We start from the raw sequence: 288,358 nt of genomic DNA on the forward strand, positions 1-288,358 counted from the left end.
AGAAATTGGAACCCTCATGCGTTGCAAAATGGGGCAGTCACTCTAGAAAACAGTTTACCAGTTCCTCAAAAGATTAGTCATAGTTACCATACCAGCAATTCCACTCCTAGTTATAAATTCCCAAGAGAAATCTACACAAAAACTTGCACATGAATGTTCATAGAGGCATTATTCATAAGGGCCAGAAAGTAGTAATAACTCAAATATCCAGTAACAGATGAGTGGATAAATAAAATGTGGGATAGCCATACAATGGAATATTATTTAACAATAAAAAGGAATGGATTAATAATACATGCTACAACATGAGTCAATCTTGAAAACATACTAAGTGAAAGAAGCCAATCACAACAAAACACATATTATATGATTTCATTTATATGAAATGCCCAGAATAGGCAAATCTATAGAGATCTCAAATAGATTAGTGGCTGCCTAGATCTGCAAATAGGGGAAGGATTGGAAAGTGACTGCTAATGGGTATGGGATCTCTTTTTCAAGGACAAAATGTTCTAACATTAGATTGTTATGATCATTGCATGATCTTGTGAATTTACTTTAAAATAATAAATTGTATGCTTTAAATGGGTGAATTGTATGATATGTGAATTAAATCTCAATAAAACAGTTTTTTAAAAAAATATCGGGGATGGCTTATAGAATCTCTGGAAGGCTGCAGAACTAGGCTTAGAGGTTGTGCAGACACAAGTAATGCTCCAAATTTTTTAGGCAGCTGAAATGGCAAAGACATCACAGAAAGTTCTGTAGGGCACAGACTGTGTTGCTTGCCTATTCTAGACATTTCCTATAGATGAAATCATACAATATGTGTTTCATTGTGATTGGCTTCTTTCACTTAGCACGTTTTCAAGGTTGATCCATGTTGGTGCATGTATTAGTAATCCATTCCTTTTTTATCCTATACTAGAAGCCGGATGCACGAAATTCATGCAAGAGTAGGCCTTCCTTCCCCCGGCTGCAGGCACTGGCTTCCCTACGGCACCTGGGACCCAGGCTTCCCTTGCAGCCCTGGCTTTATCCAGAAGGTCGTCCAGAAGGACGTCTGGTCTAATTAGCATATTACACTTTTATTTGGGAAGCCTGGGTCCCAGGTGCCTGCTGGTGGTTGGAGGGAAGCCTGGGTCCTGGGTGCCAAAGGGAAGCTAGTGCCAGCAGCTGGAGGAAGGAAGGCCTACCATTGCACAAATTTCATGCATAGGGCCTCTAGTAGATAATAAAAGGCTAATATGCAAATAGACCGAATGGTGGAACAATCGAACAACCAGTTGCTATGATGTGTGCTGACCACCAGGGGGCACGTGCAGAGCATGTCGGGTGTTGGCTGCAGCAGGAGAGTGGAGCAGGTGAGCAGCGGTGCCAGACCAAGGTGGGGCGCCAGTCACTGTCATCGGAGTGAGCCTCTGGTGTTTATGAAAATTTTTTGCTCCTGCACACCACAGTCCCACCCGGTGCTCACACCTAGCGCAGGCCCCAATCACCCCTCAAGGCTTCTACACCTTCCCCTGCTCTTGAGGGGCAATCAGGGCAGCAGCCGCCACTCACGCCCGCTGACAACACTGGCCCCACTCACACCCACTGCTGGCACCGGCCCCAATTCCATGCCATCAGCGGGGCAAGTGAGGCCGGTACCATCAGTGTGTGGGAGCTGTGGTGGCAGGAGTGGGGGTGTAGAAAATGAACCAAGACCCTCCCCTGTGCCCACCACAGCCTCACGGCCCACAGTTCCTTCAAGGTGCACAAATTCGTGCACTGGGCCCCTAGTTGTTAAATAATATCCTGCCTATGGTGCCCTATACATTAATATTTCAAATATTACTATGTGAATAACACAAATACATTTCACTAGATTTAATATAAACAACATTTAAAACACACTACAATTATTTACAGTTATGAGACTAACACAGAATTCGGCTGTAGGGACCACAGCCATTACTGCCTCTGGGAGCCAAATTATCTGCCTCAGCTAAAGACCCAACTAGCCACCAGAATGGATTCTGCACAGTCCCTGCTTCTTCTCACAGCTAGCTTGGGGTGAGAGTGTTTCAGGGGGAGAGCCTAAATCACATGCTCACACCCTAGCTACAATAAAGGCTGGGAAAGTGAGAATCCAGCATTGTCAGGTTATAGGGAAAAGTGGACTGTGCCTCATGAGGGCGATTCTCCAAACATGGAATGTAGGTGGCCACAAAGAATGACTGATGCTGCTACAGAAAGTCTTTCTTACTGGAAATAGCTTTAGCGCTCTTTTAGGATGGACCGGATTTGGACCCAGAAAAATGAGAAAAACATTGCAGCTTAGGAAATTGCATTAGGTAGGTGGTAATAAAGACCTAGTTTTTGTTTTTGATTTTTTGGTTTTTTGTTGTTGTTGTTTTCAGGAATTCCCAAGGTCCTCCAACTTGATGGAAAGATAAGACATGCAGGCATCTCACAGGTGATACTGGAGGCAGAGTGGCATCAAGCTCTGGGCTGTGCACTTGCAGGGATTTAAAAAGAAAGGTTCCCAAAGGTGGATTATTAGAGGAAATCCTCAAGGTCCAAATGGCTTGTTAGAATTTCTTTATAGTCTGGCTACCACTGGCTTCAGTGATAACTTGAAAGTTAGAACTACCCAGTCCCCCAAGTAGCAGGAAGGAGGTACCCAGGTAGTTTCCTCACTCCCTCAGTTTTGTACCCCTGCATGCATGGGCAGGGAACAGAGCAATGGAAACAGGGCTGCTTTTGAGGTGTATTCATATGGGGGCCATGGTGACAGCTTGGGAGTGAGAAATGCTATTTCTAGTTTAAGCTGTGTGACCTTTTTGCCAAAAGATTTCTTCTTCTCCCTGTGTCTCCTATGAACACAGGATAGATTGATCCCTTTCTCAGACCATCCCACATCATTTCTTCCTATTCTTGAGTTTGGAACTCTAAATCTTTGTTCCTTCTGTGTAGCTGGGATGATGTAGAGCATTCTGGAAGAAGGTCTGGCCCTCTCACCATAGTTCATTTCATTTTTATGCTCTCTTTCTATCTGGCTTTTCTTAATAGCTTTGAGATGAATTTCCTTTCAGCCTTGCACTGGCCTTGTGAAAGCAAAGAGTTGAGTTATTAGGCACAATAGGAGCATTTATTTATCTGGCTTTCATCAAGATAAATAACAAATTTATCTAAAGTCTTAGCACATCAAAAACATCCCAATATATAAAAAATAAGTGTGGTTTACTTAATGGTTTTGCAAAACTTTGTCATAAAATAACAACATGGTAAATTAATTTGTGAAGCAGTATCTTAACCCGAATCACTTATAGCACTATGGGGCAAATGGAAGAGGTGAATTTCAAGAAAGTCTCATGGCATAGAGCTTTAAAAAAAAAATCACCACATCAGCGACATCATACATAAAAAGCAGGAATGATGGATTCACCATCAATAAATTTAATAGCAGCCAGAGCACCATTTGCTAGAAATTCACTTTGAGTCTGAATTATTTTTAAATAAGACATCACACATAGGGTAAGAAAGAAAAAAAATTCCCAGCTCAGGTTCCATTAATTTCCCAGCCAGTAACTTTGAAATAGTGTAGAATTTACAGGTCAGCAGCAAAAACTCACTCAACCAGGGAGAAAAATGGGCCATTTCTCTTTAGTGTCCAACTGAAGACCCCACTTAGGAACTATTTCCTGATTCTTGAAAAGTCTTTTAACTTTATCATTTCTTGATTTTAACTGAGCTGAAGCAGCTCCCCATGATACAGGAAAATGTGAGTGGATTCAATTTTCCCTGCATTACAAGGGCATTATCCAGGCCCTGGAGTAGCAATCTGCCTAGATTAGTATTAAAGACTGTGTCACACCAACTGAGAGCAAGACACAAGACACAAATGCTGGCTTTTGTCCCTGGCAAGTTAGAAATGCTGAGCCAGTGGAAGAGAGAAATGTGCATGTCTAGGTTTTGCAGCCCATTATAGGAGGTTGCCTTTCTAGTCTGCCTTACTCCATAAAGCGGGGCCTATCATTGGGGCTGGGGATTGAGGACTGCCATTTGGCTGGCTCTCACATTCATGAAGAGCTTCAGTCGTTTGATGTCATCATCAAAGGAGGTCAACCATCCAGTCCCAGAGATGCACAGTGACTAAAAGAGGATGACATTTATTATAAAACTTTCATCTATCTCATATCCTGCCTGTGGTGCACTATACATTAATATTTCAAATATTATTATGTGAAAAACACAAATATATTTCACTAGATTTAATGTAAACAGCATTTAAAACACACTACAATTTTTTAAAGCCCTGTTTTGGAATTTTCCATTTATTTTCTATATGAATAGCCTCAAAAAATAAATAAGACAACAAAAGAGAGGAAAAAATGGTCAGAGCCTCTCTGAACTTCTGAGAGACGCTATCTAGATGGCCATATTTATCTTGATAATGACAAGATGCTATACATTTGATTCAATTTAATTTATTTCAATTATTAATCTTTAGGACCTTAAGCTATAGAGATGATAAAAGCAATCTATAAATATAAACAATAGTTACTATTCAGTGAGCACCAATTACATGCTAGCTACTGTGCTAGACTTTTTCTGTTATTTTCTTTAATCCATAACAACATTCAGATAAAGGTTATTTACCCCTACATAAACTGAGAATTGGTATTTGTTTAAAATCACCCAGATAATAAAAAGAGGAACTGGGATTTGAACCCTGATCTCTTTGCCTACAAAGGCTGTGTTCTTAGCTACTACTGAAAGATCATTTAAATGACAGCTACTAATTTTATAGGAAAAATAAAAGACACACTTCAGAAAACATCTCCATCAGTCAACCCTAGAGGAATCCTGTCAAATTCTACTCTTTGACCTCCTTTTCTAAACCTATACTCAGCAGCTCCCATCTATCAGCTGTCTTCCTTCAGACAAATAACTACAGTACAGCTAAGTAGGCCTCAACATTAGATTTTGTGTCCTAAAGTTAATCCCTGACTGGGATTTGGATAGTTCAGAAACTTCACTGATTTCCCTGTTAGAGTAATAATCTTATTCTCAGTAATGTGCCTTCAGAAGAAAAACTACCACTGCTTGAGTATTCACTAGCCTAGTTACAGAACATCTTTTTAAAAAATATATACATATATTTTTTATTTCAGAGAGGAAGGGAAAGGGGGAGACAGATAGAAACAGAGAAATAGAGAATCATTGATGGGCCGCCTCCTGCACGCACCCCCATTGGGGATTGGTCCAAAACTCGGGCATGTGCCCTGTCCAGGAATCAAACTGCGACTTCCTGGTTCATAGGTGGACACTCAACTACTGAGCCATGCCAGCTGGGCACATCTCTTATTTTTAATAAATGTGACATTTTATTTATTTTTGTTTTGTTTTGTTTTTTCCTTTTTTTTATTTGTTAAGTGTGACATTTTAATACGTAAGATAGGCACATGAAAAATATTCAAAAAGTGCAAAAGGATATGTTGTGAAAAGTAAATGTCTACCCACCGACCAGGAGGCAACCACTGTCTTTTAGAGATAGTCCATGAAAACATAAATACCAAATGTACCCATTTAAATGTCAGTGTCCCACCCTGAACGTTGCATTTTTAATTGTGTCTTTAAGATGGTTTCACATCTGCATAGAACTGCTTTCTTCTTTTTTATGACCTCATAGTATTCTAATGATGAATATACCATTATGTATTCAACCAATCCCTTTTTGAGTTATTTCCAACATTTGCTATTAGAAACAATGCTACAGTGAATGTCTTTCAATTTGTAACAATTTATAAACGTAGACATCTATAGAATTACTTTCCAGAAATGAAGCTGTGTCATATTTAATCTGCCCTTTCCAGAAGTTGTGCCAATTTACGCTTGCACCAAAAATTGACTGCTTCCTAATATCTTCACCTACACAAGGTGCTACAAACTTTTGGATCTTTGCCAATCTGATTATCAGTTTTAATTTGCATTTCTCTTATTATAAGGGTATTGAACAACTTTTCATGTGTTTACAAGTCATCTGTATTTCTTGTTTTATAAACCAGCTGTTAATATACTTTGCCTAATTTATATTGCTTATCCTTTTTCTTATTAATGTGTAGGAACTCTTTTTATATTAAGAAAATAAACCCTATAGGATAGGCATTACAAATAGTTTTTTTTTCTTCTCAATTTGTTGCTTGTCTTCTAACTTTATTTCTTGGCAAGCAGAATTTTTTCAGTGTTATTCATTAAAATGTATCAATCCTTTCTTTTATGACCTCTGGGATTTGTATCAAACTTAAAAAGCCTTTCTCACATTGATATTGTGGGAATTTTCCTATGTATTTTATGACTTCATTTTTTTCCTGTTTAAATTTTTTGTCCATCTGGAATATATTAGACACAAGAAGCAGGTAGTGATCCAATTTGATATTAGTGTTCCAAATGGCTGCCAAATGGCCCAAATAATATTTTGCATTTTATCTTTTTTAGATAATGCTTGGGAGCACGCTAAGAAACCTAGAAATTGGTCTCACCTTCAGCTTCAGATCCCTTGGAAATCCTGTCCCATATAGCAGAAGGAAAGCACCATCATTACCCCTCAAAAAATAAGCTGGTATGGTAATATGAATTCTGTATATATTTTGGATATTAACCCTTTGTCAGAACTGTTGTTTGCAAATATCTTCTCCCACCAGTTGTCTTTTTGTTTTGTTGGCAATTTCTTTTGCATGCAGAAACTTTTTAGTTTGATATATTCCCATTAATTTATTTTTGCCTTTACTTCCCTTGCCTTTAGGGTCAAATTCATAAAATCTTCCATAGGACCATAAGTTTAGTAGCTTATGTTCCTCTGTAATTTATTATTTCAGATTTTATATTTAAGTCTTTGATCCATTTTGAATTAATTTTGATATATGGGGACAAACTGTAGTCTAGTTTCATTCTTTTGCATGTGGCTTTCCAATTTTCATAGCACCACTTATTGAAAACACTTTCTTCACTGTACATTTTTGGCTTCTTTGTAAAAAATTATTTGTCCATATAAATGTGAGTTTATTTCTGCCATTTGCAACAACATGAATGGACCTTGAGAATATCATGCTAAGCAAAATAAGACAGACAGAAAATGTTAAGAACCATATGATTTCACAAATATTTGGGGTATAAAACTGAAAGTAGCAAATAAACAAACAAGAAAAACAAACAAAAAATCATAGACATAGATTACAGTATGGTGATTATCAGAAGGAAAGGGGGGAAGGCTGAGGTAGTAAAAGGTAAAGGAAGTCAACTATATGGTAATGGAAGAAGATATGACTTTGGGTGGTAGGTACACAATGCAATATACAGATGATGTATCATAGAAATGTACACCTGAAATCTGGATGATATTAACCAATGTCATTCCAATAAATTTAATTTTTTTAAAAAAACAAACAAACAGAAGCTGGTATAGGAATGTATCTGAATGAGAAGCAAGACAACTGAAATTAGTCCAAGTCTAGGCAGACAATTTTTATGAGGCCAAAAGCATATAAATTTGTGTGTGTGTATGAGTGGGTGTTATTTAACAAAAGTAATAAAATTACAAATACAAAATTAGAAATAAACATGAATATTTATTTGATGAATCTCAGTGGGAAGGGCGGTGGTGGTAAGAGATTAATCAAAGAACTTATATGCATACTAGTAGCCCATCATGCGATATCGTGCGCAGTAGGCTGCCTGCTGCTTCCATGGGAGCCAGCAAGAACCGTAGCGTGCCACCGGGAGCTGCACTGCGCTGCTTCCACAGGAGGCGGGACCGCCATCTCCTCTCCGGGCCTGTGCTCGGCTGCGGATGCGGAGGCTGCGGGTCGGCCCCCTGTCCCTGTCCGTGTCCACTTTGGGCCTCACCTGTGCGTGCAATCTCCTCCTGTCTGGTCATGACCCGTTACAGTGTCCTGGCCTAATTTGCATATTCCTCTTTATATATATATACTGGTGGCCCGGTGCATGAAATTTGTGTGTGGAGGGAGGGGTGTATCCCTCAGCCCAGCCTGCATCCTTTCCAATCTAGGACCCCTCAAGGGATGTCCGACTGCCAGTTTAGGCCCAATCTCACAGGCAGTTGGACATCCCTCTCAAAATCCAGGACTGCTGACTCCTAACCACTCACCTGCCTGCCAGCCTGATTACCCCTAACCATTCTGCCTGCCAGCTTGCTGGCCCCCAACTTCTCCCCCTCGCCAGCCTGATCACACCCCCTGCCCCCCCTGCTGGCCTGCTTGCCCCCAACTGTCCCCCGTGCTGGCCTGCTCGCTCCCACCTGCCCTCCCTGCTGGCCTGCTCACCCCCAACTGCCCCCCTGCCGGCCTGTTCATCCCCAACTGCCCCCCCCCACCGGCCTGATCGCCCCCAACTGACCCCCACTGACGGTCTCCTCATCCCAACTGCCCCCCCCCTTCCAACCTGATCACACCCAACCACCATCTTTGTCCCACTAATTTGCATACTCACTCCTGATTGGCTGGTGGGCATTGCGCTGTGATGGTCAGTTTACATATTTCTCTTTTATTAGTGTATATATATATATATATAGATATGCATAACCTATGGACACAGACAAAAGTGTAGTGAAGGCCTGATGTAGCATGGAGAGGATCAACGGGGGAAAGAGGGATAGGGGATATCTGTAATACTTTCAACAATAACAATAAACTTTAAAATATATAAATAAAATAAGAGGAAAATCATAATATGTTTTTAAGAATTTTTAAGTGAAAAAAATTCTGCAAACATTAGAAAGCACAGTAAAATAATACATTTATTAACTGCCTGATACCTCAATATTATTTTGGCTACATATTCTTTGACTGCCTTTTTGTACTACTGATTTTATAATGATTTTTTATAGAGAAAATAGAAAGATAATTCCATTTTCCTCTAGCATGGTTGATCAATTTTTTTATTAATGATAGTTTTAAAATTTCCTTCAACAATAAATGTGATATTGATATTGCCATGTAACTTTGTAGGATTATTGTCAAATTTGGGGAAATCTCCATATAGTTTTGTTTTCATAAATAAACTATAAGATTTCAGGTCACTCTAGCTTTTCTTGTTCAATGGACTAACCTTAAATTCTCTTTGAATTGATACTCATTAACCAGTTTGTCAGAAATTTCCTTTTTATAAAACTTACATGAATTTTATGTAATTACTAGAGCCCCGGTGCACAAATTCATGCACCAGTGGGGTCCCTCGGCCTGGCCTGCGGGATCGGGCTGAAACCAGCTCTCTGACATTCCCTGAGGGGTCCCAGATTGCGAGAGGGCACAGGCCAGGCTGAGGACCTCACCGGTGCACGATCGGAGCCAGGGAGGGAGGTGGGAGGTTGGCCAGCTAGGGAGGGACAGTGGGAAGGCTCCAGGGCATGTCTGGCCCATCTCGCCTAGTCTTAATCAGCTGGAAGCCAGCAGCAAACTAACCTACCAGTCGGAGCGTCTGCCCCCTCGTGGTCGGTGCACGTTATAGCAACTGGTCGACCAGTCGACTGTCTGCCCCCTGGTGGTCAGTGTACATCATAGTGAGAGGTTGAGCAGCCTTACCATATCATTAGCATATTACGCTTTGATTGGTTGAACGGCCGACTGGATGAACGGACAATTAGCATATTAGGCTTTTATTATATAGGATTTTTTTGTTCAGTATTTTATGCCAAATCACAACATAGCATAAATCTTTTCTCATATGTTCATATGATTTTCTCATCTTCATTAATTGGATTGTCAACCAATCTAAAAGTTTATTTATTACTTCTATTCCAAATGTATCTCTTTCTGTTAGTGAATTATGACTTTAGATATGATCTGAAATTTGAGAGGTTAAATTCAATTTGTCTTTGCTCATCTACATTGCTTTTATTTCATATTCTGTTAATTTTTGTATAAAAGTTAATCCTTGCCTGGCTGGTGTGGCTCAGTATCAATCTATGAACCAGGAGGTCATGGTTCCAATCCTGGTCAGGGCACATGAATGGGTTGCAGGTTGCAGGCCCAAGCCCCAGTAGGGGGCATGTAGGAGGCAGCTAATCAATAATTCTCCCTCATCACTGATGTTTCTATTTCTCTCTCCTCCCTTCCTCTCTGAAATAATCAATAAAAATATATTTTTTAATTTTTTAACTTGAATTCTCACCTGAGGATATTGTTTTCCATATTTTTTAGAGAGTGGAAGGGAGGAAGGGAGAGATAGGTAGAGAGAAAGAAAAAGAGAGAGAGAAACATCCATGTGAGAGAGATACATATCGATTAGTTACCTCCCACATGCACCCCAACCAGTGCCAGAGATCAAACCTGCTACCCAGGTATGTGCCCTTGACCAGGAATCAAACATGCAACCCCTCGGTACACCAGCCAATATTCTAAGCACTTATCCACACCGGCCAGGGCTACCAATTCAAAAAACACCAATTCTATCATCTTCAGAGAATTATAGGAAATTAATTCATTATCTTGAAAACTAGTAAATCAAAGAAAAAGAATCTATAATTTATCTTTTTTTCCTATATTAATTTTAACATTGAGTAACTATGAATTAGGTTAGGGAAGGGAGGGAGGGAGGAAGGGAGAGAGAGAACAATATTATCAAAGGTATTCCTCTATACTTTCAAGTGTAGGCAAAAATTTCATTCACAACAATGGCAAAACTTTTAAATACTTGGGATAAAATTTTACAAGACAGGACCTATTTTTTAAAAAACAATAAAACCTTGAAGAATACATGAAATGAAAACTGAACATACAGAAAGTTTATCATGTTTCTAAATGGGAATACTTAATTTATAAAAACACATGCCTCCCAGAATTAATATATAAAGTTAATGCAATTCTAATTAGAATCTCAATAAAGAGGTTTGTTTTTGTTTGGGAACGGAATAAAATTATTTTAAAGAAGACTATAGAAGAATAAGCTAAGAAAATCATTTTTACGAAGAGTAGTAAAGGGTTTTAGGCTACACAGAGAAGGCCTAATGCTTACAAACAGGGCTCATACCCAGGCTGTGCTCTTGGTGGTAGGGTGCAGAACATGTTCTTCAACCTCTCTTCCCCTTAATTTCATCATCAGTAAAATGAGGATATCAATAGTACCTACCTCATAGGGTTTTTGTGAGGATTAAATCTAAATTGCTTAGAACAGCATATTATAGTAAATATTACAACTGTGTTCTGTTATTATATTACAATTACTATAAAATCAGTATATCAAAAGAGTATCATAAAGATCCAGAAATAGGCAAATAGATAATGGAACAAATTAGAAATAGAGTCCAGCATGCATGGGAACTTAATGTATCATAAAGGTAGAATTTCAGTTAAGCAGAAAAAAATAATAATTTATTTACAGAAGTGGCACAACAAGCTAGGCATCTGGAAGAAATACATGTCATATACAAAAATAAATCCCAGATGGATTCCAGATTTAAATGTAACCAAAAAAATAAAACTTTTAGAAAAAAATTAGGAGGATAATCAACCTTGAGATGAGAGACACATTCTTAAATAGGACAGAAAACTCAGACACAATAAATGAAAAAGCAGACATATTTGACAACATAACATACAACTTAACATTTTTCTATAGCAAAAAACATAAATAAAATAAAAAGATAAGTTATAGTCTGAGGAAATATTTGCAACACATTCATTCATTTAACAAATATTTATTTGAACACCTTTTATACAATAGGTGTTACCGGATGCCATGCTGAATAAAACATTCAGCAAATGCTACAAGTCAGGGATTGACTTATTATTTTGTTATCTGTCTAAATGATATTCCTGTATTCATGAAGTGTACTTTCTAGTGATAGATGATACATATGACTAACAACATACAAAGAGTTCTTGCAAGTGAGAGAAAGAAAAAATATGGTAAGAAAACATAAATAGACAATTTGATGAATTCCAAAAAACCATCACATATGAAATTATATCTATCGTATTCAGATGGTGGAAACACTGAATATTTCTTCCCAACTTTGTGTTCAGTAGCCTCATGCTGGTAGTTTGAATGCAGTCATTATGAGAATATTTACACCATGGAAATCAGTAAATGTTAAAGTCAGAGCTGTTTTATTATTTTTTATTTGTCTAAACTTAAGAAAGTGATGGGAAGAAATGTTAAAAATACATATTAAAATTAACAGTGTGGCATATCTGTGCCCATCACATTATGAATAGCACAAAACATTAAGGAAATACTCTTCCCGTATTTGAAAACTATTACCCAATTCAGCACAGAAGTCACTCACCTCATTGGCAAATGAGTGAGGTTCTAACATATGTAGTGCTAAAGCTGAAAGAGATTTTAGTTTAATGAATATAATTTATATGAGGATAAAAAATAGTTTAATAGTAGATCACATTTCCAATTAAATGACAATAAATTTATTGGGAAATGATAGTGGACCCCATTTGTCAAATCATGGTTGAAGTGCGATCATAAACCTATACAGATCTAAGAGTTCAGCAATAACCAGCCAAAGCATTCTGTAAGATTCACTTAGCTATTATTGGACTTATGACAGATTACTGTATATTCTATTATTATTTATAAATTTTGTATATTTAATATCAGTAAAATTTATAATAAATGTATGTGCTTACATATATATACACACACACACATACACACACACACTGTGTGTGTGTGTGTATGTGTGTGTGTGTTTATGAGTCAGTTAAACATTTACCAACACATATCCCTTTAACCAGAATTTATTCATATGGCCAAGGAAGGCTTATTTTATCCAAGCAACTTTGTGACCAGCTAAAATTCTATTACTATGATAAAGAATGGGCTATATTTGGGGAAAGAATTAGTGGTTTGTGACACAGCACTGACTTTCATTTTATGTAAGAGGTAACAGACTCAGAGAGCTTAAGTTAGCTTGCCCAATATCACTTACCTAGTAAGAAGAGGAACAGAGATTTGGACTCATGTTTGTCTAGCTTCAAAGTTGGTTGTTTTTTTTTCTTCACTATACCAGTCTTCACCTCCAGAAATATAACATGTTGAGTTTGAGGTAATGGTAGAATTTGCAAGTAAAAATTTTTCCAACTTCCCCATAGGTATGTACTTATGAGATGACTAATGGAGTAAAAGGTTTCTATCACACAAAAAAGTCAATGAATAGCTGGGGTTAGGAAGTCAGTGGAAACAATGTGTATTCTCTAGAAAGCTTATTTGCCTACAGGGAAATTAAATGTGATTTTGTCTAGAGAAGTAGGGAGTCATGTATATATCTTCATTTTTTTCAGATGAAGTCCACATTATTTTTATTATTTTTATTACCTCAGAAATAAACATTGCTATGGATACATCATGAGAGATGGATGATGCCGAAACCGGTTTGGCTCAGTGGATAGAGCGTCGGCCTGCGGACTGAAGGGTCCCAGGTTCGATTCCGGTCAAGGGCATGTACCTAGGTTGCGGGCACATCCCCAGTGGGAGATGTGCAGGAGGCAGCTGATCGATGTTTCTCTCTCATCGATGTTTCTAACTTTCTATCTCTCTCCCTTCCTCTCTGTGAAAAAATCAATAAAATATATTTTAAAAAAATAATTAAAAAAAATGAGAGATGGATGGTGATCAGAGAGGGGAGAGAGGACTTGGACATGAGAATAAGACAGCTTGGACAATTGCCTTTCCCCCAATTGATCAGTAACACTTTTACTGTAATGTATTTAGCTCTATGTAGGAATCTTATATACTTTAAACCCCTTGAAGGCAGGAACTGTATCTTGTTAAATGTCTTAACATAATTTCTCCATACAGTTAATGAGTGACAAATATTGGTTGAATGAATTGTCATATGAGTGCACTGTGATTAAATGTACTCAGTACTTGTTTATACAATACGTATTTTACTTCTCTTTGAATATTCCCTGAGAGGAGAAGCCATGTCTTCCTCAAGACCAAAGATTATTCAATAATTTATCCAACAGATATCCATTAAACTCTTGCCATATATAAGGCACCATAGAGTGAAAATATTAGCCATTCCTTAGACTAGGAACTCTTCAAGGCTTGGGACCACATTCCTTCTTTTCTCTGGAATTTCCCCTAGAGAACTGTATATATTCAGAATGCAAGTTTCATTATAAAAATAGCTACAATGGGGGAAAAAGGAAACATATGTACTACTATTTGTAATACTTTAAACAATAAAATAAAATTTAAAAAATAGCTAATACTTATTGATGCTTACTATGTGTTAGCACCAAGTGCTTTACATGTATTACCACAATTAATCGCTATAACAACCATAAGAGGTGGTCATGATTATTACCCCCACCTTGTGGATGAGAAAACTGAAGCTTAAGAAATGAAGTAGTAAACAATCAAACAGTATGAAGTGTCAGAATCCTTGCATCCCAAATTGTTACCCACTGTGTTTTCCTGGCTTCCCCAATTCTCTAGGGCAGCACTGAAAAGAATGAGCCATTTATAAAGCCTAACCCTGTAGCTCTGCCATGGACCCTGGAGTCTTCCTTAAGTCCCTTCCCTTCTTAGCTAGGACTGGAAGATAAGGATGAAAAGGTTAATTTTTTAGGCTTAAGTGCCTTGTAACAGAATCAGTGAATACCTTTTATGGCAGGTGTTAGAGTTTGGTTTTATGGTTTGGGTTACAGACTAATCTCACCTGTCTCTGGTTAATTTAAAAAATCAAGAGTTTCCCTTTTTGCTGAAACTGGCACCAATATATTGAAAAAGGCTTCAAAGAAACAGTGGAATTTTTAAAAATTCTTGGCTTTGTCTTGTTCAAGAAGATGACTGAATTCAAGTATTTACATTCCCTTCCACCAAACTCTCATTGAAACAAGGGTGAAGATGTGCAAAAGAGACTGGAGGGAGGAGTGATTCATAGAATTTGATGACTTTCTGAAAAAGAGAAAGTGAAAAAGACCTAATTTACAGGTAAAATAGAACTGCAAATGTACAGGACGAAGGCAGAATTGGATAAGAAATAAGGGGGGTAGGGTGCAGGAAGGAAGAAATAAAGAAAGATTAGAAACGTCAGAGGTGGAAAACTTTGTTAGAAAGTTAAGCTCCATCTATGAAGCAAACTAAAGTGCAACGTGACTTCCAACATAACATAAAGTGTAAGCAAATGCAATCCATGTGGCCTTAATGTTTAAACAGGTTTCTTTGAACAGTACTACTTCTCTAAGGATTCAACAACAGTATTTGGTGTATCAAGAATGTTACTTAAAGAGTCAAATAGTAAAACATTGCCAAAAGGTTTCTAATTTTTAGAACCAGCACACAGAGAAACCATGGAAGATTGTATAGTTCCAGAATAGGATGTAAAAATTATAAACCTGCACAAAGTAAAAGTAGTACTGTAAGAGGACAAACTAGAGGTGCTGGTTTCTGCATTGTTTATGATAGAGAATCAAAAGATATTGTCTACAGTTGATTATATAAGAACTAGACATTTAAGTATATTATATAAAGTTATAAAAGTAATCAATAGAAGGGCCAATTATAAAAATACTAGAGGCCCGGTGCATGAAATTTGTGCATGGGTGGGGTCCCTAGGCCTGGCCAGTGATCAGGGCTGATCAGGTTCCCTGCCTCCCCACCTCCCCGCCTCCTCCTTCCCTTGCTGCTCACCTCCACTACCACCCACCCCAGTTCCCTGTACCAGCCTGGGGCCCAGCTCTGACCAGGCGATCGGGACATGCGGGGGCGGGGGGAGGGAGCCAACTACCACCATGGCGGGCCGGCAGCAGGCCAATTGGGGCCTGCCAGCCAGAGGTAGGAATGTGGGGAGGGACCCAGGAGGTTGGCCACAAGCCCCGAGGAAGGATCTGGCCCTCAGTCCCCCCATCCCAGCCCGAGGTCCTGGCCCCAATCAGGCAATCGGGGAGTGCTGGCCAGGGGGAGGGACCAGGAGGTTGGCCAGCAGGCCCCATCAATGATCAGGGTCTGTGGGCTGGGGGAAGCTCCTGTGTTGAGCATCTGCCCCCTGGTGGTCAGTGTGCATCATAGCGACCAGTCATTCTGGTTGTTCCATCGTAAGGGTTGCTTAGGCTCTTATATATACAGTCGGGCCTTGACTTATGAGTGTCCCGACTAACGAGTTTTTCGAGATATGAGCCATCCCTCGGCCAATTTTTTGCTTTGAGTTGCGAGCTAAAATTCGGGTTAAGAGCCAGCTTCAGATACCCCACCGCTAGTTGGCGCAGCGAACATCACAGTGAATGCCACAACATCAGCCCAGCATCACGTGTCTCACTTGTTCACTTTATGATTTGACATACGAGTAATGTGAGTTACGAGCTCCGTCACGGAACGAATTAAACTCGTAAGTCAAGGCCCCACTGTATAGATAATTAACAAAACTTGGGAATGGAAGGGAGGGGAAAGTTCATATATGTGCCATTCCAGCACAACCAAGGGTTCGGTGAGCCTGAGGAGGGGTGGTGAAGGATTAAAGAAAAGACAGACAAAGAGAATATAGCTGGGGTTCAGTGGATCTCCTGTGTCTGGATCCAGCCAGCAAACTGAGGCTTTATTTTATAGTCAAAGAAAAGCAAGGTAGTGGTCAGCATAGTTACAATGTTCTTGTGAGCTTCACTTGTTTCGGCAGCACTTGCTGCATCTCCCATTAGCTACCTAGGAAGGATCTAGGGAGTGCTACAAGGTCAAGCTTAATTATGCTAAAAGGGCTCTGCCCTCTAAACTGGGACTTGTTTGTGGCTCTGCCACAGGTCAATCCAAGGCTTACCTCTAGAGCCACTCCCTACACATATAAGTGAGCTAAATTCCCCATCTTTCATAGTAAGGAGTCAATGGATAAGATCTAAATTTGGTAAATCAAGAAATAAATGATTAATATATTATTTTGGTTTTTGTTTTGTTAATCCTCACCTGAGGATATTTTTTCATTGATTTTTAGAAAGAGTGGAAGGGAGGGGAAAGACATAGAAATATCAATGTGAGAGAGACACATCGATTAGTTGCCTCCTACATGAGCCTCAACCAGGGCCGGGGATCTAGCCTGCAATTGAGGTATGTGCCCTTGCCCAGAATCGAACCTGGGACCCTTCAGTCCACAGGCTGACGCTCTATCCACTGAGCCAAACTGGCTAGGGAAGCATATTATTTTGAACAGTCATGATGAATAACAGAAGAACTAAAAATAGAAACGGCTAAAAATGTGTACTTCCTACCTATTCCAAAGAAACACTTCCACATGTGTACCAGAAAGTAGGGACAATGATGTTCAGCTCTGTGTGACATAGCAAAAAATTGGAAGTATCTAAATGTTTATTGCACATACATAAATTATGACACTGTCATATTATACAACAGTTTAAAGAAGTAAAATCAATATATATGTACTCTTCACATGGAAAGATATCCAAGACATCATTGTCAAAAAAAGCAAGTCGCTGGATAATAAATGTGGTATGCCATTTGTGTAACATAAAAAACAAACAAACAAATAAACTTATAAAGATTATAAAGATCTGGAAACAAATCCACCTCTGTTAGCAATGGGGGAATGTAACTGGGGTGATGGTCAAGAGGGACTCTAACTTTATTTGTATGGTTTGAAATCTTTATAAGACAGTGTTTATGCATGATTTTTGTAGCCTAAAACAAACAGATAATTTACTGTTGTTGCCAGACATAGAGTTTTCATTTATACCACCGTATGACATTTAAGTTCTTTTTTTACTATATATTATTTAAAAATTTTAACTTTAAGCAACAAGACTCAATGTTTTTGCTCCTTTAGTTACAGAAAACTTCATAGAACAGTATTGCAGCAAGCAGTTCTCTAAGCACAAAGGTTGCCCTCCCACCAGCCCCATAAATGATCGTTATTTATGACCACTTCATGACATAGATGTGTACAGCTATTTACCATTTCTGCTGGGAGGATGGATGTTCACATTCATATGAGACAAAAACAAATCAAGATTCAACTAGACAGGCTGCTGTGGGCTTGGGGATTAGAAGAGCAAAAATAAAAATAAAAAACAAACCTAGCAGCATACTTCAGTAAATCACTTCTCTTCTCTGTCTTGTTCTTACGAAAGAATTTAACAACCTCATCTGGGTTGCAGACATTTTTATGAACTCACCACTGAGTTTTAAAAAGCATGAACAAAATATTTGGCTAAACTGGACTCTGGACTGGAAACTAGATTATAATCACTGTAGATGTTTTTGTCCAGGGTTCAATATTACAGTGTATGTATGTTACTTCATCTGTCCAACAATGGCTCTTCCCTTTTTTCTTGTCTTTGTGACCAACCTTTCAGAAAGCTTCAAATTTTTAACCAGACCCTATAGGTTTCACTTCTTTAAACTAAGTGAGATCATTGAACATTAGGAGAATGAAAGAATATTTTTTCCAATTCTTATTCGAACTCTGATCTTCCGATAGCCTCTTTCCTTCAATACCCCACCATTTTGTTCTTTCTGAACCCCAAGGAGAGGGTTGAGTTTAACCTTCCTCTCCTATTGCTTGTGATTAGGTCTGATTCACTTGGGAGGTTCCTGGAATCCCAAAGTATCACAGATTTTAGTTCAGATGGTAATTGTGAGCATTTTGTTTTACCTATAAAGATTAACATTAATGAGTTTGTTCATAAACAATATTACTTAATCCTCTCAATGTCCCTATAAGGCTGGGTTTTAAAAAGAAAACTGGGGTGAAGGGTTAGGAACTTTGCCCTAGGAAACATATCACAACACACTGCTCGCCATTCCAGGCCTTCAACACAATTCTCCTGGTCCAGTTATCTACAGGAGGTCTTTATGAAAAGGCCTACTGGGTCTGCTTTTATAAAAGTGCCTTTATACAGTTTAGTAAACTTGAAGGGGCTGTAATGAGAAGATCTCTTAATGAATACCTTTGAAGTTGCCAACACCTTTCAGATATATTTGTAGTGATACCATGAGTTGCTTTTTAATCTGTTGAAACAAAGCACCCTATGTTTGACGTTGGGCTCTGAATCCTGACCTGCGTTTCTCTACCTGGGGCATTTAGGGCAGTGAACTGCCACATGGAAAAAGGATCCACCTGTGTGGTGTCCCAGTTATCACTCCATCTCTATTTGAGCCCCTCCCCTTTTTTTGGTCGAGCTGATGTAACTTCACTCCTGGATTTTGGGATATGCAGGAGAGAACCATAAGGTCTTCCCACTATTACCAAGCAGGTAAAGAAAGAAGACAGAGGTAAAATAAATAAATAAATAAATAAATAAATAAAAATACAAAGACAGAAACATCATGTTTCCCACCTCATGTCAGCTTGGCCTGGGCATTGACATTATTCCACTCATCCTCATAATGGAGGTACTTGAACCAAACTCAAAGGTTGGAGTTTGGAACATCAAATCAAGCCTTCGTTTACTTCATTCATTTTCCCATCTGCCACCTCCCCCATTTTTCTAATACTAAGGCTTCTCCAGTGTGATCTAGGCTTTTTCTGCCTTTCTTGTTCCCAAGTTGAAATTTTCTCACTCTCCCCCATTGATTCAAAATGTCTGTGCCTTCCACAGGCAGATATACTAAAAGGCTTAGAATAGGACCTCCTTCCTCCTCCCAAATAAAGCACACATAGTTTCTTCAAGACTTAAATACATAAAATTTCCCCCACCTTATTTTTCAACTAGTTTATCATGAACATCTTCCTTCATCAACCAACTTCATGAAGCATCCTTTTTAATGTTTCAAAATTGAAGTATATTTCCCTGTCTTTCCACTGTTGAACATTTAGGTTCTTGCCAGTTGTTCACTGCAATGAACATCTTGTATCTAAATCTGTGCATACAAAGTATGATTTCTATATCATAAGGAATGCTGTCTGATGAACAGGGAGGAGGTCCCCTGGAAGGCCTGTTATGCACCTTCATTTTCTATGTATGCTTGGTAGCAGCCCTCCTTCCAATCACTCTGATACCTATTAGTTGGGGGACAAACTTGGGGAAATGGCGTGGGTGCTGATATACCTTGATATGTCTAAAAAATCATTTTTATTATATATACCTCTTTTTACCAGTTTGGATAAAAGCTAGTAAAATTTAACTGAAATCTTTATGGACAATTCATGAGGATTCTGTCTGGACAATTAGAAAGGTGATTGAGTTTCTATAGTAGATTTGGGTTTTGTGAGGTCAGCAGCTGATCTGAACCTGTAACTAGCTGTTTTATCGTCCTTTGCTTCTACAGCCCTTTTTTCTCAGCTTCAAAAGGTCAAGAGAGGCAGTAATTGTCCCTCTCTTCCAACATTATGTTGGAATATAGGCATCATGATGGTAGTGGTGCTGGTGGTAATGATAACACAGACTGGCAAAATCTTCTCTCCCAGCTCTCCCAGAAACAATACTGCAGAGAAGAAGAACAGCATAATCAGAACGAGAGCCTTCTCATTTCAGAGGAGATATGGAGGCTCAGTGCTCTTCCCATCTGCCTGCAATGGGATCCAGCTGTGTGTCCATCCTGCTGTTCCTAGTTCCAGGAAGGGCAGACTTTATAACGCTTTGATGATTAAAAAGCAGACACTTGAGGATTAAACTAGAATTGAGGCAAAAGTTCATAAATTTCCTTTTAACCACAAGAAGACTGAAGACTTTGTCTCCAAAATTCTGGGGACAAGGAATTAACCATCATCTTGATGTGTTCAACATTCAGTTATAGAGAGAAGCTCAATTTTAATGGAATACCAGGAAAAGAGTCCGCTGGACGATCAGATATTGATTTAAGGTATCACAGAGAGTGTGTATATTCTGTGTCAGAAAGTTGGAGGATATTTTCTTGTGATCAGAATTAGAGGTCTTTCCAGCAAAAGACACTTGAAGGGCATCTGTTTACTACACCAGAGGCACTTGCCAGGTTCTCAGCTATTCCCACTTCACACACTTCCCATTTTGGAGTGTGGTCATTTTATAAAGCTTTAGGCTCAACGTTAAAGTGTGAGTTGCACCCAGGCCATGTAGCCCAGTGGTTGAGCATCGACTTATGAACCAGGAGGTCATGGTTTGATTGCTGGTCAGGGCACATGCCTGGATTGCGGGCTCGATCCCCAGTAGGGGGCACGCAGGAGGCAGCCGATCAATGATTCTCTCTCATCATTGATGTGTCTATCTCTCTCCCTCTCCCTTCCTCTCTGAAATCAATAAAATTAAAACATAATAATAAAAATAAAGTGCAAATTGCTATTATTCAAAGTCCAGTTTCATGTAATGGGTCAAGGACATATGATTTGAAGGGGAAGCAGCCATCAGTTGGGGAGATTACAGCAGTTCCTATGTTGTTTGATTTGCAGAGCATCAGGAAGACTCCACTCTGTCTCCCACCGGTGTTGTCCACTGCATGCATTAAAAAAATTTTTTCCCATTGAGTCTAAGACTTTTCTGACTTCCAGCGTCCCCAGTTATAATAGACAGTCATCCCTCATGATCTGCGTGGGGATTGGTTCCAGGCCCCCCGGTGGATAACAAAATCCACAAACGCTCAAGTCCCTTATATGTATGTAATCTATGCACATCCTTCCATATATTTTAAATCATCTCTAGATAACTGATAATACCTGATTCAATGCAAGTATTTAAATAACTATTATTTAAATAGTTATTGTACTGTATTGTTTAGGAATAATGAAAGAAAATAAAAGTCTGTACATGTTCGGTATAGACAATCATCACAGGCCTAAGTACATAGTATGTGTCTACAACTTAACTTTTTTTTTTTTTTCAAATATTTTTGAGCCATGGTTGGTGGAATCCATGGATGCAAAATCCATGGATCCAGAGGGCCAAGTGTAAATACCTCTGGAAAGGGTAACATAATCAATCTCCTAATATTTTAGAAGGGGTTCATTATATTATCATTTTTATTTTATATATTTTTAAAATTAGTATAATACTTTTTCTAATGAAATCTTATCTAGGACTTTGGTAAGTAAAAGGCAGAGTGATTCTGGCTGAAGCAGGGTGGAGAAGGACTAGAGCTCACCTACATAGCTTCCTCCTAAATCTGAAGAAATCCAGAAAAGCAATAGTCAATTGTATATTTTTTAATGAAATTTGAATTAACCATTTGAAGGGTCCTATAGGTAACCCTGCAGAACTTTAGAGTTCCTCAACATATAGTTTTGTAATTAAAAACTGGACAACTAGACATCATGTGCTTCTTAATGAAATGTGGTAGGAAGGACAGAGGGCCACCTATGACGTTTCTCTACTCCAAAAAATAAATTTAGTAAGAGGGAAGGGAGTTGGGAGGAGGGTATGGATAAAAGAAGGTGAAGATATTAGCTAGAGAACATATATGCATAGCCCGTGGACACAGACAACCGTGTGGTGAAGGCTAGGGGAGTACGGGGTGGACTGGGTGGAGGTGGGCAAAGAAGGGGAAAATGAGGGACATCTGTAATAGTGTCAACAATAAAAAAAATTACCAGGATAAAAAATAAATTTAAGCAAGCCTCTAGTTCTAAAGTATCTGTTTACAGGATATAAAGAGATAGAGAAACAAGTTAAATAATACCATATGGAAATGGTTAGCGAAAAACAGAATGAGGGAAATTCTACAGGACAAATGACCCAGTTTGTTCAACAAATAAATAAGCATAAAAAAGGAAAGGGTGGTGGAGAAACTATTAAATTTTAAAATACAACAATACTAAAAAGACAAAGAACCCAATTTTAAAATGAGCAAAGGGCTTAAACAGACATTTCTCCAAATAAAGTGTACAAATGGCCAAGAAGCACATGAAATAATGCTCAACATCATTCATCATTAGGGTAATGCAAATCAAAACAGCAATGAGATGCCACTTCACACCCATGAGGATGGCTATAATAAAAAATGTAGAAAATACAAGTGCTGTCAAGATGTGGCAAAATTGGAACCCTCATACATTAGTGGGAATGGAAAATGGTGCAGCCCCTGTGGAAACCAGTTTGACAGTTCCTCAAAATGTTAGGCATACTAGTAAGTTTACGATATGACCCAGCAATTCTACCTCCGGATATATACCCAAAATAATTGAAAATTGGTACTCAAACAAATATATACACCCACATGTCCATAGCAGCACTATTCACAATAGCCAAAAGGTGAAAAGAAAAAAGAAATTACTTACAGTAAGTAAATCTAAAAAAAAAAAAGTGAAAACAGCCTAAATCTCCATCAACAAATGAATGGATAAATGAATTGTGGTATATCCATACAATTCAATATTATTTAGCAAGAAAAAGAAATAAAGTACTGATATCTGCTACAATCTGAATGGACTTCAAAAACATTATCCTAAAGGGAAAATTCACAAAAGGTCATATATTGAATGATTCCATTTTATGAAATAGCCAAAACAGATAAATCCATAGAGATAGAATGCAGATCGGTGGCTGCCAGGTGTTGGTGGGAGGTGGGAATGAGGAACAACTGAAGAAGGGGATTCTAGGTTTCCTTTTGGGATTAGGAAATGTTTTAGAACTAGATAGAGGTGGTGCCTGCACAAAATTGTGACTCCACTATATGCCACTGAATTGTTCACTTTAAAATGATTAATTTTATGCTATGGGAATTTTACCACAATAAAAAAAATAGATGGGTAGATGGATAGGTGGATAAGTGGATAGACAGACAAAAATGTTTTTAAAAAACAGACTTGGAAAATATAGTGACCAAATAATATGTACAGTCCTTGTTTTGACTCTGAGTCAATTAAAGTAATTTTAAAAATACATTTTTGAGGCAATTGAGAAAGCTTGAACATGAATTGTTAGATAATATTAAGGAATTATTGTTATTTTCTTGTGAAAATAACATAGGATTGTTGGGTTTTTTAATTCTTTCTCAGAAATTCATTCTACAGTATTTATGAATGAAATAATATGATGTCTGGGAAGTACTTTTAAATACTCAAAAAAAAGTTGAGAGGGAGAATAGTTGAAAGAAGATTAGCAAAATTTTGGCATTGATGAGGCTAAGTAATGGGGACATAGGCATCATGCTACTTTTGTGTATATTTGAAACTTTCCACAATGAAACACTATTTAATTTGATTTAGAACCCATACGTTTATTTAATGCCATTTATGGTCTTTCAGTGTGAACATAGGATAGGTGACTGGGAGGTTTATGCAAACCTGGGAAGAGGAAATGGAGAAGAAAAGCAGCAGGTGGATAAGAAGAATACTGGAAAAGAAGACAAAAGGAGTCTAAAAACACATATTCTACAGCTTTGCTGCAGGCAGGTTCTTCAGAAGGAAAGAGAAAATTGTGCTTCCTCAGCTGCAAACCACTGCCCCACCCTGACTGTACCTATAGTCACAGGGGGCTGGACATAGAGTAGGTGACACTGAGTGTCCCTTCGAGAGCAAAAGGAACCGCATCCTCGTCCTGATTGCCAGTGGTCAAGCATTTATTGGGCACAACCCATGTATAAAATACTATAATTATCAGCAGCTCCAAGTAAAACCACAGCCTTAAACAGTATTCTGCCAATAGTTAGTGATTACATCCAAGTAGCCCTTACAGAACTTGGGGACCATCTCTCCTTGGAGATGGAAGGGAATCACAGATCTCTTGATTTTGTGACGTCACAATGGACCTTAGCAGTGTTGGGTGCACTAGTTAGGAGCTCTGGACTATAATCTTAGATCTACCAACTACCAGCGGTGTGCACCTGTCTCTAGCTGTGAGTCTGTAGTTGCTGACTCTGAGCACCCCATTTGCAGAGTGAGAGTTTGGACAGTTTCTCTTGCCCCTTCTACCTCTAAAAGCATTCATTTCATTTATTCATTTGTTTATTGCATGACCATTTATTCTATGTATAACTTTAATACAGCCACAGCTAGCAAAATAACTCTAAGCCTAGGTTAAACACAGATTCTCTAGAAAGTTTTCCCTCAGAAAAACTCTCTAATGGCCTCTTGACTTCATTGGTTGAAATATAATTACTCAAAGCTTCTCCTCTAAATGGGAAAAATGCAACAACTACCTTTCTTTAGGTGCCTCAAAGGTGGAGCCCTAATACCGAAAAAGAAAACTAGCTTTACTTTGCCCTTATTAGAGGGCAAGGAGTTCTTCCTGAATTTGTTTCTGTTCCCTATATTTAGAAATCATCCTGAAATTTTGTAATCCAGAGGAAATCTAACATTTTCTGTGTATCTTTTCCAGGTTTCCTTTATAATAGTTACATAGTATTCCTTTGTATCAATGCACTATAATTTACTTAAATATTCTCTACTTAGGTAGTTTCCTACTATAAAAGCATTGGCAGGAACATCCTGGTACATACATCTTTGTTAAGTTGTTAAAGAAAATTTTAGAAATAGAATTTCTAGGTCAAAAGAAATGCACATCTAAAGTTTTGGGGAAAAACTGCTTAAGCGCCTAGAAAGATTATAGCAATTTATACTCCCACTAGCACTATATGAAAATGCCTATGTCACTACATCTTCCCCAATGTGAGCGTTAGCATTCATTTCAGTCTTTGCCAATCAATCCTTCCTGACATTTTACAGGGTCTCCTGTAATGCTGCGCTTGGTTTCTATACCTGCGAGGTGCTCTAATACTGTTGTAAGTTTATCCAGAGGTGGCAGCTCCCTTCCTCTGTTTCTGAAGGAACAGGATTGGTCACAAGTTACCTGAACCTCCTAACTCTCAGAGCAACAGTCAGGAGTATGCAGGCCGCCATGGCTTCTCCTTTTAATAGTTAACTAGCTTTCCACTTCCTTACCTTGCTCCCTTGTTCAAATTCCCTATCTATTCACAAGCAATTAAAAGTTAACTCAGAAATTCTGATCAAGATGGTGCATAGGTATACGTGGTACCCGCTGCCTCCCACAACCACATCAAAATTTGCAACTAAAATACAGAACAACCGTCATTCAGAACCACCTGAAATCTAGCTGAACAGAAGTCCTTCAACTAGGAAGTTAAAGAAGCGGCACAGAGAAACTAGTAGGAGGGACAGAGACACAGGGCGGAATTATGAACTGGCTGATCCCACACTCATGTGTGGCGATTTAAAATCTGGAGGAATATCTTTGCTGTGAAGGTTTCCCTGAGGAGCAAGGGGGCCCTACCCCACACTATGTCCCCCATCCCAGGGTTCCAGCGCTGGGAAGAGAAGTCCCCATAACTTATGGCTGTAAAAACAAGCAGGGATTGTGGCTGAGTGACACAGAAGCTGCAGGAATCCCAGGCAGTTCCTCTTAAAGGGCCCGTGCACAAACTCACTTGGACTCACTCCCTTTGAGCTCCAGCACTGGGGCAGCAGCTTAAAAGGAACCTGGGTCATTTGGAGAGAAACTAACTTGTCTAGAATCAGGGTGAGAGCTGGAGGGGCAGCTTTCTCCCAGACAGAAGTGCTGACAGAGGCCAGTGTTCCTTTTCTGAACCCTCCCCACCACAGAGCCAAGAGGCAGGCACCATATCTGAATCTTCATCAACCCAGCTCATACTGTTCACTCCGCCCTGGTGATTCTCTGAGACCCTGCCCCTCCCTACTTGCAGGCTTATCCAAACCATTTCCAGTGACTTTTTCATACAACTGGCCTCTCTTGCCTCATGCTTCAGACTGTCCTAAAATTTCTCAAACAAGCAGCAGCTGGCATGAGCATGCCCTGTACCTCTCAATAAGTGGCCCAAGACCCAGCACTAGCAGCAGCTTGACCTGGTTCACAGCTTGGTTTCTCCTGGGCACTTCCGAGCTCAACACAAGTAGCAGCCATCTACAGATCACTCTGTAGCTCGTGCTGGGTGTCCCTGGGTAGGACACAGATACTAGTAGCTGACTTTGCACTTCCTGAAGGCTACAGAGCCAGTGCAACTAGTGGGCAGCTTCGACCACGCTGGATTACAGTCCTACCACGTCCATGAGCCACACACTCAAGGGTTGGACTCGGTGAGCACCAAAACCCCACTGAAGCAAGTCCTGCAACATAGGGGCATTTCCTGCACAACAGCTCTTCAGCTGTAGTTGCAGCCAATTCTAACAACCAATTGGCCTGGGGGTCAATCCTTCCCAGTGATGCCAACATCAATCAAGGCTCAACTACAATAGGACAGTGCACACAGCTCACACAGAGGTGTACCTGGAATGCCCAGCTCAGGTGACTGGGGAGGGTAAGCTACCTGGCCCTATAGGACACCTACTACACAAGGCAACTCTACCAAGTCCAGGAGACATATCAGCTCTATCTAATACATAGAAACAAACACAGGGAAGCAGCTAAAATCTGGAGACAAAGAAACATGTCACAAATGAAAAAAACAGGAGAAATCTCCATAAAAAGAACTAAATGAAATGGAACCAAGAAAACAACCAATACAGAGTTTAAAACAATGGTTATAAGGATGCTCAAGGAACTTACTGAAAACTTCAAGAAGTTTAGTGAGAACTTCAAGGAACTTAGTGAGAACATCAACATAAAAAAGTACCAGTCAGAAATTAAGGATATACTAACTGAAATAAAGAATAATTTACAGGGATTCAATAGTAGAGTAGAGGATTCCAAGAATCAAATCAAGAATCTAGAATATAAGAAAGCAAAAAACACCCAATCAGAACAGCAAAAAGAAAAAGGGATCCAAGAATATGAAGAGAGTGTAAGGAGCCTCTGGGATAACTTAAAGTGTATCAACATCCACATCATGGAGGTGCCAGAAGGAGCAAGAAATTGGAAACCTATTTGAAAAAAATAATGACCGAAAATTTCCCTTGCCTGGAAACAAGATGAACCCAAAGAGGCCTAAACCAAGACACATCATAATTAAAATGCCAAAGGTTAAAGACAAAAAGAGAATCTTAAAAGCAGCAAGAGAAAAGCAGTTAGTTACCTACAAGGGAGCACCCATACAATTGTCAGCTGATTTTTCAACAGAAACTTTGCAGGCCAAAAGGGAGTGGCAAAAAAATATTCAAAGTGATGAATAGTAAGAACCTACAACCAAGATTACAGTACCCAGCAAAGCTATCATTTAGAATTGAAGGTCAAATAAAGAACTTCCCAGACAAGGAAAAGCTGAAGGAGTTCGTCGCCACCAAACCAATATTACATGAAATGTTAAAGGGTCTAGAAGGAGGAGGAGGAGGAGGAGAAGAACAAGAAGAAGGAGGAGGAGGAGAAGGAGGAGGAGGAGGAGGAGGAGGAGGAGGAGGAGGAGGAGAGAAAAAATATGAATAATAAAATGGCAATGAATACATAGCTATCAGCAATTGAATCTAAAAATCAAAATAAATGAACAAGCAAAACAGAAACAGATTCATAGATGCAGAGAATACTTTGACAATTGCCAGATGGGAGTGGGGATGGGTGAAAAGGTGAAGGAATTTAGAAGTACAATTAATAGTTATAGAGTAGTCATGAGAGTATAAAGTACAGCATAGGGAATATAGTCATAATATTCTAATAACTATGTAAGGTGTCAAATAGGTAAGAGAATTTTGGGAATGATCACTTAATACGTTTTATAGTGCCTAATCACTGGGGTGTACACCTGAAATTAATATATTGTATGTCAACTGTAATTGAAAAAGTAAAAAATAATGATTAAAAAAACAAAAAAATAAATAAAATCAAAGAGTTACAGAAGGTCAAAAAATAAAACATTAATATGCAAAAATAATAAAGTTAATTCACCATGGCTCCTGTTTTGACTATATAAAATAAAGCCTTCTTATACCCCCGTTCTGCAATTAACACTGATTTTGGGGTGTATAATGTGAACTTTACCAAGCAACCATGAGAGATAGAAGAGATTCTGTTTTATTTGGATTACTTTCAATTCTGATTCCCTGCTATCTGCCTGATTTACAGTTAGCCAGATTCAGAAGAAACACCGCATCATAGGTAACTCTTTTTCTGTCTTAAAGATTCAGTTTAATAGATGTTGGATGACCTATCAGATGGCTAGGAATTTTTTCTCAGCAAATTAATTACCTGATTTATCCTTCTGGCCAATCTTCCCTCCCCTGCCTCCACCCTTATGGCATAATAGTCATGAGGTTATGAAAACATATGGAGAGAGGTTATGAGAACCAGTAAGGTTCAGAACATACTGAACCTTAGTTGCCTAAGGTTGCCTTTACAAATGTGTACAAATTCCTATTCCCATTTTCCCGGCAGAGAACAGGCCGTTATATATTGCTCTCGGCATTGTGAAATCAGCTCTCTATCTGCAGGGCTTCTCTCCCTGAACACAAGTCTCTCTCACATAAACCACTGGTCCAGGTAGTGTTTCTAACCAATGCACTGATCGAAAAAATGAGGGTGTTTTATTCCCTTTGAAGAGGACACACTATGAAAGGTGGGTTTTTTAAGAAGGGTCACAGAGGGCTATGGATTTTTGCTGATCATAAATCAAGCAGTTGATAAAAAGCAATGTGCCTTCCATGAAGGTGTGATTTGAAGTAGCCCTGACCCAGGACCTGGTGAAAAACAGCACATTAAATAAGAGGCGATGGTCACCTGGGGTACAGCCAGGTGGCTCCAGTAATTTGTAAAAATTCTATGCTGAAGACTCTAAGGAGTACCTTAAAATTATAATCTTGTGGAAGAGGCACTTCATTTGCTGGGCACAAGGGCAGCTGTCGGAGTACATGGCCATCAGAGGGCTCCCCTACTGCTTTGTTTTGAATCTACACCCTGTCTTCCCCTAAAAGGAAGAATCAGTGGTTTTAGGGCGGCCTTACCCAACCTTTTTGAACAATGCATGCATATAAGCATAACCAATGGACATAAGACACTGTGGGGTAGGGGAGGCTGGGGGAATGTCAAGGCGGGGAGGGAGGGGGCGGGGGAGGAGACATATGTAATACTCTTTGTAATATTCTAAGCAATAAAACAAAATAAAAAAAAACCAATGCCATATTTAAATAAATATAAAACTCTCATACACATCTCCCACAAAGTTTCTGACAGCCTCTATACATATTCAACTTAGAAATCATCACCTTCTGCACACCCTCATTGCCTGGGAGATTTTATCTAGCATTACTTGCAGTTGTTTTTATTATGAAAATAGTAAGAGATTGTTTCATCTGCCAAATGTCTTCAAACATTGAAAATGACTTTTCTATACAGTTCTCCCAAAGGTGGATAATGGCCATCCTAGAGGACTGAGAAACACCATAGTCCTGACAGTTACTAGCCTAAGTCCCTTTTCTGCTCTCCTTCTGTTCACCATTTCTGTGATTAAAATCCTAGCCTGAGGCTCTATTGGTCATTTACACTTCAGTACGAGTCTATATCACTCTGTTGCTTCTCTGGAGATATGTTAGGATTAAGCTTATGTCTGATTGAAAGTGAAAGGCTTCTGATTAAGGGGCATACATTAAACCTGGCAGAATCTAGAACCCAAATAGGCCTACTGAATCATCTTCTCCAGGGGTGTGGTCTGAGAATCTTTATTATTGCAAAATTCCCCCATGTGGCTCTGATGCATGTCCAGATTTATAACCAAACAATTGACCTTGTAATGGACATTTACCTTTCTCCAAAAAAATTTTTTTTAACATGCTAACCACATTTTAATAGTTCTCCACATAGTGAATCTCACCTTCTCAATGAAAAATCCAAATAAACGATTTTCCCAGATTTCTTTACTGCTAAGATGTGAGAGTGTGACAGGTTCTACCGTTCAGATACACCTATGTGAGACTCAGAAACTGCCTGGGCACTGGGAGTTCATTTTTGCTAGTACAGGTGACAGCAGCGGCAGCATGTTTCTGGGGTGTCAGTGATGCTGCAGCTGGCAAATTAAGGCAGAGGCTGTGTTGTTCTGAGGTCTGTTCTGTTTTTCTGGGCAGCAGCTCTCTCACCAGGAAAGTTCAGCAGTGTGGTTCTAGATGTTATTCCTAGAAGCTCAAGAGCATGATTCTCAATGATGGCATTTTGGGTTCGCCTGAGAAGATATTTTTTAAAAAACAAACACTAGTCCTAGCTGGTTTGGCTCAGTGGATAGAGTGTCAACCTGCAGACTGAAGGGTCCTGGGTTCGATTCCAATCAAGGGCACATGCGGGTTGCGGGCTTGATCCCCAGCAGGGGGTGTGCAGGAGATCAGTTAGTCTCTCTCATCATTGATGTTTCTCTCTCTCTCTCTCTCTCTCTCTCTCTCTCTCTCTCTCTCTCTCTCCTTCCGCTTTCCTCTCTGAAATCCATAAAAATATATATTTTTTAAAAACACTAATGCCTAGATTCTACCCCAACAGTGTGGTTTATGGCATGGGGTATAATATGAGCATTAGCTTGGTTCTAATGTGCAACCAAGTTTGAGAACCTCTAACCTCAAGCTTCTGCCTCTTTCCTTCCAACAATGATTTAATAAATTATTTTCTATTAAAATAGCTAAAATTCACTTTGCAGTCTGCAACTAAAAATTCTGACCAGTACAGATTCCTAAAGTCCCTTCCAACTCTAAAAATATAAAATTTTATGGTGTTCTGTCTTTTTTAATTGTTGGAGGGGTACCAAGACAATTTAGTGAGGAAAAACAATCTCTTCAACAAATGGTGCTGAGACAATTGAATAGCCACATGCAAGAGAATGTGGCTCATACCATATTCAAAAATTAACTCAGAATGAATCAAAGACCCACATGTATGAGCTAAAAGTATAAAACTCTTAGGATAAAAAACAGGTGTATATCTTCTTGACTTTGGATTTGCCAATGGTTCCTTGCATATGACACCAATGGTTCCTTGCATATGGCAACAAAAAAATTAAATAGGACAATATCAAAATTAAAACCTGTGTGCTTTGAAGGATACCATCAAGGAAGTAAAACGACAATTGACAGGATGAAAGACAATTTTGCAAATCATATGTCTAATAAATGACTTGTATCTAGAATATAAAAAGAACTTCAATAACTCAATAAGAAAAACACAAATAACTCAATTAAAAATGAGCAAAAGAACCCGGCCAGCAATTCCACTCCTCTGAGAAATGAAAACATATGTCTAAACAAAAATTTGTACATGTATGTTTATAGCATTATTTATAACTAGAGGCCCAGTGCACAAAATTCGTGCACGGGTAGGGTCCTGCTGCCGACCAGGGCCTTCCTTCATTCCATGCTGCACCTAGTGGTCAGCACATGTCATAGCAAGCGATAGAACTCCCAGTGGGTCAAACTCCCGAAGGGACACTTTGCATATTAGGCTTTTATATAGAGGATAGGTAAAAGTGAAAACAATCCAAATGTCCATCAACTGACAAGTGGATAAATAAAATGTGATTTATTTATATGATGGAATATGCTCCAGCAATAAAAAAAGAATGAAATACTGGTACACGCTTACAGCATGGATGAACCTTAAAAACATTACAGTAACTGAAAGACATCACACACACACACACACACACACACACACACACACACACACATCCAACACAAAGACATATTGTATGATTTCACATTTACGTGAAATATCCAAAATGGGCAAACCCACAAAGAGAGAAAATTGATCAGTTGTTGCCTAAGACTGAGAGCATGGGAGGTAATGGGGAGTGGCTGCTAATGGGTATGGGGTTTCTTTTGGGGGTGACAAAAGTATTCTAAAATTTACCATAATCATGGTCACACAAGTTTGTGGATGTACTAAAACTGTACACTTTAAAGGTATGGTGTGTGAATTATATATCAATAATGCTGTTGCACAAATAATTTTGGAGGGATTCCAAACCTTGGCCTCTGGCAGAGGAAATATATGGAAGGAGAAGTGACAGAAAAGAAATCTTTCGAGGACTCAAGAAATCATCTCACAGCCACCTTCTCTGGGTGTAAGTAAAATGCACTGCAGAAAACTGTATGCTGTATCCTAAAAGCAACATGGACCCCCAAAATAAGTGATAGCAGAAAAAAGAGCTTTAATGGCAACTAAAATACTTTTTGAAAGGAGGTCCAGAAAATAATAGTGCATGACTAGTTAATCTGCTTCTTATAGTCAGAAAGAAGGTAGTGTCAGAGAAGCAATTGTCCTGGGCATCCTCAAGTGGGTTTGCAAGACATGGGTGCTGAACCAGTGGGTAAAAAACCTGATCTGAGCCAACACAGAGAGAGATGTGGTTGGGGGTTGGGGGTAGGGCCAATCCAAAGAGCAGGTGCAAAACCCCTATGGAAAGTGAAAATGTGCCTGTCCAGCATGGCTCAGTGGTTGAGCATCAACCTGTGAACTAGGAGGTCACGGTTCAATTCCCAGGTTGCAGGCTTGATCCCCAGTGTGGGGCATGCAGGAGGCAGCCAATCAATGGTTCTCTCTCATCATTGATGTTTCTCTCTCTCTCCCTCTCCCTTCCTCTCTGAAAGTGATAAAAATAAAAAAGATAATAATAATAAAATAAAGTGAAAATGTAAGAAATGTTTATGTGCATTGTGTCACTGAAACATTAATAGGGGTCACCTCCAAGGAGCAGTCTTAGAGTGGAAGAGGAGGGGCAGTTTCACTTTTATTGTATTTTTCTCTCGTAATTAATTTTTTAAAACAAACATGTATTACCTTGTGATTACAACATAAAAATGAACTAGTTTGCATTAGCAAGTGTGAGTATGACAATTTAAACAAGAAAAAAAAAATAAGAAAACCATGAAGCAGAAGGAAAGGGAAACAGGAGAGGAAAGAAACAAAGAATGGGGGACAAAACTCATCACCAAAAATGTATTTGGAGAAGGAAGTAAATACATTATTTCTTCAAATTTTTTTACAGAAGAGTTTTTGTAGCACAGGCTAGCTACTAAAGACTGTGTCCTTGATTTTGTACTTACCAATTTAAGTGATTTTTCTCAAGGTTACATAATTAAAAGCAGGCTAGAATTTTTGTAAAAGAAAATTAGGATAGATCAGAATAGTGTATGCCAGGCTAATATTTTAGTTTATTCTGTAGACAATGAGAATTTCTTGAAAACTTTTGAACAATTGTAATTGTATTTGTTAGTGACATAGCAATGGTTCCCAAACCTGGCTGTGTATCAGAATCATAGAGTTAGCCTTAAAAAATATAGCCCAGCCAACATGGCTCAGTGGTTGATCATCAACCTATGAACCAGGAGGTTACGGTTTGATTCCCAGTCAGGGTATATGGCCAGGTTGGGGGCTCGATCCCCAGTAGGGAGCATGTAAGAGGCAGCTGATAGATAATTCTCTCTCATCATTGATGTTTATATCTCTCTCTCCCTCTTCCTTCCTCTCTGAAACAGATAGATAGATAGATAGATAGATAGATAGATAGATAGATGATATATAGATTAGATATAGATATAGATATATATAGTGTATACATAGTATATTTACATTATATATATATATATATATATATATATATACACACACACACATACATGCACACACACACACACACATACACACACACTAGAGGCCTGGTGCACAAATTGGTGCACCAGTGGGGCCCCTCAGCCTGGCCTGCGGGATAGAGCTGAAACTGGCTCTCTGACATCCCCCAAGGGATCCCAGATTGCAAGAGCGTGTAGGCCAGGCTGAGGGACCCCACTGGTGCATGATCAAGGCCAGGGAGGGATGCAGGAGGTTGGCCAGCTGAGGAGGGACTGTGGGAGGGCTCCATAGGGCGTGTCCGGCCCACATGTCCAGCCTGTCTCCCTCAGTCCCAATCAGCCAGATCCCAGCAGCAAGCTAACCTACCAGTTGGAACATCTGCCCCCTGGTGGTCAGTGCACATCATAGAGAGTGGTTGAGCAGCCTTAGCATATCATTAGCATATTACGCTTTGATTGGTTGAATGGGCAACTGGACGACCGGACACTTAGCATATTAGGCTTTTATTATATAGGAGATTATATATGTATATATTCTTGGGGCCTACCATCTTTCTTATTCAGTAGGTTTGGAGTCCAGTAATCTATATTTGTAAGTCTCATGTGTTTCTGACACTCTATCATATTTAGGAATGAATGAATATAGAATAGATTAGAGTGCAGGAAATAATGCAAACAGGAAGGCAGGAGGCTACTGAAAAAGTTCTGGTACAGGGTGCTGGAAAACTAAACAGAATGGTGGTAGGAAAAAGCAGATATAAATATGACTGTCATTATGAAAGTAGATGTAATAAGATTTGGTGAGTTCTTGACTATATGTCTCATGAGGCAAATTATTGGCTACTGGGTATCCTGGAACCTTGCACAGTATCCATGATGTAGTAAGGATTCAATAATATTTTCTCAATGAATTAACTGATTAATGAAATTCAAAGCTGACTCCAGGATTCTGAGTAGGGTGACTTAACACTGGTGGTACAGATATTTAGAGAATTTGGTTTCGGGAAAAATAATGAGAAATTTTCCATGGTGGAGTCAGAAAGAATGAGATGTACACTGCCTTAGGGATTATGGGGGAACTTGTGCCTACACCTCTCTAGGGCATTGTGGGAAGAAGTCTGGAGAATCGTTTTCACTGGCTGTAAAGCCTTTATGTAACTGTCTGCAAAACTGATCTCTGTGAGACATTCCATTGGGTCATCAGGTCTTACTGCATTTTCTGACTACAGGTGGGAGGTTACAACTAGGTGGTTTTCCACATGTGGTTTTCCCTCTGTAGTTTTTAATGAGGTCAACTCATCCCACACTTTCAGCATCCATAAATGAGTTTGTACTCCAGCCTGATTTATCCATTCACCAAGTAGCTCCTCTCACCTCAATTCCCCTTTGCCATTTGTCAAATCCCTTCTCTCCGCAACCCACAGCCCCAATAGCCACGTCTGTTCCTATATTTACCTGGCCTTTGACTTTAGGTTCTGCCTCCATTTCATAAAGAGATGGGGCTCTGCTGGCTGTACCTGTAGCATTTTCTCAGAAATGTGTTTTTACTTTCACTCTCCCGCCTAGTCACCCTAGGTATCAACTTCCAGGTTAGGTATCAACACTAGGCCTGCTTTCTTCTTCCCAGAAGGAGGACGAAACAAGCAGGTAGCAGAGAACTTTGAAAAAAGAAATGTGACATTTCCTTCCTCCATATAGTAGTAACAAAGACGTGGGCTAGACCTGTGGTCCATTTTCATTTAGGCTGAATCACACCTGACTGTACTTATAGATCAAATAGAATGTTATCTTCCTATGGAACCTTAAGAATTGGTAATAATAATAACAACAATAATAAAAAGGTTCATCTGTGTATCTAGGTGTCATATTACCCTAGAATTTGCTGTATGACCGGGAACAAGTCATTTCACCTTAAATGAAGTTTCTTTAGCTAAATGATGAAAATCGTCCTTTCTAACTCTAACATTCTTTGGTCTAGTAATTGTATCCCTTAGTTTCTGACCCCTCCATCCTGGGTAGAAAAGATGGAGTGAAGAATGCGGGCCTACCGAGACTGGGGAGAAAAATGGCTGTGGCACATTCTAGTTTCCCTGGTTAATGCTGGGGAGGAAATGCCAGGAGGCCAGGCGGTCCAGCCAGGCTGGAGTGGCTTGCCTGAACAGGGTCTCCATAGCCACCTGATGTCAGACACACAAGCCAAAGTTTGAAGCTAAATGAAAGTCAGAGGGTTGGGAATATGACACCTATGAGCAATAGAGGCAGAACAGGTTTTCCGAAGAACCGACAAGACGGCGGAAGTGGAGCACAGAAGAAGCAGACCTTCCACAAGTTCACCTACCGCGGCGTGCATCTCGATCAATTGCTTGACGTCTTATGAGCAGCTGGTGCAGCTGTAGAGTGCCCGGCAGCGGCAGCTAAACCCGGGCCTTTGAATGAAGAAGCACTCGCTTCTGAAGCGCCTGCGCAAGGCCAAAAAGGAGGCCCTGCCCATGGAGAAGCCGGAGGTGGTGAAGGCACCCCTGGACTTGCTCATCCTGCCGGAGACGGTGGGCAACATGGTTGGCGTATACAATGGCATGACCTTCAATCCGGTGGAAATCAAGTTTGAGATGATTGGCCACTACCTGGGTGAGTTCTCCATCATGTACAAGCCAGTGAAGCGTCGCAGGCCTGGCATCGGAGCCACCCACTCCTCCCACTTCATCCCTCCTCAAGTAGTTAATAAAAAGCACAGACTTACCTAAAATAAGTACATAAATAAATAATAGAGGCAAAACAAAATTGGAAGTTATAATGGGAGATTTACAGGTATATAGGCTGAGTTCCTAGGCCCTGCTTTTGTAGGTAGTCAGTTTCATTTAACCCCTTAACCAGGATGGAACTGCGAATGCTGAGGTCATATCCTAGATTTCTTGGCTGCCTCCAAGGACTTATCGAGTATCTCTTATTATTATCGAGTATCTGATTTCCCTTTCCCAACTCCCATGCCCAGAGAAGTAAATTCTGCTGTAATCAATTTTCTCAAGGTCAGACTGATGAAGATGGAGACCGTCTTCCATTGTCCAACTAGATGTTTTCTAAGGAAGGAGCTATATTTCCAGTCATCAAAGGAAATGATGGGCAATTTAAAGAAGGAGAAAGGGTGATGGGTGTTTGTGGAACCAAGGAACTAAGCCCCATCTTGTCAGGACTGCAAACTTCTGGGTCTTCAGAAAGGTAAGGGTATCATATGTACAGGATGTCACATTACATTCTGCTCCTCCCATTCTTTATTTGTGAAAGACACTGCCACTTAAGGAGACAATTATTTATTATAAAAACTTGTTTGCCTATTTCAAACTAGTTTTTTCTCTCATTTCTCATCTCTCATAAATCAACTTAAAAATAAATGTGGACATTTAAGTCAATTTTTCACTATTGCAAAAATACTACCATATTAATAATCTTTATACACACATCTTTGTATATTTGTCCAATTATTTTCTAGGGATAAATTTCCAGAAGTAAAGTTGCTGAATCAAAAGAAATTGATGTTTTGAAGAAATTTAATAAAATTTGCTAAATTACCCTCCAGAAATGTAACATTATTCATACCATCAGCTGGTTCTGACCCTTTCCTCATATGCAACAAACCATTTTTTTAATCTTTACTGATCTGAAATGTTAAAAATTTTATCTCCTTCTTGAATTAATTTCATTTTGAATTACCGAAGATTTTTTATTCTGTATGTTTATTGACCATCTTAATTTCTTTTGTGAGTTTCCTTTTCATGTTTTTTGCCCACTTTTTTTTTACAACATTTAGCTTAGCTTATTTATTAAGAGCTCCTTACCTATTAAGACTATTAACACTTTGTCTACTATTGCAAGTATTTTTCCATTTTGTCTTTATCATTGTTAGTGGCATTCATTTTGCTTTGTCTTTCTTAATCATATAAAAAATTATTTTGTTGTTGTTTAGACAAATCTATCTGATACTTGCTTTTAGAAGAGAAAAATTCTCACAGAAACTGGAGGGGGAGAGACTACCTTAATTATAGAGCACCAAAGATAAGAATTACATCAGACTTCTCCTTAGAAACCATGCAAGCAAGAGGAGATATAAAGTATTAAAAGAAAATACCAAACTAGAATTTGTTATACAATGAAATTATCCTACAAAGGTGAAGAAGAAATAAAGACTTTTTCAGACAAACAAAAGCAAGGGAATTTGTCACAGTAAGCCCTTGTAAGAAATATTAAAAGAAGTTTTTCAGGGAAAAGGAAAATCATATAGATCAGAAACTTGGATCTACATTTAAAAAAGAAGAAGAATGTTAGAGAAGAAACAAATGTAGGTAAAATAAAATATTATATTTTTGTTTTTTTAGTTGACCTAATAGATAGCTTGCTAAAAATAACAGCAATAATCTATTGAATAACAGTAATATTACAAGCTACAAGAGGGCTTGGGAATTGGGAATACTTTGTTATAAGTCATCTCCTACCTATGAAGCAGTAACAAGGTTATTTTAACATAGACTTAGTTATAAATACATATTGCAAACTCTAGAGAAAATATTTAAAATTTTTAGAGAGGTCTAATTAATGTGCTTAGAGAAAACAGAATCATATTTGTATAAAATTGCAAATCAAAACAGAGAAGTCAGAAAAGGAAGGGAAAACAAGAAACAAAGATCAAGTACAATGAATAGAAAACAGTTGCAAATATGGTACATATTAATTCAATTATATCAATAGTCATTTTAAATTTGAATGGTCTAAACACACCAATTAAAAGAGAGATGGAGAGTGGATAAAAATTATATTTGGTCTATAAGAAACCAACTTTGTTTTTTTTTTAAGAAACCCACTTTAAATATAAAGATATATATAGATGAAAAGTAAAGATATAGAGAAAGATATACCATGGCAACACTAATCAAAAGAAAGCTGAAAAAACTGTTAATTTCAGACAAAGCCAACTTCACAACGAGGAAAATTATCATGGCAATATAAATAATATTATTAGTAGTAATATTAATATCAATAATATCAAGGAAAATGATTAATGATAAAAGAGCCAATTCTCCAAGAAAACATAACAATTTTGAATGTGTATGTATTGAACAACAGAGTGCCAAAATAGGTGAGGCAAAAACTGATAGAATTGCAAGGAGAAATAAATGCATCCGTATTATAGTTGGAAATTTTAAACCCCTCTATTAGTAATTGCAGATTTAATAGGCAGAAAATCAGTAAGGATATAGTTTAACTGAACAGCACCAACAATCAATGGGATGTCATTGAAATTTATGTAATACTTCACCTAATAACAGCCAAGTAAACATTCTTTCCAAGCTTACATGGAACATTAACCAAGATAGACCACACTCTGGGCTATAAAACACGTTAACAAATCTAAAAGGACAGAAATCATAACACGTAGGCCCTCAACTCACAATGAAATTAAACTAGAAATCAGTAACCGAAAGATAGATGGAAATCTCAAAATATTTAGATTAAACAATACATTTCTAAATAACACATTGCCCAAAGAATGTCTCAAAATGTGTTAAATATTTTGAACTAAGTGAAAATACAACTTATCAAAATTTGTGGGATGCAGTGAAAGCAATGCTAAGAAGAAATTTCACAGCATTGGAGTCAAATGTTAGAAAAGGAAAGAGATCTACCAAAGTTGATCCTCTACCTTAAGACACTTGAGAAGGAAAAGCAATATAAACCTAAAGCAAGCAGTTAAAAAATATATAAATTAGAGCAGAAATCAATGAGATTGAAGACAGGAAAACAGTAGGAAAAAATCAGTGAAACCAAAAGCTGGTTCTTTGAAAATATCTATATTTGCCTTTGAAATAATTCTTTTTAAATTGCCCTGTCTTTTTACCAAAGGATAATTTACATACCATAAACTTACCCATTGTAAGTGTACAGTTATACCAGCACTGTCCAATAGAATTTTGTGCATGGTGGCAATATTCTATAATATGCTAATTCCAATCAGCAGCACTAGCCACGTGTGGCTGTTGAGCACCCAAAATGTGGCTAGTGAAACCTAGGAAGTATATTTTTTATTTTATATACTAATTTTAATTGAGGTAAAATTCATATAATGCAAAACTTACTAATTTAACCATTTTTAAGTATACAATTCAGTGGCCTTTATTACATTCACAATATTATATAGCCATCTCTATATAGTTCCAAAATATTTTCATGACCCCAAAGGAAACTCCAACCCATCAAGCAGTAACCCTCATTCTCCCTGTTCCTTGGCTATTGGCAACCTCTAATCAGCTTTCTGTCTCTTTGGATTTGCCTCTTCTGGATATTTCACAGAAACAGAATCATGCAATATGTGAGCTTTTGTATCTGACTTCTTTCACTTTGCATAATGTTTTCAAGGTTCAACTATGTTGTAACATGTGTCAGTACTCCATTCTTTTTTATGAATATACTAGAGGCCCGGTGCACAAAATTCGTGCACTGGAAGGAGGGTCCCTCAGTCCAGGGGATCGGGCCTAAGCCAGCAGTCAGACATCCCTCTTGCAGTCTGGGGCTCTCGCAGTCCAGGACCCCTCGCTCCTTACCACCCGCCTGCAGTGGAGGCGGGAGAGGCTCCTGCCACCGCCACTGTGCTTACCAGCTGTGAGCCCAACTTCTGGCTGAGCAGCACTCCCCCTGTATTGAGCATCTACGCCCTGGTGGTCAGTGCGCGTCATAGCAACCGGTTGTTCTGCCATTCGGTCAATTTCCATATTAGGGTTTTATTATATAGGATCATATTTTGTTTATCCATTCATCAGCTGATGAACATATAGGTGTTTCCACCTATTGGTTATTGTAAATAATGTTGCTATGAACATTCATACCAACTTTTGTTTGAATATCTGTTTTTAATTTTGGGGGCGTAGATACCTAGGAGTGAAATTGCTTGGTCATATGGTAATTTTATGTTTAACTTTTGAAATACAAAACTGTTTTTCATAGAACTGTACCAGTTTACTTTCCCATGAACAGTGTACAAGGGTTCCAGTTGATCAACATCCTTGCCAACACTTGTTATTTTCTTTTACTTTTTTTTAGCCATCCCGGTGTATGTCAAGTAGTATCTCATTATGGTTCTGATTTGCATTTCTCTTATGACTAATAATATTAAGTGCATTTCATGTGCTTATTGATCACTTGTGTATCTTCTTTGGAGAAATGTCTATTTGGCCCTTTGCCCATTTTGGAATTGGGTTGCAAGTGATCTTAATCTATTCTGGATACTAGACCATTATAAGATATATGATTTTCAAATATGTTCTTCCATTCTGTTGATTGCCTTTGCGCTGTCTTAATGGTGTCCTTTGATGCACAAAAGTTTTTAATTTGCATGATGCCCAGTTTATCTGTTTTCTCTTTTGAACTTGTATTTTCAGTGTCATATATAAAACTTCATTGCCAAATCCAAGGTCATGAATATTTACCCCTGTTTTCTTCCAAGAGTTTTATAATTTTAACTCTTACATTTAGGTCTTTGATCTATTTTGAGTTAATATTTGTATATGGTGTGAATAAGGGTCCAACCTTACTTTTTGCATGTGGCTATGCTGTTGTCTCAGCACCATTTGTTGAAAAGATTATTATTTCCTCCTCAAATGGTTTTGGCACCATTCAACTGAACATAGATTTATGAGTTGAATCTGGACCGATTCTATTTCACTGATATATATATATAGGTAGATATATAGATATATAGATATATAGATATATAGATATATAGATATAGATATATAAATATACTAGTGGCCCGGTGCACAAAATTCGTGCACTTGGGGCAGGTCGGGAGTCCCCCAGCCTGGCCTGTGCCCTGTCACAGTGCAGGAGCCCTGCAATCCATTGCCCCAAAGGGGTAGGCCATGACCACCCACCTGGGGCTCCTCAATGGATTTCCCCAAAGAGGTAGGCTGGAGCCAGGGGAGGCCTGTGGACCCCCAGTGCTGCGGCGGAGGCCTTCAGACCTCGCTGCGCCTGAGGACTCCTGGCCAGGCCCGCGGCAGAGGGGCCTCTCTGCATGCCTGTGGCCCCCTGGCTGGGCCTGTGGTGGAGAGGTCTCTCCACCACGGCCCCGCCCCCAGGCCAGGCCCATGGCAGAGGGGGCCTCTCCACGTGCCTGCAGACCTCCAGCCAGGCCCCCAGCAGAGGGGCCTCTCTGCACATCTGCGGACCCCGGAGCAAGCACATGGAGAAGCCTCTCTGCCACAGCCCCGCCCCCATCCCCAACACTGCAAGTCCTTGCCCACCTGCACCTGCTGTGCACGCAGCCTGCTGATCGGTCATTACTGTGACAGCATCCCAACCAATTTTCATATTACCCTATTATTAGTATAGGCCAGTGATGGCAAACCTATGACACGCGTGTCAGAGGTGACACGCAAACTCATATTTTTGGTTGATTTTTCTTTGTTAAATGGCATTTAAATATATAAAATAAATATCAAAATATAAATCTTTGTTTTACTATGGTTGCAAATATCAAAAAATTTCTATATGTGACACAGCACCAGAGTTAAGTTAGGGTTTTTCAAAATGCTGACACGCCGAGCTCAAAAGGTTCGCCATCACTGGTATAGGTAGATATATAGATATATAGATATATAGATATATAGATATATAGATATATAGACATATAGATATTCATCTTCTTGTGCCAATACCACATTACTTTGATAACTGTAGCTTTGCAGTAATATCATTTTAATAATTTTAAATTTAGTAGCTACATGTGGTTTTAATTGCTACCAAACTGGAAAGCACAGAACTAGATGATTTTTAGTTAATTCATACAGTTGTATAACCACCATCACAATCAAAATTTAGGACACTTTTATCATGAGGTCATTTCAAATTTTAAATTCTTATCAAAATTCATAACATTTTAGATTAATTTGTTGTCTGTTTTCTGTTAATTAATTAATTCCTTTATAAATTAATAAATTTTTCTTAAAATATTTATATTGATTTCAGAGAGGATGGGAATGGGAGAGAGAAATAGAAACATCGATGATGAAAGAGAATCATTGATTGGTTGCCTCCTGCACGCCCACTACTGGGCATCAAATCTGCAACCAGGGCTTGTGCCCTGACCAGTAATCAAACTGTGACCCTCTGGTTCAACCACTCAGCCACACTAGCCAGGCTGTAAATTCATAAATTTTAATTTATTTGAAGGGAGAACCAAGGTAGTAGCATGGGTAAACACCAGTAACGACCACCTCCCACAACCACATCAAATTTACAACTAAAATACAGAACAACCATCATTCAGAATCATCTGAAATCTGGCTTCATGGAGGTCCTACAACTAGAAAAGTAAAAAAGAAAGTACATGAAACTGGTAGGAGGTCCAGAGGCATGGAACAGACTGGTTTAACACCCACACCTGGTATGTTTGTTGTTGTTTTTTTGATTGGGAAGGATATCTCCACTACAGAGGCTTCCCATGAGAAAAAAGGGGTCCCAGCCCACACCACACCCCAAGGTTCCAGAGCTGAGAAGAGAAGTCCCCATAACTTCAGGCTATAAAAACTAGAAGGGATTGTGGCTGAGAGACAAGGAGGCTGCTGGAGCCCCAGGCAATTCCTCTTAAAGGGCTGGCGCATGAACTTGCATGGTCCACTCCCTCTGAGCTCCAGTGCTACATGGAACCAGGGACATATGGGGAGGAACTGGATTGTCTGGCATTGGGGCAGGAACTTGAGGGCAGCTTTCTCCCAGATGGGGTGCTTGCAGGGGTCATTATTCCTATGCTAGGATGCAGACAGCCACCTAGAAATAATGTTAACTAGGTATTTCTGCATCCCACAGCCCAGTCAAGTTGATACATAAAATTAACCATCACAAAGTACATCTGAGGGAAGTATATGAAGTGCTGTGAACTGTACAGTATAAAATTCTCTTCTGTCTTTCCTGCAAAATCTTCAGTAAAAAAAAAAAAATCATCATTTGGTCCTAATAGACTCCTCCAAGGAGAACAAAAGGTATTGAGTCTTATTTAGTAATAAGTTCAAGGAACAAAAGGTATTGAGTCATATTTAGTAATAAATTCAAGACTATGACAGAGACTAACATGGAAAAATTTAAAAAGAGGAAAATATGAATGCTCTGTAATTCCATGTCACAGAAATGATCAGAAAGTATGTTTTCTTCTGAAATAGAGATAGAGATATTGTCCCAAAAAAGTATATATATGATTATAACTGGGAGTGTGCTCATATAAATAATTTTCTATTCTACACTTTTCACCTAACATTGATTCATGTAAAACAATTTTCCAAAGTGGTCATACCAATTTACATCCCATCAACAATGTATGAGAGTAATGGTTGCCTCACATCCTTGTCAACAGTTAGTATTGTCGGTCTTTTTAATTTTAGTCATTCTGGTGGGTGTGTAACAGTATTTCATTGTAGTTTTAATTTGAAATTTTCTAATGACTATTGTTTCTTTTTGTTTATTGGCCATTTAGTTTTTTCTTTGTGAAGTGCCTGTTGAAATCTCTGGTCTTTTTTCTATCCAGTGAGTTAATTATATGTGTGCAAATATCTTTTCCCACCTTGTTTGTTCCCTTTTCACTATCTAAATGGTATCTTTGGATGAGCAGAAGTTTTTATTTTATTTTAATATGGTAAATTTATCAAAAATTTTTTTATGGTTAATGCTTTTTGTGACTGTTTAAGTAATCTTTGCCCACTCCAAGGCCATGAAAATAGTCTTGTATGTTTTCCTCCAAAGTTTTATTGTTTTCTCTTTCATATTTAGATCTGTAATCCATTTGGAATTGATTTTTTAAAATACATTTTTATTTATTTCAGAGAGGAAGGGAGAGAGTCATTGATAAGCTGCCTTCTGCACGCCCCACACTGGGAATCCAGGTATGTACCCTGACCGGGAATCGAACTGTGACCTCCTGGTTCATAGGTCAATACTCAACCACTAAGCCACGTCGCTGGGCTGGAATTGAGTTTTGTGCATGGTATGAAGTGGAGATCCAGACACATTTTATCCCATGCAGATAGTCAATTCACCCAACACCATTTAATAGAAAAACCATCTTTTGCCCTTTGCTTTACAATATGTATTGTCACTGTCATTAATCAGGTGACTATATGTGGTTCTCTTTCTCCATTCTGTTCCATTGGTTGGTTGATTGGTTTGGGTGTCATCCTTGTACAGAGGCCATGCTAATCTTCTTCGTATCATTTCAATTTTAGTACATGTGCTGCTGACGTGAGCACTGTTTGTGTATTCTTGCACCAATATCACATTGTCTTAGTTACTATAGCTTGTTCCTCGAGATTATTTTATTTGACCATTTTTGTAATAGGATATTTGGATTTTTTTCTTATGGCTATGTAAGAATTCCTTATTAGGAAAGCATTTAATCCTTAAAACTTACGTTTTAAATATCTTTCCCTTTGTCCTTTGACTTTTGATAGTATTTGTAGTTTCTCTTGCCATAGAGGAGTATTCTTAAAAAGTGCAGTTTAGGTTTGGCCATCAGAAGGAACTGGCCTGATGTTCCTGGCTTTGATGGTGCAGGAAGGAGCCAACAATGCAGGCAGCCACTAGAAACTAGAATAGGCAAGGACACTGATTTTCCCCGAGGGCCTCCAGAGAGGAATGCTGCCCTGCCAACACCTGAATTTAGCTCAGTGGGATCTTTTGAACTGTGGAACTGTAAGATAAAATATTTGTGATATTTCAAGACTCAAGATTTTGGTAATTTGTAACAGCACCATAAAAACTAATACAGGCAGGTTTTTTTCTTTCTTTTTAACCCTTTTACCTTATTTTTTTCCTTTCTAATTGCATTGGCTAAGACTTAATACAATACAGGGTGGGGCAAAAATAGGTTAACAGTTGCTTGTGTGGAAAATAATACAGTAATTAATAAATAATAATGTAAGAATAAACTCTGTTTTGTGTACTGACAACTGTAAACCTACTTTTGTCCAATCCTGTATTTAATAGGAGCAGTGATATTGAATATTCTTTTCTTATTCTTTTTTATTTCAAGCAGATTAGGACATTTTACTTCTAAGTTTAAACTATATGGCTATGTAAGTATTTATAGATTTTGGCAACAGAAACCACATAGCACTGAAAACATTTGCAAATATCCATTTTTAAAATGTTTACTTCAAAAGGCTTACTCATGGATTATTTATTTATTTTAAATTTATCTTTATTGTTGAAACTATTACAGATGTCCCTCTTTTTTCCCATTTCTTTTCTTGTTCTTGACTTTAAAGAGACCTTGTCTAACATTTTGTTGCTAAAAAGAGATGTTTGTAGACTGTGGTGATGGTTTCACGGGTGCATACTTCTCTCCAAATTCAAGTTGCATACATTAAATACATACAGCTTTTGGTAAGTCAATCATACCCAAATAAGTGGGTTAAAAAAAAAGTGGTCTATTGATAGTTTGTGATCCCCCTCACTATTTTTAATCTTACAAAGTTTTTCCCAATCTCCATTAAGTTTAAATGTAGTGTTTGCATTCACCATTTGGAGGCTGTGTAACTACATACAAATATCTTTTTCTATGAAATAATAACCCTCCTCACTTGCTATAATAGTAAGTTGAAGTTTGGGGAGGACAAGGGGAAATCAGTCTTGCTTAAAATTAGGAAAATGAAAATTCTGAGAAGGTGTTTGTTGATGTCCCTGAATCCCATCTTCATGGGTCAGTTACCCTTGGTAGAAAAGTGGGGGGGAAGCTCCCCTTGTTTCATCTGATTTCTCTGAGCAGGTGATCGTCCAATTAGCAGAGGGAATTGCAGAAGGATTTAGTGAGCCCAGGTTTCAAGGAACGGAACTGAGGCTGACAGCCATGCAGGAGCCCACAAGTGGTCAGCACTCAGGTAATGAAGAGTTGCTGGGACAAGGCAATATCCTGGTCTTCAAAAGAACTGTCTCTGCCCTGTGGTTCACAGGAAGTTGCCTAGGAGCTATGGACCAAATCAGTGAGGTTTATAAATATGCCTGACCAACATAGCAGTGACGTTTCAACTCCCACACTTCCCTGTGTTTAATGTCTCTTCTGGAAGTAAAGGGAGGAAGAAGGTAGATTATTATTTGATTTCTTTTTGACAAAACCAAACCCTTGTAGCGATAATTTAGTCAAAGTAGAAGCCCAACCGAGGCAGAAATGTGGTTTTCATTCTAGCTTTATTTTGATCCTGTGCTCCTTTTTTTTCTTTGCAGGGGAAACAAGGGGAAGCCATAAAACCCCTCTTGGCACTATGTATGTTGTACTTAGTCCATGGCCAAAGAGAGTTTTATGGGAAAGTTTGCTCTGTGCCAGTTGAAGCATTTTCTTTTTCATCGTTTTAAAAACAAAAACAAAAACATTAACTAAAACAAAATTTCTCATCTCCTCCCACAAAAAAAAAAAATAGGAGGAGGAGAAGCAGAAAAGAAAAACCCACAGAGCCACAATGCTGCTTGCCTTAATGTGAAAGTTTTTATCATTTAAGTCCTTCCCCAAAATTAATGCATAGGACTGATTGCTGTTATGAAACATTGGAAATTTTGGCTTTTCAGCCACTTGATGTCCTGTTCAGATATCCTTGGAAGAAAGCCAAAAGGGATTGAAATCTTCTTCTGAAAAAATAAAAGATGATTATCTTTTTTGGCTCTACTGTTTTACTCTAAATTTCTAGCTTTTGAAAAATCCAGTTAAGATGGCAACAGCTTTTTTCCTTCTTAAAATTATGTTCATATATTCACATACAGTCTCATATTTGAGAGCAACTACAATAAACTGCAGCCTTTCTAGGCTTATTTTAATGGGGCAGAGGAATAATTTCCCCATCTACCACCAAAAAACTGGAGTTTCACCTTTTCATGAGGTTTTCCTGAGATAAAATGCAAATTCTCTTAAAGGTTCCTACTAATCATTGTTACCTTAGTATGAATGACTTTGCCAGGCCTCCTCTCCAGGGCTTCTTTTAACAGGAAGAAGATACATGCTCTGCTGGGATCTAGTCTCAACTGAGGGGGCTCAGAAGGAAGATGGAAGGAGCAGGGAGAAGGGACAGAACCTGTGACACAACTAGAAAATAGGCATAATACTGTCTAGTATACACCCTTCAAAAATATACATTTGCTTGATGCCTTCTTCCTTCTTCCAACAAGATAATTGAATTTTTACACAGTAGGATAAAGTTGGGGTAAGGATTAAAAACTATATTTTGGAAAGGGAAATACTAGGGAAAAAACAGTTGACAAGGAGGTATAGCCTGGCAGGAACACACACTCAGGGTCCTTCAAGACTGAGAAGTCATCTTGTACTGCCTCTGCAGAGAGAGCCAAAGGCTTCCAAAGATGGTGTTAAGACCTCATCCTGGCCCAGCTGCTCAGCTGCTCAGCTTTTCCTGGGCCCTGTCAACTCTTTGTCTTCCAATCTAGTCAAAGGCACACCCATACTACTTCCACCACTGTGAGATGAGTTTTCATACACCTCTGACTGTCTCTCAATTTCTATGAAACAACTGATCTGCTTTCCTAGGAAAACAATATTACAAGTTTATAAACAAGGATAAAGGTTAATCATATCCTAAATAAGAGGAAAATACATTTGGTTTTCTCCTGAGATCAAATAAATATTAACTAAATATTAATTAAATAAGAAACATTTCAAGATTCTCTTTTCAAAAGACTGAAGTCATAATTTTTTAAAGCTGAATTATGGACACAGAGTCAGTACAGCTTTGCATATAGGTTTAAAAACTCTTTGAGCCCATATAAAATACCTAGACGAACACAATGTTTTGTGCATAGTAGGTATGTAGTCAGCATTGATCAATTAATCACATTTATTGACTCCATTCCCTCTTACTCTGCTGCATGTTTCTGAAGAAAAATGAGACTATTACCAAGAGCTCCAATACCCTCTCAGCTTTCTCAGAGACACAAATTCCAACAAGAGACAAATCAAACTAAAGAAGAATAAAAAGGAGTACATGAACTTCTTGTGTTTTGGTTTTTGACTTTTATTATTTTGTGACCATTACCTGATTTCCTCTGGGCTCCGCCAGATTTATTTGAGGGCTTGGAATTATGTCCACTCTTTAAAGAAACAGAAATGAAATTAATTAACTCTTTTTTAAAATACTAAAATGCTTAAAGCACCTATTAGTTCTAAAGAAGCAAAATCAAAACCAAGGCCCAAATCATTGTTTGAAAGACCCAAGTGTTGTGAAGAGTAAATCTGACTCAGATCCCAACTCAAGTTGGCAAAGAAAACATCTTCTCCCTGTACTTTCCCTGGAAACACTTCTCTGTCCCCTGCCTTGATCCAACATTGCAAAGTAAGGGCCGACACCAGGATAGGATACTAGAGAGCAAGGGGAAAACAGAAAGTGGACACACTTTGTGCAATGCATCTACAATGCGTGCCATTGTATTCCTGAATGTCACAGGATCACATGTGGCTTTTTATTCCTGGAAATTTGATTTCAGAATTCACTGGGGACCCTTTTCCTCAACAGCCAAATCTTGAAATTGGGAGGGAGTTCCTTCACTTCCAAGGGGATTCCTAGCAACTTGTCCTGAGCACAATTCCTTTCTTAACTATAAGGAAATACTTGAAAATGTGAATATCTTGGTACAAATCAGAGCTGTTTAGACCGTGTTTCAATGAATCAGAAGTAGGATTCTATCTCCATTTAGGCCAGGAGTTACCAAACTCCTTCAAGAAAAGTCCAGTCCATCTCCACAAAATGAACTCTGCCTTTGTAATGTAGAAACAGCCATAGGAGACAATATATAAATGAGTGGGCCTGGCTGTGTTCTAAGTAAAAATTTATTTACAAAAATTATGAAGATGGTGGGTCCTAAGGTTGGTCTGCAGGCCATAATTAGCTGACCCTTAGTTTAGACAAAAATAATACTTATAAATATACTAACAATATAATAATTAACAACTGATATGGCCAACCAATTAGAACAGACAAAGCATACTATAGATGTGTACTGGTTAAAAACAACTAGTGATTATCCCTACATTACAGATTTTGGAACTGCATCTTACGATAGGGTAGTAAATTGTTCTAGATCATATCAACAGTCCACATAGTAGGGCTGGGGTTTTCATACATGTGATCTAACTCCAGAGTCCACTGCTTCTATAGGCCAGAAGGACTTTGTTTCCACTGTAAGACTGAACTATCAGTTGCTTAGTCACAAGCATGTCTGGGCAAGAGTAAGCCATCCATACCACTTTCAAAAATATTCAAAACACAGATGAGCCGTAGTTACTTAGTTAGATGGAAAATAAATTTTAAAATGTGAATTCCTTTGGTTTCCCTCTATCACTTGAATTCTTTCCCCTTTTCTATCTCTATGGCTTATTCCCACACTTCCTTCTCTGCTCAGGTCTGTGTTCAAATGCTGTTTTACTGTGGGGCCTCCTGAGCATCAATAGATTAATAAAATAGCAGCTCCTGCCCTGAATTTTATATCTCACTTGCCTTGCTTTATTTTTCTCGATAACACTGAACATCATCTGATATACTGTGTTTTAAATGTATTTAATTTATCTCTCCCAGCTAGAATGTGAGCTCCACTCAATTATGGACTTTTTCTTATTTGGCTGTATCCTCAGCACCTAGAACAGCACTTCTTGAATGATTGAATGAATACTGTGTACAGTAGAGAGGCCACATGGTACAATAAGTAAAAGCATTGGATTTAGAACAAGAAGTGGGTTGGAATCCCAGCTTTGCCACTTACTTATTGTGTTACCTTGGACAAACTACCACTCAAAGCCTGGGAGGCTGCAGGAAGAGCAAAAGCCCTGAGATGGGAGCATGCTAGTCAGGGCAGGGTGGCCTGAGTTCCTGCAGCACAGATGGCAGGCAGAACGTGGGAAGAGATGAGAGAGGTAATGATTGAGGGGCAGAACTTAAGGACTTTGGGTTTGCTCCGAGTGAGAAGAGAAGCCAACTGAAGGATGTGACACAGAAGCATAATGTTATATGTTTTAAATTTTACGAAGACTAAGGGTGAGAACAGAGGCAGAGAGACCAATTAAGAAGCTACTGCAGTAATCCAGGTGGCAGTTCATGATGACTTGGGCCAGGTGAGTAGTAGTGGAGGTGGTGAAAGATTGTCAGATTCTGGATATATTTTGAAGACATAGCCAACAAGATTTGTTGATGGTTTGGGTGTGGAATGTGAGAAGAGAGGAGTCAATAATGGTTTCAAGGATTTGGGGGAGGACTGTGGAAGGAGCAGGTGTGGGATGAGGGAATCAGAAATTTGTTTTATGTCCATCTAAATTTGAGAAACTTGTTAGACATCCAAGTAGAGATATCAAGCTGTCAGTTAGATAGATGATTCTGACATTCATGGGAGAAGTATAAGGATATAAATTTGAATAATGTTAACAGGTAAATCAGAAGTTTCTATCCTGACTGCTAATAAAAATCACTTAAGGAACTTTAAAAATTATTTTTAATTGTGTTAAGATGCACATAACAAATTTTATCATCTTAAACATCTTTTAAAAATATATATCTGAAAAAAATAAAAATAAATATCTGGGCTCCAACCAAATGGAATGAGGATTTCTTGGGGTAGGAACTAGGCACCAGTATTTTTAACAAATATATCAAGTGTCTAGACTTGTGAAGGTAAGGATAAACCATAAAGGAAGTAGAAAATGAACAGTGTATAGCATAGGAGGAAATCAGGCAAGTGGAATATCCCCAAAGTTGAGTACCAAAAGTACTTCAAGAAGAAAGTACTTTAATAATAAACTGTGTTGGGTCAAGTCAGGTGAAGGCTGCAGAAAAATCATCAAACTTAGCAAAATGTAGATCACTATTTTCCTTGACAATTTTTCTTGCAGTGGATTAAAGAGAGATTTTACATCAATAGGCACTACATATTTGTTCATATTATAAAATAATGTCTAGTAGTTTCAACATCAGAGCCTGTTCCAAGTTTTCAATCCTGCTGAGTCTTACTCATGCATTACCCATGACTCAGTAGTCAGGACAAGGTCAGTTGGTGATTTGAACCCAGCCTTACTCTCCAGCAGATGATATGCACCTGCATATTCTTTCTGAGCTAAAATGGAAAAGGAATCTTTCAACTGATTACCAAGGAGATGGGATAATAAACACATTCAGCCACTCCTAGGAGCCATGCCAAAGTAAGGCAGAAGAGGACTACATATAAATAGGACAAACCAATGCAGTCACTAAGAAAACAGAGCTCTTTCTCTTTTTTTATTGAGAAAATGCCTTCATCTCTTCACTGTAACTACACCAAACAAATGCTTAACTTATGCTTTAAAGGTTTAAAAATTTGAGCTTGGCCAGACCCCAAAACACAGGGAATTCAAAGACTTGAGCTGTCCATTGAGAAAGATCTGCTGCTCAGGTTCAAGTCCATGCTTTCCAGATGTTTCCTCTTGTCCTCCAGAGTCACTTCCTACTTGCTGACCCTGAATCTGTGCTCAATTTATTCATGAATCTTGTTGGAGGTATCCACTGTTTAGTGAGAGCCTTTCTCCAACCCACACTAAGGAACTAATGCTTTTCCCCATATCGCTCCACTCCCAAGGGACATAAACTATGATGAGGAGCAAGGATGAAATCAAGGATACATGTAGAACACAAGGGGGTGATGTCAAAATTCTCGTCTTATTCACTCTTCTTTACATCATCTGGGTGGAATATCTCAAACAGGCACCTAGGGGTGCCTCTTACTCCTAGAGTAGGATTCAGAAGACATATGGGCCTTTCTAGAAGGCCAAGAAGTCTTTAAAAGCTATATTGTCCCACCAAGTTCATCAGAATGAGAAACTAGATTGGAAACTGAGGCTGAAACCGTAGTTGGTAAAACAAAGAAGGGAATTTTCCGAGTAGACGCTCAATGTTGGGGCTATCTCTATGGTGTGGACTAAATGCTTGTGTCCCTCCAAAATTCATATGTTGTGGTCTTAATCCTTAGTGTGATGGAATTTGGAGGTAGACCCTTTGGTAGGTATTTAGAATTAGATTAGGTCATGAGAATGGAGCCTTCATGATGGGATTAGTGCCCTTATAAGAAGAAACAGCCCTCACCAGTGTGACTCCATAGTTAGAGCATCGGGCCCTGCATCAAAGGGTCATGGGTTTGATTCCCAGTCAAAGGCATGCACCTGGGTTGTAGGTTTGATTCCTGGCCGCAGTTGGGGCACATGCAGGATGTCTTTCTCACATCAATGTTTCTCTCTCTCTCCCTTTCTCTCCCTCCTCCCACTCTCTCTAAAAATCAATGGAAAAAATATCCTCATGTAAGGATTAACAAGAAGAAAAAAAAGGAGACACAAGAGAGCTCTCTTTCCCCAATGTAAGGACACAAATATGGCAGCCATCTTCAAAACAGGAAGAAGGCCCTCACCATGTACCAAATTTGCTGGCTTATTGATCTTGGACTTTCCAGCCTTCATCCAGAACTGTGAAAAATAAATATGTTTGTTGTTTAAGCCACCCAGGATATGGCATTTTGTAATAGCAGCACAAGTTGACTAAGACATTGTGGATACCTTGGATTTTTCAAGGGACTTAGATACTCTTGGAAATTATAACTAACGTTTTTCAGAAAAGGGTCCATAGTTCTCATCAGAGATTCAAAGGACTAAATATGTGACTCCCCCAAACAAGTAAAGACTACTGACTTGGAGAGACCCTTGTGTTCTTATGTTGTAGAAATATAAGAAATTTCAGGATGGGGGATTCCAGTCTTCCCTTTATTCCTACTTAAAGGCGTGACCAATATCTAGGAATACTAACAAATATGATGAAATAAAAGATTCAAAATTATACACGCATTTTCTTTTTTTAATTTTTTTATTGATTAAGTTATCACATATGTGTCCTTATCCCCACATTACCCCTCATGCCCCCTACTCCTGCCCTCACCCCCCTTTTGTTTGTGTCCATTGGTTAGGCCTATATGCTTGCATATAAGTCCTTTGGTTGATCTCATTTTCTTTATCCAATATTGTTCATGTCCACCTGAAAATATTTATTATCCACAATAAAATATAGACTCAAATCTGTTTACAATCATTAGCATGTACTGGGGCTACTTTTCCCATAAGTTTTTACTAATATCAACATTAAATTCCAAGGAAACTAAGTCACTGAGTCTACTGCTGCTCTTTACCTCACTCTACTCCCATATTATAATGTATTCCAAAGCCAAATATAATTTTTAGTGCATAATTATGATTTATTCTCCATTCTACTGAGCCTATAGAGCAGGTAATGCAACTTTGGGGCAGGAGGTAGTCTGACTTTTTCACATTGTATGGACTATACAGGAAAGGTTAAAGGACCAGTATAAGTTATATTACAGCAGTGAGGGAAAAGCTTTTCAGAGAATCCTATCTAATAAAAGGCAAAAAGGGTAATTAACCGTACCTCCGCTACGCTTCCCATTGTCTAATCAGCAAGATATGCAAATTAACTGCCAACAAAGATGGCAGCCGGCAGCCACGCAGCTGAAGCGAGCAGGAGGTTTGCTTGTTCCAGTGATGGAGGAAGCCAAGGTTTCCCGCCTGCCGCGGCCCGGCTCTAAGCTCTGAAAGCAACAGCTCCAAAAGCAACAAAGTTTCAATTATAGAAGCTAAACAAATCCCAGATACCTGCTTTCAGCCAGCCACAGCCTCAGAGCTGGGAGCGCCAGTGAAGGCAACAGAGTTTCAATTATAGAAGATAAATAAATCCCAGAATAAAAGTAAAAAGTAAAAAAGGAGAGGCTGGGAGCTTCAGTCGCAGTCCAACCTGAAAACGGCCCTCAGCCCCTCACCCAGTCTGGCCAGGCACCCCAGTGGGGACCCCACCCTGAAGGGGGTGTGGCCAGCCTGAAAACAGCCATCAGCCCCTCATCCAGGCGGGCCAGGCACCCAAGCGGGACCCCCACCCTGATCCAGGACACCCTTCCAGGCAAACCAGCCGGCCCCCACCCGTGCACCAAGCCTCTATCCTATATAGTAAAAGGGTAATATGCAAACTGACCCTAACAGCAGAAAGACTGGGAATGACTGGTCACTATGACACACACTGACCACCAGGGGGCAGACACTCAATGCAGAAGCTGCCCTCTGGTGGTCAGTGCGCTCTCACATGGGGAGCTCTGCTCAGCCACAAGCCAGGCTGATGACTGCCAGTACAGCGGTGGTGGTGGAGGCCTCTCCTGCCTCCTCAGCAGCGCTAAGGATGTCCAACTGCAGCTTAGGTCTGCTCCCCGCTGGCAAGTGGACATCCCCTGAGGGTTGCTGGGCTGCCAGAGGGATGTCTGATTGCCAGCTTAGGCCCAATCCCCCGGGGAGCAGGCCTAAGCCAGCAGGTGGTCATCCCCGAGGGGTCCCAGACTGCGAGAGGGCACAGGCTGGGCTGAGGGACCACCCCCCCCCCCCCCGAGTGCACAAATTTTTGTGCACAGGGCCTCTAGTTAGATAGATAAAAATATGATTCATTATGAATGAACCTTGAAAACATGATAAGTGGATGAAACAAACACAAAAGGCCACATTTTTCATGATTCTATTTGCATGCATGTCAAGAATAGGCAAGTCCATAGAAACAGAAGATAGGTTCATGGTTGCCAGTGGCTAAGGAAAGGGGACTGGGGAGTGCCTGCAAATGGTTATGGGGATTCTTTTTGGGGTGATGAAAATGTTTTGGAATTAGATAGTGGTGATAATTGTGAATGTACTAAAACCTACTGAGTTGTATGCTTTAAAGGAGTGGGTTTATAATATATGAATTAAATCTCAATTAACAAAAGAAGAAAAAGAAAACATGTGACTCAGAAAGGATTCATCACAATTATGCCTAAACAACTTATTTAGCACTTAATTTGGGGACATAGTCTTGAGATTTTTTTTGTATGTATAGTTCTATTCTAGTAACCTGTGCCCAACACCAACAGAAATCTTTTTATTGGCTTTTCCACTTACAAAAACAATACACATGTGTGGGGTTTTTTAATTCTGAAAATACAAGAGGACATAAAGAATAGACACCACCTGCCTTAGCCAGTTTGGCTCAGTGGATAGAGTGCTGGCCTGCGGACTAAAGGGTCACAAGTTCGATTCTGATCAAGGGCATGTGCCAGGGTTGCAGGCTCAATCCCCAGTAAGGGGCATGCAGAAGGCAGCTAATCAATGATTCTCTCTCATCATTAATATTTCAATCCCTCTCTCTTTTTCTCTCTGAAATCAATAAAAATATCAAAAAAAGAATAAACACCACCCAAAGTGGATCACTATTAACATTTTGGTCTGTATTTTTCCAGATTATTTTCCTGTGCATATCCAACAGGGAAAATATTTTAAAAGTATATTAATGTGTTTTCCTCTTTTACACTTCCTTGTATGTCACTACCCCTCATTCTGTATGAAGCATACTTTTTTCTTAAACCTTTAGCATTCTTACAGCAGAAATACAAACAGTGGAAAGAGCCAATATTCAGTTTTTACTTATAAAATAAGATTTTTTATCTCTTTAAATATGTTTTTTATTGATTTCAGAGAGAGGATGGGAGAGGGAAAGAGAGATAGAAACATCAATGATGAGGATCATTGATCGGCTGCCTCCCGCACTCCCCCTACAGGGGATCTAGCCCCCAACCCATGCATGTACACTGAGCAGGAATCCAACTGTGATTTCCTGTTTCATAGGTCAATGATGAACCACACCAGTTGGGCCTAAAATAAGATTTTTGAATAGTCATTAGGAGTTTTGAAAGCCCAGCTTTGAAAACAGAGAAAAAGATATTTCAATGACTTTATTTCTTATTAACACAAGAAGAGATAGAGCCAGACAACTAAATCACAGAGTTTTACTAAAAGCCAGGAGTAGAAAAATCACAGGATGAGGGAAGTGTACTTGAGGAGGGCATGAGGCTGGGGGAAAGATGGGAAACTTTCACTCAGAGAGTTAGGGGGGGCGGGGGGGGGGGGGCGGGGACAGGAAATAGGGGGAAGGGAAGCAGAGGATCAGATGTATTCTGAACCACTACTCTCTGGACTGAGTTCCCAGAGGACAAAGCATACTGAATAGTTGGAGGGGTAAGCTGAAGGCAAGAGAGCGTTTGCCCTGCCCCCCAAAAGAGACCTAGAAGGAGACTGCTGCCCAAGGAGATCCCGCCCTAGGATGTGTTGGGTGTTGAGCAATAGCAGAACAATAGTGGCATGTGACTAGATAGACTAGGCCAGTGGTCGGCAAACTGCGGCCCCTTAAGTGTGGCTCTTCCACAAAATACCACGTGCGGGCGCGCACGTAAAGTGCAAATGAAACTTCGTGGCCACACTCAAGGGGCCAAAGAGCCACATGTGGCTTGCGAGCCGCAGTTTGCCGACCACTGGACTAGGTAGAACAGCAATCCCAAACTGGTCTTGGCTCCCCTGGGACATAGAAGAAACCCCTCCAGGGGAAATCTAAAAATTAGACAAGCATTAGTTAGGGAGCAGCTAGTGTACATTGACCAGACCAGCTGCCCTGCAGTGGAAACCCGCCCCCACCCTATGCCATGAGGACGGTGACTATCCCCGTGCATAGGACACTACCTTGGGAAGGAGGAGGGCGGGGAAGAAACCAGCCTTGGTAGGGAACTGAACTTTGAATTGATTAATATTTACCTGTAAGAGAGCATTTGAAATCAAAATAGATGTTAAATCACTAGAGACTATTTAACCTGGAGGACACTGAGATAACTTAAGTTGGAAAGAAGGGAGTGTGCAGAAAGTAAAAGAAGAAAGCAAGAGGCCACATGCTCTTGCTTTTCAGGAGCGCAGTACACTCATTAGATCTTATGATTCCAGCAAAATGAAAAAATATATAATATTTTTAGCATACACACGTTTGTAACCTTATATTTTTCACTTTACCATACTGGGGGGAGGGGTAGGCTTAAATTTTCTTTCCCCCAACTAGGCTATAAATTTCTCAAGGACAAAGACAGTATTTTCTATTTCTTTGTATCTACTTCACTGCTGAACACAAAGCAGACACTCCATGTCACTGCCACATAAAACATTTCTAGTTCTCTCCCTAGGCACTTGCAACTTAAAAAAAAAAAAAATCGTGGAGCAAGCAGATAATTTGAAGAAAGGGCCAGTAGAAAGAGCATTGACTGGGTATCTGAGTTAGTGTCCTGATCAGTTACTGCCTTTAGGCAAGTCACTTCACCTCTTACTCTCACTATATCCACCTGTAAATTGTAAATCAGAGGTAATGCCTTCACTACCTCGCATGCATATGTGAGACTCAAAAAAAAATTTACGAGAAAAAAATTCTGAGATGTTCTAAATTAAATTAACATGGCAGGAGAGTAACAGATAGAGACAGAACAGTTAGCCTGTTAACAACTACGGACCAGCTCTTACAAAAGGCTACTCACATTGTTGTGTAACTGCTGGAATTTAGGGTTCATTTCCAGGTGGCTATTTCCTAAAGAGAGACTAGCTAGGTGCCCTTGAAGCCCAGACGCCACCATTATCCTGACCCCAGGAGCCTCCACTTCTTATTTACACATGAATTTTCCAATCTGCTGCCCACAGTTAAGCCACAGGAGTGGACAGTTCTTTCTTGCAGACTCTGCACCTATCCCAGAGCTGGCCCCACTTCAGCTTCTCCCACTCCCTTTTGTCAATGGCTCATGTTATTTCAGAACTAATTATATCCTTCTCCTGCCCCCTGACCTAACTTGATGCATAAAAATGCTCAACAAACCCAGGATGTAAATACAGCGGGGCCTTGACTTACGAGTTTAATTGGTTCTGAGACCGAGCTCGTTAAGGAGCTCGTTAACTCAAATTACTCTGTCAACTCAATGCAAAAAATCAGCCGAGAGACAGCTGGTATCTCAAAAAAACTCATTAGTGGGGACACTCGTAAGTCAAGGCCCCACTGTATGTTGTCTTTCTACCTAGCCATGCTGCTGGTGGTTCAGAATTCATGCCCCAGGACTTTTTATACTACCAATGGCTTAATAAACCCTTTCTTTTAAAAAGAGACTTTCCACCATGGTTGGTGTGGCTCAGTTGGTTGGGTGTCATCCCGTGCACCAAAGGGTTGCCAGTTGGATTCCAACCCTGGCACAAGCCTGGGTTGTGGCTCAATCACTGGTGGGGGGCATGCCGGAGGTGGCCACTGGATGTTTAACTCTTTCTCTCCCTCTCCCTTACTCTACCTCTCTGAAGAACCAATAAAAAATGTTTAAAAAATAAAAAGAGAGTCTTAACCGCTTTGGCTCAGTGGATAGAGCATCGGCTTGTGGACTCAAGGGTCCCGGATTCGATTCCGGTCAAGGGTATGTACCTTGGTTGTGGGCACATCTCCAGTAGGGAGTGTGCAGGAGGCAGCTGATCAATCTTTCTCTCTCATCGATGTTTCTAACTCTCTATCCCTCTCCCTTTCTCTCTGTAAAAAATCAATAAAATATATTTTAAAAAATAAAAAGAGGGACTTTCAGCACTGAAAGTTAAATTTTTTTTTAACAAAATGTACATGAAATTACTAGGAAGAGAATGCAAAATGATCAATGTTTAATTACAATCTAATTGAACAGGTGATTCAGTGTAGATATCTCAGGATGAGGTCAGGCTTTCTTCACATGTTTCCCTCCATACACAGCCTTCCTGCAAAAATCCATTGCTACAACATCACCCGCAGCCTCACCCAACCCTCACCACCAGCTCCTTGTGGAGCAGCCAGACTGAAGTCAATGTTTTTAAAGAACAACTGAAAGATTTTTACTTAGCTGATTTGTGACTGTTCCCTAGACACAGGTGGGAAAAGGTTATTTAGAGACAGGAAAACAATAAGGGCATTTTTTCATTCTAACGGTGATTAAAGATCATTAATTCTTTCTACTTCAGCAATTAGCAGGTCTTACAGGTCTTGACTGAAAACAAACAAATAAAAGTAAGGATTTTCTCCACACACCAATAGTCTTAACTTAGCATAAACAAGCTGTGTAGCCAGGACAATGAAAATGAAATTGCAGAAGTAGTCAGAGTTTATATCATGGATTAGAAATATTATGAAAATGAAATTGCAGAAGTAGTCAGAGTTTATATCATGGATTAGAAATATTAGGTATAAAATGGCTGGTACATGGTATGCACTCAATAAATGGTAGAAATCATTATTTATTTGACGGTTCCTATAAAGGGAACTAGCAGACAACTTTAAGGAAGTGGGATATATAATCAAAACTAAGACCTACAATCACAGGATTTAGCAATAGCTAAACCAAGATAAGAAAGAGGATAAATGAGGCCTTAACAGCCTTGATGATAGGTACTACAGAAATGCACACATAGATAACAAGATGTAATGATACTTAAATTTTACAAAATATATGAAAAATCATTGTTGGCATGAGTTATTTGCAGTCCATGAATTATGGCTTTGCTTCTGAGTAAATGAACCATATTTCTCTGATATTGGAGCTTCTTTAATTATATGCAAGTTTATCAAACAGATAAACCAATGTCTGAGCTTGAAGTGCTCCCATCCCACTCAAAATTACCAGGCAGAATGTAAGCTGTGTAGTAAAGTGAACTACCAATCTTCTCCACCAAACCACCTTCCTACTAGCAGGACAGAAGGTCGGGTTTTCTTGTTCTCCTGCTGCTTGCTAGCTGAGTGAACTTAGCCCAAGCCTCACTCTTCTCTTCTATACAATGGAACTAATAATATATTTACCCATTTGAAAGCTGGTGAACAAACTGTTTACCTTTTGGTTCCTTTCCGGTATCTATACTAACAATAGAGGAATATGCAAATTTTCCAGGATGCCGTCACAGTAACTACCGAACAGCAGGCTGCGTGGGTCGACCAGGCCGGCAGGGGGGTTAGTGCGGGACGACCAAACGACTGAACAGCAGGCTGAGTGGGGTGACTAGGCCGGCAGGAGGGTTAGTGAGGGATGACCAAATGACTGAACAGCAGGCTGCGTGGGGCGACCAGGCCAGCAAGGGATTTAGGGAGGGACAACCAAACAACTAAACAGCAGACTGCATGGGGCAACCAGGCCAGCGGGTGGGGAGAGCAGTTGGGGGTGACCAGGCCAGCGGAGGGGGGGGCAGTTGGGGGTGACCAGGCTGGCAGGGGGGACAGTTGGGGACGACCAGGCTGGCAGGCAGAGGCAGTTAGGGGTGATCAGGCTGGCAAGGAAGGCAGTTAGGGGCGATCAGGCAGGCAGGCAGGTGAGCAGTTAGGAGCCAGCAGTCCCGATTGTGAGAGGGTGCAGGCTGGGCTGAGGGGACCCCTGCCCTGTGCACAAATTTTGTGCACCAGGTCTCTAGTCATTTTAATAAAATAAAAAACTGCCCCAATGACCTGGCCTGCATGATTCTCTAATTACCATTATTTAAAAATAAATTTTATTCTATTGCATTGTAGATGTAAGATATGCTCATTGTAGAAAATATGTAAAATACTGAAAAAGAGAAAAATAGTCATGTGAGGTGGACAAACCCCCAAGAATATAACTATTAAAATTTGAATATAACTATTAAAATTTGAAGTAACACCCTGGCAGGATGGCTCAGTTGGTTAGAGTGTCACCTAGGACACCAAAAAAATTGTGGGTTTGATTCCTGGTCAGGGAACATACCTAGGTTGCAGGTTTGATCCCCAGTCAGGGCACATACCAGAAGCAACTAATCGATGTCTCTCTCTCTCTCTCTCTCTCTCTCTCTCTCTCTCTCTCTCTCTCTTTCTCTCTCTCTCTCTCAAATTAAAATATTTTTTTAAATGACATCAAATAAACTAAAAAACAACATCATTCAGAACTACCTGAAGTAGCTGAATGGAAGCCCTATAGCTAAGGATATAAGGATATAAAGCCACATCAAGACAAAGCTAGCAGGCAGGAGCCATATCTGAGTCTCTATCAACCAAGCTCACATTGTCCCCTGCCCTGGTGATTCCCTGAGACCTGGCCCCACCAACTTGCAGGCTCACCCAAGCTGTTTCCATTGGCTTTTCCATACAAATGGCCTGTCTTGGATTATAGTTCAGACTTGCCTAAAATCTCCCAAAAAAGTATCATCTGGCCTAAGCATGTCCTATGCCACTTGCTAAGTGGCCCCAGGCCTGTCACTAATAGCAGCCAGTGTTGGGTCCCAGCTTGGTCTCTCCTGGGCACCTCCAAGCCCAGCACAAGTAACAGCCATCTGTGGAATGCTTTATAGCTCATGCTAGGAGTCTCCAGGCAGACACAAGCAGAGGCTGACCTTGTCCTGCACCTCCCAGGAGGCCCCAAAGCCAGTGCACCCAGTGGACAGCTTCAGACCACGTCAAAGAACCACCCAACCATCTCCACAAGTGACATACTCCAGAGGTGGACTCAGTGGGCACCAGAGCCCTGGTGAAGTGAGTCCTGCTCCATGGGGTGGGCTCCTGCACAACTGATCCTCCACAGTTGCAGCCAGTCATTTCAGAAAATCAGTCTAGGGATAAATCCCTCCCATTTATGTGCCAACAGCAATCAAGGCTCAACCACAACAGGAGGGTATATACAGCCCACATAGGGGGGCACACCTGGAATGCCCAGCTAAGGTGAACAGGGAGGCTGTGCCACTGGACCCTACAGGACACCAACTACATTAGGCCACTCTACCAAGCCCAAGAGATGTAGCAGCTCTACCTAGTACATAGGAACAAACAAAGGGATGTTGCCAAAATGAGACAAAGAAACACGCCACAAATGAAAAAAATGGGAGCAAGCAAATTACTGAACACAGAGTTCAAAACAATGATTATAAGGTTACTCAAGGATCTTAATGAGAGCTTCAAGGGACTTAGTGAGACTTTCAAGGATCTTAGTAAGGATGTCAAACATGTGAAAAAGGACCTGTCAGAAATTAATGTAATATTGTACGTCAACTATAATGGAAAATTTTTTAAATGATTTAAAAAAATAAAATTTTGAAGTATTTTTGTCTTTGTATAATTATTATTATATTGTAAATTTTCAAACTTTTTAGCACCACAACATTTCAACTCTCAGCCTGCCATGAAAATAACCTTAAAACACTAGAATACATTAATATTATGTGACAGAAATTTCTCTTCAGTACACAAAACAAAACTTCATAGTCCACCAACAATATATGATTAAGACTCTTGAGGATGTGCTTCAGGGCTGTTTGTTGAATACTTAAAAATAAAAACCAGCGTTCCATTTTTAAAGAACAGCTGGCTGTGACTCCTCTGCAGCTTTGGATTTATGGCCCCTTCTGATTCTTAGCTGTAATTAATTCACTGGAAAGATTTTATGAGACTGAATTAACAATGCAAACACGCAGTTGTATGACAAAAGTCTGTTTTGTTATTCTTCATGTCTCTATATTTTTTTTAATCATAACTATTTTTCAAAGAGGCTCTTAGATACAGATCAAACTGTATTACATGGCAACTATTAGCTCATTTTAAGCCATAATAAAAACATTCTCAAGAATCATCTTACAGCCTACAAATGAACTTTAAGGAATATTTGACATGATAAAAAGTCCAATCTAACAAGGAGTCCCTTAAAAATTATTTAGAAAGGAACTAGAGTGGTGATAATAAATTAACACATGGCTATTGAGCATTTCCTGGCTGTTGCTTCAGTTCTCATATTTCTGTCTTGCCCTTCACAATATTATTGTTGTGATGGGGAAAGTTACACATTGTTAATGCTTTCTGCGCCTGTTGTTTTGCCCACATTCTCCAGAAAGCCCTTTCCAGACCGTTCTTTGAAATCAAGCTTTATATGTGCACTTCAAGTGAAAGCTGGGCATTTGCCAGTGACTTCAATGTCAGTGTCAATTGTCAAGGTCCAGAACCATTCGGTGAAAGGCAGTTTGGTACAGAAGAAAGAGCACTGTACTAAGGTTCTGGGTCCTAATTCTGACCTTACCACTTAGTTTTGTGTGCGTTGGCTATTTACTTAAACCATATGAGCATTCATTTCCTTAACTATAAAATGAGAATAATAATAACTGCCCTGCCTATCGCTCAGGGTTGTCATGAAGAACAAATAAAATACTGCGAGTGAAAGTGCTTTTTTAAAAAGTGCTAAATAGCCCTGACTGGTTTGGCTCAGTGGATAGAGCGTCGGCCTGTGGACCAAAGGGTCTCAGGTTCAATTCCGGTCAAGGGCATGTACCTTGGTTGCAGGCACATCCCCAGTAGGAGGTGTGCAGGAGGCAGCTGATGGATGTTTCTCGCTCATCGATGTTTCTAACTCTCTATCCCTCTCCCTTCCTCTCTGTAAAATCAATAAAATATATTTTTTTAAAAAAAGTGCTAAATAAATGTCGATTTTTAAAAATTGTGCTAAAATATACATATAAAATTTACCATTTTAAGTGTGCAGTTCAGTGGTATTAGGTACATTTACAGTGTTGTGCAATCATCACCACCATTTATCTCCAAATCTTATTCATCTTTCCAAACTGAAACTCTAACCATTAAACAGTAACTCCCCATTCTTCCCTCTCCCCAGCCTCAGGCAACCACCATTCTATTTTGTGTCCTTATGAATTTGACTACTCTAAGTACCTCATATAAGTGAATCATACAATATTTATCCTTTTGTGTCTGGCTCATTTCATCTAGCATAACATTTTCAAGGTTCATCCATGTTGTAGCATGTATCAGAAACTCCTTTCTTTTTAAGACTGAATAATATTCCATTGTATATATATTTTGTTTATCTAGTGATCTGTTAGGGGACATTTGGATTGTTTCCCCCTTTTGGCTATTGTGAATAATACTGCTATGAACATTGGTGTACAAATATCTGTTTGAGGTCCTGCTTTCAATTCTTTTTTTTAATATATTTTTATTGATTTCAGAGAGAAAGGGAGGGGGAGAGATAGAAACATCAATGATGAGAAAGAATCATTGATCGGCTGCCTCCTGCATGCTCCCAACTGGGGACCAAGCCTGCAACCCAAGCATGTGCCCTTGACCAGAATCTAACCCAGACCCTTCAGTCCGCAGACCGACGCTCTATCTACTGAGCCAAAGCAGCGAGAGCCAATTCTTTTGGATAGACACCCAGTAGTGAAATTCCTGGGTCATATGGTAGTTGTATGTTTAATTTTTTTAGGAACTTCCAAACTATTTTCTACAAAGGCTGCATCATTTTATATTCCTATCAACACAGGGTTCTAAATTCTCCCACATCCTCACCAATACTTGTTATTTTATATTTTTTTCATACATATACATATATATGTATATATGTGCTATCCTATGGATGTGAAATGGTATCTCATTGTGGTTTTGATTTGCATTTTCTTAACAATTAGTGATGTTGAGCATCTTTCATGTGCCTATTGGATTTCTGTTTTCTTCTTTGCAGAAATGTCTATTCAAGTCCTTTGCCCACTTTTTAATTGGGTTGTTTGAGTTTTTTGTTGTTTTTCAGTTGTAGGTGTTCTTTATATATTCTAGTTCTTAATCCCTTGTCAGATATGCAAATATTTTCTCCCATTCCATGTGTTGCCAAAATATTTTTATTTTTATTCATGTACCAGATCTTATAAAAAAAAAATATGCTCAATTTCTCACCATGGAGCTTTAGGAAGTGAGAACACTCTCCCAAAGAGAATTCCTCTATATTAACATAATATCATAGTTTAAAGACCAGATTTTAATTGACAGTTTTTTCCTTCCAATTTAATTACTAAAAAAAAAAAGTATTTTAAACTCCCCCCTACTCACAGCCTGACTCAGTAATATATTTAATTTAGCAGCAAGTTGGGAAGTGATTTTCTTTACCTACTTACACAGTATTTAGGTAGATCAACAGATTTGACAACAGAAAGCCTAAAGCTCTATATGCCTGAGGGAAGAATATAGAGACACTTTTGAAAAATAACACTTCCTGCCTGGCCTGTCTACCCACAAACCAGGAGATCACAGTTTAATTCCTGGTCAGGGCACATGTCTGGGTTGTGGGCTCCTAGGAGGCAGACTATCAATGATGATTCTCTCTCATCATTAATGTTTCTGTCTCTCTCTCCCTCTCCTTTTCTCTCTCTGAAATCAATAAAAACATGTAAAAAATATTTTTTTAAGAAGTGGAAAGAGAGGATTTTAGTAAGCACTTGACGTCTTTGGTCTATATAAGCAGAGGGCAGAAGCACCAAGGTAGTCCTGAGTGAACTGTATAGGAGAATCGGCAAAAAAATCTGACTTGCATGATTAAAAGAGGACTATACTCATTTTCATACTAATGTTTGTACTTCTCCATGCTTATATTGCACTAAGATGTAAGCATTTCAAAAATCCCTGGTTCTCAGAAGATGCTCCCAAAGTTTATGTTCCCAGAGTTATACTTAGTACCTTATGCATAGGTTAGGAATATGATCCTCACCCATTGGAAGATTTATTCTGTATTACTCAAGTGAACCTTTGCCTGGAAAAAGATGAATCTCCAGTTTCTGAAACATTGGTCAATAAATATATATTGGTCCCATATGGATTTAACAGATATGAAAGAACATATGGCTTTCTAAAAAATTCATTGTCCCATATTTATTCCTTCTTCTAAAATCCACAGCGTTTTAGTCCTGGTCTGTGTGGCTCAATTGGTTGGGCCTCGTCCTGTGCGCAGAAAGGTTGCTGGTTCAATTCCCAGTCAGGGCACATGCCTAGGTTGTGGGCTCAGTCCCCAATAGGGGGCATGCAGGAGGCAGCCAATCAATGTTTCTCTTCCTCTCCCTTCCTCTCTCGCTCTCTAAAAAATCAATTTAAAATCTTTAAAAATTAAAATCCAAAGTATTTTAAGGTATAAAAAGGGTTGGGATGCAACCTGTCCAACTGTCAGGTCTCTTTGTTTTAGAAACATTAAGGAGACAGCATGGTAGAACAGAGTTCAATAAGAAGACCTGTGTATGGAGGCCTAGGTGCTACTCTTAGATCTACCACTAATTAGATGTGTAATTTTAGATAAATCACTGAACCTCTCTAGACCTCTCTCATCTCTAATTGCTCTATGTAGTCCATGGGTTATTGTGAAGATCAAAAGAAATCATAAATGTAGAAGCACTTCAAAAAATGTAGTAGCAGCCGAAACCAGTTTGGCTCAGTGGATAGAGTGTCGGCCTGCGGACTGAAAGGTCCCAGGTTCGATTCCGGTCAAGGGCATATACCTGGGTTGCGGGCATATCCCCAGTAGGAGATGTGCAGGAGGCAGCTGATCGATGTTTCTCTCTCAGCGATGTTTCTAACTCTCTATCTCTCTCCCTTCCCTCTCTGTAAAAAATCAATAAAATATATTTTTAAAAAAATGTAGTAGCACATGCATGTTATAAGGTATTATTAATACACTAGAGGCCTAGCGCATGGATTCATGCACCAGTGGGGTCCCTCAGCCTGGTCTGCACCCTCTCACAATCTGGGACCCCTGGGTGATGTCGGAGAGCTGGTTTTGGCCTGATCCCCGCAGGCCAGGCTGAGGGACCCCACCGGTGCATGAATCCATGCTCTGGGCCTCTAGTATGCATATACGATCTTTGGTAATCTCTTCCCGTCTTTCCCCCTCCCCCCTTCCCTCTGAGATTCATCAGTCTGTTCCATGTTTCCATGCCTGTGGTTTTCACTCTTGCATTGAGTGTCTGCCCCCCGGTGGTCAGTGTGCATCATAGCTACTGGCTGGTCGGCTGGTCAGCAGTCGGCCAGTTGGTTGGTCAGCCAGTCACTTAGGCTTTTATATATATAGATATATTTATTATTGGTCTGCAATGCCATTCTTAGATTCAGGCAAGAGGAGCCCTCCCCCTGAGCCCTGTACTTCAAAGGGCCCTGAATATCACAAACACAAATGCACACAAATTTATTAAATATCTACCAACATGTTCCTAAGAGACATCACCTCAATTCTGACAACAGTAACAACATTCTTTGGAGTGATTCAAAGAGTATATACAATACTAGAGGCCTGGTGGACAAATTCATGCATAGGTGAGGTCTGGCTGGCCCGCCTCAATGGGGGCCAATCAGGGACAGGGCCGGCCAGGGGAAGGGGCGGCGGGCAGTTGGGGGTGCTGATCGGGGCCCCGATCAGGCCAGTTGGCCACCGCAGTACAAGTCATAGCAACCAGTCATTCCAGTCGTTCCAATTGTTCTATTGTTCCTGTCGCTTGGCTTTTATATATATATAGATTTTCTGGATCTCACTCAGATTAAACACATCAAATTTGACCTCCTAGACACTCTGGGTTAACAATGGAATTGCCATTTAAAATAATGTTAGAGCAGTTTAATTTAGACATGAGAGTGAGATGCACTAGGATAGTTAAATGAAACAACAGAAGATCCTCAAATAAGGAATTGTGGTCTATGGTAGGAAATAATTTTTTTATTTGGTGCTACAAACATTTTAGAAAAGCATTGTATAATTTTTTAAAATTAATCCTCACTCAAGGAGTGAGGGTATTTTTTCCATTGATTTTTTTTTTCAGAGAGTGTGGAAGGGGAGAGAGAGAGAAACATCAATGTGAAAGAGACACATGGATTGGTTGCCTCCCACACATACCCTGACCTGGGACATGGATCAAACCTGCAGCTCAGGTACACACTCTAGACTGGGACTCAAATCCCAGACCCTTCGGTTTGCAGGCCAATGCTCTAACTGCTGAGCCACGCTGGCCAGGGAAGCATTGTATAATTTTGCTAAATATCACATATGGGGCTCAGACATATCTGAATATTTAACACAAGACAGGAACCACATGTGTTCATGGTTGTGTTGACTCTCTGCCCCTGCCACAAACCAGTGACCAAAAAAGCCATCATCTCTTTAGCAAGAATAAATGAGATCAAGTAACAACCCTTTCAGAAAAGACCTTAGGAGTATTTTGAGATAACTGGTCATCCATATCAAGGATGTTCTGTAGAGAATTCTGTTTGCAACCCCAACCTCTCTTATTCAATATAAATATTACGCTTTAAGACAATTTGTGAAGAGAGGAAGTTTAAGATCCCCTATCTGATGGGGACATATAGCTTCATATTTCCTTTGCATCCAATCCCCAAACAAGAAAATGTAAAAGAGTGAAGGGATTGAGATAATTATTTAGACAACCAACCAGATAACCAACTAAATATTTTTATTTAAATTTTTTAGTTGACATCATTGCAGAGGTCCCCCATTTTCTCCCCCTTTGCCCACCTCTACCCAGTCCCCACTCCCTCAACAATTATTTTGTTTTGTCTAAACTATTCACATATTCCTACCCAAAGTCCTTTGTCTGTTTGAATTAATTATGTGATAGCTCAAATCTCCACATGAAGCAACATTTTCTGACTCTTGAAAAAATTTAACTCCAGTAAAGTATATTCATAGCACATTCTTCAATTCTGACACTTTTGACTGTAGGATTGACTAAAAATATAGTAACCACTTTTTTAGGAAAACAAAAAAAAGACTCTCAAATTAATTCCCATCTCAGAAACGTTGGGGGGGACGGGGAGGGGTGTGGTGAGGGAGTATGCCTTAGAATTGAGAAAACCCTAAAATTAGCATTTTAAAAGTGTACTTCAGAATTAAGAAAGTTATTATCATTCTTATGGGATGCTGAGGGGATGACGAAGTCAGAAAAAATTGTACATGTGAGTAATTATGTGGGAATAGTATGGTGGCCCTCAGTTCTGGTCATAAAGACACAGTATGAGAAATTAGGACCTAGCAGGCAGGACACCAAGAGTGGGGAGAAGGGGCCTTGGCAGCCATCAGAGGTCATGCTGCAGTGGAGCATAGAGACACATTACATCAGGAAACTTGCCTATAGCTGACTGCCTCCAAATAATTCTAAATAACCAGGAACCCATAAGAAGTTATTAAGGTGAGCCCACACTTCTATAACTTCTTCCCTTAGTTTATTGTCAAAACCTAACAACCAGCCCAGACGGCATGGCTCAGTGGTTGAGCGTCGACCTATGAACCAGGAGGTCACAGTTCAATTCCCATGACCAGGTTGCGGGCTCAATCCCCAATGTAGGGTGTGCAGGAAGCAGCCAATCAATGATTCTCGCTCATCATTGATGTTTCTAGCTCTCTCTCCCTCTCCCTCCCTCTCTGAAGTCAATAAAAATATATTTTAAAAACAAACAAAAAAATACCTTAACAACCAGGGAAAGCACAAGACCTTTCAGTTAGCCTTCTTGAGAAACAAGGCTGGGTGTTGTGCCTCCTGGAACATTTAAATTATATTTAATAGCATTTTCAGTGTAATGTTAAAATATTTTTAATTTAATTGTGAAGAAATGCAAAATATTTTGAGACTAAAAAACCAGAGGGTAGAGTCATTAGGTGTTACTGTGTTTGCCCAATAATTGGCTCCTTTCCTATAAAGGATGAATGTCTGTTTCAGAAAGGAAAAATAAATTAAACAGAAAACAAATTCCCTACATAAAGGTCATATGAGCTCTTTGTAACGAGGAATGAGGTATTACAGTAACTTTACTGAGCAACTGGTATTTAATTCAGGTGATTTGCTTCACTCTGTAAATGCCAATAACTAGCATTTGTAAGTCTGAACTATTATAATGGTCACTTACAAGCCATAATCGCATCCCGATTCTCTGACTGGAAAAAAAACAACACAAAAATTGTGAAAACTATGTGACTCAATAGGGAAAATAAATATAAATATCCTCTAACAGTTTGGGACTAGGAACAGTGTTTGAAGACAGGGACTAGAAAAGAAAAAGAGGCAGTCAGGGCCTTCTTGGCAGTTCTGATTCTGTCTTCAAGCACTTCTAGCACTTCTGACGTCTACGTGAGTACAAACTGCTTCAGGACATATTTGATGTGTTTCTATTCCTCATTCCTAACTCTTTCTTTCTAGGTGAGGGGAACACTTTGGTTTTTACTTGTTCTATTTCCTAAGCCCTGGCTAAAAGTATAGCAGATGGTAGCCAAAAGAATTGCCTCCTTCATTCATTGAGCTCCTATTATGTGCCAGGCAGTGTGCTGGGCATCACAGAACCAAAGATGATTAAGGTTAAGTCCCTGTTCTTCAGAAGGGGACCAGGATCAGGATCAGACAAGTAAAGAAATCATTAGGCTACTGGGTATTGGTCACAGATAAGGAATACCAAACAGAATTACTGAAATCAGCCTGTGGTATGTGCCCTGGGGTGGGAGGCGGTGCAACAATGGTGTTCTGGAAGGCCTTCCTGGAAAGGAAACACAGAATTCAAAGTCTTAACCAATGAGTAGGAATTAGCCAGTTGAAGTGCAGCAAAAGAATGCGGAAGAGCCTTTTTGGCAGAAGGGACAGAAATAAAACTGGCAGAAATTGGTGAGTCATTAGATAGGGGCTGAGTCAAAAAGAGAAACAGGAATATCATAGATGATCAGGTAAAAACTTCAAAGAAGCAGGCAGAGCAGTCAAGATGTCGGGGGGGGGGGGGGTGTCTTTTGTTTTTGTTAAACCTCACCCAAAAATATTTTTCCATTGATTTTTAGAGAGAGTGGAAGGGAAGGGGAGAGACAGAGAGAGAGAAACATTCATGTGAGAGAGACACATCAATTGGTTGCCTCCCACTGGGCATTGAGCCTGCAACAGAGGTACCTGCCCTTGACCTGGAATCCGCAGGTCTGAGCAAAACAGGCCAGGGCTCAAGATCAAGTTTTTTGTTTGTTTTTTGTATGTATATGTATATATGTATATATGTATATATGCCTATGATTGATTTCAGAAAGGAAGGGAGAGGGAGAGGGAGAAAGAGATCAAACATAAATAATGAGAGAGAATCATTGATCGGTTGCTTCCTGCATGCCTTCTATTGGAGATCAAGCCCGCAACCCAGGCATGTGCCCTTGACTGGATTCGAACCCAGGACCTTTCAGTCCTCAGGCCGATGCTCTATCCATTGACCAAATTGGCTAGGGCTCAAAATCAGGTTTTGATCAGATCTTTCTTCTGTCAACTCTGCTTTGGGGAATTCCCCCTCTCCTTGTTAATTGGTCCCTTTGTCCAGACTTCTAACTTGGCTTCAGTAAAGGACAAGCCAATAACTAACTTCATCCTTCTGGGTTTGACTCTTTATCAAGTTACCATATTTCTAGCTTCCTTCCCGCTCTCCATCCCTGACATTCATTCCTGTGAAACCTCTTTATTCAGTGCATTTTGCTGCTTGTTTGGCTGTTGTTCCAGATGCCTAACATCAGTTAAATTAAACTTGGCTTTATACTTATTGATCTTTCTTTGCTAGAAAGAATACACTTACTCAAAATAAGTACTTAGTTGTTGTTGTTTTTAATGATTTCCAAAGAAATAGCTAAGAGCCAAGAGCTGAGGGCCAAGAAAGCCAATGATAATGATAATAGCTATGAAAATAGACTTTGGTTGGTTGTCTCCTCATGGTCCTAGTCCTGTCTTCTCTCCTCCATAGTACCTTCATTTTCATTTAAGGAATCCACCACACCCCATGCAACCATGTGCTCCCAGAGAAGCTGACCTCCTGCCTGGTTAGTGTAAGCCAAGCATCACATTCCATCTTCTCATGCACAGCTTTTGGTTCCAGGACAGACATGTCATTTAAGCAAATAAATATAAGGATGCTTGCTGGACTGTAGGACCAAGTCTTTCTCTCTAGGTGTGGATGAGAGAACAGGTACTTTTTTGGAGTTGTTGGCAGCCATCTTATGATCATGAGAGTTGCCAGTGTTTTTGGATAAAGCTGGTGTTGCAGAAGGCAGAGTGGAAAGATGGAAAGAAACTGAACCCTTAGTGATTGAGAAGAACAATCCTTAGTGATGTAAAACTAACCAAAAACCTGCCCTACCTCAGGCTTGAACTTTTAAATGTCATGAGCCAGTACATTCTCTTAAACCAGTGTTTAAACCAGTTTGAGTTGTGCTGTATTTGTTACTTGCAACTTAAAATATTTTATGGTATATAGCTACTATTTATTGAGAGCCTACTATGTGCCAGGCATTGCAATGAGTGTTCTACAAAGACTAATTCTCACAATCATATTTTTTCTTTTTTAATTTTGGTAAAATATAAAATTTCCTATTTTAACATTTTAAGGCTACAATTCAGTGGCACAATATTATGCAACCATTATCACTACCTATTTCCAATCACAACCATATTTTGAGATGGGTAGGAATATCCTCATTTTATCAGAAAGGAAACTGATCTTCAGAAGGGTACATTACACAAATCAGACCACCATTCCTCCTTCCTCCCTAATAAGTGAGATTTAAACCCAAGTCTACCTGATTGTAAAGCCCAGGTTTTTTCTACTTCATTATAGTGCCAAGTTAATTATCAAGCAAGGAAACAGGAAATATTGGTCAAATTACCAGACCAGATTAAGATTTTGGGGGTACAGATCCAGCAAACAGGAAACCAGGCAAGGAACAAAAAGTGATCAGAATCCAAGTCATCAAAGGTCAGACCCTAAAGGTTGGAATCCAAAAAAATCAGGGAAACCACTTAGGTTCAAGAAGTAGAATTTGAAAGGGGCTCATCAGTGGAGACTGCAAGAATATCTGGCTGTATTTGTACACCCTACCCTGGATTGTAGGCAAATAGTTCTTGCCCTGGCAACTTACTTATCCAAAGGATTCTGGCCTGAAGACTAATAGCAAACCATATTTTAAAACAAAAATACCCTCAATTTTGTGTTAAGCATTTGTTAAAATAAGTCACATAATAAAGTTGATCCATATCAAGAGGGAAACACAACCTGTAGTGGGGCCTGGTTCTTTAAATGAGGTCTTTAATGACTGGAAAACTCTATTGCCTTCTTGTTAGAACAAGATGGATTCCAAGGAGTGTTCCCTAAAAAAAAATTACAAGCTTCTATGCTAAAAGCTATCCACCTTTGATGAGTATCTCTTATTTACTTTTTAACTAAGGGTTTTTAACTAGGGCTATTAGAACTCTACAGGGTGTTTAATCTGTTGATCTGTTTGTTTTAAAAAGTCTGACTCCTTTCATTTGTGATCCTAGGTAAGTAGTGGCTTGGAGGGTTTTACTTACACAAAAAGATCAGTTTCCTAATTTTCAATTTCCGTAAGTGAATTTCTACAGTGTCAGAGGCTGTCTTGAAGTAGAGGATGAGAAGTTATGAGAATGGATTGTATATCATATGTGTGGACAGTCTGCTTGGCTATATAGTTTTTTGGAACATAAAATATAGAAAACTGAAATTTTTTCTTCTTAAAAATGTTTGGTGTGTGTGTGTGTGTGTGTGTGTGTGTGTGTGTGTGTGTGTTTTAATAGACTTTATTTCTTTCAGAGCAGTTTTAGGTTCACAGCAAAATTGAGCACAAAATACAGATATTTCCCATATATGTGCCTCTACATGCCTAGCCTCCCCCATTATCAACATCCCCTACCAGAGTGGTACATTTGTTACAATTGATGAACTTACATTGACATCATTATCACCCAAAGTCCACAGTTTACATTAGAGTTCACTCTTGATAGTGTACATTCTATGGGTTTGGACAAATGTATCATGACATGAATCCACCATTATGCTATCCTACAGAATAGTTTTTGACTCCCCTAAAAATCCTACTTATCCCTCCTTCCTCCCTAATACCTGGCAACCACTGATCCTTGTCATAGTTTTGCTTTTTCCAGAATGTCAGATAGTTGAACTCATATAGTATTCAGCCTTTTCAGATTGGCTTTTACTTAGTAATATGCATTTAAAGTTCCTCTGTGTCTTTTTGTGGCTTGATAGTTCAATCCTTTTTAGTGCTGAATAATATTCCATTATTATTTATTTATTGTATCACACTTTATTTACTCATTCACCTACTGAAGATTGCTTCGAGATTTTGGCAATTATGAATAAAGCTGATGTAAACATATGTGTGCAGGTTTTTGCATGAACATAAGTTTTCAACTTCTTTGGGTAAATACCAAGGCATGTGATTGCTGGATTATACAATATGTTTAGTTTTGTAAGAAATCTCCAAACTGTCTTTCAAAATGGCTGTACAATTTTACATGCCCACCAGCAATGAATGAGAGTTCCCCCTCACTAGTGTTTGGTGGTGTCAATGTTCTGAATTTTGGCCATTCTAATAGATGTGTTAGTAGGTCTTCTTATCTGTTCAGATTTTACCCTTGCCTCCTTCTCTACACCCACCACCCCTTGCAATAGCTTATCTTTTCAGAAGTAGCCACGGAGTTTGAGAGCTGTGTGGTGGATGGCACAAATTAAGCAACATTAGATAAATAATAGAGTGAAAATTTGAGAAACGATTGGCTGAAGTCATGTAGGAGCCCTGGGAAAAGCAATAATCTGGCATCCCTTCAAACCAATATTCTTTAAGTAGCTGGGGACAAAGAGAAATTCATTTTCTATTAATATGAAATGTATAGCTCTTTATGGTTAAAATAAAGAATTTATTACATGCATTGAATATAACAATATTTCCACTTATTTGGAACTGTCTTTCATTTCACATTTTTCACATCACTTATAATTTGAACAGCAATAGTTAGTCACCAAACATAGAAGTAAATTACAGCTACAAAATCTTACTCCACATATATTTATAAGGTATTTTTCTAGTTTATATGTGACAAAAACAGTACTTTTTTTTTTTAAGTTCTTTCTTCATTTTCTTTTGGGAATATCTGAGCTAGACAACTTCTGTAAAGACACTCATGGCTTTAAAATGTAGAAAATAAGCATAGGTCCCTTAAAAATGGTGTTAGAAATTTGAAGTAAAATTCCAAACTCAAATCTTACTCTCAGCCCTTCTCCCAACTGGAGAACCCCAGTGCCATTTTACGAGTAAGCAAGCAAATGTCCAAACTTAAAGTGAAGCTTGGGTCAAGACTAGGTGGAGGTCAGGAGGTCTAAGTGAGGCCTCTGACTTTCTAACCCAAAATCTAAATCCTGTGACCCTCTCAAGTGTGCCAAAAGAGAGGAGAGGAAGAGTGGAGATAAGAACAAGACTCATGTACAGAGGTATTAATAGCTGAGCATAAGTCCACCTATCTGACCAGGTCCCAGGATAAGGTTGGCCTGCCAGATCCATGGAATTGGAAACAAAGAGAGGAGGAGGAAGATTAAGTCTCCTTACCAGAAGTAGCCCACCCCCATTCCCCTACCCTCACATACCTCTCCATTTGCTTACAACATGGAGAGAAGATGTGCAAAACAGCCTGCTGCTCCTAAGGGTAGGAAATTAAAAGCAGGCATTAGAGCAGTGATGGCGAACCTTTTGAGCTTGGCGTGTCAGCATTTTGAAAAACCCTAACTTAACTCTGGTGCTGTGTCACATATAGAAATTTTTTTTATATTTGCAACCATAGTAAAACAAAGATTTATATTTTTGATATTTATTTTATATATTTAAATGCCATTTAACAAAGAAAAATCAACTTAAAAAAATGAGTTCACGTGTCACCTCTGACACGTGTCATAGGTTCGCCATCACTGCATTAGAGCCTTAAGAAATGAAAATTGAGTGTCTTTCAATGTGATGATCTCTCTCTAGTGAAGTGTCCCCAGAGTCTCTGACCAGACTAGTCACTTCTATGAGGAAGATCTAATAAGAGGGTAAATATAAACAGAAGCTTGGGTGGATGTTTCCTCCTTCATGAATTCTGGCAGAAATGCAGGGAGAGAAGCTGAACAATCCCCCACATTCCCCATCACTTATTTTCTCTGTTAACAACTGGGCTTATTAATCAAATCATTGTTCAGCCAAGTTTGTCCAACTAGGACCGGTTAGCAAATCCCTCAGTTATTATCCCTGCTCCTCACTCTAACTTCCTGGGACCACTAGATGCACAGTTTAGGTGGTCCTCTAAGACTTTCTGTAATGGGTCATAGCAGGTCATTAATCAACTTCAAGGCCACACTGCAACTTAGGCCAAAGTGAAGTAAACTCCCTAGTTTATTTCCCATCTGAAATCATGCGTAGTCATCTTGTCCAAAATTGGCCAACTGAGAATATTACTTTTTTAAAAGTCCAAATAAAACAACACAGAGTGGCTAAAAATGGAACAAGGTGAAACCCTTCCCGTTGTTAAAGCCCTTCCCACATCCAAAATAAATTTATTTTCCTTCTATAAATTTAACTCCAAAGACCTTAAAGTCCAATTACTATTCTCCCTAATTTACTGACCTTGTCAGCCCCTGTAGGAGGATTCTCCCTCAAATGTCTTGTGATTTGGGTTCCTTCAGCAACCACTACACCTTGAGCCTTCTTCCATTACATTGGGTGCAGCAGCACTTCAGAACCTTCAAAATTGAAGTAATCCACCTAAATCTCTCATATCATAAATGTAGAAGCAAATATGACCCCTGCAGTAACAGCATTTTGCAAACAAAATGATGTTCATAGAGCCTAGTATATAGACCCTGGTTGCTGCTGCCTATCAGCATGCAGCAGACTTGGTGTTATCTGGGGTAAGGGGAAAAATACACAGGGAACAAAAGGTGAAGAGAGAACATCTTTTTTGTTTGTTTCAGCCTTGCCAGGATGCCTATTATAAGATGTTTTCCAACTATGGGAATTTAAATTCAGTTGGGATAAATTTCCCATCAAGAGGCTAACCATGGGCATAACTTTCAATAAGGACATAATGACTTCCTACAAAACATCTTCCTCCTTGTCCCCCACCCAAAACTCATTTTTTCTAGCGACCCTTATTTTCTCTGTCCAGCTGACCACATCTGAAGCTACAGAGGCAATTCTCATTGGTCTAGGAGGAATCCCCTCACTTTTGCCAGAGAGTAATTTAAGAATGGGCATAAGGCCAATTAGGTACAAACAGACATGCGGGGGTTTTCAGTGGTAGTATCTCGTCTAGATTACACCCAAATCTTCCTTCTTTCTCTTGGTATCTTTCCCATGTTTTGAACACTTCTATTTCCATTTCCCTTTTGAGTCTGGTGTTTCTGGCCTGGAAGCCAGCCCAGTGTTAAAATGAGCCTGGTCTCTGTCAAGTCATATAGCTTCCTTTTCCATGTGTGAACACAGCACCCCACATTTATAATAGGCAACTCTTCAGCCCATGCTTATATCCTTGCAGCTGATCTTCTCTGGGTATTTTTCCACCTCCAGCAGGGTCTGAAAACTTTTTTTACATCACAATAGTTTAATTTAAAAATGATGTGATGACAATCAGAGACTTTGGACAAACTAAGGCAAATATATGATCAATCTGTACGATGATAGAGAAAATAAAAAGAGCTAGAAAGAAATTTTATTTTTTTAATGTTCACTGAAAGTGCTTTTTAAAAACTTTATTTTTATTGTTGACACTATTACAGATGTCCCCATTCCCCATCCCCTTTTGCCCACCTCCACCCAGCCTCAGCCCCACCTTCCCTTTGTCATCACCACACTGTTGTCTGTGTCTATGGGTTATGCATATATGTTCTTTGGTTAATCTCCTCTCCTTCTTTCATCCAGTCTCCCCTTCTCCTCCCCTCCGACTGCTGTCAGTATGTTCCATGTATCCATTCCTGTGTTTGTATTTTGTTCGTCAGTTTATTTTGTTCATTAAATTCACAAGCTGCTGTCCCTCTTTCCTCCTCTGAAACTCCTTAGGTCTATTAACCTTGCTTCCAAGATCCTCTTTCCTGAAATGTATCTTAGCTGAATTATCACTCTCAACAGATTCCTGAATCTGAAGCTTCTAGTGCTGCTTCCAAAAGCCATAATCTCAGGATCATAGAGGGGTCTAATATGTCCTCCATGTGCTCCCCCCCTAAACCTCACTGCCTTTAGATTTCAGATTCTTCAGTGCTTGAGTAACGTGTGCTACTTTCTGTATTACTTTCTGCCATTTCTTTATCCCCTCCTGTTCTACTTCTGTCATTCCTATTTCTTTCAAGGAGGCCCACGTGAGTTTTTAAATTTTAACCTGCTACTTAAATGCACTTAATTCTTCCACTATCCTTTTTTCTCTTTCTTCTCATTCTTTCTTTCTTCTTTCTTCCTCAGCCTATGTATTTGTTTCCTGACCTACTCCTTAGACTCTCTCTTGAGAGATTCCCATAGTGAAAAAACACCAGTGTATTCTGCATCTGCCACAAGATTTTCAGTTCGAATACAGGGGTAAACAAAAGTAAGTTTTAAGTATTCACTTTCATTGGTCGTTGGTTAAATGACCAGCCATCATTACCAAAAAGATAAATCATAAGAAAGGATATGAAATAATAATAAGACAAATAATACAATAATTAATAACATAAGAATAAACTATGTTTCGTGTACTCACAACTGTAAGTCTACTTTTACCCACCCTGTATTGCTTGAATACAGGAGGTCTTCTCCCATCAGTTTCAGCCCATGCCTGATCTCTACCTATTGTTCTGCCTGATTCGTTCCTTTGGGGTTGTCTTCCCTGTACCCTTTCAAAATTTTTCAAATGCCTTTCATTTCCTAGGCATATTTCCTTATAACAAAAGCCATACCTGCTTCCCTACATGTAATGTCTGTGTGATCTTATTAATCATCAAGTAAGGCCTGAAATAATACCAACAGCAATAACAATAATGGCTAACAGTTTGCTGAGTGCCTACTGTGCACCAAGCACTGTTTTAAGCATTTTGTAAGTATTAATTTACTTAATCATCACAAAAATCCGATTAAATTAGGACTATTATTACCCTCATTTTATATATACAAAAACTGAAGCACAGAGAGATTATGTAATTTCCTCAAAGTCAGACAGCCAATAAGTGGCAGAATTCCTTTGGTCCTCCACTCTGACATCTGCCCATACTTCTGTTCACCTACCAGTTTTCCACAATATAACACTTTTTTTTTGGTTTGGCCTAGTATCCTCAGAATGCTTGGAAATTGGGTTCTGTTCAAAAAGTAAATAAAATAGCCCTAGCTGGTTTGACCCAGGGGATAGACCATTGACCTGTGATCTGGGTTCAATCCTGGTCAAGGGCTTATACTTCAGCATGTACCTTGGTTGCAGGTTGGACCCCAGCTCTGTTGGGTGTGTGCAGGAGGCAGCCAACGTCTCTCTCACATCAATGTTTCTCTCTGTGTGTCTCTCCCCTTCCCTTCCACTCTCTCTAAAAATCAATGGAAAAATATCTTCAGGTGAGGATTAACAAAAAAATAAATAAATAAGCAAAAATAAAGATTTACAGCTATCATAGCCATCTTATATCTTGAATATAATTAATTTATTTTATTAGTGCTATCTGTTATTCCACAGGGACGGATATTAAAGTTTGATTCTATAATTCTTTAAAGATAACCTCTATTATGAGTATCATTGGACTGTATGCTTACCAGGTTTTCCCACATATACATTAAATTTAAATCCTTAGTTCCAAGTTAATTTTCACTGCCTAACTGATAAATATTATCCGAGCATGTACTAAAGAATGAATTTTTGCAGCTTAGTGAGATAAGCCATTCATACTCTAACAAGGATATTTTAAACCGAACTGGTTATTCCTTCAGGAAAACCATATTCAGATCAAACTAATTTTCTAAGTGACATAAAAGGAGTGAGCAGCTTTGAGGTGTCTTATGTAATGACTGAGTGCTGACAGCTTGGGACTAAATGATGGAATGACAGAGAAAGGGGAAGTTGAATCTTTGAAATAGTAAAAATTATCATTTAAAAATCACAGTAAATATCACCTGCCAGGTATTAAAATGATTAAAGGGCTTATTTTTTTTCCACACTCTTATTGTGATAGGTTTTATAAACAAATAATTTTAAGTACACTAACCTGTTAAGCACCAGTAATTAGTTGAGAAAAACAAACACAAATGTTCTTAAAGAGAGAGCAGACCCTAAGGGAATTTAGTCCTCTGAAATTATGCAAAGTGTACACTGAAATCATTCTGGGAGACTCCTACCCCAAAGAAAAATCCCCTTTGTTTTCTCTCACACATAAATTCTATGACAGCTCATTGACAGGAATATTTGCTAACACAGGTGGACTTGAGATGGATAAAACCATCTGGAATATTTTGGGTTTTCACTAGAAAAAATAAGAGTCTATAATACTTGTGAACAGAGAAGATACTAGATTGGCAGGAAGTTAACTTTGCTACTAAGTACTTATGGGATTTGGTTTTGTCACCTCAGCTCTTTGAATTTTAGTTTCCTAGTCTGGCCAATACAGAAATGAGAATTAAATGATCTCCCAGGCCTGTTCTAACAACTCCTAAGTTCCACAATTTTAAGTTAAGATGGCTTTGAACACTTTTGCACAAAGAAGATTCTATCTTTTAATCTCATTAGATACAGTAAGAATATGTAGAAACCAGTTATATGAAGTTAGGATTATATATATATATATATATGTCTAATATGCAAATTGTCCCCTTGGGAGTTAGACCAGGAGACTGGGAGTTTGATCACTCACTATGATGTGCACTGACCACCAGGGGGCAGTGTGGAACGAAGGAAGGCCCCAGCCAGCAGCTGGCAGCCAGATAGCCCCAATCGGCCCTGATTGCCGGCCAGGTCTAGGGACCCTAGCTGGGCACAAATTTTGTGCACTGGGCCTCTAGTATTTAATATTTCCCAATAAATGTTCCATTATTGTTAAACTAGTCTCTCGAGCACCCCATCAAATCAGTGTGGCTCCAAGAAAGGGAGCAGAGTAGATGCCATCACAAGAATGAAGAGGATAAGATATATAAGGAATGCTCCTAATATAGTACAAGACAAAAATCCATTTCTTGTAGCCCTGAGGAATGATGTAAAGAAGAAAATGGGACAGGGAAGAGGTGTCAGAGCCAGTGTTTACTTTCTATCCTTTCTCAGGGTGAAAACTAGAATTGGAGGTATACAGTTTAAGTATTCACATAGAAATGGGGAATTCTGAGAACACTGGGGATAGTGATTTGCTTCCCTGGGTATGCCTGTGAGAGGTTGAGTCCTCTATGAACTCTTTCAGCTTGACAGCATGCTCTGCATGATGTAGGGAGAATGATGCAACATTGGTGGAGGAAGGTGGCTCAATAGGAGTCCAGGGCAAGGCTCCTGGTTCATCAATCCAGAAGTTCCCACATGACTCACTGGAAGAGAGAGTGGCACAGTGAGAATCAATGGACCTGCCAAGATCTGTGGTCAGTACAGAAGTTGCAGTGTATAGGGCAAGAGAACCAGTATGACATCTGTAAAGGACAGAAATGACTAGTTTTACCTCGGGGGCAAGCAGTCTTGCTTTCAGACCATACCAAACACTCCATACCATTGGACAACACAAGGACTGGCCCTTCTCTGATGACATATAAGCTTTCCCATCCCTCAAGTCTGCTACCAACCCACTAGTCATTGTGTAAATTAGAAAAAGAACACCCTTTATCAAGACACTTTACTTCCATCAGAAAATTGTCTTAATATATTGGTTTTGTTGGAACAAGGTATCTTACTGCCGCATGCCAAAGAAGTGTCATAATAACTTAGAAATCTAAGGTGCCAGAGATGTGAAAGACACTCCATCTATACCTCATATAGCAACCTTTGATCCCATACATATCTTGGAATGACAGGGAGGTAGGAAAATAGAATCTAAAAGATTCAGCATTTATGTTTTAAAAAAAAGATATAATGTGAGGACTTGAGGTTAAAAATTACAGAAAATACGCTGTTTTCTATGTACCTAAATAAAGTAAATCTGTCATACCAAAATATGAAGTCTTAATGACAAAGATTTTGCCTTTTATTTTTTGGTATTTCACATAGCACCTTACATAGTAATACACAGAAGTAACCAATAAGTGCATATTGAATAAAAAAAATAAATTTTATAAATTCACTTATATGTATATAATCTTCCTTTCCCCCCTATATTTATTTGAACCAAATCTAAAATTGTACCCATTTGTACCTGGCTAACAACCATAAAAGTCCAGAGTTCTTCAGTTGTTTCCTAACAGCCTTCCTCCTCAAATATTTTTTTAAGAAGGAAACTTAGATTTAAGTGGTCTCCATCTTCAGGACCGAAGAGAAATCATCTGAAAAATTACAGAATTTTAAAAATTAGAAACAGGATTATATAGTCCAAAAATAAGTCCTTATTAAAGGTGGAGGCCCCCTAATATCCCTAGGTAAAGTAATCTGCCTAGTCACATATCAAATCAGGGATTCAAACACCCTACACCATACTAATTCACATTTCCTTGCCCTTCTCCTTCCTCCCAAAATACACATTCTCCTTCTCTGCCTTACTTTATCTTACTTTGTAACCGCTTAATTATCTCAAACATAGAGAGCAATTGATCAAATTCAAATGAGAGAGAAACCACCCAAAGATCTGAAAACCAGAGTCAGGTAAACTGCCCGTGTTACCACATCCATAAAACGATAAACAAAAGAGAGAACAGATAACTGAGAAAGGGTACTTTTTCAGTCAGCACAACAACAACTATGGAATAAAAAGGCGTTTTTCTTGGGGAAAAACATCATACTGAGGGGACCATAATTCCTCGGGGTGTTTTTTTTTTCTTTTCCTTTGAGTTTGTGAGCTCAAAACATTTTTTAAATCACATCCAACACATAACCTAAACACCTTTTCTCACATATTCCCCCGACCATTATGTAGACCACGTCTCCAAAAAGTAAATCGACCAAAGGTCTACTACTGCCTGTTAACCAAAACCTTTTCAAGACACACAGGACTCCTCTTAAGACGATGATTAGGAACCATCTGCAAAACTTCGGTTACCATGCGCAAACTGGATCTCCAAGGTTTGTAACTCTCCTCGGCTCGGCTAAAGGGCACAGAGTCTCTAGCGCTCCCTACAGCTCAGACTCTGAACCTACCTACCACAGAAAACCCAAGTTACCAAAGATCGGCTCCTTCGCTCCACTTTTTTTTTCCGCTTAAAAAATCGGGTGAAGGTGGGGAGCTGGGGGAAAAGCTGAAACGCCGAACCCAAGGATTAATCACTTCTCCCCATTACATCAGCAGCCCCCGCCCTTTCCTCCGAGAACCTCCCCTCCTCGAATCGTCGCTACGCACTAGCGCTCCCTTCGCCCACCCCCTGCTCTATTATATGCCCCATACCTCCCCATTATCACTCGCCCGCCACACTCCCTCTTTCCTCCTTCCCCCTCCTGGGCAGGGGAGGGAGGAAACCCGAGAGAGGAAGCCGGGCGTTGAAGGAAGGGACTTCGCGATAAGGGCGGCGGCCCCATTGGCCCAGAGGCTGTGTGGGCGCGTCCCATTGGCTCCTTGGCCGGAATCCCCGCCCCTCTCCTCCCCGCCCATCCGCCCCTCCCCCCGCCGGCCCGTGGCCCTCCCCCGCGGTCCTGGCCAGCCCCGCGACGGGGAGGGACCGACTGGGCGAGTGGAGGCTCCGGCGGTGTCAATGGCTCCTCCTGCCACGGAGCAGCAGCAGAAGCCGCGGCGACGGGGCTGAGGAGGAGGAGGAGGAAGGTTCCTTTAAGGAGGAGGAACGACGACGCCTCTTTTTCCCCCTATCTCCTCCTTTCATACTCATTTCCCCTTCGCTGAGGAGAGAAGGGGGAGGAGAGAGAAGAGGCCGAAGAAAGAGAGAGAAAAATTCCTCTCCGAAATCTCTTTCAGGGGGTGTGGGGGGAGGAAGAGAGAAAAAAAGCCGGGCGCCCCCTGCTCCCTCCCTCCCTCCTCTCCCTCTCCTTCTCCCTTCCTCGCCCGCCCGCCCGCCCACTGCCCCCGCCGCCCGAGACGCCGCTCTGGAGTCGGCGGGCCCGGGGTCTGTCTCCGCCGCCGCCGACGCCGCGCTTCGCCTCGGAGCCCCAGGCGGGCGGACGCCCTTTCTTTCTTTCTCTCGCTCTGCCCGTCTCTCGGTCTCCGTCCCTCGCGGCCGCCCCGCCCGGCGGCCTCGGCCTTCCCCGTGCGTCAGGCCCGCCCGCCCGGCCTCGCTCGGTCTTCGTCTCCGCGGGCCTTTCTCTGCCTTCGGGGGCTCGCTCGGCCCCTCCGCCCTCACCGCCTCCCCTGCCCCTCGCTCCCTTTCCTTCCTCCCCTCCTCCCCACCCCTTTCTCCGGCCCGGGAGCTCGCTGTGCGTGTGCGTGTGTGTGTCCCTCCGCCAACGCCGCCACCTCAGCCCGGCAAATGAACTCCGTCCGAGCCGCCAACCGGAGACCCAGGCGAGTGTCGCGGCCGCGCCCGGTGCAGCAACAGCAGCAGCAGCCCCCGCAGCAGCCGCCGCCGCAGCCGCCCCAGCAGCAGCCGCCGCCGCAGCAGCAGCAGCCTCCGCCGCCGCCGCAGCAACAGCAGCCTCCGCCGCCGCCGCCGCCGCCTCCGCCGCTGCCCCAGGAGCGGAACAACGCCGGCGAGAGGGGTAAGGCCGCGCTCCTCCCCGCCGCCCGCGGCTCGGGCGCCCGGCCGTTGGGGACCCGCGGGGAAGGGAGGCCGGGCGAGCGGGGTGGGCCGGGACGCCCGGGGGTGGGAGACGGAGGCCAACCGGAGGGGGGTCCCCGGTGCCGCAGTGTCAGCCGCCCCGGGCCCGGCCGGCAGGAAAAGCCGCGGCTTCCCCGCTCGCCCGGGCTCTCCCTCAGGCCGCGCTTTGTTTGGTTTCGGGGCTCGGCACCCTCTACCCCCACCCTCCCCTGTGGCTTCCAGGCTGCCTCTCGGACCCCCGGAGCCTGTGGAGGGCGGGGGTGGCGAAGGTGGCGACTCGCCCCCTTCCTGCCGCCGTGCCCGCTTCAGTCTCCCCCTTCCCGAGGGGCGGTGGGGGAAGGCGCCGGGAGTGCTCGGGCGGCGGGGCTGGCTGGGGAACTTGTTTTCCCCCTTTTCTCCGCCAGCCCCCCCTTCCTGTGGAGGAGGGGAGAGGGGGAACCGGAGTGGTCCGTGGTGTGGGCCGGGGAACTTGTTTCCCCCGCCCCCCCGCCCTCGTCACGGGGTAGGGGGAGCAGCGACTCCTCTCCCAGCCCCATAATGTTTGCTGCGCAGTTTGGCTTTAGTTACAGAACCCCTGGCAGCACCCGTTAAATGAAGACCTTTCAGTAAATAAATGCAGAATCCATCGGCCATTTCCAGCCCCCTCCCTCGCGTGCAGTGCAGTTACCCTTAACGTTCTGTCGACACCCCTCCAGCCGGCTCTCCCCCAGTGAACCCCACGCCGCCGCCGTACTACCCTCCACCTCCTAGTGGGGTTTGGACGCCCCTTCCATGGAGCTGGCCGTGTGTGTGTGTGTGTGTGTGTGTGTGTCGTGTGTGTTGTGTCCAAGGCCTAGTGAAATGTGTCATTTGGACCCAACTGTGCAGCTCTGTCTGGTAACCACCATTGTCTAAGGGCTGAGGCTCCCGGGGGTTGGATTCTTGCTTTAGCAAAAATAATGTTCAGTTCTACTTGGACGATGTGGTTATTTTGGGAGGTTTATGAGGCTGGGTGTTACACCTTGGTCTCTAAACGTAACTATTCTCTTTATTAATTAGCTGCGCTCAGTGGGGTGGAGGTCAATACCATATTTATGTGCCCGGTTGTTGTTTTTAGGAGGAGGGGAATTGTTAGGAGACATTTTGCCTGTTTTCATTGGCCGATTAAGGTTAATTTCACATGCGTTGGTTGTCACACCTCCTTGGATGAAGGGAATTGAGATTAAATGCTTTTTAAAAATTATACCTTTTTTCCTTAAAAACTGTTTCATTGTTGTACTTGATCAGAATAATTAAAATGAAAGGGAGATGATAATCTGAAAAATAGTTTAAAGGGTTTTCACTAGTCACTGTTACAGATAGTCCTTGAGAAAGCAGTTTGCTGTATATTGCTTGAAAGAATGTGATGTTTCAAGCCAGGTAGAGGTTTTGTGCAACATTATTGATAAATATGTTTTAATCATTCTTTAACACATTTACCAATTTTTTTGTAAGTTAAAAATATTTGTAGTTTCATCATTTCCTTTCTCATTTGCATATTAGGGTTCGCCTGTGTTCCATTCAAATAATATTCAAGTCTCCTTCTAGAATTGGCACTATCCATAATAGAATTGACAAATTTTTTTTGAGAAAACAGTGACACTGGATTGAAATCCTAGCATAGTACTCTGTTGCTAGATGAAAAGCTTTTTCAGGATGTACCGATTTGTTAATATTAGCACCGAGTCACATTCTTTCTGCCATACTTAATTTAGTTCCATTATATGTTTTTAAATGTTCTGAATCTCCTTTTCATAATTTGTAATGTCAAACTTAGCTGAGGTACTTTTCTCTTGGACACTTCATTTGTGTGCAATTATTAGCTACTAAAGTCTGTTTCCTTTTGAAGTTGACTGGGTTGTTGGTAGTCACATGCCAGAGTGTCAGTTTTCTTTTCATTAATGTCCATAAGCTAAGATATTCATGAATCAAAATTTTAGTATGTATCTAACCAAATGGTAAATCAAATTCACTGTAGAATTGTTGCCTTGCTGCAGCTAGTAGAAATTGTTCTGGAGATTCTATGTTGGCACAGAAGGGAAAAGAACTTGCTGATTAGTCTTCAGGGAAAATACTGTGGATCTTTTAGAGGGCAAATAAATGCCCTCAAAATGAAGAAAACAAAGATGAATTAAAAGACTAAAAATAATATTTTGCTACCTTTGCGTAAAAATGTAACTCTTTGAAAAATAGTGTTTTGTTTACATTTTTAAAAAATGTACATTTCACATAATGATCAGAAGTTAACCAAGAAGAATACTTTTTATTTTAAAAGTTTTATGGAGCATGCAAAGTATCACCATTCCTGGTTTGGATAGGAGGTTTTGTTGTTTAAGAATGTGCTAGGTTTCATAATTTTGACAAGGCAATTAAGGAACTACAGCTAACATGGTGTGTGCGTGTGTGTGCGTGTGTGTGTTTACTAGCTCTTAATGGATATGTAACTTGCATTAAGAGCCTTGGATGGAGTTATTATTGGATCAGACAACTTTTCAGGAAGGGAATTGAAGAAGTGAGACTGTTTTAAGACAAGTTAATTCAATCTATATAAAAATCACATTTATTTTACATAAAGGATGAGCTTTTGACTCTTTAACGGTAATAAAGTAGTTACAAGGTATAGTACGCTTTTCAAGCAAAAATTCTGTCAGAACTGGTTTTTAGTTGCTTCTTTGCCCACAGGTTAATTGGCCCGAAAACTTTCTTGACATATCCTTACACACACACACACACACACACACACACACACACACACACACACACACACACACACCATGGCATGCACGCCAAGCCAATGTTTGAAGAAGAAACAACCTCATAGAGTGAAAGCTTATGAGGACTTTTCAAAGTGTTCCATGGGAGAGAATTTCTTACAGTAATAGTCAACCAAATCATTAGTTCTTTTAATTTTTTAATTTAAATTCCTGAATTTAGGATTTCACATACCACTTTAAGATAATAGAAAATACTTTGTGTTCCACACAGGGACTTTGATAATATATTCCAGAGTCAATGAAACTGAAAGTAGTGTGGGGTTGAATATTTTATATTTTTCTTTTAAAATGCTAGAAGGATTTTAGTGTTTACAACTTATTCTGAATTTATCTATTTGGTTGGTAGTGATTTTCTAGAGGTATAAGGAAAGCTTACAAGTCTGCAGAAGTGCTATGTAGTTTTTAGTTGTTAAAATTTATTACTTTGAATAAGTAATAAATGCATATACCTGCCCTCCGCTACCATATTCTCCTACCTGGGATCAATACTATTAGTTTCTCATTTGTCATGTTTTAATAAAAAATGAAATTTGGCATCTGAAAATAATCTTGATATGGAAGTTTTTGAAAATGGGTGTGATTTTTGTTCCAGTTATTGGAAAATTCATAAGATTGTTTTGAAGTGCTGATATTTTAACTGATCATTTATAGTTCAAGAAACTTAATAACATTATATAAATGGATTTTGTTATTGTCTAGTCTGAAATGAATGTAGAAAGTAAAAACTTAATCAGTCTCTCAATCCCTTATGTATTTGTAGAATAAAAATATCACCTATGACTCTGAAATTAAAGAGGTTGTTTTTTTTTAACGGAATTTTTGGAAATAATTCAGTAGTATAGTATTACATGAAATATTCCGGATGGAGCTACATATTTATAATATGCAGCAGCCAGGAAACTCCTTCGTGTTCTAGTTATGCATGCTAATTATACTGTCTAAGGGATTGTTCTGGCCCATGATCATTTACCTTCAGATTTTCTTACTACTTGTAGAATAAGGAACTTCTGCAACCTTTCTAGATAGATTTCTGGGTAAGGAACATGATTTTTCCTGTTTAGGAATTAAGTACTGTATGTTACTATTCTCCCATCTGGTAGCTAAACCTTCAAAATATTTACTTCCCATTTGAGGAAAGATGCTGCCCAACGATGTGATACGCTGTGTGTGTGTGTGTGTGTGTGTGTGTGTGTGTGTAGCCTGTTTTCTCAAAACTTATAAATTATTTGAGGAATACAAATGGGATAATGACAGTGCTGATGTCAAAGTTCTGCTGATTAGTCCTAAGGGTTGTGCATGTACTGCTTTTCTCTTTACTGGAAATTCTGGCCAGCAATCTTGGAGACACCAGGTAAGGTAAGAACCATCAATAGATCCTGACTTGTTAGTGAGGACCCTTGGACTTAGATTGGCAGAATTCAAGGCTAATGAGTATTTTCTTAGGTGTTGTTGTTTTTTCTATTTGTTTTAACTTTGAAAATTTATAAATGATCTATAATGAGTTATTTGAACTTGAGTTATCTTATTGTTTCTATTTATTACTAAAAGGTTACTCTTATTTTGTGTCTGTCTTGTCCCACGGGTCTCTGAAGGGTTATTCTGATTTAGACTTCTCATTTCACTAGTTTATCAGCTCTTGGAATTGCATTCTTGCCTTCCAGAGAACTCTGGTTAATCTGAGATTGCTAGCTCAAGATACCCCCGAATTGTGGTTGTTACCTTCTAAAAATAAAGTTATAAAGAAGTAAAATATAAGGGACGAGACATTTGGGTAGTATTATGGAAAAAGCTCAGAATTAGACCTATCTAGACCTGGATTCTAAGTCTGGCTACACTACTAACGAGCTGCTTGACATGGAGCAAGCAATATATTGGAGTCTTTGTTATCTTTTAAATGGGGCTGATAACACTTGCTTTATGGGAAAATTGTGAGAATAAGAGATAGTAAAGTACCCAGCACATGGTAGATGCTCAATAAATAGCAGTTCTTTTAAATATTAATAGTAAAGGAATGGAGTGGACTGTATGTAAAACTAAATCCAGGAGATAAAAATGTGCATGAGTCATTAAGAGTTTCTGACATCCCCCAATATGCAATCTAGGTGACTTGTAAATCACTAATCTTACATTTAATGAATTGAAATATTCTTTGAAGAAAGAATGAAAAAACAGAATAGTGATAAACATTGACTGTTTTGCTTATGTCCTAGAGTCTTTGCCGGACACTTTCTTAGGTACTATCTCATTTAACCCTTAACAATTCCATAAGGTGGACATTACACAACAGTGAATATGCACAGTATGTAGCAGAGAAGAATTTTTAAACTGATTTATGTCACCTGGTTTTTCCATAAACAAGGGGAGACAACAAAATGCATTTGGCATAATGTCTCCATCACTTTTCGGGAGGAAATAACCTAGCCTTTGGAAAGCACATCTGTCCCCTATCCTATCCCATCTATCCTATTGGAGACTGATCTCATGCCCTTATTGTTAAATCATCTGGTTTCACATTTTCTGAGTTAACCTTCTGATTATAATTTCACCTCTCATGTAAATTTATCTCCTGAAGAGATTGCACTGATTGGCCAGCATGTTTTCTAGCTTGTTGATGAGATCACTAAGTACTCACTGTACAAAGAGGGGTAGATTTCCTTTGAATTGCTCATAAGTTATGAATAAAGGATGTTAGGTCATTTTAGCTCATAGTTATAAACTGGATTGTTTCAGAAAGGAAAAAATGTGAGTTAAATTAGACTTCAGCAGTAATTTTGACAGGTTTGTGGACTAATTCTTTCCTCACTATAGTTTGGTGTTTTTACATGCATAGGTTGGGATTTTGTATATGTTTGGTTAATACAAGATATGTATTTAAACTTAATCCTTAGAAAATAGGGAAATGAAACCAACTAACTTCCTTTACATAATTTATTTTAGTTGAAGGCAAATATTGAAAATATTTAGTTTACTTTGAAAATGAATGTACTGTGTGTGTGTGTGTGTGTTTTTTTTTCATTTTAAAACACCCAAAATAAGATAGCTTGTATAAAGCAAATGTAAGTTCTGTATGTTAGTTGCTTACTCTCCCAATTTCTAAAAATACAATTGTCAAATGTTCTGCCCTTCAAACAAATGGAAAATTGTGTGACTGTTTTTAAAAAAGGAGAAAAAAATAATGCTATTCTATCAAATGGTGGCTAAGCCTTAAAAAACATAAAAGAATATTTCCACATCTCATGAGAGATGAGGTGTCATTCATCTATTTTTTGAAGAGAGCCTACTTTTCTATTTCCTCAAATCTCAAAAATTATTTAGTGATAGAAATGGAGTAGCAGTCCATATTTTAAAATTATTTTTCTAGTAACAGTGATAATCTTCATTTCACTATTTTCCCTTAGTGTACCACAACACTCATTTTCCAGATGGTCGAGTTGGGTTGTGTCAAAATCTTTGACTTGAAACTTTTTCATTAGTATGAAATTAATTGGCTATTAAGTGGGTTCAACCTATGGTATTGGTTTCTTTAGTACTAGGTATTGATAACTGACTTGAATCAGTTTAGCCTTTGCTAGCTTGCCAACTCTGGGTTTAGATCTGAGAATTCCTTTTTACAATTAAGTATGATTTTGCACACATGGTCTATAACATAGTATATAACATATAAGATGTGACTTTATGAGAATCTAACACTTCAGAGGAAGGGAGTGGGGGAGAGGAAGAACATAACTATTTTTTATTCACCTGTTATATTTTGAGATGGGCAGGGTTGGTATACAGTACATAATAATGTCACTGGTAATTGTTTCTTCACAGACTATTGATCATATCTTGTTTAAAAAATAAAAACAGGCTTTAAGGAAAATCAGAAGTTAGTACAATTGAACAAATGAAAAGTAGGAGTCTTCCAGGATTGGCAGAGAGGAAAAATGACTGGTTTGAAAGAAATGACGGTGGGTGGAGAAAGTAGCCACAGGAGTAATTCACTATTGTGTACAAATGACTGATATCTTCATAGTCATTTGAATTGCATTTGCATTTTTCAGAAACTGATTACTTAGTCAAGTTTTGGTATTTTAGGACCAGTAAAAGGTAAGAGAAACTAGTGATTTGGATAAAGACTTTTTGGGGGCCGAAACCGGTTTGGCTCAGTGGATAGAGCGTCAGCCTGCGGACTGAGAGGTCCCGGGTTCAATTCCGGTCAAGGGCATGTGCCTGGGTTGTGGGCACATCCCCAGTGGGGGATGTGCAGGAGGCAGCTGATCGATGTTTCTCTCTCATCGATGTTTCTGGCTCTCTCTATCTCTCTCCCTTCCTCTCTGTGAAAAATCAATAAAATATATTAAAAAAAAAAGACTTTTTGGGGGAGTACTTCCTCAGAGGCAAAATAAGCATGTTAGGGAGGGAGAAAGTAGAAAATTCTTGCAAGAATTACTTACCTTACACATTTATTGTTTTTCCTTATCTACTTCTGAACCTAAAATTTTTCTTAAAGTTTCGCTATTTTTTTCCCCCCAAAAGACTAATTTTGGGTAAGGATTGGGATAGAGAGAAGAGAAAGAATTAGATCAGGTAGGAGTGCCAGTATTATGGGTCATTTAAATTAGTAGTGGTCATTTGAATTAGAAATAGTCTACATATAATTATTTCTATATGTGTATATATATTATATATAAGTATATAGTTATTTAAATAATGGAAATAAATTTGGTCTTTTTTAAACTAAGGTTGTAATGAAAGTATACAAGTGCACAAATTGGTGTAGTCAGCTTTAGGACTTTTTCACAATAAAACCAATGTAACCAATAAAACCTAGATCAAGAAATAATGCCCTAGTCAGTTGCTCAGTGGTTAGAGCATTAGACTTCCAAGCAAAGGGTTCTATTCCAATCAAGGGCACGTACCTCAGTTGCAGGTCCTGGTGGGGGCAGGGGAGAGGGGATGTGGGAGGCAACCAATCAATGTGTCTCTATCACATCCATGTTTCTCTCTGTCTCTCCCCCTCCCTTCCATACTCGAAAAAATCAATGGGAAAAAATCCTCAGGTGAGGATTAACAAAAAAAAAGGGGGAAAGAAATAAAACACTATAAGCATATGCCCCCCCCCTTCCCAGTCACTACCCCCAACTCTGTCTTTCTAACAGCTTTGATTAGTTTTACCTGGTTTTGAACCTTATGTAAATGTAATCACCCAATATGTATTCCTACGTGTCTGACTTCTTTCACTAGTATTTGTGAGTTCCATCCATGTTGTTGCTTGTAGCAATAGTTTGTTCATTCTTGTTGCTGTATAATGATACATTGTATGAAGATATTATAATTTATCCATCCTACAGATAGAGTTGTTTTCCTATTTGGTTGTCAGAAATAGTGCTACTATGACCATTTTATATATATCTTTAGGTGCACATACGCACACATTCCCTACCATTGCTTATCTTTTCCCAAAGCAAAACTTTCATTTACTTTACAAGAAATGGAAGATGAAATAGCTCTAAGACAGATATAAATATGGCTTCTCATGATTATATTGATGAAACAGTTGGTGATTTTATTTCAGATAGTAATGAGTATGTGTGTTTTTAAAGTCTTTTGGTATGTCCATTTGCATCCTTTAACAGTTCAATGTTAGTCAGGAAGCTTAATATACTTTAGTTTTTCCCAAAGATCACGGTTTGGGTTATTTGGAGGAGAGAGGAAATCTCTTATTATACTACGGAATTTTTAAAAACACTGTGGCCTTTAATATGTGATTCTGAGCCTTCATTTAAAAAAAACCCAAAAAGAAACTTGGTAGTGATTTAATTTATTGAAGACCTTTCAATAAATAAATACAGAACTTGTTTCTTTTTGCTGCTGCCATAAATATTCTTGTTCCTTCATTTCAATTTGGAACCTTCTTTCTTACTACATTTAAGCTTATCCTTTTAACTCCTATGAAAATACTTTGCTATTGTGTGGTTGGTGGTTTCATTTTATTTCTCTTTTTCTGCATACCTTGGTTATTTTCATTATCTTACATTCAGTTTATTTTAAAATTATAAAACTTTCACAGAAAAAAATTGGAGTACATTTTGCTCTCAAAGTTGTTTTTCTAGTCCTTGAGCAGATCTGTCAGTTACCTGTGTGTCGGAAGAACGTGTATGAGTGCCACTGGCAGCATCATAAGTTCTTCCTCAAGTGAAAGCTTGTGCTTAAGTGCTAGTGGCTTATAAGCTTGTATCCCCTGAGAATGACAGCTGGAACTCTGTTCTCAAGGAACTACTTGCTTGAAACTGATGATATGGTAGCCTTAGATACCAAAAGAGTAAGATTTCAGTATTTCACGTGTGCTCTTCCAGCACTAAGTCCAGTGTTAGTGCAAGCAGTTCTTTCTTGTCTATGACAAGCCGTGTGGAAGAGACTGCCACCGTTTTTTCTTCTTTTTTTAAAACATAGCCACGTTCAGCAAATGTTGCTGTAAAGTTTGAGCATAAGGAGCCAAAGCTTTTTCATAGTTGCTTTTTTTTTCTTCTCGAGTGGTATATTAATCTCATTTCTAAATTAGGGGATTTTGAATAAGGTGGAAACTGAGTTGCTCTAAATCTCTGTATCATTTGAGTTATTAGTATAAATCAGTGAGATCTTGTTCTTGCCTTTTGGAACTTATATTTGAGATAGAGACTGAATTTAAATAACTTTTAAGATCAAGATGAATTGCAAAAAAGTGTGTTGATATTGTTTTCATTGTCTTCTGATGAGAGAGAGAGAGAGAGAGAGAGAGAGAGAGAGAGAGAGATTCCTTTGTTTGTAACCTTTTCCTTAGACTGTAAGACCAGAGTCTGTTAGAGAGTTTTCTGTGAAACACTATTAAGATGGTTTGTTTAAACCCCCTGCTATCTGGTATGTTCTACCCTTTAATTGTTCATTGAATTACCTTTATGTCACGCTTAGAAACTTGTTTCAGCCCAAAGATTAAGCTAAGTTATAGCATTCTTATATAAGTGATTAAGAAAGAAACATGTGCCTAGTAAAGGAATCTACCTGCAGAGTTGGGGTCATTCATCTTGTTTTCGTAATATCATCCTTCTTCATTATAGTCATTGTTTTGCCCTTATATCCAGAAACAAAGTAGGAGGACAGATTAACGTTAGATTACATGTTGCTAGAATCTAAACTCAATTGCAGAGATAAAACAACACTTTTAAGGTTCTTCATAGCATCTGTAAACCCACATACCAAGTAATTATAACTCTCAGGGTACCTTTATGAATTTTTCTAATTCTGTTTTAGTATCTTTATTGCTACATCTAACAGGGAACCTGTTCTGTATTTCTGAGTCATTTGATTTGAGAATCTCTTAGCTAAAATCTTTAAAGCTGAAAAACTAAGCTGGAAGATCTGGGTGTAATGAGTTTATACAAGGTCTGCAAAGTTGTGTGATTTTAGAGGTCTAGGAAAGTGTCAAATACCAATCATTGACATACATTGATCACACACACACACACACACACACACACACACACAGAAATGGAATATGCACTCTTGATTTTGTAAAGTGTCTAAAAATTTTTGGTGAAATGTTAGCAGTAGTGCCTTGTGATGCTGGAGGTAAGGTGATTTTTTGTAACTATTTCTACATTTTTTTTTTCAAATACTATATGGAATCTGGAAGAAGGGAGGTTTGTATTTTTTAAACATTTTTTTATATATATATATATTTTATTGATTTTTTACAGAGAGGAAGGGAGAGAGATAGTCAGAAACATCGATGAGAGAGAAACATCGACCAGCCGCCTCCTGCACATCCCCCAGTGGGGATGTGCCCGCAACCCAGGTACATGCCCTTGACCGGAATCGAACCTGGGACCTTTCAGTCCGCAGGCCGACGCTCTATCCACTGAGCCAAACCGGTTTCGGCAAGGAGGTTTGTATTTTTTAAAAGAATTTAATAGTTCTGATTGTGATGTGAACTTACGTTATTGCTTGGTTTGATGACATAGTCTCCACATAGGTCATTTTAAGTTTGAATAAAAGCTTAAAACTTTCCATTTTTCAATGCTATTGTGTTTTAAGTGGGTATTTATGAAAATTCTTAGTTTTGTATTCACAGTAACTTTAGGATAATAATATCCTATCATTTATAGGATAATTGGTGATCAAAAAATCAGAACTCAGAATTAAAACAAAATTTTATATTTGAACTTTGAGCCAATGATTCTGTCTTTCTAGGATAAGTTTGTGACTATAGATTATGGTAGTAAGTACAAATAGTATTTTAATTACATGCCTGACTGAATGATGAAAGATGGAAATTTATTGTGCAAACAGTTGGATAATTAGAAAAGAGAAATTCACTTGATCACAACAGGTGGCTATTTCTTTTGTATCTTGGTATGGTATGGACTCAGATCTATGTGTTTGGGAATAAATAAGAACGTAGCAATGATTATTAAAAAATAGGCTTTTGAAGCTTAAATTTAGTTATTAGATTTGCAGTTAATTTATCTCACACTCAACTAGTCTTCTGATCATCTTACTTAAAGACTATAAACCTAAACCAAGTGAAAACAAACACTTTTCTATTAAAAAATACATTAAAAACCTTTATTAAAAGAGGTGAACTGTGGTTTTTTTATTTTGTTTTTAAAATAGGGACTACTGGTATGGTTTCGGGCAAATCAGTCTTTGATTTGATAATAATTCCAGATAGAAGTAATCTAGATAATTCTAGATAGTAATAACAGTTTTATGAAGAGCTGATTACAAGTATTTACAGTATTTTTCTGAAACAGTGACTTTTTGGTAGCTGAACAGGGGATAGGAGCAACATATGCCAGATGTAAATAAAGTTTCTATTCTTTTTGGAAGCAGTCATCTTGTTGTGACAGTTGGCAGAAAATTTTTTAAAGTTGTGTTAGGTGGAAGCTACAACTTATAAAAACAGTGCTACCCATTTGCAGATAGACATTTAGTAAATAGTTGTTTTTGTTTCCCTTCAACTTGTCTGTATCCAGATTTGTTCATGTAATTATTAATTTGTTACTAATCATATTAACTTTCATAGATTTTAAAAATAGTATGGAGTTAAGTACCTGTAAAACTAAGATCATGGGCAATAATTTTTAAAAATAGAATCAAAATCAAATTACTTTGAATAGCCTGTTTTTTAAAATAAAATTAAAAAGCAAATGTGGTTTAATCTTTGTAGAAATAACAGGGGAAAAAAAAGAGTAGTCACTTAGAGATGTTTAGCCAGAACTAAATATAGCAGCAAGAGCTATGGACTATAGTTAAATGGATCATCCTAAAGTGTGTGTGCCCATGTAAATACATGGTACTATATCATAGCAATAAGATTTGTAAAATGTTAAAATGGATGGGAAAATATGCCTATTAGAAAAATGTGTTATCCTAAAGAGGGACAAGCTAGCTGTAGCTGGTGGTTCAGTTTGTTGGAGTGTCATTCTGTACACCAAAAGGGTTGTGGGTTCGATTCTGGTCTGGGTGAGTGCTGGAGGCAACCAATGGATGTGTCTCTGTGAAAGTTATGGCTTTCTCTCCCCCTCTCTCCCTCCCTCCCTCCCTCCCTCCCACTCTCTCTAAAAATCAATGGAAAAAAATATCCTTGAGTGAGGATTAACAACAACAACAAAAAAAGATAATTGCAAATTGATTATTCATTTGCAAAAACATTCAGTTACCTACTTTGTTCAGTACCAAGAAATATATTGCAAATGATTAAAGAGCTCAACATTTTTTAAATTTTTTATTGTAGTAAGAACATTTAACAGGTTCTCTTTTAACAAATTTTTGAGTATAATATACTAGTAGTATTGATAACTATAGGTGAAGTATCATAAATCAGGTCTCAAGAACTTATTCATTTTGTATAACTGAATCTTTATGCCCATTGAATATCAAACCCCCATTTCTACTTCCCCCAGCCCCTGGCAACCACCATTCTACTCTGTCTCTATAAATTTAACTATTTTAGATACTGATATAAGTAGAATCATGTGGTATTTGTAATTGGCTTACTTTACTTAGCATAATGTTCTCCAAGTAACAACAGTTTTTAAAAATAAAAGAATTAGATGAACATACTTTTTCCTAAGTAAGGTAAAAAGTAAGTTAAAAATCATTAAATAATGATCAAGAAATTGACTTATTAGGTGCTAATAACGTTAAGGCAAGTGACAGACTGGAAGAAAAAAAATTGCACCTCATCAAACATATGAATGATTCACATAATGCATGAGTTTTCATGAAGAACAATTTAGAGACAAAATATTTAATTATTGAGCTAAAATTTACTCTTTTTAAAGAAGTACCTTTCTCCCTAGCTGGTTTGGCTCGGTGGATAGAGTGTCAGCCTATGGGCTGAAGGGTCCCAGGTTCAGTTCCAGTCAAGGGCACATGCCCAGGATGCGGGCTCCATCCCCAGTTGGGGCATGCAAGAGACAGCCGATCAATGATTGTCTCTCATCATTGATGTTTCTGTCTATCCCTCTCCCTTCCTGTCTGAAATCAGTAAAATAAAATTAAAAAAGAAAAAAGTAGAGGGGAAACTAATCTAAGGGCTGAGATGGTTTCGAAAGACTTCCCAGAGAAAATGGATAACTTAAACTAGATCTTGAAGAATGAGTATGTCACAGATGGCAAAGGGGATTGGGGGTGTGTATTCTTAGTAGGAGGAAATGAGACAGACAAAGGGCATTGGAAGAGTTACCAGAACAGAATTTTTACTCTGTCATCATGCTCTGTTCATTTCTCAGTTCACTTTATGTTGGTGTTTCTTTTCCAAAAAGGAAATTAAAATTGAATTTAGGCACTCTTCTGTCTTCAGGGCTTTACTCTACCAATTGTGGAACAATCTAAATTCTTTAGCCCCAATTCAAAGTCTTCTATACTTTGGCTTCCTGTTTTTCTTTTACATGATTTTTCTTTTGACAGACTAATCTACATATTGTTCTTGAATGAACCATACATATTGCTATCACATATATGTGTGTGCATTTTTTTTTTACTCTGATGTAAAATTTTGCATGTAATTGTTGCTTGACCTCAGTATTTGGTCACTTCCTTTTATGCCCCCATGCCTTCTTGATACCTACATCCCAACCTCAGGTGCTTGCTATTATTTGCAGTTGTTGCTTAATGTGTGAAGGATTATCAGCAAATATTTGATAGTTTATATAGTAAGTGCTATATTCCAAATGTTTTGTTTATAATACTGTTTGGCAATTAAGTTTCTGAAAACTCACCAGAATATGTTTTTTCTTATTAATAGCTATCTACTATAGGTGTATGGACTTGTAATATACAATAGAAATGATGTATAATTTATATATTAAGCATAATAAGAAGAAAATATTTTTGTAAGCAATCAAGTACCAATTAAGCTATCTAGATATCCATGGGAAAGCAACACAAGGAATTTCTGTAATAATTATAATTACTCCTTAGTAGTTGTAATATTTACAGCCAAATTTATTGATTACTCTGTTCTAGGTAGACACTAAATGCTCATTTTATTCTTACAGAAGCTCCTATATGTAGATAATATACCCATTTCACATATGAGGAAACAATTTTAGAGAATTTAAGTAACAAGAGCTAGTAAATGGCAACTGTAGGGTTAGAATCCATGTATTCAGTATCATCTCCCATGTACAAGTTTTTTTAAATACATAGTTTTTAGGATATATTTGTTGCATGAAAATGAGTGCCAATTGCACTACAATTACCTGCTTTTGGAAGGCAGGAGTAGTAAATTATATGTTTCCCAAGAAAATTTTGAAAATTCAGAAAAGCATAAAAAGAAATTGAAAATTAGCAATAAACCCAAATAGAAAATAGGCATTTCTTTTGCTATAAAAATAATATATAGAAACATGCAAAATTACATATAATATTTTCATTGAAATCATGCTATATGTCATTTTATATTTTCCCTTTGTTAACATATATTGTTTTCCCACTAGAAATACATATGCATAAATGTATATATTCTTTGAAAATGATTCTCATTGGCTACTTAATATACTTTATGTATGTACTTGAGTTCATTTTATCGTTTTCCCATTGACTGACAAGGAGGTTACCTCTAAATTTTCTCTATTATATATTGCACTGTAAGGAGAACTAATCAGGATGAGTGCTGTGAGTTCCAGCATTGAGATTCCCCATCTCTCCCAAACAACAATGATTAAACAAGCACACACAATTGATAATCAGACTTTTGGCATGAATATAGCTGCATAAGTTTCTCCCCTCTTAGAACTCATTTTAAAAAATAAGAAGAAAAATGTTTCAACTCCCCATTTTCAGTGAACTGAAAGACATTATATGTAGACTCTAAATTTTATTTTAAGGGCTGTCAAAAGCATCTGAGAAGGGGCAGAAACTGTGAGCTTAAATATACTTACTGAAGTGTTCAACTTGAAGTTCAAAAGCTAAATCTCTTATTTATAATGGCAGGATTGGTGACAGAAATACCTGGTTTGAAAAGGTAGAGCTACGTGCATACAGAGCCAGCCATATGTATAAGAACCAACTTTTCTTTGTATTCTCTATATAGCATCAAAGGAGGAGTCCATGAACTGTGAAGCCTGTCCTTCCTTCACTCCACATCAGTAAATAGCTGGTTCAGGAAAATCCAACTTACTTTATTATTAAAAATACAAAAGAAAATGACACGACAGCAAAACTCAAAAATGAGTGTCTAAAGGACACTCATTAGAAAAATGTCACTACAGAGCAGATGAAAATTGTGACCCAACATTTTACCATACACTTGTTTAGAGTTGAGAAAAACTTTTAAAAGTTCTCTACAAAAGGAGAACATGAAGTAGAAATGCAGGAACTCTGGGAAGAGATGACAAGGTAACAGGAAAAAATAAAATGTGAGAGAATTTTTTTAAAAAATTGAAGAGCAAACACTAGCAAATGCAGATGAAATTGGAAGGAGCCCAAGGAGCAGACTAGACCCGAGGAAAGCACAATAAAGGACATAAGGCTAAAATAAGAAAGATGGACAAAATGAAATGGAAATGAGGATTTTTTAAGTGTTACAAAATGATACAAAAGGATATAGATCCAACACACTTAAAAGTGAAACCTGTGTAATAGAAATTCAGTGCAAAAACAAATTGTTATAAGTACAATGAAAATGTCGCCGAAACCGGTTTGGCTCAGTGGATAGAGCGTCGGCCTGCGGACTGAAAGGTCCCAGGTTCGATTCCGGTCAAGGTCATGTACCTTGGTTGCGGGCACATCCCCAGTAGGAGATGTGCAGGAGGCAGCTGATAGATGTTTCTCTCTCATCGATGTTTCTAACTCTCTCTCTCCCTTCCTCTCTGTAAAAAATCAATAAAATATATATTTTTTAAAAAAGAAGAAAAAAAAAATGTCACAGAACTGAAATTTATATATTGAAAGGGCACCTGTGCCAGAGAAAACTAATCAGAATGGTCATAAAGATAAACAAAGATTCCTTTGGGCAACCAAACATCTTCCTCATCCCCTGCACAAAATCCTTTATAAGGGGTTGATACCAGACTGGCCTCAGATTTTGCCACAACATTCAATACCAGAAATCAGTAGAGTGATGTTTGTAAGATAAAGAATTAAAGTGGGAACCAGATATTTCATATCCAGTCATGCCATTCTTCAAGTATAAAAGATAACAAACAGAACTCAGGGAATATTGTTTACATGAACACTTCTGGAGGAAACTACTAAAGGATAAACTTCAGCCAACCAAGAGACATCTGAGGAAAGGATTGGTAGTAAGCATTGAATACACACACACACACACACACACACACACACACACACACAAAATAGTCCTGAAGTCTAAAACAAATGTAGAGATCATGATGACAGGACATATTATAGACCCTGGTGTTATAGAACTGATAAAACCCAATAAAATTTGAGAGAAGGAAATTTGTGGATTATACATTATAATTACTGGTAGTCAAAAAGATACGTATTAGTAAAGATCACAAATCAAGTAATAGAAGTATAAACATATTTACCACTTTAAAGGAAGCCCTACAGATAACACTATTGATTAAATCAAGTGGAGGAAGGAAAAGGAAACATGTTATTTTGACATTGTTCATAATAAGGAACTAATAGTCATCTAAAGAGGTGGAAATCTAGGGGAATTCTGCTAAGTTAAAATTATAAGAGTAACCACTTGAACAAAAGTATAAATCTTACTAAATTATGGAAAGAACTATAAACTAGTCAAAAAGAAAACATCATATAGTAAAAGAATACTGACAGGCATACACATAACAAAATATACAATACTAAGACCAAACATATCTTAGATATAAAAAGATATAAATAGGCCTATGTCACCTTTAAAAGAAAAAGATCTTTAGATTAGATTCCAGGCTTATGTAGGATGTATACCCACTACAAAATGATTGTGAAAAGTTAACATTTTAAATGATGGGCAAAGTGCCTGGCTAGTGTGGTTCAGTGGTTCAGTGTCGACCTATGAACCAGAGGTCATGGTTTGATTCCTGGTCAGGGCACATGCCCAGGTTGCAGGTGGCAGTCGTTCAGTGATTCTCTCTCATCATTGATGTTTCTATCTCTCTCTCCTTCTCCCTTCCTCCCTGAAATCAATAAAAATACATTTTTTAAAAAATGTAATGATACCCTAAATTCTGTTCACTTTGCCCATCTTTTAAATATATTTTTATTGATTTCAGAGGGGAAGGAAGAGGAAGAGAGAAATAGAAACATCAGTGATGAGAGAGAATCATTGAACAACTGCCTCCTGCATACCCCACACTGGGAATGGAGCCCCCATCCCAGGCATGTGTCCTTGACTGGAATTGAACCTGTGACCCTTCAGCCCATAGGCTCACTCTCTATCCACTGAGCCAAACTGGCTAAGGTTAGGGTTAGGATATCATGATCTTAATGTACAAGATGGATTTCACACTAAAAAGAAGATACTTATTTCTTAAAGAGTTTAATGTAAGTTCAACAGCTGTGTCTTTATATCAATAGCAACAACCTAGGCTAAGCCGAAATTTACAGAAAGTAAGAGAAAAAATGGGAACGTCATTAGTAAGAAGTATTTAATTGCAACAAGCCTTGAACAAATGAAAAGACGCACCATGTTTTCTGGATATGAAGAATAACATTGTAACAGTTCTTATTGAGGTAATTTACAAACTAGTTTTAAAACTAGACAAAAGAAAGAATAATAGCCATAAAAGAAACCAAAATTGCCCTGACCGGTGAGACTCAGTTAGTTGGAGCATCATCCGGACACAGAAAGGTCTCAGATTCGATTCCCAGTCAGGACACATGCCCGGGTTGTAGGCTCCATTCCCAGTGTGAAGTGTGCAGGAGGCAGACATTCAATGATTCTCTCTCATCATTGATATTTTTCTCTCTCCCTCTCCCTTCCTCTCAAAAATCAATAAAAATAATTGATTTTTTAAAACAGCAACAATAAAAATTCATTTTGTCTCGTATAGCAACCGTACAGCTCCAAATGGTACTCTCTGAAGGATACCAAACTCTCACTCCCACAGAGCAGACTCCTTAGTTTTTTTTAAAAAAAAGAGAGAGAAAAATAAGATAAAAATCAATGGAAAAATAGCCTTGGGTGAGGATTAACGAAGGAAGGAAGGAAGCAAGGAAGGAAGGAAGGCTGACCAAAATTAAGTAGATGTTAATTAACAAATGGATATTCAAAGAGAACACTGAACTCATTTATTGAACCCAGATGAGACATACTAGACTGAACACAGACAATAAAAATTTAGTGATTTGGAACAATACTGAGTTCACACAGAATGTAGCAAAAGAGAAGTGAAAGATAAGAAAATAGAGAAATGCAGAGTTATCCAAAAGAAATTTTAGGAGCAGATTACAATAGTACAGAAACAGTATTTAATGAGACAATGAGTAAGTTTTTCAGAACTGAAGTAAAACTTACGTTTCCATATTGAAAGTGTACGTTACTGGACAATTGCTTAGCAGGATAAATAAATAAAAAATCTTCTAAATGCTTAATAATGAAATTGTAGAACATAAAAAATAGAGTTCATTAAAATGATAAAAAGGCAGAATGCCTACACCAAAATATCAGTTATACTAACAATATAGTTTTACCAGAACAGTAATTTCCAGAAGATAATGGGATACTTTTTCCTCAATATGTAGAAGAAATATAACTTTTCCCTCAATTCTGTATCTATTTGAACTCTCAGCTATCAGCAAGAATGAAACCTAAAGTAAAGATAGACACATCTACACTAATAAAAGACAAACATGCAAATTGACCGTACCTTTGCTATGCCTTAAGCCACGCCCACCAGCCAATCAGAGTAACTATATGCAAATTAACCCAACCAAGATGACGGCCGGCAGCCATGGAGCTGGAGCAAGCAGGAGGCTTGGTTGCCCCAATGATAGAGGAAGCCAAGCTTCCCAGCTGCCGCGGCCGGCTCTGAGCTCCACTCAAAGCAACAAAGTTTCAATTATAGAAGTAAATAAACCCCAGACACCTGCTTTCAGCCAGCCATGGTCACGGAGCTGGCGCGAGCAGGAGGCCCGTCCTGGCCAGCTCTGAGCTCCACTCCAGGCTACAAAGTTTCAATTATAGAAGGTAAATAAATCCCAGAAGAAAAAAGAAAAAAAGGAGAGGCTGGGAGCTTCCATCACCGGGGAGGCTTGGCTAGCCTGAAAACAGCCCTCAGCCCCTCACCCAGGCTGGCCAGGCACCCCAGTGGGGACCCCCACCCTGAAGGGGTGTGACCAGCTGCAAACAGCCATCAGCCCCTCACCCAGGCTGGCCAGGCAGGCACCCCAGCGGGACCCCTACCCTGATCCGGGACACCCTTCAGGGCAAACCAGCCGGCCCCCACCCATGCACCAGGCCTCTATCCTATATAATAAAAGGGTAATATGCAAATTGACCCTAACAGCAGAATGACTGGGAATGACTGGTCACTATGACACACACTGACCACCAGGTGCCAGACACTCAGTGCAGGAGCTGCCCCCGGTAGTCAGTGCGCTCCCACAGGGGGAGCTCTGCTCAGCCACAAGCCAGGCTATTGGCTGCCAGTGCAGTGGTGGTGGTGGGAGCCTCTCCCTCCTCCTCAGCAGCGCTAAGGATGTCTGACTGCAGCTTAGGCCTGCTCCCTGCTGGCAAGTGGACATCCCCTGAGGGCTCCCGGGCTGCCAGAGAGATGTCTGACTGCCAGCTTAGGCCCAATCCCCCGGGGAGCAGGCCTAAGCCAGCAGGTGGTCATCCCCGAGGGGTCCCAGACTGCAAGAGGGCACAGGCCAGGCCGAGGGACCATCCCCCCTCACTCCCCGAGTGCATTTGTGCACCAGGCCTCTAGTCATTTATATGCAAGAATCAAAGGGTATACTTGAGTAGGAAGAATAGTAAACTAGGGAAATAATCGGGTTTAAAGGAATACATCATGAGCAAATAATTGGTTTTTAAATGTTACTAAATCAGGTTTATTATTGATTGTAAATAAGTATATTTTTTAAAGTAGAACTAAAATATTAGAGAATAACAAAGTTGGAAGGAGGGAATGATTACATTGAGTTAATTCTATTATTCGTGAGAAGTGAGTACAGAAAGAAATACTAACTTTAGGGCATCTTACAAAAATAAATACTGTTTTTGGCTCTGCAGTCAGACTACCTCGATGGGATCCTAGTTTAGCCCTTACTAGCTGTGTAACATTACAGTAATCTCACCTTCTTGTATGTAAATTTCCTTATCAATAAATGGGGCTGACAATAATATCTCATAGTGTTGTGAGGATTAAGTGAAATACATGTAAAGCCATTAGAACAATCTATATAGGCATTTGATATATGTTTGCTGGTGCTGCTTTTTTTTTCTTTTTTAACTTAAGGATAACCACAAAAAGAATGGAAATAAAATCAATGGCTTCCAGGCCAACAGAACTAAAATTAAAAATTGAAAAAAAGCTTAACAATCAGTATACCATCAGGATTAGACTAATTTTAGTTTTTTATTTTCCTTTCGAGCAGTTCTAACTACTTATCAAGGTTGGTATTTTTAAGACTTATTCTTTCATAGAAATCTTCAGAGAACAGGAAAATTTTACTTTTTTAAAAAATTATTCTATCTTGAAATTACCATATGAGTCCATCAGACCCTTTCTATAAATCTAAGGTGTTTTAATAGGTTCTTAGTGATCTTACTTTTTCTGTATCTTCAAATATTTTGCTATTTAATTTTAGGAATTGTATCATTACCACCAATTCCTACTATGCTAAAAAAAAAAAAAAAAAAAAAAAAGACTAAAATAATAAGGTAAGAATGGTGGGCCCTAGCCGGTTTGGCTCAGTGGATAGACCGTCTGTCTGTAGACCTAAGGGTCCTTGGTTCGATTCCGGTCAAGGGCACATACCTTGGTTGCAGTCTCCTCACAATCAATCAATGTGTTTCTTTCACATCGATATTTCTCTCTGTCTTTTCCTTTTTCTTCCACTCTCTCTAAAAAAATCAATGGAAAAATATCCTCGGGTGAGGATTAAAAATTAAATAAATATTTAATTTTAAAAAAAAAGAATGGTGGGATATCCTAGAAGGAAGATGCAATAGTGAAATAGTCATTTTTCAATTTTTAAATTGTATTTGTCAAGTATTGCATCATCCTTTGAAATGGTATAAAAGAGGATAAGAGACATATAGATCAGAAAATAAATGCAAAGAAAAAATTAGCATTGTAGACGTGAGTTGTCCAATATGGTAGGCCACTTGCCACATTATGGATTACTCAAAGTTTACTGTTTTAATCTTGTCCAAAATACCCTCCAACTTGACACACAAAACCATCACAAGTTTACCTGTTGTCAAACTGATACCATAAACATCTTCTTAAATCATACTTAGTCTCCAAATAAAGACAATAACAAGGTCATAGTTCTGCCTAACATAATACAACTATCCTTTGTACAACCCAAAAGCACACAAACCCTTTCCCCAGAGGAAAATGCAAAGTCCTTATATGATGTTTAACTCTTCTTGATATCCCCGTAACTTAAATATTGTGACACTTATATATAGCTTATATACTATGGTATAAAGTCAGTACATCCTATGTTAAGTGGTAAGAGTCTAAGAAAGGGAAGAAAAACAAAGATACTTATGCAACGTAGACATATTCATAACAAAATAAATAACTCATGACAGTTATAGTCCTGATTTCTGTAACTTGGTATTCATAACTACTTTCATACACTATTCTTTTTTTCTAATCCTCATTCAAGAACATTTGCATTGATTTTTTTTTTAGAGAGAGGAGGGGGGCATCGATGTGAAAGAACAACATTGATTGGTTGCCTTTTGTGCACATTCTGACTGGGAATTGAACCTGCGATCTTTCAGTGTTCAGGATGATGCTCCAACTGAGCCACACCAGCCAAGGCCATCCATTACCCATTCTACATTATCTTGACCTTCAGCAAGCAACTCAGCTAATCATGGTTCTTTACTTGGTACAGTGACCGAAACTTTCATTCTTGAAGGGTTTGGGCCATTAAATAGTCCTGCCTGAATTGTTGTAGTTTTTCAATAATTTTAATACCAGGGCATGGTAATACAAGAGGTGCCCTTGAGGATCTTATGTTTTTTAGATATATTCTTCTTTACCTTCATTGTAGAGTAATAGTCCAACTTCCCATTGGTTCACTCATGCCAGCAGCACAGTAACTCCCTCTTTTATCTGTTAATTCAGAGGCATGAAGAGTCTAAAATGTCCGGGTGGCAGTTTTAACTTCCAGTTTAGTGAAATCATTGTTATGTCTCCTGATAGAAGCATAGTCCTTTGGAACTAAAACCTCTAAGCCAGTCTATAATAATAAAAGTGTAATATGCTAATTAGATTGGATGAAGTAGGGGCTTCGAGGGAAGCCTGGGTTCTGGGAGCCAGAGGAAAGCCGGTGCTGGCAGCCAGGGGAAGGAAGGCCTATTCTTGCACGAATTTCGTGCATCAGGCCTCTAGTAGAGCATAAAGTCATGGGGACAAGAAGCAAAAATTTTGCTAGTGGATTACTAGGGGTGATAGTGAGGGCTGCCACTTTCACTTCCACCCCTTGATTCCTGTATTTGTGAATCCAGGCTATGGAAGAAATAGCAACATATGTTGGATGCTGATTCAGAGCATCTACAGCCTCTTGGAGAACCTTGTCCCAGCCCTATAAGGTATTGCCAACTAGCTGGTGCTATAACTAAGTCTTCAAAAGGCCATTCCACCATTCTGTCAAGCAAGCTGCTTCGGGACAGTAGGGCACATGGTACAAGTGAATTCCATGAGAACGGGTCCATTGCTGCATTTCATTTGTGTGAAATGAACTCCCTTGATCAAAAGTAACACTGTGTGAGTACCATGAGGGTGGATAATGCAAGTCCACAGATGGCAGAAGCATTGCATGCAGGGAAGGCAAATCCCTACCCAGAGTAAGTGTATTTCAGTAAGAACAAATGCTGCCCCTTCTATGATGAAAGCAGGTCCAATGAAATCAACCTGCTACCTACCAGGTTGATCACCCTGGAGAATGGTACCATATAGGGGACTCGGTGTTGGTCTCTGCTACTAGCAGATTGGGCAGTTAACAATGGCTGTAGCCAAGCTGGCCTTGGTGAATGTAAGTCCATGTTCCTAAACCCATGTATAACCTCATCCTTGCCATCATGACCACGTTGTTTATGAACCCATTGGGCTGATAGAGGTGGCTGGAAAAAGAGGCTGACTGATACCCTCAGAATGGTCATCCTGTCCACTTGATTACTCAGATCTTTCTCTGCTGAGATCACCTTTTGGTGGGCATTGAGATGGGACACAAGTATCTTAATGTTTTACCCATTCAGAGATGTCTGTCCACATACTTGTCCCTCAGGCTTCCTGGTCACCAATTTTCCAATATCCCTGACCATCTAGCCCAGCGATATTCAACCTTTTTCATCCCTGGCACACATAAACTAATTATTAAAATTCTAAAGCACACAAAAAATGTATTATTTTTTGCCAAAAAAAATAGGTATAATTTTTATTTATTCACACTGGATGGCTGTGGTTCTGTTGGTTGTTGTCATTTTTTAAAATATTTTTATTGATTTCAGAGAGGAAGAGAGAGATAGAAACATCAGTGATGAGAGAGAATCATTGATTGGCTGCGTCCTGCATGCCCCGCACTGGGGATCGAGCCCGCAACCCGAGCATGTGTCCTGACCAGGAATCAAACCATGACCTCCTGGTTCATAAGTCAGTGCTCACCCACTGAGCCATGCTAGCTGGTCTGTCATTTTTTTTATTTGATAGTCTAAGGCAGTGGTCAGCAAACTGCGGCTCGTGAGCCACATGCAGCTCTTTGGCCCCTTGAGTGTGGCTCTTCTACAAAATACCACGTGAGGGCGCACACGTACAGTGCGATTGAAACTTCATGGCCCATGCGCAGAAGTCGGTATTTTGTGGAAGAGCCACACTCAAGGGGCCAAAGAGCCGCATGTGACTCGTGAGCCGCAGTTTGCCAACCACTGGTCTAAGGGAAAAGAGGTCAGTGCCCCTAATTAAATAGTCAGGTATTGCATGTTATAAAAATTCTTGCAACACATGGGTTGAAAACCTCTGATCAATCTAGTCACACTGTTGACCACAGCCAGTGAATTGGTAGATGATTGCATGTCTGGCAGTTTCTCCTTCCAAGCAGAATTAACCTGGTGCACTGCTTAAAGTTCTACCCATAGAGAAAATTTTTCTTCACCACTATCCTTTAGAGATGTCCCAGAAAGAGGCTGTAGTGCCACAGCTGTCCGTACCAGGTCTGAGTTTTCTGTTCCTCTGTCAACTGTTAGTGGGGAACCCCTTCTCCCCTCCCCCCCAATGAGGCTATAAGTGCAGGCTTGCAGAGAAAATAGTGTGGCAGGGGTAGGCACCATGGACATTTGGGCCACATCTTCATGTAACTTGTGTCTTCAGGACCTGCTCAGGACCAATCTCATAAATACCACTTCATTTGATGATGGAATGCTGCTACATACACCCAATGTTACGGCTTGGTGGGTCATATGACACCCAGTTTGTGATGAGCAGCTCACATTGCATGGTAACTTGATGACCCATGGTTAAGTGTTCAGTCTCTAAGGCCCACTAGCTGGCCAAGAGCTGTTTCTTTAAAAGGAGAGTAGTTATCTGCAAAGGAAGTCAGAGTTTCACTCCAAATGTCTAAGGGCCTGTGCTGCAGTTCTCTTGTAGGGGTCTGCCAAAGGTTCCAAACAGCATCCCTGTCTGCCACTTCAAGCACCATTGAATCTGCTGGATCATATGGCCCATGTCAGAGCAGCTTACACAGTAGATTGGACCTACTTCGGAGCCTTCTCCTGTTTGGGGTTTCACTCAAAACCAGCAGCTTTTGGATTTATTTAGTAAGTTTGCCAGAGTAACACACCCAAATGAGTAATATGTTGCCTCCAAAATCCAAAGAGGCCAACTAGGAGGGACCAGATGAAAAATTTATCTTTTACCTTAGAAGGGATATCTCAACATCCTTGCACCACTGAACCGGTAGAAATTTCAATGAAGTTAAACAGCCCCTGAATTGTTGTCGGATTTATTTCCTACCTCCTGGCACATACATATTTAACCAATAAGTCTAGGGTAGTTGGTATTACTTGCTCTCTAGGTCCAGTCAGTATAATGGACCAGTGTGATAACTTGTGAAAGGGTAAGGCAATCAAGATCTTTCATCAAACCACAAGTACAAACAAATGTTCATTTTATGATGAATATGATTTTTTTCATTTTTAAAAAATCTTTATTGTTGAAAGTATTACATATGTCTGCTTTTTTTCCCTATCGAGCTCATCCCTGCCCTCTGCCCCACACCCTCATCGCCTCACTGTCTGCGTCCATGGGTTATGCATATATGCATACAAGGTCTTTGCTTGATTACCTCCCTCTCCCCCACCCTCCCACAGCTACCCTCCGAGATTCTGCACTTTGTTCCATGCTTCCATGTCTCTGAATCCACTCCATTCATCAGTTTATTTTGTTAATTAGATTCCACATGTGAGTGAGATCATGAGATACTGTCTTCCTCTGACTGACTTATTTCAGTTAGCATGATACTCTCCAGGTCCCTCCATGCTGTCTTAAAGGGTAAGAGATTCTTCCTTTTTTACTGCTGCATAGTATTCCATGGTATAAATGTGCCACAGCTTTTTTATCCACTCATCCACTGATGGGCCCTTGGGCTGTTTCCAGGTCTTAGCTATTATAAATTGTGCTGCTATGAACATATATGAACAGTTTGAACTGATTGGTGTTTAGGGTTTCTTAGGGTATATTTCTAGAAATGGGATCAATGGCAGTTCCATATTTAATTTTTTGAGTAAACTTCATACTGTTTTCCATAATGGCTATACCAGTCTGCATTCCCACCAGCTGTACTAGGGTTCCCTTTTCTCCATATCCTTGCCAGCACTTGTCATTTGTTGATGGTAGCCATTTTGACAGGTGTGATACCTCATTGTTGTTTTAATTTGCATCTCTTGATGATCAGTGACTTTAAGCATGCTATATAATAAAAGGCTAATATGCAAATTATCCCCTTGACCAGGAGTTTGACCAGGGGGCGAAGTCGGCTGGCCAACCACCTGCGGCCCCTCCCCCCGGCCATGAATGAATTTGTGCACCGGGCCTCTAGTTTTTTCATATGCCTCTTGGCCATCAGTATTTCCACTTTGGAGAAATGTCTATTTGCCCATTTTTAATTGGATTATGTGTCTTCCTTTTGTTACGTTGTATGAGTTTTTTATATATTTTGGATATTAACCCTTTATCAGATGTATCATTGCCAAATATGTTCTCCCATACCATGGGCTCCCTTTTCAGTTTGTTGATGGTTTCTTTTGTTGTGCAGAAACTTTTTATTTTGATGTAGTCCCGTTTGTTTATTTTCTCCTTATTTCCTTTGCCTTACGAGATGTATAAACATATTGCTATAAGGGATATCTGAGATTTTGCTGCCTATGGTTTCTTCTACAATTTTTAGGGTTTCCCAAGTTACATTTGAGTCTTACCCATTTTGAGTTTATTTTTGTGTATAGTGTAAGTTGGTGGCCTAGTTTCATTTTTTTCTTTTTTCATATATCTGTCCAATTATCCCAACACCATTTATTGAAGAGACTCTCTTGACTCTATTGCATGCTCTTGCCTCTTTTATCAAATATTAGTTGGACATAATGGCTTGAGTCGATTTCTGGGTTCTCTGTTCTGTTCCATTGATCTATATGTCTGTTCTTGTGCCAGTACCAGGTTGTTTTGATTACAGTGGCTTTGTAGTATAACTTGATATCTGGCATTATGATTTCTCCAACTTTGTCTTTCTTTCTCAAGTTCGCTGCAGCTATTCAGGGTCTTTATGGGTTCCATATAAATTTTTGGAATATTTGTTCTAGGTCTGTGAAATATGCTGTTGGTATTTTAATAGGGTTTGCATTGAATCTGTGGACTACCTTGGGAAATATGGACATTTTAATGATGTTGATTCTACCAGTCCCTGAACAAAGTCCTGTAGTTTTCCAAGTACAAGTCTTTTACGTTCTTGGTTAAGTTTATTCCTGTATATCTTAATTTTTTTGTTGCAGTGGTAAATGGGATTGTTTGTTTAGTTTCTCTTAGAATTCATTATTGGTCTATAAAAAAGCCATTGTTTTTTGGGTGTTGATTTTGTATCCTGCTATATTGCCAAATTCATTTGTTAAATCTAGTAGTTTTTTGGTGGAGTCTTTAGGGTTTTCTATGTATAATATCATGTCATCTGCAAATGATGAGAGTTTTTCTTCCTCCTTTCCAATTTGGATGCCTTTTATTTCTTCTTGTCTGATCTCTGTGGCTAGGACTTCCAGTACTATGTTGAATAAGAGTGATGAAAGTGGACATCCCTATCCAAAGATTCATAATTTTTATAATAGTTGTCTTTGTATAAGGAGAAAAATGGACAATAAATACAAGAATTTATACAATTAAAATCATTAAAGTTGAGGACATTTCCAAGAAACTAGAATCAAAATACTAACAATATGGAATTTGGGTGGGAAAAGTAAAGAATTGTCAGTCTGAGAGGACTTGTTCTCAAATACAAGGAGTTCCAGAAAAGTAAAATGGAGAGGAAGTAATTTAAACAAATATTTCAAGAAAAAATTTTAAAACTAAAGGATATGAATTTGCAAATTGGAAAAGTCCACTGAGCGTTGGTGACAATGAATAATAAAGATTTACATTGTGGATACAATGAAATTTCAGGACATCCAGGGATAAAAGGGAAAACCTAAATGGTTCTAAGAGAGGGGAGAAAAGTCATACCAATGATCTGGAGTCAAAATATCATTGAACTTCTCAAAAATAAACCTGAGAGACACTTGAGCAATGCACATTTATGAGTAAAAATTATTTCTACTTTACAATGCATTACTTAGGCATACTGTCAACAATGTATGAAGTAGAATAAAGTGTAATACCCTTGAAATATAGTAGGTCCCTCGGTTTACGTCGGTGATCCGTTCCTACAGCGTGACATAACACGATTTTCACCGTAAGTCGGAACCCACCTACATAAGCACCTACGTCACTCACATGGAGCACATACACAGCAGTAATGAAGTGAAACAGTAAAAAAAAAATTTAAAAGATAACAATTCCTGACCTTTACTTGTGGTGAATAAATAATAAAAAACATAAAGCACATATGTACATACATCAAAATGACGGAACTTTTTTTTTAATAAATAAATGGGAAATGGCGACGTAACCACGAAACAACATAAGTTGAGTCCAACATAACCTGAGGACTGCCTGTATATGAAGAAAAGTATCAAGCCAAAAAGTACCAAAAAGTGGACAAGTCCACAGTCGTAGTCATATCTCACAAACTTACAGTATAGAAGATTAAACAGTACAATTGACAGACTTGGTTTAAAAGATATGTACTCATACATATACATACAAGTAGAGCACATACAAGCAGTCCTCGGGTTACGTCGGATGTACAGCGTTTTGTGGTTACGTCGCCATCTCCCATTTACAGTATTTATTAAAAAAAAAGTTCCGTCATTTCGACGTATGTACATATGTGCTTTATGTTTTTTATATATTTACCACAGTAAAGGTCAGGAATTGTTATCTTTCTTTTAAATTTGTTTTACCGTTTCACTTCATTACTGCTGTGTATGTGCTCCATGTGAGTGACGTAAGTGCTTATGTAGGTGGGTTCCGGCTTACTGCGAAAATCGTGTTATGTTGCGCTGTAGGAACGGATCTCCGGCGTAACTCAAGGACCTATACTGTACATTATTTCCAAGCATACAAAATTCAAGTTAGAAAAGTTAAATTTGTATTGTTAGAGTGGAAATATCATCGGATTTCATGGAATCCATATCATTTAGAGCAGTGGTCGCCAACGGGTGGTACACGGACCACTGGTGGTCCATGAGGTCCAAAAGGTTGGTGATCGCTGATTTAGAGCATATTCTTGGACCTCAGTTCAACTAAATGAGAAATAAGCAGCAGTCAGTTGGGGTTTTTGTTTGTTTTTTAATCCTCACTCAAGGATATGTTTTTCATTGATTCTAGAAAGAGAAGACAGGAGAGTGAGAGAGAGAGAGAAACATTGATGTGAGAGAAAAACCACCAGTTGCCTCATGCATGTGCCCAGACCAGGGATCGAACCTACAGCCTGGGTATGTGTTTGGTCATGCTCTAACTGGGAATCAAACCTGTAATGCTTCAGTGCACAGGATGATGTTCTAACAATGAGCAACATCACCCAGGGCTGTAACAATGGGTTTTAAAATTACATTTTAAAACTATACAGATAACTTATAAGAGAAAATCACTTTAGAAATTACAAATATTTTGACATACAAACATTACACATCAGAACTTATGAATTGTAACTAATGTGGTAGACAACTGATGCCTTAAAAATACTGATTTGTAATAGATTGAATATAAAGTGAGTAAGTCTTAAACTCTTAGAACTAGAAAACAAAAGAAAATAAAGACAAAAGAAACAATAAAAATAAAGTAGAAATTAATGAAATAATTAGATCAGTATATAGACTAATAGACAAACCTCTAACAAGAGTGATGAAGGAAAAACATAAATAAGCAGTCCTATATAATAAAAGGTTAATATGCAAATAGACCAAATGGCGAAATGACCGGTCACTATGACGTGCACTGACCACTAGGGGGCAGACGCTCAATGCAGGAGCTGCCCCCTGATCATCAGTGAGCTCCCACAGAGGGAGCACCACTCAGCTAGAAGCTGGGCTCATGGTTGGTGAGCGCAGCAGTGGTGGCAGGAGCCTCTCCCGCCTCCGCAGCAGCCTAAGGATGTCTAACAAGTTAGGCCCGCCTCCCTGCAGGGAGCAGGCCTAGCCATCAGTCAGACATCCCTCGAGGGCTACTGGACTTCGAGAGGGCACAGGCTGGGCTGAGGGACAACCCCCCACCCCTCTAGTATTAAAATAAAAAAAAATGACCACAGATAAAGAATTTTAAGAATCCTAAAATAATTCTATGCATACTTTATGCCAATAAGTTAGATAATATAAACAAATCTTTAGAAAAATGTAATTTGTCAAAATTGACTTTAGCAGTAGGTAATACTAATAATCACCAGTAAATGCTAATCTGAAGACCAAAACAAATTACCCTGTACTACCTTCCCCACCAAAAGTACACCAAACCCCAAAATTTTATACAGAAAAAGAGAAAATACATATTTTTAAATATATTTTTATTGATTTCAGAGAGGAAGGGAGTGGGAGAGAGAAACATCAATGATGAGAGAGAATCATCAATCAGCTGCCTCCTGCACATCCCCTACTGGAGATCGAGCCTGCAACCCAGGCATGTGCCCTGATCAGGAATCGAACCGTGACCTCCTGGTTCATAGGTTGATACTCAACCACTTAGCCACACCTGCAGGGCAAGAATTGTCTATTTTAAAAGACTAATCATTCAACAAGTATTTGTAGAACATTTATACTATATTCGTTAGTGAAATAATACAATATTTGATACCCAAAACAACCAATGGCACTATAGGAAAAGTTCTTATAAATAGGGATGCCAAAATTTTTAATTAGCAAGTTAAACCCAGCTTATGTTAATGAAAGAATATGTCACAATCAATTGGTATTAATTTCAGAAATACAAAGTTTGGTATAATAACAGAAAACCTCTTAATGTAACCTGTCACTTGCAACGAATTAAAGGGGAAGAAAGCATTTAACATATTCATTGAGTAAATACTGAGTATCCACCATCTACCAGGAAGTAGACATTAATAATATAGCAGTGGATAGCCCTAGCCGGTTTGGCTCGGTGGACACAGCGTCAGCCTGTCGTCCATTCGGGTACCTTGGTTGCAGGCTCCTCCTTGGCTCAGGCCCTTGGCAGGGTGCGTGCAGGAGGCAACCAATTGATAATGTTTTTCTCACACTGATATTTCTTTCCTTCTCTTCCACTCTCCCTAAAAATCATTGGAAAAATATCCTTGGGTGAGGGTTAGCAAAAAGAAAACAAAAAATACACATACACACACGCACACGCATGCGCACACGCATATCCATATCCTATCTAATAAAGAGGTGATATGCTAATTGACTGTCTGCTCTCAAATATGGCAGTGCCCACAGCCAATAAGTACAGAATATGCTAATTGACTGCCACACCCTCAAAGATGGCGGCGCTCAGCTCCCCAGCCTCCCAGGGCAGGCCTGAGGCCCAGGCAAGCCTTGGATGGAGGCTGCCCGGCTGCCCAGGCCACCCGAGGCTCAGGTAACCAGGGCCAGCTGAGGCTTGCGCTGCTGGCAGTGGCAGCTGCAGAGGTGTGATGGGATGTCGCCTTCCCCTGATCGCCGGGTCTCTTCCCGCACCTGAGGACTCCTGGACTGTGAGGGGGTCAGGCTGGGCTGAGGGACACCACCCCCCCCCCAAGTGCATGAATTTTCATGCACCATGCCTCTAGTGTATGTATATGTATGTGTATATGTGTGTGTAAAAATATATATATATGGCAGTGTATAAACCAGAGTCCTGTTGTTTTCGTGGAGTTTACAGTGTAGTGTAAGATAAATGCTAAATGCTATGAAGAAAAAAAAATCAGGTAAAGAGGACAGAGTAATAATTACTAATAATGATTATTCATATTTAATAATTATTAAATATAGACCCTCAGTCTCCTCTTCCTTTCCATCTGTGTTCTACTTAAGTCTCTTTGGCATTTACATTTCCCTAAGCACAATTAGAAGAACTCTACTATAAAATAATCTGATAAATAAATACTCCTGTACAGAAAATACGATGATAATTGCTAAAATTGACTTACTGGCCAGAAAAATCTTGTAACAACTCAGTCTTTATTGGTTGAAGTTTAAGTTTGCAAAGTTGTCTCTAAGGGTGGTAATATAAATGTATGGAATATACGTATAATGCATGACATTTATAATCTAATATAACCACTTGTTTACATAAATGTATAGAATAATTATAAATGTATGGAAGTTTTGTTTCTTAATAAAGCATGAAATTAAAGACTGCCCATATATAATTTATTTGTTTTTAAAGAGCAATTTTACTTTTATCTCTCATAGAAGGATTAAAGGAAAAAAGCTGTTTTCCTAGTTTATTAATTAAATTTTGTAGCACAGTATCTTTAGTATAGTTCTAAAGTTATGATGGGTGTATGTCTGGAAGTTTTTAATTTGAAAACAGTGCTAAATGAAGCAAAAATCATGTAAATTAATTTCATATAGGAAAACCTTATTCTTAATTCTGGGTAAGCAAGCTTGCAAATACATCCCTAGCATCATTATTAAGGTGAACTGTAGAATATCTACAGCTTTACCCCAAGCCCCCCAAAAAAGAGCCCTAAGCCATGCCTATTAGGGTTCCATAGTGTAGGACTGTATTTGAAGGACAGTACTTATTTCAGAAAAATCTGAACTCTTTAATTGGATTTGGGGATATCTCTTTGAATATAAATTACCTTTATTCCTGCAAAAGAACTAGACTCTCATACTTATACTTCATTAAAATAGTACTTTGTAACTAGGAGCTTCTGCTAAATTTTTTTCTTATAGTAATTTTTAAATTAATGTATTTTAAGTAAGTTTAAAAGCAGATTGTATAAAATCGGTCTGTTCTATCAGACTCCTAGTTTACCTCAATATCATCCCTCACCCCTTGCCTTGAAGTAAGGGTTTATTTTTCTAAGATGCCTCTGAGTCAACTCAAAATTGGACACCTTCCCAAAAGATGTGTGCACAAAAGGTCTTTGACTTTTGCCCAGCCCAAGATTTCAGATTTGTATCCAACAGACTGATCTGGTCAGTATACTGTTTTATTTGTTCTACATAGTGTTTGTAAAATTCACTTGATTCCCAACATTTTAAATGTGAAATTTTACTAGTACATAATCTTGATTCCCAGGTTCCTTTAACATTTCAGATCATCTGATATCACTAGCTTGAATTCCAACATGGCAACAGTTGGCCAGGGTTTAACATTGTGTAAGGGTTGTATGAGCCATAAACTCTCCAGTTCTCTGCATCCTCCACCATTTCTTACTGTTACTCTTATTTCACTTTCTCCCCCCCCCCCCCCCCCGCGACTGGAGTTTATTTTTCCATTGATTTTTTTAGAGAGAGTGGGAGGAAGGGGGAGAGACAAGAGAGAAACATGGATTTGAGAGACACACATTGACTGGTTGCCTCCCCCAAGTACCCCTACCAGGGTCTGGGATCTAGTTTGCAAGCAAGGCACATGCTCTTGACCAGAATCAAAACCCTGGACCCTTCAGCCCAAGGGTCGACATTTTGTCCACTGAACCAAACCTGCCAGGGCTCAAAGCATTTAATATGGATTCTCCTGGAATCTAGTAGTTTCTGTAGGAAGAATGTTGATAAATTCAGTGTTTTTTAAGGTCCTAATTTTGTTAAGTGATTATATGACTAAAGGAATTAATGATTTCTCAAGTCTATATCACTGAAAAAATGTTTACTTAGCATCTTTCGGTGTCATTATGACGGGCACTTGGGGCATTCCTTTATACCTACTAAATATGTTTGGCTCTCTTCTGTTTCTTCCTGACCCCTTTGTCACTGGGCCATGTGAATAGTTCTGCCTAAATAGTTGTAGATAAAAATGAATGTGTCACTTCCAGGCCAATCATTTAATTGCCAGCATGAGACCTCCCAGACCCCTCTTTTCTTCTGCTGCCACTAACAGTATTTCAAAGAGTAGTTGCTTCCTAGTCTGAATTCCAGAGAACAATTTTACAGAGCAAAGCTCTTCACCAACCAGTGACAGTGAGTGGGCAAGAAATAAATCTTTAATGTTTTAAAGTAGAGATTTTTGAGTTGTTTCTTACTGCAACTTAATCTAGCCTATCTGACTGATACTACAAAGTACCAATAAAGTGAAGAATGATGTGATTAACCAATTAATTGAAGCAATTAATTAAAGGCAGTTATGTTAAACAATGTGTAATCTGTAAGCTACTAGGAAATTGTTTTAAGTCTTTAGGATAACTCTTATTTATAAGTTGTGTCATCAATTCTGAGAAATTGCTACTCTGAGAAATACATAAGATACATCAGATCATGGAACACTTTGCAGAGTACATTAAAATAATCAGAAGAGCCATGGTCGGGTGGCTCAATTGGTTGGAGCATTATTCCATACAGCAAAAGATTGTGGGTCCAATTCCTGGGTTGTAGGTTCATTCTGTCATTGGGGCACATATGGGAGGCAACCGATCAATCTTTCTCTCCCTCCCTCCCTCTCTCAAGGCTTATGAAGAATTCTGCTTGTTATCAAAGGGGTGAGTGTGTGTGTTTTCTCAAGTGGCTTAGAGCTGAATGTTTTTAGGCAGCCTTGCTGGATAGATAATAGATATTTGTGACATAACACAGTTTTATGAGGTAATGTTGAATGTGGAGATTACTTAGATATCATGTAATACAGTAACCTTATTTTATAGATGTTATGTTATAAAAGTGTAGGGGCCCAGTGCATAAAATTCATGCATGGGTAGGGTCCCTAAGCCTGGCCAACAATGAGGGCCAATCAGGGCCTTCCTTCCCCTGGCTGCCGGCCTTCCTTTGTTCCACACCGCCCCTTGGCGGTCAGCGCACATCATAGCAAGAGGTCAAACTCCCGAGGGGACAATTTTCATATTAGCCTTTTATTATATAGGACTAGAGGCCCGGTGCACAAAAATTTGTGCACTTGCGGGGGGGGGGGGGTCCCTCAGCCCGGCCTGTGCCCTCTCGCAGTCTGGGACCCCTCGGGAGATAACGCCCTGCTGGCTTAGGCCTGCTTCCGAGTGGCAGAGGGCAGGCCCAATCCCTAGGTGCAGCCCCTGGTCGGGCTCAGAGCAGGGCCGATTGGGGAGTTGGGGCGCCGCTCCCTGTCATGCACAGAGCAGGGCAGATTGGGAGGTTGTGGTGCCACCCTCAGTCACACTCAGGGTAGGGCTGATTCAGTGGTTGGGGCACCGCCCCCTGTCACACTCAAGGCAGGGTCAATGGGGAGGTTGCGGCACCACCCGCTGTCACCCACAGAGCAGGGCCAATCAGGGTTGGGGCGCTGCCCCCTGTCACTCACAGAGCAGGGTCAATCAGGGGGTTGGGGAGCTCCCCCCTGTCACTCACAGAGCAGGGCGGATCAGGGGGTTGGGGCGCCACACCCTGTCACACTCAGGGCAGGGCCGATGGGGAGGTTATGGCTCTACCCCGTCACACACACAGCAGGGCCCATGCGGGGGGTGAGGGGGTTGGGGCGCTGCCCTCTATCACCCACAGAGCAGGGCCGATCAGGGGATTGAGGCACCACCACTGTCACACTCAGGGCAGGGCCGATGGGGAGGTTATGGCTCTACCCCGTCACACACAGAGCAGGGCCCGGGGGGGGGGGGGGGGCGGGGTTGGGGCGCCGCCCTCTATCACCCACAGAGCAGGGCCGATCAGGGGGTTGAGGCGCTGCCACTGTCACACTCAGGGCAGGCCCGATGGGGAGGTTATGGCTCTACCCCGTCACACAGAGCAGTGCCCGTGGGGGGGGGGGGGTTGGGGTGCCGCACCCTGTCACACACAGAGCCGCAGAGCGATCAGGGGGTTGGGGAGCTCCCCCTATCAGGCACAGAGCAGGGCTGATCAGGGGCTTGGGGCGCCTTCCCCTGTCCCGAACAGAGCAGGGCAGATAGGGAGGTTGTGGCTCTGCCCCCTGTCACACACAGAGCCGCAGGACGATCAGGGGGTTTGGGTGCTGCCCTCTGTCAGGCTGATCCCGGTGCCAGGAGGCCTCGCGGCTCCACTGATCCCGGTGCTGGGAGGCATATCCTTTTACTATATAGAATAGAGGCCTGGTGCATGGGTGGGGCTGGCTGGTTTGCCCTGAAGGGTTTCCTGGATCAGAGTGGGGGTCCCCACTGGGGTGCCTGGCCAGTCTGGGTGAGGGGCTGAGGGCTGTTTTCAGGCTGGTGGGTGACTGAAGCTCCCAACTGCCCCTTTTTTTCTTTTTTTCTTTTTATTCTGGGCCAGCTTTAGCTCTGGCTCCAGCTCTGAGGCCTCTGCTGCTGAAAGCAGGTATCTTTATTTGTTTGGGTTCTATAATTGAAACACTGTATCAACTCCAGCTCTAAGATCCCGTCTGGCTGAAAGGAGGTTTCTGGGGGTTTTTTTTGTTTAGCTTCTATATTTGTAACAATGTTTCAAACTGCAAGCTCAGAGGCCGGCAGCGGCAGGCGGGGAACTTTGGAGTTCTCCGTCACTGAAGCAAGCAAGCCTCATGTTAACTTCAAGCTGCCTGGCTGCCGGCCGCCATCTTGGCTGGCAGTTAATTTGCATATCGCCCTGATTAGCCAATGGGAAGGGTAGCGGACGTATGGCTAATTACCATGTTTCTCTTTTATTAGATAGGATGAAATAAAGAACGTGCTGGAATTACCTAATATGTACATTACTTACAGGTTTTAAAATACCCTTTTTTAGGATAATTTTCTATTTCTTTTTCAGAGAGAATGAAAGGGAGGGAGGAAGGGTGAGAGAGAGAAACATCTATGTGAGAAAGAGACATCAACTGGTTGCCTCCTGCACATGCCCTAACCTGGGGGTAGGGGAGAGCGTAGGAGCAAGCCTGCAACCCAGGTACTTGTCCCTTGACCAGGAATCTAATTCAATACCCTTTGGTGCTCAGGCCGACACTCTAACCACTGAACAACGCCAGCCACAGCTAAAATACCATTTTGCTTTCCCTTTCCCACCTAATACTTTTCTTCGCTCTTTTTGTTGACATTTGTTTTTCTTTTGTTTCTTCATTTGCCCTCTTATTCGTTATATTTAATCCTCATAATAATTCTAAGAAGCAGATATTTTTCTGCCTTTTTACAGCTGTGGCGTGTGAGGCAAAGTAATCTGCCCAAGGTCATATAGCTAAGTAAGCAGAGCCGGGGTATGAACAAGTTCCATTGACTCTAATATCCCATGTTGTTTCCACTAATGTCTTAAATGCATTTAAGATTCTCACACAAATGCAGAGAATTTTTGCTTTGTGTGATTATTAGTTCAAGTTAGATTTTTGTCATAGTCACAGGAAACCCAAAGCAAAAGTTATTTAAAATTTTATTCATCTCACCCTAGCTGGTTTGGCTCAGTGGATGGAGTGTCAGCCTGCGGACTGAACGGTCCTGGGTTCAGTTCCAGTCAAGGGCACATGCCTGGGTTGCAGGCTCCATCCCCAGTGGGGTCGTGCAGGAGGCAGCAGATGAATGATTCTCTCTAATCATTGATGTTTCTTTCTCTCTCTCTCTCTCTCTCTCTCTCTCTCTCTCTCTCTCTCTCTCTCATTTCCTCTCTAAAATCAATAAAAATATTTTTTTAAAAATTTTAATCATCTCTGTTGTGATAGTCTAGAGGTAAGCAAATAAGGTTGGTTCAAAGGCTCTACCATGCAGGCTATAAGGGACCTAAGCTCCTTTTTTATTACTCCATTATCCTTAAACATATGCTTTTGATTTTATGGTTCAAAATATGTGCTCCTTTTCCAACATTCTACCTAGCAGGAAGCAGAAGGTTCTCTTCCTTCCCTTTAAACCTATCCCAGAAGTGACACCAGGAATCTACTTATATCCCTTTGGCCAAAACCTAGTCAGGTGGCCGGCGCAACAATAAGGGAAGCTGGGAAATGTGGACTGTGTGGTCATCTGCTCAACTGAAAGTCTAGGGTCTGTCAACAGAAGAGGTGAATAGATTTGGTGTGATAACAATTTCTGTCACAGCGATGTAATTTTTGTTTCTAATTATTTATTCAGCCCTAGCTGTTTGGGCTCAGTGGATAGATAGAGCATCAGCCTGCAAACTGAAGGATTCTGGGTTTGATTACAGTCAAGGGCACGTGCCGGGATTGCGGGCTTGATCCCCAATGTGGGGGCGTGCAGGAGGCAGCCAATCAATGATTCTCTTACATCATTAATATTTCTGTCTCTCTCTCCCCCTCTCCCTTCCTCTCTGAAATAAATAAAATATTGTTGGCAAAAAAATGAGAAAAGAGTATTCCTGTCTCACATAGCAAATAGAGTATGATTAATAATAATACATGTGAATTCATTTGGGAGTCTAAAAAGTAGAATTAAATGTCAAGGCTTTCCCTTCTTTTTTTTTTATTTCCACCATTTGTTGGATAGAATACCTAATTGATAGGCATATCATTTCCCTAGTACGTGAGTTAGTGATATACCTAACCTCTATAACAGTGGTTCTCAACCTTCCTAATGCCGCGACCCTTTAATACAGTTTCTCATGTGTGGTGACCCCCAACCATAAAATTATTTTCATTGCTACTTCATAACTGTAATTTTGCTACTGTTATGAATCGTAATGTAAGTATCTAATATGCAGGATGTATTTTCATTGTTACAAATTGAACATAATTAAAGCATAGTGATTAATCACAAAAACAATATGTAATTATATATGTGTTTTCCGATGGTCTTAGGCAACCCCTGTGAAAGGGTCATTCGACCCCCCCAAAGGGGTCACGACCCACAGGTTGGCAACCCACGGGTTGAGAACCCCTGCTCTATAATGACTTTTATTCATCTTGACAAAAGACACTGTTGCTTATACATTACGTAAATAATTTATTAAATCTAGATACTTAATATTTATACTGTTATCTTTATGAATTAGTTATTTAAAGGTATTTTCTATCTCTGTTTCACTATCTTTATATGGCTTCTCATGAAGTAATATCAGTACTTAATAAAGTTTTTTATATTTAATAAATAGGCTCATTTGTTTAGGGTGGATTCTGTTTATCTTAGTTAGGATTGTAGTCTTAAAAACTGAAAATCAGCACAGTCACATGCCTTTGTAAACATGACCAGATTACCAACTTTTAATTTAAAAGGATTAAAATTATGGCAAATTTGCCAGTTAGCAAAAATAGTAGAATAAAATCATAAATTCAGCATTAGGTTTACAATATCTTTATGCTATAATAGAAGATGCTCTATTTTTTCCAAGTCAGCCAGTATCTTTGAAAATTTTTGTGCCACAACCCCAAAATACTAAGTGTAATGAAATAATGTTTGAAACTTTTGAAATAAAGTTATAACTTAAGGCAATTCATGATTTAGGGGCTGTTTATAGACCCTTTGTTTTTGAACAATTTATTAAATTAATGCCTTATTTTGTTATAGGTTTGACAAGTTTTCTGTAACTAAAAAATAATAAATAAGCTATTTAAGAACACTTATAGAAATTAAAATGTTTTTATTTAATTCTGTTCTTCATTGGTTTTTAAAGCAGAACACCTATAAAATTAACTAGTGAGGTTTTTTTTTCATATGTTTTTATTGATTTCAGAGAGGAAGAGGGAGAGAGAGATAGAATCATCAATGATGAGAGAGAATCATTGATTGGCAGCCTTTTGCACAACCCACACCTGGGATTGAGCCCGCAACCCGGGAATATTGCCTTTACCGGGAATTGAACTGTGACCTCCTGATTCATAGGTCGACGCTCCACCACTGAGCCACACGAGCTGGACAAGAGGCTGCAGTTTTGGTTAACCTTGGTTGAGGCTCCAGGGTAAAATAAATGTTAATTAAGGATATGGATTAAAAACTTATATCCATAAATGTCATTAAAATTTATTAACCAGTCGTGAAATATAGCCAATTTCTAATGCAGTGGCTGCTGTCAGGGATCCTTTAGTTTTGTGCTGTCTGGCAAATGTGTTAACCACTCAGGGCACAACATTAAAAAGAAGTGTTTAAACTATTTGGAATAAAGTTGTCTAGCAATCTCATTTATCTTAACGCTAAGAAGCAGACTTCTTAAGCAGCATAAAGACTTCTGAGCAGCATTACATAGTTCTATCTACTTCATTCTTGGAAAAGTCTCCTAAGCTCCTACTTGGTGCCTGTTTACCCTTATGTTTAAAACAGATATACCTGGCATGCTATTTCTTTGGTTTGTCAGAGAAAAGAGGAGTCTGTAGTTTAGTCTCAAGATGACAGCAAGAGGGGAGGGAAAAATTGTATAAGCTGCAGAAGTAATACAAGAAAACCAGCAGTTTAGGACAACTTATTCCAGAAAATCGCTTTGTACTAATAAATGAGTCCTCAGGGTTTCATCGTATTACAAAACAATAGATTAATTTCATGATCCTACTTATCATCTTATAATCAAGAAAGGGTTATATTATTTTAATTATATTCTTTTATTTATTTATTTATTTATTCATTCATTTATTTATTTATTTTTAGGGATTTTCTTTTAAAGGCTAAATTTACTTTAGAAATAATTTCAAGCCCGGCTGGCGTTGCTCAGTGGTTGAGGTTCCACCTATGAACCAGGAGGTCAGGGTTCAATTCCTGACCAGGGCACATGCCCAGGTTGCAGGCTCAATCCCCAGTGTGGGTTATGTAGGAGGCAGCCAATTAATGATTCTCTCTCATCATTGATGTTTCTAGTCTCCCTTCCTTTTTGAAATCAATAAAAACATTTCAAAAAATATTTTCAATTAGAATAATTAAAATTCTATTTTGGGTGCTTAAAAAAGGATGTAAAGTCTTCAGCTATCCTGAAAAAGTAGCTGTGAAAACACTTTGAGGTTTACAGATATGAAAGACACTGTAAAAGCTTTAGCTATTTGTACACAAGGAATTGGACGAGAATCTTTCTTATGGTCTCATTTGTTGATTAATTTATGGAAATGTACTGTTTTTTTTCACTCTGTGTAAATCATCTAGTACCTATCACTTTTAAATATTGCCAAGTTGGCTCCCTCTCCCCCACTTCAATCAGTGCAAATTACTTTGATCTTAACCTAATCTGGACTGATTCAAAAGAATATATGCACCCCCTTGTTCATTGTAGTGTTGTTTACAATAACCAAGATTTGGAAGCAGCCCAAGTGTCCATCAGTAGATGAGTGGATTAAAAAGTTGTGGTACATTTACACAATAGAATACTACTCAGCCACACACAAAAAAGGAAATCTTACCCTTTGCCAACAGCAAAGATGGACCTGGAGAGCATTATGCTAACTGAAGTGAAATAAGCCAGTTAGAAAAAGACAAGTACCATATGATTTCACTCATATATGGAATCTAATGAACAAAATAAACTTAACAAAATAGAAACAGACTTATAGAGAACAGACTGACAGCTTCAAAAGGGAGGGGGGTTTGTGGGGCTGGGTGAAAAAGGTGAAGGGATTAAGTAAAATAAAACTCATAGACACAGACAACAAACAATATGGTGATTACCAGAAAGAAAGGGGAGTAGGGGGATATAGAAGAGGTTATAGGGAGGATAAATGGTGATGGAAGGAGACTTGACTTGGGGTGGTGAATACACAATACAATATACAGATGATGTATTACAGAATTGTACACCTGAAACCTGAATAATTTTATTAATGCCACCCCAATAAATTAAGAAAAAAAGAGTAAACCATACAGAATTATTTTTTTAAAAAGTAAACCATTGATGTTGACAGAATGTTCCCCAAATCCCCCTTTTTAAAAAATTTTACATTGTAATATTTTGAACCCTAGATGAACTTGAGATCAGCAGGTATATTTTATTGAGGTATTGTTCCCCCTTACACATCTTAGAATCAAGAAGGGAAACACATTTCTGTGAAGGGTAGTTTTAATTACCCAAATTACAGATCAATTTTATTAGTGTCATTAATTAGGAGTTTATTATATAAATGTTGATGTCAGTACCTTTAATTTTGCAGATAATTAGTACTTTTTCTAAGTAGCTCTTTTGTAAGAAGTAAAGTTACATTTTTAGGAAAACCAAAAGTACTTTTCAGTAGTTGTTTTTTTTGTATTTGATGTATCCTTGTATTTTTCAGTAAGTATTGGCGCTCTAGATCATTGTTATTGACATCAGCAAATGTTTTTATACTCTTCGGTTCTAATACGAAGAGTTTTTCCTTTTGATTTCAGTTAATCATTTATGTGACCAAAGGCAATGTGGAAAAACATATTTTGGCGCCATCTGCTGTTCTTTAACGTGATATTTTATTTACTTCAGTACAGCTTGTAGATCAAGCATGTCAAATTCTCAGCTGCATGTGGCCCACAACGAATATTTTTGCAGCCCAGCCAATATAACGGTATGTAAGAAATGTTTTAATAAAAATTTCGTAACTTCATTTTTACAATATCCTGTTATACATAATTATTAATAACGAACTACCACGTTTGCTAATGACTGATTACTATAATCGTGTTGCATTCATTTCTCTTACGCACCTTGCACACAGGTGCACCATTTCTCTCCACTAATACTAGCAGCCAATATTTTAGCAGCCAATTGCCACATCACTTGTTTGGTGTGCGCAACAGGAAATATTTCGCTTTCGGAGAACAAGAAAAATAGGTTTATTTGTGCTACGCTTATTAATTTGTGCAGTTATTCGGTGTCTGGTAAATTAATGTTCAAGAAAAAATACTAATTTTTATTAAAATGTTCTATTCTATGTTAACAATTACTTGTTTATTTCAGCCCTTTGTATTCAGCATGTCTTTATCGAAATAAACCTATGTTTCTATGAAAATTGAAGCTTTTGGTTTTTTGCGGCCCACATAAACTTAAACCTTGTTTATTTGACCCGTGTTAGCCTTTGAGTTTGACATGCTTGTTGTAGGTAGATTCAGATATATATATATATTTTTTTTTCTCTTCACTCATATAAAGTACAATAATGGGACTTCTTAAATAGTCTGCTAGAGAAGCCTTCTATTTCTTGTATTTGTAACTGCCAAGGCTATCTTGTAATTTTGATGCTAAAATATATTTTCATTCAATGCCTCTGAGTTCCTGAACACTTCCTTCTCTAGCTTCTTTTGTCTTCCCATAAAAACTCCTGAATAAGACAGATTCACTGGACTGCTTACTTAGTTTTTCTTGTTATTTTTTATGTCCTTTCTTTCTGAACACCTAATATTTCATCTTTCATACTCTGCTCGTATGTTATCCTCAAGCCCCATTTCTGTTCTTTCTGTGAAATCTTCCCCTATGATTCTGAACTACATTTACTTTTATTGCTTTTCTATAGTTTCATTTATATAAATTATTTGCACAGAGGCAACATCTTATTTTAGTAAAATGTGTGAGTATAAAATATATATGAATATACACTATTAATAGTCTCTAATTGTCTCACATGATCTGGTACTTTAGCATAATGATATAGATAGGTAGGTAAGTAGGTGGGTAGGTAGATAAATAGCATGTTTTGCTCCTTAATTATCATGTATGTCTTTTCTCTCAAAACAAATGGCATGTTCATTGTTGAGTGGTACAATTTACTGATTTTGTAATGTTTAGATAATAAATCTCCATGCACAATTACGTATGAAGACCTGGAAATCTGATGCCCTAATTAGAAGAATTGTGTCCAGAGTAATGATAACTGAATTGTGAGTGGTGAACTTTGAGTAAAGTGGAAGAATTGCTATGCATAAATAGCGTGATGTCTATTTGGCTGCCCAAAACTTAGCTCCTGTTTCACTATCAAATTTAAACATTGTTGATTTCTTCGTTTCTGCTGTGATGGTTTACTTATAACATTTCCCTCCACCCACCTCATCCCAATATGATTTTAAACCACATACTTACAGCTTAATTTTATATTTCCTCAACTATGAATAATATCCTATCTAATAAAAGACAAAAAGGTCAGAAACATCAATGAGGAGAACCAAGATGGCAGCATAGGTTAACGCCGGAGTTTGCTGCTTTGAACAACTACTTCAAAAGTGAAACCAAAAAATGGAAGGGACATCACCCAGAACCACAGGAACGCTGGCTGAGTGGAAGTCCTACAACTAGGAGGAAAGAGAAACGCATGTGGACACTCAGAGGAGGCGCAGTGCTGAAGTCAAATTCTGAGGTGCGGAGTGCGCGGAGCGGGCTGGCGGCGGAGGGCTCGGTTGGCGTTTTCAATCGGGAGGGAGTCGCAGACTCTGAGCTCCAGATCCGGGCGAGTCTTTAGGGATCCAGACTCAAACGGGAGAAGCGGGACTGTCTGGCTTCGGTCAGAGCGAGTGCAGCTTTCTCTCCGAGGTTTGCAGCCGTTGCTGGGCCTCAGAGAGGCAGAGCCCCTGGGGACAGGACTGAGAGCCGCCATAACTGCTCTCTCGGGCCCACCCTGTTGATCCTGTGCGACCCGCCCGCCCAAGCCCTGCTCACAGGCATTTGCCAGATAGCCTCAGGCAAAGGCTAGATTAGCACCTTCCTAGAGGACAGAAGTTCTCTCACTGCAGACACAGCTGATTCTCATAGCCACTTGGCCTGGAGGTCAAACCCTCCCTGGAATTAGCTACAACAATCAAGATTTAACTATAAGACTGCGAACAAAGACCACTAGGGGGTGTACCAAGAAAGCATAACAAAATGCGGAGACAAAGAAACAGGACAAAATTGTCAATGGAAGATATAGAGTTCAGAACCACACTTTTAAGGTCTCTCAAGAACTGTTTAGAAGCCGCCGATAAACTTAATGAGATCTACAAGAAAACTAATGAGACCCTCAATCTTATATTGGGGAACCAACTAGAAATTAAGCATACACTGACTGAAATAAAGGATAATATACAGACTCCCGACAGCAGACCAGAGGAGCGCAAGAATCAAGTCAATGATTTGAAATGCGAGGAAGCAAAAAACACCCAACCGGAAAAGCAAAATGAAAAAAGAATCCAAAAATGCGAGGATAGTGTAAGGAGCCTCTGGGACAGCTTCAAGCGTACCAACATCAGAATTATAGGGGTGCCAGAAGATGAGAGAGAGCAAGATATTGAAAACCTATTTGAAGAAATAATGACAGAAAACTTCCCCCACCTGGTGAAAGAAATGGACTTACAGGTCCAAGAAGCGCGGAGAACCCCAAACAAAAGGAATCCAAAGAGGACCACACCAAGACACATCATAATTAAAATGCCAAGAGCAAAAGATAAAGAGAGAATCTTAAAAACAGCAAGAGAAAGAAACTCAGTTACCTACTAGGGAATACCCATACGACTGTCAGCTGATTTCTCAACAGAAACTTTGCAGGCCAGAAGGGAGTGGCAAGAAATATTCAAAGTGATGAATACCAAGAACCTACAACCAAGATTGCTTTATCCAGCAAAGCTATCGTTCAGAATTGAAGGTCAGATAAAGAGCTTCACAGATAAGGAAAAGCTAAAGGAGTTCATCACCACCAAACCAGGATTATATGAAATGCTGAAAGGTATCTTTTAAGAAGAGGAAGAGGAAGAAAAAGGTAAAGATACAAATTATGAACAACAAATATGCATCTATCAACAAGTGAATCTAAGAATCAAGTGAATAAATATGATGAACAGAATGAACTGTTGATTATAATAGAATCAGGGACATAGAAAGGGAATGGACTGACTATTCTTGGGGAGGAAAGGGGTGTGGGAGATGCAGGAAGAGACTGGACAAAAATCGTGCACCTATGGATGAGGACAGTGGGTGGGGAGTGAGGGCGGAGGGAGGGGCGGAAACTGGGAGGAGGGGAGTTATGGGGGGGGAAAAAAGAGGAACAAATGCAATAATCTGAACAATAAAGATTTAATTTAAAAAAAACAAAAAAAACAAAAAGGTAATTAACTGTACTTCCGCTACGCTTCCCATTGGCTAATCAGGGCAATATGCAAATTAACTGCCAACAAAGATGGCGGCCGGCAGCCACGCAGCTGAAGCGAACATGAGGCTTGCTTGCTCCAGTGATGGAGGAAGCCAAGGTTCCCCACTTGCTGCAGCCCGGCTCTGAGCCCGAAAGCAACAATGTTTTAATTATAGAAGCTAAACAAACCCCAGATAACTGCTTTCAGCCGGCCACGGCCTCAGAGCTGGGAGCGCCAGCGATGGCAACAATGTTTCAATTATAGAAGGTAAATAAATCCCAGAATTAAAAAAAAAAAAAGAAAAAAAGGAGAGGCTGGGAGCTTCAGTCGCAGGCCAGCCTGAAAACGGCCCTCAGCCCCTCACCCAGGCTGGCCAGGCACTCAAGCGGGACCCCCACCCTGATCTGGGACACCCTTCAAGGCAAACCAGCCAGCGCTCACCCATGCACCAGGCCTCTATCCTATATAGTAAAAGGGTAATATGCAAACTGACCCTAACAGCAGAAAGACTGGGAATGACTGGTCACTATGACACACACTGACCACCAGGTGCCAGACGCTCAGTGCAGGAGCTGCCCTCTGGTGGTTAGTGCGCTCTCACATGGGGGAGCTCTGCTCAGCCACAACCAGGCTGATGGCTGCCAGTACAGCGGTGGTGGTGGGAGCCTCTCCTGCCTCCTCAGCAGCTCTAAGGATGTCTGACTGCAGCTTAGTTCTGCTTCCCGCTGGCAAGTGGACATCCCCCAAGGGCTGCAGGGCTGCCAGAGGGGTGTCTGATTGCCATCTTAGGTCCAATCCCAGGGGAGCAGGCCTAAGCCAGCAGGTGGTCATCCCCCGAGGGGTCCCAGCCTGTGAGAGGGCACAGGCCGGGCTGGGGGAACCCCCTCCACCCCCAAGTGCACAAATTTTTGTGCACCGGGCCTCTAGTGTATATGTATAAGATGATGATACCATGGTTCTTGCCTTTCCACCACTAAGCTTTTTCAATACTACATTTTCATTATCAAGGTTAATAACATTTATATTGTTAAGTATTTTCTTGAATGATTTGCATTAGGTTGATTCTAAACGTTGAAAATAATAACTGTGTTTGTGTTATTATGAATATGGAGATATTTTTTTCAGTAGAGCCAAGTATGTACTAGATTCTACTTCTTTCTACTACCTAATATTTCTAGGTCACTCAAAAGAGACTATTCCTAATAGTTCTGATGTTATTTTATACATTTAATGTATTGCCTTTATCATAGTCACATGTTTTTATAAGCTCCCTGCTGTTTAACCTATTGATTTCTCTTTTGTCCAGGAAATTTTATTTCTACTGCTCTCTTGAGCCTGGTTCCAATCTATGGGCCTGCTTCACACCCTTTGTCTTGGAATTTCTTGCCTTTATTGTTTTTCTGTGATGATTTTATTAATTACTACATTCTAAGTCTTCCTCTTTCTGTATTTATTCCCGAGTTTTGTTGAAATAATGTCCTCAAGTAATTTTCTAAGAAAGGTTATATAGGGAGATAACTTTGTAAGTCTGCATATCTAGAAATTTCTTTATTTTACTTTCACTCTTGTTTCATGGTTTCATACAAAGATTTCTGTTTATTGATCTACAATAAACATTATTGTTTTCAGATCCACATATTACTGTTATTTTTTATTGTAGTTTCAAAGTTCAAAGCTTCTTTGAGGTTTTAAGGGAACTTGATGGCTTCCTTTTCTTTTGTAGCCTCTAACATGCTTTGTTAGGCAGTAGTTTCCTCAGCTTTGCTTCTTTTTGTATCCTGTCTCCAAATATTATTGATATTCACAATACAAAAATATCTAAGGAGATACCCATTATGAAAATACAAAGGGTCTAATGTTTACATTTTGGTGGTTTTGTATAAAATGTTAACTCATTAACACTTTGAATAAAATAAGACATGAGAAAGTATGACTTAATATTTTTTAAATTTTTTAAGCATTTCCAAAAGTCGTATATTTTCCATTCCATGGTTATTCATTTTTATACTAATACTAGAGGCCCAGTGCACAAAATTCGTGCAAGAGTAGGCCTTCCTTCCCCCAGCTACCAACACCAGCTTCCCTCTGGCACCTGGGACCCGGGCTTCCCTCAAAGCCCCAACTTCATCCGGAAGGACGTCTGGTCTAATTAGTGTATTATGCTTTTATTATTATAGATACTTCTAGTAGTAAGTATATCCAGTAGTATTTAGCAAGACTAATTTGTATTTAGATAGCACAGTGGTTAAGAGTGTGGTGCTCTGGAGTTAGACTGCCTCTGCTACTTAATACTGTGTGACCTTGGGCAAGATGCTTAACCTCTTTGCTTAGTTTCCTCATCTATAAAATAGGAATAATAGTATGCTCTCATAGAGTTGGTACAAGGATTCAATGAGTTAATACATATATAAAACACTTAAAACACTAGTGCTGGCACTTTTTAAGTTTTCAGTCTTTAGGTACTACTACTAGTACTACTACTCTTATTCCAGTTACTATAATTATTATCATCATTGTTTATATTTCTTATAAACTTTTTTGAGGCATCTAGATTACTTTTTGTTAAAAATAAATGAAATGTTGTATTTGGAGTCACGACCTAAAAATTATTTTGCTACCACTTACTAGCTTTCTAACCTTCAGCATTTCACTGAACTTTAATGGGCCTGAATAAAACAGATTAATAATATTTTTCTTACCAGTTGATCTCTTGATCTGTAAAATATTACTAGGAATCATGCAGTCCCAGAAATGATGGTCTATGGAACAAGAAAGAAAGAGAACTGATAATGCTCAGCCTCCCCCTCCCTCTCTCCTTCCTCCCTATCTCTGCCCATTTTCCTTCCTTCAAAACATAGTTTACGGGCCTGGCCGTTGTGGTGGTTGAGCATCAACCCAGGAACCAAGAGGTCCACTGATTTGATTCCTGGTTGGGGCACATGCCCAGGTTGTGGGCTTGATCTGCATTAGGGGGCGTGCAGTGGATCCATGATGTTTTCATCGATGTTTCTATCTCTCTCTCTCTCTCTCTCTCTTTCTCTCTTTAAAAATCAATAAAAACATTTTTTAAAAAGTTTCTGAGATAAATTCACATCAAAGATTAAGCATTTAATGTTTGTAAGAGTATAATAGCTTCATTCTCATTTTTATCTTCATGTTCTACCTTCCTAGTCTTGCCTATTCCTTCCCCATAAAGCTGAACTAATATAATAAAAAAGGCATTTCTAACAAATTTCTGAATTTCATGTGAAAATAAAATTAGGGGCAGGCTAAATTGTGTTCTCTTAAGCCCTGTGCATATGTTCATTTGTGTGTCCTGTTTTATACTTTACTGACACCTTGTGGGTGTCTTTAGCACATATTGTATTGCTTCACTTATTTGTTACATATCTAGCTTCCCTTCTAGATCAAGTCCCTCAGTGGCAGATGTTTATATTGACTAGCAAATGACTTATATGAATCTTAGGTTAGACTAGAATTAGGTTTGTTATAATTGTTGATTTGTGGCCATGGTTATTCTTACTTGAATTAATGATGCACTTGATACTCTGGTCATATTAGCTTCTACTTTGGATGTAATGCTACTTTTGAGTTACAGCGTTGTTCAATTGAACTTAAAAATATTTATAATTTATGCCAAAACCGGTTTGGCTCAGTGGATAGAGCGTCGGCCTGCGGACTGAAGGGTCCCAGGTTCGATTCCGGTCAAGGGCATGTACCTTGGTTGCGGGCACATTCCCAGTGGGAGATGTGCAGGAGGCAGCTGATCGATGTTTCTCTCTCATCGATGTTTCTGGCTCTCTATCTCTCTCCCTTCCTCTCTGTAAAAAATCAATAAAATATATTTAAAAAAAATATTTATAATTTATAAAAGCTACTGACTTTAAAAATAATTTTTTCTTGTGAAAAATAATTGTATTATTTTTTGAATTTTCTCACTTTAGGGAATACTGAAAATGAAAACTGGAGGTAAAAATATGAGACTAGAAGAGAGAATTTTAAAATGTTCCATTTGGGGGTGAAGTTATTTTATACTCTTTCCTGAAAGCAATGAGCAGGGGGATGTCTTAAGAGAATGGAATGTGATATGTAGCAGGAAAGAATGAAAATGAAGCTAAGCTATTCCCAAAGGATGTTAATCCTTGAATTAGTAGTTGGTTGGTTTTCTATTTCTCATCAAGCTAGAGTTATGAATTCTTGTCGATTCTGGCACCTACAGACATTTTTATGTACAGTACTAGAGGCCCAGTGCATGAATTCATGCACAGATGGGGGGGGGGTCCCTTGGGGTGGCCTGCAGAGATTGGGCCAAAACCTATAGTCCAACACTGCCTACCACTCCTGCTCATCCTGGTCCTCCTGCGCCTGCCGCAGGCTCACACCGTCACAGCTGCACCGCCACAGCTGCACTCTCCAGCCGTGAACCCTGCGTCTGGCTCCCATCCTGAAGGGGTGGGGGGGCAAGACGCGATTGGCTCCGGGTGGGCGGGCTGTAGGACACCCTTGCCAGCAAGGGATCCGGATCCATCCCGCTGACGTTCATGCCGTTTTTATATCATTTCTTCCTTACGAAGCGTCTAGGGCAGCGGTTCCCAACCTGTGGGTCGCAACCCCTTTGGGGGTTGAACGACCCTTTCACAGGGGTCGCCTAAGACCATCGGAAAACACATATATAATTACATATTGCTTTTGTGATTAATCACTATGCTTTAATTATGTTCAATTTGTAACAATGAAATTGGGGGCCACCACAACATGAGGAACTGTATTAAAGGGTTGCGGCATTAGGAAGGTTGAGAACCACTGGTCTAGGGATTGGAAGCGGCCACAGTGCCCAAGGCTGACTTCCAGGCCGGCAGCGCTGTCAGGATTGTGCCGGTGGCACCGGTCATCAGTGCCTGGCCCATTTTCCAGAGATTGGACCTGCAGGACTACTGGGGGAGTGAGTGGCTGCTGCTGGGCTGGTGGGCCACCAGGACCAGTCAGTCAGCTGAGCGGCACTCCTGCTGTGGGAGTGCACTGACCACCAGGGGGCAGCTCCTGCATTGAGCATCTGCCATCTGGTGGTCAGTTCACATCATAGCAACCGGTCGACTGGCCTTTCAGTTCGGTTGCTTAGGCTTTTACATATATAGATTAGACTTGTTCATAGCAAGTCAAACTTTTATAAAGCAGATTTTTACAATGACTTTACTATTGGACTCCCTACCTTAAAATCTTTAAGTAAATTTTTAAAGTAAAATATTTAAGCCTTAAGTGAAATATTTTAACCCTTTGCGGTCGTTTGTCTACTCTCAGCCACCAAAGCTTTTTTACTGTTCCGGTCGTATGTCTGCTCTCAGCCACCACAGCAGGGAACCGTACAAATCTTAACTCTATCCATTCATGTATCAGTTCATAATTTCTCTGAAAGTTCTTAAGTGTCTAAGCGACCTTGTCACGAACCAAAACATTGCCCCGACAAATCGGAGATATCGAAACTCAATATAAATAAACGCGGTCATTCCACACTTGCCATGCAAAACACTGTGGCGAGTCAGTCGCCTTTTGAGAGAGAAGAAATCGACAAGCTTCGGAGATACTTAGCAGAATTTCAAATAAAGCTTTACAAATTACGTTTAACTGTAATTAGGCATTCTCGCTTGTTAAGATAAAAATAAAACTCCAAAATGGCAAAAAGAAAGTTACCGAAAGAAGTGTACTGCGAATCTGAAAGTAACGATGAAGAGTTTTATTTTGGCACCTTGAATACTGACTCTGACGTAGAAAGTGATAACGTTTGTAGTGATTCTAGTAGTGATGTAGTTCCAAAAAAGAATTAATAAATCTTGTTTATCCTTCATAATCTTGCATGTTATGTATCACTGCTCTTTCAATGGAAATTAATTCCGACCAGTACGACACCCATATCCAAATTTAATACGACTGCAAAGGGTTAAAAGCATTTAAAATAAACTTGATTTCAGTTTATTTTTGGATTTTTTTTTTTTTTTTTTTTTGGTAGTTAAAAAGTTGTGGTAGTTCCCAACTGTGTTAGAAACAGTTGCCAAGTGTGGTGTTTTACACCTTGAGACTGGGAGCTGTTTCTAAGCACAGTTACTAGCACAGATTTGCCTAAGTTTCCAATTTGATCTGTGGCTATGCATAAGTAATGTGGAATTTGTATAATATTTTGGGGGGGGGGGGCGAGGGGGGGCGGGTACCTTTGGAAATTAAATTCCATAAACCATCCTCTAACTACATTACTCTATACCCTAAAAATGTATAGACTTCAAACTCCAGCCAATAGTACAGTCTTTTATAAATCTTTGAGATAGTTATAAAGGTATGTAAAAATTAAGGTATTCTATTAGTACTAACTTCAGAATGTATAGAATTAGCCTGGCTGGGTAGCTCGGTTGGAGCCATCATCCTATACACCAAAAATAAGAATGTATAGAATTAAGTCGCTTATTTTGTTGAAAGGATTTATTTCAACAAATGATGTTATTTAATATCAGATTTCAGATATTTTTAGTAAAGAAAGAATGCTTACTCTCCAGAAGCCTTTGCTTTTCCGCTGTGGTTCCTAGTAATAGTGAAGACTCTAGTATATTTTTACATGATTTATATTTAAACAAAAAAATTCGAAAATAAATTTTGATATATATAGTATAATAACCATTTAAATTGCATGATAATTTTTATTATTTAAGAGGACCAATAAGAATTTAGTAAAGGTGTGTGTGTGTGTGTGTCCGTCCATTTAAGTTAACCACTAGCCACATGTGGTTATTGAGCACTTAAAATACGGCTTGTCTGAATTTGAGGCATGCTGTGTTAAAAGTACATAGTTATTTTAAAGATTTAATAGGAAGATAAAAGAATGTAAAATATCTCAATTTTATATTACATGTTGAAATGATAAATTGTATATATAGTGGGTTAAATCACATTAAAATTTACTTAGCTACTAAAAAATTAAAAATTACAAAATATGGATCACGTTCTGTTTCTATTGAGATACTGGGTTCAAGAACATTTTTAACTGAAAATTGAATTTTCTATAAGTTATGGTTGAAATTGAATGTTGAGATTTATTTTTATTAGTCTTATATTACAGCTTAACATCTAAATATTAGCACTCTAATATTACATGTAAAAGTGAAAGCTATAAAAGTAAAAAAATTTTGATAAAATATTATGTTGATGATTTGTTTTTAGACTTTGTTGTTGGGACAAACCATAACCAATCCTTCATGATTTCTTGGTTCTTGGTTAGGAGCCAAATAAGCTACCATGGATTATTTAACAAACATTTTGTTTGCTTCAGATGTGCCAAATCAGTTCTGGGGAATACTCCTCCATAATTTTAGAAGGAAACAAAAAATAGTGGGTGTACATGTAAATGAATTCAGAGGTAGGAAGAAGTGAAACAGTACCTGTCGGGTTTTTATTTTCTATAAAGTAGTATATAAGTCATCATAGCCCACCAGTAGTGATGGTTTCTTGGAAAAATTCCTTGAACTGAGTAAAATTAAAGGGTCTCCATAGATGAGAACCAACATTTATTAAATATTTATTGGGCATCGAGCTAAACACTGAGGAAGAATATAAAAGAGGGAGGGGGCCTTAACCCTATGAGCTTATAATTTTGTTAGGGAAGTAAGGCGTATACCAAAAAAGTAAACAACAACATAAGGCAGCTATGATATGATATGGAAAGAATATATGGCATATATACAGTGCTACAGGAGTTCCAAAGATGAAGACACTAATGACTACAGATTGTTTTTTAACTTTTTCCTTTGCTTACAGTAGTGGCCAGGTGATCTTCTCAGAATGACTCCTGCCCTCACCAGTAGCTCAGTTGATGAGAGCATCGTCCAGATACGTTGAGGTTGAAGGTTCGAACCCCGGTCAGTGTACATACAGGAATCAACTAATGAATGCATAAGTGGAACAACAAATCAGTGTTCCTCTCTCCCTTCCTCTCTTTCTCTAAAATCAATCTTTTTATTTTAATTAGAAAAAAAATAGCAGAATGACCCCTTTGTAAATACCTTCTGGCACTGTACCTTATAGTCAGTGTTAATGTATTTTTTTATTTTTTATATGTTTTTATTTTAGAGAGGAATGGTGAGGGAGGGAGAGAGAAAGAAACATCAATGCAAGAGAGAAACATCTATCGATTGCCTCCCATACGCACCCAAGGCCAGGGATCAAACCTGCAACCTGGGTATGTGCCCTGACCGGGAATCAAACCAGCAACCTTTCAGTGAATGGGGCAACACTCAACTGAGCCACACTGGCCAGGGCTCAGAAGTAATTAATTATAAGAATTGTATAGAAATTTAGTATAGATTCTTTATCTCAGCACAAATAAGAGTTTAATATAATGCTTTATAAAACTGAACTTTGAATGCTTTAGAACAGAACTGGTTATCAATGGGAAATTGAGGTTACTGTAGCTTCATATATTTATGGGAACTAATAATTACCAATTTTAAACAGAAGTTGGAGTGGAATGAGAGAGGGTTGTATGGGATGAAAAATTTGAGAATGAAACTGATTGACTCACTGACTGATAACTCACAGCACGATAAAACAAAGCTGATAGATATCATCCTCACATGCATACACACTACAAACATAGAAATGTTAACACAAAACAAGAGCAAAAGTGTGAATGCATAGCTAAACCCTGAGGAAGGAAAGAAGTGAATGAAGTTCCTAGGTGTAGAAATGAAAGATATCAAATCAAAGTAGTAAGAGGGAGGTGGTACTGCTATATAAAATAGCACAGGACCTTTTGGTCTTGGATATATGTCCTAATGCAGCGGTCGCCAACCTTTTGGACCTCACGGACCACCAGTGGTCCACGGACCACCGGTTGGCAACCACTGTCCTAATGGGTCTCTGGTGGAATTTTAGTACACATATAGGGATAGGAAATGTGGTCTTGGACCTGTTCTGAATACAGGTAGCACTAAGACCAAGGTGTGCAGCCTACAACATGAAACAACTTCTCCGATTGTGTTTGGATTTTAAAGTGTCCAATGATAAAACAATTTAAAAGAGAATTTAAATGAGTTTGTAAAATGATCAAGAGAATAAAAAGAAAATTAAAATAAAATTTAAAAATTTTTAAATTTTAAAAGGAAGTATGGTGAAGTAACAGACCAGTATGAAAAAGAAACAATAAACCTAAAAAAGGAAAACCAAAGCAACTTTTTAAAAAATATATTTTTATTGATTTCAGAAAGGAAGGAAGAGGGAGAGAGATAGAAACATCAGTCATGAGAGAATCATTGATCTGCAGCCTCCTGCATGCCTCCCACTGGGATCGAGCCAGCAACCAGGGCATGTTCCCTTGACGGGAATGGAACCCAGGACCCTTCAGTCTGCAGGCCACTCTATCCACTGAACCAAACCAGCTAAGGCCAAAGCAACTTTTGAAATTAAAAATGTAATCATAGAAATTGGCATCAGGTGGATTAAATACCAGATTAGACAGTTATTCTTGCTTTGGCTGAAAAGGAAAAGAAAATCTAGCAATAAATGATTAAGAAGAACTGAATTTAAAATGTAATGACCTAGCTGTAGCTGGTTTGCTTCAGTGATTAGAGCGCCAGTCTACGGACTGAAGGGTCCCAGGTTCAATTCCGGTCAAGGGCACATGCCCGGCTTTTGGGCTCAATCCTCAGTAGGGGGCATGCAGGAGGCAGCCTATCAGTGATTCTCTCTCATCATTGATGTTTCTATATCTCCCTCTCTAAAGTCAATAAAATAAATTATAAACAAATAAATAAATTGTAAGGACCCAAAGGTAAACATTAAAGATACAAAGTTAAAAAAGTGCTGATATAAAACAAAGCTAAAAGCTGTTAGGAAAATATTATCAGCCAAAAATAGATTTCTAAGGCAAAAGGCATTATTAAGCATAATGATGAAAGGAGTAATTCACCTGGAGGAAATAATAATTTTGCCCCTGTATTTCCAAATAACAGCAAAATTTACATACTTAACACTAGAAAGACTAAAATTTAGTATATACCTATATTGCCCAAAAGCAGTCAAAATGACTGCATTGTGAAAGAATAATATCGGAGCACTCTTCACTTATGTTCCTTAGCTTTTCCAATAACTCACTTCTATTCGACATTTCTTTCATGAATTTAGGGCGCAAAAGAAATAAAATAAACAACTTATTAGAACAAGTATCACTGCATAAAGATTCGAATAGCAAGTACTAGTTTAGCTTATTGAGCAACTGCAACTTATCAAGTGTCGACAATTTATCATGTACTTGTATGTTATCATGTGACGGTAATCGAAAAAAAATGAAAACTGTTATTTCAATACAGAGCCGAAATGGTAATATAAGAAATTTACTCAATTCAATAATAAGAGTCTAAAATTCCTCCCCCCCCCCCCCCAAGCAGTCAAAATGACTGCTTTTGGGCAATATAGGTATAACACATATATATACCGGAAATGAAGGAGGGGGAGGTAACTACAATTATTAACAAACGCATTTATATGTTGTACAAAAAGTCACAAAATTCTAAGACATTGTGTCCTTATATACATAATTGTTTTTCTAATTGAAATTAAAAAGCAGTCAAAATGACTTCCTTGGGCAATCTAGTGTTAAATTAAATGGATTATCTACAGATAGAGCAGGAAGTTTTATAGGAAATTTCCTTCAAAAGACAATAGACGAATGAAACCACCACTGCCCCAGCAACAACAAAACTAAAGGTATAGAATATTTGAACAAGCAATTAATAGACTGGATATTTTAGATATATTTAAACTTTAAAAATAGAATGTAGATGTTCTTTTCAAGCAGACATGAAACATTTATAGAAACTAACCATGTATTAAACTACAAAGGGATGACTCCACAAATATCCAGTCATATCATACTGGCTATATTTTCTGACTATGTTGCATGCAGTGTATAGAAAACTTATTTAATTTTCCAAGTTTTGTTTAAAAGTGATGTTAATAGAATAATATTTAAGTGAAATAAGAGCTAAAACATTGATTGAACACTTTATATGAACCAGACATACTGCTTAGTGTTTTGTATATGTTATTCTATTTATATCCTTTCAGTAGCCAGTAGTCCTGGGAATTACAAAATACTGTTCTCATCTTTAATAGTTGAAAAAATGTAGGCTTAAAAATGTTATTTTGCCCAAGGTCTGCTGTTGGAAAAACCTCTGTTTTTTAATATTACGTTGTTACAACACCTCATCTTTTAAAAACACCTCTATTATTGTAAAATATAGCTAGGTAGAGAAATTTCACATAAAAGAATTACTCTTAAAGTTTAGAATTATTACTAAGATTGGTATTGTAATACCAACAGGTCAAGAAATAGAACTTTGCCAGCCACTGCAGAAGCCTTTTATGTGCCCCATTCCAATCATAACTCCATCCTTCCCCCCACACACACACACACACTCACACACATATACCCAAAAAAGCATTCATATGATAATCATTTTCTGGCTTTTTAAAAAAAGTAATTTTAGTGCCAAAGTGTACATTCATACTAGGTGTACCAGTTACTAATGCGGATTTTGTAATCAAAGAAAACACAATAATTTCAAGAGAAACATCAAAGATGCTTTATTCAAAGTAATGTCCATCGCTAGCTACACATTTCCCCATCTTTAGGTAATTTGTGGATACCGCCCCAATAGAACTTTTCTTGTTTTGAGGCAAAGCATTCAGAGACCCAATTTTCCACTTCTTACATTTTGAAGTGCTGCTCAGAAAGTGTGTGTGCCATCAATCTGAACAAGTGGTCATCTGAAGGAGCAAGGTTTGGTGAATATAGTGGGTGGGTTAATACTTCCCAAGCAAGATCTTTTAACATGTCTTTAATTGGTTTTGGAGTGTGTGATGGTGCGTTATCATGAAGCAAAATTACTTTGCCATGTCTTCTGGAACATTCTGATAGTTGCATGATCAAAGCGTGGTTCACATTGATTATTTGTTGTCGGTAGCGATCAGTATTAATGGTTTCACCTGGCTTTAGAAGCTCATAATACTCCACACCTTCTCTCATCCCTCCAAACACAGAGCATTGTCTTCTTTCCGAAGCAATTTGGCCTTGCAGTCAATGTTGATGGTTGGCCTGGATCAATCCATGATTTTGTGCATTTGGGATTCTCAAAATAAATCCACTTTTCATCTCCAGTCGCAATTTGATGCAAAAAAAGACTTTCTTTCATGCCGTTGAAGCAACATTTTACTGATGACTTTTCGGTTTTCCATTTGTCTTTTGTTCAGTTGATGTGGCACCCATTTTCCTTCCTTTAAAATCTGTCCCATTGCTTGTAAAGGATCGGAAATTGTTTGCTGAGCAACATTTAATCTTTCTGCAAGTTGTTTTTGAGTTTGACACGCATCTTCATCCAATAATGCTTGTAATTGTTGGTCTTCAAACTTTTTCGGTTGACCTGGACGTTCTTTGTCTTTCACATCGAAATCATCACATTTAAAGCTTTTAAACCAGCGCTCACAAGTATCTTGAGATGGAGCATGTTCACCATAAGCTTCCCGAAGTATACGATAACTTTTTCTTCAAAATAATGAATTAAAACTTTCCGCAAATGCTCTTTTTTTGCACGAAATTTTTAAGTGTAAAAATATCTATGATGTTAACACCTTCAGCAGATTTGACATACGAAGTTTGGAAGCATATTGTCAATACAACAAAATAGCATACATATCAAATCGAATATATATCAGTATATGTGTAACTCCATCTATTGAAAAAAAGTCTGCATTATTAACTGGTACACCTAATAAACAGAATGCTTTAGTTTTGCTTATTTTTTCCCCACTGATTTCCCATGCAATTTATTAGTTGATGAAACTGGTACTGTATAGTTTGACCTTAAAGTTTCTTACAGGTTTAATCAGATTCAGATTTGATGTTTTGTCAAAGAGGTGGTGATGTGTTCTTTCATCAGGAGATATACAGTGCCTGATTGTTACTCTCTTTATGATATTATGGACCTATTAATACTCATTGGTTAAATCCATGAACTCTTTTAGAGTTTGCAGATTATTTCTAATTTTCTTATTTCTTCTTTATTGCTAGAATGTTTCTGTAGAGAAGCTTCCCCTCATTTCTTACTTGGTTACTTGATGGTTCGGTTTATATAAGAAAAGAAGTAAAATATTTGATTATTTCCTGTTATTTTCCAATTTTCAGAAGATGAGTTGGTTTTTAGTAGCATCTTTGAAAGTAACCTTTTTTTAAAAATATCCTTATAAACTCATGGATTTAAATATATCTCTTTTAGTTCATTCCATTTATTCTTAATGATGCTCAAATTGTCCCATCTTTGGCCAGTGGGTGGCTCCTTACATCATGGAGTTTATATTTTAGTAAATATATACACATGTAAGAATATGTATGTATAACCTTAAACCACACATACTAAAAACTGTATATTTCGGTTTTTAAACTTACTATATATTAAAGATAGTTCCTTATCAGACTATATAAAACTGCTTTATATCTTGTAATTACCACATAATAGTTTATTGTATAGCTAGCTAGACCATCGTTTATTTAACAAACCCTTATTGATGAACATTTGATTGTTACCTTTTAGTATTGGTAACAGTATGCAATAAAAATCTTGGTCCATACTTCTTTGTCCACATGTGTGAATATAGCTGCAGAATCAATTCCTAGAAATGGAATTGCTAAGTAATAATAGCTATTTCCAAATTGCTCTTCTTAGAGCAATTAAGAACTCTTTTTCCTTCATATTATCCTTTCATAATACTAATATGTGACCAAACTTTTTATCTTTGATAATTTGCTATATGAAAAATATCTCATTTTCATTTCTGTTAGCATTTCATTTCTAGTTTCTTAATTCTGAATTATCTGCTCATATCCTTGCCTTGGCCCAAATTTCTATTGAATTATTTATCTTTTCCCTATTTATTTGTAAACGCTCATATATAATTAAGGAAATTATTACCCATTTGTGTGACATTTGTTGCAATTTTTTTTCCTAATTGTGTTGCTGCTTTTAACTGTTCATGGTGTTAATTTTCCAAGCAGAATTTTTAGTGTTTTATATATTACTCAAATGTATTATTTAAAAACAATCTAAACTCAGAGAAGAGTTCGTTTTTTTCCCCCTGATTCTTTCCAGAATAAGTGCCAACCTGTTGTCCTGTCACCTCCTATTGTTAGTCTGTATTTCCTACAAACAAGGATATTATTCGAAATAAACATACTATAGCTATAAAAGTCAGAAAGTTATTGACAAATTATTGTCTTCTAATCTTTAGACCCCGCATTTAAGTTTCACTATTGGTCCTAATAGCCGCATTTCAGCAAAAGGATCTAGTTCAGAACCACACATTGTATTTAGTTGCCATATCTCTTTACTATCCTTCAGTCTGGAACAGTTCTTCAGACTTTCCTTGACTTTCATAACTTCGACAATTTTGAAGATGATTCAAAATAAATTAGAACAAATTTGGTTTGTCTGATGTTTCCTCACAATTAGATTTGGGTTATGCTGCGGAATATAGCTGCTATCAGGTGGCACACCATTTCAGTTTGTCCTACTAATGATGATATTCATTTTGATCACTTGATTAAGGTACTATCTGGTTGACATCTCTACTATAGAGTTACTGTTTTCCCCTTTCTAAAGTTTTTTCTAAACATCCCATTCTTTATTCAATTTATTCATTTATTTATAGCAGTATGAATTTATGGGTTGCTGTTCATTCAGTGGGTTATAATTCCTTTACTATCATGAATTTTGATGCTGTAACATAATTTTGTTAGAGGGTGAGCATTCAGGCTAACTTCTGAGTCCTTTTGACATGTCCTCATCATTCTTATAGCACTTTCTTATTTCTACCACAAGGTATTTCAGGCTCATCTTATATTTCCCCCAATCTGGAATCTGCCATTTCTCCAAGGAACTTTTATTTCTTTTATAGAAAATGTTATTCAGCCCTATCTGGTTTGACTCAGTGGATAGAGTGTCAGCCTGTGGACCGCAGGGTCCCAGGTTCGATTTCGGTCAAGGGCACATACCTGGGTTTCAGGCTCCCCCTCACCCCCCTGGCCTAGTCCCTGGTCAGGGCTCATACAGGAGGCAACCAATCAATGTGTTTCTCTCATATCGATATTTCTCTCTGTCTTTCCCTCTCTCTTCCACTCTCGCTAAAAAATAAATCAATGGAAAAATACCCTCAGATTAGAATTTTTAAAAAAAGAAGCCCTAGCCAGTTTGGCTTAGTGGATAGACCATTGGCCTGCGGACTAAAGGGTCCTGGGTTTGATTCCGGTCAAGGGCACATGCCCAGGTTGTGGGCTCAATCCCCAATAGGAAGCGTGCAGGAGGCAGCTAATCAATGATTCTCTCTCATCATCGATGTTTATGTCTCTCTCTTACTCTCCCTTCCTTTCTGAAATCAATAAAAATACATTTTTTTTAAAAAAAAAGAAGAAGAAAATGCTATTCAGAAGCCAAGCTCCAAATGCTACTCACGCTCATTGGTATTGGAGTGTCACTGCTTCTAGGTTTGCTCTCTCTCAGTGAACAGAGCTAGGGAACATATATATGTACACACACCCAAACACTTAGATCTATAATCATTTCTATATCTATTAAAAACCATGAGTTCTATGTTGATACCTTCAATTCTAGTCTAACAACATAGAGTTTATTCTAGTTTTTCTCTCTTTAATTTTAACTCTCTTCTCTGACAGAAGATATCTGGCTTCCGTTATCTTATTTATTTGCTTAGTTCCTGTATTGTATGTAACCAGTCTTCCAGGTCTACCATCCCTGCTGCTGTGTGACAGACACCCTTTTCTCCCTGTTCTGACTCTTCATTCCAGGGCCACCCTGCTGTCCGTGCAGACTTCTTTTTTCTCCTCTTGAACTCCAACACCCTGCGCCAGACCACACTCTTTGTGGATGCTCTTTTCATCCTTCTTGGTATCTGATATTTTATATCAAGCTGTCCATCTGTCAACATCTTCCTCACTCACCCGCTTTGTCTCTGACACCCCTTGCCTGGTTGCCCTTCCCATCCCTCGTAGGCTCTAACCATGACTCACTCCCCTTCTCAAGCCTCCGATCAAGTGAACATCCTCCTCACCTGTTTTTTTTTAATGCCTTCCAAGTTTTGTGTCATAACCTTGAAAGAACTTCTCTACTTTAGTGTTATAAAAAAATAATTTTTTTCTATATTCTTCTTGTGATTTTGTTTCCTTTTTGTATTTAAATATATGGTGTATTTTGGAATTTATTTTGAAATAAGAAATAAAATAAAAAGCCAACATTTCATTCAGATGGTTATCTAGTTAGCTGGAATTTTATATAAAAGTTGTATTTACCACCACCACCACCACCACAAAAAAAAAAAAATTTTTTTAAGTTTTTAAAAAGTCTACTGCAGCCCTAGCCAGTTTGGTTCAGTGGATAGAGCGTCGGCCTGTGGACTGAAAGGTCCCAGGTTCGATTCCGCTCAAGGGTACATGCCTGGGTTGCATGCTCCATCCCCAGTAGGAGGTATGCAGGAAGCATCTGATCAGTGATTCTCTCTCATTTATGTTTCTGTCTCTCTCCTCTCTGAAATCAAAAATATATTTAAAAATAAAATAAAAAGTTTACTGCATCCATAGAGCTCTTTTTTTTAATAGACTAGAGGCCTGGTGCATGAATTTGTGCATGGGTGGGGTCCGACTGAACTGCCCCAATTGGGGTGGGAGGGGCGATCAGGGATGGGCCCGGCCAGGGGAGGGGCCGCCGGTAGTTGGCTGGCTGGCCCCGCCCCCGATTGGGGGGGGGGCTATTGGGGGCAGGGCTGGCCAGGGGAGGGTCCGTGGGCGGTTGGCCAGCTGGCCCCGCCCCCTGGTCAAACTTCCCGTCAAACTCCCGGTTGAGGGGACAATTTGCATATTAGCCTTTTATTATATAGAATGTCATTTTTCATAATTGCTTTTGTTTATAACAGATGATGATGTACCTGCAGATATGGTTGCAGAAGAATCAGGTCCTGGTGCACAAAACAGTCCTTACCAGCTTCGTAGAAAAACTCTTTTGCCAAAAAGAACAGCGTGTCCTACAAAGAGCAGTATGGAGGTAAATTGTCACTGCTTTTCTTTTTGTAATGAAAAAATTGTTAGGAAACAAACAAAAAAGGAAAGGGAATGTCATTTTTTAGAAGTAATAAAAATATTTGCTTAATTAGTTTTCATTTTGTCTTTGAAGGGTGCCTCAACTTCAACGACAGAAAACTTTGGTCATCGTGCAAAACGTGCAAGGGTATCTGGAAAAACACAAGATCTTGCAGGTATTTCCTATGGGAAAACTAAGGGACATGGTCAAGTAACTTTTTTTATTTTGTTTGATACCAAAATATTAAAATTAAATGTACTTTAATATTACATTTGGGATTGAGAAAATGATTATTACAGAACTAGAGGCCCGATGCACAGATTCATACATTGGTGGGGTCCCTTGGCGTGGCCTGCAGGGATTGGGCCAAAACCTGCAGTCCAACGCCACCTGCCACTCCTGCCTGCTGCTCCTGCTCATCCCAGCCCCGCTGCACCTGCCGCCACAGGCTTGTGCCCAGTCAGCCCCGATTGGGAGAGGCTCACGCTGCCACAGCAGCTTTCGCCAGCCATGAACCCTGCTTCTGGCACCCGTCAGTCAGCTGAGCGGCACTCGCGCTGTGGGAGTACACTGACCACCCGGGGGCAGCTCCAGTCGTTTGGTCACTTAGGCTTTTATATCTATAGATAAACATGACAACTCTGACTTCTCCCTCTTTGTCTTTGTTATATAAAAATACCTTGTGTTGCCCTAGCTGATTTGGTTCAGTGGACAGAGCATCAGCCTGCAGACTGAAGGGTCCCAGGTTCGATTCCAGTCAAGGGCACATGCTCGGGTTACAGGGCGTGCAGAAGGCAGCTGATCAGTGGTTCCCTCTCATCATTGATGTTTCTGTCTCTCCCTCTCCCTTTCTATCTGAAATCAATAAAAATATATTTAAAAATAAAAACACCTGTGGCCCAGACGGTTTGGCTCAGTGGATAGAGCGTCTGCCTATGGACTAAAGGGTCCCAGGTTCAATTTTGGTCAAGGGACTTTTCCCCAGGTTGCAGGCTTGATCCCCAGTAGGAGGCATGCAGAAGGCAGCCAATCAATGATTCTCTCTCATCATTGATATTTCTATCTCCCTCTCCCTTCCTCTCCGAAATAAAAAAAAAAAGTGTTTTAATAAAATATGCCTTGTGCCCTGGCCAGTGTGGTGAAGTTGTTAGAGCGTCGGCCAGCCCACAGAAGGATTGGATTCCCAGTCAAGGGCGCAAATACTTTGGTTGCAGGTTCAATCCCATCGGGGTTGTATGGGAGGCAACCAATCGATGTGTCTCTTTCACATTGATGTCTCTCTCCCTCCTTCCCTTCCTTCTATTCTCTCTAAGAAAAAAAAAATCAATGGAAAAAAAATATCCTTGAGTAAGAATACACCCAAAAATGAAAAACCTTTTGTATATTTTCACCAGTTTCTGAAATGGTACGTAATAGCTAAAAGAGAATACTTATGTCAAGATAAACAAAAATAAATGTGCTATCTATGAAAAAAAATGTTTATAAAATGATTGCCGCCCTAGCCAGTTTGGCTCAGTAGGAGGAGCATCTGCATGTGGACTGAAGGGTCTCAGGTTCGATTCCGGTCAAGGGCACATGCCTGGTTTGCGGGCACAATCCCCAGTGTGGGGGTAGCAGGAGGCAGCCAATCAATGATTCTCTCTCATCATTGATGTTTCTATCTCTCCTTCATTCCTCTCTGAAATCAATAGTGGTATATTTTAAAAAAAAAAAAAAAAGATTGTCATCACAAAATAAAAGCTACTTGTTAGATAAAATGAAAATTATGCTTTTTATTTTCTTTTTAATCCTCACCCGAGGATATGTTTTTATTGATTTTAGAGAGTGGGGGGAAGGAAAGAGAGAGAGAAAAACATTGATTGGCTGCTTCCTGTATGTGACCTGACCTAGAATCAAGCCCACCACCCTTCAGTACACAGAACAATGCAACCAACTGAGCTACACTAGCCAGAGTGAAAATTATGCTTTTTAAAAAATGGGGAAGTCGTTACTAACACAATAAATAAGTTGTTTATATTTTATTTGTTAATCTCTTTATAGCAGCACCTGCTGAACAGTATCTTCAGGAGAAACTGCCAGATGAAGTGGTTCTAAAAATCTTCTCTTACTTGCTGGAACAGGATCTTTGTAGAGCAGCTTGTGTGTGTAAACGCTTCAGTGAGCTTGCTAATGATCCAATTTTGTGGTAAGTGAAAAATTATTTCTTATTATCTTGAGATATATTATTTGGTGCCCAAAATGCTTGAAATGCTAGGGAGGTTGAAGTGTTGATTATAATTAAATAAGAATAAAATTAGATTGCTTGTAAATTCTAAGTTACCTATTTATCACAAATGTGAGTTGTCACTTTAGGTAATATTTATAAAACAATAAATGAAGTACTTTCTCTGCTATTTATCAGTTAACAGCAACTGAGTCTATAAAATGTTTTTCATTTAATTGCTTTTAAGAAACAGAACTAAGTCCAGTTGGTGTGGCTCAGTGGTTGAGCATCAACCTATAAACCAGGAGGTCACGATTCAATTCCCCTGTCTGGGCTTATGCCCGGGATTTAAGCTCAGTCCCCAATATAAGGCATGCAGGAGGCAGCTGATCAATGATTCTCTCTCATCATTGATATTTTCTGTCTCTTCCTCTCCCTTCTTCTCTGAAATCAATATAAATATATTTTTTTTAAAAAATACAGAACTAAGGCCCTGGCCGGTTTGGCTCAGTGGATAGAGCATCAGCCTGTGGACTGAAGGGCCCCAGGTTTCTTTCTGGTCACAGGCATGTGTCCAGGTTGCCGGCTTGATTCCCAGTAAGGGGCGTGCAGGAGGCAGCCAATCGGTGATTCTCTCTCATCATTGATGTTTCTCTCCCTCTTCCTTCCTCTCTGAAATCAATAAAAATATTTTTAAAAACAAAACACTGAACTAAGTCTAATTTAAAACAGCTAATTAAATTTGATAGTTTAGTGAATTTTATATATCACTTTTGGAAAATACTTCGATAGTTATATTCATGACCTTGAACTATGCATGCCCTTTGACCCAGTAATTCCACTTCTGAAAATGTTTTTGCCTTATGTACAAATTTTTCATAATGTTATAGTTAATAGTGGGGGGAATTAGAAATTAGATCTAGCAATAAGGAAATGGGCTAAGTCAGGGGTGGGCAAACTTTTTGACTCGAGGGCCACAATGGGTTCTTAAACTGGACCGGAGGGCCGGAACAAAAGCATGGATGGAGTGTTTGTGTGAACTAATATAAATTCAAAGTAAACATCATTACATAAAAGGGTACGGTCTTTTTTTTTTTTTTTAGTTTTATTCATTTCAAACGGGCCAGATCCGGCCCGCGGGCCGTAGTTTGCCCACGGCTGGGCTAAGTGAACACAATATAATGTCTGCTTGGAGGGTTGGGGTATAGTCATGAACAGTGATTTTTTACAGTTTTTAATAGCATGAGAAAATGCTATGTTGTAAAAAATGAAAAGTTCCCTGGCTGGGTAGTTCAGTTGATTAGAGTGTTGTTCTGATATTTCAAGATTGCAGGTTCGATCCCCAGTCAGGTCACATACATGAAACAAGCAATGAATGCATTAATGGGTGGACCAGCAAATCAGTGTTTCTTTTTCTCTCTCCCTCCCTCCCCCTCATTCTCCTCTTTCTCTCTCCTCTCTTTCTCTAAAACCAATAAATAAAAAGTGAAAAGAGCAGGATACAAATTTTTGTTTTTGTATGCTATATAAATCACAACTGTAACAAATGAAACTAACTATAGATAAAAATAACTGAAAGGGGGAAAAAATGACTGAAAGGAAATATAGTAAGCTGTTAATAATAATGTATTGGAAGTGTAGGTTATCTCCTTCTTTGGACTTTTCTATATTTTACAATAGCTTGTATGGTGCTAAAGGTAAACTATTTTAGTCCTCAAATAATTTTTTGTAGTTATTTAAAAGGCTACTTATGAATAACTCTTTTAATTCCTTTCCCATCTTTAGGAAACGATTATATATGGAAGTATTTGAATATACCCGTCCTATGATGCATCCTGAACCTGGCAAATTCTACCAGATTAATCCAGAAGAATATGAACATCCAAATCCTTGGAAAGAGAGTTTCCAGCAGTTGGTATGAAGTATAAATAGAAAATATTGCCTTATGTATTTAATATCTATAGAGATAAAATTTCCTTTCTAAAAAATTTAAACTCATGCAGGGAGATATTTATATTGTCATACAAACTTATCTTTTTATGATAAGTTTGAACCTTATGAAAAAGGGGAATGTTCCAGGTATTCCATGACTTACTGAGAGACATTTTGCTGCAGTCATGATGACAGGTGTAATGACTCTGATGAAGTAATAGATACTACAAAGGAATATTTATCACTGAACAAACACAGACATTTAACCTGACATCAAATAAAATAAGAGTTTTTTGTTTTTCTTACTGGTTTCAGAGAGGAAGAAGAGTGAGTGAGAGAGAGAGAGAGAGAGAGAGAGAGAGAGAGAGAGAGAGAGAGAAATATCAATGATAAGAGAGAACCATTGAATGGCTGCCTCCTGCACACCCCGCACTGGGAATAAAGCCCGCAACCCAGGCATGTGTCCTGATTGGGAATCAAACCATGACCTCCTGGTTCATAGGTAGACGCTCAACCACTGAGCCACGCCAGTCAAGCTAATTAAATTTGTTGGTGTGTTTTTTTAATTAATTTCAAGAATAGGTTTCAAGCCAGTGCACATTTATCAACCAACAAAATACTCAACAATTTCACTGCTGACATAATAGTCTAAACATTGACAGTAAACATCAGTAGCCTAGAAGCAGTTAATACTTTCTATGGGTCTGTTTGAACTCTTGTTTAAATTATTGGTGTTCAATAGTTGTTTTAAAGTTTCACTTTTAGCGTAATTTTTATGTAGTCCTTTACAGATGGCTCTCAACTAGGATGATTTTGCTCCACAGGGGACATTTGACAACTTCTGGAGACATTTTTAGTTATCACAACTGGAGAAGAGGATGCTACTGGTAGCTAGTGGGTAGAGACCAAGAATGCTACTAAGCATTCTATAATGCACAGGACAACCCCCACAACAAAGGAACTGTCTGTTCCAAAGTATTAGTAGTGCTGAAATTGAGAATCCTTGTCCTTTCTTACTGGATAGTACTGAATAATGTAAAATCTGGAACACCTTTTACATCGCACTGTGCAACAGAAAATTAGTTGAAATAATTGATTTTTTTATATATTTAATTTAAAATATTCATATAGTACTAAATTAGTTTAAAATGTAATGTCCTTTTTTTTTTTTTTTTTGACATTAAGTATAAAGGTGCACATGTAAAGCCAGGATTTGCTGAACATTTCTACAGTAACCCTGCAAGATATAAAGGAAGAGAAAATATGTTGGTATGTTTGATCTGTATTTTTATGGGATTTAAAATAGTAATTTTTCAGTTCTATATTGACACCTTTATTTTTTTCTAGTATTATGATACAATTGAAGATGCCCTTGGTGGGGTACAAGAAGCTCATTTTGATGGACTTATCTTTGTTCATTCTGGAATATATACTGATGAATGGATATATATTGAATCTCCAATCACCATGATTGGTGCAGGTATTTTAAAGTGCATTTTTATTAGAATTTTACCAATTTTACTTACATAATGGGTTTATAAAATGCTAGTGACTTAAAATTTAGGTAACTTTGACAATAGCTTAATGATAGGAAAGAATAAGAATTAAATATGCATATTTTATGTGATAGAAATGAAAACATGAGAATTCAGAAATTGTGGATGTGTCTTATTTCTTTTTAAGATGTATGTATTTCTCACCCAGCTGGCATGGCTCAGTGGTTGAGCATGGACCTATGAACCCCAGGAGGTCACGATTTGATTCCCAGTCAGGGCATATGCCTAGGTTGCGGACTTGATCCCCAATGTGGGGCGTGTAGGAGGCAGCCAATCAGTAATTCTCTCTCATCATTGATGTTTCAAATCTCTCTCCCTCTCCCTCCCTCTCTGAAATCAATAAAAATATATTTTTTTTAAATGTGTATGTTTCTTGGTCACTACTTTGTCCGACTGCCTTAGTTAATCATTAAGGAAAGAAAAAATGTTTGTTAGCTTTATCTTAAATATTTTTGGGCTATATAAAAACTGCTTTTATGCTCAAGTTTCTAAGAATAAATGTAATAAAATATTTATTGAGCACTGATCAGTCATTTGAAGATTTATGCTATTTTCTTTTAAGGGAGGAAGGAATAGGATGGGAGAGGGGAGGGGGAGGAAGGAGGGAGGGAGGGGGAGAGAGAGAGAGAGAGAGAGAGAAAGGAGAGAGGAGAGAGAGAGTGAGAGAGAGAGAGAGAGAGAGAGAGAGAGAGAGAGAGAAACATCAGTGATGAGAGAGAACCATTGATTGGCTGCCTCCTGCACACCCCACACTGGGGATCAAGCCCGCAACCTGGGCATGTGACCTGACCAGGAATCAAACCATGACTTCCTGGTTCATAGGTCAGTGTTTAACCACTGAGCCATACCAGCTGGGCGCTCTCTGATTTCTTAAGGATATAGTACATAGACCATTTTAAGATAGCTAATAATGATTACTTGTTAATAAAGTTTGCATTTACTACCCTTTCTGCTTTCCTCCCCCATTTCTACCATGAAGAAAAGTGAGGAGGGAGGGTGTAGAAAATTTCTGCCTATAGATTTTTATTACTTTCCAAATTAAGGCCAGTTTGGGAAATAAATGTCAATGAAGTGGTCTCTTTTGGATATTAAATACTATTTGCAGTTGAACCTTCTTAGAAGTATTATGTGTGGATTTCAATATGATACTCAAATAATACCTACATTAAATATGACTGCCTGTGGTAAAGGCCAGTGAAATATAGTTATCAATTAAATGAGTATTAGTCCTTTCTTCTCAGTATTTAAAAGTAATAACTTTTAAAAGTTCTTCCTCCAAAAAATACCCAACTTAAAACAATAAAAATGTTCTGTATTACTAGTTTTGTAGCAAAGTATTACTGTACTTTTAAAGTGTATTTTTTTAAAGTTATTTTTAAATTTCTATTCATCTGTCTGATAAAGGTAATATGCTTTAAATATCTTCTCCACAGCACCTGGAAAAGTAGCAGACAAAGTTATAATTGAAAACACTAGAGATTCAACCTTTGTTTTTATGGAAGGTTCTGAGGATGCTTATGTTGGATATATGACAATAAGGGTAAGAAATTTTAAGATTTAAAATAATATGTTGAAATCATTAAAGCAGTGGTTGTTTATTTAACAAAATTTCTACTTTGCAGTTTAACCCTGATGACAAATCTGCTCAACACCACAATGCACACCACTGCTTAGAGATTACAGTAAATTGTAGTCCTATTATTGATCACTGTATTATCAGAAGTACATGTACAGGTTAGTGTTTCTTTATATTTTGTTATAAAATGAGTCTCTGGCCCAATAGGTTTTTAAATAAAGTATTTTTCTTACAGTTGGCTCTGCAGTATGTGTTAGTGGTCAAGGAGCATGTCCTACTATCAAGCACTGTAATATCAGCGACTGTGAAAATGTTGGACTTTATATAACAGATCATGCACAGGTATTATTTTAACTTTGTGGTTTTATTCTTTTAAAATATTTTTTCAAGTTTTACTAATGCTCATTTCTGATTATTTGTTGTAGGGAATATATGAAGATAATGAAATTTCCAATAATGCTTTGGCTGGGATTTGGGTTAAAAATCATGGAAACCCAATTATTAGACGGAATCATATTCATCATGGACGTGATGTTGGTGTGTTCACATTTGATCATGGCATGGTAAGAACGTTTTTAATAGAAATGCTGACCTTATATTAGTTAGATTTCAAATGGGTTTCAAGATTTTATAACCACCAAATTATTTGTTTCTATCATATGGTATAGGTTTTAAAGCAATTTCAAAATTATATTTTAAAATCAATATACAATATTCCATAAATTTATGGTTCTCACACTATAATCATATAGAAAAGATGGATTCCTTAGGGAATTGATGTTACATTTGAGAGGATTCATGTCTGATCCAGTAGTTCTGAAATGTAAGTGTGCAGAAAAATCATCCATATATTATAAATCAGAATTTTCAAGGATCAGACCCAGTATATGCATTTTTTTTTTAAATATATTTTATTGATTCTTTACAGAGAGGAAGGGAGAGAGATAGAGAGCCAGAAACATCGATGGGAGAGAAACATCGATCAGCTGCCTCCTGCACATCTCCCACTGGGGATGTGCCCGCAACCCAGGTACATGCCCTTGACCGGAACCGAACCCGGGACCCCTCAGTCCGCAGGCTGACGCTCTATCCACTGAGCCAAACCGGTTTCGGCCCCAGTATATGCATTTTTAATAAGCATCATAAGTGAGTTTAATACAGGTTGTTTATCAACTATACTTTGAAAAGTAATGGTTACATTACTAATTTGACTTCCATTTTACTCCTCTTAAAAAAATTTTAACTAGCAGAATGTTAGTAAGAGATACAATGATAATAAAATATTAGCTATAATATTGTTATTCAGCAGTTAATTAGGCAGCTCTATGGATAATATGTTTTAAATACTACTATGTCATTTTACTCAATTTTCTAGGGACAGCCTTTTTGAGCTCTCTTAGGCTACAATTTCAAAATAATGTTCTTGGATGTCTGTTGGATATTGTTTTCATTTAATGTCTAATTTTCATTGAGGTAATTTTCAAGTCCTACTTACAGCATTGGCAACATTTTTTATGAAATGGGAGAGGAGTGGGTGGTGACATGATGATACGTAGGATTATGGTGAAGTTTTGTTTCTGTTATATAGTACTAGAGGCCTGGTGCACAATATTTGTGCACGGGGAGAGGGAGGAGGGGGTTCCTTAGCCCAGCCTGCACCCTCTTGCAGTCTGGGACCACTGGCTCCTAACTGCTCATCTGCCTGCCTGCCTGCCTGGTCACCCCAACTGCCCTCCCCTGCTGGCCTGGTCGCCCCTAACCGCCTCTGCCTTGGCCTCCGTCACCGTGGCTTTGTCTGGAAGGACGTCCAGATGGATGTCCAGAAGACATCTGGTCTAATTAGCATATTACCCTTTTATTAGTATAGATGAGTCAAGCAACTTGGGAACATTGGATGCACTTACACAAATTATCAGTTAATGAAGGAAATTTTTTATTTTCATCATTTGTACCTAAAACTCTAATGCAGAACTCTTTTTAAAACTGAACTAGACTATAAGAAGTTACCCTTTTATCAAGTTCTGATTTGAACTACTGGTAAATGGTTTCAGACCATTCAGTTCGTCATCATTTGTGGGGTAACTGTAACCTGAGAGAAACAGTTCACTTACAACTTGGGTTGTAGCATGGACCTGTTGATAAAAAAGCAGAGTGGAGATTACCGTTTGCCCTTTCCAGCTAGAATAAAGAAACTGACATTTTGTTGCAAATTGTACTGTTTTCTCCAAGGATGTGGGAATTGGGGGATTTGAGCAAAGGTTTAGAGGATGTCAAAACATAAGAATCTTGAGACTCTTCCCTCCCTTAGAGGCCTGCATTGTTTTTATAGTTCCTAAATGGTCTCTTATTTTGTAATGGAACTATACTATGCTAGTATTTATTTGCCTTTGTTGCCTTTAGACTGCCCCAGAGTTACATACTATTCAAGTACCATATTTATGCATGCCCCTGGTCTCATTCACAAATAATTTGAGGTACCAAGATAATTTTAACCTGGATAAATTTCCTCATTTTTAAAAGACCTATGATTATGTTTACTTAAGTTCATCGTCATCATTTATTCATCATCACACACCACCATACAGTTTATTTTTTATAAATTTGGGTTTGAAATTTTTATAACTGTTTTTAAACAATTCTAGGCAGTGCTACAGATAGATATTCCCATTAAGGATTAATGAAGAGATTTGTTAAGATAATACAGAATTGTAAGGGAATGGTCAAAATAAAGTATATGTTGGATCTGTTGTGTGTTTTAGTATTGTGATACAATCCTTTAAAATCCTTTGATATCGGAAGTGCCCGGCTAGCTCAGTCGGTAGAGCATGAGACTCTTAAAATCCTTTGATAGAATGTTCTTCTATTCCAAGGATATGGCAGGTCCTCACATAATGTTGTTTTGTTGTAATGTTGATAAGGGGGCAAGGGAGATTCCAGGCTGGGGCCACTGTCTGTGTGGAGTTTGCATGTTCTCCCCATATTTGCATGCGTTTTCTCCTAGTGCTCTGGTTTTCCTCCCATGTCCCAAAGATGTGCATATTAGGTTAATCAGTGTCTAAATCGTGAGTGTGCCCTGAGGTGGAAGGACATCCTGTCCAGGTTTGGTTCTTCCTTGCTCCATGAGCTGCAGATAGGCTCTGGCCACCTGTGACCCTAAACTGGAACAAGCAGGTTGGAAAATAATTATCTTATTTTTATTAATCTTTCTTAAATGTATGTATAGCTCACATTTACTTCAGTGTCTAAAGTAAGTGTTTTGTATCTTAATTTAGAAATTTGATGATGTTTTTGTAACCAGAAATAGGCTGTTGGAACTTAACTCTTGCTTATGTCAGCCAGTAGTTAAGTTGGTTTCTTTATATGTCATCTTGCTTAAAATTGCAGTAAGGACTTAACTATATTCTTAAGGCTGTCTTCTCTGTATTGCACCCTATGATTAGTAGGACATCACTAAAGATAACCTTTTTAAAATTTGACTTTGTTTCTATAGAACTTCAAAGAACATCAGAATAGACATTTACTAGTTTTTGTGTTGTCCTCTGTCTTTGAATATGTTATTTAATTATACTTATATTTTTATTCTCTGAAATTGTTTTTGTCTATAACATACTTAGGATTTAAATTTCTGTACTTATAAGAATGAATCATAAAAAATTTTCAAAATCTCTACCCCATTATTTATATTCTCATTTGTCTTCTGTAAAGGTTTATAACATTTATACTTATTGGCTCTATGTTTACTCTATATTTATTTACCTTCACCTTTAATCAGAGTTTCTCCATTCCTGAATTTTTTATTTTGATTTATTCTTGGAATGGCTGAGCTTTGTCATCTAGCCGTTTTTTATTTTATTTTATTTTTTAATACTAGAGGCCTGTTGCACGAAAAGATTCATGCAATAGGCCTTCCCTTCCCCTAGCTGCCGGCACCGGTTTTCCTCCGGCACCCGGCACCAGGCCTTGTCTCCCGCCGGAGCCGCCTTCAGCGCCTTCTTTGTTGGCAGTTAATTTGCATATCTTGCTGATTAGCCAATGGGAGGCGTTGCGAAGATATGGTCAATTACCCTGTTTGTCTGTTATTAGATTAGATATTTTTATTGATTTCAGAGAGGAAAGGAGAAGGAAAGAGAGAAACATCAATGATGAGAGTGAGTCATTGGTGAGCTGCCTCCTGCATGGCCCCTACTGGGGATTGAGCCCAAAACCAGGGCATGTGCCCTTGACCAGAATCCAACCCAGGACCCTTCAGTCTGCAGGTCAATGCTCTATCCCAGTGGTCGGCAAACCGCGGCTCGTGAGCCACATGCAGCTCTTTGGCCCCTTGAGTGTGGCTCTTCCACAAAATACCACGTGCGGGTGTGCATGTACAGTGTGATTAAAACTTCGTGGCCCATGCGCAGAAGTCGGTTTTCCGCCTGGGCGAGTCTATTTTGACGAAGGGGCGTTAGAAGAAGTGGGGGTACGTTCGCTGAGGTCGACCCCTCAGATTGAGGACGTTTTTAGCAAAGGCCAGCTTAGGAGTACCCTAATTAAGTTAATAACAATGTACCTACCTATAGAATTTAAGTTTAAAAAATTTGGCTCTCAAAAGAAATTTCAATCGTACTGTTGATATTTGGCTCTGTTGACTAATGAGTTTGCCGACCACTGCTCTCTCCATTTTGCCAAATCAGCTAGAACTAGCCGTTTTTTATTTTTTAACAGTTTCTGGTATTGTAGCCTTAAATTCTTGCCACTTGAAAGTGGCCTATCCATTAACTTGTAACTTGGCTGAGTGTTTAGTTTTTATTATACCTGTACTTTCTTTCCCTCTGAATTCTGTAGTCGTTTTTATATTTCTAACAGTAAGTGTGGCAGAGAAGTCCAAGGCTTTTGGAGGGGGTGTTTTCCCTTTCTGGTGGAGATTTGCTTTTCTGCTTCAGTATCCAGATATGGGTTTTGTTGTTGTTAATGTTGTGTTTTACTTGTACTCTTTCTCTGTTCATATGTTCTTTTCTTTAGAAACGTAGCTATCTTCTATTATCTATAGTCCTGTGTTCTTTTACCTTAAGTTTTGTGTGATTTCTTCAAATCTGTGTTCTTTATTATATCCATAATTTTGTCTCTTTTTCTGTTTTGTTTTCAGTTGGTTTTTATCTCTAATTTTTTAATGAATTTTTATTTTATGGAATCTTTCTAACATACATAAAACCAGAAAGAATGGTATAATTAATCTCCATATACCCACCTCCACCTTCAACAACTATCAATTCATGGCCATCTCTGTTTAATCTATACCTCTATGCTCACTTCTTACTCTCTTTTTTATTCTCTGGTTTATTTTGAAGCAAATGCTGACATCATTATCCCATCTGTAAATATTTCCGCATGTATCTTTAAAACTAGGGATTCTTTCTTTTTTCTGTCTTTCACATAACCAATTTCACAATGCCAATCTCACTGCTAAAAATAATGTTCACAGTTCCCCAATTATCTTTGTTTAATATTAAATCCATTGCAGAATCTTATTTTTGTTCAATAACATTAAAATGCCATAATGATGCCAAATTGATATAAATTTTTTGAGGCAGCCTGGTTAGCATGGCTCAGTGGTTGAGTGTCAACCTCTGAACCAGGAGGTCACAGTTCAGTTCCCAGTCAGGGCACATGCCTGGGTTGCAGGCTTGATCCCCAGTAGGGGGCATGCAGAGACTGCTGATCATTGATTTTCTTTCATTATTGATGTTTCTCCCTCTCCCTTCCTCTCTGAAATCAATAAAAATAATAAAGTTTTTGAGACAGTTATTCTAAGTTTATGAATTTAAGTTATGACAGATTCTCTGTGTTGAAATGTGGCCATCCTTTCCCTTCTCCTCTCACTTTGCTTTGGATATTCTTCCTTAGATAGGAAACTTAAGTTTTATATGACAGAAATTACACATAATGTAGTGTTTTCTTCAGATTTACTTCTTATGCCTGAAGTTATTTCTATGAAAATATTACTGTTTCCTCTTCTCCTGTGTTCTACTCATGCCCCACTGGATACCATCACTTTAGTAAATCATATTAGAACCTTCAGTTATTTAGGAGAAACTATCTTGCTGAATCTTTAAGGTAACATTTGTGCTCTCAGCACCCTGCTCTTACTTATCCAGATTTCATAGTATTTGGCAGGTATTTTATAGATTATAGTTTGAAGTTATAGAAGTTTATTTCAATGAAAATAGCATATTTTTTCTCCTTTTTGTTCTTTTGGGCATTGGGTTTGGAGAATTTTAAAGAGAAATACTTGATTGCCTTTATATTAAATAAAGAATATTTCATTTCAAAAAAATTTTAAATAAGTCTTTAGTCTCATCTTTTATTTTTATATCAATGTTAAGTTTTTAAATTGATAGGATGATAATTTGCAGTAATGTATCTGGCAGAAATTTAGAATTGCTTTTACCTAGAAGTTTATGAGCTTTTATTTTAAATATAGAATAAACTATTAGTAATCTGGTATCTTCTGGTAGGGCAGTGCATTATACATGGGGTAAAATGTTCATGCCTTTGGAATTATGCATAAATATTGGAGCTTTTGTGATTTGCATTTAAATTCTACCTACAGTCTGTATTATTAGACCATTTTGCACTAAAGGCATCTCTTCACAAAACACATGCATTTCATTAAAATGTATTTTAAAGCATAATTACATTAATTGAGCCCTTTAACCCAGAATAATAATGAGATAGGTTTCCTTGTAAAATTATAAAACTATAAGTCAACTAGTGGTTCTTTCTGAATGTAATAAAGTCACAGTTATAGTAGAGGCTTATGGTTTTAAGACATGAAAAAAACGGGTTTTTGCTGCTTTTCTTGAAAGTTACCCTAAAACAATAGATAGAGATTACAAACTCCATTGTTGATAGATGTAGGGGACATTTTTAACCATAATCTAAATTAAATATGGCCCTGACCAGGTAGCTCAGTTGGTTAGAGCATGATCCTGATATGCCAAAGTTGCTGGTTTGATCCTAGGTCAGGGCACATACAAGAATCAACCAATGAATACATAAATGAGTGGAACTACAAATCCATATCTCTCTATGTCTGTCTTCTCTCTCTCTCACAGCAATAAATAAAATAAAAATAAATTAAATATGGTAAGTGACCTTGTGCCTATTACCAGGGCAACCAGTCCACATTAGAGCAGGTTATAAAACCTGCTTGTATTTAGGAAGATAAGTTGGTAAACCTAATGTGGAATGTGTATATGTTAGGTAATTTAACTGGTAGCAAGTTTAGGATAGATTATCACTAAAGATCTAAGCAAAGAAGAACAAAATTACTACTACAGGGAAAATAAAGAATTGTGCAGCAAAGAATATATAGTTATACTTGACAGCTCAGCTCTGACTAGCACACTAATATAACCAAATTATGATATAACTACATTGGAAGAGCATATGGATGTTTGTGATGAGCGATAGAAATATAGGAAAGTTAAATTCTCATCTTCCATAATAGGAAGCCAGTAAATAATACCTAATACTGAAAACTCAAGATATAGTAATACAAATCTTTACTTAAAAATATAATGCTAGATTGCACTAGCCAGTTTGGCTCAGTGGATAGAGTGTCATCGTGCAGACCGAAGGGTCCCAGGTTCGATTTTGGTGAAGGGCTCATACCTCGGTTGCAGGCTCCTCCCTGTCCCAGGCCCTGGATGGGACATGTGCAGGAAGCAACTAATCGATGTGTTTCTCAGATCACATCGATGTTTCTATTTGTCTTCCCCTCCCTCTTCCACTCTGCCTAAACATCAGTGGAAAAATATTCTCGGGTGAGGATTAACAAAAAAAAAAAAAAAAATGGAGGTAGCTGAAAGAATTTAAAGTATAGGCCTCTGGGTGAGGGAAAATAAAGAGAGTGGCTTGCTGTTTGCCTAAATAAACTTGTGAATCTAGTTGACTCTCTCATTGTACAATTTTTTTTTTATTAGTTAAGGTATTACAAATGTGTCCTCATCCCCCCCATTAACCCTCAACCTCTCCTCCCCCCCCCCCCCCCCCCCCCCGCACACTCATGCTCCCATTACCCTATTGTCCATGTCCATTGGTTTGGCTTATATGTGTGTATACAAGTCCTTTGGTTGATCTCTTCCCCTTACCCCCTCCCTCCCCTACTTTCCTTCTAGGGATTGATAGCCTAATCACTCTTTCTCAGTCTTTGGATCTGTCCCTTTTCATCAGTCTTTGTTCTTTATAATCCACAAATGAGTGAGATCATGTGGTATTTATCTTTCTCTGACTGGCTTATTTCACTTAGCATAATGCTCTCCAGTTCCATCCATGCTGTTGCAAAAGGCAAGAGTTCCTTCTTTTTTATCGCAGCATAGTATTCCATTGTGTAGATGTAACACAGTTTTCTAATCCACTCATCTGCTGATGGGCACTTAGGCTGTTTCCAAATCTTAGCTATGGTGAACTATGCTGCTATGAACATAGGGGTGCATATATCCTTTCTGATTGGCGTTTCTGGTTTCTTGGGATATATTCCTAGTAGTGGGATCACTGGGTCAAATGGGAGTTCCATTTTTATTCTTTTGTTTGTTTGTTTTGTTTGTGTGTGTTTTTGTTTTGTTTTGTTTTGTTTTTATTGCTTAAAGTATTACAAAGGGTATTACATATGGGGAGTTCCATTTTTAGTTTTTTGAGGAAGCTCCATTCCGTTCTCCACAGTGGCTGCACCAGTCTGCATTCCCACCAGCAGTGCAGAAGGGTTCCTTTTTCTCCACATCCTCTCCAACACTTGTTTGTTGATTTGTTGATGATAGCCATTCTGACAGGTGTGAGATGATAATGCATTGTCGTTTTGGTTTGCATCTCTCGTATAATTAGTGACTTTGAGCATGTTTTCATATGTCTTTCGGCCTTTTGTATGTCCTCTTTCGAAAAGTGTCAATCTGTTCTGCTTGGGTATTTTTTCCTACCTTGTCTTCTAGCTCGCTGATGCAGTCCTCTGCTTCTAGTCTACTGTTGATGCTTTCTATTGAGTTCTTTATAGTAGTGATGTCATTTTTCATTTCTTCTTGGTTTTTCTTCATTTCCTCTTGGTTCTTACACATATTGTTGAATTCATCTTCCATTCTTTTCATCAACCTTATGGCCATTTCTCTGAATTCTTTCTCTGACAGGTTGCTTGCCTCCATTGCCTCCATTTTGTTTACTTCCTTTTCTGATGATGCCTGTTTTTCTTTCATATGTGGGTTGGTTCTTTGTTTCACCATGATCTCTCTTCTCCAGGTGTTTAGTTATGTAGTTCTCTCTCTGCTTTCCGTGAGAAGAAGCAGTGCTCGTCTGAGTTCACGTAGTCATGCTGCTTGAGATCCGTTGTTTCTCATTGTACAAAATTAAAGCCTAAAGGAAACAGAGAAAGAGCTTTCCCATATTTGAATACTTTTTAGTAAATATACAGCAAAGCATACTTGTAGTATTAATGTATGTTTAACTAGGATAGTCAGTACATGACAGTAGCCTGCTATTGGAATCTTCATGGAAGCCCGATAAATAGCATACCTTTCCCTGCCCAGCTGCCATGGCTCAGTGGTTGAGCATTGACCTATGAACCAGGAGGTCACAGTTCAATTCCCCGTCAGAGCACATGCCCGGGTTGCGGGCTTGATCCCCAGTGTGGGGCCTGCAGGAAGAACCAACCAATGATTCTCTGTCATTAATCTTTTTCTCTCTCCCTCTCCCTTCCTCTCTCAAATCAATAAAAACGTGGGGTTTTTTTAAATAGTATACCTTTACCTGCTACATTAATAAATTAAGAAATAAAGCCATGAGGTAGCAAGAGTAGGCTGAAATATTATCTTTATTGCTCTTAAAAGTTAAATTGGAAGATATGCTTAGAATGAAAACCAAATTGGGTCTGTTTAACTGAACCCCAAAATTAAATAGGCTTACCCACTTAGTCATAGGCAGTGTTTGTGAGTAGTAGCAGAAGGCATACTACCTTCTCTCTTCCATAAGGAAAAGGGTGAAGCTGAATTGAGCATACCCAGTTTATTCTTTCACAGGTTTACTAATCAGGTAAGTCATTTTAACTCTAGGCAGAGAGAGACTGAGAGACTAATTGAGCTCCCTTCTCAGTGATAAAAACATCAGAAAAATGTTTGTTTCAATAGAGCATTAAGTTATCTTAGTTTAGCTTCTTTTTAAATTTGGTTTTGTTTCTTTGATGCTCACTTTTGCCATAATAGCCTGTATCTTCACCCAGTGAACATTTATTAGGTATAAAATCAAAGAAGAAAAAACTCTTTTATATTTAAAGAAGCTATTTTTTATGTAATCCTCAATTTTAAAAAAAATATAATCCAAATATAAAGTGGTAAATTAAAAATAATTTACACTTTATCTCTGTAAAATGAAACCTGAAAGCTACTTCTGAATGTTATGCTCAAAGAACCATGTTTTTAAAGCATTAAATATGTATTGTACTACAGTATTCAAAATTACATCCTGTTTTAAACTCTTCTAGATTTCTATGCCAAAAAGTTTGTCACATCCTACTTGAGTGCTTGTTGTGTGTTTGTAATGTTTTGTATAGTTGGATAGTTCTCTTCAGGAGCTTTTGATCAGGTACAAATGGATATGACAAATATAGAAACAGTACAGGCCAATACATGGAAGGTAGCATAAAAAAATACTTAGTGCTAAAGGGAATTTAACAAAAGGGAGCACGTTTAGTGTATGTGTGTGGTGAAAAGTCACAATTTTGCTATTGAGTGCCACACATTATTTCTTCTGAGCTAATCAAAGGGTGTGAGGACATTGGGGCACTGCACAATATGGAACTTTTAACAAATTTCTGTATAATCATTGTTCAGGGGCTATGCTAATCTCTGTATTCCAGTTTTAGTATGTGTGCTGCCAAAACAAGCATGAACAGATTCAGTTTTTGAAGGGACAGACAAGGGAAATAAAATGGCTTTTTAGAAATGCCATCTTATAATTCTTATTTTTTCGTAATATTCAATATTGATTGAGTCTTAGAATTTAAGATATCAGTATTAGAGTACTTTTTTTTTAAATCTTCACCCGAGGATATTTTTCCATTGATTTTAGAGAGAGTAGAAGAGAAAGGGAAAGACAAGAGAGAAACATCGATGTGAGACAAACCATCTATTGGTTGCCTCCTGCACATGCCCAGCGGGGAGGAGCCTGCAACCGAGGTTTGTGCCCTTGACCAGAATCGAACCCAGGATCCTTTTGTGCACAGGCCAATGTACTGTCCACAGAGCCAAACAGGCCAGGGCAGTGTTAGAGTACTCTTAGTCTCATTACAGAATAAGTAAAACATCCATTGTAGAAAATTTAAGAAATTCAGAGCAGTTATAAAGGATACAAATATCATTGATAATATCACTACTCAAATGGTCATACCTTCATGTTTTTGTTTAATCCTTCAGGTTATTTTTCTTTAGTAAAATTCAGATCATATTTAATGTATACTACCTTGAAGCATATACTGTTCTTTTCATTTAACGTGATAGTGTGTAAACCTTGAATATAAATCTTCAAAAACATTTTATTTAGCTAGTTTACTATTATGAGGCCAGGATGAAAATTATTTTGTGTGTCTTTTTCTGTAGGCTCTGATTATATCCTTAGGTCAACTATTTTTTTTAATAAATCTTTATTGTTCAGATTATTACAGTTGATCCTCTTTTTCACCCCATAGCTCCCCTCCACCTGGTTCCCACCCCCACCTCCTGCCCTTACCCATCCCCCACTCCCTGTCCTCATCCATAAGTGTATGGTTTTTGTCCAGTCTCTTCCCGCACCCCCCACACTGCCTTCCCCCTGAGAATTGTCAGTCCACTCCCTTTCTATGCCCCTGATTCTATTCTGTTCACCAGTTTATTCTGTTTGTCAGATTTTTTATTCACTTGATTTTTAGATTCACTTGATAGATATTTATTTGTTGTCACTTTGTTCATAATTTTTATCTTTACTTTTTCTTCTTCCTCTTCTTAAAGAATACCCTTCAGCATTTCATATAATACTGGTTTGGTGGTGATGAACTCGTTTAGCTTGTTCTTATCTGTGAAGCTCTTTATCTGACCTTCAATTCTAAATATAGTTTTGGTGGGTAGAGTAATCTTGGTTGTAGGTTCTTGCTATTCATCACTTTGAGTATTTCTTGCTACTCCCTTCTGGCCTGCATAGTTTCTGTTGAGAAATCAGCTGACAGTCATATGGGTACTCCCTTGTAGGTAACAAATTGTTTTTCTCTTGCTGCTTTTATCTTTGTCTTTTGCCCTTGGCATTTTAATTATGATGTGTCTTGGTGTGGTCCTCTTTGGATTCCTTTTGTTTGGGGTTCTCTGCACTTCCTGGACTTGTAAGTCTATTTCTTTCACCAAGTAGGGGAAGTTTTCTGTCATTATTTCTTCAAATAGGTTTTTAATATCTTGCTCTCTCATCTTCTGGTACCCCTATAATTTAGATGTTGGTACGCTTGAAGTTGTCCCAGAGGCTCCTTACACTATCTTGATATTTTTGGATTCCTTTTTCCTTTTGCTTTTCTTGTTGGGTGTTTTTTACTTCTTCATATTTCAAATCTTTGACTTGATTCTTGGGATTCTCTAGTCTGCTGTTGGATCTCTGTATATTATTTATTTCAGTCAGTGTATGCTTAATTTCTAATTGGTCCTTTTTCATATCCTTGAGGGTCTCATTATATTTCTCAGAGGTTTCTAGAAGATTCTTGAGTAACCTTATAACCGTGGTTTTGAACTCTATATCCAGTAGTTTGCTTTCCTCCATTTCTTTCATTTGTGACCTGTTTCTTTGTCTCCGCATTTTGGCTGCTTCCCTGTGTTGATAGAGTGGTTTTGTGTGCTAGGTGTCCTATAGGGCCCAGTGCCTCAGCCTCCCTAATTACCTGAGGTGGACACTCTTGGTGCACCCCTTTGTGGGCTTTTTGCACAGTCTTGTTGTAGTTAAGCCTTGATTGCTGTTGGTATCACTGGGAGGAATTGACCTCCAGGCCAATTGGCTATGAGGACCAGTTGTGTCTACAGTGGGAGAACTTCTGTGCTGGAGACACCCTTATGAGGCAGGACTTAACTTCAGTGGGGCTTTGGCTCCCACTGAGTCTGCCCCCTGAGTGTGGGTCTTATGGATGTGAAGAGTTGTAATCTGGATGGTCACATTCTGACCACTGGGTAGACTGGCTTTTGGATCTCCAAGGGGGTGCAAAGTCAGCCACTGCCTGAGGCCACCCAGCAGGAGCTACAGAGAGATCTGCAGATTCCTCCTCTTTGTTTGGGGTTTGGAGGTGCCCAGATGAAGCGCAGCTGTGAAGCAATGCAGGCTGCTGACGAGCCTTCAGCCTTCTTTTGGAAGCTCTGGGGTTTTCTGACCCAGCTACAGTTTGACAGGTTTTTAGGCAGAGAAAGGCCAGGCCATTAGTATGCAAAAGCCTCTGTGCACAGCTTGGGTGGGGTTATAAATTGGGTGGGGCAAGGTCTCAGGGAATCACCAGGGTGGAGCAAACAGCAATGGCTGCCAGTCTGCTCTGCCTAGGTGAGGTCCTGGGAACTGTGTCCCATGCCCCATGCAGGAACAATAAACGCTACAAGCACCTCTGTGAGAAAGCCGCCCTCACGTTCCGACCTGACAGACAGTCCAGTTTCTCTCCGTATGAGTCTGGGTCCCCAAATTCTGACCTAGAACTGGAGTTCAGAGCAGTCCAGAGCTTTTATCTCCCTCTCAATTGCAAAAGACAACAGCATTACCCAGCTGCCAGCCCCTTTTGCACACGCCTCTGTACCTCCACACTTCCACAATTCCACACCTCTGCACCTCCTACCAGACTCAGTACGCTTTTCTCTTTCCTTCTAGTTGTAGAATTTCCACTCAGCCAGCCTTCCTGTGGTTCTGGATGATATTCGTTTTGTCTTTTAGTTGTAGTTTTAATGTGGTAGTGCATGGCAGCAAATTCAGGTGTTTATCTATGCCGCCATCTTGGTTGTCTCTAGGTCAGCTTTTTAGAAGTTGTTTTCTTAAGACATTTTTAAGGCTACAAGGTCTTAGTGTCTTTAATACTTATAAATCTTTTGTTGAAGGAAATGCATGCTTACCTATTTTTCCTTCCTGGCATTGAATATATTCAGACTAATTAGCGTATTTGTAGTTCTATTGTACTGAAATTAAAATATTTCCTTCCATATTTATCATTTGAAATTTAGTGAATATCTTTGTTTTATTCCTACTCTTGAATATCTCTGATACTTAATTTTGATATGAACATTTAAAAATGTGGGTTTTTTTTAATTTTTCTTCTAGAAAACTAGCCTTACCTACAGGTTTAATTTCTGTATTTCTTCAGGGTTACTTTGAAAGTTGCAACATACACAGAAACAGGATAGCAGGCTTTGAAGTAAAAGCCTATGCTAACCCCACAGTGGTTCGATGTGAAATTCATCATGGGCAGACTGGAGGAATATATGTCCACGAAAAAGGAAGAGGACAGTTCATAGAGAATAAAATCTATGCAAACAACTTTGCGGGTGTATGGATTACCTCAAATAGTGACCCAACGATAAGGTATTTATATGTATTATGAATGGAAATTACTTTTTTACTTTGTTTTGTAAGAAAAGTCAAGAGCCCTAGCCGGTTTGGCTCACTGGATAGAGTGTCAGCCTGCAGACTGAAGGGTCTCAGGTTTGATTCCGGCCAAGGGCACATACCTGGATTGCGGGCTCGATCCCCAGGGTGGGGCATGCAGGAGGCAGCCAATGAATGATTCTCTCTCATCATTGATGTTTCTATCTCTCTCTCCTTCCCCCTTCCTCCCTGAAATCAATAAAAATATATTTTTTTAAAAAATCAAGATACTTAGCTTTAACTCTTAACGTTTTTCCTAGACACCTGACTACTATAAAATAACTTTTCCTAGTAAAAGTCTGTACATCTTAATGAGCATAGCTATTGCATTTATTTTTTGCGTGTGTCCTGTTCACTTTTTATTAATGATCTAAGCCATGTATGATACTACTTTCTGAACAGTTCTAAATGCTGTGATTTTAACTTTAAATTCATCGCAATGCATTGTAGATGAGTATAAAGGGCTGTGGCTTTCTATTAGAACCAGAATGACCTGTCTCTTTTTTTTTTTTTTAAGAATAGTTTATTGATTTTTAGAGAAAGGGGGAGAGAGAGAGAAACATCGATGTGAAAGCTCAACATTAATCAACTGCCTTTTGCACGCCCCCTACAGAGATTGAGCCAGCAACCTCCTTGTGCATAGGGCAACACCCAACCAACTGAGCTACAGCAGCCAGGGCATTTTTTGTTGTTGTTGTTGGTTGGTTGGTTTTTCTTAAGAGTCAGCCAATAGAATAACTCGGAAAACTAATTATCTCAAAGATTTTGATCAGAGTGACTAAGAATAATAAAAAGAACCTTAAACCTGACGTGCTTTTTTTTTCTTTTTTTTTCTTTTTTTTTTTTAATTGATTTCAGGGAGGGAGAGAGAGACAGAAACATCAATGACGAGAAAGCATCATTGATCGGCTGCCTCTTGCTTTGGATCAAGCCCACAACCTGGGCATATGTCCTGATCGGGAATCGAACTGTGAAACTCCTGTTTCATAGGTTGACACTCAACCACTTTGCCACGCCAGCCAGGCCTGTCGCTTTTCTTTAATAGTTTCTGCCACTCCCTCTGGCCACAGTAAGGGAACAAATAGATCCAGTCTTATTTATTTACTTACTTACTTATGTTAATCCTCATCCGAAGATATTTTTTCCATTGATTTTTACACAGTGGAAGGGAGAGTAGAGAGAGAGAGAGAAACAGCAAATGGTTGCCTCCTGCACATGGGGCCAGGGATGGAGCCTGCAACCAAAGTAAGTGCTCTTGACCACCAGAATTGAACCTGGGACCCTTCCGTCCATGGGCCAACACTCCAACCACTGAGCCAAACCAGCTAGGGCAATAGATCCAGTCTTAATGGCATTGGGTTAAGACCGTTGTACAGAGCTATTATAATTTAACTAGAGGCCCGGTGCACAAAAATTTGTGCACTCGGGGCATCCCTCAGCCCAACCTGTGCCCTCTCACAGTCTGGGACCCCTTGGGGGATGACCACCTGCTGGCTTAGGCCTGCTCCCTGGGGATTGGGCCTAAGCTGGCAGTCAGACATCCCTCTGGCAGCCCAGAAGCCCTCGGGGGATGTCCACTTGCCAGCAGGGAGCAGGCCTAAGCTGCAGTCGGACATCCTTAGCGCTCCTGAGGAGGCAGGAGAGGCTCCCACCACCACCGCTGTATTGGCAGCCGTCAGCCTGACTTGTGGCTGAGCAGAGCTCCCCCTGTGGGAGCGCACTGACCACCAGGGGGCAGCTCCTGCATTGAGCATCTTCCCCCTGGTGGTCAGTGTGTGTCATAGTGACCAGTCATTCCCAGTCTTTCTGCTGTTCGGGTCAGTTTGCATATTACCCTTTTATTATATAGGAGTACCTAGCCAGCCTGGGTGAGGGGCTGATGGCTATTTGCAGGCTGGCCATGGCCCCTTCAGTGTGGGGGTCCCCACTGGGGTGCCTGGCCATCCTGGGTGAGGGGCTAAGGGCCATTTGCAGGCTGGCCACAGCCCCTTCAGGGTGGGGGTTCCTGCAGGGGTGCCTGGGCAGTCTGGGTGAGAGGCTGAGGGCTGTTTTCAGGCTGGCTTAGCCCCCCAGCAGGGACCCTCACCCCATGAGGGTGTGGCCATCCTGGGTGAGGGGCTGATGGCTGTTTGCAGGCTGGCCACGGCCCCCAGCCACCCAAGTTCCCAGTGGAGGCTGGCTGGAAGCAGGTATCTGGGATTTATTTGTCTTCTATAATTGAAACTTTGTTGCCATGAGCGGAGGCCACAGCCGGCTCAGGGCAGGTGGGAAGCTTGACTTCCTCCATCACCTGGGCAACCAAGCCTCCTGCTTGCTCCAGCTCTGTGGCTGCCGGCCGCCATCTTGGTTGGGTTAATTTGCATATAGTCGCTCTGATTGGCTGGTGAGCATGGCTTGGTGCGTAGTGAAGGTACGGTCAATTAGCATCTTTGTCTCTTATTAGTGTAAAGACCATGATATATTTTTGTCAAATTTTTTTTCCACTGGTTTTCATTGAAAGTAGAATATGGGGTTTTCTTCTTGTTAGTATTCAACAAATACATCTAGAGCAGTTTTATGAAAGTTATTTTGAATGAGTTAGCTGTTTTAAGGGGAATTTTTAAGAATGCTATTTTTTCTCAGATATTAGATGACTTTTCCAAAGCTTTAGGTCTTAGAACTAGAAGGGAATTTAGAAATCATCTAGTCTGAGTACTTCATTTGATGGATTAGGAAACAGGATCATAGAAGTTAAATAGTTTTCCAAGGCCACATGACCATGAGTGACCTTACAATTAATTGTATAAAATAAGTAAGCTTGCTGAATAGATTCTTATTTTTACTATTTCATGTAATTATAGGGGGAATTCTATATTTAATGGAAATCAAGGGGGAGTTTACATCTTTGGTGATGGACGAGGCCTTATTGAAGGAAATGACATTTATGGTAAGCATGTGGCTTTGTTCTATAAAATTTTAGAGTTTGACTTCTCTTCCTCACATTAGCAAAATGGAACAGTTTGACACTATCCAAGTAGAACTGATCCAATTTTTTAAATTCTCATTAAAGATTTTCTGTGATATTTATTCACCTACGAACATTTACTAAATACCTACTATGTACCTAGCACTATGCCAGATACCAGGGATCAAAATATAAATAAGGTAGATAAATAGATTCAAGGAGTATCTACAGTTTCCTTAAATTATTCCATTGTTTAATAATTAATAAATTATTGCTATGGTAGTTTGGTACTTTGGTACTGCTAGGAAGGGAAAATACTTAATCCTCATTAAAACTTCAGCAAACTACTGGATGTCTATATGCTAGACACTGATATGTTCCTGGATTTCCTCCTTTGCTAACACCTGATAATACTTACATAAAGTTTACTCAGTGTCAGGCACTGTTCTGAGCACCTTATCTAAATTAAGTCATATAATATTCACATCAACCCTGTGAAGTAAATACTATTAAATACATTTAGTAATCAAGAAACAAAGGTACAGAGATGTTAAATGACTTATTCAAAATCACACAGGAAGTAGATAGAATTCCTGGGATTTAAAACTATGCAGCCTAACCAATTGTCTCTACCCTATACTTACAATGCTTACAATCCTTGGCATTTTTTTTACACTTAGATCCTTCAGTTTTGTCTTGTATTACTCATGGGCCATAAGTATCTTTCTGAATATTACATATTTCACAGAGTTGTGCTTTTACTAAAATTCTAGTAAGAATGTTAGCTACTACAGAATGTAAAACTTTTACTATGTTTCGCTAGGCTCCATATGTTGATATTATAACTTTTACTTTTAAATAGGAAATGCATTAGCAGGAATTCAGATTAGGACAAACAGTTGTCCAATTGTTCGACATAACAAAATTCACGATGGCCAGCATGGTGGGATTTATGTGGTAAGTTAATGAATACAGTTCTAGAATTTCATACATCAAAACCAGAGTAGGGGTGATGGGGCAGAATTATGTTTAGCTTGAGGTAGTCCAACTTTTAGAGTATGAATCTGTAACTGTCTTTAATATTTAGACAATGAATAAGACACTTTTCTCCCTGCCAGTATATATAAAAGACTTTTAATTTTATAGTGTGTGTAGTGTTCTATAAAATTTAATCAACTGACTAAATTTAGGCATAGGAAATATGTCTTTATATTAAAGATTTTTATTATAATTGGCAATATGAAGTAACAACTGATTGTCAGTCTTGAGTTATATTTGTTGCACTGGAATTTTGTCACTGTGACTACTGTATCAATCTCTGAAATTTTCCAAAAGTAATAACACTGAAAATACTAATATCACTAAACTTAAATATTTTTATCTCCTGAAAAGGCCAATTTTCTTTTGAATTTATGTTGTAAAATAATTGAGCATCTCCCAAAATTTTAAAACCTGTGTATGTCCTTTTGTCACCATGGTATCTGAAACTGTTAAAACAGATTCAAGTAAGAAAATAATAGGATCCTAATTTCTGAAAGATCTTTGCGAACGTTTTTTGTGACTCTAATTTTTATTTACAGTTCTAGAAATATTCATGTCTCTAATGTGCTAAAAATAAAAATTTTAGCAACCCTGAAACCTCATCATTTTGAAGTGACTTTACCAGTGTTAATGTGAAATAACTGTTAACTTACTAAATGAGAGATCTTCAGTTTGCTGTATATTTTAGAATGAAATAAATGATTTTGCTAAAAAAAAAATTGCATGCTACTACTTTTACTATAATAGATTTAAGAGTATATAACCACATAAAGGACAGTATAAACATTTTAGAAGCTTAACTTAGAGGCTACATAAAAATATTATCATTGCCTCCTTACCTAGATAACAAAAATTTTTTAAAATTTTGTTAAAACTCTCTTTAAAGAGGGGAATACACTATAAACTATATTTTGCTGATAAAAAATGGATATTGTAATGAATGTGTCTTTTATTTAGCATGAGAAAGGACAAGGTGTAATAGAAGAGAATGAAGTTTATAGTAATACTCTGGCTGGAGTCTGGGTGACAACTGGCAGCACTCCAGTACTGAGAAGAAACAGGATACACAGTGGCAAGCAGGTAAGATGGCCTTGGATTCCTGTATGAGAAATCATGGTTTTATTCAACACTTTAGTCATATGAAAAAAATTTTTTTTTAAATTTTAGGTTGGTGTTTATTTTTATGACAATGGACATGGAGTGCTAGAAGACAATGATATCTATAATCATATGTATTCAGGGGTTCAGATAAGGTAAATGTTTTTCACATTTGGCTTTTTTGGGGGGAGGGAATGAGGAGTATGTGGAATCTGTAGAAGAAATTTTCTTGTTATTCAGTGCTCAGTCTTTATTCCTTTGTGTGTCTGTAATTCACACTCTGTCGTACTCTTGGCTTAAATTGTCAGATTGTAACTTTTCTTGGACTAGTTGAGGACAGCATTCAGTGTACTCCATCATACTTGGATACTGTGGAAGACTATATAAAATACTGGTGAACTATGTCTGACATGTTGTAGACACTCGTAAATGGAAGCTTTTGTTTTTATGCTATTTGTGCAAAATTAATAGTCTCTTACACCCCTCTTCCCTATATTTTAAGTTTTTGGAACTATAGTAGTCCTAATAATATAATTCAGCCCTTCATTTTACATGAGGGGAGTACATAATAATAATAGTTATTTATTCTTACCCCCTCCATTTAGTTTACATGTTAAGAAACTCTGTAGTAATAACATAAAGTATAGTTAAATGTGTTCTCTGGGAAATAGAATTAAGCTAGCCCTAACCAGTTTGGCTCAGTGGATTGAGCATCGGCCTGCGGACTGAAGGGTCCCGGGTTTGATTCCGGTCAAGGGTTTGTACCTTGGTTGCAGGCACATCCCCCCCAGTAGGGGGTGTGCAGGAAGCAGCTGATCGATGTTTCTCTCTCATCGATGTTTCTAACTCTCTATCCCTCTCCCTTCCTCTCTGTAAAAAATCAATAAAATATATTTTTTTAAAAACAGAAAAAGGAAAAAAAGAATTAAGCTAAATTAAACAAATTGCTTTATTGACAGGCTTTCAGAGCATTTTGAAGGACTCCATTGTATAGTTAATTCTTTTCTTTTAATATATTTTTATTTCAGAGAGGAAGGGAGAGAGAGATGGAAACGTCAATGATGATAGAGAACCATTGATTGGCTGCCTCCTGCACACCCCACACTGGGGCTATAGCCTGCAACCCAGGTATGTGCCCTGACCAGGAATCGAACCATGGCCACCTGGTCCATAGGTTGACATTCAAGCATTGACCCACACCAGCCAGGCTATAGTTAATTCTATGATTAATGTGTACTTTTTCACTGTCACCTCATGGGATATAGGAACAGAAGCAATTAAAATGGCATTGTTTTCTATTCTATTCATAGGACTGGAAGCAACCCCAAAATTAGGCGCAACAAAATCTGGGGAGGACAGAATGGTGGAATTCTAGTTTATAATTCCGGTATGTATAATCCTTCATCTGTCTCGCAGTGCTAATAGTCTTTAAGAATATATTTTCTAAATAACATAACCTAAATTTTTGCATTTATAGGTCTAGGCTGTATAGAAGACAATGAAATATTTGACAATGCAATGGCTGGAGTCTGGATTAAGACAGATAGTAACCCTACACTAAGAAGAAATAAAATCCATGATGGAAGAGATGGTGGCATCTGTATATTTAATGGGGGTCGAGGTATTGTTGTTAATTTTGCATTAGTAAAAACTCCAATTTTCAGTTATTCTTCTTCTATATCTTTAACAATCAATGGCATTGCCAGTTAACACGAATCTCAATTTTTTTTCTTATCAAGTCTTGAGATGGTTTAGGCCCTAGAGTTAAAGGAAACAAATGTTTACAGTATTTTTCTTTTCTTTCTGTACCACCGTGAGTGTGCCAGTTTGTTAGTAAGGCTTTCTTAAGGTAGCAGAATTTGTTCACAGCCTCTCTGGACTTTTTATTATTCAGAAGAGTGATATAATAAACTTCAAAGTCAAGTTATAGAACTAGGTGTGAGAACTTAATTGGTCTGTAAATATATGAAATGTCTGTAATAAGTATTGCTTTGTATCTATTTTACAATGATGTTTGTTGGATAATGGAATTAATGAAGCTAAGGTGTGCTGGGTTTGGTATCCATAAAGGCCAATTCACTTTGTATTGAGGCAAAAGTTCCACAGTCCCTGCCCTTTGAAAATTCATGTTCATAAGAAAGACTGGGAAAGAATGTCTAATGCAAATTTATCGCCATACCTGAAATATCAGTGACCCAACATTGTGTGCTCACCTTATGTGGAAAGATAGCTAGTTATTACTATGACATACCAAGATTTAATCAACAAAATTTACTACTGCAACCAAGCAAGGGTGATTTTCTTAAAGACATAGACTCTCCAGGAGTTTACAGTCTAGTAATTCAATAAAGTAACATATCTCTGATAGGAGTCTTTAAAAGATATAATGAGGAAACAATACAGAATGGTGGTTTTATTTGCAAGGTGTTGAGAAAAGATTTATGGAGTAAAATCATTCTTGAAATGTCTCTTGAAAATTGAGTATTCACAGGAAAATGGAGGTGGGAGGGCGTGTGGGAAGTAGGCCATTCCAGGTATAGAAAATATTCTTTCACCCTTTCATTTGTTATTCCTAATTGAACACCTCTGTACCAACCACTGTGATACAGATGCTAAAGATATAATGATGAATAAAACAGTACTACATCCAGAAAGTTTACAGTCTAATGGAGTAGCACATTGTAAACAAACGTCTAAATGAAACTGAAAGTGGTCTCTTTAGTAAGACAAGAGGTACTGGAAGTTAAGGCTGGAGAGAGGGGGCAGGACCCAAGTCATAAGAGGCTTTTGTATATGCAGTATGGAGTTTGGACAAGATCTTAGCAATCAATAGCAATTGAGGAGGTTAGTGGACATGTGTAAGAATAGAGACAGGAACTTGGAACACTCTTTTCAGGGGAAAGGGAATTTAGGGGTCAATACCAGGTGGGTCCGATATCTATAAAAATAAGACCATGTTTCATATCTTTAGGGAGCAGAGAAACATTAGTTCACAACTAACTATAGTTCACTGTACATAAGTAGGTTTTATAGGAACAATACTAGCTAATACTTATTTAGTGCAATGTACTTTTATATATATTAATTTAATCCTTATAATAATTGTATGTGGTAGGTGATATTGTGCCCATTTTAAATATAAGGAAACTGAGACCAAGAGAAGGAAGTTATTTGCCCACTCAGAGCTAGTTAAGTAGTGGAGTCAATATGAAGACCTGAAGTCTGATTCCTGGCTGACTCTTAGTAATTGTTAAACTGTCAAGAGAATTAATAATAAATTTGATTAAAGGAAACTGAAAATTTCCCAGAGGAAGTGACATTAGCAAGAATAGAGTACAGGACATTCCAGAAGAGGAAATAATATAAACCAAAGGTATTAAGGATTAAAATATTCAGAGCATAGGTAAATGAGACAAGTAGTTTGGGGGGCAGGGGAATATTTTCAAAAGCTTTTAATGGCAAGTTAACTTAATACTTTATTATGAAAGTTTTTTTAAGCAGAGAAGGGACATGATAAAAGTTGTAGGAACCTGGGAAAATACAGCAGCAGCTGAGACTGGAGTAAAGGAAATTGATCAAAGAATCATAGTAATAATGGCCAGAAAGAATCAGAACTTGAACTGAAACTTTTGAGGGTACAGAAGTTCTAAAAATATTTCAAAGGAATTAATTGTAATTCAGCAGTGTTCAGTGAAAATCATCTATGTGCCAGGAGATGCAGTGGTGAGTAAACTAGACATGGTCCCTGCAACCATGGAATTTGAGGTTTATTAATTAGAATGTTTACCTGCAATTTTTGGCTAAACCTTACCTTAAATGCTGAATTACTAATGAACTTTCTTTTTGGCTGAAAAATCCTGTGAATTTTACAATGCAGTTAAATAAGAAACTTAAAAAACAAACAAACACCTAAATGCCACCAAAAAGGCTAGTAAAATTTATTATATGCATTAGCTTTAATCTGAGAAAATATTTTATTATAGGTCTCCTTGAAGAAAATGATATTTTCAGGAATGCGCAAGCAGGTGTTCTCATCAGCACTAATAGTCACCCCGTCTTACGGAAAAACAGAATATTTGATGGATTTGCTGCAGGTTTGTATTTTCTTCTGTTAACTGTAGCTTTTTTTTTCTATACATTAAAAATGGTTGGTTAGTATATTATCTTTTGCTTAATAACTAAAGGTGTGCCAAGTGTGCTGCCAAAGTGGCAGAATGCCTATCTGTTAACAATGAGAGTACCTAATCCAAGTTCTGGATTCTTCCACAAACCTGTAAGAAATACTGCTCTTTGCTGTTCAGTAATTATGAAACATTAATTGGGATAAAATAAATGCAGGCTTTGTACTACTATTAGGAATACAGAAAAATTCTAGCCCTCTGGCCTCACAAATACATTTTTTTTACATCTTGGTAAATTAAACCCAAGTATCATCCTATATAGTAAAAGCCTAATATGTTAACACATTTCGTACCGCTGTTTTCTCGTGTTTCGCGCGCCATCTAAGGACCACTCACGAGTGTTCTCGTTTTTCACGCCCATGGAAAAAGGAGCGAATCTAGATACTTATGTAAATTTTGTATGGTCCCTCTTCATAGAGGAAAATGTTTTACACAGTACCATACGTTAAAAAAGTACTAGGAACTTTGTTTGTTTTTGTAAATAAAAATGTTATAATTATTGAAAAACAACACCTAAAGTGCATTATGATGATTTAAATAACGTGCAGTTTGCCCAAAAACGTGCGGTCCCTGGCATAGTCTTAGAGATTTCTATGCGGTACGCAATGTGTTTAAGTGTCCAGTTGTCCATTCAACCAGAGTAACATGCTAATGATATGCTAAGGCCATTCAACTGCTTGCTATGATGTGTACTGATCACCAGGGGGCAGACAGTTGACTGGTTGACCAGTTGCTATGACTTGCACTGACCACCAGGGAGCAGATGTTCCGACTTACTGGTAGGTTAGCTTGCTGCTTGGGTCCAGCAGATCGGGACTGAGCAAGATGGGCCGGACACGCCCTGGAGCCCTCCTGTGGTCCCTCCCTGGCTGGCCAACCTCCCGCATCCCTCCCGGGCCCCAATCATGCACCAGTAGGGTCCCTCGGCCTGGCCTGCATCCTCTCACAATCCAGGACCCCTTGGGGGATGTCCAAGAGCCGGTTTCAGCCTGATCCCACAGGCCAGGCCAAAGGACCCCACTGGTACATGAATTCATGCACTGGGCCTCTAGTTCATATATAGTTCAACTTTTTGCTAGTGCAGACAGTTACTTTTAATACTCCAAATAACCGTCTAGTTCCTTTTCAGCATATAAACCAGCTGCTACCTAATCAAAAGAAATTTTAAAATATTATTAAAAGTAGTAAGTCGTTAATGCCATTATTAACAGTGGAAAATGTTACTGTCGGTGATTCAAATAAACATTTGCACTTTATTCCCGTTAAGAGTTCAGTTTCTTTTAAGAAACTTAAAGTAATACATCTGCTGTTTAAATTTTACTTCAGGTATTGAAATTACAAATCATGCAACTGCAACATTAGAAGGCAATCAGATTTTTAACAACCGGTTTGGAGGCTTATTTTTAGCATCTGGTGTTAATGTGACAATGAAAGGTATGTTGGAGTCTACATTCTGCTTATAAATACATGAACTATGCCATGAAGACAGTATTCAAAAGCCACTGTTCTTTGATAACTTAATTCCTTCTGTCACTCTACAAAGTTACAACAGCTCAAGAACTATTTTCAAAGAAAAGTTTTGACTTATTCTAGTTGGAATATCTTATACAAGGAAAGTCTTATTTTTCTTAGCTTACTTCATTAACCTCTTTTGACTTATTAGAATAATCCTGTAATCTATATTTTTATCTTAAATCTTTGTCCTCTAGAATTTTACTTGTTTTTTTTTTATTACAGATAACAAAATAATGAACAATCAAGATGCCATAGAAAAGGCTGTTAGTAGAGGCCAGTGTTTATACAAAATATCAAGTTATACCAGCTATCCCATGCATGACTTCTACAGGTATATTTCTAAATTATTTGTTAGTCCAGAAAAGATGGTGATCCCCCCCGACCCACCCTTACATGTGTGAGTAAAGACAGAGTAAATTGGGTATTTCACCAGTGGAAAAACAATGTAACTTAATTGTCCACATTGAGTTCTATGATCAATCTATTAGAGGATCCTGTTTGAGACCATAAATATCAGAAAAAGCACAAGTTATTTAAGTGTGGAGTGGGTGTTAATTCCTCTCCCTAAAATAATTCAGTAGTGCTTAATAGGCAAGTTTCAATGGCCTTTCTATAATTGTTTTCCTCAGAAGACAGGACAATCCACTTAATCCACTTTAGTCTCTACAGAATTGTAGGCTAGAGCCACAAAAATGTTTAGTCCTTTTTTGTAAGCCAAAGCTCATAGCGTGATATATACAAACAAAATATAGTTATTTTGATTAACATGTTTTAAGAAAAATGTTTTTACTTTTTAGATGTCACACTTGTAACACCACAGATCGAAATGCCATATGTGTGAACTGCATTAAGAAGTGCCATCAGGGACATGATGTAGAATTTATTAGACATGATAGGTATGTAGCATACTTGCCTGTTTTATCACCCAATTATTCCCCCCCCCCCCCTTTCTTGCCTATTCTATTACCCAATTATCCTCCTTCCTAATTTTTGGGTTTTCATTTTGCTTTAGGTTTTTCTGTGACTGTGGTGCTGGAACACTGTCTAATCCTTGTACATTAGCTGGTGAGCCTACACATGATACAGATACACTATATGACTCTGCTCCACCTATAGAATCTAATACATTGCAGCACAACTGAATTCCTTCCCTAAAGAAAAAGTTCTGCCATTCTAACATCATAACTTAAAACATTTTTGGAAGAAGATTTAGTATTTGCCCATGCTACAGGAAGAGACTGTATTAAAAATGGATACATGAGGTCAGTTGACACTATGAAGCTCAAGCTACCAAAAAGAAAGTGGCAATATATTGACTCAGGATCTCAAAGCTGGGTGTTTTAGCATTACTGTGTAAAGACATTTGAAGGGACAGAAGTGAAAAAAAAAAAAAAGCTGCAATTTTGTACAGATACCAACTTCTGAAAAAAAGCTGGTGTTTTTACAACTAGCATTGAATGCAGTCCAATTTGCAGTAGTACTCTCATCAATAGACAAGCAGCTTTGTTGCTGCCTTTATGGACATGGGTACCAATTGCTTTTTGTAATATGGTAAAAAATGTGAGCTAGCACTTCTGCGTTACTTTTGATTTTTTTTAACATGTATTCAGATTGAGAAAATATGATTTTAATGCTTTAATCTCATGTAGTTTGTTTTTTTAATTTCAAGCAAAATCTTATTGTACTTGAATGTGCCCTGTTTTGTTAGCACACCTAGACTTGCTGTAACTGTACTCATGTCCCAGTATGTACGTTCTTTCTATGAAAGAGAAAACACTAATCTTAAATTATATCCAGCAATGTTTCTGGTATCCTTTAAGAAAAGTTAAGACTATTATTTCCTTCCCTTCCCTGTGCAGCATTCAAAATCACCCTTAGAAAAGTGAGTGTTTTAATGAGACTTCCTAGGAAGGGATGCACTGTAAAACAAAAGTATTCTTGTAAACTCAGTTTTGTGAAAGGTAAAAACTACTATGTTTTAAAGTACACTTTAGAAAGTCTCTTCAAAACAGTCCTGTATTTGAACTCTGTTCATAGTTTTTGTTTGTTTTTATTTTTTTTTTGAACAGTTTAGACAAACTGCTGGAAATTAAAACAATTTCCTGCATTAAGCTGAGACAAGTATATATACAGCCCTATACAGTTTCATAGCTTCCCTCCCCCATTTATGTGTATTGGTGACAGTGGGTATAAACAGCCTGAAAGTGTATGCATGTACCATAACATCTAGACTTAATATATTGTGAAGTATTCAATAACCATTATGTAGAAGGTAGGTAAGAATTAAAAGGGTTTAATTTCCTAGAAAGAAAATGGAAAAATGGTCATTTTTAAAAAATAAAGTTTATTAGATCATAATGTTGTCTGAATTTACCACCTTTGTCAAAAAAGCCAACTCAAAGCTTCTGTTGTAGACTATAATTCCTCAATCAAAGTCAGCAACTTATGGACAGCTTCAGCATCTAGAGTCGACCTTTCACTAGCCAGGCAAACTTCCCTTAAAATTAAAAAAAGGGGGGGGGGAGGGTTTAGTTCACATTTTCCACACTGCATCAATCCATCCCTCTTTATTGTTTTAATAAGGTCAGTTGCATGGCAAAATTATATCCAATTATAATTACCGAAATAATCTTAATGAATGAGTCGTCTTCTCAAATTCTCTTGCTTTTCTATGTCCCTTTTGAATAACCTCCTCTGGAAGATTAGCAAGCCTTGCTGCATTAAAGCCATAGCTTTTAGGACAAGCTCCCTTAATGAATTTATAAAGGAAGGTAATAGTCTCTTGACTGGGATCTTCACATTCATTTTCTACCATGCATGCCTAAAAATGAGAAATATTACATTCACATGCTAGCAATGGAAGTATCCAATTTGATTCTCTCAGAAACCTAATCAACTTCTGAAAAAGCAGTTTGCACATACCATGTGTCCTAAGCGCACTGCAACGTTTTGAGAATAATCTTCAACTAATGAATGATAGTGGGTAGAAAACAATGTGCGACACTTTATATTCTCAGCAAGTTCTTTAACAACTGCACTTGCTATTGCTGTTCCATCAAATGTTGCAGTACCTCTTCCTGTGAAAGTAAAATAAGCATAAATTACAAAGTAATGCAAAAAAAAAATCAGGATACATCAGTTGAAAGTTTTCTGTATGTAGGCCAAATAGGTCTCTTAGCCCTTGGGGTGGCACTGCTCAAGTATCACAGATCTTCAGAAACTTCCTGTTAATTCTCCTTAGTCTCATTATCCCCATATTATCACAACTAAATTTGAATAGGATTAAGAAATTTAATAATCGGAATTTTCACATTATCTCATCTCCAGTTGTGGGTCTATGGTACAAAGTGAGTCCGTTAATACTATTTTTAAAAATTTGTTTTAAAGATAGCCTTCAGATGGAAATTTTAATGTCTTACCTAATTCATCCACCAGCACCAGAGAATGTGCTGTTGCATGTTTAAGTATACTGGCAGTTTCACTCAATTCAACAAAAAATGTACTTTCACCTTGGGGGGGAAAAACAAATGGGTGATCATTTTAAGAATCCTACTGCAACAGTAAATTCATCTTTTAAATTCATATTACTCGAATGTATCGTGAGCTGTCCAGTTAAATTTCAAGAAATTACTTAAGAGTAATTTACTAATTGAATAGCCTGAAAGCATTCTGCTTCACATAACACCAGAAAAATAATCAAATGACAAGCCTTACACAGAAAAATAAATAAACCTCACCTGACATTATTCTGTCTGAGGCACCAAGTCTAGTAAACACTCTATCAATTGGTGTAAGCCTACACACTTCAGCAGGTACGTAACAACCCATCTGGGCAATTACAGCTAACAGGCCAGCCTGTGAATGAGGGAGGAAAAGATATTTTATAACTGGTTTAAATAATATCATAAGATAAACAGACATACAGAGAAATATATCTCTATTGATACACAAAAGACAGTAAGCCAAGCTAAACAATCTTTCCTAAGAAACATCATGTAGGAAGAGTCAAACACTATAAAAAAAGAAAACTTTTCAAAATCTTAAGTAGGAAAAGTGAGGCTTAGAAGGCAAAAAATGGCTTAGGGGCCTGACTGACTTTAAAATCTCAGAGCTTGTATATTAACCCACAACACTAGTTGATTCTCAAATCTGGCTAAACGATCTTTAAACTACCAATGCCTAGAACCAATTCCAAACCAAATGAATTCATTTCAGAGGATGGAATCCTCCCTGTACATTTTTGTTCAACTCTGTAAGTGATTTGATTTTTTTAAATTAAAAATAAAATTGCTTTGGCAACAGATACTAAAATTGAAAATAGATTAGCATGGTCCTTATACAAGGATGACATGCAAATTAATGTTCACTTTTTTTAAGGTTGAAAACCACTATACTACACTGTATGTCTCTCTGGTGAACGTAGTATAATATAGTACAGGAGAGCAGGAGGGTCAGCAAACATTTCTGTCAAGGGCTCAATGTCTTTGTCACACACTCATTTTTTCTACAAGCTATTAAAAATGTAAATTATCACATAGGCCAATCCCTGGTGTAAAGACAAAAATATATTTGTCTTCCCTAAAAGCAGTTCCCAACAGTTACTAGGTCACAAATTTTATTTGGTTTTCTGTCTAAGTCTATCATGGATTAGTCTAATTGAAGGGCTTGCCTGAAACGTTTGCATAATTTTCATTCATTATATGCATCTATTAATTCAAATCAAAAATCTTATAAAGAAACCATGACCTAAAATCTTCCTTGCCTTTTTAATGTATTCTTCCCTTAACATCAGGCAGACAGATATCTGGTTCATGAGAAAAAGACAATTCTCAATTTTATATAGCACAATGAGTTTCCCTTTAAGTCACTGATTGAGTCCTATGTAATTCATGTGGTATTTGGAAAAGGATGGCCTAAATATGTTAATACATTCATTCTTAAACTGTTATAACTTTCTGTAGCAAAACCTGAAGTCAGTTTACCTGTCTCATGAGTGTAGACTTGCCTCCCATGTTAGGTCCAGTAACAAGCACACAAGAAGCTTTGCCATTTTCTTCCTCTTTCTCCTCAGAGCCTATTAGAATGTCATTAGGAATAAAGTCATCTCCAAAAAAAGTCTTCGTAAGGCAGGGATGACGGGACCCTTTAAGGTCTAAGAAGACAGGAGTGTCTTCTTTTGGTAATAGAACTACTGGACGACACATAGGACCATCACCCCCTCGACTATAGTTAGCCAGGCACAATAAGACATCTGTTAAAGAAAGAGTCAGAGTGAGGTTCATCACTTTTGAGGTTTCTTGATAATCAAAACCCAACTTCTATAAAATGTCTTCCAAAAATGATTTTTCAGTGGGGGTGCTACGTTCTACTTCCTTCCAGTTTAGACAAACAGTAGTGACATCATTATCAGTAACAGCACAATACCATGCTTTCATTAACTGTTCCTGAGTGTTAATCTGTTATAGTATGTGGCTTCATATGGACTTTATAATTCTGAAGCTAAATTATCACTTTTGGGGAGAAACAGAACATTCTGACATAGGTACAATTGTAAGAAGAAAATTCACCAATTTTGAACACCTGTACTGAGAGGGGATTTTTCTTTTAGTTGATTTGAGAGAGAGGAAGGGAGGAGAGAAAGAGAAACATTAATAGGTTGCCTCCCACCCATGATCCTTCAGTGCACAGGACAACACTGCAACCAGCTGAACCACACACGCCAGGGAAAGGAAGGATTTCAATATACCCACCAAACTGTTTGAAACTCTATTGGCTTAAGGAAAAAAATGTGGCACACACAATACAAAAATATACTATTCTGACAGTTGGGTTCAGATCACAATTATGCTACAAATTAGGTAAACTGGTAGCTACATTTTTTAAACACACAAAAAACACCCCTAAACAGTAGGGCTCCAAATAAGTTGGCCATGAAATACAAAGAAAAATTTATGAAGCTATTATAAAATTACAAATACATAAATTAGGGCTCTTAGCCCAAATTGTCACTTTCCTACAATTTCTAAGAAAAAGGAAAGGTTAAAATCTTTTGAAAAGGCATGTCAAGATTCACTGAAAAACAGAAAATGCAAGTCATGAAAAAAATTAAGTGATGCGTTAAGGGATAGTTTTAAATTAATGCAACAAAAAATAGATTAAAAACGGTATTCATGAAAACCGATGGAAACTGTCTCAAACCTGGCCAGTGGGGCTCAAGGGTTAGCGCATTATTCCATGCACCAGAATGGCCTGGGTTCAATTCCGTCAGGGCATGTGTGGAAGCCAACCAATCAATGTGTCTCCCTCTCAAATCCGTTTTTCTTCCTCCCTCCCTCTCATTCTCTCAAAATCAGTGGAAAAATATCCTCAGGTGAAGATTAACACACAAAAAAAAAACCTTTTTAAGGCTGAAGGCCAGAAGGCTACTAATAAGTTTCCAGTGAACAACTTACATGACTATGGCCAACCTATTCATTTTGCCTAGTGAAAAGGCAAGTATATTTTATACTTGTCAAAGTATATATAACCTTGTTTTAGGGATATGCATCAATAGGGACTCTCCAATGGACTTAAATTTTAATGCACAACTGGAACACAGAACTTTACTAACCAGAGCCGTAGAAGCTTGTTGAAAATCTTACCCAACACTGCGATGCATTCTACAGCAGCCTGCCAATTCTTGTAATTTTTATCAAAGTTATAGAATAGTCGTCGCATGCAGTCCTTCAATGATACGTCTCTCCGTTCTTCCGCATTTATCAAATTAGCCAACTTCTTCTCAATAGTTTTGGTCCAGTATCGTTTACAGCCCTTCTTGGTGGATTTCAACTCATATTCTTCTGGCAAATTACGGGTGGTGAAATTCTCTGGAATTTCCAACTGGTAACGGTTCCGACCAATTCCCCAATACACTATGGTTCTACAGCCAATTCGACTGCGCTGTTTCTCCAAGTATTCCAAGAGGCTCTGCTCATTTTCTTTTATGTCAGCAAGAGCTTGGTCATAATCAGAGTCAAATCCTACTTTGGGAGTAATCACTCCAGTCTTTCTAGCCTTTTCATGGTCAAAGGCTGTATCCCATCGGTTCAGTTCTACAGTTAAATCAGGAAAATGACCTTCAGGATTTTTTGTCTGCAGAGTAATGACCTGCTTAAGAATTTTAGACTTAAAGTCATCAATGACTTCTTCCATAATCCCTATAATTTTACATATTACTTTGAATCCTTCCAGAGCAGAAAGGAAATCAATAATCTTTTTTTTACTGTATGTAGTTTCTTCATACATTATAGCCCTGCTATCTGGGTGGTTCTGGCTCTTCAACGGAGACCCAACATTATGAATTTTACTCAATAGCCTCTCAAGGTCTGGAAGCTTCTTTAAAAGATCTACAACCTCAGTGATTTTGTCAGGCACAAACATTAGGTCTTCGATAGCATCTAAACGATCATTGATAGCAAAAGGGTTACACAGTGGGGCACACAGCCACTGCTTTAGGAGCCGCTTACCAAAAGGAGTATGGCAAGTATCAATCTTCTCTAGTAGGGTACCTTCAGTAGAACCGTTCGTTCCATTCAGGAAAATCTCCAAGTTGTTTAATGTCACAGAATCTAGCACCATTCGTTGACTGACTTTAGAAAAAACAGCACCAGGTCTTATAACACTGACCATGTCAGAATCCAAGGGAATATATTCTTCAAAATTAGCCATTGATAAAAGCTCCTGATCGATAAGGCATTTTTTGAGGTAGAAGACACAACCACCTAGAGCAGAGAGGGCCAATTCACTCTTCTCTCCTGGTGTCAACCCAATAGAATCAGACTCTGAAGTCATACCTTTAAGCACGTGGGGTAATACCACCCCACTGTCCTCATTTAACTTTTCTTTAAAATATCCTTCTTCAAGAAGAGTTCTCAAAGTTTTGGCTGCATCCCAAAACTGGGAGCCTGGTATCAGACCTTCCTGAAGAGAAGAGGATAATGAACCCTTCAGGATCATCTTGGTTTCTGTTGAGAGATTTCCTCTCTCAAACAATACTTGTACTGGAGGATAATGTGCCACGAGAGTCCTAAACCTTGAGCAATGGCGATCATCTGAAAACTGACCTATGAAAAACTTTCCCAGTGAGGCATCAACAAAGCATACACCATATACTCGAGTGTGGCCAGAAGTATCTTCCTCTTTTTCTTTAAGGCTAAGAAGATACTTACTGTAGTTCTCAGAGGGGTCACCTTCCAGCACACTGTACGTCTGTGTACCCTTAGTAATGATCCTACAAATCTCCCTCCTCACCACTCTATCATGCTTAGATATATGTGCCATCTTTCGGCATCTTGCCTCCATCATTTCTGGGGTCTCAGTCTGTTCCACCCGTGCTACTTTATAGCCCTTCTGAACCAGAGAATCTGAGTATCGGCCAAATGCAATTTCAGGGAAACCAGAATGGGCCCAGTTGCCTTTCATGAATACCAGCCCTAGTTCACTGACTCCAGTAAGAGCATCCATGTGGTACAGCTCATAGAACTTCCCCACCTTATAAAATATAACAAGATCAAAGTTCTGAGACTTAATCTGCCACCACTTCTTCATCCCAGGAGTACAGGAATTAAGGAAATCCTCAGGCACATAGAGTGTAGATGCATCAAAATCTGGATGATCGGGACGCCTCCTGTGCACATCTCTTCTCTTTTCCTCCTTGAGCCATTCTAAAGTTTCATGATACCAGACAGCTGGGCGACTATTATCATCACATCTTCCACTAATGTGGGCTAGGGATTCAGAATTTTGAGGGGCAGAGAAAGCACACAGAGTACTCCTGGTTTCTGAGGAAATGCCAGTTGCTCGTTTACTGACGGGGGGCATTTCCTTCCTTGAACTTTTCCTTTTAAGAGAGCCGTTTCCAGTCACCATTCTCTTCCGCTTTGGAGTAACTTTGACAAAGCTATGCAGGCCTTCACTGTCACTATCCCCCACTCCACTGCTTATTTCATCACTGCTTCCTTCCTCCTTAGCATCTGGCTTGAATTCCACATCAGAGCCACCGTTGTCACTCTCAGAGTCTGATATGACTCTCCGTTTTTTAATTTGGCGGCTACTTCGCCTAGATCCTTGCACCTTAGGCCGCACTTCCTCTTCACTCTCAATTTCATTATCTTCTTCATTCTTATCTGATGTATAAGTTGCACCTACCTGGCAGGCAAGGAAAGAGCATGTAAAAACAAAATTTGGAAAAGTACAGTACTGCTGTGAATACCTCTCACATACCAAGAGAAAAACTTGTGGCAAAGCTGGGTGCCAATGAACTGCATCCAGCACAGCCAGTGGTGAACCGGGGGGAGGGGCAGTGAAGGATTAAAGAAAACAGACAAGAGAATATAGTTGGGGTTAGGTGGACCACTGCGCCTGGATGAGGAAACAGTGACACAGCCTATTAAGCTGAATCTTTAATTGTGCTGGGAGGGCTTTGCCCTCCAAGCTGGAACTTATATGTGGCTTTGCCACAAGAGGACCACGCCCTCTCATCAGTCTGAGGCTTGAACCTGTCCAAATGCTGTGGCGGCTCTCCACAAAAACTAACCTTCAAAAATGAGAAACAATTCTCTTTAAGGAATATCAATTTGTTTCACCTAACATTAAAACAAGTATCACACTACAAGATTAAGCAATTCTGTCATGACAGTTCTACCCTATACAATAGTGATGAAACATGACCATATATATCACAAATGCCCATAAATGATGTATTCATTAGTCACAGCTGTAGAAATAAAATCTTTAAGTCTCCCTCTGTTTATCTTCCAGGATTTCCTCTTCAACAGATAAATATTAAGATGTTTGTTTTATATACTTTTTTTTTCAATCCACACCAAAGGATATGTTCACAGAGAGTAAGGGGGAGAGAAACATTTAGCAATTTGCCTCCCTTACACACCCCGACTGGTAATCAAACCTACAACCTAGCCGGCCGGTGTTGCTCAGTGATTGACCATCAACCTATGAACCAGGTCACGATTCAATACCCAGTCAGGGCACAAGCCCAGGTAGTGGGCTCAATCCCCAGTAGGGGGTGTGCAGGAGACAGACAGCCAATTAATGATTCTCATCATTGTTGCTTCTCTCTCTCTCCCTCTCTGTTCCTCTGTGAAATTAATAAAAATATATTTAAAGAAGAAAAAAAACCCCACCACCTACATATGTACCAACTGAGAATTAAACTCACAACCTTTTGATGTACAGGACGACACTCCAACCAACTGGGCCTCTTTATATGTTCTTTAGTATAATAAAGCAGTAAGTAATCTACACTAATTCTAGGCCCCTTGATCTTCCACAAACCAAAAGTATCTTCTTAGGCAAAGCACATCTACTTGTGGATCTCTATCACATGCATAAGGCTATGTGATCTCTGTAGTTACTATCCATCCAGTTCTAAACCTGATTAATGTTATGACCCCCTGGTCTCAACCTCAAAATTAAAATTAAAAACTTTTCTTTCATTTCTCTTAAAATACTCATTATGTTAACTCACATATTCCCTCATCTATAAAACAGAATAAAACAAAAAGCTTACAGATGCATCTCTTTTAAACACATACCTCATTAATTTACTAAATTAGAAAATGTTTTAAATGGACAAGTTATTTGTTTTAAATGAACAAATTACTTGTTCATTTTCTTAACTGGATTTAATTCCATCAAATAATGACCATTAACATTTGAAACCAAGGTTGTACTTCAAGGTTACTCAACCTTTATCCTTATTAATCCAAAATACAACAAAAAGTATTAGAGCATGTAAATGATTTAATGAATTTCCTAAGCTCGCTATCAGACAACATGACCAATTTTATCACTACCTCCTTACCAGCCCTAGCTCTTTACTTATTGCCACCTCTTGTAGCATCTGTCTTCCAGAGGCTTAAGGACACTAATATAATGGGGTGCTGGGCTGCAGAGACTATGTAATCTAACTTACCCTACAATCCAGGGAAGCATAGACATATGTGTGCATGAGTACTAAAGTATATGCAAATGTAAAGCAAGAGAATGTCACTTTACTATGCCACCCCTTTCCATCATTCTCCTAGCAGAAATAACTGTTTGCAATGTCTCACCTCCATTTCTTCCTCTTCTGGTTCTGAGGGCTCATCACACACTGCCAATTCAAGCCTCTTAATCTTATCTTTAGTCAAGGCTTCATCTGCACGTTGCATTGCTCTGAGTATTTCAGGCTTTGCACTGTAAAAATGACCTCCTTTCTGGGCTTCCTTTGATTTTGAACCTAAAAATATATATTTATAAATAAGAATTGTTGGCTAGATAGTTGGTTCAACCTACAACACCTGTCCAAACGAACAAAAATAACAACAATCAAGTATAACTTCTACTATACCATTATTTTTATTAATACAGCTAGATCAATAAAGCCCACAAGGAAGTTATCTTCAGGGTAAAACTACCAATGAAACTGCAATTACCTATTTTACTTTCTTGCACTTGTATCACCCAGGACCACGTAGTCTCTTCTAATGAATGACCTGGAACTATAGCCTAAACAAACAGGTAAGGTATAACTCTTCAAGTGAGGCATGAGATGTAAAGGGGTTTGTTTTGAGACCCTTTTTAAAAAAAATTACTTCAGGAACGCAAAGACTACACACACTGTCTGTTAAATGAAGCTATGATATTAAAAATAAGTTTACCCCGCCTGGCCAGCATGGCTCTGGTTGAGCGTCGACCTATGAACCAGCAGGTCACGGTTCAATTCCCGATCAGGGCACATGCCCGGGTTGCAAGCTTGGTCCCCAGTGTGGGGGCATGCAGGAGGCAGCCTATAAGTGATTCTCATCATTGATGTTTCCATCTCTCCCTCTCCCTTCCTCTCTCAAATCAATAAAAACTTTTTTTTTAAAGCTGTAATACTCACTGAGCAAAAAGGTTAAATGCAGAAGATCACTAGTCTAACGGTACAAATTACTTAGTTCTTTTCCAGGAGTCATAACTAGGAATGTCTGTTTCCTTCTGCCCAAACATAACTAATAACTGTAATTTAAAAACAAACCAGAATCTAAATTTAAGAGATCCAAGCTTCACATTATTTCCTTCTATCTGTATACTAAAACTAATAGGATATCCTAAATTTTCATGGACTTAGCAACTTTTATGGGCTGCCTAAAATAAAGCTGGTTTCCCATTTCTCTAAAAAGCTGAACCAAAGCTACAAATTGCAACAATCTAATTCATTTGGAAAGAGGCTCTGAACTTTCCCCAAAGTTGTATTCACCCCTCACCTATCTAAATTCATTTGCCAAAGCTGTGTTTAGAATTCCAAAATTACTCCTGGTAAAAGACCTCATTCAACATAGGGTCCAACTCACTCATTTTATGAGTAAACAGTGTCAGAAATAAATTACTTTGGCCCTGGCCACTGTGGCTCAGCTGGTTGGAGCGTCTCCCATACACCAGAAGATGGCAGGCTTGATTCCAAGTCAGGGCACATACCCAGGTTTCAGGTTCGAACCTCTGTTGGGGTGCATACGGGAGGCAACTGATTGATGTTTCTCTCTGATACTAATGTTTCTTTCTCTCTCCCTTCCTTTCTCTAAAAGTCAATTTTAAAAAATGTTTTTTAAGAAATTACTTTGGTTGACCGAGATGGTACAGCACATTAGTGGAACAGACTAAATTTCCCACTTTAGCTCACTGGGAAGAAGTCAGAGAAAAGAAGGTCTTGAAGACAGGATCAGGGGGTGAGCCTCAAGTCAAGCTGCCGCTGCCCACTGCTCCTCTGGCTACGAGTCTCACGGGGACCCTTAGAAATAAAAAGTTCATGCCTGGGAAGGGCCACAGGTGTGCTCTTGTATGAGTCCACATCGATTGTTTGTCCTGAAGGCTTTTTATCCTTTTTTTTTTCCCTGCAGGCAAGAATCTTAGGGAAGAGTTTCAGTAGACTATTCATCAGCTTTCCAGATGCATTTTTAATATGCTGATGCATCAAAATGAGTATATTGGGGTGTTTTGGATAATTGTTTGGCCTGTTTTACTTATATCTTAGGTCTCTCTGGCTTTAATGGGGGTTTTGTTCCCCAACTTCATCTGTCCTTGGGTTTAGCTGACACAAATGGCCTTGAGTCTTTGTTTTCTATTTTCCCAGGCCAGGGTGACTTAAGCTATGTATTTTCTGGTTAGGAAGGAGGGTACAAACCAACCATTTGCTCTCAAGTGTCCTTGGTTAGGGAAGGTATGGTCTTGCAATTAATAAGCTGCCCAAATTGTTGGGCCTTATTTAACCTTCTTGTCTCTTCTGATTCCAAATCAATGAGTTCAAAAATGTCCTAGGCTGGCCCCAGCCAGTATGATTCAGTTGGTTGGAGTATCATTCTGTACACCAAAGGTGGGTTCGATTCCCAGTTGGGATGCATACCCAGGTTGCAGGTTCAAGCCCCGCTTGGGGCATGGGCAAGGCAACTGATCAATGTCTCTCTCATATCGATGTTTCTCTGTCTCTCTCTCCCTCTCTAAAAAAAAGTCCTAGCTTGGAAATTCTGAGGATAAAGACTTGTTCATGCTTGAGTGTACAGTCACTGTGTTATGCAATCCTACTATGCATGCGCTATATAATTCAAGAGATTTAACAGGGTGCACAAAACTAACCCAAGGGAAGCTACACACTTGTAGTCTGCTGGTATCTGTGAAATATGGCTGGACCTGAGAAGAGAAAGTTCAAGTTCCAGAAGTTTGATATGAAAGTGAACTCAGATGTGCTCACTGGTGAGGACTTTTTTCTAACCTTTTTTTTTTTTTAATTGAGACAGAAAGGAACGGAAGGGAGGGAGGGAGGGAGGAGGGGAGAAGTGGGGAAGGGGAAGAGGAAGAGAGAGGAAGAGAGAGAGAGAGAGAGAGAGAGAGAGAGAGAGAGAGAGAGAGAGACATTGATTTGTTGTTCCAATTATACATGCATTCATTGGTTATTTCTTGTATGTGCCCTGACCGGGGATCAAACCAGCAACTTTGGTGTATCAGGACCATGGTCTAACCAACTGAGCTACCCGGCCAGGGCATATGTGAGGATTTTGAAGGACAGGTAAGCATACATCTCCATTTGTCCTAGAGAATGCCGTTCATCTATATCAGGGGTGGGCAAACTTTTTGACTTGAGGGCCACAATGGGTTCTTAAACTGGACCCGAGGGCCGGAACAAAAGCATGGATGGAGTGTTTGTGTGAACTAATATAAATTCAAAGTAAACATCATTACATAAAAGGGTACGGTCTTTTTTTTTTTTTTTTTAGTTTTATTCATTTCAAACGGGCGGATCCGGCCCGTGGGCCGTAGTAGTTTGCCCACGGCTGATCTATATGCTATGTATCCTGATTGCATTGCCTTTCTTTTTCATCCTTTAAGATGAGCATACTGTTTAATTTACTCTTTTCATGTCTGAATTTGATATTTTGGTCCAAATCATAAGATCCAATTATGATATCATCTTTCCTTTAAGGGCATGATATGCCCAGCCAGTGTGGCTCAGTGGTTGAGTGTTGACCTATGAACCAGGAGGCCACAGTTCTATCCTCAGTCAGGGCAGTAGGGGGCGTGCAGGAAGCAGCCCATCAATAATTCTCATCATTGATGTCTCTCTCCCTCTCTGAAATCAATAAAAATATATTTAAAAGGGGGGGAGGAGGAATGATATTGCTATAAGTCACTTAAAGGACACAAATATTCCACTCCACACACCAACTAGTTGAAGAGCAGATGCATCTTAATCCTTTTCCCATACTAAAACCTTTGCCCCACCACTCTTACAATTCATTGAAATAAAATACACTTAACTTCACTGTATGAGAGATGCTGACACTTCACATGTATGGGCTCTGTCATCTTCATACTTACATACACACACACAAACACACACACATACACTCTCACTCTTCAAAGTGACTCTCTTACCTGTATATGGCTTCAATAGCCTTCTGCTAACCCATCCCCTTGTTGGGCTGTCATCAAAAAACTGTACATGAACTCGGGCAGACTTCCCTTTCTCACGGATGAATGTTCCATCAAAAGGGTGGTTGTAAACCAAGCAAGGCCACCAGGGATAACCCTCCATCTTGGCCCAAACCAAATCACCTGGTGAGAAGTCACAAGAACTGTTGCCAAAAGGAAATACATAACTTGGTTAATATTTGGTTAAGTTTCATTAAAGGGAATTACCTATGAATAAACAATTCTAAGGAAGGTATTGCTAAAACTCCTCTGAAGTCTTCTGGCATTAACATTCAAGCATAGAAATTCTAGACTTAATGATTTTTCAAAACCAAATTTTCAAGTTATTTTTTTAAACAATAAGCAAATATCACTTGCTTAAATAATAAGCAAATACATAAGACATAAGCCAAACACAAGTATAATGAAATCTGGTATTAAGATGAGAAACTTTCTCAGAATCTTTGGTAGAATGTTGATGGCAAGAAAAAGGTATAGACTCAATGTACATATTGTTCTCCAAATTACAAATCATACCTATAGTCTAATATGGTATATGTCAGGAAGTGGCCACCGTATTTATTAATAAAATACCAAACATGCCCACTATGTAATTTGCTAATTATATTAACTATTACCTCATTAGACTTTGCTTGTGCTCTTTAGTTAAGCTCCTTTATATTCCAAACACTACAAAAGCTACCTAGCACACTACTGCCCACCTGCTATTAAAAATCTAGTTTTATGGGAAAAAGTCAACAGATAAGTGCCCAAAATATAGAATGCAGATGCCTACAGAAGCAAAATAGATTCAATCTTCACAAAAACTGATTTAGCCCTGAAAACTTCCTGCGAAAGGGAGAAGAGTAAGGGGGAGAGAAGAATCTAGCTAACAGACTATAGAAGAGCCCCTCAGTGATGTAGAGGCCACAAAGCTGGTAAACCCTGCTCAAATACTAAACCCTGCTAAAAGGTTTTCACTGAATAACTACTAGAATAAGTACATTACAAACAATATTTTAGACATTTTATTTTATTTTTTTAACATTTTAGACATTTTAGAAAGTGATCATTAGTCAACTGAGGCCACCTTATTCAGACCCAATCATGAAATTAATGTGTTCCTTTCTTCAAAATATGTAGGCAAAGAAACCAGAGCATAACTTCACCTAGTACTTGTCTCAAAGGCCTTTATAAATACATATAGTCTTTTCTCAATTTATAGAAATCTATAGCTACCTATAGTTTATAAATATTGCCACCAAGCTAACCACATGGGTCATCTTCAAACAGGAAGCTGTCTGTACAATTCAAAGTTCTTATCATAGCCTCTTCCTTACTAACATATCTATTAATTAACAAGAGACAAAGACCCTTATCACTGTGCATCACTGTAAGAAATGGTTTGTTTACAAGCCTCCCCACAGTCAAGCAGGCTTTCCCTTAACTTAGGCAGAAAACCACTTAACCATAAAGCCTATCACCCTAGTATCAGAAAACCACAAGCTGCCCTGGCCACGTAGCTCAGTTGGTTAAAGCATCATCCCAATACACCAAGGTTCTGGGTTGCATCCCCAGTCAGAGCACATACTACAATCAATCAATGATTGCCTAAATAAGCAGAACAACAAATCAGTGTTTTCCCCCCCTCTCTCTCTCTCTATAATCAATATTTAAAGAACCATTTTTTTAAAAATCTAGTATCAAATGCCCATCTTTCTTAAATACTGTGGAAATGGTCTCCATAGTAGGTCGTCAAGTGTAAATAATGCTATGCTTTTACATTGTTTATGCTTTTAAAGGTCTCCTGACGTCCTTACTAACATTTGAGGTCAGACCTCAAGAAACAAATAGGCTCACTCTCCCTCTTCTAACTTTCCCTCTCCCCTCTCTGTCCCCCCAGGTATGTTACCTTGCCTTTCTCTAAGTTCCAAGGGCCCTTCTTCTGCCTATGCAGCCCAGCTGGCTCACTTCTACTATCTCTATAACTTTCTAAATAAACTTTCCTATAATTTTAAGAAAAAATAGCATATGCTCCCTACACAATACACAAAGCACAACCATACAATAAATGTGTCTGTTTAACATGGATGCAGGAAGAATCTATTCATGTTCAAGTAAATTGTCTGTTAATAAGGATGCATATGTAGAGAAGGAAAAAATATTTGTCCCTTCTACCCTTCTGAATTCTTGGCTGAAACCTTCTGTAATAAAAGATTAACAAAAGAAAGGTAAACAAAAGACTATTAACATGCAGACCTCCTGTATTCATGGGAGATACTAAGGAAAACTCAGTAACTCCCAGGGACAGCCCAAGTCACCACCTTAAATATCACCTGCAGTTAAAGACAAAAGAAAGATTGTGAGGCAGTTAATTAAGGAAAGTTACCAGGAAAAGAACAGTTAACAAGGGTAAGGTTGTTATGCAGATTTAAGTCTGTGCCTTCTCCAGTAACAGCTTCTTGTAATTTAGTCATCCTTCTTACTGGTACACAGAGGGAAATATCCTTACAAATGGAGATTGCCTTTATAAATGTAAATTTCCTGTACAGATGAGTAACTTCTAGCTTCTCTTATGTCTAGTTCTCAAAAATAATCAGATCAAAATAATTTTTATGCTAAAGACGCATATTCTGAGGAGGCACATCCTGCTACTCTTCACACAACTATATAAACTTTCAAAAGAGTTGCTTAAATGAGGGCAACACTATAATTACACTTGGACTATGGAAAAAGCTGTAGAACATCAAAAACTTAAGACATTTCAAATCAACTACTCAGAACCACTGATCAACTCTCAGATCTTGGAGTTCTTCGATGGAGGAAAAGGGACCACATGCTAACCTCAGGGAAGGCCTGTGTGGCAGTCTTGCAAACTCAGAGATCTCAAGTAACCACAAAGGATGGTCTGAAATTAAAATTTTTTAACTAAAAGCAGTTTATGGTGGATAGCCATGTCCTCGGCCAGTATCTTCCCTGATAAAGGTCAATAGCTTAACTGAGTTGTCTATTGTGGGGTGTTTGTTTTTTTATCTACAATAACGTATCTTTGGAATGTCAAAGTAATTTTCTTTTTCCAGACCAATCAAAGCACAGGCACCGCTCTGCAGAGACCACAAATCCCCATTGTTATTGAGTTAACTGTTTGTGTGTTTTTTAATATGTTTATTGATTTTAGAGAGAAAGGCAGGGAGAGGGAGACATAGAAACATCAATGAGGCCGAAACCGGTTTGGCTCAGTGGATAGAGCGTCGGCCTGCGGACTGAGAGGTCCCAGGTTCGATTCCGGTCAAGGGCATGTACCTCGGTTACAGGCACATCCCCAGTGGGAGATGTGCAGGAGGCGGCTGATCGATGTTTCTCTCCCATTGATGTTTCTAACTCTCTATCTCTCTCTCCTTTCCTCTCTGTAAAAAAAATCAATAAAATATATTTAAAAAAAAAAAAGAAACATCAATGAGAAAAACATGATCATCGATTGGCTGCCTTTTGCACATTCCCTGCCTGGGATGGAGCCCAAAATCCATTGGGAATCTAACCAACGACCTCTTGTTACATGGTCCATGCTCAACCACTGAGCCACACCGGCCAGGCTTGAGTTAATTGTTGACTGTTAAATATTCTATACCCACCTATGTAAAAGAAGTAGGTGTCTGTCATTTTGCTTTTTACCCAATCCCAGAGGTTTCCCCACTTTGCTTTCTCCCCTCTCCCTAATTTTTCACCAATGGATTTCATGTAACCCACATGCTTTTCTTAATTGCAATGTATAAAATAAGGTGCAAAATTGTCCTTCTCTGGAGCATTATCTCAATCAGTTGAAATTTAGCTTCCTGGCAATTGTGGATAGTTTGGCTTAAATAAACTCACAAAAATTATCTACAGGTTTGAATGTTTATGTTGACACTTTATATCCCCTGAACCTCTGTTTCTTCACACTTTCAAATAGCTACCATTACACTTTATGCCTAAAACACTTGGGATACAGTAAATGTGAGCTTTTCAAAATATCACCCTCTACTCTGACAAAAGGGCAGCCAAACCCTGGAATAGCACTGAACTGCCCAGAAAACAGGACACTTCCAGGCAGGCTTCCCCACAATCCCGTTGGTACATGGCTACCCAGGGCCAGATCAAGTATGTACGGTCTCACTCAACTCCAAAAAAATTACGGTATCCCATCCTCCCATGGAACCGTCAACAAATACTGCACTATTTTATAAAATTATATTTTCTTCAACTCGACACATACATCCCATGTATCAAAACAGATTCTCGGGTGGGTGGAGGTGGAGGAGGTAGTACAGGAGAGATAAATAGTGATGGGGGGAAAATTAAATTAATAAAAATTAGCCCGGCCAGTGTGGTCCAGTGGTTGAGCATCAACCTATGAACCAGGAGGTCACAGTTCAATTCCCAGTCAGGGCACATGTCCGGGGTTGTGGGCTCTATCCGGGGGCGGGCAGAAGGCAGCCTATCAATGATTCTCTCACATCATTGATGTTTCTATCTCTCCCTTTCCCTTCCTCTCTGAAATCAATTTTAAAAAAAAATCTTAAAAAAAAGATTCTCACCCTCGCCAGTGTTATTCAGTGGTCAGACATCTGCCTGCGCACCCAAAGGTCAAGGGTTTGATTCCCGGTCTCGGGCAGGTACCTGGGTTGCAGATGCGCTCCCGCCCTGGTTAGGGTGCGGCCAGGAGGCAACCAGCCGGCGTGTCTCTTTCTCACACTGATGTTTCTCTCCCTCCCTTTCACTCTCTCTGTAAAACAATTACAAAATATCCTCAGATGAGGATTAAAAATATCTTCCTCATTAACAGATTCCCAATTTCTCACTTGTTTTGGTGTACACGCCACCTACCTAGGGGATAACCCAGCGGATCCCAGCACTTTCAGCTCCCCCACCCCCGTCCCGTCCCCACACCTCGCAGTCCTCGCGGGGACCAATCAGGCCCCGGGTGTGCGGAGTGACACACCCCCGGCGCGCTCGGCTGGAGGGCCGCCCGACGCCGAAATGCCGCACAACACACACACTCAGCCACCAGGCCGCGGGCCCATCGCCCCAGAGCGTCTTGGCGTCGGAGCCTCCTATCCAAACGTCAGGCTGAGTGCCCCGAAGGTCTACTGGAGCCCCCCTCACTGTCCCAGCTTCGAAGGGGAAGCCTCCCCCCGGCCCCCACTCGCTGGACGCCGCGCACGCACACCCTGCAGAATGCTCGTTCCCGCTCCCGCAGGCACTCCTTTGCCCCCGTCACGCCTCCCTGGCCCCGGGCGGGCACCACCCCCTGCCTCGTACGGGATATGCACCCCGAAAAGGAACATGCAGAGCCCCTCCCTCTCTCCGACTCACCCCCGGTGTTCCCATCTCTCCATTCTCCCCGCATCCCGAGCAGCTAGCCATGCCTCTCCTCCACCCAGACCCCCAACCTCTTCCTTCCAACTCCGCGCGTCTCCCCTCCCCCGCCTTCCTCCTGCAGCCCATTTCCTCCGACCTTGTTTACCATCTACACCCCCAAGGCTACAAACTCAGCCCCGACAGACTTTCGAGCCCAGCGTGCAGCCCCACCTCCTCCGAGCCCAGGGCCTGGCCGCACTCTCCCCAGGCCCCCAGAGCGAGCCTCCCTTCCCTGAGCGCCGTGGTCTCGCCGCCGAGCCCCCACCTTCGGCCCCAACCCCACCCCGCTACCTGGAGGAAACCGCAGGAGTTGTCGACCTCCGCAGCCCTCCGTTGAGGTTCCTCGCCTCGGACGGCGACGCGGAGCGCCCAGGCCCGACCTCGCTCCGGGCCACCTCCTCGCTGGGGGAAGGGGAGGCCCCGGCGGCGGCGGCGGCGCCGCCTTCACCTGAGGCCTTGACCGGGGCCTTGCCGGCATTACTCAGCCCCGCGGGCGACTTGGGGAAGAAGCTGTACAGCGTGCTCTGTCGCGACATGGCGACAGACGGCGAGGCCCAACTGCTCTCGTCGGAGCGAGCGACCAGAGGGACCGCATCCACCGCGCGGCGCCTGCTGGCGGGAAATCTGGGGGGAGGCGCGCGCTGCGCTGGAGGAACTCGGGCCTCGGCAGCCAATCGGCGGGCGCCTCGCTGTGCGCGGGCGGCGTCACGGTGACGCGCCGGCCTCGCCCCCTCCAGGCGACGTGGGGAGGGGCGGGGCCGGCGCGCTGTGCTGTGCGCCGTTACCCATGTGTCCCCCCCCAACCCCCACCCCCTGACCCCCGACCCCATCCCCGCTCCAGCCCCCGAGGTGGGAACGGCCTTGAGCCTGGCGCGCAGACCCGGGGGGCTAGTCTGGACTGGAACACCTCGCGGTTAGCAGGGCTACGGGTCGCGAGAAGCCTTTCCTCTCCGCCAGAGGAGCGATGGTCGTGGGGGCTGCGGGCTGCGGGCTGGAGGCTGGAGGCTGGAGGCTGGCTCGCGTGTGCCTAGTGTTCTCACCGCCTGAAGGCGAGAGCGGCTGAGGTCCTGGGCGCAAACCGAAGGGCCGCGGAAAGAGACCCTTGCAGGGAAATGCCTTCCAACCAGCGCCGAATTGAAAAATCCTGCGTTTGGAACCGGAAAATAAGACTCAGACTTTGGTCAGCAGTAGATCAAACCTGTTCACGTTGTATTCTCAAAGCTTTGCACATAGTAGGCACTTGGTAAATATTTGTTAAATGAATCCCAAGTAGCAGGTCCTTTACGTGTTTATGATAAAACCTACCAGCTAGCTTTCTTCTGGGAACATAATCCTCTCAACCTAGGAGGTAGATACTAGTACGTCAGGTCCACAGACCTTTATCGGAACCTTTTGGGCCATGTGTGCCTCAGAAGGCAAGATTTTTCTCAGGCTTTAGAAAAGTAACAGGACGTGAATAAAAAGTTCCTAACCTCCAAATTCGAGAAAGAAATTAGAAGACTGACAATCCCAAGTTGTAAGTTAATAACTATGGAACGCAGAATTCAGGGACACGCAATCAGCAACAGCTGTATTTTGATAAAAACCTATGTAAAGTCAGCTCTTTGTTAGGGGAAGCTGTGTTCTGCCACACGTTATTTTGTTTGTTTGGTATTTTTGCTAAGCAAATAATAAAATCAGGTTTGTTTCACATACATTTGAAAGGTACTCTCCCCTCCATGGATAGATATGTGACACCCACAGAGAGATGGGGCAACACCCTGAAATCAAACCTTTCTTGCAGCAAAACATGCTGATCCACACTAAATGAGATAAATATTGTTAAAAATTAAACCAAGTAGTGTGGTGATGAGGGAGAGGGTGAGGGGAACGGATGGAGGTGGAAAAGGGTATGGGAGGGATAAGTGGTGATGGAAAAAATATATTAAAAATTCAGCCCAGTAAATTTTAAAGATTTCATTTGCTTTATTGAATGACTAGTAGTCCAGTGCACGAAACCCGTGCACATTAAAAAAGGATTAATTAGAGGAAATATTTTACTATTGCTACTTGCCCTTTATAATAGAAGTGTCAGAGATGAAAGAAAATTAGTAAAATGTATATGAAAATCTTCCTCCTGTCAGAGTCTGGGGCATGCTGTGGGACCCACAGTCAAGTCCCCTCCCACCCGTGTGTACCTTGAAATCGTGCGAGACCCAGACCCAACCAGCCCCACCCTATTGGGCGAGACCCAGACCCAACCAGCCCCACCCTATTGGGCGAGATCCAGACCCAGCCGGCCCCACCCTTGTCAAGCCCCGTTGGGCAGGGGGCACAGCCTCAGGTCCCCTGTCAAGCCCTGCGGGGTTGGGGAGGCACAGCCTCATGGCCCCCACCAAGCCCCACAGGGTGGGGGGGCACAGACTCAGGTCCCCGGGCACAGCCTCAGGTCCCCCAGTGCAGCCTCAGGTCCCCTGGCGCCAGGGCGAGGGGCACGGCCTGAGCTCTCCTGTCAAGCCCACTGGGCAGGGGGCACAGCCTCAGGTCCCCCAGTGCAGCCTCAGGTCCCCTGGCGCCAGGGTGAGGGGCACGGCCTGAGATCTCCTGTCAAGCCCACTGGGCAGGGGGCACAGCCTCAGGTCCCCCAGGGCGGGGGGAGCAGCCTGAGGTCCACTGGCCCAGCACCGGGGCCAGGGGCGCACCTTGAGGTCCCCTGTCAAGCCCTGTCGGATGGGGGGTGTGGCCTCAGGACCCCTGTCAAACCTCCCCCACCCCCTCACCCCCCCCACCCCCCCCCCCCCCCCCCCCCCGGGTACAGGGCATGGCCTGGTGCTGGAGTGGGGGTGCAGTCTCAGGTCCTCTGCACCGGCCTGGCACCACACTGCCTCAGGTCCCTGCTGATGGCTCATTAAGGCTCATTATGGGAACTGGGCCTCTGCTGTGGGTGCAGCCATCTTGTGTTACGGAAACCCCGCCTCCACTGTGGGCACCATCATCTTTGTGACAGTGTGATGGTCAATTTGCATATTCACTGATTATTAGATAGGAGGATTCCTAAATTGGGCAGCATCCATCTAGCAAGTACAAAGCTCCAGAGGACTACAGAAAGGGAAAGGTTTTTAACAGTGAGGGAATGGGGAAAAGGATGTCATAAATGAAGAAGGATTATTCATCTTCTTTGGGGGACAATCGGTCTATTAGGAGGATCACGTCATTCTACTAACCAGGCAATTTCAGACTGCTTTGTTAAGATTACATTCCTGGGGAAGGCTGAAATTGCAATTAGGTTGTTAAGTAGTAAGCCTTGGTTTGCTAAAGTGGAGCTTAACACAAGTGATTGCATTTTGTGCCTATTGTTTCTTTTTTTTTAATCCTTGCCTGAGGAAATTTTTTCCATGGATTTTTTTTTAATTTTAATGTATTTAATTTATTTTTTTAATATATTTTTATCGATTTCAGAAAGGAAAGGAGGGTGGAAGAGAGAGAGAAACATCAATGATGAGAGAGAATCATGGATTGGCTGCCTCCTGCACATCCCTTACTGGGGATCGAGCCTGCAAGCCAGGCATGTGCCCTTGACTAGAATCGAACCTGGGACCCTTCAGTCCATAGGCCAACACTCTATCCCAGCGGTTCTCAACCTGTGGGTCGTGACCCCTTTGGCGGTCAAACGACTCTTTCACAGGGGTCGCCTAAGACCATTCTGCATATCAGATATTTACATTACGATTCATAACAGTAGCAACATTACAGTTATGAAGTAGCAACGAAAATAATTTTATGGTTGGGTCACAACATGAGGAACTGTATTTAAAGGGCCAGAAGGTTGAGAACCACAGAGGCTATCCACTGAGACAAACCGGCTAGGGCTATTATTATTTTAAATCCTCACCCGAGGATATCTTTCCATTGATTTTTAGAGAAAGGGAAAGACAGAGAAATATCAATGTGAGAGAAACACATTGATTGGTTGCCTCCTGAATGAGCCCGGACCAGAGGGGGGAGGACCCTGCAACCGAGGTACGTGCCCTTGACCGGAATGGAACCCAGGACCCTTTTGCCTGCAGGCTGATGCTCTATCTACTGAGCCAATGGAGCCCTAGCTGGAATCATTATTTCTTGAACTGCATTTCCTGGTCCATCACCATGATGGAAGCCAGGGGCTGGTCTTCCTTTAGCTCCATTGATTTCTTTAGAGAGAGTGGAGGGGAGGGAAAAAGGGAAGAGAGACAGAGAAATATCCATGTGAGATTCTCACATGGATTGGTTGCCTCTCACATGTGCTCCAACTAGACCAGGATTGAGCCTGCAACCAAGGTACCTACGTGCCCTTGATTGGGAATCAAACCCTTGAAACTCTAACGACTGTGCAACTGTCCAGGGTTGTTGTTTCTTTTTAACCATATAGATATAAATAGCCTCAGGTCAGCTAACGTCAAAATTTGCTACCAAAGAAGTTTGCCACAGCCGAAACTGATTTGGCTCAGTGGATAGAGCGTCAGCCTGCGGACTGAAGGGTCCCGGGTTCGATTCTGGTCAAGGGCATGTACCTTGGTTGCGGGCACATACCCAGTAGGGTGTGTGCAGGAGGCAGCTGATCAATGTTTCTCTCTCATCGATGTTTCTAACTCTCTAACTCTCTCCCTTCCTCTCTGTAAAAAATCAATAAAATATATTTTAAAAAAAAAAGTTTGCCACAAAACTTCTGGTTTTCAGAGGTTTTTGAATTACAGGTAAGGGATTGTGGACCTGTATTATATCTCCTTTTTTTTTAATGTACATTTTTTAATTGATTTCAGAGAGGAATGATGAGAGAGAATCACTGATCAGCTGCCTCCTACACACCCCACACTGAGGATCAAGCCTGTAACCCAGGCATGTGCCCTGACAGGGAATCAAACCGTGACCTCCTGGTTCATAGGTTGATGCTCAACCACTGAGCCATGCCAGCTAGGCTATATCTCCATTTTATGACTGAAGAAACTGAGGCACAGATGGCTCAAGTCATTTGCCCAAGATCAGCTAGAAAGTGATGGAGTGGGGATTTAAATCCTGTGAAGCTGTTCCTGAAGTCCTGTTACTAACAAACTAGAGGCCTGATGCACGAAATTCATGCAAGGGGCTTGGCCCTTGCAGCAGCAGCTCAGGATGTACAAAATAAGGTACAAAACTGCCATTCTCTGGAGCATTTTCTTAATCCATTGAGATTTTGCTTCCTGGCAATTGTTTGGCTCAAATAAACTCATAAAAATTCTTACAGGCCCTCGCCAGTTTGGTTCAGTGGATAGAGCGTCGGCCTGCGGACTGAAGGGTCCTGGGTTCGATTCCGGTCAAGGGCATATGCCCAGGTTGTGGGCTCGGTCCCCAGTGGTTCTCTCTCATCATTGATGTTTCTGTCTCTCTTTCCCTCTCCCTTCCTCTCTGAAATCAATAAAAATATTTTTTTAAAAAAATTCTTACAGGTTTGGACGTTTCTTAAGTTGCCCCCCACAAGTTTTATTAAAGAGTCAGACAAGTAAGAAGTTATATATCTTAGAATCATCTGATAATGCAGAAAATAAAATGGAATAAACATTGCTAAGAGAGTCCCTTAAAGGCCCTGGCCAATGTGGCTCAGTTGGTTGGAGCTTCCTCCTGTGCTCGCGGATTCATTTCAGTCAGGGCACATACCAGTACTCAGGTTGCAGGTCCTGGATGGGGCACGTGCTGGAGGCAACCAATCGATGTGTCTCTCTCACATAGATGTTTCTCTCTCCTTCCCTTCCACTCTCGCTAATAATAGAAAATAAAATCAATTTTTTAAAAATCTTTAAGAGAGTCACTTAAAATAGGAGGCCATTAGAGGCCTATGCACACCTTGAGCCTCAGTTCTCAGAGCCATGATTAAGTTGCCAAACTCAGCTCCATAAACATCCTGGAGCCATAAACATCTGGCACAACAACTGTTCATGGACATATGTGGACTTTACTTTCTTTCTTGTAGTTGCAGCCCTCCTCTATTTGCATATTGGAACTAACCAATCCCTACAATCCTTCATGTATGTGGAAGAATTACATTTTGTGGTTTTTGGCTTTATAAACCCTACCTTTCTTTGTCCTCTCCAGAATGCAGTTTAGGTTGCCCAAATACTAATAAATGCCAATCTTTTTGCTCAAATAAATGCCTTTTGTTCTTTATTATAGCCTGAACCTCTTCTTTGATAAGGCATCAAACACACAATCCCTTAATAGGCAAGGTCACCCAGCCAACTCCAGAGGTATATACTGTGTATAGATATAAGCAGTACCCAAATAAAAATGAACAGAACAAGATACGTATTCAGAGCCTGCCACAGCAAGAAAGTCCGCTACTATCACTTGCATTTGGCAGAGACTCGAAGGCAGGCAGAGGAGCAGGAAAGCTTCATAGTGAACCCAGAGAAGGCTTCAGGTGTGCCCTAATTGGAGGTAGTTGGCATGGCTGCTGGTGGGCCAACTGAAAGGGGAGCATGCTCTGTGATTGGTTTGGGGGAGCATTTTTCGCTTTCTCTGATTGGTCCTGAGTTTGAAGTGGGAACAAAATATAAAGAAGCTGACCAGTCATTGACGAGTCATTCTTGGACTGGTTGCAGCAGAGGTGGTTTGGCTTCAGTCTGCAGCAACTAGCTCAGGAACTCAGCCATGTCTGTAGCAACCAGTCTAGGGAGCCAAACAACAACCCCTGTAGCAATGCCTTTGAGTCACTGCCAAACACAGATGATGGTGCTGACGCCCTTGCTGTAGCATGCTTTGAAGAAACAGCCTTTGCTTGTTCCCTGGGTGGTCTTAACTATTTCCACTTGTCCGTGTGAAGAGCCTCCCAGGCAGAGAAAACAACTCCTAAGTGAAGAGTAAACATCCTGAGTTTGGGAACTGCAAGAAGGCCCAAATAGCTGAGAGGCAAAGAGCTGGGGGAGCAGCAGGACAGGAATTGAGGGAAGAAAGTCAAGGGCAGCTCATCCAAGTCCTTATGGGACTTTTCGCTTTGACTCTGAGTAAACTGGGGAGCGGTTGCAAGTTTTGAACAGATGTGTGACCTAATTGACGCAGACTGCTGTGTTGAGAATAGACTGTAGTATAATAAACAGTAACCTAATTCAGATGTATTGTTCTCTACACAAAAAAATGTGTGGAAATAGGGAGAATGTGGTCTCCATAAAGTCTGGGGGGAAAGGAGCCAGAAGAGCAGGAGTTAGTAGTATTTATATCCAAAAGTCTGGACATATTTCCTCTGGGGTGACTCATGAGTTGGGAGGGGGAAACATCTCTCCAGAGTTAACAGTGTGTGATCTGCACCTGTGCTCCCCAAGCTCAAGTGACACCTCTTTCAACTGAGTTCTTAGTTGTGCCAGTCACTGATGTGGGCACAGGGGAGACAGCCATGAACCAGACAGACACACCCAGAGAAGATGGAGACTGCTGAGAAACAAGCAGTTACAGCATGGCAGTCCCAGCGAACTCATAGATTATGTTAGATTACTTTGATTTAGGACAGTACCATGGTTCCCAAACTGAGCACCAAGGCACCCCAGTGAACAAGAGTAAATTCACAGGGACACCTTTGAGTATAGCATATTTAAATTTCAAGGGAAACTCATTGATATTTGTGGGGCACTGCAGAAAACTAACTTCATGTAGTTGACAGTTTCAATATGAAATCATGTTACATTGCTTCTGATGACATTGTTGGGGAGGAAAAAAACATGTCTTCTACCCTCTTAGATTCAGTTTGGGGAATCTGCAAATTAAACTGACAAAAGACAGATTAACAAAAGAAAAAGTTTATTTTTGAATGTAACACCAATACATGCAGGAGTGCTCAGTGATGAGTAATTTGAAGGGGTGGTTAGAATTTGGGGCTTACTAATCTCCAAAACTTATAGGGAACTCATACAACTTAACAAAAGGAAGATAAACAATCCAATCAAAAAATGGGCAAAGGACCTAAATAGACACCTTTCAAAAGAGGACATTCAGAAAGCCAAGAGACATATGAAAACTTGCTCAAAGTCACTAATCATCCGAGAGATGCAAATCAAAACAACAATAAGGTACCATCTCACACCTGTCAGAATGGCTATCATCAACAAATCCACAAACGACAAGTGCTGAAGAGGATGTGGAGAAAAAGGAACACTCATGCACTGCTGGTGGGAATGCAGACTGGTGTAGCCACTATGGAAGACAGTATGGAGTTTCCTCAAAAAACTACAAATGGAACTCCCATTTGACCCTGTGATGCCACTTCTAGGAATATATCCCAAGAAACCAGAAACACCAATCAGAAAGGATATATGCACCCATATGTTCATAGCAGCACAGTTCACCATAGCTAAGATCTGGAAACAGCCTAAGTACCCATCAGTAGATGAATGGATTAGAAAACTGTGGTACATCTACATGATGGAATACTATGCTGCTGTAAAAAAGAAGGAATTCTTACCATTTGCAACGGCATGGATGGAACTGGAGAGCATTATGCTAAGTGAAATAAGCCAGTCAATGAAGGAAAAACACCACATGATCTCACTCACTCATGGATAATAAAGACCATTATAAACTTATGAACAAAAATAGAGGCAGAGCTGTCTCGAACAGACTGTCAAACTACAGCGGGAAAGCCGGGGAGGGTTGAGGGGCGGGAGGGCGGGGGGGGGGGGGGTAAGAGATCAACCGAAGGACTTGTATGCATGCATATAAGCACAACCAATGGACATAAGACACTGGGGGGTAAGGGAGGCCGGGGGATTGTTAAGGGCGGGGAAAAAAGGAGATATATGTAATACTCTTTGTAATACTTTAAGCAATAAAACAATTAAAAAAAAAGAATTTGGGGCTTATATCTCTAGGTTAGTACAGGAAGGAGAGTGGGAGGAAAAGGCTTCTATAGGAAGGACAAATATAAGGTGTCCCAAAAAATGTATACATACACTTTGAATAATTATAAAGGTAGTGTTTAATAAATTTGCTTCATTTTCAAAATTGAGCTATTAACTGTTAAAGAGTATATATATTGCCCTAGCCAGTTTGGCTCAGTGGATAGAGCATCGGCCTGTGGACTGAAGGGTCCTAAGTTTGATTCAGGCCAAGGGCACATGCCTGGATTGTGGGCTCGATCCCCAGTAGGGGGCATGCAGGAGGCAGCTGATCATTGATGTTTCTATCTCTCTATCCTTCTCCCTTCCTCTCTGAAATCAATAAAAATATTTTTCTTTTAAAAAAGTATATACATTTTTTGGGGGGGACACCCTGTAGGTTTCGTTTTTTTAAAAAATGTTTATGTTCTTTAGAGAGAGAGGAAGTGAGAGGGATAGAAAGAGAGAAACATCGATGAGAGAGAAACATCATCGATTATCTGCCTCCTGCACTCCTCTCCACTGGGGATCAAGCCGGAAACCTGGGCATGTACCTTGACTGGGAATTGAACCAATGACTTCTTGGTTCATGGACCAATCCTCAATCTCTGAGTCACATCCGCTGTGCCCTGTAGGTTTCTTTAGGAAAAATAAATGGGTTTTAAGGAGGACAAACTGGCGACAAAAAAGTTTGTGATAATTGTTTATGCAGGTATGAGTGGTCTTTCTGTCTTCTTTGTGGCCATGAAACTCCTCTGGGATTTATGGTTCTCATTTCTCAGAAGTTGCTGCTTTTACTCAGATAAAGGAAGCTCTGTTGAATCTCAAATGTCTTCAGTTTAAAATAATCTTTATACAAATCTAGAGTTCTGAGTGGGTCCCCTTAACATGATATCTTTGTGAAGCTGAGCTTTTGGTGCTTCTGTGATAAAAAGCTAGTTTCAGAGAGAAGGTAGAGGTGCGGGGAGCAAGGAATGATTAACCTGGGGAATTTATATGCATATATGCATAGCCCACAGACACAGATAATAGGGTGGGCATGGCCTGGGAGGGGTGGGTACAGGGTGGAGGGGGTCAACGGGATTAAAACAAAAAAGTAAGGTGACATCTGTAATACTTTCAACAATAAAGATCATTTTTTTAAAGCAAGTACCATGAGAAAAATGAATGTGGGATGAGGGTGTGGTATCCAAATCTCATTCCAAAGTTTGAGAAGTTGTGCAGTGCCCAACCAGCTCACGCATCCCATTACTGTTATGGACACTGGGAAAGAAGATACCTACCAAGAAGGGCTCCTGGTGGTTAACTGGGCTCAAATTTAGAAAGAGCCTCGCAATCATTTCCAAACAGAAGCCTCTCACCCAATCCACACTTTAGGGAGAAGCCTGCATTGAACTGCCTTCCTGCACTGTGTTCCTGCCATCTCAGCCAGCCCTTCTAAAGGAGTTCCCGGAATCGTATTTAAACCAGTAGGACCGAGACTTTCCCCATCCAATCAGAGTTGTGCAGCTATATTCCCCCCTCTCCCCCCATCAGCATCTTCACCAACCAATCAGGACTGCTTCATTCTGCCAGTCAGGACAGTGCTTTTTGGACTCATCACACTTCAAGGGTTAGGAACTTCTATCTATTTAAATCAGCTGCCCCCTGGCTCTGGGAGCACACACGGAAGAAAGGTGTCGTTCTTCCTCTGGAGCTGAAAGGACAAAGAAGCCTCACTGGACCAGAGCGGAGAGGCGCAGACCAGCGTGGAACAGAGCAGACCAGGGCAGGGCCACCTTGCCCAGGGGCAACCTCACAGCAGTGCTGTTCCACAGCCATGAAGCTTCATGACTGAGCTGTGACACTCATGAGCCGTTCCATAGCTATGCTATATCACAACTGAGCTGTTGACACTTAAGCTTTCTTCTTTGCTGCATCCCAAACTGAGGATTCCTGCTGAGGCTGAATTGGAATCCATGACCCATTGTATGGGTTACTTAAGAATGAAATAAAGCCCTACCTGGTTTGGCTCAGTGGATAGAGCGTCAGCCTGCAGACTGAAGGTCCCAGGTTCGATTCCAGTGAAGGGCATGTACCTTGGTTGCGGGCACATCTCCAGTAGGGGGTGTACAGGAGGCAGCTGATCGATGTGTCTCTCTCATCAATGTTTCTAACTCTCTATCCCTCTCCCTTCCTCTCTGTAAAAAATCAATAAAATAGCCGAAACTGGTTTGGCTCAGTGGATAGAGCGTCGGCCTGCGGACTGAAGGGTCCCAGGTTCGATTCCGGTCAAGGGCATGTACCTGGGTTGCGGGCACATCCCCAGTGGGAGATGTGCAGGAGGCGGCTGATCGATGTTTCTCTCCCATCGATGTTTCTGACTATCTCTCTCTCCCTTCCTCTCTGTAAAAAATCAATAAAATATATTTTAAAAAAAAATCAATAAAATATATATTTTTTAAAAAAGAATGAAATAAAAATATTTTTTCTTTTAATTTATATGTATTTTTTTTCAAACAGCTACTAAATTATTATAAGTGCTTATTAAGTTATATGAACTTAACACTTAATGAATGAAACTATTAAGTACTTCTTGTGGCCTGGGCGTTTAGTGAGGAAAGTACTGAGATATTAAGAGCGCCAGAGGTTTAGGTTTAGGAGCTTCTGGCCTAGTGATTAAGAGCTCTATACGCAAATTCTGTCCTCAAGCTCTGTATCCAAACTCCACGTGTTCCAATCCCAGCTGAGCTGCCTACTAGCTGCATGACTGATGGGCAAGTTTCCTAACCTCTCCCTGGGCCTCCGTCTCTTCACCTCGGTGTGATGAGGGTGAGTGAAATGGCATTGTGAAAGCCCTCAGCCCAATGCCTGCCCCACCGTGAACACCAGATAAAGGGGAGAGAGTTATATAAAGAAAACTGCGGGTTTCCAAAAGAATGCAGTGTGTTCTGCATTCCTTCTCCATCTGTCCAACGAACAGGCTGACCTAACAACCTTTTTCCTTGGGCCTTGGGAGATAAAGTCAAATCTGGAAACAGGCACCTGTGTGAGGCTCCTGTCCTAGCCCAGTCAGCCCTTCGTCACAGGCAGAAGCCTACAGTCTGACAAAGGCAGGCAGGTTGTTTTGGTCAGTTGCGAAGGACACTCTATAGCACAGTGAGGAGCCCTGGGGCATCTGGCCACACTGAAGGGAAACAACAGAAAAAGCTGTGTGCTTTGGGACAGGGTGGAGTAGGCTCAGAGCAAAGCTGTGTGTAGTCAAATCTAGATTGCGAAGTGGATCTGAGGTCCCATTTCCTTAGCAACTACAATGTTACGATAGATGTGGAAGGGAGGGTCCCAAAAATCCCTTATCTAACGTTGTCTACCTGGGTTGTAATTTGAAGCTGCTTCTCTGTGTCAAAGTGAATTAGGGGCTCCAGGCAAGGGTGGGATGTTTCACTAATACAGCTCCAAACAGCGAAGTTTCTGTTCTGCCTGTGATTTTAGAGAGCAAGATTTCTCAGTGAGTAAAGAAAGCAATAGGTGGTGAAAACACAAGACAATAATACAGACGATGTCTTATAGAATTGTACACTTGAAACATATAATCTATTAACCAGTGTCACCCCAATACATTCGATTACAATTTTAAAAGGAAGAAAGAAGCAGTTCTCATGACACTTGGCAGCTGCAGCTTGTCCTTGGGGGAAAATGGTGTTTCCTGTTTTACACGGTAGCTGGCCTTATCTTTGTTATCCCAGCCCAATGAATCGCAGGGCATATTTTTAACTTCTCATTTCTTGTTAATTTTCATTTTCTCAGTCCCAAGAAAGAAGGAGGGGAGGAACTGTGTGGCAGCCAGGTAGGAGGAGATGTCAACTGCAGCCCGTCTTTCCAGCAGCAAGGAGGCCGATAGCAAAGGGGCCTGTGTACCCCCAGAGCCCACGGTGTGGTGGGTGCTCTGAGTGACCAGCTGGGGATGGGCAGGGCCTAGGTCACCTGGAGAGAGGAAAGACAGGCCAGAGGGCTTTCACAGCCTGGAGGCACTCCCCTTCCCCACTCCCCACCTTCTTCTCTGGCTTGTGGCTAGCTTTCCTGGGAACTTCCATATTACCTCAGACCACAGTGAACACCTGTATTGGGAGAACTAGCACCAGCCTGTCTCTGGCTCTCAGAGAAATCCTGGGTGGAGTTGCCAGGTGCTTTTCTAATGACTAGAGTGGCGCTTTGACATTGAATATGGTCTCAGCCTCTGATCTCCAAGGTCTGGCCACAGTCTCCCTTCCTAGCTCACTGCATCCCTGCCCGTTGTCTTCACTGTTCTGGGATAATCCCCACCTTGCAGCCATACTGACCTGGTTTCAATCCTGCCGACCTCACCTACTGATTCTGGCAACCTGGATCAATTGCTTGCACTTGTGCCTTGGTTGCCAAATCTGATAAATGGGACTCAACTAATATCTACCTTACAGGGTTGTTAACAGAGTGAAATGCTCGGTTGCTCTGGCTCCATCTTATTCAAGACTTCTTTGTTCCCAGGGCCTTCATAATAGCGCTTTCTTTTTTTTTTTTTTTTAAATATATTTTATTGAATTTTTACAGAGAGGAAGAGAGAGAGATAGAGAGTTAGAAACATCGATGAGAGAGAAACATCAATCAGCTGCCTCCTGCACATCCCCCACTGGGGAAGTGCCCACAACCCAGGTACATGCCCTTGACCGGAATCGAACCCGGGACCCTTCAGTCCGCAGGCGGACGCTCTATCCACTGAGCCAAACCGGTTTCGGCCATAATAGCGCTTTCTTTTTTTCTTTTTTTAAATTCTCATCCAAGAATATTTTTTTCCATTGATTTCTAGAGAGAATGAACCTGGGACTGGGAGCTCACCTGGAAATTCGGCCCATCCTCTCCAACTGGGAGCTGCCCATTATCATGGAAAGATTAACAACCTTGTTGTAGAAACCAGAGCCAGCAGCCCTTTGAAGACCCCCAGCCTTTGCATACCTGCAGGCCTTTGCAAATCCCCATATCTGTAAGCTGTCCATCTGGCATACCCTTCTGCCTCCTTCCCCATGTAATCTTTGTCCTTCTACTCAATATAAGCAGCTGGCTTAAGGTGTGGTGCAGAGCAGACTTTTGTGGCTGACCTGCTGCTCTCCTGTACTGCCAGCAGTATTGGAATAAACACTCATACATGATTCAACCCTGTCTCTGCTTAATTGGCTCAAGTAGTGACAGGCAGTAAGGACCCATTGATTGCCCAGTTACACTAGCGGAAAGGCTGAGACCTAACTGGCATAAGAAGGTAGAGTAGGGGGAACGGGATATTTATATCTCTTGTAAGGGTCAGTCAGAGTAACCGGTCAGACCAGGTGCAGGTGGGGGACAGGGGTAGAAGGTCCACTGGAAACTGGGTGAGGTGGTTTACTGGAAGCCTAAGGCGGTTAATCATGAGACCTATAATGAGAATAACAGAACAATGGCTGGGCGGGGTGAGAGCCCCAAGCAGAGCATAATGGAGCACAAGAAAGTGCCTAAAGGGAAGTATGTGCCCTGGATGGGGAATCACACACTCTAACCACTTAGCAAAACTGCCCAGGGCACAATAGCTCCTTCTTTAGACGTGCTAATCTTCAAAGCTTCAGGCTTGGGTGTGTGTGTGTGTGTGTGTGTGTGTGTTTCAGGTTTGGGTTTTTATAAAAACAGCCTTTCCCATTTTCCCTCCCCTTGATATAAAAGAATCCTAAACTCCATACTTTTAAAAATGGACTTGAGGATCAAGGCTCCTATCTTCTCTGTTGGTGCCTTCTTGATAACAAACATTCCCTTACTCCAAACTCTGACATTTTAAGTTTTCGCCTTTTGAAGTGTGGGGCGCATGGACTTTGAACTGGCAACAGGATTATTGGGAGGACAGAATGAGGTGAAGTATAGATGGCTGCCAAGCATAAACTGTGTGCCCGTAAGTGTAAATCCCTTCCCTCCTGGTGCTGTTTCTGCCCCTGCAATGCTCTTGCCCACTTTCCTTCACCAGCCCAAATCCAGAAAGCCTCAGAGCTCGACGGAAGTTCCTGCCCAGCCCAGCCCCTCCTCTGAACACACACCCCCCTCCCATCAGGAGAGTTTCAGTTTCAAAGAACAGCCTCTTCAGGTCCCAGCCCCCCAGCTGTGGCCCCAGCATTTGGTCCTGCAACATATCTCAGGCTGTCATTTGCCATTTCATGGTGAACCAAAGAAAGATGGAACTGGATAAGCCCTATGGGGACCCACTTGGAACCCCAGACTTGATATAAAGATTATTTTAAGCTGAAGACATTTGAGAGTCAACAGAAGCAGATAGAAGCCTTCTCAAAACATCTCTTATCTAACTAAAAGCAAAAACTTCTGAGAAGTGAGGACTGCCATAAATTCCTTCCTTCGGGTGAGTCTGCTCCCAGGAGAAAGAACAAGAGCAAATGTACCATAAATCCCCTCTCCAGGGATATTTTATGGCTCTGAAGACAGAGAGACCACATGCACCTACAGAAGCAAACATTCTTATCCCCCTTTGTTCTCCCCAAAACCCACTTGTCTTTCCTAAAGAAACCTATTTGTTCTTCCCATAGGAGCCTTTTCTCCCCATCACTTTTCCCAGCTAAGTTAGATGAGCCCCAAGTTCTAACCCAGTGGTTCTCAACCTTCCTAATGCTGCGACCCTTTAATACAGTTCCTCATGTTGTGGGGACCCCCAACCCTAAAATTATTTTCCTTGCTACTTCATAACTGTAATTTTGCTACTGTGATGAATCGTAATGTAAATATCTGATATGCAGGATGTATTTTCATTGTTACAAATTGAACATAATTAAAGCATAGTGTGGACGAAAGGGGCCACACGCTGACCTGACAAGCTCAGGGAAGGCCTGCGTGGCAGCCCAGCAGACTCAGAGACCTAAAATAACCACAAAGGATGGTCTGAAATTAAACTTTAACTAAAAGCAGTTATTGTGGGCAGTTATGTCCTAAGCCAGTATCTTCACTGACAAGATCAACTTTGACCCTTACTGAGCCCATTTGCCTTTTTGCCTCTAAGATAACATTCCCTTGAAATGTCTGGGTAACTTGTAACTTCCCTTTTTCTGGAGCCCCTGGAGCACAGCCAAAAGTTCTGGGCGCCAGAACAGATACTACAAATTCCTTCATTATCATGTTAATTGATCCTGCACCCACCTAAGTATGCGTCCATCATTTTACTTTTTATCCTATCCTAGAGGTCCCCCCCCCACCCCCCCACCCCCCCGCTTCGCTTAATCCCACCTCCTTAAGTCTGTCACCAATGAATTTCATGTAACCCATCTATGTCCCTCCTTTGATTGCAATGTATAAATACAATTGTAACCCCGCCATTCTTCGGAGCACTATCTCAATTCGTTGAGGTTCTACTTCCTGGCATATGTCGACAGTTTGGCTCAAATAAACTCACAAAAATTCTTTACAGGTGTTAGGTTAGGTGGCTCAGGAGGCGGCGCAAGAAATAGAGTCCAGTGAATCAGAAAAGAAAGGAAAGGAAAAGGTTTATTCTGCATCCCCGGGAGACCCACGTACCCCCAGGACAGGGCACGTGGATTCACGCCAACAGGGAGGCGGGCGCTTTTTTTATACTGCAGTTGGGTGAGGAGCGGGGACATGAGCTGAGGAATTCTCTGCTGCAGGGGATGGGCGGGGGTATTCAGAAGAAGTCCGTATCTGTGTGGGGGTATGTGGATTCAGGGAGAAGAAGCTGGTATCTGTGTCTGGCACGTTGATCTGTGAGAAATTCCAGGGGAAGTCCATTGTCTCATCACATGTCTGCATGTATCCGATCCTGGGCTCTCTCCGACCTAACAACAGGTTTCAATGGGTTTTTTTACGTTAACAATAGTGATTAATCACAAAAACAATATATAATTATATATGTGTTTTCCGATGGTCTTAGGCGACCACTGTGAAAGGGTCGCTCAACCCCCAAAGGGGTAGTGACCCACAGATTGAGAACCTCTGTTCTAACCACTCCTTTGAGTCATTCACAGAGCATGCCCATGGGAATGTGATCCAGCCATAAATAAACTTCCCCATTCTCTCTCTCTCTCTCTCTCTCTCTCTCTCTCTCTCTCTCTCTCTCTCTTCCTCTCTCTCTCTCTTCTCTGTGATATTTTCTCTGAAGGTACACAAAAATAAATCAATTGCTTTTATTATGTGACTGTGACGTATCGACTCTTCTGCATCCAATAAAGAACCAAAGATTACTTTTGAAACATTAAAATAGTCACTTGTAAAGATAATATCAATTGAGACCTTCTTGCACTGTGATTAATCCATTATAAACAAATGCCAATCTTAAAACACAATTCCAAAAAAAGGTGCAGTTACACTGAGTATAGATAAGAAAGTACATGAACGCCCCAGCTGATTTGGCTCAGTGGATAGAGCGTCAGCCTGCGGACTGAAGGGTCCCAGATTCGATTCCAGCCAAGGGCACATGCCTAGGTTGCGGCTCGATCCCCAGTGGGGGCTGTGCAGGAGGCAGCTGATCAATGATTCTCTCTCATCATTGATGTTTCTATCTCTCGCTCCTCTCTTCCTCTCTGAAATCAATAAAGAAATATATATATATTTTTTTTCCTCATTTTTCAAGAAATATATTTTAAAAAAAGAAAGTACATGAACTCATTGGCTGTGCTATACCAAATGGATGGAAAGTAAAATTGATTTTATACTGTAGGTCAGTACACAAAACAGTTTATTCTTATAGTATTTATTATTGTGTTATTGTATTATTTGCCATATGAGCAACTATAAACCTACTTTTGCCCCACACTGTATAAATAACTAACTAAATAAAATCCTATTTCTTCCCTGTATATGTACTTAGATTCCTTGTACAAATAACAGAACACTCCATTCCATTCACTTCAAAAGAATGAACTCTTTAGAAAAAGATTGAAAAGATTTGATAATTAACTCTCAAATTTTATGCTTAATTTTTCCACTTCTATCAATTTCCTGACATCCTATATAATAAAAGAGGAACGTGTAAATTGACCGTCCCTCTGCAATGCTCACCAGCCAATCAGGAGTGAGTATGCAAATTAACCTGCCAAAGCTGGCAGGCTGATTTGGATACACAGGCGCCAGGTGGAGAGCAGAATGGGAGAGCCAGCGGCTTGGGGGGACGTAGCTCCTTGGTCGCTCCCCCAAGGTGCTGGGCAGAGACCAGAGCGGGATAGCCGGCGGAGAGTGGAGTGGCTTGGGGAACTCCCCAAGCCACCAGATGGAGAGCAGAGAGGGAGAGCTGGTGGCTTGGAGGACTTGGTAGAGTGGGAGGTCGTGGGACGGAGACAGAGCAGGAAGGGAAAACCAAGAGTGCGGGGAGCACCAAGAATTCTGGGAATAGTGGTTCTGGTGGCAGCCCCAGGACGAGAAACAAGCCCAGAGCGCGGGGAACATCAGGAATGCTGGGAATCGTAGTTCTGGTGGCAGACGGATTTCCTAGACACTAGAGCAAAGTGAGCCTGGAGCAAGTTACTGTTGCGGTGGGGGATGGAGAGAAAGCAAAGGTGAGGGACATAAGTAAAATCAGAGTGTCTAGGAAAAATAAAGGGAAGATATCCTAAAACTTCCAGGAAATCTCCACCAATGAAGCAAAGAAAAAAAAAAAAGCCTCTATTATGCTGTGAGCAACAAACCAAACTGGGTTGGGGGTCTCAGACAATTCGCTCATATGATTGCAAAGACAGACAGAAACTCCTGGATTGGAGAGGGCTCCCCTGAGGGCTCCCAGATTGAAGAGGGTACAGGTCAGGCTGAGGGACCCACCCCTCTCCCGGTGCACGAATCTTTGTGCACTGGGCCCCTAGTATGTAACATAAGCAGTAAAATCTTTTCAGTAAATTGAGCAATTGAAGACTCAAGTAAAAACTCAGATAAATGTCTTTAAGAACTCTGGCAAGTGACATATATCCCATGTTGCTTTTGGTTTCTCATCTCTTCTTTGCTTCAAATTCCCCATGCAAGTTTCTTCTCCCCCCCCCCCCCCCCCCCCCAGCAACCTGTGAGTTTTCAGCTTCCCTTTGGACTTTTACAAATTTGTGGCAGGCAATCACTTTGGCAATTTTTACATCAAGCTATTGGGTAGATAGTTGGTGGCTCAGTTCCTCAGCCTTCTCTATATTTTACTCATCCATAGCCTGGTTTATGCTCTTTTCAAGGCCCAACTTCTCAATAGTTTTTTTTTTTTTAATACATTTGTGTGGTTTTTAAAAAATATATATATTTTTATTGATTTCATAGAGGAAGGAAGAGGGAGAGAGACATAGAAACATCCATGATGAGAGAGAACCATGGACTGGCTGCCTCCTGAAAGTCCCCAACTGGGGATCGAGCCCACAACCCGGGCATGTGCCCTTGACCGGAATCGAACCTGGGACCTTTCAGTTCACAGGCCAACACTCTATCCACTGAGCCAAACCAGCTAGGGCTTAATATTTTCCTTTTTAACAGTAAGTTCAAACCTGCCATTGACTCTAAAATTCTTAGTTCCTTTCACTGGGTTTCACTTGAGGACTGTCCACTATGAGATTCTTCAATTTACCTTTTCTAGAGCATTTTCTTTTTTTTCCTTCTGAATCTTGAAGTTCACAGTGTTTTTATGAATTCTTGAAATTTATTCCACATAAGAAAGGGAATTCCAGAAGAACACTCTGTATAGGCATTTACATTTGCTTCTGCTTTAGTTTTTAGTCCATCTGTAGGGAAATCTGAGATCTCTGCTTTTGAAATGGTCCCATCTTCCTTATCTTCCTGTAAGTGAAGTCCAGAGTCTAATGTGTCTTCATCTTCAGAATTCAACTCAACATCACTTTCGTTTAAGCCAGGAGGTAGCGCCCACTCCATATCTTCTCTTCAGTCAGGAGCTGCTGCCCGGGAGCTGCAGGCCCTGACCTCTCAGCATCAGATGGTAGAGGAAGTTTTTCCTCCTAACGAAGATCCTTTCCTTGACCAAACTCTAGTCAGACTCCTCTGAACTCTCTTCTCAACTAGGCCCTGACTTTTGGGTTTGCAGTTCATCTTTGTATTGCCACTTTTATCAAGAATCCTGCTGAGTCGGTTTAGTGAAACCTCCCACTGTTGTCTGACCACCTTGATACCTTTTCACTATGGCCTGCCTTCAATAAGGCAGGAAGGTACGGTCAATTACCCTGTTTTGCCTGTCATTTAAGCAAAGAATGACCCTGCCTCTTAGTAATTTTCTACCCACTGATCCCACCCTCCCACCCACACCTGGGTGATAAATCTCTACTTTTCCTTATCGTGTTCACGGTTGAGCAGGATCTTTCCCCTACTACCAAACACCATTGTAATAGCCCATCTTGACTATAGTCTGCCTTACCAACTTTCACAAGTGTCATGAGTGATTCTTTCTTTATACCTCCCCTTCCCCCCAATTCCCAGCCAGTATCATCTGGGCCAACCCCCTCATTGTATATGAGGAAAAAAACAGAAGTGAAGCAGCTAAACAAGAGAAAGATTAAGAGTTTGGACTCTGGGGCCCAGATTCATTGCCATTTACCAATTGTGTGACCACAAACAGGCTACTTAATTTGTGTTTGAAAGGGTAACATCTACAACATGGGGCAAATAACAGTGGCCATTTCACTGAGTTGTTGTAAAAATTAAATGAGTTAATATCCATAAAGTACTGAGAACTGCCCAGCAGAATAAACACAATATAATAGTTTCGTTTTTTTAAAAAAAGCTCTTGCCTGAGGATACTCCATTACTTAATGAGAACTGAATGGACACACTTTCCTGTCCCTGTGTTATAATACTAGGACCAAGCAAAAATAATTCAGCTGCTTGCTCCAGGAAATATCAGCTCCTAAAAAAGATAAGGCTCTAGAGTTGAGTGGTTCTCAACCTGTGGGTCACGAACAATGAAAATACATCCTGCATATCAGATATTTACATTACGATTCATAACAGTAGCAAAATTACAGTTATGAAGTAGCAAGGAAAATAATTTTATGGTTGGGGGTCACCACAACATGAGGAACTGTATTAAAGGGTCGCGGCATTAGGAAGGTTGAGAACCACTGGTTCAGGTCAACCAAAAAAATTTGAAGACCAACAATTACAAGCATTATTGGATGAAGATGCGTGTCAAACTCAAACACAACTTGCAGAAAGATTAAACATTGCTCAGCAAACTATTTCTGATCCTTTACAAGCAATGGGAAAGATTTTAAAGAAAGGAAAATGGGTGCCACATCAACTGAATGAAAGACAAATGGAAAACCAAAAAGTCATCAGTAAAATGTTGCTTCAACGGCACGAAAGAAAGTCTTTTTTTGCATCGAATTGCAACTGGTGATGAAAAGTGGATTTATTTTGAGAATCCCAAACGCACGAAGTCATGGGTTGATCCAGGTCAACCATCAACACCGAATGCAGGGCCAAATCATTTTGGAAAGAAGACAATGCTCTGTGTTTGGTGCCTGATTTAATCTTGTGTTGTTTTATAGTATGCTGTATGGGCTTGTAGCCTAGCAGCAAGAGGCTATATCATATAGTATGTAGCAAGCTATACCATCTAGGTTTGTGTAAGTGTACTCTGTGATGTCCGCACAATGATGAAATTACCAAGTGATGCATTTCTTAGAACATATCCCAGTCGCTAAGCAACATGTGACTGTACTAAGTGGGAGATGCTTGTGAGACAATCTGGCCATTGGACATAAGGGTCTGCCGGGAGCCGGTCCATCCTTGCTGTTTCAAGGGACCTGGCATATATGGCATACTGTTCTTAATATGTTTGCTCACCTTCTTGGCACTATGTGTTTTAACCAAGGTCTCCTCTCTGAGAAAGGTTGTTTCCCCAGGTAGGGATTTTCCCCTGAAGTTAGGGAGGGAATAAAACCCCTCAACTAAGTGCCAGGCGGGTAATTAATCACTTTAACTATGAACAATCATGCTTAAGCTACATAATCTTTACTCCCTGGAATGGAGATAAGAAACGCCCTAACCTTTGTAATAGAGATTGATAGGATTGAATCAACTGGTATAAATACAGATGTAACAAGACAGCAAGACACAGAACTTAGAACACAGAACTTAGAAGACAGAACCAAGAGGCACAGAACCTAGACCAGAACCTACACAGAACCTAGAGACAGAACATGGCAAAAGATCCTGGACAGAAACTGGCCTCAGAACCTAGAGACAGAACCTAGCGAGAGAACATGGCAAAAGATCCTGGACTGAACCTGACTACAGAAATTGACAAGAGAACCTGACTAGAACCTGGTGACTGAACCTGACTGGAGAACCTGGACAGAACCTGGCTGGAGAACCTAGCGAGGGAACATAGCTACAGAACCTGGTTGGAGAACTGGCTACAGAACCTGGCTGGAGATCCTAAGCAGAACCTCTCTGGAGATCCAGACCAGAACTTGGCTGGAGATCCTGGCTGGAGATCCTGGCTAGGCTGCTGATCAACTGAACACTGTCTCTGTGTCCTTCCTTCTTCGCCGACTCTCTCTACGCCTTTGGGAACCCCTGGACCTGCTGGGGTTGGACCCCGGCAAGGGTCTAGATCAGTGATGGCGAACCTTTTGAGCTCGGCGTGTCAGCATTTTGAAAAACCCTAACTTAACTCTGGTGCCGTGTCACATATAGAAATTTTTTGATATTTGCAACCATAGTAAAACAAAGATTTATATATATATATATATTTTAAATATATTTTATTGATTTTTTACAGAGAGGAAGAGAGAGAGATAGAGAGTTAGAAACATTGATGAGAGAGAAACATTGATCAGCCGCCTCCTGCACTTCCCCTTACTGGGGATGTGCCCGCAACCCAGGTACATGCCCTTGACCGGGATCGAACCCGGGACCTTTCAGTCCGCAGGCCGACACTCTATCCACTGAGCCAAACCGGTTTCGGCAAGATTTATATTTTTGATATTTATTTTATACAAGAGGCCTGCTGCACGAAGAGATTCATGCAATAAGCTTTCCCTTCTCCTCGCTGCCAGCACCGGTTTTCCTCCGGCACCGGGACCCAGGCCTTCGCTCTGTCTTCGCAGCCCCGGCCGGAGCCACCTTCCGTCTTTCATCTTCGTGGCTCCAGCTCACCTTCAGTCTTCGCTCCGCGGAGCCTACGTATGCAAATTAACCGCCATCTTTGTTGGCGGTTAATTTGCATATTGTGCTGATTAGCCAATGGGAGGCGTAGCGAAGGTATGGTCAATTACCCTGTTTGTCTGTTATTAGATAGGATATTTAAATGCTATTTAACAAGAAAAATCAACCAAAAAAATGAGTTCGTGTGTCACCTCTGACACGTGTGTCATAGGTTCGCCATCACTGGTCTAGAACTTCAGAAAAAAGACTTGCCCAGAGGTTGGGTCTTGCAAGGCATAAAACTAGTTGGGTGGGGCAGAATTTATGACTTAATAGATTGGTGGGTCCTGGAGGCAAGGGTATTGAAAGTCTTGATGAGCAAGCTGTAATGTATATATATATCTCATTTCTTTTAGAGGGGGAGACAGAGAGAGAGAGAGAAACATTGATGTGAGAGAGATATATTGATTGATTGCCTCCCTCAAAGGCCCCTTCAGATTACATTCTGATCAATGGCACACGCACTTTCTGAGCAGCACTTCAAAACATACAAAGAAGTGGAAAATTGGGTCTCTGAATGGTCTGCCTCAAAACAAGAAAAATTCTATTGGGACAATATCCACAAATTACCTGAAAGATGAGGGAAATGTGAAGCTAGCGATGGACATTACTTTGAATAAAGCACTTTTTGATGTTTCTCTTGAAATTATCGTGTTTTCTTTGATTACAAAATTCGAATTTTTAACCGGTAAAGGGTCAATCCACATTAGTAACCGGTATCTGCATCGTTAACTGGGACACCCAGTACATTCAAAGCTGAACTCTTGATCCCTCCTCCCAACCTGTTCTGTGCTTCTACTCGGTCTTTGTAAGTGGCACCTCCCTGGTCACCCAGTTGCTCAAGCCAGAAACTTTGATTCTTTCTCCTCCCTTAATCTCCACATCCAAAGCCTCAGTAATTTCTACCAGCTCCGCCTCCAAACACAGTGCAAAACACTCCCCTCCCTTCCCCACTAACTTATCTCCTTGCCTTTGCTCTTGTCTCCCTAACATTTATCCACTCTCAATGTAACAGACAAAGGGAAAAGCACCATCAGATCACATGGTCGCCCATGACAACTTTCTAGTGGGTTCCCATCACACTTGGAAAACAATCCAAATCTCCTGTCACTGGTCCTGCTGCTTCTCCAATCTTATTTCAGGCCATCACTGTTCTTGGTCACTGCACAGAGCCTTGCCAGCTATGCTCAGAGTCTTTGCCTTTCAGAGCCCAGGACAATGCCTGTGTATATTTGGCCTTTGTGGCATGTTTACTGCTTCAATGGCCTCCTTTCTTCCTGTCATTGTATAGGCTCCTGGCACTTTGTGTCTGAGGTCAAAGTGTGCCCGCTTTGGCCAATAGGATGTTAGCAAACATGACTGCAAGCAGAGGTTTGGAAAGCACATATGCACTCCCACTTGTCCTCCTGAACAACTGGGCTTATTTTTCTTGGGTCCTGCCATTGTCATGACAATATACCCTGCTGGTCTGCTGAGGGAATGTGAGAGGAACGCAGAGCAGAGCTGAGTCAGCCCAGCTGAGGCCATCCATGGCCAGCTGACTCCCAGATGTGCCAGTCAGGAGGAGCAGAACCACTTACCTGACCCACAGCGGACTTCAGACTCATAATGAGCCATCTGAGACCACAAAAACCAAAAAGCCAACCTACAGACTCACAGATAACAAGAACTAGTTATGACTTTAGCTCACTATGTTTTTGTGTAATTTATTATACTGCATGACTGTGAAAATAGATAACTGCTAAAGCACTCAATGAACAATTGTTGGCCACGAGAGTACTGGTGAGTTTTAGACACTGGAGTCAGGCAGGAGATATGGCAGATTCCTTTGGGCTGAGGGGACCTTTCAGCAGATCCCATGTTGGGGTTTTGGGGGGGGGGTGGGGAGGGGGAAGGAAGGGCAGCTCTCTGTGGGTTTTTAGCTCTCCTGCTCTTTCTGGCTAAGAAGAAAGCCAGGGGTTAGTGGGAATGTTCTAAAATGGAGGCACCCAGGATGATAGTAAGGCCCATGGACACGGCCTGTATTAATTTCCTGTTGCTGCATAACAAATTCCACACACTTAGCAGCTTAAAACAGCAGAAGCTTACTATCTCACAGTTTCTGTGAGGCGCCCGTGCCCTCTGGCAGTCTCACCCCTCTGAAATCAAGGTCTCTTGTCAGCCAGGGCTGTGATCTCACCCGTTTCAGGATTCTCTTCCAAACTCTCGAATTATGGGCGGAATTCAGTTGCCCACAGTTGTAGGACTAAAGTCCCTGCTTTTCCCTTGGCTGTTGGCAATGAGGGTCACTCTTAGCTCCCGGAGGCTGCCCCAGGTCCTTGCCACATGCCCCCTCCAGAGACCCCCTCCCAACACAGTAGCTTGCTTCCTTCCTGAGGCAGCGAGAGAGGCTCTCTCTGACTGTCGCCTTCTTTAAAGGGCTCACCTGAGCAGGGCATGCCCATGATGGATGGTCTTCCTTCCGCTTAATTCAAGGTCAGTGGAGTAGCGAGCTCATCACGGAGTGATATCCCCTCACAGTCACAGGTTCTGCTCACACTCATGGGGGAAATAACGTGGGGTGTGAGACGCTCCCCTGAGTCAGCCCGGCGTCCTGCCTCCAGCAAGAAGGAAAAAGGGAGGAGCAGATGTCTCGCTGCCCTCCTCCCACTCCCTCCCCGTCTCCCTTTCTAAGCTGCTCCCCCTGAGCCTCTGACAGGGTTTGACCATGTTGGGAGGAGAAGAGGACAGAAGGCAGCAGTGGGATTTGCAGAGTTGTGGGTGGGCCGGAGCAAGCCCCTGGCTCCCACCTCCTCCGCGTTCTCCGGAAGCCATTCTTTCCTGCAGGCAGCCAGCCTGGCCAAGTCTAAACCAGCCACAGCCTCACGAGGCAGCCTCTTAGGTCTGCTCAGATCCTAAGACCTTAGAAGGGACACCTTTTGCTGGTCCCCAGAGAACAAAGGTGGGAGAAGAAACTCACCTCTACAGCACTGGAAGGTGGGAGAATGGGCATGGCTGAACCCCGCCCCCAACACACACACATTACACATCTTCCTCCACAGGCCCGCATCTCCTAACCTCTAAGGGACCCCAGGAGACTTGCAACCAGGGGAGCAATGGGCAGTGGCAGCTTGTCCTGGGCGAACCCCCTGAACCTGTCCCCAAGGCCCCCTTTTTCTGTGACTCTCCCGTGGCTCACTTCTTTCCCGGGACATTTCTAGGGAGCCAAAGCAGCCCCCCACCCCCCAGTTGCTTCTTCTCTCCTAGGCCCTTCCTTGTCTCACTGTCCCCAGCTTTAATAAACGTACTCTCAAAATAAAAAAAAGAAGGGAAAAGAAGTGAAGGGCATCAGGACATGCTATCCCCAAACACTCCACTTTAGCAGAAGCATGTTTTTGAGGTGAAGGCGATTGAGAATCAACAGGCGCAGGAAGTTCTCTGCCCTCTTTTCTGCCTAAAAGGCCATACATTTCCCTCGTGAAGGTATCCCGTCTCCCAGGAAAAGAATGACTCATCACCAGAGACAGAATCAGCACTAAGATGAATCTGCACAAACAAAACTTACTAAAATACCCCTTATCATCCTCATATATTTCCTCGTCACTTCCCCACAATTTTTCATCCCATCAAGCCCAAACCCTCTTCTTTCCTTTGTTAAAATGGTATATAACACCCCCCCCCCCGCCACCCCCCCCCCCCCCACAGCTAACCACTTCTTTGAGTTTCACTTGTGGGGGAGAAACAAATGTCCCTCTACCCTCCAGATTCTTTTGGCTGGTCTAATAATCACAGACACCAGACAGATTAGCAAGAGAAATAACCAAATTTAATGCATATACATGGAAATCCCACATACACGAGAGGTTCAGAGTCAGAGAGAGAACATTGTCTGTAAGATACCCTGAGCTAGGAAAGAGGGAAGGTGCCTTGGGGCCTGCAAAGAGTCATTGCAGGATAAGAAGAGCAGATATTTAGTAAATAAATGTTCTCCCTGTCATATAAGGTGTGTCAAAAAGGTTATCTCTGATCATCCCTTATTATGGACAAGGACCATCATTCAAGTCTTCTAGGTAATTAAAGGGAGGGGCAGAAGTTTCTCTTGAGCCTGAAACTAAAATTGCTCTTAGCTCAAAACAATCCACATACCACTGTGGACAGAAAGGGGCCACGTGCTAACCTGACTAGCTCGAGAGGCCTGCGTGAGGGTCTTGCAAACTCAGAGACCTAAAGTAACCACAAGGACGGTCTGAAATGGAAACCTTTTCATTAAACAAGCAGTTTGTAGTGGGTAGTCATGTCCTAGGCCAGTATCTTCCCCCAACAAAAATCAACTTCGATCTTTACAGAGACTATTGTCTTTTTGCATATAAGATAACATACCTGCCCTAACCGGTTTGGCTCTGTGGATGGAGCATCGGCCTGCGGACTCAAGGGTCCCAGGTTTGATTCTGGTCAGGGGCATGTGCCTTGGTTGTGGGCGCATCCCCGGGGGGGTGGGGGGGGGGCATGCGGGAGGCAGCTGATCGATGTTTCTGACTCTCTGTCCCTCTCCCCTCCTCTCTGTGGAAAATCAATGAAATATATTTTTTTAAAAAAAGATAACATACCTGTGGAATGTCAGGGTAACTTGTAACTTCCCTTTTTCTGGACCCCTCAGGGCACAACAAAAGGCACCAGGGCTAAAGACCACAAATTCCCTCATTGTTACTGTTATCATGTTAATTGTTGACTGTTAACTATACTATGCCCATCTATATAAAAGAAGCATTTATCTATCATTTTACTTTTTATCCAATCCCAGAGGTACCCTCCACCTCCCCCCATGCTCCCCCCCCACCTCCATAATCTAACACTAATGGATTTCTTGTAACCCACTTACATCTCCTCCTTTGATTGCAAGTTTTTTTAAAAAAATATTTTTTTATTGACTTCAAAGAGGACGGGAAGGGAGAGAGAGACAAAAACATCAGTTGATGAGAGAGAATCATTGATTGGCTGCCTCCTGCACTGGTGGTCAAGCCCACAACCTGGTCATGTGCTCTTGACTGCAATTGAACCTGGGACCCTTCAGTCCTCAGGCCAAACTCTATCTACTGAGCCAAACCGACTGGAGCTGAATATTTCTTATGTTAGAACCGCAGAAGCACAGCGTTGGGTGGCTTGTTCTGAAGCTCCCCTCCCTCCATGTTTCTTTTCTGTGAACTCCTGTGCATATAAATATTAATAAAACTTGTGTGACTGTTTCCCTACCTTTAAAAAATTTAATTGGCAAGCCTTCAGGAACTTAACCTGAGAGAGTATTTGTTTCTTCTCAAACCACTACCCCTATTAAGAAAAAGAAACGTGAATCTCTGAAAAGATTAGAACGTTTTTATTTGGGCCAACTGAGAACTATAGCCCAAGAGCAGAGTTTCAAGAAACCTTGAAATAGTGGCTCCAACTTTGGAAATGTTGGGGTGCTTACATAGGCAGAGGAGTGAGCCAAAAGTACATCTGGTGTGAACCGATTAAGGTACATATGGTTCAAAGATGAACAGTTGTACATCAAATGCAAGGAATGTACGGGGAAGATACGGTTGGGCCGTTGTGCCCCCTGGCATCAGGGAGTCTGGGGACAGGGTTTAGGAATAATTAAATCACTTCAAAACTCTTTGAGGTGCTTTTTATCAGGATGTCTTCAGAACAGGCACTGTTTTCTATAGTCATTGATCTTTGGTGTTGAAGCTGTGGAACACAGACCTGACTGCCCCCATGGCTTGTCCTAGTAACGGATTTTAGAAAGGCTCATTGTTCTCTCCTGGTTACTGATTAACTAAGCACCCTCTCCTTTCTTTACCCCTTATCTCTAAAAGGGGGAAGGACAAGAGTCCTTAGCAGAAATGGGGGAGGCAGGAGAGGTCATCCATAAAGTTGTGGCCTCAGGTAGAGAAACAGCCACTGCCAACCCTCAGACTAGCAGTGAGGACGTGGGGGGCTACCCTCTTACCCCTCAGGCTGAAGCCAATCTGCAGCCAGAGGAGGAGGGAGGCCTGGGGAGGTCAGCCCCCTGCACAGAGCAGGATGAGAGGGAATGTGAAGGGAAGGAGAAGGAGCAGCATGGGCACTGAGTGTGGGCCCTCCAACGCCCTGTAGAGCCTGGGCCATACACAGCAGGATGCGTCCTGGCCAAGCTAGCACTGCCCGTGAGGCCTTTGGCCAAATACACAAACAAAGAGTGCAAAGGTCAGCGGGTCCAGGCAGAGGAGGCGCTCCTGGGGAGACACCCCCATCACCTTCCCAAGTGCTTCTGGCCTCTGCAGCTCTCAGAGGGAAGGGCCTGGCTGGGAGGCCCCCCTGTGCTGTGACTGCGCTCAGGCCTCTCTTCTCACAGCCGGGAAAGCAGGCCACAGTGGATCATGTTTGCGACCCTCAGCGCTGGACATACCTTGGCACCGGGACAGTCTGGGGCAGGAATGAGTCCCCACAAGGGGACATGTGGAGCTTGTATGGCAGTAAACACATCTACTAAAAAGCAGATTTACACAAAGGTAACTATAGGACTCCCCCCTAGACACGGCCTCCCGCTGATTTTAATAAGGAATTCCCCTCCAGTGCCGCCCTCAGTTTGGATTTGACTCTCCACTCGTTGGAGTGGGCAGAGCGTAGGGAGGCATAGACTTCAGCAGCCCTTCATGTGGTCCTTAAAGTTTCAGGGGCTTGAGGATCTGCTCTTTGCAGACCAGCCGCCTGGGGGCGACAGAGAGGCGGGCTCCGTCCGGGAATGGACCTCCAGTCCAACTGCATGGCTCGAAAAAGCACCGAGGTGGGTCTTAGCGAGGTGGGCCTTCCTGGCTTCCTTCCCATAGTCCCTGGAAGACCCTCCGCTCTGGGATGGAGGTTAGAAACAGTGCAGGGGCTGGGCTGGCTGTGGCTGCAGGGCGCCGCGCGGCCACCAGGGGTCACTCCTCTCCAGCCGCTCAAACCAGAGAGCACGCGGCCGGGCTTCACCCCACCTCCTCTCTCGCCAAAGCTTCCTGGGCTCCCAGGATTGTCCTCCACCCAACAGTTCAGTTGCCAGCACTCCCACCCTCCTTGCCTTGATGCAGTGGGATCAGAGAAAGGGTATTGAAGTAGAGTTATCAGGTAAAATACAAGAAAACGTAATTAAATTCGAATTTCAGATACACTTTTTTTGTGCATAAATATGCCCCACACAAAGTTTAGCTAAATCTGGCCACCCAATCTGGAGGCAGACCCAAGCAATCAGATTCCAACCTCACCATTCACTGAGCCTCTGGAGCAATCCTCTTCACTTTTCTGAGCTTCAGTTTTTCAGTCTATAAAATGGGTCATGGCACTTCTTCGTGGGGTAATAGAAAGTCTATGGTGTTCATGTATGGGCTCAATAAACTTTAGCATGTTTTCTTTTCATTCCTTAGATGCCACTGAAGCTTGACTTGACAGATGTGATATCTTCTAGTTAAAAGCTGACTATAAAGGAGACTGCAAGAGCCTGGAGGCTAGGGGTTGCCAAGGAGGATAAAAGTTACAAATAACTTCATTGTCAATGCTAGGAGCTTCCTGAAAGATCCATTTAAAGTTACATACCCCCCAGGAGACATTTGGCAATGCAAAAGACAGTTTTGGTTTTTATGACTGTGGGTGGGAAGGGTTACTGGCATCTAGAAGCTAGAGGCCAGGAATTGTGTTAAATATCCTTCCGGGCACAGGCCACCCCCAAAAAGTCCAAAGTGCAGAGGTTGAGAAACTCCGATTTAAATGGATGTCAAACTCTTCAATAGTGAGAAGTCAAATAAATAAAGGAGGAGGCCAGTGGACTGAGGTGGCAGGAATGCTGAGGAGTCCTGAATAAGCAAAGCGAAATCTAAGCCAGTAAATGCCTCAAGGTTTTGAAATGGAAACCTAAGAACAACAATCATAAGTAATAACTAGCCAATCAAGAATTTCCTTAGTCTGCTTCTACTTTTCCTATAAAAGTTTTCCTCCTGCTCCCAGCTGTGGAAGGCTTCTAACCACTTCTGGTTTGGCACTGCCCAATCAAATCCATTTTATTCAAATAAATTTTTAAATTTTAACATGCTTCATTTTATTTTTTAGCAGCTTGAACCTCAAGAGACCGTTTACTCCCCCAAGACTCTTTTAAAATCTTTGCCTTAAAATCCTAGCCTTGCTGGGTTCATCAGTTCTCAACTATGATAACATGATCCTCACTCAATTCTAATCAGGTCCCCACATGAGAATACCCACCTCGGCCAGGCTTGGCCTCCCTCCAAGATGCTCCTGAGACTCGTGTAGTGTCTGCCTCAACACAGTGAGAACAAACTTAATGTGGCCTGTTAGGTCGAGGGAGCCCAGGATCAGGTGCATGCAGATGTGTGACGAGATAATGGACCCTCCCTGGAATTTCTAACAGATCAGCGTGCCAGACACAGATACCGGCTCCTCCCTGGAATCCACAAGGACCCCCACACAGATACTGACTCCTTCCTGAATACTGAGCGGACCCCTGCTGACCCCTGGGGGGGGAGGGAGGGTTGGGGGGGTGGGGTGTGTGTGTGTGGGGAACTTCCTCAGCTCATGCCCCCGCCCCTCACCAAACAACTGTATAAAAAGAAGCCCCTCCCTCCCTGTTGGCGCGAATCCACTGGCCCTGCCCTTGGGGTTCCTAGGTCACCGGGGACGCAGATTAAAACTTTTCCTTCCTTTCTTCCTTCCTTCCTTCCTTCCTTCCTTCCTTCCTTCCTTCCTTCCTTCCTTCCTTCCTTCCTTCCTCCCTCCCTCCCTCCCTCCCTCCCTCCCTCCCTCTTTCTTTCTTTCTTTCTTTCTTTCTTTCTTTCTTTCTTTCTTTCTTTCTTTCTTTCTTTCTCTCTCTCTCTCTCTCTCTCTCTCTTTCTTTCTTTCTTTCTTTCTTATTGACTCGACACTCTTTGTTTCCTACGCCGCCTCCTGAGCCACCTAACATGGTCTTCAACATCGTTTCGGCGATCATTTCAAGGAGCCAGTGTCCCACAGGCACCTTTCCTCCCTCCCCTGGTTGTAAGGTTGGCTGCTCACGGGTCTCCATTCCGGCGTGAGGCGGCGAGGAGAAAGGGGACCAAGCCCAGGCCTCCAGGCAGGCCCAGACCTCCAGAATGGGCAGAACCCATCACCACAGCCTCCCTTCTATCCCTGGGGGCATTCTGATGCTAAGGAGGCCAGGAATGGCTCCCATTGTTCACCCAGGGAGTTCCAACTCCCTGCCCTGGCTCATTTAAATATAATTGAGCCTTGGCGGAGTGGGTCGGCTGTTTGTGCCTTGTCATACAGGGCACTGAGGGTTGCTGGTCGATGCATATGCCTGACGATGCCTGACGATCTCCAGCCAGGCGTTGGAGAGGTGGCCAATAGACCGATGTTTAAGGCTTCTTTGGGTCTTCATTGCCTTTGGAAGACTCCCTTTCTCTTAAAACTCACACGACATAAATGTGTGTGCTTTTCTTTTGTTAATCTGTCCTTTGTTACAGAGACCCGGCAGAGAACCCAGAAGGGCAGAAAGTAAAAGATATTTTCCCACTTTGATTCCGGCAGGATTTTCTTGTGTCTTTAATTGCAGAAACCCCCAAAAGGGGGGTCCTGCTCCACTGCGGTCCTCCAGAGCCTCTGGCCACCAGCAGTTGAGACAGTAGCAGGAATTAGGAGTCAGCCAGTGGAAGCACAAAAGGGAAGGCGGCTGTTCAGAGGCAGCAGGAGGCCGTGCCTGTCAGCCAGGCCATGCAGCCGAGGGCCGCTGCTGGAGAGAGAGAGATTCAAGTGAAACAGCAAATGAGTTTTCCTAGCAGCTCATCTTTTGATTCAGTGGTGAAATATTGCCTGGATGTACTTTAATCACCTCCAGGGGCTTGCAAGACATCCCCAAAGAGATTAAAGTGATTTCCCCAGAAAATACCAGGACTTGATAGCTCAATAAGGAATGAAAAGGAAAGCATTGCCATATAGGAGAAAATAATGATTTCCTCCTGTTCATAGGCAGATACCAGGCATTAGAGGCGTAGCAGCTGGGAATGCAGTCTGTAGGAGAATGGAAAATTACCAGGGGCTTACAGTCTGGGCTTCTCCCTCATCCACCAGGTCCTGAGACAGTAAGAAAAGAGTGAGCAGCATCCTGGCTGGGTCCTGACTGACTCCCAGCTCCAACTTGTGATGAAATGCAAACTTCCTTTGTGCTGTAAAGGCCCTAAATACATTCTGGACGACCTCAGAACTGAAGACGGAATTGAAGCACATTGTCTGTACTAACAATTCTCTTTTCTTTTCTTCTTCTTCTTTTTTTATAATATTCTTATTGATTTCTAGAGAGAAAGGAAGGGAGAGGGACAGAGAGAGAAACATGGGTGCAAGAGCAGAATATCCATCAGCTGCGTCCTGCATGCCTCCCACCGGAGCTGGAGCCTGCAACCTGGGCATGTCCCCTGAATGCAGGTTGGCCCATGGGACGACGCCCAACCAACTGAACCGCAGAGGCCAGGGCTCAATTCTCCTTTCTTACATTTAAAACATTAGCTCAGATTTCAAACTTTTAACTATAATGAACAGAATAGCTTCACATTTACACTCAAATGCCTTTTTATATGGCTACCACCCTCCGAAAGAGTGAGAGGTTTGCTTCCTGTTTCATAAAGGAAATAAAATGGGTTAAATGATAAATACTTCCCTTACGGAAATAAAACACTACTCACTCATTGCAAAGATCATTTTTATGTCTTTTAAATAGTGGGGAACACTTGCTGGAACTAAATCCATAGACGTCTCACAGCTTTATTTGTTCATTCTATTTTGGGCTCCATTATTGAAGCAATTTCTGTTGGTAGACATTGTTCTAACAATAATTTTTTGAGATGTTAATTTCTTTTTCTTAATGCAATAGAATTGAGCACATCCCTCTCAGGATAATGGGGGGGGGGGGGCGTGCAAGAGGGAGAGATCATGTTCCCAATTGGATTTTGTATTGATCCAGAATGTATACAGATACACAAATAACCAGGTTTCTACGAAGGTTTGAGACCTGAGAGACACAGAAAGCTTCCCGATGGCCCAGCTGTCATTCTTGTTTGTTGCTGTTGTTATCCTCACCCAAGGATATTTTATGCATTGATTTTTAGAGAGAGTGGAAGGAAATGAAGAAAGAGGGAGGGGGAGAGAGAGAGAAAAAAAGAGAGAGAGAAACATTGATGTGAGAAAGACACATCAATTGGTTGGCTCACACACGTGCCTCTACTGGAGCAGGGGATCAAACCTGCAACCCAGGTATGTGCCTTTGACTGGGAATCAAACCCGCCACCCTTCAGAGTGCAGGTTGACACTCTAACCATTGAGAAACACCGGCCAGGGCCCTGCTGTCATTCTCGTAATTCCACTGGGATCCTTCTCTTTGAATTAAAATTTTTTTTTATTGATTTCAGAGAGGAAGGGATTGCAGAGACCTTGCCCAGGGCCGGGTTCCAGGCCCTGCAGTTTGTGGAAGGTGTTGGCGACCACATGCCGGTCCATCCTCTTGCTGGGGCTCTGGTGGTAGACCGCCTCCTCCTCCTTGAGTGCCTTCTCTGTGGCTTCCTGGGTGGAGGAGCAGAACTTGAGAGACTCGTGCATAACAGGCGGAGATGGCGTTGAGAAAGCAGCCTGCTGAGAACTCTGCACAGGTGGGCCGCGGACCGGACCGCGAGCCTGCGGGGCACAGTGCTGGTGGCCATGGACGCCTGGTGTGACGGGGAGGGGGCCTCTGGGAGCTGGCTGCCCAGCACCTGGGCCTTGGGAGGCGGGCTGCTGATGCTGGCCTGGAGGCGGCAGGGCATGAGGACTCGGGCAATTGTCCTTGTCCTATTGTTGCCGACAGCTGAGAGGTGGATGAAGGGGGACTTCGGGGCACAGTGATTCTCTGGGAGCCTGCTCTGCTCTCAGCTGCAGGTCACACAGCTCCTGGGCGGTGGGAAGCCAGGTGCAGGGGGCCAGGCCTCTCCTCACAGACTCTGGCTGGTTGATGAGACATTTGGGGGCCCAGCTGTATATGGGGGGCACCGGAAGCAGGCCGCCAGGGCCAATAGGCAATGGCAGGGTCCCTGGCAGGGGGGCAGGGGCACCAGGGTTGGGGCAGAGCAGGAGGCACCCAGCTGGGCCTCCTGAGCTTGCAGATGGCCGGGAGGAAACCAGCTCGGTGCTGTGGCCTCAGGAGGGTTGGAGCTCGCACTGCTTCACTTCTCCTGGGTGGCGACATGGTCCTTGCTCTCCTGGGCTCTGGTGTCTAATGGCCTAGGCTGGGTGCCCTCAGCCCTTATATAAGCGGAAAGCCTGTCTCCAAGCAGATTAACTCACTCAGCCAATGAGTCCTACTTGATCTCATCTTCTCTAGACTGGTTTTCAGAACCCAGGCCACCGGGAGTCAGATGCACACGCTGATCCCACCCTAAGTAACCCGATCTTCTCTGGACTGGCTTCTAGAATCTCAGAGCTCCCTCGGGACTGAATCAACAGGAGGGAGCTCTGAGTGCAGAGGGTGGGCCCCATCCTCTGCTCAGTTCTCCCTGTGCCAGGCCACTGAGTGCCCCAGAGCGACCCGACAGCCATGCCTGTCTCTGGGCCAAGGGGAGGAAGCCAAGGCTCAGAGAGTCCAAGACCACACAGCCCAGGTCGGGAGCAAGACAGGGATCAGGCGCTGTGACCTTGCGGGAGGGGTCACCCGCATCTCACTCTCCCTGTTCTTGTCCCTTCCCCTCCCCCCCACCCCCAGGTTGGAGCACAACTCTGATTCAATATGTGTCCCGGCACTTGTCTGCCAGGACCCCGGGTGTGTGGGACTGTGTCTCCTTGCCTTGCTTGGTGAGATGAGAGGTCCTCTATGTCTCCTGCCCAGGGGACAGAGTGGCCAGATGCAATGGCTCCTCGTCCTCCGCCTTCTCTTCTTTGGGGGCTGGAACACATGGTCATCCCTCCATAAGGGTTCCTCCTAATTTTTCGTCTTGCTAAACGAAACCTCTGAACCCATGACACAGGATAACTCTCCCTTCCTTCTCCCCCAAGTCCCTGGCCGCTAAAATTCCACTTTCTGTCTCTGTGAATTTGACCACCGCATTAAAGTGGAATTCTACAGAAGTTGCCTTTTGGGGCCTGGCTGATGTCATGAGGCATCCTATCCTCAAAGGGTTGTCATCCATGTTGAAGCACGTGTCAGAATTTCCTTCCTTTTTTAAAGCTGAACAATATTCCGTGGTACATGTCTAGGCTCCATTTTGCTTCTTATCCATGCATCTCTCCAGGCACATTCCTCAGTGGCTGCTTCCATCAGAGATGTTGTGAACACAGGTGCCCAAATATCTCCTCAGGACCCTGCTTTCCATTTCTGTGTGTATATACCCAGAAGTGGCACTGCTGGACCATTTGGTAATTTTATTTAAGTTTTAAGTTTTTGTTTGTTAATCCTCTCCAGAGAATATTTTTTCCATTGATTTTTAGAGAGAGTTGGAAAGGAGGGAAGGGGGAGAGAGAGAAGGAGAGAGTGAGAGAAAGGTAGGGAGAAAGAGTGAGAGAGAGATAGAGAGAGATAGAGAGATTTTTTGATTGGTTGCCTCCCACACACACCCTGCCTGGAAGCTCGGGGTCATACCCACCACCGAGGTATGTGCCCTTGAACAGAAATGGAACCTTCGACCCTTTGATTCATGGGTTGATGCTCCACCCACTGAGAAACCGGATAGGGCTTTCAATTTTATTTATTTTTTATCATCATTACAAATTTTAATTACATATATCCTATCCCAGGGGTGGGCAACCCCGGGCACACATGCCAAAAATGGCACGCCAGTAACTTTTGCTGGCACGTGAAACCCTCTCTTATAATCTTCCATTTACAGTTTTTTTCTTAACATCGACTTTTTTATTTTTCATATAAATTCAGTGTAGGTGCATCTTAGATAAATAAATAATTTTACATACCAAGTTATCTTAAAGACCATAGACATGGATTGACGAGAGAGGGGAAGAGCAATTTCTATGCCTCTGCCTTAACTCTCCCTGCCTTCCTAGATCCGACCAGTGTTTTGGTTTCATCCACATACGCTTGTGAATCTTTGCTCTCAGTGATGAATTTTGTTAAGTCTTGTAATAGGCGTAGCCTGACGGATGAAAGTAGTAGCTAGTGCAAATCTCTGAAGGTCACGAAATATAAACCTGATGTAAAATCTCTGTCATCAGTGATGCAGCAGTAAAAGTCCCACTGATAATATCAAACGGAATCATAAAGTTTTCTGTCAGACTATCAGTGTACAATGTATACATTAAAAAATAAATGTATTTTTCATCATCATACATTGTGTTTTTGTCGCTCAAATGAATTTTATTATTTCTTCAAGGTTCTTCACATACGTACACCTTAAGAGATATCAAGTAGGCGTAAAATGTTCTCAAAGAATTAGGGTTGGCACGCAGAAGAATTTTGAGTCAGAGATTTTGCTGGTTTTGGCACACACTCACAAAAAGGTTGCCCACACCTGTCCTATCCTATATAATAAAAACCCTGGGTGTAACGTCATGACAGAGGCTCGACCAACCGGAAGGAAGTCAGTCCTGCAGGGGTCATCTTGGAAATGGCTGCACCCTCCTTGAGCTGTTTCCTGGGAACGCGAGGTTTGAGGCAGGAACCTGCCCTTGGAGTATGGAGGCATATCTTTATAAAGTTTTAATACATTATATTAGAGGTCATGGTAGTACTGTTTTACCCACAGCATCTACAGGAATTGCTGCAAATTTACTTCTCAGTGGAAGCACCTTTCATTTCCAATATAAATTACCCATTCCTCTAAATGAAACTTCAATTTCTAGACTCGATATAAACAGTGAAGTTGCTAAAACTATTAAAAAGGCCCAACTTCTCATTATTGATGAATGCACCATGGCATCTAGTCATGCTATACACGCCATAGACAGATTACTAAGAGAAATTTGAATGTTGTCTTTGGTGGGAAAGTTCTCCTTCTTGGAGGGGATTTTCAACAATGTCTCAGTATTGTACCGCATGCTATGTGATCGGCCATAGTAGAAACGAGTTTAAAGTACTGCAATGTTTGGGGATGTTTCAGAAAGTTGTCTCTCACAACAAATATGAGATCAGAGGATTCTGCTTATAGTGGATAGTTAGTAAAACTTGGAGATGGCAAACTTGATAGCAGTTTTCATTTAGGAATGGATATTATTGAAATGCCCTGTGAAATGATTTATAATGGATCTATTATTGAAGCTACCTTTGGAAAGACTATATCTATAGAAAATATTAAAAATATATCTAAACGTACAATTCTTTGTCCAAAAAATGAGCACGTTCAAAAAGTAAATGAAGAAATTCGGGGTATACTCAATGGAGATTTTCACACATATTTCAGATGATGCTGAAAAGGAAAATTTTCCCATTGAATTTCTTAATAGTATTACTCCTTTGGGAATGCAGTGTCATAAATGAAAATTGAAAGTGGGTGCAATCATCATGCTATTGAGCAGGTGTCCTCAAACTACGGCCCGCGGGCCACATGCGGCCCGCCGAAAACATTTATCTGGCCTGCCGGGTGTTTTTGCCGCCGCTGCCTGTCCTGCTTAGCAGCCGACTCATCCCGGGCCCGCAGTGCGCATGTGTGGAATGTCTGAGGGACAGTGAACTGGTCCCCTGTTTAAAAAGTTTGAGGACCTCTGCTATTGAGAAATCTTAATAGTAAATGGGGTCTTTGTAATGGCACCAGATTTATTATCAAAAGATTATGACCTAACATTATCAAAGTTGAAGTATTAACAGGATCTGCAGAGGGAGAGGTTGCTCTGATTCCAAGAATTGATTTGTCCCCATCTGACACTGGCCTCCCATTTAAATTGATTCAATGACAGTTTCCCGTGATGCCAGCATTTGTGATGACTATTAATAAATCACCAGGACAGACTCTAGACAGAGTAGGCATATTCCTACCTGAACCCGTTTTTGCACATGGTCAGTTATATGTTGCTTTCTCTTGAGTTCGAAGAGCATGTGACGTTAAAGTTAAAGTTCTAAATACTTCAGCACAAGGGAAATTAATCAAGCACTCTGAAAGTGTTTTCACTCTTAATGTGGTGTACGTGGAGATATTAGAGTAAGCTTAATCACTTTATCAGTCATTGTTTGCATCACTGTTGCTTTCATATCATGTTTTTGTTGTTTTTATATCATGCGTCTGTTGTTATATCATTTTGTTACTCTTTATTTATTAATAAATTTATATATTATTTCATATACAGTTTACTAATTTCCTTTCATCTCTCACACTTCTATTATAGAGAAAGGGCAAATAGCAATACTAAAATATTTCTGTTAATTAATTCCCTTTCAAAGTACAGGAATTTTGTGCACCAGGCTACTACTATTAAAATAGTATCTCAGAGGGGAAAGGAAAGGGGGGAGGTAGACAGAGAGAGAGACGGGGACAGAGAGACAGAGAGTTGCCTCCCACGCACACCCTGCCTGGAAGCTGGGCGTCAAAAGCACCACCGAGGTATGTGCCCTTGAGTGGAAATGGAACCCTCCACCCTTTGATCCGTGGGCTGATGCTCCAACCATTGAGATAACTGGACAGGGCTATTAAGTTTAATTAGATTTTATCATTGTTATGATTTAAAAATATATATATATATTAAAATTACATCTCAGAGAGGAGGGGAGAGGGGGAGAGAGAGAGAGAGAGAGAGAGAGAGAGAGAGAGAGAGAGAGAGAGAGAAACATCAATGATGAGAGCATCCTTGATCGGCTGCCTCCTGCATGCCCCACCTTGGGGGTGGAGCCCGCAACCCAGGCAGGTTCCTGGATCCGAATGAAACCCAGAGCCATGGCAGTCGATAGGAAATAACATGATGACAAATAACACAACAGATGTACTATAGTTTACCGAACCATTCCTTTATTGTTAGACATGTGGGGCAAGAGATAGATGTGATCACAAAGCACTTTCCAAAGTCATAGTCCTGTCCACAGAATGCTGGGCTGCGGTCAGCGCTGAGTCTCGGTGTCTTGTCCCATCTTCCAGATGACCAGGCGCATGCAGGCGCTGGCGTCCTCGCTGGAGCTGTGGCCATCCATCCGGTCCTGGATGATGTGTCCGAGGTAGTGAGCCGCGAGGTTGCGAAGGGAGCGCTTGCAGGGGAGGCCGCGGCGGTGCGGGAAGAGCACCGATGTGTCCAGCACGGTGCCGTGGATGAGCTTCAAGGCCAGCAGGTCGCTCTGCAGGCTGTGTCCGATGAGGATGGTGTGGGCATTGAAGAGCGTCAGCAAGGCGGCCTGGACGTCCCGGATGGAGGTGCTGGTGCGGGCCAGGTCAGCCGCGGTGACTCTGGAAAACCTGGTGTTGTAGTCGACGATGTCGCGGTCCGGCCTGACGAAGGTGTCGTACACCAGCCGCAGGGCGCTGTCCACCACGCTGACGCGGGTCAGCTCCAGGCCAGAGGTGGTGTAGCACATCTCACAGTCCAGGGCATAGATGCCGGGGTGAGCCCCTGGGGGCAACTCTTTGTCCAAGGTCTGCACAAAGCCCTGCAGGTCCTGCTGGCGGCCGTCCTGCACGTCCTGCTGGGCCACCTGGCAGCCAGGGGAGCCGATGGGGGCCGAGCAGCACGTGTACTGAATCTCCCAGCCCCCAGCCGCTGGAGTGGGGCGCAGCCACCCCCAGTGGTAGTGACATTCTTCCTGGTGCACACCGTGGCCTGAAGGGGCTACGAGGTACTGGGTGCCACAGCGGCAGCACAGCCTGCAGGAGGCATCTTGGGGCGGCTTCTCTTGGGCGGTGAAGAGGACAGCGCCCCCGGGCCGCTTGGGGTGCGCGAAGGGGTAGCCATTCTCCTTGAGCTGGGCCTGGGTGAGCAGGTGCTCCTTGAGGTGCTGGTACAGGGCAGTCCCTTGCAAAGGATCCTCTTCAGGGGGGCTGTTCGGGCGCTGGAGTGAGAAGCTGGTCTGGGCGGCCAACTTGCCCCCCAGCACCACCTCCTGGGACACAGCCCCTCTGTCCTGGGTCTTGTGGAGACCGGCTCCAGGGCCGGGTTCCAGGCCCTGCATCTTGTGGAAGGTGTTTGCCGCCACATCCGGATCCATCCTCTTGCTGGGGCTCTGGTGGTCGGCCGCCTTCTCCTCCTTCAGCTCCTTCTCTGTGGCTTCCTGGGTGGAGGAGCAGAACTTGAGACCCTCGTCCAAAAAGAGGCAGAGATGGCGTTGGCGGGTGATGGCGGGCACTTTGCCCGCACACTCTTTTGGAGGAACGGGATTCTGAGAACTCTGCTCAGGTGGGCCGCGCGTTACGAGTTTGGGAGGCACAGTGCTGGTGGCCATGGACCCCTGGCCTGATGGGGCGCGGGCCTCTGGGAGCTGGCTGCCCAACCCCTGGGCCTTGGGAGGAGGGCTGCTGCTGCTGGCCGGGAAGCGCCTCTTGGCACCTGCAGCCAGGCAGGGCATGAGGACGCGGGCAATCCTCCTCTTGTCTCTGGCAGCTGAGCGGTGGATGGAAGGGGACTTTGGGGCCGGATCCTGGGCAGCCTGGGGCAGGCTGGCTGACTCCATGGGAGGCTTGTCTGCTCCCTGCAGCAGGTCACACAGCTCCTGGGCTGAGGGTAGCCAGGTGCAGGGGGCCAGGCCTCTCCTCACGGACTCTGGCTGGTTGATGAGACATTTGGGGGCCCAGCTGTATATGGGGGGCACCGGGAGCAGGCCACCAGGGCCAATAGGTTGGTGGCAGGGCCACTGGCAGGAAGGCCGGTGCACCAGGGTTGGGGCAGGGCAGGAGGCACCCAGCTCGGCCTCCTGAGCTTGCAGATGGCCGGGAGGAAACCAGCTCGGTGCTGTGGCCTCAGGAGGGTTGGAGCTCGCACTGCTTCACTTCTCCCGGGTGGCGATATGGTCCTTGCTCTCCTGGGCTCTGGTGTCTAATGGCCTAGGCTGGGAGCCCTCAGCCCTTATATAAGCGGAAAGCCTGTCTCCAAGCAGATTAACTCGATAAGCCAATGAGTCCTACTTGATCTCATCTTCTCTAGACTGGTTTTCAGAACCCAGGCCACAGGGAGTCAGATGCACACGCTGATCCCACCCTAAGTAACCCGATCTTCTCTGGGCTGGCTTCTAGAATCCCGAGCTCCCTCGGGACCAAATCAACAGGAGGGAGCTCTGAGTGCAGAGGGTGGGCCCCATCCTCTGCTCAGTTCTCCCTGTGCCAGGCCACTGAGTGCCAGAAGCTGGTCCATCCTTGCTGCTTGACACAGTCGCTGCAGGGAAGAAACATCTGCACAGCATATGTTTCAAGGGACCTGGCGTATATGGCATACTGTTCTTAATATGTTTGCTCCCCTTCTTAACGATATGTGTTTTAACAAAGGTCACCTCTCCGAGAAAGATTGTTTCCCCAGCTGGGGATTTTTCCCTGGAGTTAGGGAGGGAATAAAACCCCTTAACTAAGTCCAGGTGGGTAGTTAATCACTTTAACTATGAACAATCACGCTTAAGCTACATAATCTTTACTTAGGATAATCTCCTTCAGTTACTTCCTTGTAGCTTAATAGAACAATAGGGTAACCTTGAAATGGAGATAAGAAACGCCCTAACCTTTGGAATAGAATGGATAGGATTAAAATCAACGGTATAAATACAGATGTAACAAGACAATAAACACAGAACCTGGCTATGATGATCACCTGAACACTGCCTCCGTGTCCTTCATTCTTCGCTGACTCCGTCCACACCTTTGGGAACCCCTGGACCTGCTGGGGCTGGACCCCAACAACTGAGTGCCCCAGAGTGACCCGACAACCATGCCTGTCTCTGGGCCAAGGGGAGGAAGCCAAGGCTCAGAGAGTCCAAGACCACACAGCCCAGGTTGGGAGCAAGACAGGGATCAGGCACTGTGACCTTGTGGGAGGGGACACCCAAATTTCACTCTCCCTGTTCTTGTCCCTTTTGATCTCCCGACCCAGCATTGAGCACAACTCTGATTGAATGTGGGTCCCGGCACTTGTCTGCCAGGACCCGGGGTGTGTGGGACTGCGTCTCCTTGCCTTGCTTGGTGAGATGAGAGCTCCTCTATGTCTCCTGCCCAGGGGACAGAGTGGCCAGATGCAATGGCTCCTCGTCCTCCGCCTTCTCTTCTTTGGGGGATGAAACACATGGTCATCCCTCCATAAGGGTTCCTCCTAATTTTTCATCTTCCTAAACGGAACCTCTGAACCCATGAAACAGGATAACTCTCCCTTCCTTCTCCCCCAAGTCCCTGGCCGCTAACATTCCACTTTCTGTCTCTGTGAATTTGACTACCTCATTGAAGTGGAATTCTACAGAACTTGCCTTTTGGGGCCTGGCTGATGTCATGAGGCATCCTATCCTCAAAGGTCATCATCCATGTTGGAGCATGTGTCAGAATTTCCTTCCTTTTTTAAAGCTGAACAATATTCCGTGGTACATGTCTAGGTTCCATTTTGCTTCTTATCCATGCATCTCTCCAGGCACATTCCTCAGTGGCTGCTTCCATCTGACATGTTGTGAACACAGGTGCCCAAATATCTCTTCAGGACCCTGCTTTCCATTTCTGTGTGTATATACCCAGAAGTGGCACTGCTGGACCATTTGGTAATTTTATTTAATTTTTAAGTTTTTGTTTGTTAATCCTCACCAGAGGATATTTTTTCTATAGATTTTTAGAGAGAGTTGGATGGAAGGAAGGGAAGAGAGAGGGAGAAGGAGAGGGAGAGAGAGAGAGAGAGAGCTATTGATTGGCTGCCTCCCACTCACACCCTGCCTGGAAGCGGGGGGTCAAACCCACCACTGAGGTATGTGCCCTTGAACAGAAATGGAACCTTCCACCCTTGGATCCATGGTCTGATGTTCCAACCACTGAGAAAACTGGACAGGGCAGTTATATAAAGACCTCATAAAACTCAACAGTAAAAAATACCCAGTCAACTCAACTTTTAAAAATGGGTAAAATGTTTGAACAGACACTTCCCCAAAGATATGTGGATGGCAAAAAAGCACATGCAAAAATGTTCAATGTAAGTAGTCATTAGGGAAATGCAAATTCAAACCACAATGCGATCCACTACACCTACTAGAATGGCTAAAATTAAAAGCCTAATGAACCCAAGTTCCGGTGAGGATGCAAACCAACTGAATGCTCCTATGTTGCTAGTGGGCATGCAAAATAATACAGCCTCAACGGAAAACAGTTTGGCAGTTTTGTATAAAGTTAAACATTTTACTATACCAGGGGTGGACAAACTTTTTGACTCGAGGGCCACAATGGGTTCTTAAATTGGACCGGAGGGCCGGAACAAAAGCATGGATGGAGTGTTTGTGTGAACTAATATAAATTCAAAGTAAACATCATTACATAAAAGGGTACAGTCTTTTTTTTTTAGTTTTATTCATTTCAAACGGGCCGGATCCAGCCCGCAGGCCGTAGTTTGCCCACGGCTGTACTATACCATCCCAAAATCCCAAGAGAAATGAAAATCTGTTTATAGCAGCTTTATTCATAATTGCCAGAAACTAGAAACAACCCAGTGCCCCTCAAGCAGAGCATAGAGAAATTAAATGTGGTGCATCCATACAAAGAAACGTTATCTATATATATATAAAAGCCTAATATGCAAAGTGTCCCCTTGGGAGTTCCACCGACCAGGAGTTTGATCACTTGCTATGATGTGTGCTGACCACTAGCGGTCCCTGATGACATCCTCTGAGCCCCTGGCTCCAATTCTGCAGAAAGCAAGAACCGCTTCTGAACTCTACAATTACTGAACCATTAAGTAACTTTTCCTGTTGGCTAGTGTCTGTTTACCTGGGTCTTCACTGTCACAGTTAAATACTCCCTGTGGTCATGCACTGAGAGTTCCATTCAGGTGAGTTCAGACAATGGACATGGACACCTGCTTTGGGCCAGGCACCGAGGGCACAGGGCCCGTGAAGACACGGTCTCTGCCCTAGAGGAACTCACAGTTTCATAGAGGAGACAGATGTGTCAGCACTTTCCTAGCCTGGGCAGCTGACACATCTGCTCCTCTATGAAACTGAGTTCCTCCAGGGCAGGAACCGTGACAGCTGAGCTGAGTCTTGAAGCATCACCCAGGTGGGAAGGGGGTCTTTTGGGCAGAGGCATAAGCAAAGGCCCGGCAGAGAGGAACAGCATGATGTACACAGAGAAACACAAACCTTTGGGTTTTTCTAGAGGAGTGCTGTCCAGTGAAACTCTCCCTGTTGATGAAAAATGCCATATTCATGCTGTCCGTTATGTACCCTATAGCTATTCAGCACTTGAAATGTAAATAGTGCAACTGAGAAGCTAAATTTAAAATTTGATTTTATTTTAATTAACATTTAAAGGCTGCATGCGCTGGTGGCTACCATATTGGACAGTGTAGCAGCTCTAGATAGTATCTGTAAGGCAGGGAGGGAAAAGGGGCTAAGCAAGCTAGGAGAGCTCAGCAAAGGGCTGGAGAAGCCATTTAGGGGTGTTGGACTTTAACCTGTAGGCCAGCGGTTCTCAACCTGTGGGTCGCGACCCCTTTGTCGGTCGAACGACCCTTTCACAGGGGTCGCCTAAGACCATCCTGCATATCAGATATTTACATTACGATTCATAACAGTAGCAACATTACAGTTATGAAGTAGCAACAAAAATAATTTTATGGTTGGGTCACCACATGAGGAACTGTATTTAAAGGGCCAGAAGGTTGAGAACCACTGCTGTAGGCGATGGGAAGTCTTTGGAGGGCTGAAAGGTGACCTGGACCAGGACCTGGATGGAGCAGAGGAAGACTGAAGACTGGACATCCCTGTAGCCCGAGGGAGAAGTTATAAGGATCTGAAATATGGCAAAGGCAGAGGGCTGGTGAGGAGGGGACTGATACCTGAGGCTTTAAGAGGATGGAATCGGCAGGATCAAGTAGTCTAGTTTTGGAGGGTGGAGGGTTTACAAGAAAGATGGAATCTTGGGTGGCGGGCTTGAACGGGGTGCTGCTCCCAGGCAGAGGGAGGTTTGGAGAGAGTCCTGCAGTAGCTGCTGAATTTCAAGGCCCCACTTCCCTATAAGACAGGCTCTGTCAAGGTCAAAGATGTAGGTCAAAGAGACACCTTGCCTGCCTGCTGTTTCTTGTTCATGTGAAGGATCTTATCAGCTTCGAGTCAGATTGCAAATATTAACACCAATTTCCACAGGACCAACTGCAGGAGTGGGAAGGCTCCCAAGAAACAGAGAGGCAGTTTAAAGCCTTTGGTAATTAAGAGAACACCTGAGTTATTTAGTAAAGTCACTATCACTGAGAGTCAAGACTGTCTACTCACTGGGCCTCCTCAGTGGAACGGGTGGGGAGCAGACTCCCCTGAGCTTCAGGACAGAAATCCCCTGAGCAGCCTGGATTTCAGGGTGGAAATGGGGGACCCCAAGCCTAGTAACTTTTTAAAGTAACCAGAGACATTATTCTCTGAGATGGGCTACCAGTGTCCCCTCCAGTCTTCGTTTTCCATGATTCATTCATTCACTCATCAAATACTTATTGAACAATTACTATGTGCCAACCCTCTGCTGGGCCTATTGGAACAAAAGCCATAGACCTTGCCTTGAGGGAGCTCTAAGTTTTGTGAGATGATATAATACAGTGGAAAACATTCACTGGGACTCACTGTGCATCAGGCACTCGGCGTTTTATGTGGACTTGATCTTTCTAAAACCCTGTGAGGTAGGAACTGTGATGACTCCCAGTTTATAGATGAGGAAACTCAGGCACAGAGACCTAAATAACTTACTCAAGTATCCAGAACCCACTCACTTAAATACTTACCCTAAACTCCAAAGTAGGCGAATATTTTCTGTTGAGAATATTTTCTGTCTATACAAATAGACAATGGCTAGACCATGTATAAAAGTAGACCTCCTGCCCATTATATGCAGCCTCCAGCCAGGGAAACCAACTCATTGTCTACAGTAACCAGCCCAGGAAGCCAGCTTGCTATCAATAAGTCAGACGAGTAGGAAGTTACACCACTACCTCTACCCACCAAACAATCATCCAGCAACAATGACCCCACAGATCAAAGACGAATTCATAACTGGCAGCTTCCCTAATTTTTGTCCCTGCTCCCAATTGACGACCAACCATAGAAAGCCAAATATGAGTCCCTAACCAGCCACATAGGTTGCCACTCCTCATTAGCTCATCTTCAGCCTCCCATGGCAACAAGCTCCAACTTGAGCACACCTGTAGACTCCCCTTCTCCCCCAGGAAGCTTTCTGCTTCCTCTGCCCACCTTTGAGTCTCTGCCAATCACCGTGATGGCAGCTGACTCACCGTGTTTATTTCCCCACTGTAAAGGGCGAGATAGAAAATATTTGGGGCTTTTAGGGCCACACAATCTCTGTACTAAGTACTCACTTCTGCTGTTAGAATGTGAAAGCAGCCACGGACAGAGTGAATGGGCGCAAAGCAATTGTGAGCCGGATTAGGGGCAGGGGCCTTGATTTGCTGAGTGACGCTTTAATATGCTGCTCCTTTGATAATCGTATCACTACAAACGCTGAGCTTCCAGAAAAAAGGATGGACACTTCTCCTTTGTAGAGAAGGGTTTCCTCTCTAAAGCACTTTCCCACCTGTTAATTTGGTCCCGCCAGATTATGAGCCCTTTGAGGTTAAAGACGGTGTTTTATTCATTTTTCTCTTCCCTACGAGGCTTGCCTGGCCGCTCGCAGGGCACACTGTAGATTCTCAACATATGTTTGTTACAGTGAGTTGAATTGAATTAAATCATGACAATGATTTGGCAACACTGGAAGCTTAAAGGCTGTTATTCCCATGGCGCGGAAGATAAACAGAGGCTCAGAGAGTTAAGTGGCTATTTATCTCGGGGTTGTTGCTGAGCAGGAATTGGGACCCTGTCTTTCAGCCGCTTGGGCAGGATGGTCTCCTCCCTGGCCAGGCTGTTTGGCGGGCCCCAACCAGGCAAGCTGCTGCTGCTGCTGCTCCTTCTGTGATCTTATCTCTAAGCACTGACGTGCCTTCCTGCCCCCTCCCATTTATCTGATGTGAAATCTCGGAGGAATAAGTCATTCTATAAAATCCAAGACTTCTAGGCCATGCAGTTTATCCCTTAAGCCTCAGACAGCTTTAAAGGTTTGTACAGAGACCTTCTGAAGTGCACTCACTGCTCTTGCCTCGGTCTCCTCCATCAGAGAACCCCGAGGAGAGTGTAGCTCTTTGTGCTAAAATGAGAGCCTTGGTTACAGACACCCGTGGCTGGGCTGCGGGGCAACTCCAGGTGCCCTCGTGACATCCAAGAAGATGTGTGGAGTAGTGGTCAATGACCTGGACTTCTTAGAGGTTGTTTTCTTTTTTAACTAGAGGCCTGGTGCATGAAATTCATGCAAGGGTAAGGTCCCTAGGCCTGGCTGGTGATCAGGGCCGATCTGTGGGGCAACTGGCAGGGCGATCAGGGGGCCCCCGCTGGCACCCGCCTTGGCTGGCCTGGGGCCTGCGGGCTGGGGGAAGCTCCTGCATTGAACATCTTCCCCCTGGTGGTCAGTGTGTGTCATAGCGATTGGTTGTTCCGCAGGTTGTTCTGCAGTTTGGTCAATTTGCATATTAGGCTTTTTTTTTTTTTTTAAATATATATAGGATAGATAATTTTGTCTCCTCAACAGTTAGGCTGTCCACTATAATTTTGTGAAGCTAAGCTGAAGGAAGGCCTCTCTCTGTCTGAGATAACACCCCTCTCCCCTTGTCATTTGATGGCTCTTTCCCGCTCTGGGCTTGGAGACTGTTAGGCAAGTTTGGTGAAACACCCCCCCCCCTCCCCACCCCCCTCCCTCCACTCCCCCGCAAGGAAGGTGTTGGGGGAAAACTTTTTCTCTGCTGACTGAGGTCCGGAGGTCAGGGGCCTGACCGTAGACAGAGTAACAGGAGAAAAGAGAACAGGGTTACTCACAAGCATTGAGATGAAGAGGCTCATTGGACATTAGAAATAGGGGCTTACAGGCCAACTTCATAGGGGAGGGAAGTGGGAGGAAGGACTTCTAGGGGAAGAACAAAGGGCTATGTGTTTTGTAGGGGAAGACAAATGGACTTTTAGGGGGAAAGTGGGAGGCCTGACAATCTGTGATGATGCTCATTGGTGCAGTTTCTCGTCGGTGAGAGTGGTGGGTCCTCCTCGGAGTGGAGCTCCCACAGGGAGGGGACTTATGCAGCTTCATTTTCCAAAGGTTCTGCCGTTCGGTCAGACAGAGAAGCCCCGGAAAGGCTTCTTTCTGCGTCTGCTCTATCTCAATTGTTTTCCATTGAAAATAATCTTCACACCAGCTCTGGAGAGGGGTCAAGTGGGTCCCCACAAAGGGGAAATGGGCTCTGGGTGAGGCTCGGAGAAATGCCTGAGCATTAGTGACATCTATGGTGATGCTTCAGTCCTGGAAATAATATTCTGATTCTTACCCGTGTTCTTTTTTTCTTTAAATGTTTTTGTTGATTATTTTATTTTTTTAGAGAGAGAAGGCAGGGGGAGAGAGAAACATCCATCTGTTGCCTCTCATATGCACCCAGGCCCCACAACTTGGGCAGGTGCCTTAATTGGGAATGGAACCCACAACCTTTTGGTACACAGGGTGACGCTCAACCAACTGAACCACATGGGCCTGGGCTTACCTGAGCTTTGAGTAGTGACGTTGCCAAGTAGCTGAGTAATGGGTAGGTTAGGTATCTGTACAGAGACAAGTTGTAGACTCCATTTCCAGAGGCCAGCCTCCTGCTGTCCAGTTAATTAGAACTAGAGACATGTCCTGCATTTGTTCTAGGAGAAAATTAAAGGTCAGAAGCAGCACAGTTACTATTGAGGGGTCCTGGGAAGGTTAAGTCCTAAAATTCCACCATTAGAGCTTCATTCCTGAGCTGAAGTTCCCCCTTGTCCTCCAGACATTAACAAGGGCTTCATTATTCTCTCTCTCTCTCTCTCTCTCTCTCTCTCTCTCTCTCTCTCCCCCCATTCTCTCAAAATGCTAAGAATAAAGTGACACAAAATCATAAATGTAAAAAAGATGTACCAAAAAAGTAAAGGTATACAGAGCATACAGGAAAAAGCAAGTCTTCCTCCGTTCTTCATGCACAGACCTGCCCCAGGAGTAACTAACTTCTAAGTTCTACATGCATATGCTTTTTAAACGTTTACATAAATGGTAAAATGCCACTTATTTTCATTTTTACTTTAAATATTACATATTTGAAATCAGTTTATATCAGTATTTAAAGAATTTTCCTGCTCTTATTATGGATGCAGAGGTAATTCACTGCATGGGAGGACCATTACGTATTTAACCTGCCTCCGGGTGATGTTATCCCTTCTACAGTTGCCATTACAAATGGCAGCAGCATGAGTAGCCTTGTACAGAAGGGTTTGCACACATGTGCAAGCACACCAGTAAGAAAAAATTCTTAGAAGAGAAATTGCTGCAAAAGGGCATGAGAACTTGAATTTGGGGTGGGCATTTATGTTCTCCATTTAAAAATGCAGCGTAAAGCCTGCTGCCAAGGTGGGCAGACAGCCGTATGAATACAGCCTCGTGAGAATTTATTTTCTGCTAGGTGGAGGCAGCCTACACACACTTCCCTTTACAAGACAGTTTGGATTACTATACAATAGGCTTTCAAGAAATGTGGGGAGTTCACTGAAGTGAACAGTGTCAAGGAAATCGTAAGTAATTTGTCTGTAAGCGAAAGAGGAGCAGGTCAGACATCTTCACATCCAATCCAGCCCGACCACAGCCTCCGCCTCCGTCCACTCCCCTGTTCCACCTGCCCCTTCAGCCTCCTTCTCAATCTGCTGCCCTCGGGCTTCACTTCCTTCTCCTTCCAGGTGAGCCCCTGTGTATCCTTTCAACTACTGCCCTCAACTCTGACCAGTTTTCCCCTCTGAGCCACCTGCTCTACAGATCCCAACCTGTACCCTCTCCCTGCTCCTTCCTTCAGGTTACAGGGCAAAGCTGGGGAAGCCCCTCCTGGGGGAGATCACAGATCACAGGTAGCCAGGCTCAGCTGGGTGAATGGCAAGGCCTGACAATCCTTTTATCTGTTTCTTTCGTTGTTGTTCATCCTCACCAGAGGATATTTTTTCCATTGCTTTTTCAGAGACAGTAGAGGGGAGGGGAGGAGGGACGGGGGTGGGGGGGGAGAAATATCGATGTGAGAGGCACATTGAGTTGTTGCCTCCTGCACACACCCATAGTGGGGGCAGGGAACAAACCCACAACCCAGGAATGTGCCCTTGACCAGGAATGGAACCCGCAACCCTTTGGTCCGAGAACCAAAAGGGTTGTGGGTTCCATTCCTGGTCAACACTCTAATCACTGAACCAAAGGGCCAGGGATTTTTACCTGTTTCTTGTCAGCTCTCTCTTCCATTACTCTACCTCTCTGTCTACAGCACTGGCCATGCCTAACTCCTCCATCTGGGCTCTGGGTCTCCTGCCTTCTCATTTCTGTGGGAACCCTGTCAGTTATTTATTTTGATTTCTTTTGTATGTCTTTACTAGTTCCTCATTGTTCATTCTTTCTTCACAGCTAACAAACCTGGAATCAAGTAGATGCTCAACACATCTTTTTATAAAATCAAACGTATTCATGTATAATTTCCAAACAATAACATGAACATTTAGAGTATATACTCATTGTATTTTGACAAATGCATACTCCCACGTTATCCACACTACCCCCAATCAAGATACAGAACTTTCCCATTACCCTAGAATGTTACTTCCTGACTCTTGTGGTCAATCTATGACACCCCTCTCCCCCTTCCAGGCAACTACTGATGTGATTTCCATCATCTGATTTACTTTTGTGTCTTGTAGAATTTTATAGAAATGGATTCATACACTATGCTCTCTTTCGTCTCTATCTTCTTTCACTCAACATGGTTTTTAGGTGTCTCCATGTTGTTGCATATATTAGCATTTTGTTCCTTTTTAATGTTTAGTATTTCGTTGTATAGATGTACCACAATCTGTTTCTCTATTTACCTGCTGAAGGGCAGTGGTTGTTTCCAGGTTTAGGCGAGTAGGAATAAGGTCACTATCAACCTTTGGCCATAATTATTTTTATGGTGGGATAGTTTTATTTATCTTGGGTAAGTGCCTAGGAGTGGGATTGCTGGATCATAGAGTAGGTATGATTCACTTTATAGGAAATTGCAAACTGTTTACCAAAGTGTTATACCATTTTTACACTCCCATGAGCAATTATGAGAATTCCTGTTGTTCTACATCTTTGCTAACACTTGTTATTGTCAGTCTGAGTTTTAATAATTTGAGTGAGTATAAAATGGTTTTAATTTGTGTTTCTCTGATAACTAATGATGCTATATACCAATGCTTATTGACCCTTTGCATATCTTTTGGAAATGTCTAAGTCTTTTCACTATTTTTATTGTGTTTTTTAAAAAAATTGATGTATGAGTTAATTCTTTATATAATCAGGATATAAATCCTTTGTCAGAATATGAGCTACAAATATGGAGTAGGATATAGACATATCCTAGTCTATGACTTGCCTTTTCATTTTCTTTCTTTTTTTAAAAAAAGTATATTTTTATTGATTTCAGAGAGGAAGGGAGAGGCAGAGAGAGAGAGAAACATCAATGATGAGAGAGAATCATTGATTGGGTGCCTTCTGCACAGCCCCTACTGGGGATGAGCCTACAACCTGGGCATGTTCCCTGACCAGGAATCTAACCGAGACCTCCTGGTTCATAGGTTGATGCTCAACCACTGAGCAACACCAGCTGGGCTGCCTTTTCATTTTCTTAATGATATTATTTGATGAACAAAGACACTGCCTATCTCTAAATGTTGCTAAGAGGATTAAAATAGAAAGCCCTAAGCATCCTTGGTCCTGAGTGTAACCTGCATCCTGATGCTCCTACAGGTATCTGTGACCCTGGTCCAGTGTGTCTTTGGGTCTTCAAAAACTCCTTTACCTGAAAAAGTTGGTAACCTTTCCATGCCCTGTCCCCTGGCTTCTCCAAACATTATTGGCTGTCCGACCTCTTTAATACCAGGGGAAAAAGAAGATAAAACTTCCTCACTTTAAGCTCTTACCCAACTTCTTCAATTTATAGAAAAATTCTTTTACAGACTCCAGCCCCTCTACTTCCCACTTCTGTACCCCCCCAAAAGTGTTCTGTGTACATTTCTGTCATTGCATTTATCACATTTTAATATTTTAAATTATTTTAAAATTATTAAAGTGATATGTATTATGGTCTGAGTGTTTGTGTCCCCCCCAAAATCCATAAGTTGAAATCCTACCCCTGTCCCCCAAGGTGATGGTGTTAGGTGGTGGGACCTTTGGGAGATGATGAGACCATGAGTGAGGTTAATGTCTTTGTAAAAGAGACCCTGGAGAGCTCTCTTATCCCTTCCACCATGTGAGGGCCCAGCAAGAAGGCAGCCATGTGCAAACCAGGAAGCAGGTTCTCACCAGGCACCAAATCTGTTGGTAACTTGACCTTGGACTTCCCAGTCTCCAGAACAGTAAGAAATAAATTTCTGTTGTTTATAAGCCACTTAGCCTATGATATTCTCTTACAGGAACTCGAGTAGATGAAGACAATTTGTTGGTGATGAAAACCTTCATGCAATGAAGGAGGGTACAAATGAGAAATTACAGTGTTCTTCCCTAGACAACCTGGTGCCATCTCAGAGATAACCATTTTAATTTTCTTGTGATTTTTCTAAGAAATATTATATCCCTAGCTATGTGCGCACGCGCGCACACACACACACATACAGCCCACATATCACACATATGTTCTTTTTTGTTTTTCCATAATGGAAGCTTGCTCTACAAATCATTACATCCTTTGCTTTTTCCACTTCAGGGGCCTTGTACATCTTTGCAGATATGACACCTCATTCTTTCAACAGCTGCTTGGTGTTCCTCTGGGTGGGCGCACGGAGGTTATTACTTCAGTCCTCTCTTGCTGGACATTTAGTTCGGTGCTGTCTTTTGCCACTGGGCTGAGTTGTATTTTAATTGTTTGTCTGGGACGGTGTTTTTAATCTAACTGGGGAGGACAAGGGCTGCATTTTATTTTTGGTTGTATATCCAGCAAGTGGCTCTGTCCTTGTAAAAGCAATGAACTGGATTCTAGTCCTCCAGGTTGCTCCTTCTCCAGGGAGGGTCTCCCCAGCTTTAATTTAATTTAATATATTACTTAATTCTTGCCTCCTCCTGGTTCAGCCGGCAGGTTAACCCCGTCAGAGGCAGCCACCTCCCACTGCCTCCTGGGTCCTCCAGGTTACCATGAAGTGTGATCTCAGAAGACCTCTCACAACCCATCCCTGTGGCCCTCGACTGGCTTTTTTCTGGGCCCTTCCTTAGGGAGCCACTGCTCAGAGTTGTCTTGGGCCTTGGGTCCTCTTGAGAGTTGTCCTGCTTCTCCCAGCATCACTTCCCAGAGGAAGAGGCAGTTCATTCCCCCTCACACTCCCAAGTTCAAGCCCCTGGCACCAATAATCCCCTGGGAGGCATTTACTGCCACTTCCCAGGCCTTTCACAACATGAATATTTTACACTCCTGCAGTGAACTAGATCTTTACAGCAGGGAAGGAGTATCTGTGCCACACGGCTGCGTGCTGGTCAAGAGCTGGGGCATGGAGGTGATGGGAGAGGATGGGGCATCTCATCTCTTTCATTCCAATGCAGAAATGAGATCCCTCATTGGAGCACCCAACCTTTCCCAGCAACGTGAGTGGGTGGCTGTCACCAGGCCAGCAGTCATTCCTGCTCACTGGTCCACCTTTGAGTGCTTCAAAACATCACTTGGATTTTTGCTTTGTCGTTTTAGTCCCTGTCTCTGCTTCTGTCCCATCACTGAATACTAGAGGCCCGGGGCACAAATTCGTGCACTGGTGGGGTCCCTCGGCCTGGCCTGTGCCCTCTCACAATCCGGAATTCCTTGGGGGATGGTTTCGGCTCAATCTCTGCAGGCCAGGTGAAGGGACCTCACTGGTGCACAAATCCATGCACCGGGCCTCGAGTATCCATATAAGATCTTTGGTTAATCTCTTCCCGCCTTCCTCCTTCCTCCTTCCCTCTGAGATTCATCAATCTGTTCCATGTTTCTATGCCTTTGCATTGAGCGTCTGCCCCCTGGTGGTCAGTGTGGATCATAGCTACTGGTCAAACGGTTGAATGGTCAAATGTTCGCTTAGGCTTTTATTTATATATAGATGAGAGCCCCATCTCTGAGACCCTCTCAATCAGTCCCCACATTTCACAGAAGGCAAAATGAGACCAGGGACTGACTCTCAAGGTCACACCCTGGGTGGCAGGTGGGAACAGTCACTGAGGGATCCTGACTCACAGCAGGGGGTGCTGTCCTCTCCGCTGACCTCAGCCAGAAAGGTCCACCTATCACTGCTGCTGGCTGACTTACCCTCCCCTGAGCCCTGGATGATGGGACCAGCTAAAGCTTACATAGACCTTCCTGTACTCCAGGTCCTGTTTCAAATGTTTTATATATATACACTTTTTAATTAATTAATTAGTTAATTGTTTAAAAAATATCTTTTTAAAAAATATTTTTATTGATTTCAGAGAGGAAGGGAGAGGGAGAGAGAGATAGAAACATCCATGATGAGAGAGAACCATTAATCTTCTGCTTCTGGCACACTCCACACTGAGGATCGAACCTGCAACCCGGGCATGTGCCCTGACCAGGAACGGAAACAAGACCTCCTGGTTCATAGGTCGACACTCAATCACTGAGCCATGCCAGTCGGGCTCATATATTCACTTTTTACAGAACTCAACACCCTATGAAGTATATTGTCTATTTTACAGGTGAAGACACTGAGGCCTGCAGAGGTAAAGGAATCTGCCCAAGGTCACAGGGGACAGAGCTGAGGTTCAAGCCATGTTAACTTCTGCACCATCCTGCCTCTCGAAATAACAAACTATGTTAGGCTCTGTTCTAAAAGTGTCCATGCAATATTTCATTTACTCCTCATTACAGCTCTGTGAACAAAATACTCCAATTTAATCCATTTTATAAACCTCTCGGGGCTCAGATAGGCCAGATAAACTGGTGAAGATCACTTAGCTGGTGGAGTCAGGAACAAAGAGAACGAGAAATATGTCACTTTGGTATGAGGATTATTTTGAGTTGAAGGCAATTAAGAAACAGCAGCTACAGGGAGAAAAAAGCTCTCTGCCCTCCTCCTACCTGGCTAAAAGCAGGCTATTCATTTCCATTTGTAAATGTGCCTCTCTTTTCCATACCAGAAGAGGAGGACAACTCTTTTTAAAAAAATATATATTTTATTGATTTTTTACAGAGAGGAAGGGAGAAGGACAGAGAGTTAGAAACATCGATGAGCAAGAAACATCGATCAGCTGCCTCATGCACACTCCCCACCGGGGATGTGACTGCAACTCTTAATCACCAGAGGTAATTCTACTCTTATCAGCCCAGAGATGGCATTAAAGGTAATCTCCATAAGAAATCTTACTCAAATAGCCCTCATCTCCCACTGGTTTCCTCCCATATATTTACCTTCGCACAGTTTGCCATCTCTAAAAGCCTAAACATCTTTTCTTTTGTCTTGTCACTTTTCTTTTTTTTTTTTTTTTTTTTTTTTTTTTTTTTTTTAAATATATTTTATTGATTTTTTACAGAGAGGAAGGGAGAGAGATAGAGAGTTAGAAACATCGATGAGAGAGAAACATCGATCAGCCGCCTCCTGCACATCTCCTACTGGGGATGTGCCCGCAACCCAGGTACATGCCCTTGACCGGAATCGAACCTGGGACCCTTCGGTCCGCAGGCCGACGCTCTATCCACTGAGCCAAACCGGTTTTGGCTGTCTTGTCACTTTTCTACAACTTTGTTAAGTTGCTATATAAACCCCACGTTCTAGCCACTTCAGTGTCACTCATCACTGAGTTTCTCCCATGTATATGCATATTGTTTGCATTAATCAACTCTGTTTTTCTCTTGTTTAAACTGTCTTTTGTCAGTTTGATTTTTAGGCCTCCAGCCACAGAACCTAGGAGGGTAGAGAAAATGTTTTTTCCTGTCCTACAGGACTCAATCCAGATCTGTCTATTGCAAAGCTAGACCTCATACTGCCTCAAAAAAGATGCTCAATAAATAGAGACTGAAAGAATAAATGGCCCTGTATTCCTTTATTCAGGCTGCCATAATAATAGGCTAGGTGGTTTAAACAACATAAATTAATTTTCTCACAGTTGTGGAGCCTAGGAAGTCCAAGATCAAGATACTGGCTGGTTTGTTTCCTAGTGAGAGCCCTCCTCCTGGCTTGCAGATGGCTTCCTTCTCGCTGAGTCCTCACCTGGTGGAGAGAAAGCACTCTGGTGTCTTTTCCTTTTCTTATAAGGACAACAGACCTATTGGATTAGGGTCGACACTTATGACCTCATTGAACCTTAATTACCTTGTAAAGGCTCTGTCTACGAGTACGGTCACATTGGGGGTTAGTGCTTCAATATATGAATTTGGGGGAAGGACACATTCAGTACATAGTTGGTCCTTTTTCTTTCCCCTTGGGCAAAGGGAATAATAATGACAAATAACAACAACAAAAACGCCCAAAAGTCAATCTGTGGACATGAGAATAGTTGTTGGGTCCCTCCCTTGGTTAGCGATGGGAAGCCACCAATGGGGAGGAAACCGCCAGTTTGTTTCAGTGAGTACTGATGGTGCTGTGATTTCTGGACATAGTGAGGCCTTGACAGTGCCACTCAGGTGAGAGGAAACCCAGAGGGAAGTAAGTTGCCACAGAAAATGGAATGATCATCTTATATGATAAAAGGCTAATATGCAAATAGACCGAACAGCGAATGACTGGTTGCTATGCTGCACATTGACCACCAGGGGGCAGACGCTCAACAAAGGAGCTGCTCCCTGGTAGTCAGTGTGATCCCATAGGGGGAGCGCCGCTCAGCCAGAAGCCAGGCTCATGGTTGGCGAAAGCACCGGTGGTGGCGGGAGCCTCTCCAGCCTCCATGGCAGCACTAAGAACTCCTTGGGGGATGTCTGGCAGGCGGACATCCCCCGAGGGGTCCCAAACTGTGAGAGAGCTCAGCGTGGACTGAGGGCTTCCTCCCTCCACCCAGCCCCCCAGTGCATGAATGTCATGCACCGGGGCTCTAGTGGACTAATAATATCTGAGTGGTTATGCTAATTGTGCCCCATCTGTCTGTACACTTTCAAAATCAGCAGATCTGCCATAGCTCTCCTTTTCCAAACATTGGAACATATCTCAGGCCTGAGACAGTCACCTGCCAGAATTCTGTGCGTATCCTGCCCAAATCCTGCCTGGACTCAGTGGCTTTGCTCTGTGTACCCAGGGCCTGCTTCAGGGAGGTTGAGATTCTCCGAAGTAGGTCCATTGCTAAAACTAGACTTATGATTATGGAATCATAATTTCCTTTCTACTTTCATCTAAAATTATACATGGCTTCTGCTGGGGGAGGAAATTGGCCACAAAGCCACTAAAGGCACATATACTTTTAAAAGGTAATTTCTGAAAAAATACTAATCATTTGGAACATCTCACTGCAGAGCATCTGGAGTTTGCTAGTATAATTTACCAGTCCAGAGGAAGCAACGATCAGACAGAATGGTTGCTTCCTGACCCAAATCCCAGAGCTGAGGACTATTCCCAGTTACTCAGAACTCATTTCCTGCCTCACCATGGAAGCTTGCAACATTCAGAAGCCCACAGGTGAATCATAGCTGATGACTTGAAGGTGGGGGTGGGAGGCATGAAATTCAGCCAGAGAACAGAGGCTGGAGTCCGAAAGAGGCGGCAGACAGGAATTAGCCCTTTCCCTGACCCAGGAAGGAGGAAGTGGGAGGCCAGGAAAATGAAACAGGAAGTGGACCGGGATGCCTTCCCTGACCCCCAGCCCATGCTTGGTCTCTGCTGCTCCATTACCCAAGCAGAGATCTCTCACCAACTTGTTCACTTTGCATTGCAGCTGTCTGTGCATAGATGGGTCGTGTCCCATGGATGAATTCCGAAGCAGACCTGAGAGTCCTCATCTTTGTATCCCAGTGCCTGGCACGTAGTAGGCACTCAGTGTAAGTTGGTCAAATTAATATTAATGGCGAGAGAAGCAATAATGTGGGCAAAAAATATAGTAGGAGGACCAACTTATCTGGGATGGAATCAGCAAGTTTAAAACATCAGGATTCTGGCCTGGTGCATCTGCTGTGGTTGCTCTTTTAAATGAAGGAGACGAGGTCACCAAAATAATAACAATATAATATAAGCCCCTTTCTCTCCTTAAGTTCTCAGACATATAGAACCCCTAGAGCTATAAGGGACCTTTGCATGGATCTCACTCAGGCTGTGTCATTTGGGAAGTAGGGAAGGTAGGGCCCAGAGAGCTCAAGGGACTTGCCCTAGTACCAAAGGAAGTCAGTGATGTCAGGGAGAAAAAAAATCTCTTTTTCCTCCACCCACCTTAGGTTCTTTGGCTGTGGCCTTGTAAACGAGACTGACAAAATATAGATTAACAAGAGAAAAGCAAGCGATTTAATAACACGTACAACGCACATCGTGTGGGAGGAAACTTAGTGATGAGTAACTCAAAGGAGTGGTTAGAACTTGGGCTTATGTAGCATCTTAACAAAAGAACAATACATTTCTAGAGAAGTGACAAGACAAAGACAAAGGACTGAGTTTCTAGGGGTGGCAAATTTTGGAAAGGTAAATATATGGGGGAACTAATGGAAGATAAGGGCTAGTAAAATTTATTATGTCAGCTCCTCTAGCGCCTTTTCCAGGCTGATAAAGGTCTACAGTAATCTCAGTGATTAACTTCTATTATTTCTGGTAGAGAAGTGAGGGAGGGCGTTTAAATGAGCTGCCTGCACAGGATAATCTGGAGCCAAAGGCTACAAGATGATTAGAAAGCTGCTTCTTGGAAAGGCAAATCTGTTCAAAGCAGACTCGTTCTCTCATTCCTACCTCTCTATCCTAAAAAGCAGGTTATCAAAGTTGTAAGCACAGGCATTGTTTTTCAAGGGATACAGTAAAGCCATTTTCATACGGCATGAGTGCCCTTGCCGGAAGCCGGTCCACCCTTGCTGCTTGACACAGTCGCTGCAGGGAAGAAACATCTGCACAGCATATGTTTCAAGGGACCTGGTGTATATGGCATACTGTTCTTAGTATGTTTTCTCACCTTCTTGGTGCTATGTGTTTTAACCAAGGTCACCTCTCCAAGAAAGGTTGTTTCCCCAGGTAGGGATTTTTCCCTGAAGTTAGGGAGGGAATAAAACCCCTTAACTAAATGCCAGGCAGGTAGTTAGTCACTTTAACTACGAACAATCATGCTTAACCTACATAATCTTTACTCCCTGGAATGGAGATAAGAAACGCCCTAACCTTTGGAATAGGGATTGATAGGATTGGAATCAACTGGTATAAATACAGATGTAACAAGACAATAAAACAAAGAACCTGGCTGGAGAACCTAGCGAGAGAACATGGCAAGAGAACCCGGACAGAACTTGGCTGGAGATCCTGGCTAGAGATCCTGGCTAGGCTGCTGATCAACTGAACGCTGTCTCCATGTCATTCCTTCTTCGCTGACTCCGTCCACACCTTTGGGGAACTCCTGGACCTGCTGGGGCTGGACCCCAACATGCCCTGACTGGGAAATGAACGGGACGATGCTCCAACCAACTGAGCCACACAGGCCAGGGCAATACTTACTTTTTAAAAAAAAACCCAGCTTTGTTGAGGTATAGCTGACATATATTTAAAGTGTTCCAATTGATCATTCTTACTTGTATATGCCCCTGAAGCCACTGATGGGGTTCAGGACATGCTACCTCTAAATATGGCACCCTGGCATACTGAATACTTTAAGCTGAAGGAGTTGGTGAAAATGGCACTCTTCTTCCTGAATAGGTAAAACCGTGGTGTGAGGGGTGCCCTCCCTATCTTGGAAGGGAAGGAGCATCCTGTCTCCTAAGACACAGGAACTCGGAAAATCCTAGCGAGCAGCCTCGCTCAGTCTCCCCGGATTTCCTATCCTGACGTCATACTTTGACATATATTCCTGTGAAGGTGGCTAGCGAATGCTGGGAAACCTTGACTGCCCCTCTCCAATAAAGACTCTCAGGTCTAACTGTTTCTTTGGGTGGTCTTTTCCTCATGAAGGCTCCCATGTCAGATAAAACTTGTAGAAATAAATGTGTATGCTTTTCTCCAGTGAATCTGTCTTTGTCAGTTAAATTTTTAGACCCAGCCAGGGACCCTACAAATATTCAAGGGAATCTTTTTCCTCCCCTACACCACCATCATGATCAAAATAATGAATGTATACATCACCCTATACATTTCCCTATACCAGCAATAGAATCCCCCAAAAGAGAAGTGTCGTTTATTTATCCACTGCTGGGAGCTGGTCCATCCTTGCTGCTTGACACAGTCACTGCAGGGAAGAAACATCTGCACAGCATATGTTTCAAGGGACCTGGCATATATGGCATACTGTTCTTAATATGTTTGCTCACCTTCTTGGCACTATGTGTTTTAACCAAGGTCACCTCTCTGAGAAAGGTTGTTTCCCCAGGTAGGGATTTTTCCCCTGAAGTTAGGGAGGGAAAAAACCCCTTAACTAAGTGCCAGGCGGGTAGTTAATCACTTTAACTACGAACAATCATGCTTAAGCTACATAATCTTTACTCCCTGGAATGGAGATAAGAAACGCCCTAACCTTTGGAATAGGGATTGATAGGATTGGAATCAACTGGTATAAATACAGATGTAACAAGACAACAGGACACAGAACCTAGAGACTGAACATGGCAAAAGATCCTGGACAGAAACTGGCAACAGAATCTAGAGACAGAACCTAGTGAGAGAACCTGGCTGGAGAACCTAGAGACAGAACCTGGCTACCGAACCTGGATAGAACATGGCAAGAGAACCTGACTAGAACCTGGTGACAGAACCTGGCTGGAGAACCTGGAGAACCTGGCTGGAGAACCTAGCAAGAGAACATGGACACAGAACCTGGCTGGAGATCCTAACCAGAACTTCTCTGGAGATCCTGACCAGAACTTGGCTAGAGAACCCAACCATGCTGATCAACTGAATGCTGCCTCTGAGTCTTTCCCTCTTCGCTGACTCCATCCACACCTTTGGGGACCCCTGGACCTGCTGGGGTTGGACCCCAGCAATCCACGCTGAGGGTGGAATCTCAGAGATCTGCGTCGGGAATCCAGGAATGGATTGGGTACAACAGATCAGATAAGTCTGAATATCATTCCCTGGTGAGTGCCTACTGTTTCCCAGGCCCTGAGCAAGATCCAGGGAGGATGCAGTGCCCCTGCACAGAAGGCAGGCCAGGGGCTCAGGACTCATCACCCGGCAGGAGGCACGCCCTTGAGCTTCCATGCCCCTTCCCCTTCTGAAGTCTGAGAGGAGCAGATGCAGGGTAACTGGGACCTTTCGGACGTGAGCAGTGCCCGAGGAAGAAAAACCTCTACTGGAATCACCTCTTTCTAATAAAGAGGCCACTTTAATCGCAGAAACAAGATGGAGACAGTATACTTGTCGGGAAAAGCTGCCTGCAGGGACAGCTTCCCCACTCCTGAGCAAGTTTGTTCTAATAAAAATACAGGCAGCAGTTATTGGACACATTAATTTTTCTAACAGATTCTCTCTGATTTCAAGGCTGGGGTGCCCAGAGGCCAGTGAGCCAGCGCTGATCTGGACGCTGGGGAGAGCTGACAGTGTGGGCAAGTCTGGGAAGAAGTGATGAGGACGCCCAGGGTCATGCAGGGCAGACAGAGAGCCCAGTGGGCTTTTCTGAAAGGGCAGGGGAGGGAAGGAGAGGAAGGGAGGGAGAGAGGGAGGAGCAGAATGAGGGAATGATTTCTGTGTAGTAATCTTCCCCGTGGAAATTGGGCAATGCATGTCTTGCTGGATCGGTATTACCTTTGTTTTGAGAGACTGAGTGAAAAGGGTTTCAGTTTCTCTTTCCTGAGCATAGAAGGTGTGTGCAGAGAGGACTATTGGTACCCAGCCCCACCACCAGACAGACTTCAACTGAGGAGGGTTACCTGTGGGTGAACACAATAGGGCTGTGATGAGCGCAGGTGGGAGGCAATGTTGGCCGTGCGGGCCAGGGCTGGGCCTGTAATCACTAGGGGTGGGCAGTCCTCAAAGCTGGAATTTCAGGACTTGGTGTTTCGAAAAATGTGTGCGCCTGCACACACACAGATACACACAGTATTACCCTTATCTGTGGAGGGCGTGTTCCAACACCGCCACGGACACCTAGAATTGCAGACGGTGCTGAACCCTACTCATACGTACTACCTTGTTTCGTATGCACACGTACACCTTACGGCTTCTTTTCGACATGTCCGAGTCGCCAGCATTGCCATTCTTGCACTTGGGACCACTAGTAAGTAGAATAAGAGTTACTTGGACACAAGCCCTGTAGTTCCTTGATAGTCATGCCCTGGTAACTAAGATACCGTGATAGCTACCCAGTGACTTCTGGGTGGGGCTGGTGTACAGTGTGGATCTGCTGGATAAAGGGATGAGAGGATGGCATAAGATTTCATAAGGCTACCCAAAATGGCACACAATTTAAAACTTACAGGTTAATTCTGGAATTTTCTATTTAATATTTTTGAGTAACTGAAACCATGGATAAGGGGACTACTGTGTGTGTGTGTGTATACTTTAAAAAATATGTTTTTATGGATTTCAGAGAGGAGGGGAGAGAGAGATAGAAACATCAATCATGAGAGAGAACCATCGATATCGGCTGCCTCCTGCATGCCCCCTGCTGGGGATTGAGCCCATCACCCAGGCATGTGCCCTGACCTCCTGGTTCATAGGTTGATGCTCAACCACTTGCCGGGAGCCGGTCCATCCTTGCTGCTTGACACAGTTGCTGCAGGGAAGAAACATCTGCACAGCATATGTTTCAAGGGACCTGGTGTATATGGCATACTGTTCTTAATATGTTTTCTCACCCTCTTGGCGCTATGTGTTTTAACCAAGGTCACCTCTCCGAGAAAGGTTGTTTCCCCAGGTAGGGATTTTTCCCTGAAGTTAGGGAGGAAATAAAACCCCTTAACTAAGTGCCAGGCGGGTAGTTAATCACTTTAACTACGAACAATCATGCTTAAGCTACATAATCTTTACTCCCTGGAATGGAGATAAGAAACGCCCTAACCTTTGGAATAGGGATTGATAGGATTGGAATCAACTGGTATAAATACAGATGTAACAAGACAACAGGACACAGAACCTAGAGACAGAAGCTAGCGAGAGAACATGGCAAAAGATCCTGAACAGAACCTGGCTACAGAACTTGGCTGGAGAACCTAGACAGAACATGGCAGGAGAACCTGGACAGAACCTGGCTGGAGAACCTAGCAAGAGAACACGGACACAGAACCTGGCTGGAGATCCTGACCAGAACTTCGCTGGAGATCCTGGATAGAACCAGGCAAGAGAACCCAACTATGCTGATGAACTGAACGCTGCCTCTGAGTCTTTCCCTCTTCACTGACTCCATCCACACCTTTGGGGACCCCTGGACCTGCTGGGGTTGGACCCCAGCAACCACTGAGCCATACCGGCCAGGCATATACTATATTTTAAACTTGTTTAAGGCCAAGAAGATGACTGGGAAAGGATCTAGACTATATTACTGTGAGGTTTTTTCCTGAACTCTCTTATCTTCCTACGGTACAAGCAGAGCCTCCCAAAAGAATTCAGCTGTTATAAATTTCCTCCTCTCTGTGATCGGGGATAAAAAATCACCTACACAGACACTGTCACAAAGCTTTCATATCTTCTGTCTATTCTCTTGATGACCTATTCACCTTTCCTAAAAGTCATTTGTTTTCCCATAAGTACCTTTTTTTTTCTCATCCACTTCCCCTATTAAGATGGTATATAAGCCCAGAACTCTAACCTTCTGAGTCACATTTTTCTATGAACTCCCACATTCATACATGAATAAAAATGTTTTTCTTTCTAATCTGCCATTTGCCAGTTTAATTCAGAGGCCCCCAAAGAGTGATCCTAAGAGGATGGAGGAAAAGGTTTTCCTCTCTGATGATAGCATGTTCTTTTAAAGGTTGTTTTTTTGTTTTGTTTTGTTTTGTTTTTTTAAAAAAAAACATGTTTGTATTGATTTGAGAGAGAGAGAGGAAGGGGGGTGGAGAGAGAGAAACATCGATGTAAGAGAGAAACATTAACTAGCTGCTTCCCACACACACTCCAAACGGGGATTGAGCCTGCAACTTGGGCATGTGCCCTGACTGGGAATAGAATTGGCAACCTTTCAGTGCATGGGCTGATGCTCAACCAATTGAGCCACACTGGCCAGGACTAAAGATTAAAGTTTTAGCCGAAACCGGTTTGGCTCAGTGGATAGAGCATCGGCCTGCGGACTGAAGGGTCCCAGGTTCGATTCCGGTCAGGGGCATGTACCTGGGTTGCAGGCACATCCCCAGTGGGAGATGTGCAGGAGGCAGCTGATCAATGTTTCTCTCTCATTGATGTTTCTAACTATCTCTCTCCCTTCCTCTCTGTAAAAAATCAATAAAATATATTAAAAAAATAAAATAAAATGAAATTTTAAAGAAAATATACCATTATTTGGTTTTGCTATTTACTATTAATTAAGGGCTCATAGTCTGTGAAGTTGCATACTACCCTGAAGATTTGGGTCCAGTAGAAATGTGTATGATTTACATATAGGAGAAGAAATATCCTCAAATGTTATTATTTATTGCCCCATAGGACATTAAGCAATTTTTATATATAACTCGGCAATCTTATTCTAACGTTTCTTTATTAAATTGTCTATAAACATCCAACTTCATGTTTTGAGATCACTACAGGTAAACTCACATGCCACTGTAAGAAACAGTAGTGATTCCATGTGCTCTTTATCCAGTTCCCCCCAATGGTAATATCTTTTAAACTATAGTGCTCTGTCACAACCAGGATATTGACACTGATACAATCATGATGCAGAACAAATCCATCACCATAAAAATCCTTCCCCTTGCCTTTTTATAGCCACACCCACCTCCCTTCCATCTCTACCTTACCTGCCCTGATCCCTAGAATTTATCAGTCTTACCATTTCACTTCTTCCCTCATTAAAAAGTAGATTTTTATTCACTTATCTATATAAGGGAGGTCACAAAAAATGTGACTCCAGGAGTGGTTAGACGCTGGGGCTCATATACCATCTTAATAGGGTAGAGGGAGGGGCAGAGGGACACTGCTGGGAGAACAAAGGAGTGTTAGAAGAAATAAATATGCCCTCAGGAGTCTAGATGGGAGCTGTGATCGTTTTATCACATTGTCTGTTTAGGTGATTTCTTATCCAGGTGCTGACTTGTGCTGACTTCTTCCCTTTAGTGATCAAAGTCAATCTTCCCTGTTATAAAAGTCCTGGGGAGGGGATTTATGACAGTTGAATTCTTTTGGGAGACTGTTTTTAGGAAGATAAAGGAAGTTCAGAAAAAGCTTCCTCCTGAAGCTATTCATTCTCAAATATCTTCACTCAAAATAATCCTCATGCCACTGTGGTGAAGGGCAGAAGAACGTACTACCCCCCAAATATGCTGCTTTGGGATGTTGATTATTCTGAGCTGTAGGCACTTGAAAATCAGTAAAGACAAGGAGAGGCTTTCTCTGAACTCCCTTATCTACTTAAGTCATCCTCCAGAAGGAACTCAATGTATGTCCTAGATCTCCACCCTGGGAGTTTCACCAACCAGGGAAGCTCGACTCTCATCACAGGAGAGGAGACTAGAGGTGGGCAGCACACCCAGACAACTGTCACAAACTATCCTAAACTACCGCCCATCTATTCTTCTACGGGCCCATTCATCTTCCCTACAAATCATTTACTCTCCCCCAGGAGGCCTACTTTCCCTCTGCCCTTTCTCTACAAAGATGGTATTTAAACCTAAATACTAAGCCACCTCAGGTAGTTACTCGTTTTCTCCTGCATATCTCCCATTTATACACAAGTATGCATGTTAACAAACTTCTGTTTGTTTCTCTCTTGTTCATCTGTCTTTTATTTCAGAGGTATCTGCCAAGAACTCAGAAGGGTAGAGGGGAAATTATTTTTCTGCCCCTACAGTGGCATAGTCTGAACCCCTTCATCATCACACTGAGTCTGGCACTGGGCCTGAGGGAAGGCGTGAGCATGGGTGACAGTAAAGAAGGAGAGGCCATCTCCTCAGCTCTGCAGCAGCCCTGGTCCAAAGGGGAAGGTAAAGAACATTATCCTGTATAATAAAAGGCTAATATGCAAATTGTCCACTCGGGAGTTTGACCGACTGGGAGTTCGACTGCTTGCTATGACGTGCACTGACCACCAGGGGGTGGAGCAGAATGAAGGAAGACCCTGGCTGGCAGCTGGGGGAAGGAAGGCCCCAATTGGCCCTGATGGCTGGCCAGGTCTAGGCACCCTACCCATACATGAATTTCACGCACCAGGCCTCTAGTATGTAATAAACACACAGTAATGGCTAATATTGCTTGAGAGATTAAATGCTCTAGAGAAATGTTCCTTTGATTTTCAAAAGAACACAGTTTTTCAGGTAAGGAAATGGGGCTCTGAGAGAGGTTGAGTGATGTACCCAAGGTCACACAGTAAGTAAGGGAGGGGCAGGAACTTGAAATCCAAGCATCCTTACTCCCTTTCACTGGAGAAAATCTCCAGCCTGCTTTGCTCCTCTTCCTATAAAAACAACACTCTGGGTAACCCGAAGGTGTGAGGAATATTGTAAAGAGTGTTGCCAATCAGTACTAGGATTTTCCACATCTTTTTGGATTTGATTAGTCACAAAATTAGCTTTATCAAGAAACCCGAGCCTCTCAACTGCACACATACCTACTTTTCCCATTCCCAGCATCTCTGAGGGTATGAAGAACCTGCTGGAATTTATAGGAATGGGACACCCCAGGTCAAGACTCAACCTGAGGACCTAGGACACCATGAATATTCGAAGTGTTATAGCATAGTAAGAAGCTAGGAAAACTCCAGGGCAAACGGAATAGGGAAACTAAGACAGATAGTTAAACAGCAGTGTGCAGCCACCTAGTAGATCCTGTCTTCCCTAAACCAAGGACACATAAGAGTAAATGATTTGCACTTCTTCTCCCCAACCAGAGGGTAGATGGCTTAAATCACCCTACTCAGGGGAACAGATACAGAAATCCAATTAAGTGCCATTTGCCAGCCATACCCAAGGACAGACATATTAAGAGAATAAATCTCATTTGGTACATCAGCATAAAGCAGATAAATATTATATTAATCTGCCACTAAGACCTCCCCTAAATGCCCAGCCTTTAAAACCCCTGAAAATGAAGGTGCCAGAGCACTCCCCCTCTGGGACCCCATGAAACTTGCAACCAGCGAAGCCATGGGCAGTGGCAGCTCGTCCCGGGCTAACTCCTTGAAGCTGTTTCCAAGGCCCCCTTTTGCTCTGACTTTCCAGTGAGCCAAAGCAGCCCAGCCTAGGCTCTGCTATTGCTTCTTCTAGGCCTTTCCTTGTTTCACTGTCCTAAGTATATTTTGCTGCGGTCAATAAATTCTTTCTTGCTTTTCTACACTTTGTCTCTTCATTGAAATCTTTCCTTCAAGAAGACAAGAACTGAGGTCTCCACGTCTCGCCTGAAACAAACAGCACTTCTTAGAGTTAAGGCACTGATTCCCAATCTGGGCCCTGGGCAAGCGCTGGAGTGAACATGGTGGGGGTGTTACCGGCCCCACTTATACAATATTTGAAAACGCCTAAGTAGAAGCTTGAATTGCTCTGAGATGAGGCTCTACTGCTAATTAAAGCTCCAGTTTCTTAATTCTTGCTAGAATGACATTGTCTGTGTGACAATCTTGCTCATCTCATACTCCCCAGAAGCTTGGACTGGGTAATTAAAACTTGGAAGCAAACAAAATATTAGGGGGGGAAATCCAATTTGCCTTCTAGAGAGGCATCCTTGGTGGAAGAAAGACTGGGAACGACACTCAGCACAGGAATTGCAGGGTCTGGTGGGAGGGCAGTTCCCTCTATTACCCTCCTTCCTTCCCCTCTGTCTTCTACCTTCTCCCAGTGAACAGAACTAGCACCCAGGGGCCCTTGGCCGGCGATCAAGGTGCATCGAGACTTGAGTTAAATGCTCTTTCTGTTCCAGCAATACCCCTCCAAAGCCAACACAGAGAGGTGATGTAGTTCACACGAAAACAAGAACACTTGTTTTGCACCGCCAGGTGCAGAATCCTGCGCAGCTGGCCTTGGGAACCTGGGCCTCTCAGGAGAGCTATGATGTTCTCTGGACTCTGGGACTGGGTGTTCCCGTGGCTTACGGTCCTGCGTGTCAGATCATTGATCTCAGGGAGGTTTCTGGGAGGCAGGAAGGGGAAGGCCCTTTGGGCAGTTCTGTCATTTTTCAAACCTGGCTCTGAGCTGCCAGAGGCTCTTGTGCTTGGTGCCTGGCTCCTCTGGGAGAGTCTGGGAGATGGCTCAGAGGGAGGGGGTGCTGAAGCTGTTAGGCAAGTGAGAGCCCAGCAGGCCAGGTCCTGGCAGATGCTGAGGGAAAAGATGGGCTTCCCACCCGGCCGGCTCATTCCATCTGGTCTAGGAGTTGGACTTTGGGGATGACAGTAACACATTTAGAGAATCAGATGGGCAGGTTGAGATGGGTGGTTTAACCATTATTAAAGAACTAGAGACCTGGTGCATGGATTCGCAACCCAGGACCCAGCCCAATCCCCGCATGCTTGCCTGTGAGTTCCTTGCTGGCAGGGACCATGTCTTGGCCTCCCTTAGCATGGGAACCAGTAAGTGCTCAATTCAGGTTTTATGGGAGAAGCAGCATCCCTCCCCCCCGCCCCCCCCGCCCTTGTAATAGATGGACGGATGCCCTTCAATTCTGAGCTTTGGATGCATGTGCTGATAAAGTCCCAGGATACAAGGCAGTGACATCAATCAGTCACTTGCAAGAAAGAGGTCCTTAAGTAAAAGAGAAATTGAAAAGAAGTCAGTTAGGATCAGGGAGATCATTACTCTGTTCCATCTGTTTCTTCCATAGCTGAAGTGGTTTTTGATTGCACTCGCCTCTCCAAGTAAGCTAATCCAAGGCTGTTTTCTTTCTTTGTGAGGAACAGTGTTAATAAGAACAGTGAGAGTTTGGCCTTTGACTCTGTATTTATATACAAAGGACCTTGGGGATGAATATGCAACGATTACCCAGACCAGAGTCCTTTTTCCGGAAGGACAAACCCAAGATTATGTAGTGGTTAATGCCTGAGCAGAGGAGCCCTGCCCTGGAACCCGATGAGATTATCCTGATACTGTGCTATTTTCAGCTCACGGCTGTTTGCAAATGGGCCTGTGCTTTCAACATGGAAAGAAAATTAGAGAGTGGGCTCTTTTTTGAGGGGGTGGTGGTATTGCTTTTTAAAGTAGTTAACTTGATGAGTGGGGTAGAAAGAAAACAAATCTCATGTTCCAGTTCAGAATTCTGCCACTTACCAGCTAGGTAACCCATGCAAGCCACAGGCTCTGCGAGTCCCAATTTCCTCATCCATAAAGGAGGCAATAATTTCTGTCTACTTCCTGGACAACTAGATTAAATTATTGTTATTTTTTTAATCCTTATCTGAGGATATGTTTCATTTATCTGAGAAAGAGAGAGAGAGAGAGAGAGAGAGAGAGAAGGAGAGAGGAGACATTGATTGTTTGTCTGCTATTATGTGCCCCAACTGGGGATCAAACCCACAACCCAGATATGTGCCCTGACCAGGAGTTGAACCTGAGACGTTTCAGTGCATGGGACAACGTTCCAATCAACTAAGCCACACCAGCCAGGGCTTGGGCGTAGTATTATTTAGCAAAGCCACATTGTGCCTGGTTGGGGAAAGGGCACGGGACAATGTACAGACCAGGTATGAACTGAGATCACTCTCTAGCCTAAGGAGTCATCTTATCATGGCCTTGAACTCCCATTCCACAGCTGGCCCTGCCCATGGCTTCTCTATATTCTTGAGGAGAGAGGCAGAGTTTATAATCTCATGGCAGTAGGGGGGGTGTTAGGTGGCACAGGCTCAGTGGTCAAGCACAGGGATTCTGGAGTAAGACTGCCTGGGCTGAAGCGCTAATTCACCAGCTGTGTGATCTTAGGCAAGTGATGAAACTCTTAGCAGTAAAATGGCACCAGAATGTTACTGGTGATTGGGCCTTGGTTCAGCAACCTCAGTACTTGTGTTCTGGCTAAGAAAGAATTCAGAGCCAAGACTCAAATACAAGCAAAAGTTTATTTAGAAAGTCACAGAGGTAGACGTGAGCCATGAAAGAAGTGAGCCAGCTGGGCTGCATGGGCACAGGAAAAAAGTTACAGAGCTAAAGAAGGGCCCTCAGGAGAAAGAAAGCAGAGGTAACGTGCCTGGGGGAAGGAGAAGGGGAAAGGCTCCGTCATGCTCGAGAGACAGAGAGAGAACGTCCTTCGGTCCTTCATCTTGAGGGGCATGTGTATAGGTAGAGTCCATTTTGCAGTTGTGGGCCTGGGAGATGCCAGGTAGCTTATGTGAGTGAGCTGAACTAGCCAACTAGAAGGAAGAGTTTCCTCCAAACTCTGAGAACAGGTTGGTAGGAACGGGTTGGACGGGGCCCAAAGAAAGTCGTGTTCTAAAGGCTGATCCAGAGGCTGGGAGGTAATTTGCAAGGTCAGGGGTCACATCTCTTCCTGAGGTGTCTTCCTTAATACCACTGCTCACCCTGTTCTATGGAAGACCTGTCTCATTGTGTGACCTTGAATATGTTACTAAACCTCATAAGTCTGCTGGCACTTCTAAAATATGAAGCCCAGATCTCATTATCTCTTAGGAGCCCTTTCAGGAGCTCCCAGGAGTGAAGGTAAAATGATAGGACATTGGAAAAAGCATACCACAGGGGTCAAAAAGCAGACAAGTAAGGAGATTAATTTTATTTAGGCTATTGCAGCAAGACAGAGGACCTGGGATGCAAAGATCATAGTGTCTCAGTGGTTTAGACTTTTATAGGGAGGAGTGGACAAGTTATAGCTGATTCATAGTTGAAGCTGTGCAATCAGCAGAAGTCTCAGCTGAACAGGCAGTGTTTATCTGTCTCTAGCTAATGTCAGGGGGACAAACAGTTCTAATTTTAGCTAATATTCGTGAGACAAAGAATTGAGAAGTTGGTGAAGGGCAAAAGGGAAAAGGTCTGTATTTGACCTTGATGGGTTACAAATAAGGGCAGAGTCCCTTCTGATGCATTCAGGGCCCTTTACCATCGGATGTTGCTCTGTATTTCTAGTCTGATCTCCACTGTCCCACCCACCCCGTCCATAAGCACACACCACAGGGTCTCAGAAACCCTGACAATGACCATTCCCTTCATCAGACATGTTTTCTTTCTTTCTTTTTTTTTTTTATTGCTTAAAGTATTACAAAGGGTATTACATATGTGTCCATTTTATCACCCCGCCCTAGACAGTCCCCTAGCCTCCCCTATCCCCCAGTGTCTTATGTGCATTGGTTATGCTTATATGCATGCATACAAGTCCTTTGGTTGATCCAGACATGTTTTCTAGTTTTTTCATTGAGGGATGGGGGCTTTACCTACTCATTCTTCAAGACTCAGTCCAAGTGACCCCAGCTTTGAGAAGCCTGGCTAATTTGGGGGTTCCCTCTTTGTGCTCCCATTAGACCACATTAAAGGGTGCTTATTGCCTATGATCTCTCCAGCCAGATGTGGGCTCCTAGAAGGTGGGTCTGGGTCTCAATGTGATTTTTGCAACCTCCATCAAGACTGATTTTCAGTAGGTGTTCTCAGTGGGGAAGAGTCAGTGAAAAGAAGGAGAGGTAGGGAGGCAGGCGGGCCTGGTAAAATCTAAAACACTGATGACCTCACACTCCTTCATGGTGAAGAGCTTCCTCAAGCCCGAAGATCCAAGGAGACACCCCTTAGCCTGGCCATTGAAATACCTCCAGAAAGTAACCCCAAGCTACTTCCCACCATGCCCTCCCCACTTTCCCTCATCCCCCCCGCACCCCCCCCCCCCGCCCACTCCACAAACTGGCACCTTCAAATCACTCAGCCCTGAACACACAAAGTGTTTGCTGCCTCCCTGCCTTTGCTCCACAATTCCCCACCTGCCTCCTTCCTTGTCTCCCTCTTAGGCAGGCTCTACCCATCTTAACCCCCAGAAGCCCCTGCCACCACCTCTTTTTGGGGCCCATGAAGTGCAGACAGAGCTGTGTCCTTTCATCGGCACAGTGAAGCGCAGACACCCTTCCCCATGCTGTTCCCACAGAGCTGATTCCAGGTGGTGCCGAAGCTGAGCCCGGAAGAGTGACCACCACTCTCAGTGGCTGAGCCCCAGGCAGCAGTCTGCCAGATGTCCCTCAGCTGCATCTCCCGGGTCTCTAACGTCCTGTTTTTCGACTGAAGGTCTTTGTTTCCCAGCCAATATTTTGCAAAGGAAAAACAAACCTAGCATCATTCTCCTGCTTAAAGAGGGCTGTTATGACAGTTTAAGGGGTGTAAGTTTCAAATGGATGTGGGTTGTGCTCCAGGCTCCACCATCATTAGCAACATTGGAAAGGATGGTGAAAAGATGGGGCATCAGCCAATAACCCCCTCATGGCATGTTGATTGTGAGCAATAAATGACAATTCCAGGACAGAACCACACAGAGCTGTGGATGTAAAGATCCTGGTAGCCATGAGTCAGGTAAAGCCCCCATCCCCAGCATCCCTCAACTAGTAGGACGTGCTTGCCCAACCCAAGGATAGTGCAGATGACTGTGAACAGTTGCCTTCTGCTGCCTTATGTCTGACTCCCCTCCTTAGGACGGAGGGGTCCCCCTCCACAAACCTTTATGGCAGCTGGCTGGCTTCCCACTCAAGAAGCTGAAAAGATCACCCACTCTCTTCCACCTCGGGTGGCCAGGGCCCTGGGGGCTGTGACCCAGGCTTCACTCCAGGCATCCTGGGAAGAAGGGGTGTTGATTCTGGGGTCAGTGACTTTAGAGTTGGCACAGAGTCTACCCACCATGGGTGGCTGAGGTGGGCAATGGTGATGACAGTCTGTGGTGGCAGGTCCCCTCAGCCTCTGGGGTCCTGTGTCCAGCCTAGAGTAGCCTTGTTGCCTGTAAAGACAGCTAGTCCCTGAGGCTGTGGGGTCCTCCCCTCCTCGTTCCTGGGGTGTGATTTGAGTTCCTGGCTGCTTTGTCTTCCATGAGTTCCCGCCTGATTTCTGAGCTGCCCCTAAAAATAGTCACTAGATTCTTTTTCTGCTTAAATTGGCTATTACTAAGAATCTGACAGAATCATACATTAACTGAGAAAGCACTTTGTAAAGTACCAGGAAAATGTTAGTTGTCAATATTCAAGGCCTCCAGGTAGCAAATTCTCTCACAGATGCCCCACCCCTCACCTGCCCTGACAGCTCCCACACAACCCTCTGCCTCCCCTCATGGTCTGCAGGGCCGGGCCCCACAGATCTGCCTGCCTGAGTCTGCACTGCCCTGGAAGGCCAGGTAATCCCAGAATGGAAGATGTTCCCTCAACCACATCTCCTTCTCAGAGAGCCAAGGACCTAAAATTGGAAATAAATGCACAGTGGAAGGCTGAAGTGGGGTTCATTCTATTTCATGGCCATTATTATTAAACTAGAGGCCTGGTGCACAAAAATTTGTGCACTCGGGGGGAAGGGGGGGTCCCTCAGCCCAGCCTGTGCCCTTTAGCAGTCTGGGAGCCCTCAGGAGATAATGACCTGCTGGCTTAGGCCTGCTCCCGGGTGGCAGAGGGCAGGCCCAATCCCTAGGTGCAGCCCCTGGTCGGGCTCAGAGCAGGGCTGATTGGGGGGTTGGGGTACCACCCCCTGTCACACTCAAGGCAGGGTCGATGGGGAGGTTGCGGCGCGACCCCCTGTCACGCACAGAGCAGGGCCAATCAGGGGGGTTGGGGCTCCGTACCCTGTCATGCACAGAGCAGGGCCCATCAGGGGGTTGAGGAGCTCCCTCCTGTCATGCATAGAGCAGGGCCCATCAGGGGGTTGAGGAGCTCCCCCCGTCACTCACAGAGTAGGTCCGATAGGGGAGTTGGGGCACCGCCCCCTGTCACACACAGAGCAGGGCGGATCAGTGGGTTGGGGCGCCACCCGCTATCACCCACAGAGCAGGGCCAATCAGGGGATTGGGGTGCCACCACTGTCACACTCAGGGCAGGGCTGATGGGGAGGTTATGGCTCTACCCCGTCACCCACAGAGCAGGGCCCGGGGGTGGGGGGGGGAGTGTTGTGGCCCCACCCCCTGTCACACACAGAGCAGAGCTGATCAGGGTGTTTGGGCGCTGCCCCCTGTCATGCTGATCCCGGTGCCGGGAGGCCTCGCGGCTCTGTTGATCCCGGTGCTGGGAGGCATATTACCCTTTTACTATATAGGGTAGAGGCCTGGTGCACGGGTGGGGGCCAGCTCGTTTGCCCTGAAGGGTGTCCTGGATCAGGGTGGAGGTCCCCACTGGGGTGCCTGGCCAGCCTGGATGAGGGGATGATGGCTGTTTGCAGCTGGTCACACACCCTTCAGGGTGGGGGTCCCCACTGGGGTGTCTGGCAAGTCTGGGTGAGGGGCTGAGGGCTGTTTTCAGGCTGGGGGTGACTGAACTCCCAAACGCTCCTTTTTTCCTTTTTTTTTTTTTTTATTCTGGGCCAGCTTTAGCTTGAGGCTTGGCTCCAGCTCTTAGGCCTCCGCTCCTGAAAGTAGGTTTCTGGCCTTTGCTTACAATGTTGCGAATCTGCTGGCTGAAGTCCGGCGGTATTTGTTAAAATGTTTCAAACTGCCCGCTCAGAGGCCTGCAGCCGCAGGCGGGAACGTTGGTTTCCTCCGTCACTGAGGCAACGAAGCCTCATGTTAGTTTCAAGCTGCCTGGCTGCCGGCCGCCATCTTGGCTGACAGTTAATTTGCATATCTCGCTGATTAGCCAATGAAAAGGGTAGCAGTCGAACGCCAATTACCATGTTTCTCTTTTATTAGTGTAGATGCTAGAGCCCTGGTGCATGAAACTCATGCATGGGCAGAGGGGGTCCCTCAGCCAGGCCTGTGCCCTCTCACAATCCAGGACCCCTTGCTCCTTACCGCCTGCCTGCTTGCTGCTCCTTAGCGCTGCTGGGGAGGCAGAAGAGGCTCCCACCAGCATCTGCCCCCTGGTGGTCAGTACACATCACAGCAACCGGTTGTTCTGGTCCTTCTGCCTTAACGGTCACTTAGGCTTTTATTATAAACACTAAAGGCCCATTGCAGGAAGATTCCTGAAAGAATAGGGCTTCCTGAGACCGCAGCGAAGCAGAGAAGGGAGCGAAGCTCACCGAGGCAGGCTTCGTTCCCTTCTCCGCTGCCTCGCTCCCTCTCTTTGCTGCTTAGCCCTCGGCTCCCTCCCTTCTCTGTCACCTGAGCTCTCTCCCTTCTCAGCTGCTTTGCTCCCTTGCCAGGTCATGGATCCAAGGCCCTGATTCCCTGGGCAGCGTCAGGTGCTGCCAGCCCCGCCTCACTGGGTCAGGAGTCCGGGCCCGGGCCCGCCTACAGTATGCAAATTAGCGGCCATCTTTGTTGGTGGTTAATTTGCATATCATGCTGATTAGCCAATGGGAGGCATAGTGAAGGTACTGTCAATTACCATGTTTGTCTATTATTAGATAGGACGGTTTTTTAAAAAAATATATTTTATTGATTTTTTACAGAGAGAAAGGGAGAGAGATAGAGAGTTAGAAACATCGATGAGAGAGTAACATCGATCAGCTGCCTCCTGCACATCTCCTACTGGGGATGTGCCCGCAACCCAGGTACATGCCCTTGACCGGAATCGAACCTGGGACCTCTCAGTCCGCAGGCCGATGCTCTATCCACTGAGCCAAACTGGTTTCGGCAGGATGGTTATTATTAATAAACAGGGTGTGGTTGCTGTTGGGGTATGGCTTGCAGTGAGCTCTGGAGAACATTTTCCTATCCATTCTCAAGTCTGAAAAAGGAGTGACAGGAATTGAGGTACCCACTGTTTCAGAGAGGGGGCGTGACTTGCCCAGGTCACATGAAGCAGAGCCAGGCCCCAGACCTGCGCTCCCTGGCCCCAGGCCTCTACACAGGCTGTGCCAGGAGGAAGGCTTCGGGAACTTGTGGCAGGTCCAACAGCAGTATAAAAATTCTACGGTCTCCACGCACCCAAATTAATATCCTGCATCGGTAATTCACCCAGGCAGACTTCACATTCCCCTGCAGAGCATGCACTATCTTAAAATAAACCAGCCAAGCCCTGGCGACTGCCCCACTCAGTCTGGGACTGAAGAGCCTGGAAGGTTTATGGCAAAGGCACGGGGAGCCCAGCAGTGCTACTTCAAGCAATTTACCCTAGAAATGTGGTCCCACACATACGACATGATGCATACACAAGGTCTATGGCCTTATTTGTAGCAGCAGGGAGCATAGGCAACAGCCCATGTCCATCAGCAGGCTAATGTGCTGTGGTACTTCCATATTGTGGATACTTCAGCTGCTTTAAAAAATGCAGAAAAGCCTTGTCGGTGTGGTTGAGTGTCGACCTATAAACCAGGAGGTCACAGGTGGATTCCCAGTCAGGGCACATACCTAGGTTACAGGCTTAATCCCCAATTGGGGGTGTGCAGGAGGCAGCTGATCAATTGATGTTTCTATCTCTCTCTCATCAATGATGTTCCTATCTCTCTCTTCCTCTCCCTTCCTCTCTGAAATCAATAAAAAATATAGATATTTTAAAAATGCAGAAAGGAGGGGGAAAGATCTATGACTATCTATGTATTTCTGGAGAATACATAAGACTGAAACGTCAGTGGCTTCTGGAGAGGTAAACAGGGTGGATGGGAGGCGGGAGTGGGAGGGAGAATTCTCACAGAATATCCTTTTGTTCCTCCGGAATCTGGAACTAGGAGAATATATCACCTATAAAAATGCCTGTGATAGTTTTTTGTTGTTGCATATGATGTTTTAAAAAATAAAAATAAAAACTAAAAGGAATAGATTTCCGGTGGTCAGGTTCCAGCCATCAGTCAGGGGGATATTTGGGGAACTGGAAACCCTCCCAGATCTGCAGGTGGCTGTCTTGTTTTAGAGGGGGAGCTGAAGAGCCTGGGAACGGGACCCCCTTCCCTGTGGGCCAGAACCACTGGTGGGGCACTGCACTGGCCTTTACTCCCCAGCCCCCAAAACCCCAGGAAGAAGGGCTCCTAGAGCCCAGCAGGAAGTGGGAGGTGGTGCAGGAGCCCCTCCTGCCAGGACAGTGCAGGTGTGACTGCTATTTGCACAGCTGCACAGGCAGGGTGCTGCCCGGGGCTGGCTTAAGCAGAGTCACCAGGAAGACACCTGGGGGGAGAGCATTTCCCTGGGGGAGCCCTGCATGCAGCCTTGAGGGCAACGTCCTCTTTGGTTAAGGGGTCACCCTGTCCTGAGCTCCACTTTCAAAATATACACCCCCTGGCTGTGGATTGAGAGGCATCCCATATGCTGTTCCTAACTGTAGTTTATCACACCAGACAGGAGGAGCCCTGGTGACATGATCACCTCTGCAGGGGGTTGACTAATGGCCCCACCCCCCCAAAAAAGATTTGTCTACCTGGAACCTCAGAATGCAATCTTATTTTTTTTGAAAGAGGGTCTCCGAAGATATACTAAGGTAAGGATCACAAGATGAGATCATCCTAGATTAGGGTGGGCCCTAATTCCAAAGACCAGTGTCCTTATAAAAGAGACAGGGTGCACAGAGACAGAGGGGGATGGAGGTCGAGAGTGATGCCTTCTACAAGCCGAGGAACGTCAGGGGTGCCAGAGCCACTAGAACTAGACACAGGCATGCAGCGGGCTCTCCCTCGGTCTCGGGAAGGGAGCAGCTCTGCCAACACCTTGATTTTGGACCTGTGACCTGCAGAACTGTGAGAAAATAAAGTTCTGTTGTTGCAACCCCCACATCTGTGGTATTTTGTTATGGAAGCCTAGGAAGCGAAGAGAGCCTGTGAGTTTTGCTGAGGAAGAGGAGAGGGCTTGGGGCACGGAGGGGCAGGTACCTCAGGGTGCAAATGGAGGGCTGGCCCTGCTGCAGGGTGACCCTGGGCAGGAGGAACTGGGTGGCCTGTTTGAAGACACACATCCAGGGAAGGCAGGGCCCCGCCCTGGTCTGGAGTGTCTCTCAATTGCAGTTGCCTGGGGCAAGAGCATTTCCAAAGTGGGTGTTTTTCTCTAACGGGGAAGGTGTGCCTGCCCTGTCGCTAGGAAACAGGGATGGGCCTATGGGCTCCCAGCCTGGAGTGAAGGCAGATGGTGACAAGATTAAATAGTACCTTTCATTTCAACATAGGAAATGTTTTCAATTCTCCTCTTTCTTCTTGTCTCTAAAAAAAGGCAAGTGGAGGAAACGTCCTACTGGAAATTTATTAACAAAAGCCTAGGCAGCCCCCAAAAGCAGACTTTTTTCTTTGCACATGTCTCTCCAAGCAGCCTGTAGGCACTTTGAACTGAACGGGAGCTCTGCACCATGGCCATGACCTGTCAGTCACCCCAGCCTCATTCCGTTTTCACAGTCACTCCATGAAGTAGGTTCCGCTGCTATCCCATTTCACAGATGGGGGCACTGAGGCCTACAGGACAAAAGTAACCAATTGGTAAGTTGTGAAGCTGGTGCTTAACACACAAAGGTGCTATCCTTTGTTATATGCCCCTTAGTGTCAATGTTGGTGAAAGTCGTTGGAAATGATAGGGACAATACAAATTCAGAATCTCATTATTATTAACATAATGAGAATAAGTAACCACAGGACTCTGTGCAATGAGCACAGCAAGGAGGAAATAGCTTGGTTTTCTCTGCAAATGAATTTGGGGCAAGGAGCTAAGTGGGCCAGGAGAGATGAGGCCGATGTGGAGGCTAAGATGCTGCAGGTCAGAGTCGGCTGGCCCGGTCAGCCTCTCCTCTGAGCAGGTCACTTTGGGTACAGCTTCAGGTTCCACGAGACCCAGTTTCTGAGGCTATTTAGCCAATAATAGTAGCTGGCTGGGCTGGGCTGGCCAGGGCCATGGTCCCCTGGCACAGTCTATTGAGGGCTGCGTGGTAGAGGGGAAGGGGAAGATTTCAGTACCCCAGGACACATGGAGTCAAGGGCCCAGATGGCAGCTGGGTAACTGGGAGAACAGTGGGGCACAAAGAGAGGGGAAGAGGATGTGCTGGGGTTTAGATCTATCCGGGTGGAGAGTTGGGCAGACATGTCCCTAAATAGTCTCTATTCTTTTCCCAACCTTACCTCCTTCTGTCCTAAAATAAACACTGCGCCCACCAAGTGAATCGTTCCTACAACAACAGTAATCTTTTCAGCATCTACAACTTCTCTTCTAGCAAAGTGGCTTCATATCCATCGTATCACAAGATGCTCAACTCAGTCCTGGGGACAGATGGGACAGATGCTAACGCTCCCTTGTACATGAAAATGAGGCCCAGACCCATCTCTTTGCCTCATCCTCTATTTCCCGGGCGTTTGGGGTAGTGTTGATTCTTCTTGTAACAACACTGAAAACTCTGCCTCCTTTTCCACTCCTAATGCCAACGTCTTAATGCAGGTTCTCACCGGGCCAAGGCTCACGTCACTGCCTTTAGTCTCTCCCCAGACCAAGCCATCCAACACGCTGCCCCTCGATTAGGCTTCTTAAAGCTCTGCTTTCATCACAGTCGGTCATCACAGCGCTCACCATTGTTCTTATTAACAAAGCGAATGCCACTGCCTGGCTCCCCGAGCTCTCTTTAATTCAGGTCCCAACTGCTCTGTAAGACCTCTCCTTCACTCTCTGCCCCAGCCAGACCACTCTGCTCTTCGATCGACAAGTTCATGATGCCCAGGTCCTGCCTCGGGGCCTTGGTTCATGCTGTGCTCCCACCTGGCCTGCCTTCCCTCCACTCATCAACAACTCTCCCATGTCTAGTCATTCTTCAGGATACAGAGCAGGTCAGCCTCTCCCATAAAACCAATCCTATTCATCCCTTCTCTGGATTCACATGTACATACAGGTCCCTAGACCTCAGCACTTGGTAGCTGGCCTCTCCCATAGCCCCCAGTGATCCTAACCTCCTGGTACTCGTTCCCCCATTAGTCTTCCTCAATAGGTAGAGCTGACCTGTGCAACCACTAGGATGGGACAGAAATGATATCGTGCGAATCCCCAGGCAAGTTCATAAAAGACATGGGGACTTCTGGTTCGTACTCTCTTGATCGCCTGCTCTGGAGGAGTTCAGCTGCCAGGTTAAGGGTCAGGACACTTAAGCAGCCCTATGGAAAGGTTCACGTGGTGATGCACTGAAGCTACCAGGCAACAGACTGTACTAACAGCAGGCATCATGGAAGTGGGTCTCCCTGCCCCAGTCAAGCCTTCAGGTGATGCAGCCTCAGCCACATGTTGACAACCTCCGGAGAGACCCAGAGCCAGGCCACCCAGACCAAGTGCTTCCAAATACCTACCTATCCACACAGTGTGAAGTGACACCTGTTTGCTGTTTTAAGCTGCTAAGTGTGGGGGTAAGCTGTTATTCAGACAGGAACAGGGATAGTTCTTCCAACTATGGCAGGTGGGGGCAGATGGGTGCTGGTGGCATTGGGTCAGTGGAGGCGTTCCCTCCAAAGGTTTGTTTCCTGTATGAAGACAGAGCACCTCTGAGGACTGGGGAGGGAGGGAACACGGATGTGAGCAGAGGGAGGGGTGGCACACTGTGTGGGCGGGCAGGACAGGGATCCCTGAGGAAGGTGGACAGGCTGCCTGATGGCGTTGAGCGCACATGTGAGATTGGGATCATAAACAGAAAGAGGCAGCACGGTCAGCCCCAGTATAAGATCTTTCCCAGCAGCATTCGGCCTCTCCAGCACAGGGTGGAGGAGCTAGGGTGTAACAGGGGGGAGGGAGGCAAGGAAGTTAAGGGTACTTGCCACCTAAGCATAATAAATGGGCCTTGGACTCTAGGCCGAGTGGGGGCGGGGGCAGAAGGAAAGGCAGCATCAGTATGACGTGACCCTGTGCCCAGGCCTATTGGCGAGACTTGCCGGGACCACTGAGGACCGTCTGCCCCATCCAAGTGCAGTAAGCCAGTTCCTCACCTGAGCACTGTCAAGGCCACCCTCCTACCCGCGTCCTGGAGGGGGAGGGGACAGGGAAAGCAGGCAACTGTGTGTCGTGATCATAGGGGAGATTTTTACGAGTCATTTGTGGCTAATAATGAAAAATTGAAGCCCGGGAATGAATTTCCTTTCGTTGAGCCTATTGGAGGTCATTCCCATCAGGTCACTTTATCTCACTTACATTCGGCTAAGCTTTCTTGAACGGGAGAGAAATGACTGGGGTTCCAGCCAGCACTCCAGATAGTTAGTGCACGAAATCTGCAGTGTAGCTTCGTAGGCAGAGCTCGCCCTGAGCGACATCCAAGTGACTCTGGGGCTTTTGTCCTTGTGAATGGCAATGCTTTAGGGGCCTTTGTGCTGCTCCTGCTGCCGAGTTTGTGGGGCATGGAGTTAGGGCCACACATATTCATAATTAGAGGTTGTCATGGAGACTCCTGACTGTCCACCACCATCTCTTTTCCGCTTCTTCCAAAGTAGGAGTTACTGCCTGGTGTGGCTTCTCGGCTGCATGCTCCTTCCCAGCATCCCTGGGGTGGTGTGTCGCCATGTGACTAAGTTTAAGAGATTTAGTGGCCTGGCGGACGTGAGGCATGCCCTTCTAGGCTGGTGGTGGAAGGCACTCGAGCCTCCTCCTCCACGTTCTCTTTCCAGTTCCTACAAACTGGAGCATGGAGAGGCCTGCAGCTCAGCTGCAGCCAAAGGCAAAGCCAAGGGGATGGTAAAGAAACAAGATGGAAAGAACCTGCCGACCAGGAATGCTCACCTCGGACGGTGTCTCAGGAACAGATTCTGCTCTGGAGGTTACCGGGGTGCACGGTCAGGGACAGCACCAGTGGCAGAGCAGAAGCTGAAGTGAGATGAGAGGCCTCAGCTGGCCCAGCAGGGAGCTCTGGAGCTAGATGGCCTTCGGAGTTGCCCTAGACTGGGACAGGCGGGCGGGACTCTGTCCTCCACATCTACCAGTCCTTCTTGCATGCAAGCTGCCCCTGCAAGGGGTGTAGCTTGCATGAGGCAGCTTCCTTTGACCAAGGGTAATTCCCAGAGAGGGACCTATGAGCCCTCAACAACCAACGCCTCCTCAGGAAACTGGGGAAATGGCACCTCAATCCTGAAGGAGGGATTGGGTGCCCCACAGCACCCACTGCAGCTGTCACTATGGGAGAAATGTCTGTGTTCTTTAAGCCATTGATTTCTCCTTGGGTCTCTTTATCACAGCAGCCTCTTACTCCCACCTAACAAAGCTCTCTATGCTCATTTAAAGGTGCATATCCTGTCCCGAGACACATAGTAAGTCAGTGGTTTGCAAAGTGAGGACCACATACCAGCATCATCAGCATCAGCATCAGTAGTAGCAGCAGCAGCAGTAGCAGCTGGGAACTTGTTTTAATTACAAATCTCATGCCTCATCCCAAACCTACTGAGTCAGAAACTGTGGGGATGGGGCCCAGCAACCTGTGCTTCAACAAGCCCTTGAGGCACGCCCAAGATGGAGAATCACTGCTCTAGATTTTTTTCCTTCTATTTTCAGAGCACCAACCACTGTGCAGCACACATGAGGCCTGGAGGATAAATTGGAGCAGCTTCTCTGTCAAATCCTGGGGCTGCTCACAGCCTAATGATGTTACACCTGCTGTCTGAGTCCTCCCACCCTCCCTCTGACACTATTGGCCCCCTTCTCTCCTCTGCCTTGGATCCTCACAGCTTCTGGTCCAGTCCAATCTGGCTTTCAGTCCCAGCTGTGTCTGCTACTGGCTGACTGACTTTAGACAAACTGTTTGCTGGGCCTCACTTTCCTCATCTGTACAATGGGGGTAAGACCCACTCTACATAGTAGTTATTGTGAGATTAACATAAGAAAACATATCTGTATCTTGTTAGCTATTATCAAAACCTTATTGAAACAACATGTACAGTGGACAAAGACTTCATTTTGCTTGCATGTAGGACCATGAGTAAAAAAAAAGTGGTTGATTTTTAAAAAAATATATTTTATTGATTTTTTACATAGAGAAAAGGAGAGGGATAGAGAGTTAGATACATCGATCAGCTGCCTCCTGCACACCCCCTACTGAGGATGTACCCGCAACCCAGGTACATGCCCTTGACCGGAATCGAACCTGGGACCTTTCAGTCCTCAGGCTGACGCTCTAGCCACTGAGCCAAACCAGCTAGGGCAAAAGTGATTGATTTTTAGCTTATGTCGGATCAAAAGGAGTCATGGTTGAGTAACAGTATGATTTAAGGGAGGGCCACTGGTCCATCCCTTCAGTGGTCAGAGACCATCCGATTTAAGAGATGGACATGCCAGGTCAGGCCAGCTCTTGGTTACAAATGAGCCTCTAGCTGATCTTGGGTTCACATTTTCTGTCACTTAGCGTTCCTTGAAAGGCAGATGCCTGTGATCACATGAGGTAAGGGATAGGCATATAATTCACCTCGACTTCTGATCCATCGGTTGTTTGTATTATTATCCTGAAACAGCACTTCTCAGGGTTCCTAGACCTACTCTTAGGAGTTTCTGTGCACCCCGTCCCCAGCTTCCATGTGCCTTTACTTGAACAGCCCCCACCAGTGACTATCTTAGGCAGACAGCCCTGGTCCTTACTTTTCCCAGCTGAAAGTTTGCATCCCCCTGGGGTAGCCCATAGCCAATGACAGACCCGGGCAGAAATGGGTAAGATTACAGTTTCCAAAAACAGTCACAGCAACATCTCTGGTCCCACATGGTCTTCGGGAACCGTATGGCTACTCCGAGAGCTGGAGTCTATTTCCCGTCCCCTGCCTTTGAAATCGGGCGGGCCTCAGTGAGGACCTCATCACAGAATGTGGAGAAAGTGACACTGTGTGACGGATGAGGCTAGGCCAGGAAAGCAATGTTGCTTCCATCCGCCTCTCTCTCTGTTCACTGGCCTTGGAACTCGGCCTTGGAAGCCCAGGCCACAAGGAGACGGTATGGATGAATTAGTGGGGATGCACTGCAGCCGGGATGGGATGCATTGCCAGACATGAGAGTGAGTAAGCCTCCAGGGGGTTTCATGTCAGCCTTCAGCTGACACAAAGTGCAGAGGAGATGTGCTGTCCCTCCAAGTCCGGCCTACATGAAAGGCTCATGAGAAAAATGTGTGGTCATTGCTTTAAACTACTGTGTTTACAGATGGTTTACTGTGCAGCAACAGCTACCTGATTTAGATTAAGGTGCCTGCGTGAAAGGGGCTACATAATAAAAGCCTAAAAATGGAACGTTGGCACTGGGTGGTGGATGGAGGCTGGAAGGACCTGGAGGAAATAGCTAATAAAAACCTAAATAGCTTCAAAGGGACTGTCAGGGCAAGCTGGCGGCCCACAGCAGCGCTTCCAGTCCCACGCGCTCCTCCCCTTGAAATGAACAGCCCCCCCCCCCCCTCAACTTGTTCGCCTGATGGAAGAGGGCAACATTAACACTGTCACTTTTTTAAAGGTACTGTAGGGGAGGGGCAGGGGATTTGACTCATGGGCTAATCTATCAGTACGCTAAGCAAACACTTTAAAAACCAAATAAAAAGTGGTTGATTTTTAGCTTATGTTGGGTCCCGGGTCCAATTCTGGTCGGGGAGCATACGTCCAGGTTGTGGCTCAATCCCCAGGGGGGCGTGTGTAGGAGGCAGCTGATTAATGATTCTCATTATTGATGTTTCTATCTTTCCCTCTCCCTTCCTCTCTGAAATCAATAAAAATATATTTAAAACAAACAAACAAAAGAAACCCACAAATATACATAGGCTAGGGGTGGGCAACCCCTGGCACGCATGCCAAACATGGCACGCCAGTAACTTTTGCTGGCACGCGAAACCCTCTCTTATAATCTTTCATTTACAATTTTTTTCTTAATATTGACTTTTTTATTTTTCAGATAAATTCAGTGTAGGTGCCTGTTAGATAAATAAATAATTTTACATAACAAGTTATCTTAAAGACCATAGACATGGATTGACGAGAGAGGGGAAGAGCAATTTCTATGCCTCTGCCTTAACTCTCCCTGCCTTCCTAGATCTGACCAGCGTTTTGGTTTCATCCACATACGCTTGTGAATCTTTGTTCTCAGTGAT

At 41.5% G+C, this 288,358-nt stretch overlaps 3 protein-coding genes and 1 pseudogene across 5 annotated transcripts; 2 read left to right on the forward strand and 2 right to left on the reverse strand.

The window, feature by feature from the left end:
• Positions 1-35,078: 35,078 nt before the first annotated feature.
• LOC308525902 (small ribosomal subunit protein uS19-like) lies at positions 35,079-37,059 on the forward strand (annotated as a pseudogene). The gene is made up of 2 exons: positions 35,079-35,115; positions 36,572-37,059. The product of its transcript is annotated as a small ribosomal subunit protein uS19-like (transcript).
• A 47,585-nt stretch (positions 37,060-84,644) lies between these two features.
• Positions 84,645-183,972, forward strand: FBXO11 (F-box protein 11). The gene is made up of 23 exons (XM_081100755.1): positions 84,645-85,646; positions 148,762-148,889; positions 149,019-149,100; positions 150,966-151,110; positions 152,914-153,043; positions 154,246-154,329; positions 154,408-154,540; positions 156,050-156,156; positions 156,239-156,350; positions 156,428-156,534; positions 156,618-156,755; positions 170,555-170,772; positions 173,676-173,761; positions 174,642-174,736; positions 175,778-175,900; positions 175,988-176,073; positions 177,229-177,305; positions 177,396-177,539; positions 179,902-180,012; positions 181,426-181,533; positions 181,837-181,945; positions 182,412-182,510; positions 182,627-183,972. The coding sequence occupies exons 1-23, from the start codon at positions 85,418-85,420 to the stop codon at positions 182,754-182,756; spliced, it is 2,781 nt and encodes a 926-aa protein (XP_080956881.1). The 5' UTR covers positions 84,645-85,417; the 3' UTR covers positions 182,757-183,972.
• MSH6 (mutS homolog 6) lies at positions 183,939-202,594 on the reverse strand (the record flags this gene model as incomplete). 2 transcript variants are annotated; one of them, XM_081100753.1, is made up of 10 exons in its annotated part: positions 183,939-184,111; positions 184,236-184,435; positions 184,537-184,691; positions 185,034-185,123; positions 185,352-185,469; positions 186,597-186,865; positions 188,256-190,800; positions 192,726-192,892; positions 196,561-196,760; positions 202,285-202,594. In XM_081100753.1, 10 exons carry the CDS (start codon positions 202,527-202,529, stop codon positions 184,030-184,032), a joined length of 4,071 nt encoding a protein of 1,356 aa, XP_080956879.1. In that variant the 3' UTR covers positions 183,939-184,029. The 2 variants fall into 2 exon arrangements, with proteins under 2 accessions (XP_080956879.1, XP_080956880.1); XM_081100754.1 differs by having other exon boundaries at positions 202,296-202,471.
• A 39,425-nt stretch (positions 202,595-242,019) lies between these two features.
• On the reverse strand, positions 242,020-243,576 carry LOC308525903 (RNA exonuclease 1 homolog; the record flags this gene model as incomplete). The annotated part of the gene is made up of 1 exon (XM_081100782.1): positions 242,020-243,576. The coding sequence occupies one exon, from the start codon at positions 243,574-243,576 to the stop codon at positions 242,020-242,022; it is 1,557 nt and encodes a 518-aa protein (XP_080956908.1).
• Positions 243,577-288,358: the final 44,782 nt, after the last annotated feature.

The sequence above is a fragment of the Myotis nattereri genome, assembly GCF_964212035.1.
Source record: "Myotis nattereri genome assembly, chromosome: 10".
NCBI classification, from domain to species: domain Eukaryota; kingdom Metazoa; phylum Chordata; class Mammalia; order Chiroptera; family Vespertilionidae; genus Myotis; species Myotis nattereri.

Coding starts and splice junctions, on each gene's coding strand:
- FBXO11 (XM_081100755.1), top strand. CDS start 85,418: ATGAACTCCGTCCGAGCCGCCAACCGGAGACCCAGGCGAGTGTCGCGG. Junction 156,756..170,554: donor TCACATTTGATCATGGCATG/GTAAGAACGTTT, acceptor GTATTTCTTCAG/GGTTACTTTGAAAGTTGCAA. Junction 170,773..173,675: donor AATAGTGACCCAACGATAAG/GTATTTATATGT, acceptor ATGTAATTATAG/GGGGAATTCTATATTTAATG.